At 45.2% G+C, this 267,126-nt stretch overlaps 2 protein-coding genes across 3 annotated transcripts; one reads left to right on the forward strand and one right to left on the reverse strand.

The window, feature by feature from the left end:
* The first annotated feature begins 56,336 nt into the window (after positions 1-56,336).
* LOC137369764 (adrenocorticotropic hormone receptor-like) lies at positions 56,337-187,708 on the forward strand. 2 transcript variants are annotated; one of them, XM_068031184.1, is made up of 3 exons: positions 56,337-56,496; positions 80,841-80,957; positions 184,376-187,708. In XM_068031184.1, the coding sequence occupies exon 3, from the start codon at positions 184,503-184,505 to the stop codon at positions 185,529-185,531; it is 1,029 nt and encodes a 342-aa protein (XP_067887285.1). In that variant the 5' UTR covers positions 56,337-56,496; positions 80,841-80,957; positions 184,376-184,502; the 3' UTR covers positions 185,532-187,708. The 2 variants fall into 2 exon arrangements, with proteins under 2 accessions (XP_067887285.1, XP_067887284.1); XM_068031183.1 differs by lacking the exon at positions 80,841-80,957.
* Positions 187,709-224,080: 36,372 nt separating this feature from the next.
* On the reverse strand, positions 224,081-225,058 carry LOC137369516 (melanocortin receptor 5-like). Its single transcript, XM_068030776.1, has one exon. It carries the CDS (start codon positions 225,056-225,058, stop codon positions 224,081-224,083), a length of 978 nt encoding a protein of 325 aa, XP_067886877.1.
* Between the last annotated feature and the right edge of the window lie 42,068 nt (positions 225,059-267,126).

Raw genomic sequence — 267,126 nt, forward strand, 5'->3', positions numbered from 1 at the left:
ATGCTCCTGGCCTTTGCCTTCCCTGCAGATATGGAAGGAATCTACTTGCACACTAAGTCAGACAGCAAGCTGTACAATCTATCAAGGCTGAAAGCAAAAAAAAAAATCACGTCCTGATCAGAGAACCCCTCTATGCTGATGATGCTGCACTAGTCACTCACATGGAAACTCAGATATCAAAACAACGGAAGCAGCATGCAATAGACAGAGCTAAGCGATCCCACAACCAGCGGATAAGATCAAAGCTCTGCAGCCTGCCACATACAATCGATAATGGTGCTGGACAATTAAACAACTGACAGGAGGAGGAGGCTCCACAAATATCCCCATCCTCAATGATGGGGGAGGCCAACACATCAGTGCAAAAGCCAAGGCTGAAGCATTTGCAACAATCTTCAGCCAGAAGTGTCGAGTGGATGATCCATCTCGGCCTCCGCCTGAGGTCCCCAGCATCACAGATGTCAGTCTTCAGCCAATCCAATTCATTCCACATGATATCAAGAAAAGGTTGAAGGCTCTGGATACTGCAAAGGCTATGGGCCCTGACAATATTCCGAAAAATAGTACTGAAGACCTGTGCTCCAGAACTAGCTGTGTCCCTAGCCAAGCTGTTCCAGCACAGCTACGATACTGGCATCTACCCAGCAATGTGAAAAATTGCCCAGGTATGTCCTCTGCACAAAAAGTAGGACAAATCAAACCCGACCAATTACCGCCCTATCAGTCTACTTTCGATCCTCGGCAAAGTGATGGAAGGGGTCATTAACAGTGCTATCAAGTGGCATTTGCTCAGCAATAACCTGCTCACTGATGCTCAGTTTGGGTTCCATCAGGGCCACTCAGCTCCTGACCTCAAAACAGCCTTCGACGAAACATGGACAAAAGAGCTGAACTCCAGAGGTGAGGTGAGAGTGACTGCCCTTGACATCAAGACAGCATTTGACCGAGTATGGCATCAAGGAGCCCTAGCAAAACTGGAGTCAATGGGAATCAGGGGGAAAACTCTCCACTGGTTGCAGTCATACCTAGCACAAAGGAAGATGGTTGTGGTTGTTGGAGGTCAATCATTTCAGTCCCAGGACATCACTGCAGGAGTTCCTCAGGGCAGTGTCCTAGGCCCAAACATCTTCAGCTGCTTCATCAAAAACCTTCCTTCAATCATAAGGTCAGAAGTGAGGATGTTCACTGATGATTGCACAATGTTCAACACCAATCACGACTCCTCACCATTGACCAGAAACTGAACTGGACCAGCCACATAAATGCTGTGGCTACAACAGCAGGTCAGAGGCTGGAAATTCTGCAACGAGTAACTCACCTCCTGTCTTGTAGATGGTACACACTGCTGCCACTGCGCGTTGGTGATGGAGGGAGTGAATGTCCTCTCAAAGGCAGAGTCCCAAGTGGATTGGCACTAATCAAACAGAAGCAGCTTTCGTGGATCAGACACATCTGCAGGATGGAAGTCAGTCGCATACCCAAGGACCTTCTGTATATGAGGTAGCCGGGGCCAGACGACCAGTGGGGCGTCCAAAGCTCTGCTTCAAGGATGCTTGCAAGCGTGACATGAAGACCCTAAATGTCAACTATTGCACCTGGGAGTCACTAGCTGGTGAAAGAGGAAAATGGCGACACATCCTGTGGACTGGTGTGCTCTACCACGGTGCCCAGTTGCTACAGCAGCTTGGCAACAGGCGCCAACGTCAAAAACAACAACTCACAGAGTCACTTGGCAGCTTCACGTGCAGCACTTGTGGCAGAACCTGCCTCTCAAGGATTGGCCGTCACAGCCATCAGCAAAGGTGCACCAAGAGAAGACACCCCACCGAAATGGATTGTTTGCTGCGTGTCCATCATTTTCATAGATGGAAGGATGCCAGCCATCTAAATATAATCATTTAAATATATGTTTATGCAAATATGTATGTCATCACAGAAAGTGATGAAATATCACATGATTCAGTTCTTGTGCACAGTCAGCATGCGTAAGCTGAAGCAACAACAAGTCTCCACTAAAACTTTGCATTCATAACTTTTATGTCTGCCCTTTAGCTTTGTTTGTGTACGTCGAGAAAGAGATAATACAAGAAAGACTTTTTAAAGCAGTGTCCCCATAAAAGTAATCATTTTGTCCTTTTGTATGGGGTCCTGGCACACCCTCCCCCACCTAAGAATGACCAGCCTCCTTCAACATTTTGGCATGGTGCACCCCCACACTGAAGGTCCGCTCCGACCCCTAGCCCCATGAACCTCAGTGGTGGATTTCCGCAGCAGGCTCAATCCCAGAAATCAGGCCAGATTTTCTAGGCCACCATGTTTTAACAGGCTGGTGAATATATTAAAACCAGGCCAGCACTCCCAGGGTAGAAGGCATCATTCAATCACGTGTGCAGCGTCCTCTGGCATTCAGCAATAGAAAAGGATACCACTCAATATCTCCATAGAGAGCTGGCATGGACTCGATGGGCAGAATGGCCTCCTTCTGTGCCGTAAATGACTCTATGACTCAATGAATATTTAAATCATCTATTCCCACTGTCAAAGAATTATGCATGTAAATGTGTGGTTTCAAGGGAGGTCCACAGAGACCATATACGAAGGGAATCCTGGGGGGCCGTTTTAATCTATCCAGTACGGAATCTGATGGGATCGGGAGCAACGCAGGATTCATGTCCTGCCCATTGAAGTCAATCGAAAGCAGCATTGGGCAGGGTATTAAATTGGCATTCCACTCAATCCGGTGAACTTCCCGCCTGGCCAGTTAAGTTAAAATTAACCCCCAAGGTTTTCCAACAATGTTACAGCATTGATTACAATTATTGCAAGTTGAGCTAGTAGCTCAGTGAGTGATTCATGGCACTGATTAATCCATATCAGCCCACAGCCCAAAAGCACATGTGAAGATCAGGACCAGAGACTTGGCATCTTGAAGGAATGGGACAGGTACTTCAGCCGCACTAGGGTGAGCTCCACAATTCCAAGAGGATTGGCAGTCCGTTGCTGTATCTACAAATCTGGAATACACTTCCCCCAAAAGGCCATGGATATTGCATCAACTGAAATTTTCCAGACTGAGGTCGATCGAGCTTTGCTAGGGAAGAGTATCAGGGGTTATGGATTAAAGGTGGGAAAATGAGGCTTAGGTACAGATCAGCCATGATCTGATTGAATGGTGGACCATGCTCAAGGGGCTAAATGGCCTACTCCTATGTTGCCCTGGCTGCTGCCTGAATAGCTTGTCCGCAGAAAGGGGAACAGTCACGTAATTCACATCAAGAAAATTTCCAGACCTAAAGGTAATTGTACCCCAATGTCTATATATATAAAAAGACTTGCATTTACATAGTGCCTTTTCAGAACCTCAGGATGTCCTGCAGCACTTTAAACCACAAACTATAACTATAAACTACTTTTTGAAGTACAGTCACTAGAAGATATGCCACTGGGAAATGAAGAGTCATTATTTGACAATGCAACAATTAAAGCATTTTCTTCTCCATTAAGGCAAAGTTAACACCATCATGTTTCATTAAAATTCATTTCAAAAGGAAATAAAGCACAGGTTTGGCTGTGACAATCCCATAATGGTGCATTGTCAGGCTAAAATGATGAGAGAGGACTTGAGGCTGTAGGTAGCAATCCTACTGTGTCCCTGTGCTGTGATCCTTTCAGATTTTGACTGCAGAAACAACTTGTTTGTTACTTCAGGAACCACAAGAAAGCTAATTAAAGCTGTCCACTGTGCAGAGAGAAAACCTCCACTGTAATCAGAAGAACCTGCTAACTATTTTTTTCCATTTCCATGCAAGCGTTCCGTTTCACATGATGGTATCTGTGACACATTATGAGTTTGAGCTATTCGCAACTTTTAATCTGCTCAGTCACCGAGTGCTAATTAAAGAGTTATTGGACAGTACCACCAGGACATCAATAATTCAGGCTCCAACTAAATATTTGTAAGGAGCTCTATACATGACACTTTTCCTCCTCAACATTTTCGTCAATCTATGCTTTTTTACCTCTTTTCAAAATCTTGTTTTTGCTCTCTCTTTCAGAATTTAACTGAGACCCCAACCTTTGACCCTTTGCTTACAACGGGCAATTATTTAACCTCTAACTTATTGATCATAAGGACATAAGAATTAGGAGCAGGAGTAGGCCATTCGGCCCCTCGAGCCTGCTCTGCCATTCGACCAGATCATGGCTGATCTTCTACCTCAACGTCATTTTCCCACATTATCCCCATATCCCTTGATATCTTTAATATCTAGAAATCTATCGATCTCTGTCTTGAATATATTCAGTGACTGAGCTTCCACAGCCCTTTGTGGTAAAGAATTCCAAAGATTCACCACCCTCTGAGTGGAGAAATTCCTCCTCATCTCAGTCCTAAATGGCCTACCTCTTATTCTGAGACTGTGTCCCCTGGCTTCAGACCACCCCTCCCCTCTGCCGAGCCAGGGGAAACATCCTTCCTGCATCAAATCTGTTGAGCCCTATAAGAATTTTATATGCTTCATTGAGATCACCTCTCAGACTTTTAAATTCTAGAGAATATACGCCCAGTCTCCTCAATCTCTCCTTATAGGACAATCCCAACATCCCAGGAATCAGTCTGGTAAACCTTCATTGCATTCCCTCTATGACAAGTACATCCTTCCTTAGGTAAGGAGACCAAAACTGTACACAATACTCCAGCTGTGGACTCACCAAGGCTCTATACAATTGCAGCACGAATTCTTTACTCCTGCCCTCAAAACTTCTTGCAATAAAGGCCAACATACCATTTGCCTTCCTAATTGCTTGCTGCACCAGCACCATATATCGAAATATCACCCACTGCTAGGAGGCAACATTTGGCTCCCTCGCACTGCTGGTGTTGGTACTACGGAGTCTGGACACCCAAGAATGGTGGCTGTTCCGCTGCCAGTCACTTCCTCACAGCGCACACATGCACCATGCTTCAAAGGGTAATACCACGGGCGTGCAGTGCGTGCAGCAGAAACATGCAGAATGTGCAGATCGTCAGTCACTCAGTGTATAATACAGATTCTGCACCCAACCTGCCATTTTGGACAATGGAGGCCCTGTTAATGTCCTCTCTTAAATGCTCTCAGCTGGAACATGTGTTCAGCTGCACATGGAACCACCCCCACCCTGGACAAGGGCTATTTAAAGGCATCAGCATGGGATTTTCAGGTGAGGACTTTTCCAAGGAGTTCTGCAGAGTTTGAAGGACTGTCAGCAGAAAGCCTAATTCAGCATTGGTAATTCTGTTGAATGTCAAGGGGAGACGGTTAGATTCTCTCTTTGAGACGGTTATTGCCTGGCACTTGTGTAGGATGAATGTTAATTGCCATTTATCAGCCCAAGCCTGGATATTGTCCAGGTCTCGCTGCATGTGGGCACGGACTGCTTTATTATCTGAGGAGTCGTGAATGGTACTGAACATTGTGCAATCATCAGCGAACATCTGCACTTCTGACCTTATGATAGAGGGAAGGTCATTGATGAAGCAGCTAAATATGTTTGGGTCTAGGTCACTACCCTGAGGAACTCCTGCAGCAATATCCTGGGCTGAGATGATTGTTCTCCAATAATTACAACCATCTTCCTTAGTGCTAGGTCTGACTCCAATCAGTGGAGATGTTACCCCAATTTCCACTAATTTCAGTTTTACCAGGGTCCCTGAATGCTACACTGGGTCAACTGCTTCCTTGACATCAAGGGCAATCACTCTCACCTCACCTCTGGCATTCAGCTCTTTTGCCCATGTTTCAAACATGGCTGTAATGGGTTCTGGCACCTGGCAGAACCCAAACTGAACATCTGAATTCCAGGGAGGGTTTAGGCCTAATTTTATGAGCCTCTCATCATAGGTCAACCCTCTCATCCTAGGTAACAGTCTAGTAAGTCTCCGTTGCACTCCCTCTGGGGCAAGGATGTCCTTCATTAGGAAAAGAGGCCAAAACTGCACACAGTACTTCAGGTGTGGCCTCATCACTGCCCTGTGTAACTGTACAAAGAACAAAGAACAGTACAGCGCAGGAACAGGCCATTCGGCCCTCCAAGCCTGCGCCGATCTTGATGCCTGTCTAAACTAAAACCTTCTGCACTTCCGGGGTCTGTATCCCTCTATTCCCATCCTATTCATGTATTTGTCAAGATGCCTCTTAAACGTCGCTATCGTACCTGCTTCCACCACCTCCCCAGCAGCAAGTTCCAAGCTTCTGACTATCCACTCTGTCCATGCCACTCATAACTATGTAAACCTCTATCATGTCGCCCCTCCACCTCCGTCGTTCCAGTGAAAACAATCCGAGTTTATCCAACCTCTCCTCATAGCTAATGCCCTCCAGACCAGGCAACATCCTGGTAAACCTCTTCTGTACCCTCTCCAAAGCCTCCACATCCTTCTCGTAGTGTGGCAACCAGAATTGCACGCAATATTCTAAGTGTGGCCTAACTAAGGTTCTGTACAGCTGCAGCATGACTTGCCAATTTTTATACTCTATGCCCCGACCAATGAAGGCAAGCATGTCGTATGCCTTCTTGACTACCTTATCCACCTGCGTTGCCACTTTCAGTGACCTGTGGACCTGTACGCCCAGATCTCTCTGCCTGTCAATACTCCTAAGGGTTCTGCCATTTACTGCATACTTCCCACCTGTATTAGATCTTCCAAAATGCATTACCTCACATTTGTCCAGATTAAACTCCATCTGTCATTTCTCCGCCCAAGTCTCCAACCGATCTATATCCTGCTGTATCCTCTGACAATCCTCATCACTATCCGCAACTCCAACAACCTTTGTGTCGTCCGCAAACTTACTAATCAGACCAGCTACATTTTCCTCCAAATCATTTATATATACCACAAACAGCAAAGGTCCCAGCACTGATCCCTGTGGAACACCACTAGTCACATCCCTCCATTCAGAAAAGCGCCCTTCCACTGCTATCCATGTCTTCTATGACCAAGCCAGTTCTGTATCCATCTTGCCAGCTCACCTCTGATCCCATGTGACTTCATCTTTTGTACCAGTCTGCCATGAGGGACCTTGTCAAAGGCTTTACTGAAGTCCATGTAGACAACATCCTCTGCCCTTCCTTCATCAATCATCTTAGTCACTTCCTCAAAAAACCCGATCAAGTTAGTGAGACACGACCTCCCCTTCACAAAACCATGCTGCCTCTCAGTAATACGTTCATTTGTTTCCAAATGGGAGTAAATCCAGTCCCGAAGAATCTTCTCTAATAATTTCCCTACCACTGATGTAAGGCTCACCGGCCTATAATTTCCTGGATTATCCTTGCTACCCTTCTTAAACAAAGGAACAACATTGGCTATTCTCCAGTCCTCTGGGGCCTCACCTGTAGCCAATGAGGATGCAAAGATTTCTGTCAAGGCCCCAGCAATTTCCTCCTTTGCCTCCCGCAGTATTCTGGGGTAGATCCCATCAGGCCCTGGGGACTTATCTACCTTAATGCTTTGCAAGACGCCCAACACCTCCTCCTTTTTGATAACGACATGACCCAGACTATCTACACTCCCTTCCCTAGACGCATCATCTACCAAGTCCTTCTCTTTGGTGAATACTGATGCAAAGTACTCATTTAGTACCTCGCCCATTTCCTCTGGCTCCATGCATAGATTCCCTCCTCTGTCCTTGAGTGGGCCAACCCGTTCCCTAGCTACCCTCTTGCTCTTTATATCTGTATAAAAAGCCTTGGGATTATCCTTAATCTTGTTTGCCAATGACTTTTCATGACCCCTTTTAGCCTTCCTGACTCCTTGCTTAACTTCCTTCCAACTTTCTTTATATTCCTCAAGGGCTTCGTCTGTTCCCAGCCTTCTAGCCCTTATGAATGCTTCCTTTTTCTTTTTGACTAGGCTCACAATATCCGTCGTTATCCAAGGTTCCTGAAACTTTCCAAACTTATCCTTCTTCCTCACAGGTCCTGCATTCTATAGAAGGACTCCTGCATGTCAGATGTTGATTTACCCTCAAACAGCCGCCCCCAATCTAAATTCTTCAGTTCCTGCCTAATATTGTTATAATTAGCCTTCCCCCAATTTAGCACCTTCACCCGAGGACTACTCTTATCCTTATCCACAAGTACCTTAAAACTTATGGAATTATGGTCACTGTTCCCGAAATGCTCCTCTACTGAGACTTCGACCACCTGGCCGGGGTCATTCCTCAATACCAGGTCCAGTACGGCCCCTTCCCTAGTTGGACTATCTACATATTGTTTCAAGAAGCCCTCCTGGATGCTCCTTACAAATTCTGCCCCATCCAAGGCCCTAGCACTAAGTGAGTCCCAGTCAATATAGGGGAAGTTAAAATCATCCACCACTACAACCCTGTTGCTTTTACATCTTTCCAAAATCTGTCTACATATCTGCTCCTCTACCTCCCGCTGGCTGTTGGGAGGCCTGTAGTAAACCCCCAACATCGTGACTGCACCCTTCCTATTTCTGAGCTCTACCCATATTGCCTCACTGCATGACCCCTCCGAGGTGTCCTCCCGCAGTACAGCTGTGATATTCTCCTTAACCAGTAATACAACTCCCCCACCCCTTTTATACCCCCCTCTATCCTGCCTGAAGCTTCTAAATCCCAGAACATTTAGCTGCCAATCCTGTCCTCTCTCAACCAAGTCTCTGTAATTGCAACAACATCATAGCTCCAAGTACTAATCCAAGCTCTCAGTTCATCTGCCTTACCTGTTATACTTCTCGCATTGAAACAAATGCACTTCAGACCACCAATCCCGCTGTGCTCTGTAACATCTCCCTGCCTGCTCTTCCTCTTAGTCTTACTGGCCTTATTTACTAGTTTCCCCTCAGTTATTTCACTTGCTGACCTACTGCTCTGGTTCCCACCCCACTGCCACACTAGTTTAAACCCTCCCAAGTGACGCTAGCAAACCTCGCAGCCAGGATATTTGTGCCCCTCCAGTTTGGATGCAACCTGTCCTTCTTGTACAGGTCCCACCTGTCCCTGAAGAGATCCCAATGGTCCAGATATCTGAAACCCACCCTCCTACACCAGCTGTTCAGCCATGTGTTTAGCTGCACTATATTCCTATTTCTAGCCTCACTGGCACATGGCACAGGGAGTAATCCTGAGATTACAACCCCAGAGGTCCTGTCTTTTAACTTTCTACCTAACTCCCTAAACTCCCCCTGCAGGACCTTGTCACTCTTCCTGCCTATGTCGTTAGTACCAATGTGTACCACAACCTCTGGCTGCTCACCCTCCCCCTTCAGTAAGACTTCTTTACTACAGATGACAGATCAATGGCAGATCAGCTATAATCCAATTGAATAGCTGAACAGGTCTTAGGGGCTGAATGGCCTCCTTCTGTCCCTGTGACATTATAGTAACTGTGGTAGTATAGAATATGATAAGCGTGAGGTGATTCTTTTGTCATTTCAATTGTTACACAGTTACTGACCTTTATTAAATTCATTTGTGAGGGTATAAATTAGATTATCTTTACATCTAATTGTTGGTTCCACACAAACAATCTTCAGTGTGGGAGATACCTCTGATTCTGATTATGCATTGAGAAACTTAATAGTTATTTGGTAAAAGACGTAATTGGTTTCTGTGGCACTGTGAAGTTAAATGGTTGTGAAATCTGCTTAGCAGTGATGTTAATGCAAAGAAACAACTCAGTCTCATTCGATCGGTCTGAAGCATCATCCAATGCATTCTTGCATATATACATCCCCTACTATCTCCAGCGCTGCAGTTCTCCATCCCCGAGGGCCTCACACCTCAGATGCCAATCAGTTTTCCAATCTTTAAATGCACCATCAGCATCTCACATGTCAGCCGTGGCTCTGTTGGTCAGGCCTCAGTTGGAGGTCAATCATCTCTGCCCCAGGACATTGTTGCAGGAGTTCTTCAGGGTAGTGTCCTAGGCTCAATTATCTTCAGTGCCCTCCATCATAAGATCAGAAGTGGGGATGTTCGCTGATGATTGCACCATGTTCAGCACCATTTGCTACTCCTCAGATACTGAAGCTGTCCATGCCCGCATGCAGCGTGACCGAGGCAACATTCAGGCTTCGGCTGGTAAGTGGCAAGTAACATTCACTCCACACAAATGCCAGGCAATGTCCATTTCCAACAAGACAGAATCTAACCATCTCACCTTGACATTCAACAGCATTACCATTGCTACATTCCCCCACTATCAACATCGCGGGAGTTACCATTGATCAGAAACTGAACTGCACCAATCATACAGACACTGTGGCTACAGGAACAGGTCAGAGGCTGGGAATTCTGTGGCGATTAACCCAGCGTCTGACTCCCCAAAACCTGCCCACCATGTACAATACACAAGTCAGGATTATGATGGAATATTTTCCACTTCCTGGATGAGTGTTCCAACACCACTCAAGAAGCTCGACACCATCCAGGACAAAGCAGCCCGCTTGATTGGCATGCCATGCAGCACCTTAAACATTCACTCCCTCCACCACTGGCGCACAGTGGCAGCAGTGTGTACCATCTACAAGATGCACTGCAGCAACTCACCAACAGCACCTTCCAAACGCGTGACATTTACCACCTAGAAGAAGGGCAGCAGACACATGGGAACACCACCACCTGCAACGACCCTTCCAAGCCACACACCATCCTGACTTGGAACTATATCGCCGTTCCTTCACTGTCGCTGGATCAAAATCCTGGAGCTCCCTTCCTAACAGCACTGTGGGTGTACCGACACCACATGGATTGCAGTAGCTCAAGAAGGCATCTCACCACCTCCTTCTCAAGGGCAATTAGGGATGAGCAAAAAATGCTGGCCTCGCTCATTGAAAATAGTTATTCAATTAGTCTCACTCCCCTGCTTCTACCCCATAGCCCTGCAAAATGTTTCTTTTCAAGTATTTATCCAATTCCCTTTTTGGAAGTCACTATTGAATCTGCTTCCACCACCCATTCAAGCAGTGCATTGCAGATCACAACAACTCACTGTGTTAAAGAAATTCTCCTCATCTTCCCTTTGTTTTGTCCAAAATCTTTCCATATCCAAGAAGAGACAGAAACTCCACCCAGTGCACTTCCAGAAATACAAGAGTGTGGCGTGATCTGTCTCTCACCACATTATATTGTTGTACAGTGAGGGGGCTAGATCACACCAGAGTTGGAGTGATTTTAGATTTACTTCTCTCTTGCAGGTAAGAATCTATAACAAAGGCAATACATTCCAGCAACAAAGCTGCCTTTATATTGCAGGTTCTGACCTGACACGCAGAGCTGTGTTTGAGCTCAGTGCTCAGCACTTGAGGAAAGTAGAGTTCTGCCCACATATTTAAAGAGCTCCATTCAGGATGAGAGTGCTTTTTTACCTTTTGAAACTTAACTGAGGGCCATTAGGACAGTGGGTTCTTTGCTAGTTTTAAAATGTTGAGGGGGGCCACCTGGGAATCTCTATAAACACCATTTGTACCATATAAACCAGGGAGGCAGTGGCCTGGTGGTAATGTCACTAGACTAGTAACCCAGTGACCCAGGCTTGTGCTCTGGGGACATGAGTTCAAATCCCACCATGGCAGATGGTGGAATTTAAATTCAATTAATAAATCTGTAATTAAAAACTAGTCCAGTGGTAGCCATGAAATCATTGTCAATTGTTGTAAAAAACCCATCTGGTTCACTAACGTCCTTTAGGGAAGGAAATCTGCTGTCCTTACCTGGTCTGGCCTATATGTGCCACCAGACCCACAACAATGTGGTTGACTCTTAAATGCCCTCTGAAATGGCCTAGCAAGCCATTGTATCAAACCACTACAAGGTCTACAAAAAGGAATGAAACCGGACAGAGCACCCGGCATCGATCGAGGTACTGAAAACAACAACGGCAAACCCAGCCCTGTTGACCCTGCAAAGTCCTCCTTACTATCATCTGGGTGCATCTGCCAAAATTGGGAGAACTGTCCCACAGACTAGTCAAGCAACAGCCTGACATAGTCGTACTCATGGAATCATATCATGCAGACAATGTCCCAGACACCACCATCCCTGAGTATGTCTTGTCCCAGAGGTGGTGGCACAGTGATAGACACAGGGAGGGAGTTGCCCTGGGAGTCCTCAACATTGACTGTGAACCCCAGGAAGTCTCATGGCATCAGGCCAAACATATGCAAAAAAAACCTCCTGTTGATTACCACCTACCATCCTCCCCTTAGCTGATGAATCAGTGCTTCTCCATGTTGAACACCAATTGAAATAAGCACTGATGGTAGCAAGGGCACAGAATGTACTCTGGATGGGGCACTTCAATGTCTATCACTAGGAATGGCTCAGTAGCACCTCTACTGACCGAGCTGGCCAAGTCCTAAAGGGCATAGTTGCTAGACTGGGTCTGCGGCAGGTGGTGAAGGAACCAATAAGAGGAAAAAACCTACTTGACCTCATCCTCACCAATCTAACTGTCGCAGATGCATCTGTCCATGACAGTTTTGGTAGGAGTGACCACCACGCAGTCCTTGTGGAGTCAACGTCCTGTCTTCACACTGAAGGTACCCACCATTGTGTTGTGCAAAATAGGATAGATTTCAAACAGCTCATGAGGCACTGTGTGCCATCAGCAACAGCAGAAATGTATTCAACCATAACCTGTAACCTCATGACCCGGCATATTCCCCACTCTATCATTACCATCAAGCTGGGGGACCAACCCTGGTTCAATGAAGAGTGCAGGAGGTGATGCCAGGAGCAGCACCAGGCATACCTCAAAAAGAGGTGTCAACCTGGTGAAGCCACAACAGAGGCCTAATTGCATGCCAAACAGCAGAAGCAGCATACAATAGACGGCGCATAGAGATCCCACAACCAACAGATCAGATCTAAACTCTGCAGTCCTGCCACATCCAGTCATGAATGGTAGTGGACAATTAAACAACTAACTGGAGGAGGTGGCTCCACAAATATCCCCATCCTCAATGATGGTGGAGCCCAGCACATCAGTGCAAAAGATAAGGCTGAAGTATTTGCATCCATCTTCAGCCAGAAGTGCCGAGTGGATGATCCATCTCTGACTCCTCCTGAAGTCCCCTGGAGGTGCCAGTCTTCAGCCAATTCGATTCACTTCGCGTGATATCAAGAAATGACTGAAGGCACTGGATACTGAAAAAGCTATGGGCCCTGACAACATTCCAGCAATAGTACTGAAGACCTGTGCTCCAGAACTTGCCGCACCTCTAGCCAAGCTGTTCTGGTACAACTACAACCCTGGCATCTACCCGGCAATGTGGAAAATTGCCCAGGCACATCTTATATAGAAAAAGCAGGACAAATCCAACGTGGCCAATTACCGCCCTCTCAGTCTATTCTCAATCATCAATAAATTGATTGAAGATGTCGTCGACAGTGCTATCAAGCGGCACTTGCTTAGCAATAACCTGCTCAGTGAAGGTCAGTTTGGGTTCCGTCAGGGCCACTCAGCTTCTGACCTCATTACAGCCTTGGTTCAAACATGGAAACAAGAGCTAAGCTCAAGAGGTGAGGTGAGAATGATTGCCCTTGATATCAAGGCAGTATTTAACCAAGTATGACATCAAGAGTCCTAGCAAAACTGGAATCAATGGGAATCAGGGGGAAAACCTCCGCTGGTTGTAGTCATACCTATCACAAAGGAAGATGGTTGTGGTTGTCGGAGGTCAGTTATCTGAGCTCCAGGACATTGCTGCAGGATTTCCTCAGGGTAGTGTCCTATCCCAACCATCTTCAACTGTTTCACCAATGACCTTTCCTGCATCATAAGGTCAGAAGTGGGGATGTTCGCTGACGATTGCACAATGTTCAGCACCATTTGTGACTCCTCAGATACCGAAGCAGCCTATGTCCATATGCAGCAAGACCTGGACAATATCCAAGCTTGGGCTGATAAGTGGTAAGTAACATTCGCGCCACACAAATGCCAGGCAATGACCATCTCCAACAAGAGAGAATCTAACCATCTCCCCTTGACATTCAATGGCAGTACCATTGCTGAATCCCCCACGATCAACATCCTTGGGGCCACCATTGACCAGAAACTGAACTGGACCGGACACATAAATGCTGTGTCTACAGGAGCAGATCAGAGGTTGGCAATTCTGCAGCGAGTAATTCATCTCCTGTGTCCCAATGCCTGTCCACCATCTACAAGGCACAAGTCAGGAGTGTGATAGAATATTCTCCACTTGCATAGATGGGTGCAGCTCCAACAACACCACCATCCACCACCTTCAACATTCACTCCCTCCACCACCAACACACAGTGGCAGCAGTGTGTACCGTATACAAGATGCACTGCAGGAACTCACCAAGGCTCCTTCGACAGCAAGGGCAAGGGCAGCAGATGCATAGGAACACCATCACCTGCAAGTTCTCCTCCAAGCCACATACCACCCTGACTTGGAACTATATCGCCATTCCTTTAGTGTCGCAGGGTCAAATTCCTGGAACTCCCTTCCTAACAGCACTGTTGGTGTACCTCCACCTCAGGGACTGCAGTGGTTCAAGAAGGCAGCTCACCATCAGCTTCTCAAGGGCAATTAGGGATGGGCAATAAATGCTGGCCAGCAACACCCACGTCCCCTGAGCAAATAAAAATAAAGAGAAGGCTTCACACTGCCTGCACTGCCGCCAGAATTACATAGAATGTACAGCATAAAAACAGGCCATTCGACCCAACTGCTCTATGCTGGTTTCTATGCTCCAAATGAACCTCCTCCCACCTGACCTCACCCCATCCTACCTGCATATCCTTCTATGCCTTTCTCCCTGGTGTACTTATCTTCACTGGCAGGAGACTTGGTAACCAGAGGTGAGGTGAGCAGTTTTTTTTTATGCAGCAAGTTGTTATGATCTGGATCTCACTACTGAAAGGGCGGTGGAAGCAGACCCAAAAGTAACTTTGAAAAGGGAATTGGATAAATAGTTGGAGGGGAACAATTTGCGGGGCTATGGCAAAAGAGCAGGGGAGTGGGACTAATGTGATATCCCTATCAAAGAGCTGGCACAGGTACGATGGGCCGAATGCCCTCTATCATTCAATGACCTAGCTTCCCCTAGACTGATGCTGAAGCTACTGAGGTACAACCCGATCCAGGTGGTTCCATGACCCTTGTCTAAACGAAAGGCACAGTCCGAACACAGTCCTGCAACACATTCCACAGTGTGATATTAAAAACCTCTGCGTAGCTAGCAGACAACAAAAAGTTACTTATACTTACAGAGCAGTTATTGCTTTTGTTACACCCTTGGGAAGAAAGCTGATTGACATTGAATATATTTACCAGGAACTAAATATATTGATTTATTAACAAACTTTTGTTATGGAAAATTCTATTCACTTTCTTCTGAACACTTGCCCTCACTGCTGGTGTGCCTCTGTATTATGCATCTGTGAAAGTGGGAGAACATAACAGCCAATTAAACTGGAATTTTCATTTTCTACCTTCCTGATTATGTGACAGAATTTTCACATAACAAAGTAGCAGCAAAGCATCATCTCACTGTTAATACGTAGAATTACATCAAATTTACAGCACAGAATCAGGCCATTCGGCCCAACTGGGCCATGCTGGTGTTGATGCTCCAAATGAGCCTCCTCCTGTCCGACAGAAGCACAAAACTGCTGGAAATCTGAAAAAAAACACAGGAAGTGCTGGAAATACTCAGCAGGTCTACCAGCATCTGTGGAAAGAAAAGCAGAGTTAACGTTTCAGGTCGATGACCTTTCATCAGAACTGCTTTTTGTCAGAGGAGATGAAGGATTAAATGAAACTGCGGACCACGACAGCTTTGAGGTAGAGTGAGTTGGTGCTGCTAAAGAGCGAGGTCGAGAGTGTGCATGTGGCGGTGCATGGCGTTTATTGTGGATCTCAGGGCAAGGAAAACAGTTCTAGGAATTCTGGATGTCTTGGAGATAGTTGCCATTGTGGATGGATCCGAAACACAAAGGGTGGAATTTCAGTTGGAATCCACATGGAATATGTCGGAGCCGGAGACTCCCTGTGGTAGCAAGTTCTAACCAGTCTTTGGGTAAAGAAGTTTCTCCTGAATTCACTACTGGGTTTATTAGTGACTATCTTATATTATAGTATTATTTATATTATATATGACAATTTCCAGTTTCCTGGTCACAACCGCCTCCTCTTCACTATGGACATCCAATCGCTCTACACCTCCATCCCCCACCAGGATGGTTTGAGGGCTCTCCGCTTCTTCCTGGAACAGAGGCCCAACCAGTCCCCATCCACCAACACCCTCCTCCGCCTGGCTGAACTTGTTCTCACATTGAACAACTTCTCCTTCAACTCCATGCACTTCCTTCAAGTAAAAGGTGTCGCTATGGGTACCAGCATGGGTCCTAGTTATGCCTGTCTTTTTGTGGGATATGTCGAGCATTCTTTGTTCCAGTCCCACTCAGGCCCCCTCCCCCAACTCTTTTTCCGGTACATTGATGACTGTATCGGTGCCGTTTCCTGCTCCCGCCCCGAACTAGAAAACTTTATCAACTTTGCTTCCAATTTCCACCCTTCTCTCACCTTTACATGGTCCATCTCTGACACTTCCCTTCCCTTCCTCGACTTCTCTGTCTCCATCTCTGGGGATAGGTTGTCTACCAATATCCATTATAAGCCCACTGACTCCCACAGCTACCTCGACTACACTTCTTCACACCCTACCTCCTGTAAGGACTCCATTCCATTCTCCCAGTTTCTCTGTCTCCGACGCATCTGCTCTGATGATGCTACCTTCCATGACGGTGCTTCTGATATGACCTCCTTTTTCCTCAACCGAGGATTTCCCCCCACTGTGGTTGACAGGGCCCTCAACCGTGTCCAAGCCATTCCCCGCACCTCTACCCTCACCCCTTCCCCTCCCTCCCAGAACCGTGACAGGGTTCCCCTTGTCCTCACTTTTCATCCCACCAGCCTCCATATCCAAAGGATCATCCTCCGCCATTTTCGCCACCTCCAGCGTGATGCCACTACCAGTCGCATCTTCCCCTCCCTTCCCCTGTCAGCATTCCGAAGGGATCGTTCCCTCCGCGACACCCTGGTCCACTCCTCCATTACCCCCACCACCTCGTCCCCGTCCCAGGGCACCTTCCCCTGCAATCGCAGGAGGTGTAATACCTGCCCATTTACCTCCTCTCTCCTCACTATCCCAGGCCCCAAACACTCCTTTCAGGTGAAGCAGCGATTTACTTGTACTTCTTTCAATGTAGTATACTGTATTCGCTGCTCACAGTGTGGTCTCCTCTTCATTGGGGAGACCAAGCGCAGACTGGGTGACCGCTTTGCGAAACATCTCCGCTCAGTCCGCAAGCAGGACCCTGAGCTTCCGGTTGCTTGCCATTTCAACACTCCCCCCTGCTCTCATGCTCACATCTCTGTCCTGGGATTGCTGCAGTGTTCCAGTGAACATCAACGCAAGCTCGAGGAACAGCATCTCATCTACCGATTAGGCACACTACAGCCTGCCGGACTGAACATTGAGTTCAATAATTTCAGAGCATGACAGCCCCCCATTTTACTTTCATTTTTAGTTATTTTTTCTTCCTTTTTTTTAACATTCCTTCTTACATTTTTTACAATCTTTTTTTGCATTTATTTCATTTCATCTTAGTTTGTTCAGTTTGCTTACCCACTGTTTTTTTCAGGTTGTTTTTCTTCAGGTTTGCACTTGCTGCTGTTCAATATTCAGTGTATTCACACCTAATCTGTACTAATGCTTTGTCTTTCAACACACCATTAACATATTGTTTGCCTTTGCTCCGTGACCTTTTGGTCAGCTATGTGGCCTGGTCCAATCTGCACCTTCTCCTTTGTTATCTCTTGCCCAACCCCCACCTCACTTGTTTATAATCTGTGACTTTTCTAATATTTGTCAGTTCCGAAGAAGGGTCACTGACCCGAAACGTTAACTCTGCTTCTCTTTCCACAGATGCTGCCAGACCTGCTGAGTGATTCCAGCATTTCTTGTTTTTGTTTCAGATTTCCAGCATCCGCAGTATTTTGCTTTTATCATATTTATAGTCCTTAGTTTTGTTCTCCTCCAAAAGTGGCAATATCTTCTCTACGCCTGCCCTCTCAAACCCAGTCAATTGATCTGCCCTCAGTCCATAAGACGTGTGACTAGCAGTTAATTGAAGCCACACGGGTGTGTGCTGCTCTTCTGCAGTAACTGACAGCAGCGGTGACCAGCAGCTCATTGGAGGTTGGAACTCACAGTTCAGAGTGTGATTTAAATCCTACTGCATAAACTTTAAAAGTTTACAGGACAGAGCACACTGCTCGGATTGATTAGAACCAATTAACTGTGCAAAATCTGTAAAAGGTTTGCAAGACAGGGTGCAAGGTGTCTTGTCTTGTGTTCCTCAGCCGCGCTCTAAGAGGATTGGTATTTTCTTGCCCTTATACCTCGCACCCTGATTCTTGAGGCTTTGTTGGCATTTGTTTGCTTTACATTCAGTTCAATTGTGGAAAATTCAGTGATTCTATGATTCTATGATACTAAAAGCAAAATACTGCAGATGCTGAAAATCTGAAATAAAAACACAAAATGCTGGAAATACTCAGCAGGTCAGGTAGCATCTGTGGAGAAAGAAACAGAGTTAGCACTTCAGGTCCTTTCACCTTTCATCAGAACTGGGAAAAGTTAGAAATGTAACAGGTTTTTAGGAAGTGGAGGCACAGGGAAAGGGGGGAGGAAAGTGTAATATTACTTGTCCCTTTGGTGTGTGATCGATTGTAAAACTCAGAGGACCACAAGTAAGATTCAAAGAAAACGTGGGTTTTACTATACTTTAACTGGAACTTAATATATATATTCAAACCATTACTACACGAGCTACATCCAAACACGTCTTGCTCTGTCAAGCTCCACCCACAAATAACTGGTCATGTGTGATATGACATCACTTCCTCTGGTGATCTTCACTTACAGCTCTGAAGGTCGTCCCTTAACATAAAGAACAAATGTGGAGGTCAATGATAAGGTGCAAGGCAGGATAGATTATACAACAAAAGGGGTGATGGTACAAGGCAGAAGGAGATGGTAATGAGACAATCATAGAATGGTTACAGCACAGGAGGGGACCATTTGGCCTGTCATGTCCATGTGAGTTCTCTGCAAGAGTTTTTCCTCATGTTCCCTTTGGTTCTTTTTCCAATCACCTTAAATTGGTGTCCTTTCATTGTCGACTCTTCCGCCAATGGGAACTCTTTCCAGACCTCTCATGGTTTTAGAACATAGAACATAGAACAGTACAGCACAGTACAGGCCCTTCAGCCCACGATGTTGTGCCGAACCTTTAACCTACTCTAAGATCAAACTAACTACCTACCCTTCATTCTACTATCATCCATGTACCTATCCAAGAGTCGCTTAAATGCCCCTAATGTATCTGCTTCTACTACCACCGCTGGCAGCGCATTCCATGCACCCACCACTCTCTGTGTAAAGAACCTACCTCTGACATCTCCCCGAAACCTTCCTCCAATCACCTTAAAATTATGCCCCTTGGTGATAGACCTTTCCGCCCTGGGAAATAGTCTCTTGCTATCCACTCTATCTATGCCTCTCATCATCTTGTACCCCTCTAGCAAGTCACCTCTCATCCCTCTTCGCTCCAATGAGAAAAGCCCGAGCTCCCTCAATCTTTCTTCGTAGGACATGCCCTCCAGTCCAGGCAGCATCCTGGTAAATCTCCTCTGCACCCTCTCCAAAGCTTCCACATCCTTCCTATAATGAGGCGACCAGAACTGAACACAATATTCCAAGTGTGGTCGAACCAGGGCCTTATAGAGCTGCAGCATAACCTCGCGGCTCTTAAACTCAATCCCCCTGTTAATGAAAGCCAACACACCATATGCCTTCTTAACAACTTTGTGGCAACTTTGAGCAATCTATGGACATGGACCCCAAGATCCCTCTGTTCCTCCACACTACCAAGAATCCTGTCTTTAAGCCTGTATTCCACATTCAAATTCGACCTTCCAAAATGAATCACTTCACACTTTTCCAGGTTGAACTCCATCTGCCACTTCTCAGCCCAGCTCCTGTCAATGTCCCGTTGCAACCTAAACAGCCTTCCACATTATCCACAACTCCAGCAACCTTCGTGTCATCGGCAAACTTGCTAACCCAGCCTTCCACTTCCTCATCCAAGTCATTTATAAAAATCACAAAGAGCAGAGGTCCCAGAACAGATCCTTGTGGAACACCACTGGTCACCGAGCTCCATGCTGAATACTTTCCATCTACTACCACCCTCTGACTTCTATGGGCCAGCCAATTTTGTACCCAGACAGCCAACTTTCCCTGAATCCCATGCCTCCTTACTTTCTGAATGAGCCTACCATGGGGAACTTTATCAAACGCCTTGCTAAAATCCATATACACCATATCCACTGCTCTTCCTTCATCAATGTGTTTTGTCACATCTTCAAAGAATTCAATAAGGCTTGTGAGGCATGACCTGCCCCTTACAAAGCCATGCTGACTGTCTCTAATCAAATCATACTTTTCCAAATAATCATAAATCCTGTCTCTCAGAATCCTCTCCAATAATTTGCCCACTACCAACGTAAGACTGACTGGTCTATAATTCCCAGGATTATCCCTATTCCCTTTTTTGAACAAGGGAACAACATTTGCCACCCTCCAATCATCCGGTACTACTCCAGTGGACAGTGAAGACGCAAAGATCATCGCCAAAGGCGCGGCAATCTCTTCCCTCGCTTCCCGTAATATCCTTGGGTATATCCCATCGGGCCCCGGGGACTTATCTGTCCTCATATCATTCAAAATTTCCAGCACATCCTCTCTCTTAACCTCAACCTGTTCGAGCATATCAGCCTGTTCCACGTTGTCCTCACAAACGACCAGGTCCCTCTCACTTGTGAATACTGAAGCAAAGTATTAATTTAGGACCTCCCCTACCTCCTCCGACTCCAGGCACAAGTTCCCTCCACTATCCCTGATCGGCCCTACCCTCACTCTGGCCATCCTCTTGTTCCTCACATAAGTGTAGAACGCCTTGGGATTTTCCTTAATCCTACCCGGCAAGACTTTTTCATGTCGCCTTCTAGCTCTCCTAAGTCCATTCTTCAGTTCTTTCCTGGCTACCTTGTAACCCTCTAGAGCCCTGTCTGATCCTTGCTTCCTCAACCTTAAGTAAACTTCCTTCTTCCTCTTGACTAGCTGTTCCACATCTCTTGTCATCCAAGGTTCCTTCACCCTACCATCCCTTCCCTGCCTCATCGGGACAAACCTATCCAGCAGTCGCAGCAAGTGCTCCCTAAACAACCTCCACATTTCTGTTGTGCATTTCCCTGAGAACATCTGTTCCCAATTAATGCTCCCCAGTTCCTGCCTAATAGCATTGTAATTCCCCCTCCCCCAATTAAATATTTTCCCATCTCATCTGCTCCTGTCCCTCTCCATGACTATAGTAAAGGTCAGGGAGTTGTGATCACTATCACCGAAATGCTCTCCCACCGAGCGATCTGCCACCTGGCCTGGTTCGTTGCCAAGCACCAAGTCCAACATAGCCTCCCCTCTAGTCGGCCTATCTACATATTGAGTCAGGAAACCTTCCTGGACACACCTGACAAAAACTGCTCCATCCAAACTATTTGCACTAAGGAGGTTCCAATCAATATTAGGGAAGTTGAAATCACCCATGACAACAACCCTGTTACTTCTGCACCTTTCCAAAATCTGCCTCCCAATCTGTTCCTCCGTGTCTCTGTTGCTATTGGGGGGTCTATAGAAAACTCCCAATAAAGTGACTGCTCCTTTCCTGTTTCTGACTTCCACCCATAATGACTCAGTAGACAAACCCTCCTCGACGACTTCCCTTTCTGCAGCTGTGATACTATCCCTGATTAACAATGCCACTCCCCCACCTCTTTTACCTCCCTCCCTATTCCTTTTGAAACATCTAAACCCCGGAACATCCAACATCCATTCCTGCCCCTGTGATATCCACGTCTCCGTAATGGCCACAACATCGTAGCTCCAAGTACTGATCCATGCTCTAAGTTCATCACCCTTATTCCTGACACTTCTTGCGTTAAAATAGACGCACTTCAACCCATCATACTGGCTGCAACTTTGCCCTGTTAACTGTCTAACCTTCCTCACAGACTCTCTGCACTCGGTATCTGCCTGTTTTGAACACCTCAATCAAATCTCCTTGCAACCTTCTCTCCTCCAAGGACAACAGCCCCAGATTCTCCATTCTATCTACGTAACTGAAGTCCCTCATCCCTGGATCCATTCTCGGGATTCTTTTCTGCACCCTCTCCAATGCCTACACATTCTTCGTAAAGTATGGTACCTAGACTTGGATGCAATACTCCAGTTGAGGCTGAACCAGTGTTTTATAAAGATTCATTATAACTTCCTTGCTTTTGTACTCTCTGCCTGTATTTGCAAAGCCCGGGATCCTGTACGCCTTTTATTAACCGCTTTCTCAACCTTCCCTGCCACCTTCATAGGTTTGTGCACATATACCCCCAGGTCCCTATGTTCCTGCACCCCCTCCCCCTTTAAAATTGTACCTCTGATTTTATATTGCTTCTCCTCATTCTTCCTACCAAAATGTATCACTTCACATTTCTCTGCATTAAATTTCATCTGCCACTTGTCTGCCCACTTCACCAGCTTGTCTATGTTCTCTTGAAGTCTTTCAATATTTTCCTCACAGTTCACAATACTTCCAAGTTTTGTGTCATCATCAAATGCTGAAATCGTGCCCAGTACACCCAAGGCCCTCTGGGGACCGGCTGGGAGGCAGAGGGGGAAGGATCCGTAAAATGGCCATGGAAGGCAGGTTTGGGGGGTGAGGGGGATTGTGAAGCGCACCATCAGCAGCTCACCCCACTGCACCACCACCGCGCCCCCCCCCCCCCAAGACCCCACATACCTGGTTGGGACAGTGGTGTCCTTCCTTGGCATCCTCTTCTTCCAGGAAAAGTTCCAACAGTGGCCACTGCTCCCGGTGGTGCTGCTGAGACTGCTGAGCGACTGGCCCTCTGATTGACCAGTAGCTCCTCGGGGCAGGCGCCTGTCCTTTAAAGGGACGGCAACACCGATGGCAATTAATTATTAGCCTGACCCCCATAAAATGCGGACGGGTGGGTCCAGCAAACAGCCGAGCAGGCTTTCCAGCCCATCGTCTGGTCCCCCGCCACAAGCATAAAATTCAGCCCACTACTGTACATCAAGAAAAGCTGTAGTCCTAATACCAATTCCTGGGGAGCCCCACTATATACCTTCCTCCAGACCGAAAAACAACCGTTCACCACTACTCTCTGTTTGGTCATTCAGCCAACTTGTATCATTGCTCCTATTGTCCCTTTTATTCCCTGGGCCTCAATCTTGCTAACAAGTCTATTATGTGGCTCTATAATTAAACTCTTTTTGGAAGTCCAGGTACACCACATCAACCACATTACCCTCATCAAACCTCTCTGCTACCTCATCAAAAAACTCAAGCAAGTTAGGTAAACACAATTTGCCCTTAACAAATCCATGCTGGTTTTCCTTAATTAATCCATCCTTGTCTAAGTGGCTGTTAATTTTGTCCTGAATTATCATTTCTAAAAGCTTTCCCACCATCAAGGTTAGACTGACTGATCGGTAGTTGCTGGGGGTTCTGCCTGGCCATAACATTTGCAATTCTCCAGTCCTCTGGCACCACCCCTCTATCTTAGGAAGATATGGCCAGTGCTTCCGTTATTTTCACCTTTACTTCCCTCAGTATCCTCGAATGCATCTCATCTGGTCCTGATGACTTATCAACTTTAAGTAGAACCAACCTATCCAATACCTCCTCTTTAAAAAATGTTTATCCAATCCAGTGTCTCAACTACCTCCTCTTTCACTACAACGTTGGCAGCATCTTCTTCTGTGGTAAAGACAGATGTAAAGTACTCATTTAGTACCTCAGCTTTTCTCCTGTGTCTCCATGTGTAAACCCCACTTTTGGTCCCTAATCGGCCCTACTCCTCCATTTACCACCCTTTTACTATTTATACACCTATCGAAGACTTTTGGATCCCCTTTTACGTCAGTTGCCAGTCTGTTCTTATACTCTCTCTTTCCTGCATTTATTTCCTTTTTCACTTCCCCTCTTAACTTTCTATATTCATAGAATTATAGAATCATAAAAAGTTTAAGACACTGAAACAGACCACTTGGCCCATCACATCTATGCTGGCCATTCTATTCTATTCTAATCCCACATTCCAGCATTTGGTCCAAAGCCCTGCAGATTACGACACTTGAGGTGCATATCGAGACTTCAGCCTGGTTCTCACTTGATATCTGTCATTCACACCCTTTTTCTGCTTCATCTTACTCTCTGTCTCTTTCGTCATCCAGGGAGCTCTGGATCTGTTTGCCCTACATTTCCCCCTCATGGGAATGTACCTTGACTGTACCCAAACTATCTCCTCTTTAAAGGTAGCCCATGGTTCTCCTACAGTTTTGCCTGCCAATCTTTAGTTCAGATTTACTTGGGCCAGATCAGCTCTCGCTCCACTGAAATTGGCCCTCCCCCACTTAATTATTATTACTCTGGATTGCTCCTTGTCCTTTTTAATAGCTAACCTAAACCTTATGATACTATGATCAGTGTTCCCTAAATGTTCCCATACAGACACCTGATCCACTAGTCCAAACTCATTCCCTAGAACCAGACCCAGCAATGCTTCCTTCCTCACAGGGCCAGAACTATAGATCAAGAAAATTCTCCTGAACACATTTCAGAAACTCTTCCCTCTCTCTGCCAAGTAAAGGAACAAGCCAGGTCTGCAGGACGTGAAAATAACAGAGCAGAATCACACTGACCTGAAATGTTCGCTCTGCTTCTCCTCCCCAGCTGAGCATTTCCAGCATTTTCTGCTTTTATTTGTTTACTGTTTATATTGTTATTTATGTTCATTCCTGGTCCTAGGGCATTTTTGTTATCTTACTTGTAAGACCAAAATTTTAGGGACCCTCAATTTTCTGCCCGTTGCTGTTTTTTCCTACCAAACAGTGCTCTTCCATTATTCTGCTGTTTGATTCAACACTGAGTGGTCGCCAGTGCCTGCAGCATGTCCACAGTCCCTAACACACACATAACTGCTCATCATTGAGCAGGGGTTCCCTCTCGTGGACACCTCTGGAGAAACGTTCAGGAGCTCGCCATTTTACTCAGCAATGCATCTGAGTGCATTAAATGCATCATTTTAATTCTTTTTTTGCAATATTGGTTCAATTGCTCAATTTACTTCAACTATGAACTTATATTATCCGCGTAACTATACTGTCGTGCTATTAGTTATCAACAATTCCTTGACAATATAATGCAGTTCAAAATTAATCAGGCTGTCAATATAAAATCAGTCTTCGTGAAATGAGATATCGTCACTTACAATATGTAGACTTTTTTTTATTTGTTCATGGGATGTGGGTGTCGCTGGCTAGGCTAGCATTTATTGCCCATCTCTAACTGCCCATGAACTGAGTGACTTGCTACACCATCTCAGAGGGCATTTTAATAGTCAACCACATTTCTCTTTGTTGCCAACCTGACAGCCCCCAGATCACAACAGACAAGCCTCTGTTATAATGTGGCATAGAAAGCACTTACTAATATTGTTTTAGAACACGAATAGTTCATTTTATCATCTGCTGAGCTTCTGCTGATGCAGATGCAACATGTAACAGATATTATTTCTGTCAAAGGCAATCTTTGCTATGGCCATCATTACAGTTTCACACTTGAATGGTCTACACGGTACCAGCATATGACACAATCTGGTCAACTGCAGTCAGCCATCAGATTTTACAAGTTTTATTACATGTAGGTCAAGCCTCTTATGCCCCCTCCCATCACAGCCTCCGATACCTCCCACTAGCCTTTGATTCCCCTCCTAGCCTGTGATACACAACCCATACCCCACCCATCCCCCAGACTCCGATCCTCCGCCCACTAGCCTCCTATCTCCTGATCCCCAGCCTCCAATACTCACCCCACTAGCCTCCTATCTCCCGATCGCAGACCACTAAATCTCCTTTGGTCTGTCCTCTATCCCATATCCCAACCTCAGTTGGCCGGAATCACTTACCTGAGAGTGGCCGTGGTGTTAACAACGGCCTCGCTCTCAGTTTCTTCTTCATTGATTGGCTGCTTGCGTTGCACCAACTCCACTGAAATGAGGATTGAGGCCAAATATCGGGGCATCAGGCCTCACCGTTGAGGTGCAGGAAATGAAGCCTGCATGCTAGGGCCCAAATTTCTACCCCGGTTCTGACAAAAGATCATCCAACTGAAATGTTAACTCTGTTTCTCTCTCCACAGATGCTGCCAGTCCAGCTGGGTACTTCCAGCATTTTTTGATTTCCAACAACCACAGTATTTTGCTTTTGTATTACATTCCCATGCCAACTTGAGCGTTGATTGGAAATGACAGTAGGTGACAAGGATTGCGAACAACCCTTTGTTACGAAGACGGAATCCTGGGCCTCTTTGTTGCTGCAAGTTTTTGATATCATCTCAGTGGGTTCAAACCCCACTCCGGAGACTTGAGTATGCAAATCCAGGCTGACATTCTAGTGCAGTACTGAGGGGCTGCTGCACTGTCAGAGGTGCTGTCTTTCAAGTGAGATGTTAAACCAAGGCCCTGTCTGCTCCCCAAAGTAGATGTTAAAGATTCCACGGCATGACCAGCGGTGTGCCAAAGTGCTTTGCAGCCAACAAAGTACTTTTTGAAATGTAGTCACTGTTGTAATGTAGGGAAAATGACATCCAATTTACAGACAGCAAGCTCCCACAAACAGCAATGCGATGATGACCAGAAAATCTGTTTTTGTGATGCTGATTGAGAGATTACTATTGGCCAGGACACTGAGAAGAACTCAAAATAGTGCCACTGGAATTTTTTCCTGAGATAGCAGACGGACCTCTTCCAAACGACGGTGCCTCTGAAAGTGTAGCACTCCTCCAGTACTCTTCCATGGGGTGCATAAAATGCCTACAAGGGCAGCAAATACATAGGAACACCACCACCTGCAAGTTCCCCTCCAAGTCACACACCATCCTGACTTGGAACTATATCGCCATTCCTTCACTGTCACTGGGTCAAAATCCTGGAACTCCCTTCCTAACAGCACTGTGGGTGTACCCACCTCACATGGACTGCAACGGTTCAAGAAGTCAGATCACCACCACCTTCTCAAGGGCAATTAGGGATGGGCAATAAATGCTGGCCTTGCCAGCAGTGCCCACATCCCATGAATGAATTAAAAAAAGGCGACAGTGAGGAGATAATCAGTTCCAGTCAGAGTGAAGAGGTCTACTCCAAGCTTCATCAATGGTCTGTTCGGGGCATCATGAGTCATGAGGGATTCTTTAGCTTGTTCAGCTTGATATTCATTGCAAGCACTGCACTGGCTGATGTTGTCCTTAATCCCATTGCTCATGTTTGGCCAGTAGAGTACTTTCTCAGACTAGACTCGATTCTTTGATGGCTTGAGTGGGTGCACTTCAGCATCTCTTTTCTCATCTCTTTAGGGATAATGACCCTAGTTCCTTTGGACAAGATGCCATCTTGGACAGTTACTTCACCTTTGTTTTTTTTTTATTCATTCCTGGGATGTGGGCACTGCTGGCAAGGCCAGCATTTATTGCCCATCCCTAATTGCTCTTGAGAAGGTGGTGGTGAGCTGCCTTCTTGAAGCACTGCAGTCCATAAGGGGTAGGTACACCAACAATGCTGTTAGGAAGGGACTTTCAGGATTTTGACCCAGCGACAGTGAAGTAACGGCGATATAGTTCATATTGTTGTTGCTGGTGCTTGAGGGGACTTCTGCAGCTGCGCCATTCTGGCCTTCCTCTGGGCACATTGGGATGTTGTGAGTTTGGTGTAGATGGTCCTTGAAACATGCTAAACCAAATTTCAGTGCCAGTCTCCACATGGGCCGGTCGGCTGCAGTGTTTTCCCAAGAGATATGGTCTGCAATGCAGAAGTTTGTAAGGCTCTTTTTTAGGGTGTCCAAGTAATATCTCTACAAACAAAGTTATATCCTTTGCAAATGCTTTGGAACAGATAGAAGCGGTCTGATGCTTTGAAGTGGCTTGTGGTCAGAGTCTACCATCGCTTTCTCTCTTCCAAACAGGTACTGGTTGAAATGCTCGCAAGCAAAGACAAGAGCCAGGCACTCTTTCTCAATTTAGGGGGAGATGGTGCCATAGTGGTAATATAACTGCAATTATAATCCACAGTAATCCACAGGCCCACGCTAATGACTTGAGGGCAGAGGTTCAAGTCCCACCACGGCAGCTGATGGAATTTAGAATTAGAATTAGAATTAGAACATTACAGCGCAGTACAGGCCCTTCGGCCCTCGATGTTGCGCCGACCTGTGAAACCATCTGACCTACACTATTCCATTTTCATCCATATGTCTATCCAATGACCACTTAAATGCCCTTAAAGTTGGCGAGTCTACTACTGTTGCAGGCAGGGCGTTCCACGCCCCTACTACTCTCTGCGTAAAGAAACTACCGCTGACATCTGTCCTATATCTTTCACCCCTCAACTTAAAGCTATGTCCCCTCGTGTTTGCCATCATCATCCGAGGAAAAAGACTCTCACTATCCACCCTATCTAACCCTCTGATTATCTTGTATGTCTCTATTAAGTCACCTCTCCTCCTCCTTCTCTCTAACGAAAACAACCCCAAGTCCCTCAGCCTTTCCTCGTAAGACCTTCCCTCCATACCAGGCAACATCCTAGTAAATCTCCTCTGCACCCTTTCCATAGCTTCCACATCCTTCCTATAATGTGGTGACCAGAACTGCACGCAATACTCAAGGTGCGGCCTCACCAGAGTTTTGTACAGCTGCATCATGACCTCATGGCTCCGAAACTCGATCCCCCTACTAATAAAAGCTAACACACCATATGCCTTCTTAACAGCCCTATTAACCTGGGTAGCAACTTTCAGGGATTTATGTACCTGGACACCAAGATCTCTCTGCTCATCTACACTACCAAGAATCTTCCCATTAGCCCAGTACTCTGCATGCTGTTACTCCTTCCAAAGTGAATCACCTCACACTTCTCCGCATTAAACTCCATTTGCCATCTCTCAGCCCAGCTCTGCAGCCTATCTATGTCCCTCTGTACCCGACAACACCCTTCGACACTATCCACAACTCCACCGACCTTCATGTCATCCGCAAATTTACTAACCCACCCTTCTACACCCTCATCCAGGTCATTTATAAAAATGACAAACAGCAGTGGCCCCAAAACAGAACCTTGCGGTACACCACTAGTAACTAAACTCCAGGATGAACATTTGCCATCAACCACCACCCTCTGTCTTCTTTCAGCTGGCCAATTTCTGATCCAAAGCACTAAATCACCTTCAACCCCATACTTCCGTATTTTCTGCAATAGCCTACCGTGGGGAACCTTATCAAACGCCTTACTGAAATCCATATACACCACATCCACGGCTTTACCCTCATCCACCTGTTTGGTCACCTTCTCGAAAAACTCAATAAGGTTTGTGAGGCACGACCTACCTTTCACAAAACCGTGCTGACTATCGCAAATGAACTTATTCTTTTCAAGATGATTATAAATCCTATCTCTTATAACCTTTTCCAACATTTTACCCACAACCGAAGTAAGGCTCACAGGTCTATAATTACCAGGGCTGTCTCTACTCCCCTTCTTGAACAAGGGGACAACATTTGCTATCCTCCAGTCTTCCGGCACTACTCCTGTCGACAATGACGACATAAAGATCAACAACAACGGCGCTGCAATCTCCTCCCTGGCTTCCCAGAGAATCCTAGGATAAATCCCATCTGGCCCAGGGGACTTATCTATTTTCACACTTTCCAAAATTGCTAACACCTCCTCCTTGTGAATCTCAATCCCATCTAGCCTAGTAGGCTGTATCTCAGTAATCTCCTCGACAACATTTTCTTTCTCTACTGTAAATACTGACGCAAAATATTCATTTAACGCTTCCCCTATCTCCTCTGATTCCACACACAACTTCCCACTACTATCCTTGATTGGCCCTGTTCTAACTCTAGTCATTCTTTTATTCCTGATATACCTATAGAAAGCCTTTGGGTTTTCCCTGATCCTATCCACCAATGACTTCTCGTGTCCTCTCCTTGCTCTTCTTAGCCCTCCCTTTAGATCCTTCCTGGCTAGCTTGTAACTCTCAAGCGCCCTAACTGAGCCTTCACGTCTCATCCTAACATAAGCCGCCTTCTTCCTCTTGACAAGCGCTTCAACTTCTTTAGTAAACCACGGCTCCCTCGCTCGACAACTTCCTCCCTGCCTGACAGGTACATACTTATCAAGGACACGCAGTAGCTGCTCCTTGAATAAGCTCCACATTTCGTTTGTGCCCATCCCCTGCAGTTTCCTTCCCCATCCTACACATCCTAAATCTTGCCTAATCGCGTCATAATTTCCTTTCCCCCAGCTATAATTCTTGCCCTGCGGTATATACCTGTCCCTGCCCATCGCTAAGGTAAAGCTAACCGAATTGTGATCACTATCGCCAAAGTGCTCACCTACATCTAAATCGAACACCTGGCCGGGTTCATTACCCAGTGCCAAATCCAATGTGGCATCGCCCCTGGTTGGCCTGTCCACATACTGTGTCAGAAAACCCTCCTGCACACACTGGACAAAAACAGACCCATCTAAAGTACTCGAACTATAGTATTTCCAGTCAATATTTGGAAAGTTAAAGTCCCCCATAACAACTACTCTGTTACTCTCGCTCCTGTCGAGAATCATCTTCGCTATCCTTTCCTCTGCATCTCTGGAACTATTCGGAGGTCTATAGAAAACTCCCAACAGGGTGACCTCTCCTCTCCTGTTTCTAACCTCGGCCCATACTACCTCAGTAGACGAGTCCTCAAACGTCCTTTCTGCCGCTGTAATACTTTCCTTGATTAACAATGCCACACCCCCCCCCCCCCTCTTTTACCCTCTTCCCTGTTCTTACTGAAACATCTAAATCCCGGAACCTGCAACATCCATTCCTGCCCCTGCTCTACCCATGTCACCGAAATGGCCACAACATCAGGATCCCAGGTACCAACCCATGCTGCAAGCTCACCCACCTTATTCCAGATGCTCCTGGCGTTGAAGTAGACACACTTTAAACCAAGTTCTTGCTTGCCAGTGCCCTCTTGCGTCCCTGTAACCTTATCCCCTACCTCACTACTCTCAACAGCCTGTACACTGGAACTACAATTTAGGTTCCCATTCCCCTGCTGATTTAGTTTAAACCCCCCCGAAGAGCACTAACAAATCTCCCCCCCCAGGATATTGGTACCCCTCTGGTTCAGGTGAAGACCATCCTGTTTGTAGAGGTCCCACCTACCCCAGAAAGAGCCCCAATTATCCAGGAAACCAAAACCCTCCCTCCTACACCATCCCTGCAGCCACGTGTTCAACTCCTCTCTCTCCCTATTCCTCTCTTCGCTAGCACGTGGCACGGGCAACAACCCAGAGATAACAACTCTGGTTGTTCTCGCTCTAAGCTTCCACCCTAGCTCCCTGAATTTCTGCCTTAAATCCCCATCTCTCTTCCTACCTATGTCGTTGGTGCCTATGTGGACCACGACTTGGGGGTGCTCCCCCTCCCCCTTAAGGATCCCAAAAACACGATCAGAGACATCACGTACCCTGGCACCTGGGAGGCAACACACCAATCGTGAGTCTCTCTCGTTCCCACAGAACCTCCTATCTGTTCCCCTAACTATGGAGTCCCCAATGACTAATGCTCTGCTCCTCTTCCCCCTTCCCTTCTGAGCAACAGGGACAGACTCTGTGCCAGATACCTGTACCCCATTGCTTACCCCTGGTAAGTCGTCCCCCGCAACAGTATCCAAAACGGTATACCTGTTGTTGAGGGAAACGGCCACAGGGGATCCCTGCACTGCCTGCTGGTTCCCTCTCCTTCCCCTGACGGTAACCCATTTAAATTCAATTAATTGATGCATTTAATTAATTAATAAAAAACCTGGAATTGCAAGCTAGTCTCAGTAACGGCGCCATGCAACTGTCATTGATTTTCATAAAAACCCATCGGGTTAACTTATGTCCTTTAGGGAAGGAAATATGCCATCCTTACCTGATCTGGCCCACATGTGACTCCAGATCCACAGCAATGCGATTGACTCTTAACTGCCCTCTGAAATGGCCTAACAAACCACTCAGTTGTCAAGGACAGTTAGGGATGGCAACAAATGCTGGCCTTGCCAGTGATGCCCACATCCCATGAAAGAATTTAAAAATCCGTCCATAGCATCGCCCAGTTTGCGTTAACACTCTGGATGCAAACGTAACTGGCTGTCCTTGCTGCATGAGGGTGGCTCCAAGACCTGTTTCACTGGCATCGCACTGTAGGGTGACCTCCTCATTGACATCACAGTGCCTCAACACTGGCATTGAGGTCACTAATTGTTCGATGTGAGTGAAAGCTGCTTCTTGTTCTGTGCCCCAATACCACTGAACATCCTTTACAGTGAGTTTGTGTAGAGGTTCCCACCCTCATAGAATCATAGAGTTATACAGCACAGAAACAGGCCCTTTGGCCCATTGTGGCTGTGCCGGCAATCAAGCACCTATCTATTCTAATCCCATTTTCGAGCACTTGGTCCATAGCCTTGTATGCTATGGCATTTCAAGTGCACATCTAAATACTTCTTAAATGTTGTGCGGGTTCCTCCCTCTACCACCCCTTCGGGTAGTGTGTTCCAGATTCCAACCACCCTCTGGGTGAAAAAATGTTTCCTCAAATCCCTTCTGAATCTCCTGCCCCTCACCCTGATGACAGATTAGACAAGAACTTGGCTCGGGAGTTCACAAGTCCAACAAATCATTGAACTGCCTTTTGGTTGCTGCACCTCTGCTGCGGCTCACACCTTATCAGGATCAGGGCAAAGTTCTTTAGCTGTTAGTACATGTCCTATGTACCTGATTTCAGTCATCTTCAGCTGCAACTTTTTCTTGTTCAGTTTCAGGTTCATCTGTTGAGCTCTCTCCAGCAGTCTCACTAGATTCTGATTATGGTCTGCAATGCTGTCTTCCATTGTATCTCCACATCCATAGACTAGAAGATAATCCACAAGAATTGAGGGAAGGTGGGGATGTGAGAGGGAAAAAATGGGATTAATGTCGGATTAGTATAAACGGGTGGTTGATGGTTGGCGCAGACTCGTTGGGCCGAAGGGTCTGTTTCGGTGCTGTATCTCTCTATGACTCTATGACTGTAAAATCTCCCACTCCTGGTAGGCCATTGACTATCTCATGCTATCTGCAGTGGTACTCTTCCAGGGCAGTAGAAATGCCAAACGGCATATGAAACCATCTGTACCTCCTAAATGGGATCCAGAAAGTAGTCAGAAAGCTGTTGCTTTCATCCAACTTCACTTGCCAGTATCCATCCTTAGCATCTGGGATAGTAAAGACCTTCGCCTTGGCAGGCTGAGGCAGAATCTCTTCAATGGTTGTTATAGGGTAGTGAGATCTCTTCAAAGCTTTGTTGAGGTCCTTTGGATCTAAACAGACTCACAATTTTCCATGTTTTTTCACTGCTACCATGCTGCAAATCCAGTCTGCAGAAGTTGTCACTTTCTTGATTACTCCCATCTTTTCAAGCTCCTCTATCTTGTCTTTCAGGCTGGACTTGAGGGCAGCTGGAACTCTCCACAGCAGCTGTTGCATTGGCCTCACACTCTCATCGACTTCGAGATGATATCCACCAGAAAGGCATGTGAAAACATCTTTGTAATTGGTCAGGATTTGTTCAGCAGTCAATGGCTTGATGTCATGCAAAGTACTGCAAATCTCTTTAGGTACGTGGAGGGTTACCAGTCCAAACGTTTGACTTGTTTCAGCTGAGTTGAGAGGAGTTTGCTTAGTGTTGACTATCTGGAACTGAAGTTCTTCTTTCTTCCCGTTGTGTTGGAGCTTCAACTTTATCTTCGACGGTTTCATACTTGGGTCACAATTTTAGGCAATTTCACACAAGTCTGCGAAGCTCATGATGTATAACCAGTGTCGATCTGACACCTTACATCATCATTCCAACAGTCACAAACCACTTTCTACCTCGAGTCTTAACAAAACCAATATGTTCTAGGGTGTAGTGATTCATCAGAATCATCATCTGACACCTCTCCGTCACCATCTTTACAGGATTGCTTTTCTTCTTTCTAGCAGCACGCTTGTGTGTAAAGTGGTTCAGCTTCTTGCAGTTACAGCACTGCTTTCCCCTCATCGGATATGCCTTCATCTCCTTCTTGTGGTGTCCCCCACAGTATTTATAGTACTCTGGCCTTTATCCTGCAGCTGGCCCTTCTGAAAATTGTCCTTCCTTTTCATCATTGATTTGTGCTTGTTAGTGAGTCAGATGATTGAGAGGCGACCCCAAACTTCACTGATGCCTCTGTTAAGGTCAGGTGAGGAGGGGTCAAAGGGCTTCCCTCTTTTCTCTCTCCTTGTTTGACCACAACAGGTTTAACTCTTTTTTAAAGTGGATGTACTGATCAATTCAGTAGGTACTTAAACCAAACTAATTAAAATAATAAACTACGCGCCAACTTTCACACGCACACATACACTAGAGGTTCACACACATAAAAATAGGCTACAGAATGGGGAAGGGTAGATTGGTCGAGTTAGAATCCATAGAAAGAAAGGTATACGGACTGTAGAGTTTGGTGATTTGGCTTGTTTCTAGCTGAATTCTGTGGTCCTGAGGCTTTTAGTTTGAAGAGATAGATGACTGATTCGGTGGGACAGCAATGAGGATGATTTCCTCCAAAGGGATTTCTGATTGTAGCCGGAGTATGCAGAGGTGGTCAGTCAGCAGGAAGAGTTTGAAGCTTGCAAGCTGGAATGGAGAGAAAGAGAGAGCAGTCTGCACTTGGATCTGCATTTGTCACAGTCCAGATGCTTCTCAACCTGCCACAGAGAAAGACCAACTTAAAACCACAAAAGTGGGGGAAGGGGGGTTCTTGTCACATGACAGTCACCCAGTGATTCAAACATAGTACAAAGAACAAAAGAACAAAGAACAGTACAGCACAGGAACAGGACATTCGGCCCTCCAAGCCTGCGCCAATCTTGATGCCTGCCTAAATTAAAACCTTCTGCACTTCCGGGGACCATATCCCTCTATTCCCATCCTATTCATGTATTTGTCAAGATGTCTCTTAAACGTCTCTATGGTACCTGCTTCCACCACCTCCCCCGGCAACAAGTTCCAGGCACTCACCACCCTCTGTGTAAAGAACTTGCCTCGCACATCCCCTCTAAACTTTTCCCCTCTCACCTCAAACCTATGTCCCCTAGTAACTGACTCTTCCACCCTGGGAAACAGCTTCTGACTATCCACTCTGTCCATGCCGCTTTTAACTTTGTAAACCATTATCATGTCGCCCCTCCACCTCCATCGTTCCAGTGAAAACAATCCGAGTTTATCCAACCTCTCCTCATAGCTAATGCCCTCCAGACCAGGCAACATCCTGGTAAACCTCTTCTGTACCCTCTCCAAAGCCTCCACGTCCTTCTGGTAGTGTGGCGACCAGAATTGCACGCAATATTCTAAGTGTGGCCTAACTAAAGTTCTGTACAGCTGCAACATGACTTGCCAATTTTCATACTCTATGCCCCGACCGATGAAGGCAAGCATGCCGTATGCCTTCTTGACTACCTCATCCACCTGCGTTGCCACTTTCAGTGACCTGTGGACGCCCAGATCTCTCTGACTGTCAATACTCCTAAGGGTTCTGCCATTTACTGTATACTTCCCACCTGTATTAGATCTTCCAAAATGCATTACCTCACATTTGTCCAGATTAAACTCCATCTACCATTTCTCCGCCCAAGTCTCCAACTGATCTATATCCTGCTGTATCCTCTGACAATCCTCATCACTGTCCGCAACTCCACCAACCTTTGTGTCGTCCGCAAACTTACTAATCAGACCAGCGACATTTTCCTCCAAATCATTTATATATACTACAAACAGCAAAGGTCCCAGCACTGATCCCTGCAGAACACCACTAGTCACATCCCTCCATTCAGAAAAGCACCCTTCCACTGCTACTCTCTGTCCTCTATGACTGAGCCAGTTCTGTATCCATCTTGCCAGCTCCCCTCTGATCCCATGTGACTTCACCTTTTGTATCAGTCTGCCATGAGGGACCTTGTCATAGGCTTTACTGAAGTCCCTATAGATAACATCCACTGCCCTTCCTTCATCAATCATCTTCATCACTTCCTCAAAAAACTCAATCAAATTAGTGAGACAGTAGTTAGCAGTGTATTTCTTCTTGCTAAAAAGAACAGGCAGTTCCCTTAAACTTCCTGTGTCTTGATTCTTTCTGGGATGAGCAGACATTCCGTCTCCACCTCACAGGCCTTGCAATGTAGGATACAGTGTTGCAAATTTGGTGGTCATCTTAAGCTGCTAGTGAAGTCATCTTTCAAATGTTCCTTTTCAAATTTCTTCAAAAAATATAAATTCAGGTCTCCAGTCGGTGGATTAAAGAAAATTATCATTCACCAAAGCACTTTGGCATAACACCGCCCCATAGGTGCTTTTGCAGGTTGTAAGGGAGAAGAGGGCAATATTGTTTCCGAAGAACTGGAGAAGGAGACCTGGGAATCAGACAAAGCAGGCCTGGCTCCAGTTCACAGAGGTCAGCAGCCGTGGGGTCACACCTCACAGACGGATACAGTGCTGCAAGTGGCTCAACAACCTCATCCGGGCAATAAAAGTGCCCTTGCAATGCCTTCATCTGTTTGGGTCCTGCATCGGACAAAGCAGGATGGAGCGTTGGGAGGAGAGGATTGAACTTCCCAGACGTGGCCAAAGGGTCAGGGGATGCAAGATGATTGACAGCGGCATGGCGAGGTGGCCCTGTCATGGTGCTAAATCACGTGGGCCCTGGGAAGGGGACACACGCAGGAGGTGTCTGTGTGCCCCGGCCAGTGGCAGCTGGACTGCCAGCGGCCTATGTTTTGGGATTGGTCATGCTTGGGGATTAACATCTGCCTTCCCTCTGTCTGGGGGTGGGCCAAAACTGGCGGTGGGCTGCCACTTCTACATGTGCTGACACCAATGGAGGAGGAGGCCAAGGAACAGGTTAGTTCACAGGACAGCCAGAGTGTGGTGGACGGAGAGACAGAAACACCTTACTAGACAATGAGTCACCATGGGCCACAAGGCTGCATCCACAGTGATGGAGCCATACTGCTCATTAAACATTCAGTGCCCACAGAGCTCTGTATCGTTGGGGTGTGTGCTATGGCAGAAGGTCAGGCCCTTGACCCTAACATGTCTCTGTTCTTTCATTCAGGTCACGTTGAGCCACATCAAACAGCCTCTGAATCCACGGCGGTACCTGCCACCTCCGAGATGGAGGAAGGAGCCTCAGAGGGTCCATCAGCAGCTGATGCTCCTCCACCCTCCACCAGCACAGTTACATACATCTTGCTGGGTTTGCACATGAGCTTAAATCTGAGTACACAATCCAGTGAGCACAGCACACACTCCCCCGAGCAGCTGATGGAGGCAGTGACAGCCGAGGCCTCTGACAGTCGGAGGACTGTGACAAGCCAGGCCCATACTGAGCCCCAGGCTCATGACGTGCCTCTGGTTTCAGCAGCACCAAAGGAAATGCTGGAGCTGCAGCGAGATGTGAGGCAACATCTGACAGAGATGCCAAAGGCTATACATGCCCAAGCGTGAATGCTGGAGGAGTCCATTCAAGCCTTGACCTCAACATTGTCTCTGAGTGCTGCATGAGTGCCTCCTGGACAGCCACATCCAACAGAGCACTCAGCATCTGCAGGACATTTGTGCAGACCTCCATATCCTCATCCTTACCGTGGACAGCAGTGGCAATACGAGAGGGGACAGGGGACCTGGAGTCACCACCAGGTCCTTTGAACTCTGACGTCAGCAAGGAGGCAGAAGTCTGCCTTGTTAGGGGGAGTGAGTGGCTGCCTCCCACAACTGGGGACTCCTCTCGAAGTGCTCCTGGTGCAGGTAGCTGTCCTTTTCCCCTCTGCTAGTGCTGCAAGTTCATCCAACATCCCGGGCGAAAGAGGGTCATACTGGTTCTCTGGAGGAGACCCTCAGCATGCTGGGTCTTCCAGACCCAAGGCATCCAGAGGATGACTGCCAAGGTCATCCCTAGCAACAGGGCAGCAAGATCAGCAGGCAAACACTACCTCAGCTGACAGCATAGGGCTAGCACCGCGTAGGAGTTCATGTTCGGAACATAGGAAAAGTAGGCCATTCAGCCCATCGAGTCTGCTCCACCATGCAATACAATCATGGCTGATTATCCACTTCAATGCCTTTTACCCACACTATCCCCACATCGCTTTATTTCATTGGTATTTAGAAATCTGTCAATCCCTTCTTTAAACATACTCAATGACTGAGCTTCCACAGCCCTCTGGGGTAGAGAATTCCAAAGATTCACAACCTTCTGAATAAAGAAATTTCTCCTCATCTCTGTCATAAGTGGCTTCCCCCTTATTCTGAAATTGTGTCCCCTGGTTCTAGACTCCCCAACCAGAGGAAACATCTTACCTGCATCTACCCTGTCTATCCCTTTAAGTATTTTGTAGGTTTCAATGAGATCACCTCTCATTCTCCGAAACTCTGGAGAATACAGACCCAGTTTCCCCAATCTCTTTTCACAGGACAATCCTGCCATCCAGGAACAAGTCTGGTGAACCTTCATTGTACCCTGTCCATGGCAAGGTAAGGAGACCTTACTCCAGGTGCGGTCTAACCAAGCTTCTATACAATTGAAGCAAGACTTCACTACTCCCGTACTCAAATCCTCTTGCGATAAAGGCTAACATACCAGTAGCCTTCTTAATTGCTTGCTGCACCTGCATGTTGGATTTCAGTGACTTATTGACGAGGACACCCAGGCCCCTTTGTACATCTACACCCAAGTACCTTTGTGCATCTGTCCCTTTGACCCTTTGTAAGAGAATTAAGAAGTGGACGCAGAATGACAGGGTTTTCTTGGGTGACTGTTTGCTACAGATGTAAATAGCCATCTGTTAAGTGAACGTAAATAAATCCTTGATGCTACGCATAGCCTCCCTCCGTTTATTTTTGGTCAAGGACTTCACAAAATCTCAGCTTCCATGAAGAGGCTGGAGGCGATAGAACAGGCTGCAAGGGGGCAACTCTGTAGCATCATCAGATTGTCTCTGCAAGGATTTTTCATAAGCCAATGGAACCCTAAGGAAGGAAGGTGACAACATGGCTGCATTAAGATATGTCTTTATAGTTGTAGTACATGGGGAAGTTAACATCAAAGGAAACGAGAATGTATAAGGGCATTGTGAACCTCCCTTGCACGTCTCTCTCTCATGTCCAATTTCCTGTGGACCTTGGAGTCCTTCATCTGGCCTGTCTTGACCATCTTCCCACTCCTCATCCTCATCATCCGAGGAGGCAGCCCATTCCTCACTTTCCTCATTGAACATGAGCTGAAACCTCTGCAGGTTCAGATTGTGCAGTGCACAGCAGACCATGACAATACATGAGACCCACAGTGGGGTATACTGAAGGACTCCACTGGACTGATCGAGGCATCTGAATCTTATCTTTATTGTTCTATAGTAGTTGTGTTGTCCTGTGGCAGGAGTTGTATCTCTCCTCTGCATCTGGGCATGGGTTCCTCACAGGTGTCAGTAGACACGTCCTCAGTAGATAGCCCTTATCTCCAAGGATCCGTCTCTGGATTACTGGATAGAGGCCAGTAGCGTTCTGACACCTGGAACTGCCTCAACATGTAGGTATTGTGGCATGCACAGACCTGCAGGATCCATTGCCGGTGGTCGACACCAGTTGTACATTGAGTGGGTGGAAGTCTTTCCTATTGATGAAGGCAACAGGCTGATTCTTGGGAAGCTTGGTGACCACATGCGTGCAGTCAGTAATCCCCTATACCTGGGGGAATTCAGTGATGGCCCCGAGCCCGATGGACCTCTCACCTTGAGAGTTGGGATTGGTGCAGAAGTGCACAAAGTCGCCGGCCCTCCTGAAAAAAATATTGGTGACTTTCTTGATGCACCAATATGCTGATGACTGTGAGATCCCACACATGTCCCCAGTGGATCCCAGGAATGATCCAGTGGCATAGACATTCAGCACCACAGTGACCTTCAGGCATTGGATTCTCACCAAGTGCCCTGGGGCACAGCTCGTCCTGCATCATAACACGCAGGTCAGTGATGGCATCCCTGGAGAGGCAGAGTCTTTGTCGGCACTGCCTCTTGGGCATCTGCAGGTAGTTGAGCCTCAGCCTTGACACCCCTTTCTGGAAGATACATCCTTCTGCATGGGGCAGCCCCCCTGTCCTCCTGTGTGCCCTTCTCCAGCGTCTGGAGACCGCTGAAGACTGTCCTGTGGTCTCACAGGCTATTGCCCTCCCTGCCGTCCTGATGCACTTCGTCTTCGACGGGATCCATGAAGTTTGGATGAATGAGGCCCATGTCAGCTGGCCTTTCCCTAAAAGGCAGACCGTCCCTGCCAGTGGCCCTCTCTTGTTGCTCCCACTTGTCACCCTTGCCCTGGTGCTTATAGCCCATTGTCCTGCTTGTAATGGCACCTAGTGTCCCAGGCCCAACCATATTCAGCTGTTTACCAATGGCCTTTCTTCAATCATAAGGTCAGAAGTGGGGATGTTCGCTGATGATTGCACAATGTTCAGCACCATTCACGACTCCTCAGATACAGAAGCAGTCCGTGTAGAAATCCAACAAGACCTGGACAATATCCAGGCTTGGGCTGATAAGTGGCAAGTAACATTCGCGCCATACAAGTGACAGGCAATGACCATCTCCAACAAGAGAACATCTAACCATCTCCCCTGTATGTTCAAAGGCATTACCATCGCTGAATCCTCCACTATCAACATCCTGGGGGTTACCATTGAGCAGAAATTGAACTGGAGTAGCCATATAAATACCATGGCTACAAGAGCAGGTCAGAGGCTAGGAATCCTGCAGCGAGTAACTCACCTCCTGACTCCCCAAAGTCTGTCCACCATCTACAAGTCACAAATCAGGAGTATAATAGAATACTCTCCAATCACCAGGAGGAGTGCAGCTCCAACAACACTCAAGAAGCTCAACAACATCCAGGACAAAGCAGCCCGCTTGATTGGCACCCCATCCACAAACATACACTCCCTCCACCACCGACACACAGTGGCAGCAGTGTGTACCATCTACAAGATGAACTGCAGCAATGCACCAAGGCTCCTTTGTCAGCACCTTCCAAACACATGACCTCTACCACCTAGAAGGACAAGGACAGCAAATACATGGGAACACCACCACCTGCAAGTTCCCCTCTAAGCCACACATCATCCTGATTTGGAACTATATCGCCATTCCTTCACTGTTGCTGAGTCAAAATCCTGAAACTCCCTTCCTAACAGCACTATGGGTGTACCTACATCCCAAGAACTGCAGCAGTTCAAGAAGGCAGCTCACCACCATCTTCTCAAGGGCAATTAGGGATAGGCAATAAATGCTGGCCTAGTCAGCGATGCCCACATTCCATGAATGAATAAAATAAATATCTCCTGCAGCTCAACCCATGTTCCCTCACTGCTAATGCGATGGTCAGAGCCCTCCCTTCATGGCCCTGCCAGGCTCTCGATGGTTTCCCTCCCCTTGCAACAAGCTATCTTCTCCTGCTTCCATGTTGCATTCTTGCAGGAGGAGAGCCTCTGAAGCCTTGTGAGACCCATTTACAAAATTCAATTGCCTGCATAAAATCGCATTCAATTGGCCTCTGAAATATCTTAATAATTTGCCCACCATGTCGCCATTGGACCTCCGCCCTCATTGTTTGCCACCATGGACAACATTGAGGTTATTATAGGGATAATTTGGACTTGGTGCCATAGACAGGTGATAGCAAGTCGGCAGCTCAGTTTACATCTTGCCCAATTATTATTTCATTGAAGTGTTACAGCCATGTGGTGAGGCGTGCATGGTTCCCCCATTCAACTCCTACCTGACCACAGAAAGTGTTTCTTTTTGTAATTAAGGATTAACCCCTTGATGTTTTATTTGTCAAATAAACAGACAGCAGCAGGTTTTCTTGTAAGTTTAAAACAGAAGATTCTTTATTGAGCAATGCACCTTATCCCAAAATTGTTGCAATCACGTCCACTCACACATTCACTCGCAAGAGACAGATCGACAGAAAAAGGGCTAAGTGGTTTTCAAGTGAGGTAAGGTTTCGGAGTTCACAGTAAACCCGTTGAATTCTCTCAGAAGTCAAGTTCTCATTAGTTGCAGGCCTAAGGTGTTTGTAGATTTCTCTCTTGGTTGAAAGTTCAGTTTGAAGACAGAGGATCATTTCCAACTTAGAATTTTCAGCAGGGCACCTCCCTTATGGCATGCTGGATTTTCTCCCAGCCCTTAGCTGGACAAGTTGTTTGGTGATGCTTCTTTCTGGGAGTCTGTCTGTCTCTCTCTCTCTCGAGGGCTGGCTTTTAAGGTAAAAGTTTGTCACATCTTGCATTTGCTAGGAGACAGAGATTCTTCCCTGTAGTGACCGATAATGGACCAGGATGTGGCTACTTCACACCTTCTTTGTTTCAGGAGAACCCATTCAATTCAGGAATGTTTCAGCATGGGTTTAGGACGGGTGCAATTGGCACCTCTTGGCATTGAAGGTATTTTCTTTTGTTCGTACCAGCCAGTAGACAGTTTGAATATACAAAGACAGGACTTTTAGCCTTTGGTGGCCATTTTGAAGCACATTGTTCACTCTTTTTATGAGAAAAGTTCATTTTCAGAACTCTTCAGGGTGGGTTCTTATAGTTTCAATCGTTAAGTTTTATTTGAACATCACAGAAGACACCCACAATAAAAATCAGGAGTGGTGTAAAACAAGCTGCCAATTTTCACAAAATCCAAATTACTCCCACTCCCACCATGCATAAAAATTGATATACAGGGCTAGATTTTGTGGCGACAGTGGGGCTTCTGGCGTAAGGGCCGAAAAGGGAGGGGGAATCCCGCCTCAGCCTTTTCAAGTCCCCCCGATGCTATCTTTCATTGTTCAGGGGAGGCACTGGACTAGTAACCCAGAGACCCAGGGTATTTCTCTGGGGACATGGGTTCGAATCCCACCACAGCAGAAGGTGGAATTTGAATTTAATTAATAAAAATCTGGGATTAAAAGCTAGTCTAATGATGGCCATAAAACCATTGTCGATTGCTGTAAAAACCCATCTGGTTCACTAATGTCCTTTAGGGAAGGAAATCTGCTGTCCTTGCCTCGTCTGGCCAACAAGTGACTCCAGGCCCACAGCAATGTGGTTAACTCTTACATGCCCTCTGAAATGGCCTAGCAAGCCACTCAGTTGTACCAACCCGCTACGAAATCAATAAAAAGGAATGAAACCGGACGGACCACCTGGCATCGACCTAGGCACCGGAAAACAGCACTGTTGGTGTACCTACCTCACAAGGACTGCAGCGGTTCAAGAAGGCAGCTCACCACCACCTTCTCAAGGGCAATTATGAATGAATAAAAAAAAAGTGCCTGACACTGGGATCTCCATCCCTTTAAAGTCGGAGATTCCCACCTCCAAAAGGTCAATCACAAGGTCGCCAGCTCAGCAGTTTTGGCAGCAGCACCAGGAGTTGTGACCACTGCCAGTACTGCAGAGGCCTTGGACCCAGACCCAGCGCTGGAACCCTGGACCTCAGATAAATGAGGCAGGGTCACCAGGTCCAGTCCCAGACGCCCCGGCAAGGCAGGGTGGGAGGTTGAGCATAAAATTCAGGGGGAGGGGTGTCCAGGGAGGTGGGGTTTTTGCCAGTGGGGGACCTCCGTGGGACACAGATTGCCCACAGAGGAGGGACTCCACCCATGCCCACAGGACGGATGCCTCATATTACAAAATTAAAATTAAAATTACATTGAAAGGGAATTGGATAAATGCACAAAGGTGAAAATTTTTCAGGGCTAAGGGAAAAAAGCAGGGGGAGACGGACTAATTGGATAGATCTTTCAAAGAGTCAGCACAGCCATGATGGGCTGAATGGGCTGTAAGATTAAATGGGCTGAAGGTTAATTCCCAAAAACAGGTGGGTTATGGTCAGGTCAGATGTCAGAAAGAGGTGGGATCGTCATTGAAATATTATAATGAGGCTGTGTGCCTTCATTTTTTAACAGTAATTCTATTTTTAATTCATGTCAGTTAATTTTCCCTGGCCTCGGGAAGCCCGTCAGGTGAAAGGAGGCGAGAAGGGCTGAATCCATGAGCTAAAAGTTTGTTACATCTCGCCTCTGCTAGGAGACAGGGACTTTCTTCCCTGTAGTGACCGACAACGGCCCAGGATGTGGCTACTTCACATCTTCTATGTTTCAGAAGAACCCATTCACTTCAGGAACGTTTCAGCATGGGTTTAGGATGGGTCCAATTGACACCTCTTAGCTTTGAAGGTTTTTTTTTGTTCGCACCAGCCAGTAGACAGCTTTTATACAAAGCCAAGTTGCTTAACCTTCGGTGGCCATTTTGGAGCACCTTGTTCACTTTTTTATAACACTTCAGGGTGATTTCTTGTAGTTTCAATCACTGCACTTTATGTCAGCATCATAGAAGTCACCAACACTAAAAATCAGAGTGCTGCTTGTGGGCCAGGAGGAGTAGGATTCTTTCCTCCAGGCCCAACAAACATATCCAGTAACACTCACCCCTCCCACCATCGTAACCCCCCCTCACACCATCGAGCATCACCTCTCAATCGAACACCCACTCCCCCATACCCCCAGTGATGGGACATCCTCCCCTGATCAGCCCCCCCCAACCCTTCATGGTTATACACAACCCCTCTCCCAATCGGACCTCCCCAAATTGTATAACCTCGCGATGGAACCCCACAACCTGCTCCACCCCAACCCACATGATCTTTCCTACCGCACCCTGCTACTAGAACTACCTGCTCTCAGGCCACCTGTGGCCTTCTGCTGTAGGAACTGCCAGCCAACAGGCCTCTCGCCTGTCAATTAAACCGTCTGTGGGCGGGAAGCCCACAGAGAATAATTTAAAGGAGCCTTGCAGTTACAAACTGCAGGACCTGCGGAGAACTCATTCTTCCAGGTCTCCCATACTCAAAGCAGCCCCCCACTCCCTTCCTGCCTCCGAGTTAATATCCAGGCCTCTGATCCGATATCCAGGTTTCCTAAGGCTTCCTAATTAGAACTAATTTTTTCAATAATGACTGTACATAGCCTTGAAGAAAATTGTTCAGTGAGAGAACATTCAAACTGAGAGCCCCAATTAATAGTTTTAAGGCCATTGTGAAATGAGGCTTGTTCCAGTCTCGTGTTTCTTCGGGTCACTTGATTTCCATTTTTCCACTGGGGAGACAACAGTTGAATCTTTCAGATGATTTTGGCCATCAATTTTCCTTGAATTAAGGGCTCCAAAAATATTAAAGATAAACATCTCGCTGCATATGCACAATAGCATCTAAAATTGAAAAGATGAACTGTAAGAATTCCTTATGAAAATGCAATCTTTGGATACATGATTGATATGAAATGTGGTCTTCACTATAAAGGATACAATGGCCATATTAAACAGTTTAACTGTTGCTTCTAAATCAGACTGACATACTTGTCCCAATACCTGAAGTGAGAAATAGCATATGCATTAAAGGAGAGGTTAGGAACAAGCAAAGACTAAATGCATTATCTAATGGCAACAGCTTTGTGAAATTTCATTCTTATAGCCTGAACTGTCACACTCACATTCCATACTGAATTAATCCAAAGTATTACAGTAAATCTCTGAGTATAATACATATTTTCTCCCCCAAAAAATGATAAATGTAGGGCTATGTAGTGTACAAAGATACTAAGGGGAAGCTAGACAAGTACATGAGGGAAAAAGGAATAAAAAGATATGCTGAAATGATTAAGAATATAAGAAATAGGAGCAGGAGGAGACCATACTGCTTCTTGAGCCTACTCTACCATTCAATACGATTGTGACTGATCCTTGGTCTCAAGTCCAATTTCCGGCTCACTCGCCATATTCCTTGATTCCCTTACATTCTAAAAATCTGTCTATCTCTTGAATATATTCAATGATGGAGCAGCCACAAACCTCTGGGGTAGAGAATTCCAAAGATTCACAACCCTCTGAGTGATGGAATCTCTCCTCACCTCAGTCCAAAATGATCAACCCCTTACCCTGAGACTGTGCCCCCATGTTCTAGATTCCCCAGGCAGGGGAACAACCTCTCAGCATCTACCCTGTCAAGCCCCCTCAGAATCTTGTATGTTTCAACAAGATCATCTCTCATTCTTCTAAATTCCAGAGACTACAGGCCCAATCTACTCAGCCTCTCACCATAGGACAACTCTCTCATCCCAGGAATAAAACCAGTGAGTCTTTGCTGTACTGCCTTCAAGATAAATATATCCTTGCTTAGTTAAGGAGAAGAAAACTATGCACAGTCTTCCAAGTGTAGTCTCACTAAAGTCCCATACAAGTGTAGCAAGACTTCCTTATTCTTGTACTCCAAACACCTTGCAATAAAGGCCAACATGCCATTTGCCTTCCTAATTGCTTGCTGTACCTGCATGCTAACTTTTCTGATTCTCGTACGATGACAAACAAATCCCGCTGAACATCAAATGTTATAGTTTCTCGACATTTAAAAAACTTCTGCTTTTCTATTCTTCCTACCAAAGTGAATAGCATAAACATAAGAACATAAACATAGGAACTAGGAGCAGGAGTAGGCAATTCAGCCCCTTGAGCCTGCTCTGCCATTCAGTACGATCATAGCTGATCTCATCTCGGCCTCAACTCCACTTTCCTGCCCGTTTTCCATAACCCTTCCACCCATTACTCATAAAAAATCTGTCTATCTCCTCCTTAAATTTACTCAACGTCCCGGCATCCATAACCTCACATTTCCCCAATCTGCCACCTTACAACAACAACATATATTTATATAACACATTTAACGTAATAAAGCGGCCGAAGGCCCTTCACAGGAACATATTAAAACAAAATTAGACACAGAGCTACACAAGGAGTTATTAGGGCAGATGAGCAAAAGCTTGGTCAAAGAGGTAGGTTTTAAGGAGCATCTTAAAGGAGGAAAGTAAGGCGGAGAGGCGGAGAGGTGAAGGGAGGGAATTCCAGAGCTTGGGGCCTGGGTAGTTAAAAGCATGGTCACCAACGGTGGAGCGATTAAAATCAGGAATGCTCAAGAGGGCAGAATTAGATGGACTCACTCACTTCTCCTCTCTATATCCATTTCTTCACTCCCAGAACCTGGATACAGTGCCACAAGCGCATTAATGACCTTATTCAGTCCACCAAGGTGAGTACTCCATATCTCTTTTCCCTTTGGGCCTTGTATGTGGCAACACAAAAGGGTGTATTTGGTGGAGAGGGGGTGATCACCCAGTCAGTGCCAATAGGGTCAGGAAGCAGCATCTGTCATTTCTGATCCACTCAGGGTCCCTCGAGAGCAGTCACTTGCTGGAGGCATTCATGTGCCCCCATCATCGACTGCTGGATTGCCAGTAGCATAGGTGTTTTGTTTCTCTCTGTGTGCACCACTGGCCACATGAATCTCCACATCAAGGGTAGCTGGAAGGACATGATGCAAAGCCCATAACCCTTCAATGCAGGTCAGGGTCAGGCCAAAGAGCAGGGAGCTGGAGTGACCAGGGGACAGCCGGCCACCTCTGAGGAGGAGGAGGGAGCCTCAGAGGATGCACCATCACAGCACTCCCTATGCCCTCCACGAGTGCCTCACAGCAGCCACAGTTGCCATGGTCATCCCACACCATGGGGCAGCAAGGTCAGCAGCCTGCCTCCACCTCAGCTGAGAGCGCAGGGAGAGCACCACGTAGGAGCACACATAAACTGTTTAAGAACAGCATCTAGCTGTCCTTGGGGATCACAGGTGAATACAGTGTGTAGATGTTAAGCCTTGAATTTGCGGTGCCATGTAATAAAGAATTAATGTATTGTTGCAACATCTCTTTGGGACTTCATTTACACCCTGGCTGCCTCAAGGAGCTGGGAAGCAAGGGACTACACTGTGTGCAGTCAATGCTTCAACCTTGCCACAACAGGGCTGCATAAGGGTATTGTTTTATTGGAATGGTTCCAAAGGGTAGGAAGGGTCATAAAAATGTCTATATATTCGTATGTCTCGAGCCTCCCTTGTCCAAATATCATTGTGCCTTGCCTGTGGGCCCTAAGGTCTGTCACCATGCATCACCTGGTCCACAACCTCCTCCACATCCTTGTTGGAGCAGAGGCATTGCGAACCAGGAGATCCTCATTGTTCAATGCCTCCCCCGCCACCCCCCCCCCCTGCAACGCCAGGTTGTGCACTGCACAGCAGACCACCACGTTGTGCAAGACCCTCACTGGGGCATACTGAAGGGCTCCACCGGATCAATCAGGGCATCTGATTTGCATCTTAAAAAACCTAATGGCCTGCTCGATGTTCACTCGAGTTGCCCCGTGTCAGGTGTTGTATTCCTCCTCTGCATCCGTGCTTGGGTTTCGTAGGCATTAGTAGCCATGTGCTCAGTGGGTAGCCCTTGTCTACGAATATTCATCCCTGAAGGCACATGGGGCACTGGAAAAGCTGTGGCACCTGAGACTGCCAAAGTATGTAGGCAGTGCATCTGCTTCCAGGGAACTGTGCAAATACATGAAGGATCCATCTTCAGTGATGGCAGACTAGTTGTACATTGAACAAGTGGAAGCCCTTCCTGTTGATGAAGACTGCTGGCTGGTCTTTGGGAGCCGTGATGACCACATGTGTGCAGTCTATCACACCCTGCACCAGAGGGAATCCAGGGATGGCCCTGAACACAATGGACCTCTCAGCATGACTGTCCCGATTGGTGCAAAGTCACTCCTTGATGCACTGATGTGCTGCAGACTGCACGATCCCACATGTATCTCCAGTTGATCCCTGGAAAGATCCAGAGGCGTAGACGTTCAGAGCCACGGTGACCTTCAGCGTCACTGGCATCGGGTGCCCATCAAGTCCCAGTGGGGCTCAGCTTGTCCTGCATCATGGCACAGAGATCAGTGACAGCCTCCCTGGAGAGGCAGAGTCTTAAGAGACACTGCCACTCGGACATCTGCAGGTAGTTGTGCCTCAGACGATAGACCCTGTCATGAGGGTAGCCTCTTATGCGCGCAGGAGGCAGCTCGCATGCCCCTCTGCGGCCTTCTCCAGCGTTCCCACCTCGGGGCAGGTTATCTTGTTGGCCCTCAGGTTGCTGACGTCCCGCTGCCAATGCCTGGACTCCCTCCCTCCCTCTCTGCTGCCTCTCCTCCTCAATGGGGTCCCAAAGCTTGGGTGAATGAGGCCCATGGCAGATGGCCTCTCTCCATGTCCAAAGCCTTCCATCCAAACAGTGTCCCCCCAGATTTCCCTCACACATTTCTTTCGATCAAATGCCATTGCCCTCATGGCAGCCTGGCGGCACACCCTCACAGTGCTGGCATCTACCCCTCTTGCCTTCGTTTGCCAGTGCCCGTGCTGCTCCACCCTCCCTGTCATGCCACACTGACATTTTCAATGGCTGCCAGAGAAAGCTAGCATGGAGCTCCTGCTTGCCACCTCCTTTAACCAGGCAAGGTGCTGAAGCCCCTTGGTTCCAGTGCGCCGTTAGTAAAATTCAAAATGTGCCGTACAATTGTAGTCAATTGGCCAGTTTAGTGCCTGAATTACCTTCCCGTTGTGTCGATGTGCCCTCTGTGCCAGCCATCATCAGTAAAATGCAGAAATGACATGATGATATTGGACTTCTGATCCGACGCCTTCCATCCCGACTTTACGGTGTCTGCACCCCCTCGCCCCACCCCCGGCCTCCGAGCCCTTTCAAAACAGACCTGTAAAATTCCAGCCACTGTCTCAGGTTCAGAAAAATAATATTCAGTCTGACCACAAGGTGTCACCAAGTTTCTTATTTAAAATACTACCGTTTGTATAACACATGCTTTTCCCCTGCAGCAATTCGGAAAGAAGAGCTTGGAGCATTTCAGAGGAATTGGGGTCGATTTTCGTAATTAGAAGACAGTAATTAACTTGCATAATGGTCACATAATTAATAAAGAAATTACAACGTAGACATAGAAACACAGGAACAGGAGGAGGTCATTTAACTCCTCGAGCCTGTCCCGCCATTCAATGAGATCATGGTTGATCTGCGACCTCTCTCCACATACCCCACTTTGCCCCATATCCCCCTTAATATCTTTGTATAACAGAAATCCATCGACCTCAGATTTAAAATTTACAATTGATCTAGCATCAAATGATATTTGCGGAAGAGAGTTCCAACTTCTACCACCCTTGGTTTGTAGAAATGCTTCTTAATTTCTCTACTGAAAAGTCTGGCTCTAATTTTTAGACTATGCTCCCCTAGTCCGAGACTCCCCAACTAGCGGAAGTAGTTTCTACTCTACCCGATTCCCTTAATATCTTGAAAACTTTGATCAAATCTTCCCTTTACCTTCTGAATTCCAGGGAATACAACCTTAGTTTGTTTAATTTCTCCTCATAGCTTAACCCTTGGAATCTAGGTATCATTCTGGTCAATATACACTGCACTTTTTCCAAGGCCAATATCTCCTTCCTAAGGTGTGATGCTCAGAACAGCTCACAGTAATCCAGGTGTGGAGTATCTAACCTGGACTTTATATGTCTGAAGTATGACGTCTATGCCCTTGTATTCCAGTCCTCTAGATACAAAGGCCAGCATTTCATTAGCCTTTTTGATTATTTTTTGTACCTGTTCAATACATTGTAATGATCTGTGAACCTGGATCCCCAAGTCTCTTTCTATCTCCACTGTTTCTGTGAGGTTTTACATTCAGGTAAGAAAAATAAGGAGTTTGCATATTAATTGGAAAATAAGAATCTAAATGAGGTACAGGAACAAAGGGACCTGCAAGTACAAAACACAAATCACTAAAAGTAGCAATGCAGGTTAATAAAGCCATAAAGAGCAAAGCAAGAACGAGGGTTCATTTCTAGGAGGATAGAATTGAAAAGTAGAGAAGTTATGCTAAACTTGGAATCATAGAATGGTTACAGCACAGAAGGAAGCCATTCAGCTCATTGTGTCCATGCCGGGTCTCTGTGAGAGCAACTTAGCTCGTCCTACTCCCCTGCCTTTTCTCTGTAGCCCTGCAAATCTTTTCTCTTCAGAAAACTATCCAATTCTCTTTTGAAAGCCACAATTGAATCTGCCTCCACCACACGCTCAGGCAGTACATTCCAGATCCTAACCACATGCTGCAAGAAAAAAGGTTTTCCTCATGTCGCTGTTGGTACTTTTGCCAATCACATTAAATTGGTGTCCTCTGGTTCTCAATCCTTTGATCAATGGGAACAGTTTCTCTATTTCTACTCTGTCCAGACCCTTCATGGTTTTGAACATCTCTATCAAATCTCCTCTAAACCTTCTCTTCTCTAAGGAGAACTTGTATTGAACCTTGGTTAGCGAGTATCCGAGGTGAAGATGCAAAAGTGATATACAAGGATGATACCAGATATGTGGGTGCATACCGAAGGCTGAGGGGAGACCTAATAGGAGTCTTTAAAGTCATGAAAGTTTTTGATAGATTAGACATAAAGGACTGTATTTTATGAGTCAGGGTCAGAGGTGGCGGTGAGGTGGGTGAGAGGGGGTGGGGTGTCCATAAGATTGTGACGGGAGGTGGGAGGTGGGAGGTGGGGGGGAGGGCCTGTTGCCTCCCCATCGCCAAGAAATTTTGCCGGGTGGGATAAGCTGATGACAACCTTCCCACCCAGAAGCCAATTGAGACCCTTAAGTGGAATTTAGAAGAAACATCTTTACCCAGAGAGTGCTGAGAATATGGAACTCACTACCACAAGGAGTAGTTGAAGCAAATTGTATAGATGCATTTAAGGGGAAGCTCGATAAGCACATGAGAGTGAAAGGAATAGTGGGTTACACTGATAGAGTTCAATGAAGCTCGAGTAGATCATAAACACCGCATGGACTGGTTGGGTTGAATGGCGCGTTTCTGTGCTGTATATTCGGTTTCTTTTTTCGTTCAGGTGGGCATCGCTGGCAAGGACAGCATTTATTGCCCATTCGTAATTGCCCTTTAATCCTATGTAATTTTCAGCCAGGAATGGAATGGCATTACCATGAACACCAGGTGCAGAATTTACTTCCCACTCGGAATCGGCCCAACCCCTGAGAGCTGATGAGCCAGGAGGAGGCCGACTGGGCGGGAGAAGTGGGTGCAACCAAATCAGGGGCTTTGAGCTCCAGTGGGCGACCCCAAGTTCATGAATGAACCGAAGATAAAATATCTAGTAAAGAAAATACAAGAATATAAAGAGGGTTCTGAATTTCTGTAAACCTGATTTTAAGATTTAAATTTACAATTTACTCCTGCCTTTTTCTCAGCAAATGAACCAATAAAGTGATCTTATTATCTTATTAGATCACTTTAACGACAAGAGTCGCTGAGGCATCAAGTCGTGACTGACCCATAGTTGCCTGCTGGTAATTCTTCACAAGCTTCAGCACACTCAATGATCTTCCTGCACTGGACACAAACATTGATATGCAGCAAAATAGGCAAAGGGCATTCAGGATTGTGATGGAATACTCTCCATTTGCCTGGATGGGTGCAGCTCCAACAATACTCAGGAAGCTCGACACCATCCAGGACAAAGTAACCCACTTGATTGGCACCCCATTCACCAACTTAAACAGTCACTCCCTTCACCACTGGCGCACAGTGGCAGCACTGTGTACCATCTACAAGATGCACTGCAACTCGCCAAGGATCTGTCGACAGCACCTTCCAAACCCACGACCTCTACCACCTAGAAGAACAAGGGCAGCAGACATATGGGAACACCACCACCTGCACGTTCATCTCCAAGCCATGACTTGGAACTATATCACCGTTCCTTTACTGTTACTCAGTCAGAAACCTGGAACTCCCTCCCTAACAGCACTGTAGGTGTACCTACACCACATGGACTGCAGCAGTTCAAGGCGGCAGCTCACCATCATCTTCTCAAGGGCAATTAGGAATGGGCAATAAATGCTGGCCTAGCCAACGACGTCCACATCCCACGAATAAATAAAAACAAAGATCCCACATGCAGCAATATGATAAATGATCGGATGCTCTAATTTTAGTGGTGTTGGATGAGGGATAAATATTGGCCAGAACACCAAGGAGAACTACCCTGCTCTTCAAGTAGTACTGTGGGAACTTCTCCATCTACCTGAGAGGGCAGATAGGGCTTCGGTTTAGTATTTAATCTAAAATACAGATGTTGATGGCACCTTGCACTTGTGGGAATGATGGCTGCGAACTTCCCAGTCCTTTCCCACTGACTCTTGGGGAATCCATGGGGAATGCAAGGAAATCCTGGCCAAACAGTGTGGCTGGGGACTAATTTAGACAGGAATGCAAAATAGCCTGACTGATATTACAGATGTTGACAGCAGCCCCCAATGCGTAGAATGTCAGGGCTGCAGTGATCTTCACTGACACAAGGCATAAGAAATAGGATTAGGAGTAGGCCATTCAGCCCCTTGAGCCTGCTCCACTATTCAATATAATCACGACTGCACTTTTACACCAACTTCACTTTCCCTCCCAATCTCCATATCCCTTGATTCCTGACCCCTCTGGAGAGCCAATGGCTACTCCTTGAAGCTCCCCCACTTCTCCCTGTTGTTGCTGCTGCTGTTCGTGCACTTCCTGCCGCCAATACAGGGTGGCCAATATCACTCCAATTTATATCACGCCTTGGAACATTTTAGTACGTGAAAGGTGCTGTATAAATACAAATTGTCATTGCTGCAGAGCAAACACCACCCTGCGCTAAGAGAATGGTCGAAAATGGCAAAAAAAAATGCAAAGAGAAAAAATAAACACAATTTCAACCAGAAAACACTCTCAGTAAAAATCTCCCTCAACATTCCCCACTGATACTCATTGATGCGACAATTTAAATACTGTCTGTTTCTGACTTGCACCACCCACTGGCTCAGGGCTGATCAGCACTGAAAGGTTCTATCAGGAAAGACTGAACAGGCTGGGGCTCTTCTCTCTGGGAAAAGAGGTGAACTGGTAGAGATCTTCAAAATTATGAAAGGGTCGAGGTAGAAAATCTGTTTCCATTTGTGGGGACACTAAAACTAGGGATGATAAATATGAGATAGTCACTAATAAATCCAATAGGGATTTATTATAATTGTACTATAATACTAATTGTACTATATATATAACACTATAATTGACTCTATGAATGACCTGTTACTGTGCTGTAAATTATACATGATACAAGTAAAAGTGCATGAACATGGCAACAGCATCTGATTGACATAATTGACATACTTTAAGGACATTCCTGTCCATGTCAAGTTGCTGCTCAGATCCAGGCCCGGATGGAGGAAACAGTGGGTCGTACCAGCAGCAATGAAGAAGGAAGCTCAGTGCACCCATTTTCATAGCGTCAATGCCCCATTGCCACTCAAAAGACAGGGACGGACTTTGACCGCAGTATTTCTGCAAAAGCACCTTGACCTGAGGAATAGGAAACATCCTGGAATGTTGTGTGGCTAGGTAACGCCACAGTAAAAACAAAAAGAGCTGGAAATACTCAGCTTGTCTGGCAGCATCTGTGGAGGGAGAAACAGAGTTAATGGGATGAATTTTATAAGCCCACCGCCCAAATCAGCGGCGGGTGAAAAGAAATGGCCCCGCCCACATGGTCCGCACGCCAAAGAGCCGTCGCGATTCCCAGTGCGGCGGATCATTTCAATAACCGGGGCAGGCCTCCCCCCACCCCCCCCCCCCCCCATTACGTGGAGGGGACTGACTGTCCGTCCCCAGCAATGGCGTCAGCTGCCTGTGTGCAGGCACTGACACCATTTGTAAAGGACTGAAAACCCTACTGAGAAATTTAAATATTTGAAGGTGAAATGAATAAAAACAAATAAATACATCTCTTTTGCCCCTCTCCCACCCCCCCCCCCAAAACAATTAAATTAATTATTTCCCGTTTTCCCCCCAAAAGCACTTACCTTTAAAATCTGATCATCCACCCCCAAACTGCACAAACTTTCAACTTCAACCCTTCCCACCATCACCTACACCCATGATGCTAATTTGACCCTGTTCCCCCCAATCTCCGCACTAATAAACTTGCCTCCTCCTCTCCCTACAAGTGTTCTGCCTCGTTTCTCTGGATGAGGACCCAAGGGTGCAGCAGCGCCGTCTGCGTGGCTGAAGATCGCGGCCTGGCATCAGGAGGAGACGTGAGATTCATTAATTCAATTATTTTAATTTATTTAAATATTTAAATCACAGTCCTATCACCGAGTGATGGTGGGGTGCCCCAGTACTATCGGGCCTGGCCCTGCTGGTATTGAGCTCCACGGAGGGCCTCATCTGGGGCCATCTTCAGGCTGCCCCCCGCCTTAAAATCCAGCCCAATGCTTCAGATGTGTGACATTTCACCAGAACTGGGAAAAGTTAGAAATGAAACAGGTTTTGAGCAAGCAGAAGGAGGGAGAGTTGGAAGAAGAGCAAAAGGAAAGGTCTATGATCGGGTGGAAGATGGGAGAGATTAAATGACAACAGCTTTCGTGGTGCAATGCAAAATGGAGTGGTCAAGTTTTCGTAGATACCTGATCATACACAAGCAGGGAAGTAGAAAGCAATGAAGGTGAACAAGGTGAAAGAGACGAACGGAAATCCTGTCGGAGAGGAGAGCTGAACTTCTTCAAGGTGGGCATTCCTGAAAGAGAGTGGCAGTGAATTAAACACTAAAATCAAAGCAAAATACTGCAGATGCTGGAAATCTGAACAGTATTTTGATTTTGTAATTCCAAAATAAGCTGGTTTTCAGGATAATTAATAATTTATTGTGTAAAATGAAAGGGCAGGAGTATCAGGAAACGGATGCTCAATGCCTTATTTGCTTTTGGTACATTATTCCCTGCTCATGGTTTTATTGGCTCTTGAAATCCAGAGAAGGTCATGAAATCACAAGGTCTACACAGCTCAGATGCAGGAAGGGTTTGAACATACGCCCCCTTATCATTTAAAAATCGCATCATATTACACAAAACGTCATCTGTTTTCTTGGCTTCTGAATGCAGCCAATGTTCCAAAGCTCAGCTCATTTTTAGTTATTGGCCCATATTGGTGGAATACATTTCAAGCTTCGACATTTACTTCATAGTACTTGAAAATAATCTTTCCAAAGAAGGTCACTAATGGAAACAGATAAAGAGCAAAGTGACTTCATCAACACAATGCAAGGTACTAAGTTTTATCCTTTTTTTTAAAAAAACTTGCTGGTAGATTCAGTAATGGAGGACGGTCAGCTGCAGCTGTAAATGAAAGGTTTAGGATGTTTTATGCACATTTCTAGCTTTGAAGACTATTGTTATCATTTGCTGAACCTTTTTAGAAGCAACTTGATCAGTACAAATCACAGCTAGCGGCACGTCGGATGCCTCTTTATTCCCAAGCAACTGTAAGTTGCATTTGTTTCATGTTGTGTTGCAGTTCATCAAAAGATTAATGAGAAAGCTTCAGAATATTTTATTACAATCATATAGGGAACAAGAAACTCCCACTTCTGAACACTTAACTTCGAGTCAATGTGACAATGGATTTATGCATGGTTTTCGCTCAGGCACTATGGATGCTAAGGGTCAGCCTCCTGTCAGTTTCTATTTATGTGAAAGACTTCTATGCTCTCACTTTAATAAATGGTCTCCACCACTGACGCACAGTGGCAGCAGTGTGTGTCATCTACAAGATGCACTGCAGCAATGCACCAAGGCTCCTTTGACAGCACCTTCCAAACCCGCGACCTCTACCACCTCGAAGGACAAGGGCAGCAGATGCATGAGGACATCACCACCTGCAAGTTCCCTGCCAAACTATACACCATCCTGACTTGGAACTATATCGCCGTTACTTCACTGTCGCTGGGTCAAAATCTTGGAACCCCCTTCCTAACAGCACTGTGGGTGTACCTACCCCACATGGACTGCAGGGCAATTAGGGATGGGCAATAAATGCTGGCCTGGCCAGCGACACCCACATCCCATGAATGAATTTTTAAAATCAGCACTCGCTGCAGGGGGATAAGGAGCAGATAACAGTGTGAGATGTTAAATACAGGCTCCATCTCCCACTCAGGTAGACATAAAAGATCCCATGGCACTATTTTTCAGAAGAGCAGAGGAGTTCTCCCCTGTGTCCTGACTAATATTTATCCCTTGACCAACATCACTAAAAACAGGCAATCTGGTCATTAATTTCTTGTTGTTTGTCGGTTCATTCTGTTCACCAATTGGCTGCTGCATTTCCCTACATTACAACGGTGACTACACTTCAAGAAATACTTAATTGGCTGTAAAGTGTTTTGGGACATCCTGTGGTTGTGAAAGGTGCTATATAAATGAAAGTCTTTTTTTCTTTAAATTGAGAAATGCATACACTTTGAATCCTTGAACATTCTGTCTTGTACCCTCTTAATACAGGAAGTGTGTAACTAACATCCCCGACCTAACCAACAGTTCTCACTCACTGCAAAAACGCTGATCCTGTAATTGTATAGTCACTTTCCTTTATGCTGTGTCCCCACTATGTTGCAATCAGAACCCATCCTACAATCTCCTCCTCCAAGTTATTCTTTCCCTGTGAACACAAATACGTGCACGTCCTTATCTTCTTCATTCTGTCCTCCCTCCAACAATCTCCAGGTTTTTAATATTCAAGGTAAGTGTCACCTATTTCCTGATTTATGCCACTTCTCCTCTATTTCTCCCCCACCCCGCCAGCCTTGGTGCCTGCACTGTGACTCCTGACCCTTTCACCTTGGTTTCCCAGTAACGTCGGAAAACCGCTGCTGTTATCTGGGGCTCTGTCGCAAGACGATTGATGTAGGGCAACTGCAAATCTCTGATACAACTCTCCTGGGAGGTTTTGTACATGGTATCATTTGTCATTGCATACATTTGGATGGATAGTTGGATCATCCAAATTCAAACAGATTATCCTCATTGATGCTTCCTTTCTGCAGTTGTGTGCCATTTTCCTGTCCACCAAACCAACCTTCATTGTGGCTTACATAGAATTACACAGAACCTACAACACAGAAACCGCCCATTCAGCCCCACCATTCTGGTGTTTGTGCTCCACATGAAGGGCAGAATTTTCACCCCCAATATGGGGCATGTATGGAGGTGTGCGAGTGTGAAAATATTTACCGCCAGTTAGCGTGTCAGTTTGCTGGGACCATCCCACTCCCAGACCATTTTCCTGGAGGCAGGGTCAGGGCAGGAAGGCCTGCCTGCCCGCAAACAGCGAGCAGACAATTGAGGTAAGTAAATGACATATTGAAGCCAATTAACAGAGGCCAACTGGGCCCCCCACGGCATCGGGAGCTAAGCCAGATGTCTGGAGGCCAACTCCCAGTGATGCAGCAAAGGGTCGGCACTCCAGGCAGGCTTTGTGGCCGTCCCTGCCTTCATAGCCACAGCTGCAGCCACAGGCAGCCCTGTGAAGGGGTTTCCCCTCCACAACGGTGGCCAGGGTGCTGTGGCCATTTTTTGGTTTAAAAGTTTTAAAGGTTGCTGCGAGAGTGCCTCAAGGTGGAGGTGCCACCCCCCCCCCCCCCCCCCCCCTCTCTATCTTACCAAAAACAGCAGGCTACTGCTCCTTCTGAGCTGGAGGGTCTCCTATTGGTCCTTCAGCTTCAAGAGCCTGCCCACCATCCTTAATTGGACAGTGAACCCACCGTCTATCCACTAATTGGCCAAATCAGAGAAAATCACTGCAGGTGACTATTTCCCTCACAGTGTGGGGTCAGGACCCCTTTTTGACCACGACGTTGTCAGGCTCCTGACCCAAAACCCAAAATCCTGCCCCAACTTTTCCTCGACCCCTCTTCATCTAGCCCTATCAGCATAACCTTCTATTCCTTTCTTGCTCATGTATTTATGTATCTTCCCCTACATGCATCTATGCTACTCACCTCAACCACATTCCACCCACTTTCTGCTAAAGAAGTTTCTCCTGAATTTCCTATTAGTGACTGTCTGATATCTATAGGCACTAGCATTGGGCATTTCTCTCAATGAGACTGAGATTCTGGACAAATAAGACTGTGGACCCTTAGCTACCAGAAATTGATGTGAGATAATTGTTGTCACTTTACTTATAGTCCCAAAATGACATATAAATGAGACTATCATCCCATCTCGATCAAACTCAGATCTCAAATGCTTTCACTTAATGCTACATGAAAGAGTCATGGACCAAGGTGCAAAAATTAACTTTTGGGAAGGGCAGTTATAGCCAAAAGCATCAAGAACAAGAAAGACTTGCATTTATATAGCACATTTCATGACAGCCAAAGCACAATACAGTACTGTTTGTATATCTGTTATAATGCAGGAAACGCAGCAGACAATTTGTGCACAGCAAGCTCCGGAGAGCAGCAAAGTGATAATGACCAGATAATCTGTTTTTAGTGATGTTGGTTGAGGGATAAATATTTGCCAGGACAGCAAGGAGAACTTCCCTGCTCTTCTTCAAATAGTGGCAAGTCATCTTTCATCTGAGAGGGCAGACAGAGCCTCAGTTAAATGTCTCATCTGAAAGATGGCACCTCCGACAGTGCAGCACACCCTCAGTGTCAGCCTAGACTTTGTGCTCAAGTCTCTGGGGTGAGACGTGATCTTCTGACTCAGAGACGACAGTGCAATTCGCTGAGGCACGGCCGACACGCTCCTTCAGACAAGATATTCTTACTATTCTTTCCTGGTGGTCATGAGGGCAATCTTAGAAATGGAGCTGCTTGCCTTCCGCCTAGTTCGTGATGTAAACAAGATTTGGTTAGCTATCACTTAATTAAATAAAGCCATGTTTACAGTTCAAGTTACACACAACCACCACAAAACACTTTGGATAAGCATTTTTTAGCCTATCAGGGAACAGTAATACAGGGCTTACTTTATTACACTTGTAATCCACAGGCCTGGTCCAATGATCTGGGGACATGGATCCAGAGGCGGGTGTGCCAGCAATTTCCCACTGCCTGTTGGTGTGCATGTTTTCTGGCATGTTCCTGCCTCTGGGCCATTTTGTAAGAGGCTGCTTCGGGATGGGGTGTGGGGGGTGGGGTGGGGTGGTGGTTTACTGGTGACAGCTGTCTACCCACAAGCAGCAGGTAGGCACTGAAGACAATTAAAGAGACGATTAAGGCCACTCACTCGCCTGACACTGACTGAAATTTTCCAGTAGGCATGTGGGCCCTCCCGCTGAGGCAGTAACCCAGCCTCCCGGCAGCTCCCGCAGTCGCGGTAACCATAGGGCCACAGCTCCTGCTTACATCATCAGTGCCCACCTCTGACGGTGGGGCTGCTGATCTTTCAGTGCTGGCAGGCCTCCTATTGGCCTGCCAGCCTCAGGAGTCCGCCCGCCGTCCTTAATTGGATGGCGAATGCACCATTCAACCACTAACTGGCCAACTTCTTGAAGATTGCATCAGGCACCGGAAATGGCCCCGACGTCAAGGGTTCCCCAAAAACAAAAATTCAGCCCATGATTTCAAATCCTACCCTGGCAGTCAGGGAATTTAAATTCAGTTAATTAAATAAATCTGGAACAAAGAGCCAGTATCAGTAGTGGTGACCATGAAACTAGTGGATTGTCTATCTGGTTCACTTGCATCCTTTAGGGAAAGAAATCTGCTGTCCTTACCTGGCCAGGCCTATATATAACATCAGACCCACAGCAATGTGGTTGATTCATAACTGTCCTATGAAATGGCCTTGTAAGCCCCTTAGAGAAGGGCAATTATGGATGGGCAATAAATGTTGACCTTGCCCACGTCCTGTGACTGAGTTTTATCATATCAACAGAACTCCAAGTTAAAAGTATGAAACAGTTCACAAAACACGCAATATGGAATTAAAAAATGCGAAAGTCTTCCCCAAATCAAAGCCTAACTGTTTTTTGTTTAACATGGAATCATATGCAGGAATGAGAGAACCCAATAATTTATCTGTATTGGACATTGTGTAAGGATTAGTTGTGTTGTAATACAGAAAGCATCTTCAAAGAGATTAACTTTAGCATTTACTATCATGTTCTAACAGCAAGTAAAAAAATTATACAGCACCTTTCACAATCTCAGGACATCGAAAAGCCCTTTACCTCCCGAATAAGTGCAAGAAACTCATCAACTTCTTTGTCTCTAAGATCGCGACCAGCCAATCAGCTGCCTCTGCCACTTTCCTCCTTTGCACCAGCCCGCAGGGCAAAAGTTCCTCTAAAATTCCCCCCTGCCCTCATCCTGAACTGTATCTTTTGGGTCGTCACCATTCGTCTGTGGATCTGAAACAGGAAAACACAGTTGTTATTATGAAGGTCTTTTCGAGTGTTTTAAGTTCACTAAACTGAGGGTCATGAGAGGAAGTGAATAAATATAAACACCACATTATAAGATGAACATACTCCCATTCTTCCTGTCTTCCTGACAAGTATCTTACTGGACAAATTAAATCAATGTTGAAATGCATCTCAAATAAATATTTAAGTTTTAATTTTAAAGTGCCAATTATTTGCAGTGATGGAAATTAGTACATTTACAACCACAAGAACAACATGTATTTCTAGATTAGATGTGCATGTTCGAGTTCAGTAATGCATCCAAGTAACATCTTGGTATTTACCTCCCCCACTGCCGCACCCCCCACAACACCCCATGTACTGGAAGTCTTTTAATATTCCCTTCTTAATTAATATGCACACACCTTTAGTTTGTAGTCTGTGCTGTGAGAAACAAAACACCAAAAAGCCAAGTCAAACTGCGTTGAAGTTGTTCCTCACAAATCAGAAATGGCAGTCTTGAACATGTCATATGATACCTCCACCATACGCCAACCCTTTGTTAGAATTTAGAGAAATTCCAAAGGCGCAGGTCATGAAAGTCGGGCTTCCTGATTCGCTAACATGCAATCAGATTCAGGAAAAGGGACAATATTCAAAGTAAACTAGTCACAGCCGCAGTGAACGGCAATATAGAAAACAGTCGCACTAAGTGTTTTACCACTGACACACACCATTGAAATGATACAACACAAATTGACCCTTCAGAGTACTGAATGTCTTTTGGAACTCACACCTTCCTTCACTGATAAAAATGATTTTTCTCAGTGAGGGACCAGGGGCTGCAAAGAGATTTTCCAGCTGGAGAAGATAAAATTGACATCAAGTCAAAGAAGGAGCCTTTAGGATACTTAACTGAAATGCTGTTCAAAGAGTTGATTTTACACAGCCTCTTATAGGAAGAACTAGAGAGGTGGAGACGTTTAGGGAAAGATTTCCAGAGCTTCGTGCCCAGGCAGCTGAAGGCATGGCTGCCAATGGTGGAAAGAAGGAACTAGGGGTATGCAAGTGTCCAGAATTGGCAGAACACAGCAATCTAGGAAGAGATTTGAACACAAAGGACGAGAAATTTTAAACTGAGGCGTTGCTGGGCCAGGAGCCAAGGTCAGTGAGCAGAGGGGTGATAGATGAACAGGACATGGTGCGAGTTAGGTCATGAGCTGCAGAGTTTCAGATGACTCCAGCACATGGCGGGTGGAAGATGGGAGGCCAGCCAGGAGAGCATTGGAATAGTCAAGTTTGGAGGTAACACAGGCATGGATGAGGGTTTCAGCAGCAAATGAGCCGATGCAGGGGCTGAAACCGCTAATTTTACAGAGGTGGAAGTTTGCAGTCTTGTGATTGAGAGCAAATGTGTGGGGTAATCACAGAGATGTTTAAGAACTATAGAGTGGCGATATTGGGAGACATTAATAACCCAAATATTGATTGGGATAATATTAGAGTAAAGGGCAAGGAGGGGAAGGAATTTCTGAAATGTGTTCAGAAGAACTTCCTTGATCAGTATGTTCTCAGTCCAGCTAGACAGGAGGCATTGCTGGATCTGGTGCTGGGGAATGAGGCGAGCCAAGTGGACCAAGTGTCTGTGAGGGAACACTTGGGTAAGAGTGATCATCATGACATAAGGTTTAGATTAGTAATGGAGAAGAGCAAGCAACAATCTAAATGTTCTTCTTCTTTGGCCTCCTTGTCTCGAGAGACAATGGGTAAGCACCTGGAGGTGGTCAGTGGTTTGTGAAGCAGCGCCTGGAGTGGCTATAAAGGCCAATTCTAGAGTGACAGACTCTTCCACAGGTGCTGCAGATAAAATTGGTTGTTGAGGCTGTTACACAGTTGGCTCTCCCCTTGCACTTCTGTCTTTTTTCCTGCCAACTGCTAAGTCTCTTCGACTCGCCACACTTTAGCCTCGCCTTTATGGCTGCCCGCCAGCTCTGGCAACTGACTCCCACGACTTGTGATCAATGTCACAGGACTTCATGTCGCATTTGCAGACGTCTTTAAAGCGGAGACATGGGCGGCCGGTGGGTCTGATACCAGTGACGAGCTCGCTGTACAATGTATCCTTGGGGATCCTGCCACCTTCCATGCGACTCACATGGCCAAGCCATCTCAAGCGCCGCTGACTCAGTAGGGTGTATAAGCTGGGAATGTTGGCCGCCTCGAGGACTTCCGTGTTGGAGATACAGTCCTGCCACCTGATGCCAAGGATTCTCCGGAGGCAGCAAAGATGGAATGAATTGAGACGTCGCTCTTGGCTGACATATGTTTTTCAGGCCTCGCTGCCGTAGAGCAAGGTACTGAGGACACAGCCTTGATACACTCGGACTTTTGTGTTCCGTGTCAGTGCGCCATTTTCTACACTCTCTTGGCCAGTCTGGACATAGCCGTGGAAGCCTTTCCCATGCGCTTGTTGATTTCTACATCGAGAGACAGGTTACTGGTGATAGTTGAGCAGAGGTAGGTGAACTCATGAACCACTTCCAGAGCGTGGTCGCCGATATTGATGGATGGAACATTTCTGATGTCCTGTCCCATGATGTTCGTTTTCTTGAGGCTGATGGTTAGGCCAAATTCGTTGCAGGCAGCCGCAATCCTGTCGATGACTCTCTGCAGATACTCTTCAGTGTGAGATGTTAAAGCAGCATCGTCAGCAAAGAGGAGTTTCCTGATGAGGACTTTCCGTACTTTGGTCTTCGCTCTTAGACGAGCAAGGTTGAACAACCTGCCCCCTGATCTTGTGTGGAGGAAAATTCCGTCTTCTGAAGACTTGAACGCATGAATCTAAATATAGAGCTTCTAAATCGGAAGAGTGATAACTTCAATTCAAGTATTCAAAATCATGAGGGGTCTGGACAGAGTAGATAGAAAGAGAGACCCATAAATCTTCTACCAGCATGTAAACCATGATTGGGTAATAAGAGGTGGTGTGGGTATATGCTTAGAGGTGCAGGGCAAGGCTCGAATACTTAATGGACTGCCCCACCCCCCGTTGTGACGGGGGACTTGGAAAATTCCACTGGCCTCGACGCCGGGAAGGCCCCGCTCCATATTACCGGCGGCGGCAAGGCCTCGTGGCGGCTCCTCCACCCACCGCCACTCAGCGACAGGGCATCCATTTAAATACATTAAGAGATGTAAATAAATGAATATTTACTCACCTCGTCCCGCCAGCCGTCCCACACCGATATTACGGTCAGTGGCCGGTAATCCGCACCGTCCGATCTCTGACCAGAGATCCGATGTGGGACACTGGTGGGGAGGGGGGAGGAGGAAAGTATCAGTGTGGGGGTGGGGGGGGGGCGGTAGTGGGGTCAAACATACCTGATTGGTCGAGGGGATGATGGGAAGGGGTAAAGATAAAAGTTTCTGAACTTTGGGGGGGGAAAGTCAGGTACTGAAGGTAAGTATTTTTGGGGGGCGAGGGAAGGAATGTAAGGCAAATGGGAGGGTGCAGGAGCGGCTGGAAAGATATTTTTTAATGATTTTTGATGCTTTTAATTCCACTGCTTCTTTAAAAATTTACATTGCCATTTAAGGCTCCAAGCCCTTTACGAATGGTGCCAGCGCCTGCACAGTGGCACCGGACGCCATTGCTGGGGACGGAGCACCCACCACCTCCATGTTATTGGAGGGGGCAGTCCGTCCAGCCATGTAAATGATGAGCTGGAAATATTCAGCCCAATTAGTATTTTGTATCAATGTTTATTAAGGAAGAAGATGCTGTTAAAATATTGGTGGAAGCAGAGATAGTAGAGGTAGTGGAAGGGGTGAAAATTGATAGGAAGGACAAACTGGAAAGGCTGGCTATGCTTAAGAGTGGATAAGTCACCTGGTCGGGATGGCTTGCACCCCAGGTTGTTAAAGGAAGTGGAAGTGAAGATAGCAGAAGGCCTTGCAATAATCTTCCAATCTTTACTCGGGAGGCACAAAAGGATTGGACAGTGCCAAAGGTGACACCCTTATTCAAGAAAGGGTGTAAGGACAGTCCTAGCAACTACAGGCCAGTTAGTTTAACATCAGTGGTGGGTAAGGTTTTAGAAACAATAATCAGGGAAAAAATCAACAGACACTTGCAGAAGTTTGAGTTAATTAGGGAGAGCCAGCATGGATTTGTAAAAGGTAGATCGTGTTTGACTAATCGAATTGAATTTTTTGATGAAGTATTAGAGAGGTTGATGAAGGGAAAGAAATGGATGTTGTCTATATGATTTATGTTCATATTTATGGTCTCTGGGAATTGTCAAAGGCAATTTGATCTGTATAAATTCGAAAAGCTTTCCTAGTTTCAGAGGCTGAAAGGAAGAAAAGAAGACGAGCAGAGTTGTGCGAGCTAAACAGAGAGAGAGGGAGACCAGTGGGCTGTTTCTGGGGAGACAACTGCTCTCAGATCACCAATCTAGCAAAAAACTGCTAAGGTTTGAACCCAGTTCAAAGGCTCGAGGTTTGCAGAGGAGAAAAGACCAATGGGGTCACCAGAGCTTGCCTTGTTAACGGAAGTCCAATCAAATATGCTCGGAGGAAGGGAACAAAGAACACGTTGGCTTTGAGAAGGAAATTGGGAGATCCAACCCATTGCAGCTGGAAGGAGTTTGGGACTTTTAACTGCAAGGATACCTTTTCGATGAGAACACTGCAACGTATAAATGTGCTGAGGGGTTTTCAAGTGTGTTAATAAATTAATGGGAAAAACCTTCCTCTGTAATTTAGTGTATTAGCTACCTACTAAGTACTGTTTAGTTGATGTTGATTTTTAGCTTAGTTGGTTTAGTTAAAGTCTTAAAACGTGAAGTCTTGTGTAATATTTTAATTGGTCTGGGAAGTTCATATCTCGTGTTTTATTGTTAGCAGTCTCTACTGAGGTCATAACAGTAGACAGTGGTGTTCCCCAAGGTTCAGTGTTACGACCATTGCATTTTTGATATACATAAATGATTTGGATATTGGAATGCAAAATAAAATTTCAAAATTTTCTGATGATACCAAACTTGGAGGTGTAGCAGACAGTGAGGATAATAACAATAAACTTCAACAGGACATTGGTAGGCTAGCAGAATGGGCAGGCAAGTGGAATTAGATGGAATTTAATAGAGAGAAATGTGAGGTGATGCATTTTGACAAAAGGGGTAGGGAGAGGCAATATAGACTAGATGGTACAATTCTAAAGAGTGTACAGGGACAGAGGGACCTGGAGGTTCGTGTGCATAAATCTTTGAAGGTGGCAGAACATATTGAAATACCTTTTGGGCCTCCTTATCTCGAGAGACAATGGATACGCGCCTGGAGGTGGTCAGTGGTTTGTGAAGCAGCGCCTGGAGTGGCTATAAAGGCCAATTCTGGAGTGACAGGCTCTTCCACAGGTGCTGCAGAGAAATTTGTTTGTTGGGGCTGTTGCACAGTTGGCTCTCCCCTTTCGCCTCTGTCTTTTTTCCTGCCAACTACTAAGTCTCTTCGACTCGCCACAATTTAGCCCTGTCTTTATGGCTGCCCGCCAGCTCTGGCGAATGCTGGCAACTGACTCCCACGACTTGTGATCAATGTCACACGATTTCATGTCGCGTTTGCAGACGTCTTTATAACGGAGACATGGACGGCCGGTGGGTCTGATACCAGTGGCGAGCTCGCTGTACAATGTGTCTTTGGGGATCCTGCCATCTTCCATGCGGCTCACATGGCCAAGCCATCTCAAGCGCCGCTGACTCAGTAGTGTGTATAAGCTGGGGATGTTGGCCGCTTCAAGGACTTCTGTGTTGGAGATATAGTCCTGCCACCTGATGCCAAGTATTCTCCGAAGGCAGCGAAGATGGAATGAATTGAGACGTCGCTCTTGGCTGGCATACGTTGTCCAGGCCTCGCTGCCGTAGAGCAAGGTACTGAGGACACAGGCCTGATACACTCGGACTTTTGTGTTCCGTGTCAGCGCGCCATTTTCCCACACTCTCTTGGCCAGTCTGAACATAGCAGTGGAAGCCTTACCCATGCGCTTGTTGATTTCTGCATCTAGAGACAGGTTACTGGTGATAGTTGAGCCTAGGTAGGTGAACTCTTGAACCACTTCCAGAGCGTGGTCGCCAATATTGATGGATGGAGCATTTCTGACATCCTGCCCCATGATGTTCGTTTTCTTGAGGCTGATGGTTAGGCCAAATTCATTGCAGGCAGACGCAAACCTGTCGATGAGACTCTGCAGGCACTCTTCAGTGTGAGATGTTAAAGCAGCATCGTCAGCAAAGAGGAGTTCTCTGATGAGGACTTTCCGTACTTTGGACTTCGCTCTTAGACGGGCAAGGTTGAACAACCTGCCCCCTGATCTTGTGTGGAGGAAAATTCCTTCTTCAGAGGATTTGAACGCATGTGAAAGCAGCAGGGAGAAGAAAATCCCAAAAAGTGTGGGTGCGAGAACACAGCCCTGTTTCACACCACTCAGGATAGGAAAGTGGTTGAGCACTACCGAGAACTGTACTCCAGGGAGAATGCTGTCACTGAGACTGCCCTCAATGCAGCCCAGCCTCTACCAGTCATGGATGAGCTGGACATACAGCCAACCAAATCGGAACTCAGTGATGCCATTGATTCCCTAGCCAGCGGAAAAGCCCCTGGGAAGGACAGCATTACCCCTGAAATAATCAAGAGTGCCAAGCCTGCTATACTCTCAGCACTACATGAACTGCTATGCCTGTGCTGGGACGAGGGAGCAGTACCCCAGGACATGCGCGATGCCAACATCATCACCCTCTATAAAAACAAAGGTGACCGCGGTGACTGCAACAACTACCGTGGAATCTCCCTGCTCAGCATAGTGGGGAAAGTCTTTGCTCGAGTCGCTCTGAACAGGCTCCAGAAGCTGGCCGAGCGCGTCTACCCTGAGGCACAGTGTGGCTTTCGTGCAGAGAGATCAACTATTGACATGCTGTTCTCCCTTCGTCAGATACAGGAGAAATGCCGTGAACAACAGATGCCCCTCTACATTGCTTTCATTGATCTCACCAAAGCCTTTGACCTCGTCAGCAGACGTGGTCTCTTCAGACTACTAGAAAAGATCGGATGTCCACCAAAGCTACTAAGTATCATCACCTCATTCCATGACAATATGAAAGGCACAATTCAACATGGTGGCTCCTCATCAGAGCCCTTTCCTATCCATATTGAAATAGTAGTTAGTAAAACATATGAGATCTTGGGCTTCATAAATAGAGGTATTAAGTACAAAAGCAGGCAAGTTACACTGAGCCTTGATAAAGCTGTGGTTTGGCCAATTTACCAGAATAGTTCCAGGGATGAGGGATTTTAGTTAAAAGGTTAGGTTGGAAAAGCTGGGCTTGTTCTCCTTGGAGCAAAAGGGATTGAGGGGAGATTTCATTGAAGTGTACAAGATTATGACAGGTTTGAATAAGGTAGACAAAGAAAAGCTGTTCCCATGAGCTGATGGTACAAGGATTAGGGGACACACATATACAGTTTTGGGCAAGAGGTGCCGGGGGAGGGGAAGGAAAAACTTTTTGACACAGTGAGTGGGAATGTTCTGGAACTCACTGCCTATGAGGCGTAAGCAGAGGCGATGAATGATTTCAAAAGGAAATTGGATGTGCTGACAGGGCTACTGAGATAGAGCGGGGCAATGGGACTGATGGATTGATCTAGAGAGCTAGCATGGATTTAATGGGCCAAATGGCCTCCTTCTGTGCCGTTATAACTCTATAAGGGATGGGAAGCTCATCTCAGGGTGAAACAGGTCGCTGAGGTTGCAAACCGCCTGATTCAGCCCGAGACCGTGAAATCGATGGCTCGGAAACAGAGACACGCCAAAGAGCAGAGGAAGAGGGTAGAGGTTCAGGTAAGTTTGGGACAGATGGCATGAAGTATTTCTTGACACAAAGAATGGAACAGGTACCAAGCAGGTCAGCTAAGAACAGAACATTGTACCTTTTAATAAACTGCTCGATTCTGTAACAGCTAGATAGTAGACCTGGTACTCTGAAAGACGTAGGGTGCTTCTTCATCCTAGGTATCTGATGATTTCTATTCTGTGACTGCTCCTCATGCTTTCTCAACCTCTCCAGCAGATTACTGAAGCTGCTATGCTGTCATAACTAATATCTTGGTGTAATTTGCAGTTCTTTGGAGTTTGGTTTCATCTAATCTTTTTTAACAAGCTGCCGAAATCAGAGCAAAAGTTATTTTTAAAAATCAGTGTTTATACTAAACCACCAATTTTTCCAGACATATTCCCTATACATTTCATCCCCAGACATCTGGATTCAATTGAAGCTTTATTTCCCAGGAACTACAGCACTTCAGTAGCTGTGGGAAAAGAGGTTATCGGTGCATGCATACATTTAAAGTTCAAATGTAATGAATATGAGAATTGGAGACCGTCCTGTGAATCAGGGCTGAATTTAGTGCAGCCGTTTGGAGCGGGAATGGAGGTGTGGGGGGCCGGACAATCGCAATCGGATGCATCCGTCTGGAACTCCGACATCGTGACGTTGGTTCTGGTTTTAGTTAGCAGTGGGAAATCACCAAGGCAGCATTACAATCCGACGCGACGTGAATGCAATTTAAATTGTAAAACAGTTTGTAATAATATATTAGCATCTAATTCATTGCGATTCAATGGTGGGCTTGATCTTAAGTGGAGGGCAGGCGGCCCTCAAGTGCCTTCGGATTCTTGGCCATTGAAGGTGAGGCCTCAGTGCAACAATGGGTACGCAAGTATAGTCAAATCCCACCGTAGCCTCACTGCTCCCTGTCTCTGTAACTTCCTCCAGTCCTACAACCCTCCAAGATATCTGCTCTCCTCCAGTTCTGGCCTTTTGCGCATCCCTGATTTTAATCACACCCCATTGATGGCCATGCCTTCAGCTGCCTAGCCCTTTAACTCTGGAATTCCCTCCCTAAATTCCTCCATCGCTCGATCTCTCTTTCTTTCTTAAGACACTCATTAAAACCTACCTCTTTGACCAAGCTTTTGGTCACCTGCCCTAATATCTCCTTATGTGGCTTAATGTCAAATTTTGTTTGATAAGGCCACTGTGAAGCACCTTGGGATGTTTTCCTACATTAAGGGTGCTATATAAAAACAAGTTGTTGCTGTTTTATCCAAGAGATGGCTGTTCTGACAGTGTAGCATTTGCTCTGTACTGTACTGGAAAGTTAGCCTCGGTTACATGTTTAATTCTCTCCAGTAGGATATAAACTCACAACCTTCTGACCCCTAAGCAAACATGCTACATCCTGAGCCACAGCTGATTGCCAGGTAAGTTGGTAAAATAGGCCATCCCATGCTTCCAGCCTAAGCAAGACCCTGAAGTTTGGCATTTTGCTTGTAGGCAGCTTACAATGCCCATCTCTCCGAGAAACAGTGATACAACACAGGGTCTTGCACACTACAAGAGCAGCTAGAATGACTGAGAAACAATGGGTCAGGTTGGGTCTCTGACTAAGGCATTTAGCTGTACAGTGTCAGTCCCGCAATGTAAATCTGTACTTCAAACAAGTTCCATTGGCAGAGAGAAGATTGGTGATCTGACTGAAGTGTTGAAACTAGTGTGGGTCCATTCAGCTTTCAGAAAACAGGGCACAGGATGTGAAAAATAAACCTAATGTTGCTGTCAGGAAGTTAAATTTTAAGCAGTGGAAAGTTAAATATTCAGCAATGGTTTGTAATTCATGTCACCTATGTCAATACCCTTGTCCTACAATAAAAAGCTTGGCAATGGGATTGCATTCAATAAGCTTGTCAGTGTGAGCTAGACTTAAGCTAATATTATATTTTATGCTTATTGCCAATGTTTATTCTAGGAGTTCACTGTCCACAAATGATTTAAGAATATTCTGTCAAGTTTAATTGACGACCTCTAATCCAAGTCTACCTATCAAGAGTCAGAAAATCAGCATGCGAGTCTTATGACCAGGTGAGGAAGGCGTCTCAGGCTTCCCTCTCGCCCCTTCTCCATGGCAGTGTATATTTTTTAAAACATAGTGATTTTAGCTTACCATGCCTGTGAGCCCTTGCTCATTGTTCCTCGAATATAATTACAAATGAACCAATCAAACAGGTTTTCTTGAGTTTAAACAAGAAAGATGTAAGTTTATTAACCTTATCACTCTAACCCAGTTAAATCTACTAAAATACTTGATACATCCACGCTCACATGCATATGAGAGGCACACACACACAAATAGATACCGAGGGGAAGAAAGATTTGGGAGGTTGAAGTAAAGTTGGTAATAAATGGAATGTAAGTGCTGGGTTGTAATGTCCTTAATTGAAGTCAAAGTCTTGGAGTTCCCGCTGGGGGCCACATGCACAATTTCAGGCTTGCTTCTCTGGCTCTGGAAGGCCAAAGGGAGGTTTCAATTGTCTTCTTGCTGGTCACCTGTAAAATTCTGTAGTCTTTAGGGTCACAAGCTGCCACTATGGTCTCCCTGGGACGTTGCTGGAGAGAGAGACAGAGAGAGAGAGACTTTTCACTTCCAGTTCAGCTGCCATCTCTTTGCTTTCTGAGGCCCAGTTCAAAAACCTCAGTTTTACCCCGGCAGGTAGGCCATGCGACCATCTTTTTTTAGAAACAACAGTCCCTGGAGGGTTGTTGGAATTTCAGAGTCTTTCAGACCTATTCGGTGGGGGGTGGAGTTGGCTCATACAAAGTCAAAGGGGTGTCAATGTCTTTTGATTACCCCTGTTGGCAAAACCAATCTGGCTAATTGAATCATGTTTTTCCAGATAGACAGGGTAATTTCCTTCTGTCTCTCAGCCAGCCCTTGCCTTCCCAGAATGAAAATGTGCAACTATTTTTCAGCTGTTAAGTTCTGCTTTTTCAAAAAGTCATTTGTAGTGTCCAGTAAAAAAAGTTCTCAAGCAGTATCTTATATGATGAAATTAATATATTTCCATTTGGCTGGTGTGATTTCTGTCACACTAGATAATCCTATATGCTAAACCTTTTTCACTTACTGTTAGGCCTCAGCTGGAGTATTTTATTCAATTCTTTAATAAGGATGTCAAGATCTTCGAGGGGGTGCAGAGAAGATTTACCAGAAGTGCAGATGGACTTCAGTTATGTGGAGATTGGAGAACGGGGGTTATTCTCCTTAAAGCAGAAATGGTTAATGGAGATTCAGTACAGATGTTCAATGTCATGAAGGGTTTTGATAGAATAAATAAAATTCCACTGGCAGGAGTGTCATAGTTCACAGATTTAAGAGAATTGATAAAAGAACCAGAGGCAACATGAGGAGCCATTTTTTTTTTTACGCAGTGGGCTGTTATGAAGTGGAATGTATTGTCTGAATGGGTGGTGGAAGCAGATTCAAAACAAAGAATGATTTGTGTTGGTGTGAATTAATGCCCAGGAAACATATAGCACAGAATCAGGCCATTCGGCCCATCAAGCTTGTGCTGATGTCTTTCTCCACGCAAGCTATCTAGTACAATCCCTCTTTCCTGCTCACTTACCCTATACCCTTTCACATTAGTCCATCTCAAGCACCTCTTCCATTCCATTTTGAATGATCTTAGGAGGGGTGAAATTCAACTTTGGTTTTGGAACAAAGTGAGCAGCGGTGAATCTACCAGCCTGCTCGCTTTTCCATTCCTTCCCACATCTCTCTGTATGAATATTATTTTTCTAACCTCCCTTTAATTCCTTAACCAACGTGTAACCATTTTGGAACCTTCCCAAGTGTATAAACCCTGGGGAGTATTTGAACTCCCCTTCCACAATGGGCAGGAGAAAGTCGAGGGTTGATGGGAAGGTTAAATCGGCAAATTTGCAAAAACCAACCCCAACCTTCCACAAATGCTCCTGCTCCTATATTAACTGTGGTAAGTTTGGGGCATTATAGTAACCTGCTCTGGAGAGGCGAATCTGCTGCTAGAAAATGTAAATCGGGCTCTGTTCTTGAACAATTGGCAGCGTTTGAAATGTAATGCTTGCCGGCCAGGGCCCAGGAAACACGGCAGCTAAAGGGAGGAGGGAATTTCGGGATCCTGCAGGTATCTGCTTCTGAACTGCTTGCTGGCCAGGAGGAGCAGGAGTGCTTCGTCGGGCCCCTCAAGCAAATCCTCAGCTACGATCGGCCAACAACCCCATCACCCAACCCACCCCAAAACCTGCAATCTCTCCCGATTGCTGATCCAAGCCCCGCCATCCAACCCGCAATGTTTCCTGGTTTCCCCCTCCCTCCCGATTGGCGGTCTGGCGAATCACCACACCCTGTCCCCTCCACCTCCACGCCAACGTTTCCCGCTTGCCAAGGACCATCCCCAAGGGTTCTGGCTTCGGTCTTCTACCGCAGGCGTTCCGACCCAGTAGTCAATCTGGATGGCTGCCAGGCAGGAAATGAAGTAAGAAAATGATAATGCTATTAAATTCAGTGGGACCCCTACATTCTCTGATTCCATGCCCCCCTTAAATATACTTCCCCGCTGCCTCCCCATAAATAGCAGTGCAATGTCCAAAGAGGACATTGTGCATAAGTCAATTCAGAGTTGTTGCTGGATACTGCCCTGAGGAACTCCTCAGTGATGTCCTGGGGCAGAGATGATTGGCTTCTACAGAATCTGGTAGGGCATTGAAAGAATAATTGTATCTGCTGAAGATAATCAATTCTTGGACATGCACATTCTTTATACAAATGGGTACCAAGAAAATATAGAATCATGTTATACAGTGACTAAATCAAAGTGTTATTAGATTGTCAGAATGAAGCTTTAAAGATAAAAAAAGAAATAACCTACACTTTGTTTTTTTATTGTGTTTTGGAGTTTCTGAGATCAAGGCTTTGTTGCAACGTCAGAAGGAAATGAAAGAAATTGTCAAAATAAGCATGAAAATACCAACTGCTCTGAAGGTTGAAATAAAAGGCGGGATGGTGGGCAACATTTGACAGAGCAATAGCCATTAAAAGTAATGACAGTATCAGTCATAATCACTGTTTACAAAGGCCTCAAACTGACAAGAATAATTTGCACAGTAAGGTTGCTGCAGCAGATCTATTCTGAGATTGCAAATAACCTCAAGCACATTGTGCAGTTTCTGTCAATTCATCTCCATGGCCCTTGCGCAAGCTTGCGAGGTGTCAATTTTTTTTCAATATTTGCTCTACATCGGCCTCGGCCAGACCTTGTACTTGTCAGATTAGTGACGCAGAAACACCAGATGGTATGGGATTAGAAAGTGTAGCAACAATAATGAAGAAAAGAAAACAAAATTATTGCACAGTTGACTGTGATTAAAATGGGCGGCACAGTGGCGCAGTGGTTAGCACCGCAGCCTCACAGCTCCAGCGACCCGGGTTCAATTCTGGGTACTGCCTGTGTGGAGTTTGCAAGTTCTCCCTGTGTCTGCGTGGGTTTCCTCCGGGCGCTCCGGTTTCCTCCCACAGCCAAAAGACTTGCAGGTTGATAGGTAAATTGGCCATTATAAATTGCCCCTAGTAGAGGTAGGTGGTAGGGGAATATAAAGACAGGTGAGGATGTATAGGGACATGTGGGGATGTGGTAGGAATAGAGGATTAGTGTAGGATTAGTATAAATGGGTGGTTAATGGTCGGTACAGACTCGGTGGGCTGAAGGACCTGTTTCAGTGCTGTATCTCTAATCTAAAAAAAAAATCTAAAATCTTTTACTGATAATGTAAAATACGCTGGCAGATATTAGAATGTGGATTTTAACTCCCGAAAGGAAGCTGCCAATCCCCTTGCCCAAGAATCCTATCCAATTTTAATAGCCAGGCCTCGTTAACCTGCTGTCCGACCAAATTGGCAACTCGACTGTGTGGGCAAGCAGGGTATGTTCGTTAGTTTGTACTGATAGAATTCAATGGGCTGGATTTTATGGAGCCGGCGGTGGTCCCGATGCCAGGTCCAAAGGTGAGGGGAACCCCACTTCAGCCGTTTGGAGACACCCCCCACCCCCAGCTCTATTTTATGGCGCTCGGGCAAATAACTGCCCAGCACCAGGGTCGCCATCCCTTTAAAGATGGGGATCCCACCTCCAAGAACTGCCAGCCAATCAGAGGGTCGGTTGCTCAGTAGTATCAGCAGCACCACTGGGAGTGGTGGCCACTGCTGGTACTACAAGAGGCCTGGGACCAGAACCATCGCTGGAGCCCCAGACCCCAGGTAAGTGTGGCTGTCCGGCAGGCCCTGGCGAGGGGGATGGGGCTTGGGCAGGTGCACATTGAGGGCATAGAGTGGCTGTTAATGGAGGGGTGGCCTTTGCAGCTGGGGGCCCTCCAAGGGCCATGGAGGAGGCCCTTCCCCCAACAAAGCCAGGAAGAGGGCCACCTTGTTTTACTGGGTGACCTCCCCATGTTGTGGGGCTCCCACCAGCCACTGGTAAAATAACAGCAGGAAGAGGCCCTTAAGTGGGCATTAATTGTGAAGGGGGTGCTCAAAGACCTTGGGATCGCTGGCCCCCCATCCCCAGTCTGCCCCCTGGAAAGCCACCTCCAGGCATCAGCCATGCTCCCGATGCCGATGGAGGCATGCAGGCTGACTGGAAAATTCCATTCGGCCTCTGATCAATGGCCGTAATTGGCCTTTTAATTATCTTAACAAGCACCTACCACTTGCAGGTGGGGAGCTGTTCCTCGTCTGTTATGGCCACCAGGAAAATGGCTGGGAGTTGGGACTGTGGTGGGGTTTCGGCAGGCCGGCCAACGTCACAAAATTGCACACCTGCCCACTCCGTTCCCACCCCCGTATCTTTTTTATAATACTGCGATATGTCGACATGGCGATTCTGGGATAGCAATGCTGCTTGACAAATAGTAAGCCCTCGTTTCAGTTCATATCAAGGGAATTAAAGGGTATCGGGGGTAGGTGGGAAAATGGAGTTGAGGGCACAATCAGATCAGCCATTATGAAATGGCAGAGCAGGCTAGAAGGGGCCGAATGGCCTACTCCTGCTCCGAAGTTCATATGTTTGTTTGTAGATCTGCATTGCAAACGACACTGTGTTCCACCTGAACTCTCAAACTGATAGCAAAATCTTTGCTGAAAAGTTGAAATCAAGTTTATTAACATGTCAGATTACAAAGCAAATGGTAATTAGGTTGTAACACTTCCTGTATCTCATTTGCAAAACAATAAAAATTAAAAATTTTCCTGTTCCTTGCAGCACTTTAGCCTACTTAAATTGGGGGCTGGTGGTGGTAACTTTAACCTAACCTGTCAAGCAGAAAACCAATGGGACTGGGCGGAATGGTGGTTTCACACTCCAATACAGCTCTGCATTGATTTCAATAAAGAGTAAAACATTGGGCAAGGGATTAAAACCACCCGTTTACTACAGGTGGCTTAGATTAAGATTGTGTCAATGTGAGAAGGACAAGTAACAAATAAGAGAATCCTCATTAACCTCATTTGCAAAGCAAGAAGCAAACTGTAAAACAAGTGGAACCAACCTGAAGTATATCTTTTTTATTATCCTCTTGAATGATAAACTAATAGTAAGGGAATCCAAAAAGTGCACTACGCTGTTAAGCAACTCTGTCAGCATAAGGTTCAAGGGTATCAGCACGATCTCCTAGAAACCAGACAACACACCTTTAGGATAAAGCAGAAGTGTGAGAATGGTAAAAAGAAAATGGGAAAACTAACTGCTGGAAATCAGAAACAAAAATCGCTGAACACACTCAGTGGGTCAGGCAGAGAACAGGCAAGGTGTCATTCAGGTCATTAGAACAGAGCTGGTAAACAGGACCTCCTGTGGAGGCAGCATTTTAGCAAGTTGTCTGTCAAAGCCTTGTAGGAAGCAAATAGTCTATAAATACAGCAAGATCAACTGCCAGATCAATAGGAACAATTCCTATCACCTAGATGAGCAATGAGTCTCCTCTCACTTGTTCGACTAAAGGGCAAGAAAGATTACATTCCACAGATTTCCATGATTGGAATAAGAGAAATCAGGAAAGAAAAATAACACAGTCACACTAATTACATAAATATGAGGCATTGATCTAGCATACTCTTCCCCAAAATATGCGCAGTTCTTGTATACAGACTGCTCCCAGCAACCAATGCTAATTTAATGTGATCAGAATACTGGCACACTTACAACTCACTCAGAAATATACACATGTATAGTAGGAGGATATTAATTGGGGCAAATCTGCCCATAAGTACAGAAAGGAGTAACATTACTGTCAGTAAATAAACACAAATAGTTCACAAAGCCTATACCCTCACCATAAATAAATCAGCTACATACCCTCATCATAAGTACTTACAGCACAGAAACAGGCCATTCAGCCCAACAGGTCGATGCTGGTGCTTGTGCTCTGCACAAGCCTCCACCACACCCTTCTTCATCTAATCCCATCAACACCTCCTTCTATTCCTTTCTCCCTTATGTGTTTATCCAGCTTCCCCTTAAATGTGTCTATGCTATTCACCTTAATTCCATGTGGTATAGAATTCCACATTCTAGCCACTCTCTGGCGAAAGAGGTTTTGCCTGAATTCCCTACTGGATTTATGAATTTTTTGTTATTTATTACCCCTAGTTCTATTCTCACCCATAAATTGAAACATTTTCTCTATATCCACCCTATCAAACTTTTTCATAATCTTAAAGACCTTTATCCGGTCACCCCTCTGTCTTCTCTTTTCTAGACAAAAGTGCCCCGACCTATTCAATCTTTCCTGATAGGTGTAATCTCTCAGTTCTGGTATTCTTATAGTAAATCTTTTTTGCACTTTCTCCAGTGTCTGTAAATCCTGTCGAAAATCTGGAGATCAGAACTGTTCACAGTTCTCTAAGTGTGGTCTAAGTGTCTATATAAGTTTAACGTAACAGGCAGGCCCCCGCCATCAGGCTCAACTGTGAGTCAGAAACCTGCAATGTGCGGACTCATTTGCTCTTTTAATTGTCTTATTAACTTGCATTGTTACTTTGAGTGATCTGTGTATCTATATCCCCAAATCCCTCTGTTCCTCTATCTTTTAGACACCCATTTTCCAAGGACTTTGTGGTCTCCTTATTCTTCCTACAAAATGTGCCAGATCACACATATCAGTTGCATGCCCATTCTGCAAGTTTCTGTGTCCTCTTCTGCATTAACTACACCTCCCAATTAGCTGCAAATTTTGAAATTGTACAATTTCCAAGTCCAAATCACTTATATAAATGGTGAACAACACTGGTTCCAGCATCAACCCTAGTGGAACATTAATTTCCACCTTCCGCCAGACTAAGTAACTACATTTAACCCCTACTGTCTGTTTTTGTTTTGGAGCCAGTTGCTAGCCATTCTACTATTTGTTCCCTGCCTCTATGTGCTGGATTTTCAAAGCCCTTTGGGGGTGAGCATGGGTACAGGCAGGATTTACAGATTGTGTTCCTGGGAGGCGCCTCGAGCTTGCGCCGTCTTCGGAATGTGCTGCAATTTTCAAAGAGAGAGCGGGGATTGAGGAGCCAGAAACCCATTTGCCTCCAATTAACTCCCTGATAAGCTGCCTGAGGAGCTTGTTAATGGGCTGGGGAGGGTCAGAAGGGAATTTTCAAAGAGCAGAGCGGGAGGAATGAATGGTCCAGTGCACATAAGTGATTAGCTGTCGGGAGCAATGTGGTTGGACACTGTTTGATGTCGATAATTATTCAAAGGAATCGAACAAAAGCTTCACCTGCCTTCCTGTTCACCCTTTGGCCATTCGTTAGCACCGTAACACTGCTGGCCCTCTGATCTGCTGCCTGCACCACTCTACAAGGCAACGGCAAGCACTGTCATGGCTGCTATCTGCCTTTCACCGTTGCAGTCCGGAACCACTTCCCACTTCCACGCCGGTCTCGGCACCACTGATTGTGCACCACACTCACCACCACCACCCCCCCCCTCCCACCGCCCGATTAGATCATTTACATTTGAAGAAAGCGTCACGTCAGCCATGCTGTTGCAATGCTGGGTTGGGACCCAGAAGTTATCTAGGCGTCAGTGTTCTGATCCCGGAATGAAAACCCAGCCCCCACATGTTCTGACTATTGACTATCAAAGGCCTTTTGGAAATCCAAATATATTACGTCTACTACATTACCCTTGTCTACACTTTCTGTTACTTCTTCAAAAAATCCAATAAGGTTGGTCAAGCATGGCCTTTCCTTTTGAAATCCATGCTGATTGCTCTTATTTGTATTTTCAGTTTCTGGATTTTTTTCTGTTAAATCTTTGGGTTAAATCCATTATCTTTTCTTGCCGATGTTAAACTAGTTGGTCTGTAGCTCCCTGGATTAGTTCTGTCTCCCTTTGTAAATATAGGGGTATATAATAGAGGGGTATATATAATCAATGTGAATAAATAGAAGGGTACATAAACTGATCATAAATAAACTTCCCCTCTAATGGCAAGCTGCAGCCTTTTAAGAACCGCTGCCTTGCAGGATTTTGTGTCTCCCGCCAAATATGCTGTAAATAAAACTCTCTGGGCAAGATTTTCTTTCACCTATAACTTACTCAAGTTGAAGGCTCGTTTTTGATGGTAATGCATCCTCGTCACTCTAAAGAAATACAGAGAAAAAGAGAGAGTGCGAGAGAGATAGAGACACACACACACTCATGACCTCAGCATGCATAGAGAGTCAAATTTATACTCACTCTAAATAAAATAAGGGACACATCCCCTTCATTCTAAATAAATGGAGGCTATGTATACACTCAGTACAAATAGATGGAAGAGGCTAAGATGAAGAATATAAGCTACAATGAGAGATAGTCAAGCACAACATTGTTTATCATGAATGAGTAAATAGAGATCTTTTGGGAGCTGCGTGGGGAGAATTTTAACCCCTCGGTGATTGGCTGGCAGAACAGAGAGATGCTGAGAGATCCCCAGTCCAATTAAACTGCCATGAATGTAGCTCAAGCAAGCTGCCTGCCTGAAATATGCACCCAGAGGATGCACACCAACTTGAGATTACAACCAGACCAGGCATGATCTTATTGAATAACAGAGCAGGCACGAAGGGCCGAATGGCCTACTCCTGCTCCTAAGTCCTATGTTCCTATGTTCCAGCTGACAAAGATCATGTTGTCCAGAAGTCACCTGGCCGACAATCAGGAGAGTTTTGTAAATGTGGAGGTGTGGGTAAACAGAAAGGACAACAGCCTAAAGGTTCTTTGTGGGATCCAAAGGAACATTCCTGCTCATCCAGGCCCCACTTAGCTGTAAAGGCTTTCGCTTCTTGCCCACCAGGTTTTACTGAGTAAACACTCCAACTAGTAAGCCATTGAATACAAAAACAAGAAATGCTGGAAATACTCAGCAGGTCCGGCAGCATCTGTGGAGACAGAAGCCGAGTTAACGTTTCAGGTCAGTGACCCTTCATCAGAACTGGCAAAGATTAGAAATGTAAAACGTTTTAAGCAAATAAAGCATGGGTGGGGCAAGAGATAACAAAAGGCAAGGTGTTGATAGGATAGAGGGTCACAGAGAATAACTGACCAGAAGGTCATGGAACAAAGGCAAACAGTATGTTAATGGTCTGCTGAAAGACAAAGCATTATCGCAGAGCAGAGAGGGTATTAATGGACAGAAAATGAACAGCCCTGGCCCAAAGCACAAACATGAAAAAAACAGCGGGCAGGCACATGGTAAGAAAAATGAATGATGAAACAAACTAAAATAAAATAGTAGGAAGGAACTTAAGCAAGGAGTCAGGAGGGCTAAAAGGGGTCATGAAAAGTCATTGGCAAACAGGATTAAGGAGAATTCCAAGGCTTTTTATATGCATATAAAGAGCAAGAGGGTAGCCAGGGAAAAGATTGGCCCACTCAAGGACAGAGGAGGGAATCTATGTGTGGAGCCAGACGAAATGGGCGTGGTACTAAATGAGTACTTTGCATCAGTATTCACCAAAGAGAAGGATTTAGTGGATGATAAGTCTAGGGAAGGGAGTGTAGATAGTCTGGGTCATGTCGTTATCAAAAAGGAGGAGGTGTTGGGCGTCTTGCAAAGCATTAAGGTAGGTAAATCCCCAGGGCCTGATGGGATCTACCCCAGAATACTGAGGGAGGCAAGGGAAGACATTGCTGGGGCCTTGACAGAAATCTTTGCATCCTCATTGGCTACAGGTGAGGTCCCAGAGGACTGGAGAATAGCCAATGTTGTTCCTTTGTTTAAGAAGGGTAGCAAAGATAATCCGGGAAATTATAGGCCAAACGTCAGTGGTAGAGAAATTATTGGAGAGGATTCTTCGGAACAGGATTTACTCCCATTTGGAAACAAATGGACTTATTAGCGAGAGGTAGCATGGTTTTGTGAAGGGGAGATCGTGTCTCACTAACTTGATTGAGTTTTTTGAGGAAGTGACGAAGACGATTGATGAAGGAAGGGCAGTGGATGTTGTCTATATGGACTTCAGTAAAGCCTTTGACAAGGTCCCTCATGGCAGACTGGTACAAAAGGTGAAGTCACACGGGATCAGAGGTGAGCTAGCAAGGTGAATACAGAACTGGCTCGGTCATAGAAGACAGAGGGTAACAGTGGAAGGGTGCTTTTCTGGATGGAGGGCTGTGACAAGTGGTGTTCCGCAGGGATCAGTGCTGGAACCTTTGCTGTTTGTATTATATATAAATGACTTGGAGGAAAATGTAGCTGGTCTGATTAGTAAGTTTGTGGACGACACAAAGGTTGGTGGAGTTGCGGATAGTGATGAGGACTGTCAGAGGATACAGCAGGATATAGATCGGTTGGAGACTTGGGCGGAGAAATGGCAGATGGAGTTTAATCCGGACAAATGTGAGGTAATGCATTTTGGAAGATCTAATACAGGTGGAAAGTATACAGTAAATGGCAGAACCCTTAGGAGTATTAGACAGGCAGAGAGATCTGGGCGTACAGGTCCACAGGTCACTGAAAGTGGCAACGCAGGTGGATAAGGTAGTCAAGAAGGCAAACGGCATGCTTGCCTTCATCGGTCGGGGCATAGAGTATAAGAATTGGCAAGTCATGCTGCAGCTGTACAGAAGCTTAGTTAGGCCACAATTAGAATATTGCGTACAATTCTGGTCGCTACACTACGGGAAGGATGTGGAGGCTTTGGAGAGGGTACAGAAGAGGTTTACCAGGATGTTGCCTGGTCTGGAGGGCATTAGCTATGAGGAGAGGTTGGATAAACTCGGATTGTTTTCACTGGAACGACGGAGGTGGAGGGGCGACATGATAGAGGTTTACAAAGTTATGAGTGGCATGGACAGAGTGGATAGTCAGAAGCTTTTTCCCAGGCTGGAAGAATCAGTTACTAGGGGACATAGGTTTAAGGTGCGAGGGGCAAAGTTTAGAGGGGATGTGCGAGGCAAGTTCTTTACAGAGAGGGTGGTGAGTGCCTGGAACTTGCTGCCGGGGGAGGTGGTGGAAGCAGGTACGATAGCGACGTTTAAGAGGCATCTTGACAAATACATGAATAGGATGGGAATAGAGGGATATGATCCCCGGAAGTGCAGAAGGTTTTAGTTTAGACAGGCATCAAGATCGGCGCAGGCTTGGAGGGCCGAATGGCCTGTTCCTGTGCTGTACTGTTCTTTGATCTTTCTTTGTTAAAATAAAAGAAAAACAAAAATTAAAAAAAGAACAAATAACTGAAAATAAAAAGGGTGGCCTGTCATGCTCTGAAATTATTGAACTCAATGTTCATTCCAGCAGACTGTAATGTGCCTAATTGATAAATGAGGTGCTGTTCCTCGAGCTTGCTTAGATGCTCACTGGAACACTGCAGCAATCCCAGGACAGAGATGTGAGCATGAGAGCAGTGGGGGGGTGTTGAAATTGCCAGCAACCGGAAGCTGTGGGTCATGCTTTCGGACTGAAGGAGGTGTTCCACAAAGCGGTCACCCAGTCTGTGTTTGGTCCCCACAATGTAAGCCATTGAATAGCTTTGGGATCCTATGTTTCTTATCAGAGCCCGTTTACATATATTCATGAGGGTCCCACCTCAACCATTCAAGAAAACTGTAATGTTAAGGAGTCCAAGGAGGAAAGAAGGAAAGGAGGAAAAGAGGGAATGAGGGAAAGAGAGAAAAAGAGAGAAGGAAAGAAAGAAAAATCTTGCATTTTACAGTGCCATTCACAATCTCAGGATGTCCCAAATTGTTTTACAGACAATGAAGTGCTTTTAAACTGCCATCACCATTGTCATGTAGGACTCAGGCAGCCAATTGTCCACACAAGATTCCACAAACACCAATGTGTAAATGACCAGATAGTCTGTTTTTAGTGATGTTCGTTGGTGGATATACACTGGCCAGGACACTGTGGAGAACTCCCCTGCTCTTTGTTGAATAATGCATGGAATCTTTTACATCGATCTGAGAGGGCAGACGACACCTCAGTTTAACCTTTCATCCGAAAGATGAGTAGTCGGTGGATTTAATCTCCCATTCCACCCAGGTTCTGCTGGAAGGAGGGAGTTAAAATTCCTCTTTAGGCTTGAATATTTTGTGATTTTTTTTCTGATTGAGATGGGTAACTCGCGCATGATTATTTTGAAATCCAAATTGCTATTTGTCCTCTCTTCATTTGCAATCTTTTCAATAGTTCATTAAGATGTAATCAGTGCAGAAGACTGATGATGCATTTCAAACATTTTAATGTTTAGTGAATATCTTCCAGACTTGTTCCTTTGAAAGAAAACTAATTCAACATACGTAAATTTTGGCTTCAAATGGAAATGCAATCAGTATGGGGTTCTGGGTTGGTGCTTTATTCTGTGCATTCTCTCCTTGACAGGGTTCCTTGTCTCTAAGTGACTCAGCCCTATAATAAATCCACCAGCAATTGGCAAGCCAGCTTTACATATGGCAGTTTAACTTACATGCAAAATGCTTCCATTGAATATTTCATTTACATTTTTGTTAGATCAGTTACATCTTTATAATATGGCCACAAGTTAGTCGAATTGAAACATCTTATGGTGACCAATTCTAACTGACTCCCACCTGGTAGCAGTCTGAAAAATGTCACTCACTGGCCTTTTAACGTTGCAGGTCTGATTGCTGCCATGTTGGAAAGGGTCCTGAGAAGACCACCTGACTGTTTCAAATGAGAGGCTGCTTCTAATGACCCAGATTATAATTTTCTACCCACTGAGCCACAAAGCAAGTCTGTGCGTAGACATTAAACCTATCATCCGCGCCCATGCTTCATGCCAGTTCTGTGGAATCTGAGGGCTTAATTTTATGGACCCCTTAGGGACAGGAAAGGAGGTGGGGGAGCCCATAAAATTGAGTGGGAAGGAGGGGAGCGGAGTCCCCTTCGTCTTCCCAATGCCTTCGCGACGCACTGGAGCTTATCACGGGTGGGGAAGGCTGGGGATGACCTTCCCACCCAGAGGCCAATTGAGGCCATCAATTGCCACTGCTTTTCCTGCCACTGTTGGCATTTTACCAGCGGTGGAAGGTGCCTCCATCACGTGGGGAGGTTGCCCAGTAAAACAAAGGCAGCCTCCCTGCAGGCTTGAGGGGGGCCTCTTCCCCGGTGGCAATGGCCACCCCTCTGCTAACAACACCGCCCCCCCTCCTGACTCTCAATGGCCACCCTCCCACCCCCTCAGCAGAACCTGCCAGACTGGCCCCAGTGACACCGCCACACTTACCTGGGGTCAGGTGCTCCAGCGCTGGTCCAGACCCTGACCTCTTATAGCAACAGCGGCGGGCGCCACTCCTGGTCACGCTGCCAATACTACTGAGCTGTCAGCCCTCTGATTGGCTGGCAACACTTGGAGGCAGGATCCATGCCCTTAAATGAAGAGTTAATTGCCCGAGTGCTGTTAAATAAAGCCAGGCAGTCTCCAAAGGGCTGTGGTGGTGTTCCCCTTGCCTTTTGAGCCCACATTGGGACCTACGCCAGCTCCATAAAATCCAGCCAAGTGCAAATGGGCACCAGTACAATGCGGCATCTACATTGTAAAGAGGCATCCACATTGGTACAATCAGGAGTGGAGGGGTTGAATGGTTCCCCTCTTTCCCTCTCCTTGTTTGACCTCAGCAGGTTCACTCCTGTTTTGAAGTGAATATATTTGCCAATTCAGTGAGTGTTTAACTGTCTACATGCTGTAATCATAAAAGAACCAATCTGATAGGTTTTCTTGAGTTTAACAAAGAAAGAGGTTAGCTTTATTATACTTAAACCAATCTAAGTAAAATAATAAAATACACTCCAACTTTCACACACACACTTGACGTTCACACAGGTACGAATAGGTGAGAATAGGGAAAGATAGATTGATCAAATTAGAGTCCAGAGAAATAAAAGATGTATACAGTCTGTGGATCTTAGTGACTCGGCTGGCTTCAGGCTGAATTCGGTGGTCGTGCGACTTTCCCTCAGTGGTACCCACGCTTCCGATTTGAAGATGTAGGCGGCTGATTTGGCTGTTCTCCTGGAGACAGTAGTGCAGATTGATTTCCTTCAAGGAGTTTCTGTCTGCAGCAGGGGTGTCCCTGGGTGGTCACAGTCAGCAAACAGGGTTTGAAGCTGCAAGGTGGGCTGGAGAGAGAGAGAGAGAGGAAGGAGGGACCCCATTCGGGTCTTCTCTTGTCAGTGTCCAGTTGCTTATCCCTTACTGCAGAGAAAGCAAAAGCTTAAGCGCACCAAGGATGGGCCTGTCACATGACAGGCATCCAGTGATTCAAACATAGTCGCTACTAGTGTATTCCCCCTTGCAACTTAATTAGTCCTTGTCTGGGAATCTACTTCTCACAGCTAGGGTCACATTATTCAAGTGATTGGGTTTAATGATTTGTCTCCACCAGTTGAATATCTCAGGTAATTGCTTTGATGCCTTGCTAATGGGGACAGGATATGTGGTTCATTCAGATTCCCAGGTCATTGTCCTTGATGGGTCTTTGCAGACATGGTGTCTCCATCTCAATGGATTGGAATGTGGAAGGTATAGTGATGCAAATTAGGGTAGCCAGCTTTAGCTGCGAACAACAAGTCGCCTTTAGTCTCTTTTTGAAAAAATTCAATTCAGGTTTCCAGACAGTGGATTAAAAATTAGAATCAAAGGTTGGCAGGAAAATCAGTAGCTGAGCAATGGGCTACCCTTAAAGAAGAGATAGTTCGGCAACAGTCAAGGTACGTTCCCTCAAATGAGAAAGGTAGATCAAACAAATCCAGAGCTCCCTGGAGGACAAAAGAGATAGAGATGAAGATGAAGAAAAAGTGTGCTTATGACAGATGTAAGATAGATAATACAATGCAGAACCAGGCTGAATACAGAAGGTTCAGAGGAGAAGGGAAAAAGCAAATAAGAGAAGCAGAGAAAGTATGAAAAGAGACTGGCAGCTAACAGAAAAGGGAAACCCAAAGTCTTCTATTGGCATATATCAAATTAGAGTCCAGAGAAATAAAAGATGTAACAAAAACAAGAAATGCTGGATTCACTCAGCAGGTCTGGCAGCATCTGTGGAAAGAGAAGCAGAGTTAACGTTTCGGGTCAGTGACCCTTCTTCGGAACTGACAAATATTAGAAAAGTCACAGATTATAAACAAGTGAGGTGGGGGTTGGGCAAGAGATAACAAAGGAGAAGGTGCAGATTGGACCAGGCCACATAGCTGACCAAAAGGTCACGGAGCAAAGGCAAACAATATGTTAATGGTGTGTTGAAAGACAAAGCATTAGTACAGATTAGGTGTGAATATACTGAATATTGAACAGCAGCAAGTGCAAACCTGAAGAAAAACAACCTGAAAAAAACAGTGGGTAAGCAAACTGAACAAACTAAGATGAAATGAAATAAATGCAAAAAAAGTAGGCACACTACAGCCTGCCGGACTGAACATTGAGTTCAATAATTTCAGAGCATGACAGCCCCCCACTTTACTTTCATTTTTAGTCATTTTTAGTTATTTTTTCTTCCTTTTTTTTTTGCATTCCTTTTTACATTTTTTACAATCTTTTTTTGCATTTATTTCATTTCATCTTAGTTTGTTCAGTTTGCTTACCCACTGTTTTTTTCAGGTTGTTTTTCTTCAGGTTTGCACTTGCTGATGTTCAATATTCAGTATATTCACACCTAATCTGTACTAATGCTTTGTCTTTCAACACACCATTAACATATTGTTTGCCTTTGCTCCGTGACCTTTTGGTCAGCTATGTGGCCTGGTCCAATCTGCACCTTCTCCTTTGTTATCTCTTGCCCAACCCCCACCTCACTTGTTTATAATCTGTGACTTTTCTAATATTTGTCAGTTCCGAAGAAGGGTCACTGACCCGAAACGTTAACTCTGCTTCTCTTTCCACAGATGCTGCCAGACCTGCTGAGTGAATCCAGCATTTCTTGTTTTTGTTTCAGATTTCCAGCATCCGCAGTATTTTGCTTTTAAATAAAAGATGTATACAGTCTGTGGATCTTGGTGATACGGCTGGCTTCAGGCTGAATTCGGTCGTCATGCGACTTTCCCTCAGTGGTACCCATGCTTCCGATTTGAAGATGTAGGCATATAAAAGGTGGAGTAGAAGGTGGAGTAGAGCCGATTAGGGACCAAAAGGGGGATTTACACATGGAGGGAGGGAAATAGAAATAAGTGATTCTTGACAACGCAGCCGGCCACTGACATCATCAGACTGCGCCAAGATGCACACATGCGCAAACGGGCTTCTGCTCTCTGCGCATGCACTGCGTTCCGGATTGGCAGGACTGGTTGGCACATGTGCATATGACATCATCGGGTTACGCGGGGAAGCAGGGAGAGAGTGGGTGGGAGAGCGGCCGAAGACCTTGGTGGCAGCGGGTACGGGTGCGCTCTGCTCTTCACCCCCACCCGCTCGCTCTCCACCCCACCTTTGCTCGCTCGCCACCTTCACCCGTTCGCTCTCCACCACCCCCCGCCCGCTCGCTCACTACCCCCCCGCCCGCTTACTCGTTACCCCCTCGCCCGCTCGCTACCCGCCCCACCCCACTCGTTATACCCCCACCCACTCGCGAGCCCCCCCAGACCACTCGCCACCACCCCCTGCCCGCTCGCTCTGCCTAGCCATTGTGTGTCACCATGTGTTTACTTTGGCTTTGTGTGATTATTTGAGCAGCACCAGCTTTAATCCTGGCAACTGCCTGAACATCGCAGACTGACGTTTTAGTGGCACAGGCTGCATTTGCGCATGTGCCAGTGCAGCGCCACCTAGTGGTTGTGTTGTCAGCAAATGCAGCTTATATTAAATGAATACTTTGCATCTATCTATCTTTACCAAGGAAGAAGACGTCACTGCGGCCACAATGAAAGAGGAGGTCATTAATACACTAGAAGGATTTAAAATTGATAAGCAGGAGGTATTAGACAGGCTATTTATACTTAAAGGTGATAAAGCACTGAGATGCATCCAAGGATACTGAGGGAAGTGACAATGGTAATTGCGGAGGCACTGGCCACAATTTTTGAGCCTTCCTTAGACTCGGGGATGGTGCCAGAGGATTGGAGAATTGCAAATGTTACACCCTTGTTCAAAAATGGATGTAAAAATAAGCCCAGCAACTACAGAAATGTCAGTTTAACTTCAATGGTGGATAAACTTATAGGAACAATAATTTGGGACCAAATTAATAGTTACATAGATATATGTGAGTTCATTAAGGAAAGCCAGCATGGATTTCTTAAGGGAAATCATGTTTAACTAACTTGGTGAAGTTTTCTGAGGAGGTAACAGAGAGGATTGATGAGGGAGATGCTGTTGATGTGGTGTACATGGACTCTTTCAAAAGACATTTGATACTGTACCACACAACAGATTTGTGAACAAAGTTATAGCTCATGGAATGAAAAGGACGGTCACAGCATGGATATGAAATTGGCCGAGTGACAGGAAACAGAGTGTAGTAGTTAATGGATGTTGTCCGGACTGAGGAAGGTTTGTAGTGGAATTCCCCGGGAAACTTTTTGGACCCTTGCTCTTCCTGATATATATTAATGACCTAGACCTTGGTGTACAGCACACAATTTGAAAATTTGCAGATCAAACAAAACTTGAAAGCATTTTGAACTGTGAGGAGGGTAGTGTAGAACTTCAAAAGGACAGAGACAGGTTGGTGGAATGAGCGGATAGGTGGCAGATGAAGTTCAATGCAGAGAAATGTGAAGTAATTCATTTTGTTAGGAAGAACATGGAGAGACAATATAGAATAAAGGGTACAATTCTAAAGGGGGTGCAGGAGCAGAGGGACCTGGGTTTATATGTATGTAAGTCATTGAAGGTGGCAGGGCAGGTTGAATCAGTGGTTAATAAAGCCTACAGTATCCTAGGCTTTATTAATAGGGGCATAGAGTACAAGAGCAAGGAAGTTGTGTTGAACTTGTATAAGACACTAGTTCTGCCTCAGCTGGAGTATTGCATCCAGTTCTGGGCGCCAAACTTTGGGAAGGATGTGAAGGCATTGTAGAGAGTGCAGAAAATGGTTTGTCATGCACGCCCCCACCTGCCAAGAATGAGGCACATTAATTTCGCCACATGGACATTAAATTTCAAATTCTTGCTGGGAAGAAGAGAAGGCCTGCGACAACGGGTTGCCAGGCCCTTGGCTGGAAAGACATTTTTGCATATTAATAGACAGTGTTGGAACAAAGGTGCTATGCCCTGCTCCAATACAATCCACAAACAGACCTGGTCAAACCAGTGAGTCACATGACGAACCTGCTTGGCAGTCAGGTTTTTTTCTGAATTGTAGAGTTTTGAATTGAGAGCCTGCAGAAAGCTGTTTGCTCCTGGATTGAAAGACCTCTCCTGGCTGACTCACCACAGCCTCTCCTGCCTGCTCCCATCTCTTTCTCACAGAACTGAATCCACTGAAGACACATGAACCCCAAGAGAGAAAAGTCTTCTACAGCAAACAAGGTTTAAGAAGAATACTGGGCCCCAATGAAAAGCAAGATCTATCTACTATCAAGAACTCTACAGTGAGCTCGAAGACCCGTAACAAAAACTCTTCAGCTATTGCCTCAAACTTTTCCATTTATTTCTTCTGTTCTTCTTTCTTTGTTTACATGTGTGTATCGCATATTCATGCTAGCATGGGCATGTCGTGTATCCATAGGCATCAACTGAATTAGAGTTTAAGTTTAATAAAATGTCACCTTTCTTCTTTAAACCTAAGAAAGCCTGTTTGTTCTCATTTCTTTGCCTTATAATTGGAAAGCGGTGAACAAGAATTCACCAAGGGGGAGCTAAAAACACAGTGTCTTTAAAAATAAAACCCTGTTACGGGTAAGACCAGGTGAAGGCTGAAAGGGAACCCTAGACCTCTTTCTTACCCAGTCATAGCAGGTTCCAGGGATGAGGAATTTCAGTTTTGATTGGGGAAGTTGGGATTTGTATTTACTGGGAGAAGAATAGGCTGAGAGGTGATTTGATAGAGGTATTCAAAATCATGAGGGGTTTGGACAGAGTAGATAGAGAGAAACTGTTCCCACTCGCAAAAGGATCGAGAGGTGAGCGGGCACAGCTGGAATGCTCTGCCTGAAAGTGTGGTGGAGGCAGGTTCAATTGAGCCATTCAAGAAGGAGTTAGCTCTTGGAGCGAAAGGGATCTCAGGATATGGGGGAAAGCGGGAACAGGTTACTGAGTTGGATGATCAGACATGATCATAATGAATGGCGGAGCAGGCTCGAAGGGCCGAAGGGCCTACTCCTGCTCCTATTTTCTATGTTTCTATGTTTCTAAAGGGAATTAGACTTTTATCTGAAAAGAAAGAATTTACAGGGTTAAGGGGGGAAGGCAGGGGAATGGCATTAGGTAAACTGCTCTCTCGGAGAGCCGGTGTGGACACGATGGGTCGATGGGCCTCCTTCTGCGCTAAAACAATTCTGTAATTCTGTGACTCTGTGGGGGTGGTGCACCCTGGTTTGTCCCTGCAAATTCCTCTAAACGCTGTGAGCAGTTTTGTTAGATCTCTTCTCTTTTCTGCATTTAAATAGGAGAGCATGCTCTCTCATTTCCCTTACATTTCAGTGTTAGTTAACCGGATGTTGGGGAGTTCGATTTGGGAATCCTCCAGGCCTCCCTCTAACTCATCTTCACTGTCCCTTTCACCCTCCTCTTTCCTGACTGCCTGACAGACCAGTACTTGTTTGTCCCCTTCTTGGCTCTGATACTGCTTTAACATATTGACGTGACACAGCCTTCGCTTTTTCCTAGTGTTTAACTGTTTATGTGCTATAATCCATAAAAGAACCAATCAGACAGGTTTTCTTGAGTTTAACAAAGAAAGAGGTGAGCTTTATTATACTTAAACCAATCTAAGTAAAATAATAAAATATGCTCCAACTTTCACACACACACACACACACACACACACACACACTTGAAGTTCATACACACACAAATAGATTACAGAGTGAGGGGAAGGATAGATTGGATTTATTAGAGTTCAATGAAATGAAAGGGGTATACAGTCTGTGGAGGTTGGTGACTCAGCTGGCTTCAGGCTGAATTCGATGTTCATGCGGCTTTCCTTTGGTGGTCCCCATGCTTCCGATTTAAAGATGTAGGCAGCTGACTTGGCTGTTCTCTTGGAGACAGTAGTGCAGGTTGATTTCCTTCAAGGAGTTTTTGTCTGCAGCAGGGGTTCCCTGGGTAGTCACAGTCAGCATACAGGGTTTGAAGCTTGCAAGGTGAGGTGGAGAGAGAGAGAGGAAGGAGGGATCCCACTTAGGCCTACTCTCATCAGTGTCTAGCTGCTTGGCCCTTGCTGCAGAGAAAGCAGAAGCTTAAGCACACAAAGGGTGGGCCTGTCACATGAATGTTACCCAGTGATTCAAACATGGTCATTACTAGTGTATTCCCCCTTGTAACTTAATTAGTCCTTGTCTGGGAATCCCATTCTCACAAATAGGGTCCCGTTGTTCCAGTGATTGGGTTTAGTGGTTCGTGGTTAATGAATACCTCAGGTGATTGCTTTGATGCCTTGCTATTGGAGACAGGATATGTGGTTCACTCTGATTCCCCAAGTCATTGTGCTTGATGGGTCTTTGCAGACATTGTGGGTGGAATTTTGTGCTGGCAGCAGGGGTCTCGATGTCGGGAGAAACCGACGTTGAGATCCCTGCGTCTGCTCTTGTGTGGAAGGCACGCCAAATTTAGTGCCAATCGGGCATTTAACTGGACAGCAGTGGGCCTTCTGTACAATCTAGGACCCTGTGGCCAGAAGTCCCAGCCTTGCAGAGCTGCCGATCAATCAGAGACCGGCAACTGCTGCACTACCACGGAGGCAGTGGCCGCAGCTGTAGCTGCAACGACCAGTCACCAAGGAGCGGCGCTGGAATCTAGTTCAAGGTAGGTCAGGGCGGGAGGGTTCCTGTGGGGTGGGGGTCGTGGTGGGGGGAAGAGGATTGCCAGCAAGGGTAGGGGGTGTCCCCTCAGGTGGCCCCCACCTTCCTGATGCTGAGTCCCTCGTTCAGACACTGTGGCTTTGAATGAGGGACACCCCCCCCACCCCCACCCCCACCCCTGCAGCTGGGAAGCAGCCCACATGGTCTTTCTTGCCATGCTGCCCACGCGGCAACAGAGCCGCCTGCCACACAATTGCGGTTGCACGGGAAGAGGCCCCAAATTAGGGGTTAGTTACTCAGTTAAGGGCCTGAATTGGTGGCAGGGCAGGAAGGCCGGTCACAGGTCTTCCCACCCTGGACTAAACTTCGTGGAAGAAGAAAGGTGACGAGGAGCCCCGCCCCCCCCCCCCCACCTCGCCACCATCCCACCGGATTTTATGCTCTCCCTGTCCCCAAACCGACTGTGGGGGAGAGCTTAAAATCCACTCCACCTAAATGGATTGGAATGTGGAAGGTATAATCATGCAAATTGGGGTGGCCATCTTTAGCTGCGAGCATCAAGTCACCTTTAGTCTCAGTTTTTTAAAATTCAATTCGAGTTTCCAGCCTGTGGATTAAAAATCATCATTTGGCATAAAGCACGTTTTTGTGACAGTATCATGCAGCCCATTTGTGGGGAGTTCAAAACTAGGGGTCGTATGTATAAGAAAGTCACCAATAAATCCAATGAGGAATTCAGGAAAAACTTCTTTATTGCTGAAAATAGAGACATGTTGTTGGAGCTTTTTGTCCTGCACTCATCAGGATAATCCGCAAGAATACCAATGTAAGGGGAAACAACAACTTTATACTGTATGAGAAGAGAGTGCTGATTGGTCGGCAAGTGAACTTCTTCGACAACATGTCTCTATTTTCAACAATACTCAAGTTCTGTACTACTAAACAACTATTTAAAAATTTCTTTAATCAGAGAATGTTTAAGAATGTGGAAGTCACTACCACATGGAGTAGCTCAGACAAATAGCATAGATGCATTTAAGAGAAAGCTCGATGAACACATGAGGGAGAATGGAATAGAAGGTTAAGTTGCTATAACCTGCTTATGTAGGGTGAGAGGAGGCTCGTGTGGCGCATAAACACTGGCATGGGCCTGTTGGGCTGAAAGGCCTCGTTCTGTACTGTAAGATCAAGGCAATGCAATGTGGAGCCCTCTTGAATGGCACAAAAGTCCCAAGAAATTATGATGTAGGTAATTTATGCCCTTACTTACACCCTGTCATAATCTACCGGTGGCTTTTGCACCACTCTGCTGTTACCCTCCCTGAAACATTTTCTGGAATTTTACATTGGGCAGGAGACCTCATCCACCGGGGATCCTGCCAGGAATTTACGCTCCCCAGGCCCTTAATTGGTCTTGGGCGGGATTTCCACCCCTCTGAGGCAGAAAGTCCCACCTAATGGAGCTGCCTGCCAATCAGCAGGCCAGCAGCTCACAATCCCAGCAGTGCCACAAGGGACCGGTGGCCACACTGAGACTGCACCCAGCCTCGGCAGCAGGAGAGGTGCCGGCCCAGGAAACACGGTAAGTGTGTGGGGCCTCGCCGGGGTCAAATGGCGAGGCAAGGGGAGGGGTCGGTTGGGAGGGGTTAGTGTTATGTAATGGGGATGGCTGGACCATGGGAACGGGGTGCCCGGTCAGGAGGGCCCCCCCAGCCAGCAAGGAGGCCACCAGGTATTATTTGGCGGCCTCCTGGAGAGCCTGAGCTGCCCGACCTCTGCTGGTAAAATACCAGCGGCAGTGGGAGGAGGCCCTTAAGTGGCCAATTAACTGCCACTTAAGGGCTTTGATTGGCCTGGGTGTGGGGGGTGGGGGGGCGCTGTTTCTCACCACCTCAGCCCCTCGTAAAATTGCAGCCAGGGTGAGAAGATGTTGGGAACGACACCTCCCACTCAATTTTACTACCGTCCCTGTTTCTGCAGGGGGTATAAAATTCCAGCCATTATAACTCCTCCATTAAAATCATGGCCATCACAGAGTTGCTGAATAAAAGCTTTAATTGCCAGTGCCATCTAGCCCATTAGAGAATGGTGTTGGCGGGCTTTATAACTTAAGTGAATATTGCTGCCATTCATTCAAACATGTATAGCCAGATACCACATTGGTCTTTCGACTTTCAAACCATTACCTTGGGGAATCTGAGAATCACTGCTGAGGTGCACAATATCCTGTTAACCAATCTTTTTCCTCTCTGTGTGTAATTCTTCCAATTATTCATGTTTTAAACATTAAAAATGAATGCTCACAACACCATTCAGGCAACATTAGAATCTAGGAGATAGAAATTGGTCTTGGGTGGGAGTGTTAAACAGGTATCGCATCGACAGACTGCTACATTCCATATCCAATATTTGGGTCTATTGAAGTAAAAGGAACTGAATATTGGGCAGAGAGGCAGCAGATACCTGTTTTCCAAAACCGCACAAGAGCAATATCTACCCATAGAACGTTAAAAAGACATGAAAATTCCACTCAGTCTAATGCTCGTTTACATCAAAGACTAATCTCAATGTTATTTTTGAAGCCATAACCGGTTTATAGCAGTGTAGAATTAAAATACTAAATGAAAATATAAGCAACCCCTTAATCTCTCATTTGTCAGAAAAAAATTACAAAATATTCAATCAAATGACCACAAAGGAAGACGGCGAAATGGTAAAACAGTAGGAATTTTCTGCCACCTTCAGAAATCTTTAAACATTCCTGGTAACCATAATTTTTCCTGAAAGCCCAGGTACCCGAACCAATTCTGCAGAAAGAGTTGAGCAATTTGTTTGAAATTGGCTCACAGGGTGATGGGACAATTTTAATTGAGTCTGACAAGATCAGGGGCAGCGTTGATTTTACACCCAAACAAAGTCAATGGAGAGACTTATTGGGCGGGGTGTAAATCAGCATTGGGTACAATCCCATGGGTTTCCCGCTTAATGAATTTGGTCCAAATTTCTCCCTGGAGATGACACCCCTACCTCCGCAGAGAATGATTTCAAAAGAACTTGCACATAAAGTGTTGGCGGTTCAACAGGTGAATAATAAAGCTGTCATTAATCCAAGAGTAAATTGACCTATGAATTCTAACTCAGCACAAAAAAGAAACATTTCAGAAACATATTGGAAGTCTTAATCCACTTAAAGGTGAAAAGAACACAACCACAGTTAAGGGAAGAATGGGAAGATTACCGGGTGAAAGATGAAAGAAAGAAACTAATCTCTGATCAGAGAAAGGCAGAAGTTCAGAGCTTTAAATTGAATACCAAGATAGCATTTAAATGCCACAATACCACACAGGGACAGCCTGACCTCGGTAGGAGAACAAATGAGTTGATAATGTGATTAGGTACCTGCGCTTTGATGAAAAATTATGGTTACTAGGAAAGTTTATCTTGGAAAAAGATAGTTTGAGATACTTAGGTGTGGACTTTCTGGTAACATTCCTCCATGTTTATTACTACTGCTGACTTCTGGAGCTTTCTGTCTTAAGTGCTTACCCTTATCTTTGCTGATATCACATCCAAGAATCTGAGGCCTCTAGTCACAGAAGATGCTGTTAACATTCAACCCTTTCCTTGTGTGGTTCACAATGACACACTCTGAGGGAGCACAAGGCACTTGACAGAGAAGCATACAGAATAGACTTTATTGATATCTAATACAGATGATTGCCCCATACTGCATATAGAGATTGGCTTTCAGTTTCTGGTTCTATCTTTTGAGCCCTTTGACAAACTGTTGAAAACCATGCTCCTTTATACACCTTATTTGTCTACACCAAAGGTACATGATACAGATAAGACCTCATGATATATCTGTTCACAGTCTATTCACCTAATCAATTGTAACCTCAAAGATACTTCTCTCAAATGAAAGTCCCTGACTTAACTGTTCTTGAATCATTTGAGAAGTAGGTTTATGAACCCTTATCTTTCTATATTATAGTAAACAGATTCCTCTGTTTATGCTTATTATACTAGCCACTAAAGTTACATCTTGATCACTCATGCTTGATAGCTTCCCAGTCGATTCATTTCCTGCGCAAGCATTTCTCATAGATCACATCAAAAGCTACAACAAGCCATGCTTCCTTCTCCTGGCACCCGAAGCTATCTTGTTTATCTTGGAAAGCCTGTTGCTCCCCAAGCACAAGGGAAGTTTGATTATTAACCCTTAGCTCTCCAAGATGTCCAACAGATGTTCACGACGCTACCCCTTCTGTCATCTCAAAGTCTTCCCAAATTTGGCACGATTCTGGCCACCTTATGCAGCTGCAGCCCTTAAAATGTTGCAGCACCAATGCATTCCCCCCTCTCCAAGTGATGGTAAGCCACTCCAGAGTGAGAAAAATGGTGCTACAGTACGGTATCAACATGGTTATGTTGCTAATCCTGAAAAATTAAGTTTAAATTCCATCATGGCAGTTTGAGATTTAGGGTTAAGTTTTTTTAAAAATGTAAATACAATTTTTTCAAAGCTGGTATCAGTATAAGGGACCATTAAGTTGTTAGATTATCATAAAAATATAACAAGTTTGCTAATGTCCTTTTGGGCAGGAAATGTTATAGTCCTACCCTGTATGGCCTATATGTGACTCCAGTCCCACACCCATGTGGTTGACATTTAACATCCCTCTGAAGTGGCATAACAACAATAACTTGTATTTATATAGTGCCTTTAATGTAATTAAACATCACAGGGTGCTTCAAAGGAGCATTATAAAACAAAATATGACACTAAGCCGCATAAGGAGATGTTAGGGCAGGTGACCAAAAGCTTGGTCAAAGAGGTAGGTTTTAAGGAGCATCTTAAAGGAGGAAAGTGAGAAGTTTAGGAAGGGAATTCCAGAGCTTAGGGCCCAGGCAGCTGAAGGCACGGCCACCAATGGTGGGAAGAAGCTGTGATGTATCAAGCCTGAGCAACTAGGGTTGGGTAATAAATGCCAGTCTTGACAGCAATGTTCACATCCCGAGAATGAAAGAAAATGAGGCACCCCTCCCCCTGCAAATTGATGTGGGCAGAAGTCCCACCCCTAAATTTCCCAATGGGCAGAGGAAAATTCAGCCCTATGACTCAGTAATACTCCAGGGAGATCTTTTCCCACTGAAGCTTTGAGTTTAAGTTTCCCCTGATTATAATTTTTTTTACATCAAATGGAGTTTAATCGCAATTTTGGCAATTATATGACACTACAACATCAAACACAATTAGTCACTCAGCAATAATAGGAGCTGTTGAGCTGCTATAAATGCCACTTCTCTTCAGATGAGAACCACACAAATTGGGTATTCAAATGAATCCAATTTGTCCTCTGGACCCTTTACATAGAGGTGTCAATGTCGGAGAGAGCTTAAATCACAATTCTTTGGCTAAGCTTTTGGTCACCTCTCCTAATAGCTCTTTATATGACTCAGTGTCAAATTTAGTCTGATAATCTCTCCTGTGATGTGCCTTGGGGTATTTTTACTAGGTTATATAAATGCAAATTGTTGACAGTGCAATACTTTGTTGTTCACTCTTATAGCAAGTGTGCATGATTTTTCCCCTGCAGAAACAGCGGAGGTGAAGATTAAACACATTTGGAAAATGCAATGCAATCCATATTGGAACTGTCAAATCCTTTCAACGTTCAATATTTACTAGCTGTCACACTGAAAACAATAAAGTTGATTCACTGTGCAAAGCTCGATGAGCTATTTTAATGATAATTTTAATCTTTGAATATTTTTAAGGCAGAGGTAGATAGATTCTTGATAAGCAAGGGGGTAGAAGGTTGTTGGGGGTAGGTGGAAATGGGGAGTAATCAGTTCAGCCATGAAGTTATTGAATGGCCAAGCCGGCTCAAAAGGCCAAGTAGCCTACTCTTGCTCCTAATTTGTATGTTCATATGTTCGTAATCACTTATATAAATTGTGAACAGCTGGGGCCCAAGTACTGATCCTTGTGGTACCCCACTAGTCACAGCCTGCCAACGCGAGAATGATCCATTTATTCCTAAACTTTGTTTTCTGCCTGTTAACCAATCCATAATCCAAGCCAGTATATTACCTCCTATCCCATGTGCTTTAATTTTGCTAGCCAACCTCCTATGGGGACTTTATCAAAAGCCTTCAGAAAATCCAAGTATACTACATCCACCAACTCCCCTTTATCAATTCTGTTAGCAACATCCTCAAAAAACTGCAACAGGTTCGTCAAACGTGATTTCCCATTCATAAATCTGAAAAACAGTGGCTTCATGGCTGAAGGAACAGCAATACAGACACTGTAATGCTGGCCCATGTAGGTCAAACAAGCTGAACAAGTCTGTTACCGTCAACAAAAAAGGAATGCAGGCCGGTAGCAGTTAGAGACCCCACCTCATATTCGTTGGGTAGATTGCTGACCTCTCCAGAATTGTCCTGGAATCTCTAGGTATTAACAATTAATTTTTTTATTCTTTCTCAGAATGTGGGCATTGCTAGCCAGGTGAACATTTATTGCCCATTCCTAATTCCCTTGAGAAGGTGGTGGTGAACTCCCTTCTTGAACCACTGCAGTCCATCTGATGCGGGTACAGACAGAGTTCCAGGATTTGATCCAGTGACAGTAAAGGAACGGTGATATAGTTCCTAGTCAGGATGGTGTGTGGCTTGGAAAGGAACTTACAGGTGGTGGTGTACCCATGCAACTGCTGCCCTTGTCCTTCTTGGTGGTAGAGGTGGCAGGTTTGGAAGGTGCTGTTGAAGGATCCTTGATGAGTTGCTGTAGTGCATCTTGTAGATGGTACACACTGCTGCCACTGTGCGTCAGTGTTGGAAGGATTGAATGTTTAAGGTGGTGGATGAGATGCCAATCAAGTGGGCTGCTTTGTCCTGAATGGTGTCGAGCTTCCTGAGTTCGAAGCCCACTCATCCAGGCAACTGGACAGTATTCAATCATGCTCCTGACTTGTGTCTTGTAGATGGTGGACAGGCTTTGAGGAGTCAGGAGGTGGTTTACTCGCCGCAGAACTCCCAGTCTCTGACCCGATTCACAACTCGTTGCGTATCTTGTCCTCGTCATAAGTTGCTGGATGATTTACACATTAATAAGACAGCGGCCATTACATTGCACCTTTGCATTGCCAGAAAAATCTAGGCCATTACCTAATTTCTAAATGTAGTGCTTGAATGGAGCTTAATGAGCCAGGGAGTGGGACTGATTACATAGCTCCATGGAGAGCCAGCGTGGATTCGATGGGCCAAATGGCCTCCTTCTGTGCTGTAAATGACTCTATGACTCTAATGTGGGCTTCAAATTAGCACCGCTCTTTATGAAGCAACACATCCACTCAATTATAATCTTCCAGTTATTTCATTTCTGGTCACTTTTTTATTTGAAAGAATAAGCATGTTGGTTTTTGAAAGGTTAAATAGATAGACTTCTGCCAAGAAAACCCTAGTGTGCACTGTAAAAAACATCTGAATGTTATCTCCAACTAGTTTTCTCAATACCCATTTTCTTGGCACAAAATGTCAGGACTGTGTTGAACATGCTTACTGTTTTGAATACCGATATCGATGATATAAGGCACTGACGTCTAACAGCACAGCTGCGATATAATGATATTAAAGTGCAAGCCAGTCACCAGAACTCAGAATCACAACAGCTGGAGCCAATGTTATTTAACAGTTTGGGAAACAAGCATTGTGAATGTTCTGAAGGGTGTGCTATAGTAAATGCCCCTTAATTAGTGAATGCATGAAACTTGTGGTCTGGTAGCAAACAGATATTCCTCTAGTCCAGCAAAGGAAACTGAGCTGTAACAAGTGGGCAGCGTTCTGGTATGTGAGGATAACATGACTTGTTTGTTGTGCTGTTGTGATAACCCGGAGCAGGCTACCTTTAAGACCCTGCGTGTGGCTTGATGAGTGGCTATTTATATCGGCTTCCTCTAGTGGCAAGAGCTTCACACAAACACACCAGAATAAAGATACCGGAAGACTGGAAGATAGCTAATGTTGTGCCTTTATTTAAGAAGGGCAGCAGGGATAAACCAGGAAACTACAGGCTGGTGAGCCTTACATCAGTGGTGGGAAAGTTATTGGAAGGGATTCTGAGAGACCAGATTTATATGCATTTGGAAAGGCATGGTCTGATTAGCATTAGTCAGCATGGCTTTGTGCGTGGGAAATCATGCCTCACAAATTTGATTGAGTTTTTCGAGGAGGTGACCAAGAGGATTGACGAGGGCAGGGTGATGGACGTTGTCTACATGAACGTTAGCAAGGCATTTGACAAGGTCCCGCATGGTAGGCTGGTCCAGAAGGTTCGAACACATGGGATCCAGGGTGAGCTAGCCAATTGGATACTAAATTGGCTTGGTGATAGGAGGCAGAGGGTGGTAGTGGAGGGCTGTTTTTCAGATTGGAGGCCGGTGACCAGTGGTGTGCCACAGAGATCAGTGCTGGGCCCTCTGTTGTTTGTCATATATATTAATGAATTGGATGTGAATGTAGGGGGCATGATTGCAGATGACACCAAAATTGATGGTATAGTGGACAGTGAAGAAGGTTGTCTAAGGTTACAACATGATATAGATAAACTGGGAAAGTGGGCAAGTAATTGGCAAATGGAATTTAACGCAGACAAGTGCAAAGTGATGCATTTTGGGAAGTTAAACCAGGGCAGGACATATACAGTGAATGGCAGGGCCCTGGGGAGTGTTGTTGAGCAGAGATAACTTGGGGTGCAAGTACATAGTTCCCTGAAAGTGGCAACACAGGTAGACAGGGTGGTGAAGAAGGCGTATGGCATGCTTGCCTTCATCGGCCAAGGCATTGAGTACAAGAGTTGGGACGTCATGTTACAGTTGTATATAACGTTGGTTAGGCCGCATTTGGAGTACTGTGCAGTTCTGGTCACCACACTACAGGAAAGAGGTGCAGAAAAGATTCACAAGGATGTTGCCTGATTTGGAGGACTTGAATTATAAAGAGAGATTGGATAGGCTGGGTTTGTTTTCCCTAGAGCAAAGGAGGCTGAGAGGGGACATGATAGAGGTATATAAAATTATGAGAGGCAAAGATAGGGTAGTTAGCCAGAGTCCATTTCCCATGGTAGGGGTGACTAAAACTAGAGGGCATAGATTTAAGATGAGAGGGAGGAGGTTTAAAGGGGATCAAAGGGGTAAATTTTTCACACAAAGAATAGTGGGTCTCTGGAATGAGCTGCCAGAGGAGCTGGTGGAGGCACGAACAGTAACAACATTTAAGAGGCATCTGGACAGGTACGTAAATGAGCAAGGCATAGAGGGATATGAAATTAATGCAGGCAGGTGGGATTAGTATAGATAGACATTATGGTCGGCGTGGACACGGTGGGCCGAAGGGCCTGTTTCTATGCTGTACGACTCTATGACTCCATGACTCTAAGATGGATGCTGTATGTTCTTGGGACTGGAGTGAGATTTAGCCAGGTTTGGTATAAGATATGTGAGACAGAGACTGCAGGCTGTTGAACATAATGGAGTCTTCTTTCGTCTGTTTTACTTTCACTTTCCTTTTGCAAGCATGTGGGTTCTACAGCAGCCACAAGTGTACAGAATGCACAATGCTATTGCAATTTCAAAACACCACAACACTATAGATGCTTACAGCGTGAAGCACATGTTAGAATGCTGAAACTAGTGCTGTCTTTTGTATCAACGAAACCAAACTAAATATGGTGCCAGAAGTGGTGGATTCTATCACAACTATGAAAGTTTAGGACATTGCTGACATGTTGGCAGCAGAGGTGTAGCAGCCTGACAGACTTGCATCCTGTCTTTACACAAAGTTCGTCAGAGTAGTGAGTACAATCTGAGTGACTTGATCATAGTCTAGTGTCGTCAAAAATGGCATTTGCCAGATTCCAGCACTGCAGCCAATGTGCTGCAAGAGGAATTTAGAGACAAACTAGGAAGTTTTTAAGGGATCCTGGCAAGATTATCTAGTGGGTACAGAACTGGATAAGAAGCCAAAGACAGTCCAGATAGCTACCCTGAGAGCTGTCATCAGTCAAGAGTACAAAGAGAGGTTGAGCACGCTTGGAATGAGTGAGGATGATGCAAAAGAGCGAAGCAAGATAATTGACAAATTTTCTTAACATTTTACACCTCCAATGAATGTTTTGCATGACAGGTACATTTTTCATAGTGCCAGCCACCTGCCAAGTGAGAGTGTTAACCAGTTTGTGGTCTGGTTGACACAGTTAGCTGAAACTGCAAGTTTGGTATGCTACGGGACGAGATGTTGAGGGATAGGCTGGTGCTAGGCTGTCAAGATAAACAGGTTCCAGCCAGATTGTTTAGACAGCAGAATACAGTACAATACAGTGATCTCAAGAAGGCTATCACAGTCCTTGAAGTTCGTGAGGCTGCTCAAAGTTGTTGGAGGGCAAGAAGAAGTGAACTGCAGCCACAACAAATTACCTTCAAGCCCAAGACGAGGTCAGCAGACTCCTCAAAGTAGACTTACGGCATGAAGAAATGTCAGTAAAAGATGTCACACATCCAAAGACCCACACAAAGAAGCCACAGGGTTTCCAACACATGTCTCCACCGTGGAGGAAGTCATGGAAAAGGGCGAGAAAAATGTCCGGCATATGGAAATGTCAGCAGGAAATGTAACAAGGCAAATCATTTCCAGGCTGTCTGCAAAAGGAAAGCTCTGGCACTACATCAAGTACAGAACGATAAGAACATGTCAGACTCAGAGGTTGAGGGATATGCTATGGAGAAAATCAGAACTCTCCACATTCATGATGAAGGAAGGAAATTGACCAGACCATTATTTTGTGGCAATCAAGTGATAGAGTGCCAAGTTGATACAGGCATCTCATTCAGGCAGTTGTCTGAGATTGACAAGACAAGACACCCAATGCGTAGACCTAGCAAGACAAAGATTAGATTTTATGATGGAACTACTATTCCTGTAAGAGGAGAGTGTGATCTTTCCTGCCAACGTGAGGGTTGTATGCACAAGGTCACTTTCAAGGTAGTGGATGTGCAACAGAAGCGTCGGCTGTCAAGAAAAACGTGACTCCAGATGGGATTGATTACGATAAACACTCAACAGACCTCGAACCAAATTAACCATGTGGGAGTAGGGAAGACGACACATGATGTCATCACTGAGTATGTCGATGTTTTTGAATGCTTAGGCTGCCTTCCAGGAGAGTATCATCTCGACAAAGATGTCATAGTACCTCCAGTGAAGCATGCAGCTCATAAAGTAACTATTCACTGGAAACAGGAACTGAACAGAAGCAACATGAAGTTGAAGAACGGCAAATCCTTGTCAAAGTTAGGCAAGCAACAGCAGTGCAGTCATTGTGAAGAAGCCTAACAAACATCGATCCTGCATTGACCCTAGGGTCTTTACAGAATCACAGAACTGTTACACACAGAATGAGGCCATTCGGCCCATCGTGTCTGCACCGGCTCGCCAAATGAGCAATTCACTTAGTTCCATTCCCCCACCTTCTCCCCATAACACATTCTTCCTTTTCATATAACTGTCTAATTTCCTTTTTGAATGCTTCAATTGAACCTGCCTCAACCACGTTCTCAGGCAGCGCATCCCAGACCTTAATCACGTGAAAAAGTTTTTCATTATGTAATTTTTGCTTCTCTTACCAATTACTTTAAACCTGTGCCCTCTCATTCTCGATCCTTTCATAAGTGGGAACATTTTCTCTCCATTTACTCTGTCCAGACCACTCATGATTTTGAATAACTCTATCAAATTTCCTCTAGGCCTTCTTTTCTCCAAGGAAAACACTCCTAACTTCTCCAATCTATCTTTGTAAGTGAAATTCCTCATCCCTGGAACCATTCTCATGAATCTTTTCTGCACTGTCTCCAATGCTTTCACATCTTTCCTAAAGTGCGGTGCCCAGAACTGGACACAATACTCCAGCTGAGGCCGAACTAGTGTCTGATAGAAGTTCAACATAACTTCCTTGCTCTTGTACTCTATGCTCCTATTGAATAAGACTCTGAAGTGCCCGCACTACCCTATTCTCACTGTGGATGACATCTTACTGAGGCTATTTAAAGCTTGTGTCTTCAGTTTTAGCAAGTAAAACTAAATGCGGGGAGCAGTCTTCTCACAATGTTTGCTATACCCGACAGCCATTACAGATGGACACATAGGCTGTTTGGGATATCAACAGCCCCAGATGAGTTTCAAAGACGCCAGCGTGAAATTATTGAAGGCTTAAATGGTTTTGATGTCTTAGCTGATGACTTTCTAGTATTCAGCAGTGGTGACACCCACCAGGAAGTGGTAGCAGACCATGACCAGAAAGAAACATAGAAAAATAGGAGCAGGAGTAGGCCATTCGGCCCTTCAGGCCTGCTCCGCCATTCAAAAAAGATCATGGCTGATCGTCTAATTCAGTACCCTGTTCCCACTTTCTCCCCATATCCCTTGATCCATTTGGTATTAAGAAATATATCTATCTCCTTCTTGAATATATTTAATGATTTGGCCTCCACTGTCTTCTGCGGTAGAGAATTCCGCAGGTTCACCACCCTCTGAGTGAAGACATTTCTCCTCATCTCGGTTCTAAATGGCTTACCCCATATCCTGAGACTGTGACCCCCGGTTCTGGACTCCCCAGCCATCAGGAACATCCTCCCTGCATCTAGCCTGTCTCATCCTGTTAGAATTTTATAGGTTTCTATGAGATCCCCTCTCATTCTTCTAAACTCTATTGAATATAGGCCTAGTCGACCCAATATTGCCTCATACGTCAATCCTGCCATCCCAAGAATCAGCCAAGTAAATCTTCTTTGCACTTCCTCCATGGCAAGAACATCCTTCCTCAGATAAGGAGACCAAAACTGCACACAATACTCCAGATGTGGTCTCAATAAGACATCCTTGCTCCTGCACTCAAATCCTCTTGCTATGAAGGCTTGCTGCACCTGAATGCTTGTTTTCAGCGACTGGTATGCAAGGACACCCAGGTCTCGTTGCACCTCCCCCTTTCCTAATCTATCACCATTCAGATAATAATCTGCCTTTCTGTTTTTACAACCAAAGTGGATAACCTCACATTTATCCACATTATACTGCATCTGCCATGCATTTGCCCACTCACCCAATTTGTCCAAATCACATTGGAGCCTCTTTGCATCCTCCTCACAGCTCAATTTCCTCCCCAGCTTTGTGTAAACTTGGAAAGGTTACATTTAGTTCCCTCACCCAAGTCATGAATATATATTGTTAATAGCTGGGGCCCAAGCACAGATCCCTGTGGTACCTGAAGTGTCACTGCCTGCCACCTGGAAAAAGATGCATTTATTCCTATTCTCTGTTTCCTGTCTGTCAACCAAATCTCAATCCATGCCAGTATATTACCCCCAATCCCATGTGCTTTAATTTTGCACACTAACCTTTTATGTGGGACCTTATCAAAAGCCTTCTGAACATCCAAATACACCACACCCACTGGTTCTCCCTTACCTATTCTACGAGTCTTCAAAAAATTCCAGTACATTTGTTAAGCATGATTGCCCTTTGGACTTTGTCCAATCCCGTTTTGCTTTCCAGGTGTTCTGCTATCACATCCTTTATAATAGACTCTAGCATTTTCCCCACTACTGATGTAAGTCTAACTGTTTTGTAATTCCCTGTTTTTTATCTCCCTCTTTTTTTAAATAGTGGTGTTACATTTGCCACCCTCCAATCTGTAGGAACTGTTCCAGAGTCTATAGAATTTTGGAAGATGACCACCAATGCATCCACTATTTCAAGGGCCACTTCCTTTAGTACGCTGGGATGTAGATTATCAGGCCCTGGGGATTTGTCAGCCTTTAACCCCATTAATTTCCCGAGCACTATTTTTTCACTAATACTAATTTCCTTCCGTTCCTCCCTTTCATTAGACCCTTAGTTCCCTAACATTTCTGGGAGGTTATTTGTGTCCTCGTTTGTGAAGACAGAAACAAAATATGTGTTTAATTGTTCTGCCATTTCTTTGTTCCCCATTATAATTTCCCCCATTCTGACTGTAAGGGATCTACTTTTGTCTTCACTAATCTTTTTCTCTTCACATATTTATAGAAGCTTTTACGGTCAGTTTTTATGTTCCCCATAAGTTCACTCTCACACTCTATTTCCCCCTGCTTAATCATCCTCTTTGTCCTCCTTTGCTGAATTCTAAACTGCTCCCAATCCTCAGACTTGCTGCTTTTTCTGGAAATTTTATACGCCTCCCCTTTGGATCTAAAACTATCCCTAATTTCTTTTGGAAGCCATGGTTGAGCCACCTTTCCGGTTTTATTTTTGCGCCAGACAGGAATGAATAAATGTTGTAATTCATGCACACGTTCTTTAAATATTATCCATTGCCTATCCACTGTCAACCCTTTTAGTAAAGTTCCCCAATCTACCAAGGCCAACTTGCGCCTCATACGTTTGTAGTTTCCTTTATTTAGATTCAACTTAGCTAAGTTCCTGCAGAGAGCAAGAGAAGTCAATCCTGAAGTTGATCAGGAAGAAGCTTCAACTTTGTCTCTCATCAGTGCCTTATATGGAGCACTTACTCCATAGAGGCACAGTAGTGCAGTGGTTAGCACTGCAGCCTCACAGCTCCAGTGACTTGGGTTCAATTCTGGGTACTGCCTGTGTGGAGTTTGCAAGTTCTCCCTGTGTCTGCGTGGGTTTTCGCCGGGTGCTCCGGTTTCCTCCCACAGCCAAAGACTTGCAGGTTGATAGGTAAATTGGCCATTAGCAATTGCCCCTAGTATAGGTAGGGGAATATAGGGACAGGTGGGGATTTAGTAGGAATATGGGATTAGTGTAGGATTAGTATAAATGGGTGGTTGATGGTTGGCACAGACTCGGTGGGCCGAAGGGCCTGTTTCAGCGCTGTATCTCTAAATAAAAAATGTTTAAATAAATAAAAGTACTGACAGAGGATGGCCTATGCTCAGATCTGGACAAAATAAAGGCCATCATGGAGATGCCAGCCCCTAAAGACAGGAAGGCAGTGCAACATGTTCTTGGGTGTTTTACATATCTGGCAAAGTTCCTACCCAGACTGAAGGTTGACAGACAAAGATGTCACTTCGACTGGCTAGAACACCACACTCAAACACCACATGAGCTCAAACAACTTCTCATACAAGCTCCAGTGTTGAAGTACTAGAAAGAATAGTCATTTATTAGTACAGAACTTGAGTATTGCTGCAAATAGAGACATGTTGTCAAAGCTTTTTGTCTTGCACTCATCAGGACAATCACAAGAATAACCAATGTAAGGGAAAACAACTTATACTTCACGAGAAAAGTGTGCTAATTGTTTGGCAAGTGAACTCTGAATGGTAGAGGCATTGCCATGGCAAATGCACCAGTTTATGGTGACTGACAGTTAATTGCCAAGCTTTGTTTAAAATTTAAACCAGACAACTTGACTCTGATTGGTAAAGGCATTGCACTGAGTAATGAACCAACAAATGGCTGTCACTTATTTTGTTCAGCTGAAACGGGCGCAATGTTTGTACATATTCTTTCTGTCTGCAAAGAACAGTATGCACAAACGCCTGCCACACTCTGAGCCCTACTGACAATCTTAAATTGGTTGTCAGCATAATTCTTAGCGCACTGTGGCTTATTTAGCAAATATTCTCCAATCACGGAATTATATCTAATGTTGGACACTGTATTTTGAGTTTTGCAAGCTGGTTGGGTACAGCCCTCTGCGAACAGCAGAAGGGACATGTTATTTGATACAACAGAAAGAATCTGTACAAACATTGCACCTGTTTCAGCTGAACAAAATAAGTGACAGCCATTCGCTGGCTCATTCCTCAGGGCAATGCCTTGCCCAATCAGAGTCAAGCTGTCTGGTTTAAATTTTAAACAAAGTTTGGCAGTTAACTGTCAATCACCATAAACTGGTGCATTCGCCATGGCAACGCCTCTACCAATCTGAGTTCACTTTCCAACCAATCAGCACTCTCTTCTCATGCAGTATGAATTGTTGTTTTCCCTTACATTAGTTATTCTTGCAATTGTCCTGATGAGTGCAAGATGAAAAGATTCGACAACATGGCTCTTTTTTCGGCAATACTCGAAAGGACTTGGAGCCACCCTTCTTCAGAACGGCCAGCCAGTTACACTTGCCTCACGAGCCTTGAGAAAAGCAGAATGCAACAATGCTCAAATAGAGAAGAAATGTTCGGCCATAGTCTTCAGCTGCAAGAGGTTTGATCAGTACATACATGGGAGAAAGGTCACGGTACACATTGATCACAAGCCACTAGTTCCAGTCTTTAGCGAAGCCATTCATCGTGTACCAAAGCAGCTTCAAAGAATGATGCTGAGATTACAGCTAGATATCAAGAACTGTCCTGGGAAGGAGATCTATGTAGCTGACTGGTTGAGTAGAGATGACCTACGTGAACCCCGTAGCAGAAAGGCTGATCCAATTTATGATGAAGTCGAACAGATTAATCAAGCAGACTACCTGAGAGTGAGTGATGCAACATCCATCCAGCTCCAGAAAGAGACTTTGAGGGATCAGACACTCCAAACACTGACGGCCATGGTGATGAATGGATGGCCAGATGACAGAGCAGAAATACCAGTCTCAGCTCGAGAGCACTTCAACTTCAGAGAGGAGATAACAATGTAGAATGGAATTCTTTGGGAGGGCACGAAAGTCATTGTGCCTAAAGCAATGCAGCCACTGATGTTGAACAGAATCCACAACAGTCATCTTGGAGTTGACGCTTGTGTCAGATGAGCCAGAGATGTTCTTTTCAGGCCAGGAATGGTTGCACACTAAAAGACAATGTAGCACATGCAATGTATTTCAGGCAAAGCAGCAGAAAGAGCCAATGATGCCATTTGACGTACTATTATGTCCCTGAAGTGTTGTTTCACAAGATTTATTTAGCTACTGCAGTGAGGGCTACCTGATTACAGTAGATCACTACAGCGATTACTGGAAGGTAGATAGGCTAATAGGTGACACCACAGCTACAAATACACAAAGGTCCAGTTTGCAAGATATGACAGGCCAGATAGGGTGATAACTGAGGACAGTCCCCAATTTGTGGCATGGGAGTTCGAGCATATCACAACATCGCCACTACACAGCCAGAGCAATAGGAAGGCTGAATCAGCAGTGAAGATAGAACACAAGTACACACGAAATAGGAGCAGGAGTAGGCCATTCAGCCCTTCGAACCTGCTCCACCATTCAATGAGATCATGGCGGATTTTCTACTTCAACACCATTTTCCTGCATTCGCCCCATAATCCCTTGATGTTTTTGAACATGTATAAATCTATCGATCTCAGTCTTGAACATACTCAACGACTGAGCCTCCACAGTCCTCTGGGGCAGAGAATTCCAAAGATTCACCACCCTCTGAGTGAATAAATTCTCAGTCCTAAACCTCTTATTCTGAGTTTTTTTTTCACCAGGGGACACAGTCTCATAAAAATAGCAAAGAATATTCTGAAGAATACTTCAAGAGAAGGGCAGGATGCCTACCTAGCAATCCTAAATTGATGCAGCACACCCAATGGGAGTGGAAGCAACCTGGAACAGAGATTGATGTCTCATCGCACCAGAATGCTGCTACCTACACCCGAGGGACTGCTGAAACTACATGTAGTGGAAGGGGTAGCTGAGAACATTCAACATCGAAAACAACAAGCAAAGGAGCAGTATGACAGAAGTGCAGTTCCCCCTTCCAGAGTTGGTGATAGGACAGAATCCAGTCAGACAGTCAAGGCCTAGAATAGAGGCCAGGCTAGTGGAAAGACACAGTAGGACCCAGATCTTACCTAGTTCAGACAGACACAGGGCAAGTCTACAGGAGAAATCGTAAGTTCCTGAGACTGACGGATGAACTGATACAACTTCCAGCTCAACCTGAGCCAGTAAGTCAGCCCACACGACAGAATTAGCGAGAAGCCGAGCGGATGGCGGTTCAGAGCTGAGAGAGTAAGGAAAGCCCTTCTTATCCAGCAGCAACTGCAAGCAGACCAGTCAAGGCTGAGACTGGCACAAGCCAGCTTCAGAAACATGCAGGAGCAATTGCATCCACGAGACCCAGAGCAGAGAAATCAATGTTCACAACATCCTTGAGAGTAGCACAGCAGAGCAGGCCGACGAGGTCTACTAGATCGAGGCAGAACATAAAGATGCCAGCCAAGTATGAGCAGTTTGTCAGCAAGTGAGATGAACGTGCCTACTAGAGCACAGGGAATTCTTTCATTAACCTCAAATTCTTTTTTGAAATGGTCTATTCAGGTTTGAGAACACATTGGTCGATTGCTAAAGAGAACACTGGAGACACATGTATTGATTAGTTTTATTGACTCATTGAACTGAAAAGAACACTATGGACACTAAAGGACTCAGTTGAAAAAATGCTTATCATGCACTTCTACATTTGTTTTTTGTTATTGTGCTGTGATTGGGATCACTGTACGATTTTACTTTTATTCTTTTCGACAAGTAATTTTAAAATAAAGATGTTGTGGTATGTGAGGTGAACATGGCTTGTTTCCTGTGCTGTTGTGATAACCAGAGCAGGCTACCTTCAAGATCCTGGGCTGGATTTTATGGTCACCCTTGAGGTGGTGTCAGAGGCAGGGATCCCATAGCATCGCGACAGGTGATGAGAGGGTGGAGGGCCCATTGTCTTGCCGCCACCAAGCGATTTTGCGGGGAACGGGATAGGCTAATAACAGTCTTCCTGCCCTATTAATGGCCACTTAAGGGCCTCTTCCTGTCGCCCCTGGGATTTTACCAGCGGCAGGCGGTGCCTCTGCCTGGGTCTGGGTCTCCGGCGCTGGGCCTGGGTCTAAGGCTCTGCAGTACCAGCAGTAGCCAATGCTTCCAGTGGTACTGCCAATGCTGCTGAGCTGCCGACCCTGTGATTGGCTGGTAGCTTTTGGAGGCAGGATCCCCATTTTTAAAGGGACGGAGATCCCGCCGCCGGAAAATTTGCCTCCGGAACAACAGAGGATCGCAGCGGGATGGGGGGGTGGGTGGGGTGCAAAAAGGATGAAGCAGGGTTCCCCCACCTTTTCAGCCCAGAACCGGGAGCCCCGCATCCTCCACAAGATCCTGGTCTCTGTACCTTGATGTGAGTCTATTTATAGTGGCTCCCTATAATGGCTAGGGCCGTATACACACACACAGGAGAATAAAGGTGGATACTTACAGAGTGAAGCACATGTTAGAATGCTGAACTTGGGTTGTCACTTGTGTCAACCAAACCAAACCAAGCAGACAGTTCCAGAACTTTAAAAAATACTTCATAAAGAAATGCCTACATTCATGACTTCAATACAGTGGAAAACAAGACATGTAGTGGATATCTGTGAATTGACTTTTGGTAATTTTATTGTCTCCCTAGCTCCGTAACCTCCTGAAGCTCTACAAAGCTCCAAGATCCCTGCGTTCATCCAATTCCGTCCTCTTGCATATGGCCAACTTTCTTCACCCCACCATTGGCGATCCTGCCTAAGCTCTGAAATCCTCTCCATAAATTTTTCCTCCTTTGAGACGCTCCCTAAAACCTACCTCTTTTCGTCACCTGTCCGAATATGTGGCTCAGTGCCCAATCTTGTTTGATAATGCTCCTGTGAAGCACCTTGGGATGTTTTGCTATATTAAAGGCACTATATAAATGGCAGTTGTTGTTGTTGTATTATGAAATTCATCTTCAATGATTGAAGCTCATTGCATTAAATTTGCTGCATTACTTTAATGAATACATTATTCATGATTAAGTTGTTTACTAACTTTCCTGGTTCCTCATTCCAATAAGTAAACAGGTGGCAGAGAGGCTTTAAGATAGCATTATTCATAATCAATAACTGATATCTTCAAAATTACTACTTGGTGTATCATTTCCCATAGTTAACTTAAAATTAGATCTGCTAACGATATCTTCTGAGGTTCAGTGACATCACTCACCCCATAAGCCAATCATATTGTCCAGTACTCACTTATAGAACAGCGGGGGCTGTAACTTGCTATTGCCATTGAAATACAAACATGGTATTATGAGGGTAGACTTAGACTTGGATGGGAACAGAAAACAGGCAGTAATGCATCAGCAGAATAATTCTCTGCCTGATATTCAGGTCTGTTCACTTCCCTGATACTGGAATTAATTCTCTGCACAATTTATGAGAAGACGATGCTAGATGCAGATGTAGGGCACTACTCACTGATGGGTCTTTTATTGCTGGGAACCTTTTCGATGTAATTAAGTGGCAAAGCAGGTTTAAAGCACAAACTGGTGACTCACAGCCTTGCAGTAATCTTTAACACTCTAACACAGCAACATATTCCCTGCGGTAAAAAGATTATTTCATGCTGCACAAAGCTCAACTTGTGTGGAATAGGTCACCATCTATTTCCTAATGGCATTTCAAACCTACAGATTGCTGTACGTGACACTGCAAGCAATGAGGATGTCAATTAGAAGATGCCATCAGTCCACAGTTTATTAAATAACTTGCAATGAGAAAAGCAAGTTCCTTAACTTCTAGTGCCATTGGCTAGTTTCTATTTAAGGAGTTTATTAATTTACACATGATTTCCAAAGGGCTGACAGGGGAATGTATTAATTTTCTAAGGCTTCTGCATTGCCTTAATCAAGGACTATTCATTACAAAATAAAACATATCATTTTGTCTTGGTATAATAACTTGGTTCAGCCTGCCATTTCCACATCGCCCTGAAAATTTTTCACCTTCGAGTATTTATCCAATTCCATTTTAAAAGTTACTATTGAATCCGATTTCACTAAACTTTCAGGCAGTGCATTCCAGTTTATAACAACTCACTGCTTAAAAAAATTCTCCTCATGTCGCCTCTGGTTCTTTTCCCAATTACCTTAAATCTGTGTGCTCTGATTACTGATCCTCCTGCCACTGGAAACAGTTTCTCTTTACTTTACTGGAGAGGTGGTGGTGTAATGGTAATGTCACTGAAGTTAGAAATCCAGAGGTCCAGCCTAAAGCCTTGGAGGGGGGACATGGGTTCAAATCCCACCACAGCAGTTGGTCGAATTTAATTTAATTAATAAATTAAATTAACAAAAAAAATCTGGAATTGAAAGCCAGTCTCAGTAATGGTACCATGAAACTATCATTGATTGTTGTAAAAGCCCATTTGGTTCACAAATGTCCTTTAGGGAAGGGAATCTGCCATCCTTTCCCACTCTGGCCTACATGTGACTCCAGACCCACAGCAATGTGGTTGACTCTTAACTGCCCTCTGAAATGGCCGAGCAAGCCGTTCAGTTGTCAAGGGCCATTAGGGATGGGCAACAAAGCCCACATCCCATGAAAGAGTTTAAAAAGAACTCATCAAAATAGCTTGTGGCTTTGAACATCTCTGTCAAATCTCCTCTTAACCGTCTGTGCTCCAAGAACAGCCCCAGTCAGCCTTTGTTTCAAAAGCAAAATATCTGGCAGCATCTGTGGAGAGAGAAAAACAGAGTCAATATTTCAGGTCGATGACCCTTCATCAGAACGTCTAGCAGTGCTAGGAAGTTGGATAAAGGACAAGGAAAAAGAGAATATTGGTTAATAAGCTGTTTTCAAACTGAAAGGATGGAAGCATTTGGATGGACTTCACACCATCGTGACTTGGAACTATATCACCGTTCCTTCACTGTAACTGGGTCAAAAACCTGTAACTCTCTTCCTCACAGCACTATGGATGTACCGAAACCACATAAGTGCAGCGATTCAAGAAGGCAGCTCACCACCACCTTCTTAAGGGCAATTAGGGAATGGGCAACAAATGCTGGCCTAGCCAGCAATGCTCACATCCCATGAAAGAATAAAACAATTTAATCCCTCAACAACAGCAACTTGCATTTATATAACACCTTAATGTAGTAAAAACATCCCAAGAAGCTTCGCATGAGCATTATTAGACACAATTTGACACCAAACCACATAAGATATTAAGACAGATGTCCAAAAGCTTTGTCAAAAAGGGAAGTTTTAAGGAGCATCATAAAGGAGGATAGAGCATTGGGAAGCAGAGAAGTTTAGGAAGGGAATTCCAGAGCTTAGGGCCTGGACAACTGAAGGCACGGCTGCCAATGGTGGAGTGATGGAAACTGGAAATGCACAAGAGGCCAGAATAGGAAAAGTGCAGTGATCTTGGAGGATTGCAAGGCCAGAGGAAGTTACAGAGAAGAGTAAGGGTGAGGTGATGAAAGGATTTGAACATAAGGATGAGGATTTCCAGAATCAGTGTTGGCACCATTTCTCTTCTCACTTCCTATATTTAAATGATCAGAGGTACAGAATCAGATTTTTCTTATCATGCAAAAATGGGAGCAAAACTAATTGTGAAGGTGATCCAATAAGAGACTTCAGCTTGGTAGATTAAACAGAAGAAATTTAATGTAGAGAAGTCTGGTGATAGATTTTTGGAAGAATAAAGAAGTATATACAGAAAATATGAAAATTTTAAAAGGGGTAGAAGATCAGAGACATTTCAGGTAAAAAAAATCTTTAAAAATAGCTAACAAGTTAATAAAGCTAAAAAAAAAGTACAGATGAGATCCCTGTTTTTATAAACAAGCATTTTGAAGGAACGAGAGAGACTCACGGTTGGTGTGTTGCCTCCCAGGTGCCAGGGTTCGTGATGTCTCGGATCGTGTTTTTGGGATCCTTAAGGGGGAGGGGGAGCAGCCCCAAGTCGTGGTCCACATAGGCACCAACGACATAGGTAGGAAGAGAGATGGGGATTTAAGGCAGAAATTCAGGGAGCTAGGGTGGAAGCTTAGAGCGAGAACAAACAGAGTTGTTATCTCTGGGTTGTTGCCCGTGCCACGTGATAGCGAAGCGAGGAATAGGGAGAGAGAGGAGTTGAACACGTGGCTGCAGGGATGGTGTAGCAGGGAGAGTTTTGGTTTCCTGGATAATTGGGGCTCTTTCTGGGGTAGGTGGGACCTCTACAAACAGGATGGTCTTCACCTGAACCAGAGGGGTACCAATATCCTGGGGGGGAGATTTGCTGGTGCTCTTCGGGGGGGGTTAAACTAATTCAGCAGGGGGATGGGAACCTAAATTGTAGTTCCAGTGTATAGGATGTTGAGAGTAGTGAGGTCAGGGATAAGGTTACAAGGACGCAAGAGGGCACTGGCAAGCAAGAACTTGGTTTAAAGTGTGTCTACTTCAACGACAGGAGCATCCGGAATAAGGTGGGTGAGCTTGCAGCATGGGTTGGTACCTGGGATCTCGATGTTGTGGCCATTTCGGAGACATGGGTAGAGCAGGGACAGGAATGGATATTGCAGGTTCCGGGATTTAGATGTTTCAGTAAGAACAGAGAAGATGGTAAAAGAGGGTGGGGTGTGGCATTGTTAATCAAGGAGAGTATTATGGCAGCAGAAAGGACGTTTGAGGACTCGTCTACTGAGGTAGTATGGGCCGAGGTTAGAAACAGGAGAGGAGAGGTCACCCTGTTGGGAGTTTTCTATAGACCTCCAAATAGTTCCAGAGATGTAGAGGAAAGGATAGCGAAGATGATTCTCGACAGGAGCAAGAGTAACAGAGTAGTTGTTATGGGGGACTTTAACTTTCCAAATATTGACTGGAAATACTATAGTTCGAGTACTTTAGATGGGTCAGTTTTTGTCCAGTGTGTGCAGGAGGGTTTTCTGACACAGTATGTAGACAGGCCAACCAGGGGCGATGCCACATTGGATTTGGTACTGGGTAATGAACTCGGCCAGGTGTTAGATTTAGATGCAGGTGAGCACTTTGGTGATAGTGATCACAATTCGGTTAGGTTTACCTTAGCGATGGGCAGGGACAGGTATATACCGCAGGGCAAGAATTAGAGCTGGGGGAAAGGAAATTATGATGCGATTAGGCAAGATTTAGGATGCGTAGGATGGGGAAGGAAACTGCAGGGGATGGGCACAATCGAAATGTGGAGCTTATTCAAGGAGCAGCTACTGCGTATCCTTGATAAGTATGTACCTGTCAGGCAGGGAGGAAGTTGTCGAGCGAGGGAGCCGTGGTTTACTAAAGAAGTTGAAGCGCTTGTCAAGAGGAAAAAGAAGGCTTATATTAGAATGAGACGTGAAAGCTCAGTTAGGGCGCTTGAGAGTTACAAGCTAGCCAGGAAGGATCTAAAGGGAGAGCTAAGAAGAGCAAGGAGAGGACACGAGAAGTCATTGGCGGATAGGATCAAGGAAAACCCTAAGGCTTTCTATAGGTATATCAGGAATAAAAGAATGACTAGAGTTAGAATAGGGCCAATCAAGGATAGTAGTGGGATGTTGTGTGTGGAATCAGAGGAGATAGGGGAAGCGTTAAATGAATATTTTTCGTCAGTATTTACAGTAGAGAAAGAAAATGTTGTCGAAGAGAATACTGAGATACAGACGACTAGGCTAGATGGGATTGAGGTACAGAAGGAGGAGGTGTTAGCAATTTTGGAAAGTGTGAAAATAGATAAGTCCCCTGGGCCAGATGGGATTTATCCTAGGATTCTCTGGGAAGCTAGGGAGGAGATTGCAGAGCCTTTGTCCTTGATCTTTATGTCATCATTGTCGACAGGAATAGTGCCGGAAGACTGGAGGATAGCAAGTGTTGTCCCCTTGTTCAAGAAGGGGAGTAGAGACAGCCCTGGTAATTATAGACCTGTCAGCCTTACTTCAGTTGTGGGTAAAATGTTGGAAAAGGTTATAAGAGATAGGATTTATAGTCATCTTGAAAAGAATAAGTTCATTAGCGATAGTCAGCACGGTTTTGTGAAGGGTAGGTCGTGCCTCACAAACCTTATTGAGTTTTTTGAGAAGGTGACCAAACAGGTGGATGAGGGTAAAGCCGTGGATGTGGTCTATATGGATTTCAGTAAGGCATTTGATAAGGTTCCCCACGGTAGGCTATTGCAGAAAATACGGAAGTATGGGATTGAAGGTGATTTAGTGCTTTGGATCAGAAATTGGCTAGCTGAAAGAAGACAGAGGGTGGTGGTTGATGGCAAATGTTCATCCTGGAGTTTAGTTACTAGTGGTGTACCACAAGGATCTGTTTTGGGGCCACTGCTGTTTGTCATTTTTATAAATGACCTGGATGAGGGTGTAGAAGGGTGGGTTAGTAAATTTGTGGATGACACTAAGGTCGGTGGAGTTGTGGATAGTGCCGAAGGATGTTGTAGGGTACAGAGGGACATAGATAGGCTGCAGAGCTGGGCTGAGAGATGGCAAATGGAGTTTAATGCGGAAAAGTGTGAGGTGATTCACTTTGGAAGGAGTAACAGGAGTGCAGAGTACTGGGCTAATGGGAAGATTCTTGGTAGTGTAGATGAACAGAGAGATCTTGGTGTCCAGGTACATAAATCCCTGAAAGTTGCCACCCAGGTTAATAGGGCTGTTAAGAAGGCGTATGGTGTGTTAGCTTTTATTAGTAGGGGGATCGAGTTTCGGAGCCACGAGGTCATGTTGCAGCTGTACAAAATTCTGGTGCGGCCGCACCTGGAGTATTGCGTGCAGTTCTGGACACCGCATTATAGGAAGGATGTGGAAGCTATGGAAAGGGTGCAGAGGAGATTTACTAGGATGTTGCCTGGTTTGGAGGGAAGGTCTTACGAGGAAAGGCTGAGGGACTTGAGGTTGTTTGCGTTAGAGAGAAGGAGGAGGAGAGGTGACTTAATAGAGACATATAAGATAATCAGAGGGTTAGATAGGGTGGATAGTGAGAGTGTTTTTCCTCGGATGGGGATGGCAAACACGAGGGGACATAGCTTTAAGTTGAGGGGTGATAGATATCGGACAGATGTCAGAGGTAGTTTCTTTACTCAGAGAGTAGTAGGGGCGTGGAACGCCCTGCCTGCAACAGTAGTAGACTCGCCAACTTTAAGAGCATTTAAGTGGTCATTGGATAGACATATGGATGAAAATGGAATAGTGTAGGTCAGATGGTTTCACAGGTCAGTACAACATCGAGGACCGAAGGGCCTGTACTGCGCTGTAATGTTCTATGTTCTCTGTCAGAAGACAATGACTAGAATGAGAGGCTTTAGCTATGTGTAGAGAAACTGCAACATTTTTCATTGGAACAGAATATAAAGTTTGGTTAGTTAGCATCCTTTTATCTATGAAAAATGGTGGACATGCAGCAAACAATCCATTCAGGTGGATTAATCTCTTGGTGCACCTTTGCTGATGTCTGTGAAGGCCAATCCTTGAGAGGCAGGTTCTGCCACAAGTGCTGCACATGAAGCTGCCAAGTGACGCTGTGAGTTGTTGTTTTTGACATTCGGGCCTGTTGCCAAGCTGCTGTAGCAACTGGTTGTTGCGGTGGTGCACACCAGTCCACAGGATGTGTCGCCATTTCCACCTTTCACCAGCTAGTGACTCCCAGGTGTAATAGTCGACATTCAGGACTTTCATGTCATGCTTGCAAGTATCCTTGAAGTGGAGCTTTGGGCGCCGCACTGGTTATCTGGCCTAGCTACCGAAAGTCCTCGGACATTCTGTGGACATGTCCGATCCACCGAAGCCACCTCTGTTTGATTAGCGCCAACACATTTTGGAACTGTGCCTTTGAAAGGTCTGTCACATTTGTGATTTTGTCCTGCCAGGATATACCCATAATGCCCCGCAAACATATAAACATACGAATTAGGAGCAGAAGTAGGCCATTCCACCATTCAATAAGATCATGGCTGATCTGTTTGTGTTTTGAATTCCACACTCCCATCTACCTCTGATAACCCTTGATTCCCTTGCCTAACAAGTATCTATTTACTTCACCACCTTCTGAGGCAGAGAATTCCAAAGTCGCACAACCCTCTGAGAGAACAGTTTCTCATCATCTCTGACCCCTAATTTTAAAACAGTGCCCACTAGTTCTGGGCTCCCCCACAAAAGGGAACATCCTTTCCACATCCACTTTGTCAAGACCGTTCATGATCTTATAAACTTCAATCAAGTCTCCCCTCACTCTTCTAAACTCCAGTGAAAACAAGCCCAGTCTGTCCAACCTTTCCTCATAAGACGACCCACTCATTCCAGGTATCAATCTAGTAAACCTCCTCTGAACCACCTCCAACACATTTACTTTATTTTATTTTTTATTTATTTTATTTAGAGATACAGCACTGAAACAGGCCCTTCGACCCACCGAGTCTGTGCCAACCATCAACCACCCATTTATGCTAATCCTACACTAATTCCATATTCTTACTACGTCCCCACCTGTCCCTATATTCCCCTACCACCTACCTATACTAGGGGCAATTTATAATGGCCAATTTACCTATCAACCTGCAAGTCTTTGGCTCTGTGGGAGTAAACCCACACAGACACAGGGAGAACTTGCAAACTCCACACAGGCAGTACCCAGAATTGAACCCGGGTCGCTGGAGCTGTGAGGCTGCAGTGCTAACCACTGCGCCACTGTGCCGCCCTAAGGAGTTACATCCTTCCTTAAATAAGGAAACCAAAACTGCTCACAGTATTCAAGATGTGGTCTCACCAATTTCCTGTATAACTGAAGCATAACATCCTTACTTTTATTTTCAATTCCTCTCATAATAAAGAATAGCATTCCATTAGCCATCTTTATTACCTGCTGTACCTGCATCCCTCTGCACCTCAGAATTCTGCAGAGGACGAAGATGAAACTTGTTCAACTTCTTTTCCTGGTAGATGTAAGTCACCCATGTTTCACAACCATACAGCAAGGCTCTGAGAACACAGACCTTATAAACTATAGGCCCCTATGGGTTAGCTTGGTGTTATCCCATGGGCATTTCGCGAGTTGGCCAAAGGTAGTAGCTTCTTTCCCAATGTGAGTATCGAGCTCTGCATCAAAGGACAGATTGTCTATCACCATGGACCCAAGGTAGCAGAATTTGCTAACCACTTTCAGTGGGGTGTTATTTAGTGTGATCGGGGTGGAAATGCTCCACCTTGTCCTGTGATCATGGTTTTCTTGACGCTCATAGTCAAGGAGAACAATTTACAAGCAGGGGAGAGACAGTCTGAGTCTTTGTAGTTGAGTGTCCATGTGAGCAACTAGTGCAGCATCATCAGTGAAGAGGAATTCTCTGATCAGGATGTGATGTATCTCTGTCTTCGCTTTCAGCTTTTATAGATTGTAGAGCTCGCTGTCTGACCTGGTGTGAAAGTAGACTCCGTCCATATCTGCAAGGAAGGTGATGGTCAGGAACATGGTTAACAGATTTTCAATATTTAAATGGAATTAAAGAAGGCAAATTGGGAAAAACTGTTTTCCTAGTCAGTAAGTAGAAGGCATTAAGATCATGATCTAAAAGAAATATTGAGTGGTTTGCTGGGACATCTTTGGAATTCTCCACCCCAGTGAGCTGTGAGCCCTCAGTCATTGAGCATATTCAAGGCTGAGAGCGATAGATTTTTGGATTCGAGGGAAATCAATGGATATGGGGATAGGAGGGAAAGTGGAGTTGAGATCAAGGAACAGCTATGATGTTGAATGACGGAGCAGGCTGAATGGCCTATTCCTGCTCCTATTATTTATATTCGTTCATGGGATATGGGCATTGCTGGCTAGGCCAGCATTTATTGCCCATCCCCAACTGCCCTTGAGAAGGTGGTGGTGAGCTGCCTTCTTGAACCGTTGCAGTCCATGTGGGGTAGGTACACCCACAGTGCTGTTAGGAAGGGAGTTCCAGGATTTTGACCCAACTTCCTTTGAGAGGAAGTGGTGCGATCGTGCTTTCAGACCAACTCTTTGAACTGGATGCTTGCTTTATGTTGTTTCCTTTAGACAATAAATGGAATAACAAATCTGTGAACTCAATCCATCATAAAAAATGAATGCATATTTCAATAGGCATTTCAAAGCTGTAAAGCTATTGAATATTGCGTACATTTCTGGTCGCCACACTACCAGAAGGACGTGGAGGCTTTGGAGAGGGTACAGAAGAGGTTTACCAGGATGTTGCCTGGTCTGGAGGGCATTAGCTGCGAGGAGAGGTTGGATAAACTCAGATTGTTTTCACTGGAACGACGGAGGTGGAGGGGCGACATGATAGAGGTTTACAAAGTTATGACTGGCATGGACAGAGTGGATAGTCAGAAGCTTTTTCCCAGGGTGGAAGAGTCAGTTACTAGGGGACATAGGTTTAAGGTGCGAGGGACAAAGTTTAGAGGGGATGTGCGAGGCAAGTTTTTTTACAAAGAGGGTGGTGAGTGCCTGAAACTTGCTGCCGGGGGAGGTGGTGGAAGCAGGTACGATAGCGACGTTTAAGAGGCATCTTGACAAATACATGAATAGGATGGGAATAGAGGGATACGGACCCCAGAAGTGCAGAAGGTTTTAGTTTAGACAGGCATCAAGATCGGCGCAGGCTTAGAGGGCCGAATGGCCTGTTCCTGTGCTGTACTGTTCTTTGTTTGCTCTTTTGTTTGTTCTAAAGAACAGCAATTATGATTGTTAATTTTACTATGTGACATTTTAATCAACAAATACCAAAACAATACAGTATCATGACGTGTAGACAAATATTACCTGAATCCTGTTGTCTGGTAATAAGAGTTTTTGTTTAGCTGATCCTGTGTACAATATTTTGTTTCCCAGCAGAAGTAGGTAATCTGTTTTCCACTCACATCCCTACGTAATTAGCAGCTGGTGACTTGTGTTTTGTTAATGTCAATAACACTTAAGAATGAGTGAAGAAAGCTTTGCAGTCATTTCTATTCAGCCTCAATAGAAAATGTAGTGCTTGTGTCAGACTTCTGTTTGGATCTGGATTACTGTCTGGCGTGAGTGAATAGTCAGGGGAATTTATGCATAAATTACTGTGGCCCAATTTTAACCTAAACCCCACCAGATTATTTTTATTCATGTTTGGGATGTGGACATCATTGGCAAGGCCAGCATTTATTGTCCATTTCTAATTGCCCCTGAGAAGGTGGTGATGAGTCATTTTCCTGAACCTATTGGGAAGGGAGTTCCAGGATTTAGATCCAGCGACAGTGAAGTAACGGCAATGTATTTCCAAGTGAGGATGGTAGGTAGCTTGGAGGGGAACTTGCAGGTGGTGGTGTTCCCATGCGTCTGCTATCCTTGTTCTTCTAGGTGGTAGAGTTGGCAGGTTTGGAAGGTGCTGTCGAAGGAGCCTTGATGCATTGCTGCAGTGCATCTTGTGAACGGTACACACTGCTGCCACAGTGCGTTGGTGATGGAGGGAATGAATGTTGAAGGTGGTGGATGGGGTACCGATCAAGCAGGCTGCTTTGTCCTGGATGGTGTCGAGCTTCTTGAGTGTTGTTGGAGCCGCACTCATCCAGGCAAGTGGACAGTATTCCATCACACTCCTGACTTGTGCCTTGTGAATAGTGGACAGGCATTGGGGAATCAGGAGGTGGGTTACTCACTGCAAAATTCTCAGCCTCTGACTTGCTCTTGTAGCTACAGTATTTATATGGCTGGTCCAGTTCAGTTTCTGATCAACGATGACCCCCAGGATGTTAATAGTGGGGAATTCAGCAAAGGTAATGCAGTTGAACGTCAAGGGGAGATGGTTTGATTCTTTCTTATTGGAGGTGGTCATTGCCTGGCTGTTGTTTGGCACGAAGGTTACTTGCTACTTATCAGCCCAAGCCTGAATGTTCTCTAGGTCTTGCTGCATGTAAACACAGACTGTTTCAATATCTGAGGAGTTGTGAATGGTGCTGAACATTGTACAATCATCAGCGAACATCCCCACTTCTGACCTTATGTTGGAGGGAAGGTAATAAAGATAGTAAAGATTATTTTAAAGAGCCCATGACACCAATTGAGTTAACATAATGTATAATTATCAGCGTAACAACTGTGAGGATGATATGAACCACCTGGAACAGGACATAGACAGGCTAGGAGAATGGACAGAGAGGTGGCAGATGGAATTTATACTGACAAGTGTGACATGATGCATTTTGGCAGAAGGAATAGGGAGAGGCAATATATAGTTAATGGCACATTTCTAAAGAGTGTGCAGAAACAGAGACCTGGGGGTGCATGTGCATTGATCTTTGAAGGTTGCAGGACATATTGAGAGAGTGGTTAGTAAAGCATATTGGATACCGGGCTTCATAAATAGAGGCATTGAGTACAAAAGCAGGGAGGCTATTCTGAATCTTTATAAAGCTCTGGTTAGACCACAACTTGAGTACTGTGTTCAGTTCTGGTCACCACACTTTAGGAAGGATGTGAGGGCCATTGAGAGGGTACAGAGGAGATTTACCAGAATGGTTCCATGGATACAGGATTCTATTTACAAGGTTAGGTTGGAAAAGAACAAAGGAGATTGAGGGGAGATTAAATAGAATTGTACAAGATTATGACATGCTTAGATAAGTTAAACAAGGAAAAACTGCTCCCATCAACAAATGGAACAAGGATTAGGGGACACAGATTGAAAATTTTGGGAAAAAAATTCAGGGGGAATATGAGGAATCAGTTTTTTTATGCAGCAGGTGGTAATAACCTGGAACTCGCTGCCCACAAGGGTGGTGGAAGTGGAGACAATCACTGACTTCAAGAGGAGGTTGGATGGCCACCTAAGAGAAATAGACTTGCAGAGCTACAGGGATCGAACCGGGGAGTGGGACTGACTGCATAGCTCAGTGAAGAGCTGGCATGGACTCGATGGGCTGACTGGCCTTCTTCTGTGTCATAAATGACTCTATGCCTTGAAACTGAATGATTTATATCCTATGCTCACAAATTATGGAATCACCAATCTGCCTTTACCTGCCTGTCATCTGTGATAGATTACGATTGTCTTATAACCATTTGAAAACTGTACTTTGAAAAGTGATATATTTACATATCGACCTAAATTAAGTGTGGCCATTTGGAGTGGGAATGGAGGCGTGCGGGGAGCCAGAGAAGCACATTGGACTCGTCCGCCTGGAAATCCGATGTTGTGACATCGGTTACGAATTTAGTTAGCGGTGGGAAAGCGCAGTGCCGCCTCAACGCGACGGGAATGCAATTTAAATTGTAGCGCAATTATTTTTAATACTTTAACATCGAATACATCGAGATTCAATTGAGGACAACAGACGGTCCTCAGGTGACTTTGCACCCCCGGCTGTTGAAACCTGGCGGCACCGGTGAGGTCTCAGTGCCACGACGGGTAGGCAGCCATGACCAGCACTGCACAGGGGAAGAGGAGGGAGCAGAGGCCATTGTGAGCTTATAGTGCTGTGTGCCATGCATGGGTGGGCTGGGTCTTGGGTGGGAGTACGGGCTGAACAGGTCTCGGGTGGGAGTACCAAGTGAGTTGGCTCTTGGGTGGGTGTAGACCCATGGAACCATAGACAAAAGTATGGCATAGAAGGAAGCCATTCAGCCCATCGTGCCCATGCTAGCTGAACAAACTCATCACCCAATCTAATCACACCTTCCAGCACCTGGTCCATAACCTTGCAGGTTACAGCACTTCAGTTGCATGTCCAGGTACCTTTTGAAAGAATTCAGGGTATCTGCGTCCACCACCGTTCCTGGCATCCACCATCCTCTGGGTGAAAAATGTTTTTCCTCATGTCCCCCCTAATCCTTCTAGCAATCACCTTAAATCTGTGCCCCCTGGTAATTTGCCTCTCCACTAGGGGAAACAGGTCCTCCCTGTGTACTCTATCTGGGCCCCTCATAGTTTTGTACACCTCAATTAAGTCACCCCTCAGCCTCCTCTGTTCTAGGGAAAACAACCCTAGCCGATCCAATCTTTCCTCATAGCTGCAACTTTCAAGCCCTGGTAACATTCTTGTAAATCTCCTCTGTACTCACTCCAGAGCACTCTTTCTGTAATGTGGTGACTAGAACTGTACGCAATACTCCAGCTGCGGCCAAACCAGCGTTTTATTCAGTTCCAGCATTACATCCCTGCTTTTGTATTCTATACCTCGGCCAATAAAGGAAAGCATTCCATATGCCTTTTTCACCACGCTATCCACCTGTCTTGCCACCTTCAGGGACCTGTGGACATGCACTCCAAGGTCTCTTACTTCTTCTACCCCTCTCAATATCCTCCCGTTTATTGTATATTCCCTTGCTTTATTTGCCCTCCACAAATGCATTACCTCACACTTCTCAGGATTGAATTCTGCCACTTTTCCATCTATTTGACCGAACCACTGATATCATTCTGGAATCTACAGCTATCCTCTTCACTAACAACTACACGGCCAACTACACGGCCAATTTTTGTGTCATCAGCAAATTTCCCAATCATGCCTCCCACATTTAAGTCCAAATCATTAATATATACCACAAACAGCATGGGACCCAATACTGAGCCCTGTGAAATTCCACTGGAAACAGCTTTCCATTTGCAAAAACATTCGTTGACTACTACCCTTTGCTTCCTGTCACTGAGCCAATTCTGGATCAACAGTTCTGAAGATGCGTCACTGACCTGAAACGTTAACTCTGCTTCTCTCTCCACAGATGCTGCCAGACCTGCTGAGTATTTCCAGCATTTCCTGTTTTTATTTCTGGATCCAACCTGCCACCTTCCCCTGTATCCCATGGGCTTTCATTTTACTGACCAATCTGCCATACGGGACCTTGTCAAATGCCTTACTAAAATCCATGTAGACCACATCCACTGCACTACCCTCATCAATCCTCCTTGTTACTTCCTCAAATAACTAGTTAGTTAAATAACTAAATAGCTAGTAAGACATGACCTTCCCTTAACAACTCCATGCTGACTAACCCTGATTAGTCCGTGCCTTTCAAAGTGTTAATTTATCCTGTCCCTCAGAATAGATTCTAACAATTTCCCCATCACCGAGGTCAGACTGACCGGCCCATAATTATTTGATCTATCCCTCGCACCCTTTCCAAATAATGGTATAACGTTCACAGACCTCCAATCGTCTCGTACCTCTTCTGTATCTAGTGAGGATTTAAAGATGACCCGCAGCGCATCCGCTATTTCCGCCCTGGCTTCCTTTAACAACCTGGGATACAGTCCATCTGGTACTGGCAATTTATCCACCTTCAAGGATGTCAGACCCTCTAGTACTTCCTCTCTCATTATGCTTATCATATCTAATATTTCACACTCCTCCTCTTTAATTACATTGTCTACATCAACGCTCTCCTTTGTGAAGACAGAGACAAAAAACACATTAAGAACCTTGCCCACATCTTCTGTGTCCAAGCATAAGTTCCCTTGTACACCTCTGATAGGCCCTACCTTTTCCTTAGTTATCCTCTTGCTCTTAATGTACTGATAAAACATCTTTGGGTTTTCCTTGATTTTTCATGTCCTCTCTTTGCTTTTCTAATTTTCTTTTTTACTTCACTTTCTATACTCCTCTAGGCTTTCTAAAGTGTTAAGATTTTTGTGATCGTCATAAGCTTTCTTTATCTACTTTAACTTACCCTGTAAGCTTCTAGATAACTAGGGGGCTGTAGATTTGGCAGTATCACCCTTTATCTTTGTGGGAACATGCCTACATTCTGCCTGTAGTATCCTGCTTTTTAATGCCTCCCACTGGTTTGCCACTGATTTTCCTTCAAGTAGCTGTATCCAGTCCAGTTTCGCCAGGTCACCTCTCAGTTTCGTAAAATTTGCCTTCCCCCAATTTAGAATCTTTACTCCTGTTTTATCTTTGTCCTTTTCCATGATTATGCTAAAACTAACTATTATGGTCATTATCTCCAAAATGGTCACCCACTGTTACTTCATCCACTTGCCCAGCTTCATTACTGAAGACTAAATCTAGAATTGCGCCCCCTCTCGCTGGGTTTGTTACGTGCTGGCTAAAAAAGCTCTCTTGAACACAGTTCAAGAATTTTGTGCCCTCTGTGCCCTTCACACTGTTTGTATCCCAGTTGATACTGGGGTAGTTGAAATCCCCAACTATAATTGACCGATAGTTTTTGCAGCCAGAAATTTGCCTACATATTTGTTCTTCTACCTCCCTCTCACTATTTGGGGGTCTATAGTACACTCCAGGTAGTGTGGTTGCCTCTTTTTTATTTCTGAGCTCTACCCATATGACCTTGTTTGATGATTCATTTAGCATATCATCCCTCCTCAAAGCTGTTATCGATTCCTTAACTAATAACGCTACACCCCCTCCTTTTTTATTTACTTCTCTATCCTGCCTGAAAACTCTATATCCAGGGTTGTTGAGCTGCCATTCTTGCCCCTCTTTAAGCCAAGTTTCTTTTATAGCAACGATATCGTGTTGCCATGTGTCTATCTGTGCCCTCAGCTCATCAGCTTTATTTACTATACTCCTTGCTTTTAAATAAATAACCATTAACACAGCCACATAAAGGCCTGCTACCTGACCCGAACCCAACGGGACCCGACGACATGTGTCGGGTTCGGGTCGGGTCGGGTCGCACTTCCGGGTCCAGCATTCGGGCTCGGGTTGGGTCGGGCCGGATCAGACATGCTCTATCACCAACTCAGGTAAGTGACTCTAAGGATAATTTACTTTTTGGACTTTAAAGGTGGTTTTGTTACAGTTAGTTTAAGCTTGTGCAGGTAAGGAACAAAGTGAAAAATGGAAGGTAAATTAACTGATGGTCGGGTCGGGTCGGGTAGGGCGCGGGAAAAAATGGAAGGACTCAGGCCGGGTCGGGCTCGGTTTCGGATGGGGTTCTGTCAGGCTCGGGTCAGGTCTCGTGTGCAGACCTTTACTGCCACATTCCTAAGCTGCACACTTTTTACCCTTTGCTTCTTCTGTCTTTCAGAGTCGCTCGCTAATTTTCTGCCTCCTCTTCCCTGCCCTGAAATTGTCCTATCTAAGACTGCACTCAGATTCCTATTCCCCCTGCCAAATTAGTTTAAACCATCCCCCAACAGCATGAGCAAACCTTCCTGCAAGGATATTGGTATATATGTTATATATTGTATATACTATCTGTAAAGTGTTAGGAACTAATTAGCTAGGAACTAATTGTTAGGTGTAAGTGTTCCAGTAGGGGGCCTCATTCATAGCTGCACTGGGGAGTCATGTTATATGTAACACAAGAATCAGTGGAATCAGGTTCTACAGCACAGAGCATAGTGCTGAAATGAACAAGACTGACTCCAGCCTTTTCCAAGTTTAAAGTCTGATTCTTTCCAACATTTGGGAACCAGAAACAACATAAAGACAAAACAGGTATTTTTCTCTGTCCCATTCAGGTGTAGACCATCTGGCTTGTACAGGTCCCACCTTTCCCAGAACTGGTCCCAATGCCCCAGAAATCTGAAGCTCTCCCTCCTGCACCATCTCTCCAGCCACGTATTCATCTGGTGTATTTTCCTATTTCTATACTAACTAACACGTGGCCTTGGGAGTAATCTGGATATTACTACCTTTGAGGTCCCGCTTGCTAATCATAGAATCACAGAAAGTTTAAGGCACAGAAAGAGGCCACTTGGCCCATCTTGTCTGTGCCGGTCAAAAAATGATCCACCTACTCTAATCCCACCTTCCAGCATTTGGTCCGTAGCCCTGCAGATTATGGCACTTGAGGTGCATATCCAGACCCCTTTTGAATGAGTTGAGAGTCTCTGCCTCAATTACACTTTCAGGCAGTGAGTTCCTGACCATCACCATCCTCTGGGTGAAAAAGCTTTTCCTCATCTCCCCTCTAATTTTTCTATCAATCACTTTAAATCTATGCCCCCTCGTCACTGACCTCTCTGCTAAGGTGAATAGACCCTTCACCTCCACTCTATCCAGGCCCCTCAACATTTTGTACATTTCAATCAGATCTCCCCTCAGCCTTCTCTGTTCCAAGGAGAACAACCCCAGTCTATCCAGTCCTTCCTCATAGCTGTATTTCTCCAGTCCTGGCAATATCCCACATGCCACAGGAGGCACATTCTGCTTGGCCGTGCTGCCCTGCCATTACTTAGCTTCACAAACTAATTATTGCTCGTGGACATGCACTCCAAGGTCTCTCACTTCTTCTACCCCTCTCAATATCCTCCCGTTTATTGTGTATTCCTTCACTTTGTTTGCCCTTCCCACTCCTTTCTGGCGCCATTATTCTCTCTTCTCCACAGACTCAACTGATTCTAGAATATTTGAGGTTGGACTCCCCCAACCCCCCTAACTAGTCGTCGATTACGTTTTCAGACGTCTGCCTTCCTACTCAACAGAATGGCTTTTTGCAGAGTCAAATCCTCTTTCAACTGAAACTGGTCTAACAGCGCTCCATCTATGACCCTGACTACTAAACTGTCCCAAATCAGTTCTTCTCACAAGCTTCGGTAGTCGCAATCCTCAGCTATTTTATATAGATCATTAATGAATGAATCAATACTTTCACTGTCTTTTTGGGTGTTTGTTGAGGGTCTCTGCCTCAATTACCCTTTCAGGCAGTGAGTTCCAGACCACCAGTCTGGGATGTCTCCCAGCAGTTATGAGCCAGCTTCTCCTCCAAGTGGAAATAGGGAGATACTCATACTTCCCAGAGAGATCAACATGACAGTTCTGCTAGTGACAGTGGGATCTCCTACATAACTCATGCTCCCATCCACTCCCAAGGGGAGTTAATGGGGTGAGTTGTGAAAGAAGGTGGCCTGTGGTCGAGATGCAGCCATATATCTGTCAGGATGGGGTGATGCCTAACCCCCTCTGCCAGCAGCTGCAGTGCCTCCCTCCCCATGTCCCACTTCCTCCTGTGTAGCCACTTGCAATCACTAAAAGGAAAGAGGTATGGAGCAGTCACCTTGGCAGAATGAAGGAAGTCAGTGCCCTCTTGCAGGACTGTGCCCAATTCAGGGGGGCGGTTGGTGGGGGGGATTACCCCATGGCTGCTGACCTCCTAGAATCATAGAAAGTTTAAGGCACAGAAAGAGGCCACTTAGCCCATTGTGTCTGTGCCGGCATCAACTATCTCCATCCAGGCTTGCTTGGTGGGTAGACCTCTTCTTGCCATCACTGGGGAAGAGAACCTCCTGCCTTTCCCGTGCAGCCTGGAGGAGAATCTCGAGGGAGGTATCGCTAAACCGTGGGACCACCCTGTGTCTTGCCTCTGCCATCCTGTGGCATCTGTCTCTGGGTGGTGGGGGGTCCAGGTGTCACAACTGCAACAGCTTCACCAGACAGCACTGCAAATAAGTCCAAGGCAACAATGAAAGCAGGGATGGCAGGGCATTAAATATGACACCAGCACCTGCTCCGGAGTCATCCGACACCATATGAGGTGTCTCGCATCCTGCCTCACCGTGATCGGCTGGGTCCCCATTATTACAATTGGCCGCCTGCCGTGTGATTGCAGTGGGCCGGCCCCACGTGACTAGTGGGAACAGCACACATTTCCGGCTCCACCGCTGGGACCTACAATGGGATCAGTAAATTCAGCCCATTATGTGCAGTATCACAAGCTAGAACAGAAATAATAGTGAAGGAGGAAGGAAAACTGCAAGTGTATAGGAACAAACCAGCAGTACAAATGCATCACAAAGCAACAGAAATGCCCTCATTCTTGTAAATTATATATTTAGAATTTTTTTCATGCATTTTGGAAGGAAGAATGAAGTGAGGCAATATAAACAAAATGGTGCAATTTTAAAAGGGGTGTAGGAACAGAGACGTCTGTGGGCCAGTGCACACAGACTTTTATCACTGGACAAGTTGAGAAAACTCTTAGAAAAGGCATCCTGGATCCTTGGCTTTAATAATGGAAGAGTAGAGTACAAAAGAACATAAGAACATAAGAACTAGGAACAGGAGTAGGCAATTCAGCCCCTTGAGCCTGTTCCCCCATTCAATATGATCATGGCTGATCTCATCTCGGCCTCAACTCCACTTTCCTGCCCGTTCTCCATAACCCTTCATCCTATTTCTAATTAAAAGTCTGTCGATCTCCTCCTTAAATTTACTCAATGTCCCAGCATCCACCGCACTCTGGGGTAGTGAATTCCACAGACTCACGACCCTTTGAGTAATTTCTCCTCATCTCTGTTTTAAATCTGCTACCCCCTATCCAAAAACTATGACCTCTCGTTATAGATTGCCCCACCAGAGGAAACATCCTCTCTACGTCTACTTTGTCAATCCCCTTAATCATCTTATATACCTCAATTAGATCTCCTCTCATTCTTCTAAACTCTAGAGAGTAAAGGCCTAAACTGCTCAATCTCTCTTCATATGAGAAACCCCTCACCTCTGGAATCAATCTAGTGAATCTCCTCTGAACTGCCTCCAATGTAACTGCATCCCTCCTCAAGTAAGGGGACCAGAATTGTGTGCAATACTTCAGGTGCAGTCTCACTAATGACTTGTACAGTTGCAGCAACACTTCCCTACTTTTATACTCTATTCCTTTAGCAATAAATGCCAAAATTCCATTTGCCTTCCTTATTACCGGCTGTACCTGCATGCTAGTTTTCTGTGATTCATGCACGAGGACACCCAGATCCTTCTGCACCGAAGCACTCTGAAGTTTTTCTCCATTTAGATAATAATTTGCCTTTCTTTTCTTCCGACCAAAATGGATACCCTCACACTTATCCACGTTAAACTCCATCTGCCAAATTTTGGCCCATTCACCGAACACAGTGGCGCAGTGGTTAGCACCGCAGCCTCACAGCTCCAGCGACCCGGGTTCAATTCTGGGTACTGCCTGTGCGGAGTTTGCAAGTTCTCCCTGTGTCTGCGTGGGTTTCCTCCGGGTGCTCCGGTTTCCTCCCACATGCCAAAGACTTGCAGGTTGATAGGTTAATTGGCCATTATAAATTGCCCCTAGTATAGGTAGGTGGTAGGGAAATATATAGGTGGGGATGTGGTAGGAATATGGGATTAGTGTAGGATTAGTATAAATGGGTGGTTGATGGTCGGCACAGACTCGGTGGGCCGAAGGGCCTGTTTCAGTGCTGTATCTCTAAACTAAACTAAACTAAACTATCCATATCCATTTGTAAGTTTCTTATTTCTTTATTGTAACTTACTATCCCACCTATTTTAACGTCATCTGCAAATTTGGCTATAGTACCTTCTATCCCTGCATCCAAGTCATTAATATAGGTCATTATAATATCAGTCATTAATATAATATAAAAGCAAGGAAGCCATGCTAAACCTTTATAAAACACTGGTTCACCCTCAGCTGGAGTACTGTGTTCAATTTTGGACACCAAAGTTTAGAAAGTTAAGACCTTAGATGAGGGTGCAGAGGAGATTTACCAGAATTATGACAGGGCTGAGGGACTTCAGACCGTGAAGAGACTGCAGAAGCCGGTGTTGTTCTTAGAGAAGAGAATGGTAAGCGGAGATTTAATAGAGGTGTTCAAAATCAGGAAGGAGTAGATTGGTAGAGACTGTTTCCAGTGGCAGGAAGGGCAATAACCAGAGGACATCTTCTTTGGCCTCCTTATCTCGAGAGACAATGGGTAAGCGCCTGGAGGTGGTCAGTGGTTTGTGGAGCAGCGCCTGGAGTGGCTATAAAGGCCAATTCTAGAGTGACAGACTCTTCCACAGGTGCTGCAGAGACATTTGTTTGTCGGGGCTGTTACACAGCTGGTTCTCCCCTTGCGCATCTGTCTTTTTTCCTGCCAACTATGAAGTCTCTTCGACTCGCCACACTTTAGCCCTGCCTTTATGGCTGCCCGCCAGCTCTGGCAGACGCTGGCAACTGACTCCCACGACTTGTGATCAATGTCACAGGATTTCATGTCGCGTTTGCAGACGTCTTTAAAGCGGAGACACGGACGGCCGGTGGGTCTGATACCAGTGGCGAGCTCGCTGTACAATGTGAGTTTGGGGATCCTGCCATCTTCCATGCGGCTCACATGGCCAAGCCATCTCAAGCGCCGCTGACTCAGTAGGGTGTATATGCTGGGGATGTTGGCCGCCTCGAGGACTTCTGTGTTGGAGATACGGTCCTGCCACCTGATGCCAAGTATTCTCCACAGGCAGCGAAGATGGAATGAATTGAGACGTCGCTCTTGGCTGACATACGTTGTCCAGGCCTCGCTGCCATAGAGCAAGGTACTGAGGACACAGGCTTGATACATTCGGACTTTTGTGTTCCGTGTCAGTGCGCCATTTTCCCACACTCTCTTGGCCAGTCTGGACATAGCAGTGGAAGCCTTTCCCATGCGCTTGTTGATTTCTGCATCGAGAGACAGGTTACTGGTGATAGTTGAGCCTAGGTAGGTGAACTCTTGAACCACTTCCAGAGCGTGGTCGCCAATATTGATGGATGGAGCGTTTCTGACGTCCTACCCCATGATGTTCGTATTCTTGAGGCTGATGGTTAGGCCAAATTCATTGCAGGCAGCCGCAAACCTGTCGATGAGACTCTGCAGACACTCTTCAGTGTGAGATGTTAAAGCAGCATCGTCAGCAAAGAGGAGTTCCCTGATGAGGACTTTCCGTACTTTGGTCTTCGCTCTTAGACGGGCAAGGTTGAACAACCTGCCCCCTGACCTTGTGTGGAGGAAAATTCCTTCTTCAGAGGACTTGAACGCATGTGAAAGCAGCAGGGAGAAGAAAATCCCAAAAAGTGTGGGTGCGAGAACACAGCCCTGTTTCACGCCACTCAGGATAGGAAAGGGCTCTGATGAGGAGCCACCATGTTGAATTGTGCCTTTCATATTGTCATGGAATGAGGTGATGATACTTAGTAGCTTTGGTGGGCATCCAATCTTTTCTAGTAGTCTGAAGAGACCACATCTGCTGACGAGGTCAAAGGCTTTGGTGAGATCAATGAAAGCAATGTAGAGGGGCATCTGTTGTTCACGGCATTTCTCCTGTATCTGACGAAGGGAGAACAGCATGTCAATGGTCGATCTCTCTGCACGAAAGCCACACTGTGCCTCAGGGTAGACGCGCTCGGCCAGCTTCTGGAGCCTGTTTAGAGCGACTCGAGCAAAGACTTTCCCCACTATGCTGAGCAGGGAGATTCCACGGTAGTTGTTGCAGTCACCGCGGTCACCTTTGTTTTTATAGAGGGTGATGATATTGGCATCGCACATGTCCTGTGGTACTGCTCCCTCGTCCCAGCACAGGCAAAGCAGTTCATGGAGTGCTGAGAGTATAGCAGGCTTGGCACTCTTGATTATTTCAGGGGTAATGCTGTCCTTCCCAGGGGCTTTTCCGCTGGCTAGAGAATCAATGGCATCACTGAGTTTCGATTTGGTTGGCTGTATGTCCAGCTCATCCATGACTGGTAGAGGCTGGGCTGCATTGAGGGCAGTCTCAGTGATAACATTCTCCCTGAAGTACAGTTCCAGGTAGTGCTCAACCCAGCGGTCCATTTGTTTGCGTTGGTCAGTGATTATGTCCCCTGATTTAGATTTGAGGGGGGCGATCTTCTTGAGCTCAAGAGCTCTCTTAATGCCATCATACATTCCTCTGATGTTTCCGGTGTCTGAGGCCAGCTGAATATGACTGCATAGGTGTTGCCAGTAGTCGTTTGCGCAGCGCCTGGCTGTTCTTTGTGCAGTGCTTCTGGCTGCTTTAAGTGCTACGGATGTTAAATCGCTGGGGGCTTTCTTGTAGTTCAACAGTGCAATGCGCTTAGCGGCTATGACAGGTTCCAGCTCTTCATTATGAGATTGAAACCAGTCTGCATTTCTCTTCGCACTTTTGCCATTGGTGGTCAAAGCTGACTCATAGATGGCATCTCTGATGTGGGCCCACTTGGTCTCAGCATCCCCTGTGGGAGTGTTTTGAAGGGCTGTTACAAGTGAATTTAGAAATTTTTGTAACAGCTGTGTGTGAGAAATTCTGTTCGTGTTGATGCGCGGGTGGCCCTTCTGCTTGGAATGATGTAACTTCTTTGGTCTGAGTCTAACCTTGCTGCACACCAGGGAGTGGTCGGTGTCGCAGTCCGCACTGTGGAAGCTGCGTGTGATTTGAACACTGTTTAAGGCGGCTCGCCTTGTGACAATGAGGTCTAGCTGGTGCCAACGACGCGATCTTGTGTGCCTCCATGAAACCTGATGACAGGGTTTAGTGTGAAAGAACAAGTTGGTGATGCAGATGTTATGATAGGTACACAACTCAAGCAGTCTCTGCCCGTTCTCATTCATCCTTCCAACGCCATAGCGCCCAAGGCAGGAGGGCCATGAGTCATGGTCGGCCCCAACCCTGGCATTAAAGTCCCCCAGCAGGAATAGGTGTTCGGTGTTGGGGATGCTGCTAATGATGCTATGGAGTTCCTCGTAGAACTGATCTTTAGCTTCAGGTGGGGAGCAGAGTGTTGGAGCATAGATGCTGAGTAGGTGTACTGGACCAGAGGCGGTGAGCAGTCGGATGGACAGTATGCGTTCTGAGCCATTTGAGGGAGGCTCTATCATGCTGAGCAAGGAGTTTCTGATGGCGAAGCCCACTCCATGCTGTCTTGGTTCTTCAGTATCCCTGCCCTGCCAGAAGAAGGTGTGGTCTTGCTCTGTTAGAGATCCACTTGCAGGGAGGCGTGTCTCCTGAAGTGCTGCAATGTCTACATTGAGTCTACTGAGCTCGTTGTTAATGATGGCGGTCTTCCGAGAATCGTTGATTTGTGTAAGGTCTTCCGACAGGCCAGGACACATAGTTCTGACGTTCCAGCTTGCAAAGCGAAGGGCTGGTACCTTCTTTCCTTTTTTCGTGTTGTTTGGTGCGGTGTATCAGTCCACCTTTCAGGCAATGACCCTGAACTCCAAGCACCCATTGAAGCAGGTGGACTGTGGCGGGACAGAACCTTATTGACCGGGGGCTGCCCGGTTTGAGGCGGGCGGTAGCTGTCCAGTGAGGTGCGATGATCTCTCCCACCGACAAAGGCAACCCGTGGCGCCCAGTTTCTACGCCAATTTATCTGGACTTATAACCCGTAACTGCTGCCTTCCATGTTGTTTTAGTCGCTGTGAGGCAACTATGGAGTGACCTCTCCATGGCGCATGCCTGGGCGAATTTATGGAGGTTGAGAGTTGCCCAGTCGTCAAAACCCCCCTCTCGGCCTTTCTGGTGGGGTCCAAAGGAGTGCAGAGCACGACGTTTGGCACCGGTATGGCTGCAGGAACTGCCGGAAACATGCCAAAGGTGACACATGACCGCCTATGGGGTTCCGCTCCGGATTATCTGTTAGGGTTTACTCCATTAGCCTTGTTCTCTCCCGAGACGCCCACAAGGCAGAGGACGTAGTCTTAAGATAATTGGCAAAAGATGGCACAGTGGCGCAGTGGTTAGCACCGCAGCCTCATAGCCTCACAGCTCCAGGGACCCGGGTTCGATTCTGGGTATTGCCTGTGCGGAGTTTGCAAGTTCTCCCTGTGACCGTGTGGGTTTTCGCCGGGTGCTCCGGTTTCCTCCCACAGCCAAAGACTTGCAGGTTGATAGGTAAATTGGCCATTATAAATTGCTCCTAGTGTAGGTAGGGAATATGGGATTACTATAGGGTTAGTATAAATGGGTGGTTGTTGGTCGGCACAGACACGGTGGGCCGAAGGGCCTGTTTCAGTGCTGTATCTCTAAATAAATAAATAAACTCCAGGGGAGATGAGGAGAATTGTTTCAATACAGTGATTTGTTATAATCTGGAATGTGCTGCCTGAAAGGGCGGTAGAAGCAGATTCAATAGTAACTTTCCATAGGGAATTGAATGCTGATTCTCGGAAAGAGCTGTCCAATTAATCTTACTCACGGGCTCTATTACCATAGCCCTGCAAATTTTTCCTTTCCAAGTTTCAGAACAAAAGAAACAGAAGCAGGACTCGGCCAATCGGCCCCTCAAGCCTGCTCCAGCATTTAATAGGGTCATAGCTGAATTTCTACCTCAGCTTAGACAACTCCACACCATCAACCTCAACTCCAACCACCACCCGCCCTCCCCAACCTGCCCCAGTCCTCTATTCGGCAGGAGATAAAACAGATATAACCAGCCATCTGGTGAAAAATGGGAAAGGTTAAATGGAAAAGTCTAATTAAGATATCAGCCAGTAAATGGATAACTGTGCTGCTATAATTAGATCAAAGCTGTAACCTCCTCCTCCGCAGTATTCCCATTCCAGCACACAGTCTCATCTGTCATAACTCTGGGTTTCAAACTGTAATTAACACTGATGAGAGGTCATTGACCTGAAACATTGGGCAGAATTTTCAATTCCAGTCCGGAGCAGGACCAGAGGCGGGAAGTCCCGAAGATTGGCGCCGGAGAGCGGTGTGACGGATTGCCAGCACGTTCCCCCCTCCGGATCATTTCCGTTCTGGGAGGGGTGGGGAAAGTATGGTTACCTGCTCACAAGCAGTAGGTAGCCTAGGAGACCAATTAAACGGCCTAATAAGGCCGATCAACAGAAGCTGAAATTTCCAGTCGGCTTGCCGACCCCACCACTGAAGACAAAACACTGTCAAGGGATGGAGGCAGCCTCCTGGTAGCAGACGGGGTGGGGGTGCCAGCGCTCCAACCCACTAGGGATCCCCCGGCACCTGCCATGGCTGACAGGCCACAGCTGAGGGGTTGCCCCTCCACCATGACAGCCTGGCAGTGGTGGCCTTTTCAATGTGAAATGTTTTTACTTTGCCTTCAGAGTACGCCTCCATCATGTCATTGCCGGAGGGCATCCTATTATCCCTCCAGCCTCAGGAGCCTGTCCGCCATCCCTAATTGAACAGTGAGCACGCTCACCAGCCATTACTTGGCCATCCCTACAGAAATCACGTCAGCTGTCTGACATGACGCAGGAAATTCACCCGACATCGGGGCCCCAAACCCAAAACAACAAAACAGTCTATTTGCTCTGCGCCTGTCCCCACGGATGCAGCCTGACCTGCTGAAACTGGTTTTATTTCTGATTTCCAGCATCCACACTATTTTTTCTTGCTTAGATTAATACTGGTCTTGGTGTAGCATAAACACAAATATGGGCAGACAATATGGAAGAAGCATAGCTTAGCACACTGTCATGCAGTCAGTGGGCCTCTGCTGCTGGATTCCAATGTCTATGGCATTAAACACAGGAGACCTCGCCCTTTAGATCAGTGTGGTTCAGAAAACTACACACCGACCATTAGCATATGGTAGCATAGAGGTAATGTTACTAGACTAGTAATCCAAAGACACCAACTAATGCTCTGGGGACATGATTTCAAATCCCACCAGCGCAGCTGGGGGAATTTAAATTCAATTAATTAATAAATCTGGAATTAAAACTAGTCTCAGTAATGCTGACCATGAAACTACCGATTGTTGTAAAAACCAATCTGGTTCACTAATGCCCTTCTGGAAAGGAAATCTGCTGTCCTTACCTGGTCTGTCTGACATGTGCCTCCCATCCCACAGCAATGTGGTTGACTCTTAACTGCCCTCTGAAATGGCCTAGCAAGCCACTCAGTTGTACCAAACTGCTACAAAATGTTGAATAAGACCGCCCACCCGGCATTAATCTACACACCAGAAACGAAAACCATCAACCCTGCAAAATTCTCCTCAGGAACATCTGGGAACTGGTGCCAAAATTGGGAGAGCTGACGCACAGACTAGTCAAGCCTGACATAGTCATACTCCTAGTCATACTGGGAGACCTCAACAATGACTCCCGGATCCCATGACGTCTCAGGTCAAACATCGACAAGGTAACCTCCTGCTGATTACCCTCCCTCAGCTAATGAATCAGTACTCTTCATGTTGAACACCAATTGGAAGAAGCACTGAGGGTAGCAAGAGCACAAAATGTACTCTGGGTGGGGGACTTCAAGGTCGCACCTCTACTGACTGAGCTGGCCGAGTCCTGAAGGACATAGCTGCCAGACTGGGCCTGGTGGTGAGGGAGCCAACAAGAGGTAAAAAATCTGCTTGACCTCACCCTGCCCAATATACTTTTCACAGATGCATCTGTCAATGACACAAGTGCCAGGCAATGACCATCTCAAACTACAGAGAATCTAGCCATAAATAAAAACAGAAAGTGCTGGAAATACTCAGCAGGTCTGGCAGCAACTGTGAAGAGAGAAGCAGAGTTAATGTTTCAGGTCTGTGACATTTCATCAGTACTGGCAAAGGTTAGAAATGTAATAGGTTTTAAGCAAGTAAAGTGGGCGTGGAGAAGAGAACAAAAGGGAAGGTGTTGATAGGACAGAGGGCCGGAGACATTAACTGACAAGGAGGTCATCTAAAACTCTGCTGTCTATACTATTCACCCATTAACCCTGTGTTTGCTGACTGACTTTGGCTCCTGGTCCAGCAATGCCTTAATTTCAAAATTCTCATCATTATTTTCAAACTCCTCCATGGCCTCGCCCTCTCCTGATCTCTGTAACATCCTCCAGCCCTACAACCCTCCAAGATTTCTGCAGTCCTCCAATTCTGGCCTCTTGCGATTCCTGATTTTAATCAAAGAACAAAGAACAGTACAGCACAGGAACAGGCCATTCGGCCCTCCAAGCCTGCGCCGATCTTGATGCCTGCCTAAACTAACACCTTCTGCACTTCCGGGGCCCATATCCCTCTATTCCCTTCCTATTCATATATTTGTCAAGATGTCTCTTAAACGTCGCTATCGTATCTGCTTCCACCACCTCCCCTGGCAGCAAGTTCCAGGCACTCACCACCCTCTGTGTAAAAAACTTGCCTCGCACATCCCCTCTAAACTTTGCCCCTCGCACCTTAAACCTATGTCCCCATGTAACTGACTCTTCCACCCTGGGAAAAAGCTTATGACTATCCACTCTGTCCATGCCGCTCATAACTTTGTAAACCTCTATCATGTCGCCCCTCCACCTCCGATGTTCCAGTGAAAACAATCCGAGTTTTGCCAATCTCTCCTCATAGCTAATGCCCTCCAGACCAGGCAACATCCTGTTAAACCTCCTCTGTACCCTCTCCAAAGCCTCCACGTCCTTCTGGTAGTGTGGCGACCAGAACTGCACGCAATATTCTAAGTGTGGCCTAACTAAGGTTCTGTACAGCTGCAACATGACTTGCCAATTTTTATACTCTATGCCCCGACCGATAAAGGCAAGCATGCCGTATGCCTTCTTGACTACCTTATCCACCTGCGTTGCCACTTTCAGTGACCTGTGGACCTGTACGCCCAGATCTCTCTGCCTGTCAATACTCCTAAGGGATCTGCCATTTACTGTATACTTCCCACCTGCATTAGACCTTCCAAAATGCATTACCTCACATTTGTCCGGATTAAACTCCATCTACCATTTCTCCGCCCAAGTCTCCAACCGATCTATATCCTTCTGTATCCTCTGACAATCCTCATCATTATCCGCAACTCCACCAACCTTTGTGTCATCCGCAAACTTACTAATCAGACCAGCTACAATTTCCTCCAAATCATTTATATATACTGCAAACAGCAAAGGTCCCAGCACTGATCCCTGCGGAACACCACTAGTCACATCCCTCCATTCAGTAAAACACCCATCCACTGTTACCCTCTGTCTTCTGTGACTGAGCCAGTTCTGTATCCATCTTGCCAGCTCCCCTCTGATCCCGTGTGACTTCACCTTTTGCACCAGTCTGCCATGCGGGACCTTGTCAAAGGCTTTACTAAAGTCCATATAGACAACATCCACCACCCTTCCCTCATCAATCATCTTCGTCACTTCCTCAAAAAACTCAATCAAATTAGTAAGACACGACCTCCCCTTCACAAAAGCATGCTGTCTCTCACTAATAAGTTCGTTTGTTTCCAAATGGGAGTAAATCCTGTCCCGAAGAATCCTCTCTAATAATTTCCCTACCACTGACGTAAGGCTCACCGGCCTATAATTTCCTGGATTATCCTTGCTACCCTTCTTAAACAAAGGAACAACATTGGCTATTCTCCAGTCCTCTGGGACCTCACCTGTAGCCAATGAGGATGCAAAGATTTCTGTCAAGGCCCCAGCAATTTCTTCCCTTGCCTCCCTCAGTATTCTAGAGTAGATCCCATCAGGCCCTGGGGACATATCTACCTTAATGCTTTGCAAGACACCCAACACCTCCTCCTTTTTGATAATGAGATGACTGAGACTATCTGCACTCCCTTCCCTTCCCTCTCAACCATCAGTGGCTGTGCCTTCAACTGTTTAGACCTTAAGCTCTGGAATTCCCTCCTTAAACCTCGCTGCCCCTCTTACCCTCTCCTCCTTTAAGACACTCCTTGAAACCTATCTCTTTGACAAAGCTTTTGGTCATCTGTCCTAGTATCTCCTTTTGTGGCTCAGTGTCAAATCTTGTCTGATAACACTTTTGTGAAGCTTACTACATTAAGGGAACGATATAAATTCAAGTTGTTGGTTTATTTATGTATTGTGGAAGGTAGGGAATAAGACCTTAAGAGTAAATTATGAGAACAATTCAGTCATTCTCTGTAATTTGTCTCCTATCTCTCTTCTCTCCTGAGTAAAGTTACAAGCATTGGTCACCCAAAGGCATCTTCCCCAGTTGACCAATAATCCATCAGTCTTGACAGTGAAGGCAGGATAGCCGCAGAATGGGACTTACGCCCATGCTGTGAGTGCACCATGACCTGACTCATTTTCCTGGAATTCACATGGAATATAGGACAGGCTCCTAGCAAAATCCCCATTACCGAAAGCCAGCTGGCCAATGCCAAAGAGGAACATCTGGCAGTGCAGAAGCAGGACAAGCATCCAAAGATGGCCAGATCATTAAAAAGGATAGAAAAGCACCAAAGCTGCAGGAGTGCTTTGAATATTTTAAGGGCTCTGACTGGATCATGGACTGAACATATAAGGGTCTGAGGTCTAATTGGAGGGAGAGGTTTCCACATCTGGGCCCCTTCCCTACTCAAGAGGTATCAGCGCACATTTATGAATTTTACTACAAATTTCAGATCAGAATATTTTGATCTCACATGTGACTTTGCTGCCCAAAGAAGGTTGAGTATTTTCTGTATTGTGTAGTTTTTTTAATATAATCATTCTCGGGATGTGGTAAAGCCTATCCCTAGTTGCCATTGAGAGGGTGATGATAGGCCGCCTTCTTGCACCATTGCAGGTACACCCATAATATTTAGCAGTTTGATATGACCACATGGCTACTTTAAAGGGGAGTTAAGAGTCAACCACGTGGATGTGGGACTAGTGTCACATATCACCCAGACTGGGTAAGGACGGCATGCTTCCTTCCTGAAAGAACATTAGTAAACAAGTTTGGCTTTTATGACAATCTCACAAATGCATCGTCACTTTTACTGCAACTATCATTACTTTAATTTCCAGATTTTTATTCCAATTGCATTGAAATTCTCAAACTGGCCACGATGGGATTTTAACTTATTTTCTCATTGCAAGTTTTGGATTACCAAACAAGTAACATTACTACACTGTCATACTCACTATCTGTCTTCCAATTATAAATGGTGATGTGAATAACTCACATTTTGATACTCTTTAGAGGACATAAATTGCACAATGTTTTCAATTGTCTGCAGTTTTTTGATATGCTGCATGCACAATACCATTTTGCCTAATTCTGCCTAATGTTATTGGATTGAAATGGCAAGAGTAGTGTTGGAGTTTGCAGAGATGAAGATATAAGAATTTGTAAATAATAACAGTGAGCAATGAAGCATGCAGAAATCAGGAGGTAAAATCAATAATCAATTACTAATGTAATTGGTTATTGATTATGAACATTTAGAGATGTTCATTTAAGTATCAAAGCTTCAGTCAAACTGCCAGTTTTATCCAGGCAAGAGTAGTCAGTCCGCAAGGTGGAGTCTTTAAGTGAAGGTTGAGCCCCTGAATTATGATGGGGCAACCATAATTTCAGTGCATTTACATCAATATCGGGCAGGTAAAGGAAAGATCTGGTTTGTAGCTAAAACAAGGTCTACTTTTGAGAGTGGCTTGAGCTCATTCATATGTCAAAACTCAAAAACATAACAGTCTGTTACATCAGAGGAAGAAAAATTCATAATTAAAAGAGGGGTGGGCGGTGGGGGGCGGGGTGTAGATTGGAAGGGCCAGAAGAATTGGGATCAATGAGGGTAGATCAGAAGGGTAGGGGGTTGGGGGTGACCAAACATGGGTTGGGGGTTGTTGGTGGTTGGTGAAGCAGGTAGGCTGCATTCAGCAGGTGAGTGGAAAGGCTCTTGCTTCCTGCATCCAGCAGCCCTCACCTTTTATCTGCCAGACTTCCCGCGGCCCAGAAAACTCATTCCGCCAGGGTTAAATTCAAAATGGTGGCTAATTCTGAGGCACACAGCCTCATTTTAACATTTAAATAAGAAGCAACCAGCCTTTGTGAGCAGATTGGTTGCTTACCTACTGTACTGCCTTGGTTAAAAACGGAAGGGTGGGAGTTGGAGGTGGGTTGGGGTTGGAATTCAGATTATCAACATTTTTACATCCCACCAGACTCAAATCCACCGGTTTTTGAGGGTTGAAGTTTCCCCAAAATTAATTGACTTTAAATATGGGGTAAATCCCTCCAACCAAACAGCATGAGAGAAGAGTTTCACCTCAAAGTGTTAAACTTTCAAACACTGGGTTTCCACAGCATCATTTTAGGGCCATTGAGTGGTGGAAAGCATTCAGGGATCCACATCTTAAATATTTTTTATTCGTTCATGGGATGTGGCCAGCATTTACTGCCCATTCCTCATTGCCCTTGAGAAGGTGGTGGTGAGCTGCCTTCTTGAACCATTGCAGTCCTTGGGGTGTAGGTACGCTCAGTGCTGTTGGGAAGGGAGTTCCAGAATTTTGACCCAGCGACAGTGAAGGAACAGTGATATAGTTCCAAGTCAGGATGGTGTGTGACTTGGAGGGGATCTTGTAGGTGGTGTTCCCATACATCTGCTGCCCTTCTAGTTGGCAGAGGTCGGGGTTTGGAAGGTGCTGTCAAAGGAGCCTTGGTGAGTTGCTGAACTGCATTTTGTAGATGGTACACACTGCTGCCACTGTGCATCAATGATGAAGGGATTGAGTGTTGAAGTGGTAGATGAATGCCAATCAAGTGGGCTGCTTTGTCCTGGATGGTGTTGAGCTTCTTGAGTGTCGTTGGAGCTGCACCCATCCGGGCAAGTGGAGAATATTCCATCACACTCCTGACTTGTGCCTTGTAGATGGTGGACAGGCTTTGAGGAGTCAGGAGGTGAGTTTTAGAGAAAGGAGAAGGGAAATTGATATGTTCCAACTGGCAATGAGGGGATGATATGACTTTATTTGGGAAGGGCGAGGAGTTTTTTTTTACGTTGACCCTGACTTTAGAGTGGAATCAGCCACAGGTATAACCTAGTTAGGAACAAAACGGGATAGATGCTGGATAAAAGTTTTGCTGCTGAATGTGCATCACTCCTGATGTCAGAGGCTCCCCCTCCCCCACCCACTCTCCACTTCACTGTGACATTTTGATTTCCATTACCAACTCTTGTCTCTGTCTAAGGCTGTCTGGTGGTGACGCACTATAGAAAGCTTTGTGTTGCAGGCTAGCAGTCAAGAAGTGTACAGAAACTCTGCTGATTCACTTCACTCATTTCCAACCAGCAGAATTTTTACCATCAAAGCTAGACACAAACCAGAGGCAGTAGAGCTCAATATTCTAATCCCCAATGCCACAATGGCTCAATTGGTAGCCCTCTTGTCCCAGAGTTGGCCACTCCATGCAGAGACAAAATCTAGGCCGATACTTCAATGTAGTTTTTCATATGAGATAGTAAATCAAAGCTTCGTCTGCCATATCAGGTGAACACAAAAGACCCCATGGGACTATTTGAAAGAAGAATGGTGAGGGGTGGGGGAGTAATTTGTTGCGAGCTCAAAGGACAACAGCCTTGCTTCAACTGTGTCTTTTAATGAACTGACTGTGATGGCTGCCTCCAGCCAGAGTGTCTCATGGTAGAGGTCACATGACTATGGCAAGCCAAGAGGCACATTGGTACAGTATTGCATTTCTATCTCAAGCATTCCCCTTTTCAAAAACAAAAAATTTCATGCATCATTGAAACCGTGATTTGCCCGAGTTACCCACGATAGGACTTTGGTTCGGCCACATTTGGAATACTGCGTACAGTTCTGGTCGCCACATTATCAAAAGGATGTGGATGCTTTGGAAAGGGTGCAGAGGAGGTTCACCAGGATGTTGCCTGGTATGGAGGGCGCTAGCTATGAAGAGAGGTTGAGTAGATTAGGATTATTTTCATTAGAAAGACGGAGGTTGAGAGGGGGACCTGATTGAGGTGTACAAAATCATGAGAGGTATAGACAGGGTGGATAGCAAGAAGCTTTTTCCCAGAGTGGGGGTTTCAATTACTAGAGGACACGAGTTCAAAGTGAAAGGGGAAAAGTTTAGGGGGGATATGCGTGGAAAGTTCTTTACGCAGAGGGTGGTGGGCACCTGGAACGCATTGCCAGCGGAGGTGGTAGATGCGGGCACGATGGAGTCTTTTAAGATGTATCTAGACAGATACATGAATGGGCAGGAAGAAAAGAGATACAGAAGCTTAGAAAATAGGCGACATGTTTAGAGAGAGGATCTGGATCGGCGCAGGCTTGGAGGGCCGAAGGGCCTGTTCCTGTGCTGTAATTATCTTTGTTCTTTGTTCTTTGCACACAACTGTTCTCATGTATTAGTAGTTTATCATTCTTGTCAGTCTCTGCACATGCATTGCACATATAGTCTTTACATCATGCCGGTCTCTTAATGGTGCGCATGCATGTTGTCGATGGCTGTTCATCTGGTTGATTTTCCTTCTCCAGCGAGCGTCGTTTCCTTGTCACTTGTTGCCATGGTAACTGTTGTTGTTCCATTTCCATTAGTTAGTTAGTTAGTTAGAGATACAGCACTGAAACAGGCCCTTCAGCCCACCGAGTCTGTGCTGACCATCAACCACCCATTTATACTAATCCTACACTAATTCCATATTCCTACCACATCCCCACCTGTCCCTATATTTCCCTACCACTTACCTATACTAGGGGCAATTTATAATGGCCAACCTACCTATCAACCTGCAAGTCTTTTGGCTTGTGGGAGGAAACCGGGGCACCCGGAGGAAACCCACGCAGACACAGGGATAACTTGCAAACTCCACACAGGCAGTACCCAGAATTGAACCCGGGTCGCTGGAGCTGTGTGGCTGCGGTGCTAACCACTGTGCCACTGTGCCGCCCCTTTGAACCTGTGTCACCAGAGTATTAGCCTAGGACTCTGGATTGCCAGTACAGTGACATTACCACTATGCCACTGCCTCCCCTATTGTTGGGGTGATGTGGATCTCTGGGGCTGATGGTTGTTCTGTGGTCTGTGCAATTTGTGACTTCTCATCTTCCTGATCGGCCTGCTGCCGTGAAGGAACAGCTTCTCCAGACGTGCGTGTGTGCCTGCGGTTGTGATGGTATCTCTGGTCCTTCACCTCCCCCGCATATGATCGAGGTGACAACTGCTCTGTGCAGGTCCCAAATTGCCACTTGGGCTGACTCTTGTTGAACACGTTGAAGGTTTGAACTTTGACTGGCTCTCTGATGCTCAATTCTGGCAATATTTTGGCAATTATGTCAAAATGAAATTTGGCTTTCTGCCATTTCACCTTGATTTTGTCTGCCCGCTCTGCATTCCTTCCCCACAGCCTCCACCTCGGGTGCCTGAGCAGACGTTTGCCAGATCTTCCTCTTCCTCACCGCCTGTATGACTCACGTCACCTCGCGACTGGCAAAGGCATTCTCGTTCCGGTGCCTAGACCTGAAGGCCATCTCATGGGTTTTCTCTTCCTTAATCGGAGGGCTTGGCTATTGAAGGGCCTTCTCTTCTGCAACATCTTCCGCCTTAATTATCTGCTCTGTTTTTATTTTCTTCTTTTTCATGGCTTTCTTCCTCAGACTTGACACAATTTCTTGGTGGTTTGCATGGAAGCTCTTTTGCATCTCTTTTTTTGCACATTGAGGGTTACCAATCCAAGCTTTAGACTTGCTTCATCTGAGATCAGTGGCTTTTGCTTGCCATCTATGATTTGAAACTCCAGATCTTCATTCTTGTCATTGCAATGGGCTCTCAGAGTAACTTGTCCTCTTGGCACTAGTATGGTACCATCATATAGCCTCAATCTTACTTTTGAGGGCTTCATATTTGGATCACCACAGGTCTGTGAAGGCCATGATGTTGCATGAAGCGCCAGTGTCTATCTGGTACTTTATGTTCTTCAGAGAGATTGAGGGTGGAATGCAGTTTGTAACAGTCTCTCCCCAACAGTGATAGAAGTGTAGCTATGTGTAGCTGCTCTGGTTTGTTAATTAAATCTGTCGCAATTTCATAATTTTGCTATTGCGAGTGGAAAAACTGCCAGTTGTGCTTCACATCCCCTTTCATTTCTACCAGTGCAGGCAGAGGAAAACTTGCAGCCACTGTCTTACCCTGTGCTTTCAGCTGTTTCTTTGTTCCTTTTCTGTGGCTACCTGTGGCTGTTAGCAGTTGTGACCATTCCTGTGGCCTTTTTTCCGTAGCTGTGCTTCTTCACCACTAAATCTCAGCTCCACTCTGACACAATGTTATGAGCTCACAGGGCAACAGCCTTGCTTCAACTGTGTCTTTTAATGAACTGACTGTGATAGCTGCCTCCAGTCAGACTGCCTCATGGTACAGGTCACATGACTAAGGCAAGCCAGCAGGCACATTGGTACAGTATTGCATTTCTATCCCAAACACAGTTGTCCCTGGTGTCCTGGTAAATATTTGCCAAGGGGACACGTATGGGAGAGGTTCTGGGCTACCCTGGGTATTCCACCCAGTATACCCTTGGCACATCTCCAGTGAGAGCTTGCATGACTTCTATTGAGGCACCAGAAAAGGCAACAAAATTTTAAAAAGAAATCCTACTGGCTCTAGAAGCAGATGAAAAGTTAACCTTTTATCATTGGCCTTTCCCCAGGTCTCTGTTCCACGGCTGGAGCAGAATAGCACCATTTCAATCTTCCAGGCACTGTCTTTATAGTCAATGACTGGTCCATTGAGTGTGCAACTTACTCTTGAACCATGGGTCCATTGGCGTTTTGGGGCGTTTATCTCCAGGAGCGGCTCTACATAAATACTAATGAGCTCGTCCTACAATCCCAATTTTATCTTACTTTGTAAAGATGGAAACAACTTAATTGCTAAGCATCTAGAGTCATAAAAGCTTACAGCATAGAAGGAGGCCAATTGGCCCGTCATGCCTGTGCTGGCTCTATGAAAGAGCAGCCATGCTTAGTCCCACATATCCTTGCCTTTTGTCTGTAACCCTATAAATTCCTTACCCTCGTCTACCTACTTTGAAGTTCAAGATTATTTCCTTCACCTCTAAACCCCTTCAAGGACTATTTTATTGCCTGTATAAAGAGTTCTTGGTCTTGCTGTTTCTGTATTTTCTCCTGCTCTCTTTCAATGTTCCTAAACTCCTTCTTGCTTCCTTTCTTGTATCACCCAGAATTTTCTTCCGTATTTCCCTTCCCCCAATTTGTCATTTGCCTTTATTTTTAAACCTCTAGGGTCAATTCCAACTGTTCCCATGGGCGGGAAACAGGCTTAAATAAAAACCAAAATCAGGCGAGGTGTAAAACAGGAGGCCAACATTGTCTTCTAGCCAATTACTCTGGGCTAGGTTCAATTTCATTGATTTTTCAGTCTTTATATCCTCGAATTCCTTATCAATTTTCAATGGGATTATAAGTTGGTTATACTCGCTGATTTCCATGTTTGATCACCTAGAACCATATACTGATATGGTAAAATGAGGAGGCATGGGAGGAGGCTTTTATGGAACATAAACGTCAGCATAGGCCAGTTGGGCCGAATGGCCTGTTTCTTTGCTGTACACTTAATGGGCTGAATTTTAGAAGAAGGCTGCAAGTCCCAGAGGCAACACCAGAAATGGGTGACACTTCCGCTCGGGTGTCCAATGGCCAGCCAAACGCGATCACGCAGCACCCAGTCAATTAAGTTAGGGAAGGTGTGGAGCATGTCCAGTTAAGGAGCAGAGGGGAGGAAACAAGGCATTGATGGAAGCATCAGCTGACTCAACGGCAGGTGCTGGTGCCATAGTTAAAGGGCTGTCGAACCTCCATTCGCTGCTGCCTGGTTTAAAGAAATACCTTCCTGAGTGGTGTGAATACCCCTGCTGCTGCCTGACTACAGCAAGGAGCTCAACGTAAGCCTGCAGCGACCAGCCGAAGGAAGACACAGGTGGACCCTCACTTTAGCGATGACTCCGTGGATGTTTTCCTCCAGGCTGCAAGGGCAAGGCAGGAGGTCCTCTTCCCTCAGTGTCCTGGTAAAATTCCGCCTGATGCAATTCTGAGTAATTCTACTTAGAACCATTGTTCCTTTCTTCTTGGACAGGCAACATAACAGTAGTAACTGCACTGGAAAAGGAATTCAGTGTGGGGAGGTCATGAAAGGTGTCACCTGTGGCTCAGTTAGTAGCACTGAGTCAGGAAGGTGTAGGTTCAAGCCCCACTCCAGAGACTTGAGCCCATAATCTAGGCTGAGACTCCCAGTGCAGTACTGAGGGAGTGCTGCATTGTCAGAAGTTGAGATGTTAAACCATGGTGGATGTAAAAGACCCCATGCCCTTATTTGAAGAGGAGCAGAAGAGTACTCTCCAATGCCCTGGCCAATATTTATCCCTTAAGCAGCATTGCTAAAACAGTCATCATATTGCCGTTTGTGGGAGCTTGCTGTGCGTGAATTGGCTGCCGCGTTTCCTGCATTACAACAATGATGACACTTCAGTGGTACTTCATTGGCTGTAAATTGCTTTGGAACGTCGTAAGGACATGATAAGACGTTATATTAAATTCAAGCTTGATCATTGTCCATATAAAAACATCTTTTATAACTGGTGAAGAAACACATTTTTTCCAGCCAATCCTATTTTTCTCCTGGGTTGCCTGCAGCTAGGTCCTGAAGATTAATGTTTAATTTCTGGAGACTCCAGGGCAATCCTGGAGGGGGTGTAATCCTATATGAGGGTCTCACCAGGATAATTAGATTACTTGATTTCATATCTGCCATCCACAAAACAATCAAAATGGTGTTTACATGCAGCAATCATTCAGAATTGAGTTCAAAGGTGTAAGGGAGTCCTGCTTCCAGATAAACAAGGTGACTACTATCAATCTTCCAGAGCCATAAGCATGCAGAAATCAATCAGAAAATGTGTCTAGCGAGCTTAATCATGACTACTTCAACCATTTAAATGCATTAACATTTTAGGGCTAAATACACTTCTTATGTCTACTTCCAAACTGTGGAAAAGAATTTTGAATCTCATATCTAGGATGTGAATTGTTCACAATTTATCAAATTATTTTATTCGTTCATTTGTGGATGTGGGCATCACCAGCGTGCTAGGCCAGCATTTATTGTCCAACCCTCATTGCCCTTGAGAAGATGGTGGTGAGTTGCCTTCTTGCACCATTGCAGTCCATGGGTATAGGTTTACCCAATGTGCTGTTAGGAAGGGAGTTCCAGGATTTTGACCCAGTGACAGTGAAGGAACAGCGATCTAGTCCCAAGACAGGATGGTGTGTGGCTTGAGGGGAAGTTGCAGGTGTTGCTGCCCTGGTCCTTCCAGGCAATATAGGTCGCGGGTTTGGAAGGTGCTGTCGAAGGAATCTTGGTGAGTTTCTGCAGTGCACCTTGTAGATTGTACACAATGCTGCCACTGTGCGTCGGTGGTAAAGGGAGTGAATGTTGAAGATGGTGGATGGGGTGCCGATCAAGCGGGCTGCTTTGTCCTGGATGGTGGCAAGCTTCTTGTGTGTTGTTGGAGTTTTACCCATCCAGGCAAGTGGAAAGTATTCCATCACACTCCTGACTGGTGCCTTGTAGATGGTGGACAGGCATTGAGGAGACAGGACATGAATTACTCACTGCAGAATTCCCAGACTCTGACCTCTTGTAGCCACAGCATTTATGTGGCTGGTCCAGTTCAGTTTCTGGTCAATGTTAACCCCCAGGATGTTGATAGTGGGGGATTCAGCGATGGTAATGTCACTGAAAGTCAAGGGGAGATGGTTATATTCTCTCTTGTTGGAGATGGTCATTCCCTGGCACTTGTGTGGCCTAAATGTTACTTGCCACTTATCAGCCCAAGCCTGGATATTGTCCAGGTCTTGCTGCATCTGGACATGGGCTATTTCAGTATCTGAGGAGTTGCGAATGGTGCTGAACATTGTGCAATCATCAGCAAACATCCCCGCTTCTGACATTATGATGGAGGGAAGGTCATTGATGAAGCAGCTGAAGATGGGCAGGCCCAGGGCACTACCCTGAGGAACTCCTGCAGTGATGTCCTGGGACTGAGATGATTGACCTCCAACAACCACAACCATCTTTCTTTGTGCTCGGTATGACTCCAACCAGTGGAGAGTTTTCCCCTTCATTCCCATTGACTCCAGTTTTGCTAGGGCTCCTTGATGCCATACTCGGTCAAATGCTGCCTTGATGTCAAGGGCAGTCACTCTCACCTCACCTCAACTTTTGAGTTCAGCTCTTTTGTCCATGTTTGAACCAAGGCTGTAATGAGGTCAAGAGCTGAGTGGCCCTGGCGGAACCCAAACTGAGCGTCATTGAGCAGGTTATTGCTAAGCAAGTGCCGCTTGATAGCACTGTCGACAACCCCTTCCAACACTTTGCTGGTGATCAAGAGTAGACTGCTGGGGCGGTAATTGGCTGGGTTAGATTTGTCCTGATTTTTGTGCACAGGACATACCTGGGCAATCTTTCACATTGCCAGGTAGATGCCAGTGTTGTAGCTGTACTGGAACAGCTTGACTAGGAGCATTGCTAGTTCTGGAGCACAAGTCTTCAGTGCTATTGCCAGAATGTTGTCAGGGCCCATTGCCCTGTATCCAATATCTAGTGCCTTCAGCCATTTCTTGATATCACGTGGAGTGAATCGGACTGGCTGAAGACTGGCATCTGTGATGCTGGGGAGTTCAGGAGGAGGCCAAGATGGATCATCCACTCAGCACTTCTGGCTGAAGATGGATGCAAATGCTTCAGCCTTGTCTTTCGCACTGATGTGCTGGGCTCCCCCATCATTGAGGATGGGGATATTTGTGGAGCCACCTCCTCCAGTTAGTTGTTTAATTGTCCTCCAATAATCACGACTGGATGCATCATGTACCAGCTTAAATCTGATCCGTTGGTTGTGGGACCGCTTAGTTCTGTCTATTGCATGCTGCTTATGCTGTTTGGCACGCAAGTAGCTCTGTGTTGTAACTTTACTAGGCTGACACCTCATTTTGAGGTATGCCTGGTGCTTCTCCTGAGATGCCCTCCTGCACTCTTCATTGAACAAGGTTAGTCCCCCGGCGTGATGGTAATGGTAGAGTAGGGGATATGCCGGACCATGAGGTTACAGATTGTAGTTGAATACAATTCATGATGGCCCACAGTGCCTCATGGATGCCCAGTTTTGCATTGCTGGATCTGTTCGAAATCTATCCCATTTAGCACAGTGATAGTGCCACACAACACAAAAGAGGGTATCCTCAATGTGTAGGCGGGACTTCGTCTCCACAAGGACTGTGCGGTGGTCACTCCTACCAATACTATGCCTGCAGTATGACAGATTTAAAGTGACCAGCCTCTGCTTGTAAATCGATGTTTTAAAAATTGACTTTATGATCCAAAATTAGATAAAACTCTGATCTGTCACAGTATTTTCAATGCTTTGTCCATTCCTTCCTCTCAACAGTGAGGTCAATATAGATGTAGAAATAGAAAGCCTAGAAAACTGAATTTGAAATGCTTGCACAAAAATAATTGATAAACCATGAAATGAAATTATACCCTGCTTAAACAATACTAATTTTAAAACTGAAAAGCATAATTCTAAAGTAAAAATATCCCAATCAAGCCATACTGTTGTAGTCATATGTTTACGCCTTAACCCAGTTTTGACCTTTTCACACTTTCTCTATCATGAGTTTTTATCGTTTTCCACATGGCAAGCGTTACCTAGAGTGATAAAAATAGAAAGAGTTGAGCCTCTGTCGGAGGAAAAAAACAGCTGCCGCAGAAGAATAAAATTGGCATAGGATCTACCTGTTGAATTTATTCAACTTCAATAATCCTGTTGCACTTGAGACAAAGTCCATTAATTGAGTGTAGGAGCAACAGATGTTTTGTATGTAATTGTCTGGCAGACAGCTACAGAACAACAACAACAGAAGGAGATTTATATATGAAAGTGAGCGATTATAATAAGGATCTTCTCCATATTTATGCGGGAGATTTTACAAGATTTTCTTGGCATGCTGGTTAAGACTAATTTTATCTGTAATACTTTCCCGTTTACTATCACTGCAGCAGGAGATTCATTTGAGCGCAGGATGCAGTCTCTCGGACCAGTCCTAAAATAGAAAACCTCTCAGTTGATCCGATACTTCAGACATCCATCTAATTCACCATATTCGTTCCATTTTCTATCATCTATCCAGGAGAAAATTATAGTGGTCTCTTGTACCTAGAGCCCCTGGAATTCTGAGGCCAACTTCCGTGGCAATTCCAACCAACCTCTGCAACACAATCTCTCCAAGGCCTCGTCCTCTCCATCCCTGTAACCTCCCCCAGCACGTACAACCCTCCGAGATATCTGTGCTCCTCTAATTCTGACCTCTTGTCCATCCCCAATTTTCAGCACTCCAACATTAGCGGTCATACCTAGGCCCTAAGCTTTGGAATAACTTCCTAAATCTCTTCACCTCTTTACCTTTCTCTCTCCTCTACGATCCTCCTTAAAGCCTGCCTCTTTGAACAAGCTTTTGGTCATCTGTCCTAATATCGCCTTATGGGATTCAGTGCCAAATTTTGCTTTATAACACTCCTGTGAAGCACCTTGGGCCGTTTAAGACATTAAAGGCACTATGTAAATACAAGTTATTGTTCTCTCAGAGGAGAGAGCTGCTTTTAGTCTGTTCAAAAGGTGCACTTTTCCAAACAAGACCTACCAGTTTAGCATTAGTTTTACATAATGCTATAAAAATATTGCCTCAATTATTCCTCGTGGTAGCAAGTTCCACATTCTAACCGCTCTCTGGATGAAAAATATTCTCCTGAATTCCTTATTGGATTTATTATTGACTATCATATGCGAGATAACATGTGAGAAGTCAAAACTAAATTAGAAATGAAAGTAAATAAAGCATTTCCCATGAAAACAAATTTCTTTTTTTGCAAATGCAAACAGGTCTCTCCTTTGAAATTATTCAATAACTCAGTTCATACAATGTGCCAACTTTGATACAGTCAGTTGCCACAGAAATTTACCTTGTCAGAATTCCAGTGCCTCCAGATACAAGATATCACGATAATTTTCTCTGGGATAAATGATAGAAAATGGAACGAATATGGTGAATTAGATGGATGTCTGAAGTATCGGATCAACTGAGAGGTTTTCTATTTTAGGTCTGCTCAGAGAGACTTTATTTTATTTTTATTTTTTTTATTTATTTAGAGATACAGCACTGAAACAGGCCCTTCGGCCCACCGAGTCTGTGCCGACCATCAACCACCCATTTATACTAATTCTACACTAATTCCATATTCCTACCACATCCCCACCTGTCCCTATATTTCCCTACCACCTACCTATACTAGGGGCAATTTATAATGGCCAATTTACCTATCAACCTGCAAGTCTTTGGCATGTGGGAGGAAACCAGGGCACCCGGAGGAAACCCACGCAGACACAGGGAGAACTTGCAAACTCCACACAGGCAGTACCCAGAATTGAACCCGGGTCGCTGGAGCTGTGAGGCTGCGGTGCTAACCACTGCGCCACTGTGCCACCCTGCAGAAGCTTTTCCCATCGTGCACTCACCCACATGATGCAGCAATGAATCTCCCACTGTAAAGAAAGTAAACGGGAAAGTATTACAGATAAAATTAATCTTAACCAGCATGCCAAGAAAATCTTGCAAAATCTCCCTTATAAATATGGAGAAAATCCTTAGTATGATGAATAACTTTCATATATAAATCTCCTGTTATTGTTGCCAGAATAGAATTATTTAAGGGAAAACTAGATAAGCACAGGAGGGAGAAAGGAATATAAGGATATGTTGATAGGGTGAGATGAAGAGGGGTGGAGAAGACTAGTGTGCAGAATGAACACAGACATAGACCAGTTGGGTTGAATGGCCTGTTTCTGTATGCTAAATGTAGATGAGAAAGGAGCTAGAAACAGCCTGGCGACTGAGCCTGCCAGCCGTGCGTGTTGGAAAATGGCAGACAATAAGCCTACGATTTCCCATTACATAGTGGCAGCAGGCAAGGACTATTAAAATCTACCCTTATGCATCCACCAAAGTCAGAGCTCATCAAACTCACATCATCGTAGGTTTTAAATAAACAATCGCCGGGAATTTCCTCAGAGCTGCTTCTGTTCTGCCAGTGTGACTTTGGCGGAATTGCATCATTGCCATGTCTACGCACAGGAAACAGGTTTCCTGCCATGGTTACGACAGTGGAAGAGGGCGAGAAGGCCAACGGAAATACCCAGAAAAATGAACACCTGCAACCTCAATGCAAATGCTTTCTGTACACAAATTCTAATTATTTTTTGTGAATTCTGTTTAATTGATTCTCAGGATGTGAGCGATGCTGGCAAGACCAGCATTTATTGCCCATTCCTGGTTACCTCTTGAAAAAGTGTTGGGAGGAGGAGTTGGGGAGGCGCCTCCTTCTCAAAGTGCTGGGTAGCGGATTTGATAAAACTGTGTGTCTTGCTCAGCCCCTTCAGAGGGCATTTAAGAGGCAACCATGTTGGTGTAGGGCTGGAATCACATTTACTGCCTCAGGCTAATTAGTTTTCAAATTGAAATCATTTCATTCCTTTAACAAACATGTCAAATTAAATTCCACTAGGAGTCTGGAAGTTTACTTAGGTGTGCAGGTGCCGCAGCTGTTATGGGACATTGTGTGCAATGTTCCCTCTAAGCTGCGGGAAAGTGTGGCAGTGCAGCTGTCAGGAACGTGCCATGCAGAGAACAAACAGGTCGCACACAAGCAACACCCCTTTAAGATGCACGCCTGCACGGCCAGGCAGCAATCTTAAAGGAACCGCGCTGTGCAATAAGCCAGTCCCGCACAACAAACAGAAATTAGAGGGAATATTGAGTGTGTGCATGGGTGGCGCAGGTGCAGAGGGGCTGTGCTTGTGTGCTGGTTTTGTCTCAGCCCAGCTCGTCCGAGGGATCTGCACTGGGAGCAAAGTGGCTTGCAGTGTTCCATGAGGCAAGCCTCATTAATTGTGGCATTCTAGGAGCATGTCTTACCTGCTCTGGGAATTGTAATTCTTCACATCACTGGAGAAAGTTCATGCCGACAATTTAAAAGGGTGCTGCAGCAGAGATCAGGCTTGTTAGCGCTCAACCACAGCACCTGTCCACCATCTATCAGGCACAAGTCAGCAGTGTGATGGAATACTCTCCAGTTGCCTGGATGGGTGCAGCTCCAACAACAATCAAGAAGCTCAACATCACCCAAAACAAAGCAGCCCACTTGATTTTTTTCTTTATTCATTCATGGGATGTGGGTGCCAGTGGCTATGCCAGCATTTATTGCCCATCCCGAATTGCCCTTGAGAAGGTGGTGGTGAGCTGCCTTCTTGAACCGCTGCAGTCCATGTGAGGTAGGTACACCCACAGTGCTGTTAGGAAGGGAGTTCCAGGATTATGACCCAGAGACAGTGAAGGAACGGCGATATAGTTCCAAGTCAGGATGGTGTGTGACTTGGAGGAAAACTTGCAGGTGGTGATGTTCCCATGCATCTGCTCCTCTTGTCCTTCGAGGTGGTAGAGATCGCGGGTTTGGAAGGTGCTGTCGAAGGAGCCTTGGTGCATTGCTGCAGTGCATCTTGTAGATGGTACACAATGCTGCCACTGTGCGTCGGTGGTGGAGGGAGTGAATGTTTGTGCATGGTGTGCCAATCAAGTGGGCTGCTTTGTTCTGGATGGTGTCGAGCTTCTTGAGTGCTGTTGGAGCTGCACCCATCCAGACAAGTGGAGAGTATTCCATCACACTCCTGACTTGTGCCTTGTAGATGGTGGACAGGTTTGGGGAGTCAGGAGGTGAGTTACTTCCCGCAGGATTCCTAGCCTCTGACCTGCTCTTGTAGCCACGGTATTTATATGACTACCCCAGTTCAGTTTCTTGGTCAATGGTAGCCCCTAGGATGTTGATAGTGGAGGATTCAGCGATGGTAATGCCATTGAATGTCAAGGGGAGATGATTAGATTCTCTCTTGTTGGAGATGGTCATTGCCTGGCACTTGTGTGGCGTGAATGTTACTTGCCACTTATCAGCCCAAGCCTGGATATTGTCCAGGTCTTGCTGCATTTCTACACAGACTGCTTCAGTATTTGAGGAGCCATGAATGGTGCTGAACATTGTGCAAACATCAGCAAACATCCCCACTTCTGACCTTATGATTGAAGGAAGGTCATTAATGAAGCAGCTGAAGATGGTTGGGCCTAGGACACTACCCTGAGGAACTGCTGCAGTGATGTCCTGGAGCTCAGATGATTGACCTCCAACAGCCACAGCTATCTTCCTTTGCGCTGGGTATGACTCCAACCAGCAGAGAGTTTTCCCCGATTCCCATTGACTCCAGTTTTGCTCGGGCTCCTTGATGTCATACTCGGTCAAATGCTGCCTTGATGTCAAGTTCAGTCACTCTCACCTCACTTGATTGGTACCCCATCCACCACCTTCAACATTCACTCCCTCCACCACCGCACACAGTGGCAGCAGTGTGTACCATTTACAAGGTGCGCTGCAGCAACTCATCAAGGCTCCTTCAAAAGCACCTTTCAAACCCACAATCTCTACCATCCAGAAGAACAAGGGCAGCAGATGCATGGGAACACCATCACCTGCAAGTTCCCCCTCCAAGTCACACAGCATCCTGACTTGGAACTATATCGCCGTTCCTTCACTGTCGCTGGGTCAAAATCCTGGAACTCCCTTCCTAACAGCACTCTGGACTGCACCACATGGATTGCAGTGATTTGAAAAGGCGGCTCACCACCACTTTCACAAGGATAATTCGGGATGGGCAATAAATGCCAGCGACACTCACATCCCAAGTACAAATAAAAGTGCCTCCCTGTTCCTCTAAAAGCTGCATTGCCCTTGGATTGGTAAGCATAGTTTTCTTCAATGTCTTACTTTGTGGCTAACTCAGGTTAGAATGACTTTAAAACATTTTTGTTGGTTGCCTTAGCTCCTGTTATTTGATGACACCTAGCTCTCCCTTACCACCACCACCTCTCTCAGCTCTTTTGCCATCTCTATATTGTCAGCCTCCAATTTCCTCCAATTAAACATTAGCTGACCAAAGTCATTGTCTTCACCACTCATTAAAACTCTGTTCCCGAGCCATTGAGTCCTTCCCCCACCCCAACCAATTTCTCAATTGATGGAACGACAAGGGCTGTATGCCCATGATTTTCCAAATGTCAGAATCACCCCAGTTTGCATCATGGAACCAAGTAGTTATTCTCACCCAGGTAACACAATCCAGTACATCCACTTAAATGGAGCCTTTATTTAAAGTGGCCATTTACTCAGACATCATCCAATGCTCCAATATTCTGCAATATTTGCTTAACAGAGATAATTGGATGAAGAGAGCCTTTCGATTGGTGAGCAGTGTTATACCAGAAATGGGACCAAAAAGAAAAACGTGATTTTGAAATGTTTTTGTCTTCCGGTTTCATGCTGTGATGTGAACACTTTCATCCTGGTGGTTGACATCAAAATACACCTGTAAATTCTTTTAACATAGAATTTACAGCATAGAAACAGGCCATTCAGCCCAACCAGTCTATGCCAGCATTTATGCTTCACATGAACATCCCCCCACCCTACTTTATCTAACCCTAACGACATAGCCTTCTATTCCTTTCTCACTCATTTTTATCTAGCTTCCCATTAAATGCATCTACAGGAAGCAAGTGCCACATTTTTAAAAAGTTTGAAAATAGACATTTTCGGATCACAAAGCATTATATCCTCTTTCAGGCCAAATGCTTCACTTCTACTCAAATAATTCTTTGTAAAGCCTAAATCCATCCAAGACTTGAAAATTCCTAGAGAGGATTTGATGGGTTCAGTGGCATTTTCGCACTCCATAATTTCTTATGCTCTTATGAATTGTTTTGGACATTTAAATCCACTCAGAATTTCTACATTCAATCTATGAAGGAGTACACATTACAGAGTACACAGCACTCCCAAATATAATTCAGAAGGTTGAGAGTTCAGGTCCCACTCCATACACTTAAGCATATAATCTAGGTTGACACCTCAGTGCAACACTGAGGGAATGCTGCACTGTCAGAGGTTCCGCCTTTCAGATGAGATGTTATACCAAAGTTCCGCCTGCCTTCTCAGGTGAACGTAAGAGATCCCATGGCATTATTCGAAGAAGTGCTGGAGCGTTCCCCTTGGTGTCCTGGCCAATATTTATCCCTCAATCAATAGCACTAAAACAGATTATCTGATCATTATCACGTTGCTGTTTGTGGGAGCTTGGTGTGAGTAACTTGGCTGCAGCGTTTCCTACATTACAACAGTGACTACACTTCAGAAGTACTTCATTGGCTGTAACGCACTTTGGGACATCCTGAGGTCATGCAAAGTGCTATATAACTGCAAGTCTTTTTGTTATAAAGCCCTACTGACACTAAGCAGGTAGGAAGTACAGAGCTACAAAATCCCAGCCAGAAGATCTGTTGTGCTTTTACAAGCATTAAATCTGTTATGTTTATGCCGGGTTGCTGGATATTTATATATCTATCCGATTTATCTGAAAGCAATGCAGATATCACACTTGTATTGAATCACCAACTAGTTTATTTCAGCACTGAAAAATATCTCAGCTCTTACAAGATCCCAGAACAGTCTCTCTTTAGTAGAACATTTTAGGTCTGTCTCTTTTTAGTTTCAGTTTCATGAGCTCCATTCATAGTTTTAAGCAATCAAGCACAGTGAACACAGATCAGTGGACAGACTAATACAATCAAACCCAGAGCAATCAAACACTACAAAATCTACTTGCAGGATTTAGCAAGCTTCCCATCTAGAGTGTCCAGTTAGGATTTTCATATTAGAGCTATGTACATGGATTGAAGATAGAAATCTTGACAGAGAATTACAATAATGCCCCCTGAACAATTTATTCAGAATCTAAATCCCTGTCAGAATTATTTCAATGCTCAAATAAAGCCAAACACAGATTTGTCTGAGGAAAGTAAAATGGAACTGAAAGTGAATGATAATCACAAGACCCATCGTGACACTTGCCAAAAATGTACAGCTTCACCCCTTGGAGATGTACCTTACTGGCAAGAATCATGAGTCCCATTCCAGATACCATTCATTCAAACAGCCCCAAACTCTGTACTGTCTGGGAGTATTAGGATTGACTTTGTCAGTTGTAAGATAATTGGAACGCAAGCTGGTAATCTATGTACCTGAAGCCAGAGTAATGAATGGGAAACACGCCAGAAACCTGCCAAGTACCAAATAAGCTGAGTTAAAATTAGCTATCCACAGAGACATCAGAATACAACATCTGCTGCCACAGCCTTGTGTTAACTTTTGCGGCCTGGATGAGCTCATGTTTCATATGTATGATAAATGCAAGATGCAGGGGAGTATGTGAGGAAGAACATTCTTATGAATGAGTGGTAATGACCTGGAACCCACTGCCTGCGAGGGTGGTGGAAGCAGAGACAATTAATGATTTCAAAAGGAAATTGGATGGTGTTTGAGGGTAATAAACTTTCAGGGCTACAAGGTTACAGCTGGGAAGTGGACTGTCAGGATTGCTCTACAGGGAGCCGGCATGGGATCGATGGGATGATTGGCTTCCTTCTGTGCAGTTATGACTCTATGAAGAGATGGCTCTTCAACTTCTGGCTGGGTCTGCTCCTAGGCCTGGCCTAGGTGTCCATCTATAGATCCAAGGTCCATGGTGGAAGTGATGGAGGTTGCCTGCCTCTCTTCTGCCCCTCCGGTGTCCATCTGCGACCAGTCAGCACCCAAGGGACTGGAGTGTTTAGTGGCCACCATAGAATAAAGTTATAACTTAGTTTTAGAAGTTTCCTTTAGTTCTGCTCAAGAGAAAGGAGAAAAACAGAAAGATTCTTGAATATAGCATTCATCCATCATCCCTACTTACTGACTTCCATTGACTCCTAATCAAGTAGGTCCTCGATTTTAAAATTCTCAACTGTATTTTCAGCCATGGCTCAGTTGGTCGCACTCTCACCAGTCACAAAGTTCCAGGTTGATGTCCCACTCCAGGGCCTGAGCACAGAAATCAAGGCTGACACTCTAGTGCAGTATCTAGGGAGTGCTGCACTGTCAGAGAGGTGCTGCCTTTCGGATGAGACATTTAACCGATACCCCATCTGCCTGTTCAGGTGGATATGAAAGATCCCATGGCACTATTTTGAAGAAGAGCAAGAGAGTTATCATCGGTGTCATGGCCAATATTTATTCCTAAATCAACATCACAAAAACAGATTATCTGGTCATTATCACTTGCTGTTTATGGGAGTTTATGCAAATTGGCTGCCGCATTGCCTACATTACAGCAGTGACTACATTTCAAAAGTACTTGATTGGCTGTAAAGCACTTTGAGATATCCGGTGGTTGTGAAAAATGCTATACAAATGCAAGTCTTTCTTTTCTTTTTTCAAATCCTCCATGGCCTTACCCCTCCTCATCTTTGTAATCTGCTCCAGCTCCACAATCCTCTGAGATATTTGAGGCAGGAACCCTCACAACATTTAAGAAGTATTTAGATGAGCACTTGAAACGCCATAGCATAACAGTGGTTAGCACCGCAGCCTCACAGCTCCAGCAACCCGGGTTCAATTCTGGGTACTGCCTGTGTGGAGTTTGCAAGTTCTCCCTGTGTCTGCGTGGGTTTTCTCCGGGTGCTCCGGTTTCCTCCCACAAGCCAAAAGACTTGTTGGTAGGTAAATTGGCCATTATAAATTGCCCCTAGTTTAGGTAGGTGGTAGGGAAATATAGGGACAGGTGGGGATGTCGTAGGAATATGGGATTAGTGTAGGATTAGTATAAATGGGTGGTTGATGGTCGGCACAGACTCGGTGGGCCGAAGGGCCTGTTTCAGTGCTGTATCTCTAAAAAAAAATACAAGGCTACGGGCCAAGTGCTAGGAAATGGGATTAGAATAGATAGGTGCTTGATGGCCAGCACAGACACGAAGGGCCAAAGGGCCTGTTTCTGTGCTGTATAACTCTATGATTCTATAGCATATCTCATTATGTTCTAACATCCTTAGGCTAGAAATAAACTGGCAGGACTGAAGATAATAGAAGGAAGAGAATTTCAGATGTGTGTGTTTTTGATGCATGCCTGTCATCTCACTAGAATGAGAAATACAAGCAGTGTGAATGGCCCACAGCACTTTTCCTCAACTATAAAAAGAAAAATGTTCCATCTGAAGGGAAGATCAGATAAATACCTCCTCTCACTTTCCGTACTGAAAAGGTTTCAGACTTGTACATGATGAACCAAAGCCTGTTCGACCCAGGAAAACAAGAATGAGTAATAAAATAGAACATATTCCTTGTGTTAGGAAAGAGGGTTTAACACAAGGCTAAAAATAAAGTTCACAATATCAATGAACAGGTGCTTCACACCTCCCAGTAGCATTCCTTGGCTGGTATTTAAGTAGAGCCATTAAGAGTTTATTGCCTCTTTCCAAATAGTGAACTGAGGAATGTCATCAAAATGTGTTGTTGGAGCAGCACCCATTCAGGCAAGTGGATATTATACCACACTCCTGACTTGTGCCTTGTAGATGGTGGACAAGTTTTGGGGAGTCAGGAGGTGAGATACTCGCCATTGGATTCCTAGCCTCTGACGTGCTCTTGTAGCCATGGTATTTATATGGCTACTCTAGTTCAGTTTCTGGTCAATGGTAACTCCCAGGATGTTAATAGTGGGGAATCCACTATTAATGACAATTTTCAATAAATACAAAAGTGTGGGAACTCCCCTTTCAAATTTCACAAATGATATTCAAAATTTAGTCAATCACTGATTTTAGTTCTGCAGCCACTTTGTTATGAGCAGATAGGTATTAAACTCATTCGGAAGCAAATACTCAAAATACTTTCAACTGTTTTCTTATTCCATGTGTCATCCTTGTTTTTGTCATATTGAATTAAAAAATAATTAGGATAAATAATAGTCCCCAGTCATATCAATTATATTTTTTCACATAATCCTGGTCAAATTTCTTCTTTAAAGCAACATACATTTGTGACAAGCTATTTACAATACAGGAAATGTTGTCACTATTTAATAATTGCCCAGTTCGAACATGTGCCAAATCAGTTCCTGATATGACTGTTAACTTATTCAGTGTTACCATTATCTGACAGCACAGCTTGAATACATTCTGAAAGAGCTTGCACCTCATACAATCACAACCATCTTTATAGACACCCCATGAATTTTAAAACCGAATTCCATGTTTTTTTTTCGTTCATCTAATATAGGCGTTGCTGGCCAGGCCAACATTTATTGCTCATCTCTAATTGCCCTTGAGAAGGTGGTGGTGAGCTGCCATCTTGAACCACTGCAGTCCATGTGGGGTAGGTACACCCACAGTGCTGTTAGGAAGGGAGTTCCAGGATTTTGACCCAGCGACAGTGAAGGAATGGCAATATAGTTCCAAGTCAGGATGGTGTGTGGCTTGGAGGGGAACTTGCAGGTGGTGATGTTCCCATGCATTTGCTACCCTTGTCCTTCTAGAGCATAGAAACATAGAAGCATAGAAAATAGAAAAATAGGAGCAGGAGTAGGTCATTCAGCCCTTCGAGCCTGCACTGCCATTCAATGCAATCATGGCTGATCATCCAAACTCAGTACCCTGTTCCCGCTTTCTCCCCATATCCCTTGATCACTTTAGCCCTAAGAACTATATCTAACTCTTTCTTTAATATATTTAATGATTTGGCCTCAACTGCTTTCTGTGGTAGAGATTTCCACAGGTTCACCACTCTCTGGGTGAAGAAATCCCTCCTCTTCTCAGTCCTAAATGGCTTACCCCTTATCCTTAGACTGTGACCCCTGGTCCTGGACTGCCCTGTTATCGGGTACATTCTTCCTGCATCTAGTCTGTCCAGTCCTGTTAGAATTTTGTAGGCTTCTATGAGATCCCCTCTCATTCTTCTAAATTCTAGCGAATACACGCCTAATTGACCCAATCTCTCTTTGTACATCAGTCCTGCCATTGTAGGGATCAGTCTGGTGAACCTTCGCTGCACTCCCTCCATAGCAAGAACATCCTTTCTCAGATAAGGAGACCAAAACTGCACACAATACTCCAGATGTTGTCTCACCAAGGCCTTGTATAATTGCAGCAATTCTAGGTGGTAGAGGTCATGGGTTTGGAAGGTGCTGTCTAAAGAGCCTTGGTGCATTACTGCAGTGCATCTTGTAGATGGTACACACTGCTGTCACTGTGCATCAGTGATGAAGGGAGTGAATGTTTGTGGGTGGGTACCAATCAAACGGGCTGCTTTGTCCTGGATGGTGTCAAGCTTCTTGAGTGTTGTTGGAGCTGCACCCATTCAGGCAAGTGGAGAGTATGCCATCACTCTCCTCACCTATGCCTTGCAGATGGTGGACAAGTTCTGGGGCGTCAGGAGGTGAGTTACTCGTCATAGGATTCCTAGCCTCTGACCTGCTGTTGTAGCCATGGTATTTATATGGCTACTCCAGTTCAGTTTCTGGTCAGTGGTAACCCACAGGATGTTGATAGTGGGGGATTCAGCAACCGTAATGCCATTGACTATCAAGGGGAGATGGTTAGATTCTCTCTTGTCGGAGATGGTCATTGCCTGGAACTTGTGTGGCACAAATGTTACTTAACACTTATCAGCCCAAGCCTGGATGTTGTCCAGGTCTTGCTGCATTTCTACACGGACAGCTTCAGTATCTGAGGAGTCGTGAATGGTGCTGAACATTGTGCAATCATCTGCGAATATCCCCACTTCTAACCTTATGATTGAAGGAAGGTCATTGATGAAGCAGCTGAAGATGGTTGGCCTAGGACACTACCCTGAGGAACTCCTGTGGTGATGCCCTGGAGCTGAGATGATTGACCTCCAACAACCACAACCATCTTCCCTTGCGCTAGGTATGACTCCAACCAGCGGAGAGATTTCCCCCTGATTCCTATTGACTCCAGTTTTGCTAGGGCTCCTAGAAGCCACACTCGGTCAAATGCTGCCTTGATGTCAAGGTCAGTCACTCTCACCTCAACTTTTGAGTTCAGCTCTTTTGCTTATGTTTGAACCAAGGTTGTAATGAGGTCAGGAGCTGAGCGGCCCTGGTGGAACCCAAACTGAGCGTCACAGAGCAGGCTATTGCTAAGCAAGTGCCGCTTGATAGCACTGTTGATGACACCTTCCATCACTTTACTGATGATTGAGAGTAGGCTGATGGGGCGGTAATTGGCTGTGTTGGATCACAGAATTGTTACAGTGCAGAAGGAGGCCATTTGGCCATCGTGTCCACACTGGCTCTCCAAAAGAGCAATTCCCTCAGTTCCATTCCCCTGCCTTCTCCCCATAACCCTGCACATTCTTCCTTTTCATATTTTCCTGCTTTTTGTGTACAGGAAGTACCTGTGCAATTTTCCACATTGCCAGTGTTGCAGCTGTACTGGAACAGCTTGGCTAGGCATGCGTCAAGTTCTGGAACACAGGTCTTCAGTAATATTGCCGGAATATTGTCAGGACCCATAGCCTTTGCAGTATCCAGTGCCTTCAGTTGTTCCTTGATATCACGCGGAGTGAATCGAATTGGCTGAAGTCTGGCATCTGTAATGCTGGGGAGTTCAGGGGGAGACCGAGATGGATCATCCACTCGGCACTTCTGGCTGAAGATTGTTGCAAATGCCTTATCTTTCGCACTGATGTGCTGGGCTCCCCCATCATTGAGGATGGTGATATTTGTGGAGCCACCTCCTCCAGTTAGTTGGTTAATTGTCCACCACCATTCACAACTGGATGTGGCAGGACTGCAAAGCTTAGATCTGATCCATTGGTTGTGGGATCGCTTAGCTCTGTCTATCGCATGCTGCTTATGCAGTTTGGCGTGCAAGTAGTACTGGGTTGTAGCTTCACTAGGTTAACACCTCATTTTGAGGTATGCCTGGTGCTGCTCCTGGCATGCCCTCCTGCACTCTTCATTGAACCAGGGTTGGTCTCCTGGCTTGATGGTAATAGTAGAGTGGGGGATATGCCGGGCCATGAGGTTACAGATTGTGGTTGAGTACAATTCTGTTGCTCCTGATGGCCCACAGCGTCTCATGGATGCCTAGTTTTGCGTTGCTAGATCTATTCAAAATCTATCCCATTTAGCACGGTGGTAGTGCCACACAACACGATGGAAGGTATCCTCAATATGAAGACAGGACTTTGTCTTCACAAAGACTGTGCGGTGGTCACTCCTACCAATACTGTCATGGACAGATGCACCTGTGGAAGGCAGATTGTTGAGGACGCAGTCAAGTATGTTGTTGCCCTCACCACCTGCCGCCTACCCAGTTAGCAGCTATATCCGTTGTGGTGCTACCAAGCCACGCTTGGTGATAGACATTGAAGTCCCCTACCCAGATTACATTCTGTGCTCTTGCTACCCTCAGTGTTTCCTCCAAGTGGTGGTCAACATAGAGGAGTACTGATTCATCAGCTGAGGTGGGGAGCATTAGGTAATCAGCAGGAGGTTTCCTTGCCCATCATTTGGCCTGAGGCTATGACACAATGTTGAGGACTCCCAGAGCAATTCCCTCCCCACTATATACCACTGCGTTGCCACCTCTGCTGGGACAGGACGTATCTGGGCATGGTGATGGTGGTGTCTGGGCCATTGTCTGCAAGGTATGATTCCCTGAGTATGACTACGTCAGGCTGTTGCTTGACTAGTCTGTGAGACAGCCCTCCCAATTTTGGCACAAGCCCCCAGATGTTAGTAAGGAGGACTTTGCAGGGTCAACAGGGCTGGTGTTTGCTGTTGTCATTTCCAGTGCCTAGGTTGATGCCAGGTGGTCTGTCCAGTTTCCTTCCTTATTGACTTTGTCGCAGTTTGATACTGCATGGCTTGTTAGGCCAATTCAGAGGGCATTTAAGAGTCAATGGCATTGCTGTGTGGGCCAGACCAGGTAAGGATGGCAGACTTCCTTCCCTAAAGGACACTAGTGAACCAGATGGGTTTTTCTGACAATGGACAATGGTTTCATGGTGATCTGCCACAGAGGCATTAGACTAGCTTTTAATTCCAGATTTATTAATTGAATTCAAATTCCAGATTGTGATTGAGTACAGTTCTGCTGCTCCTGATGACACACAGCATCTCATGGATGACTAGTTTGGCATTGCTGTCATGGGATTCAAACCCATGTTCCTGGAGCAATTCCCTGTATCACTAGTCTTATGACAATACCACTACACCACTGCCTCCCCTGTTTGGGCTACTTGAAGCTGAACAGTTTCATCTAATGCTACCCAAGGAAGTAAAATCTTCCTAAGAAGAGACTGAACTTGCACTTCTTTCAAAATCTAGCCCTTACCAGCTGGAGGTTTTGTTGAGACAGGATTCATTTGCCATCTTCCACAGGAGCATTTAGTCATTTGTTCCCTGAATGTACTAGATAGGACAAGTCCAGGGAAGTATAGACCATTTAGCAATGTCAGTGGTAGGAAAGATAATGGTATCCTTCCTCAAAGAAAAATGAAGAATGGAGATAACTATCATAGATGAATTTAAGCGGAAGCTAGATAAACATAAAAGGGAAAAAGATATGTTAATGGGATTAGATGCAGAAGAGCAGGAGGAGGCTCGTGTGGAGCATACACACCAACATAGACCTACTGGGCCGAATGGCCTGTATCTGTGCTGTGTCTGTGTAATTCAATGTTACAGAATGGCTTCTTCAGTCAGAGGCAAGAATTCATTCTTGAGTCAAACATTGATAGTGCAAAATCTAAAAGCAAAATACTGCAGAGGCTGCAAACCTGAAATAAAAACAGAAAATGCTGGAACACTCAGCAGGTCAGGCAGCATCTGTGGCGAGAGAAACAGAGTCAATGCTGCCCTTTCATCAGTTCAGCATTTTTTGTTTTATAATAGTACAAAGAATGCTGTCAATATGAGTTTGATGCATCATAAAGAGAAGAAACAAAGACTTGGACATTTTTCAGTAAAGCTGCCTTTGATGGCAAACCCCTCTTGCTTAGGTTAGCAAAGACTGGATCATAAATATCTGCACTTTTTAACTGTAACTATCTTTCCATGTCCCACTGTGGCTCAATGCACTATCACAGTCAGATAGTATGGAATCCATGCATGGCCTGCGTCAGATATGCAAGGTGGCCTGCTATAATACGGACTGGTTAAGGTGATTGTCTATGACGTAGCCTGAAGGATGGTGACCGTGAGCTCATACTGGCTGCTCACCAGAGCAATTATACTCACTCTGATGGCCAACTGGTGGTTATTCTCCTTTATCAGGAAGCCAATAATGTCCCTTCATGAGTTGAGTTGGCTCCAAGGTGGCAGGTGCCATAATGCGAGATTGGAAGGGAATCAATCCTACATGGCCAATTTGGTAATCTGATACAGTCCCTGCCACTCATAGCGGGCACAACCATGCGAGTGTGATTTGCCCATTACATGTCATGGTTGGTATAATGTGGCCCTGTATCCTAACTGCTGGGAGAGGTTTCACTGAAGATATTTTCCTTTATCAAGCTTTCTGTCCTTGATAAGTTGGATAAGTTTGTTGGCGACATCCAGTTTTCCATGGTAACAAGCCCTGAAGAACAAAATAGCAATAACTCTGCTAATTTCTACTGAAGGTGAACCTACACAACAATCAACAGAATGAAACAACCCACTCACTGGTGTGGAGCTGGATCACTGCCTGGAGCTGACCATCAAAGTTGCATTGTGACAACTGAAACAACTGAATGAAAGGACTTCATAATGACTAAAACGGCACTGAAAATAGAGAGTGGCAAGGTCCTCATTGCCCTGAGCATTAACGTCACAGTAAAATGTTATGACTCTTCAAATACGATTTATCAAATGTCTTTTGTTGACCTCTCTCAAATACTGCCAGAAACTTTAAAATCAAACACAGAAAATAGGTTATACTTTACCCTTACAAGTCTAGCAAGTACTTATTTGTCACTTTTGTCCAAGAGAATTCAGTCTATGAATAAAGATGGAAAACTGGAAAAAAGATAAAAATGGACATCTCACTGAAATGCTCAGAAAAAACTATTTATCGGCCACACTTTTGGTTGTGCAGCTCATTCAACATTAGTCTAGAAATTTCTGCTGTTAAAAATCTTTTCATGGAAAGAACTATGCAAAATGGAGCCAAATAACTGGGAGTTCAGGAACTGGCTGAATTCCTGTCCGCTGCCTGCATAAACCCCTGACCTGGTTGCCTGACAGTGATGTGTTCTGTCATGCAGAATGAACTAAAGCTTCATTATAAAGCTTTGTTCTGTGGAAATGGGTAGCAAGTAAAATTATATTTTTCTCACAGCAATGCTTTTCCCCATTTAGAATTGGTATTAAAGAAAAATAACAAAAAGATTGGCTTTTATATAGTGCTTTTCATGATCACTGGACGTCACAAAGCAGTTTACAGCCAGTGAAGTACTTTTTTAGAAATGCTGTCACTGTTTTAATGCAGGAAACAGACAGAAAGGTTCTTGCCTTTCGGGAAGGGATCACTTACAGCTACACAACCCAATTATTTTTGCTGCCTTTAAGTTGCAAGCTGTGGGGATCACATTCAGTAATCCCTTCACACGGGATTTCGTGGAGAAGCAATCAAAGACAAAGAATGCCATGGATATCAGAGGGCACCAGAGGTGAAAGGCCAAACCCAATATGATGCACCAACCTTATCAACAATAGAATGGTGAGGTCATGCCCTTTGGACTAAAAAAGAATAGATCAGATAACAGTAAAAGGGTTATCAGTGGAGTAAGGAGGCCAATTAAGGACCAAATGGATATCTATTGACGAAGGCAGAAGGCATATCTGAGGTACAACATGAATACTTTACATCGATGTTTACCAAGGAAGAGAACATTGTCAAAGCAATGGTAAATGACGAGGTTGTTGGGACACTGGATGAGATAAAAATAGATAAAGAGCCTGGTGGTACCTAAAGTAGATAAGCCACCCGGACCGGATGGGATGCACCCTAGGTTGTTGAGGGAAGCAAGGGTAGAAATTGTGCAGGTGCTGGCCACAATCTTCCAATCCTTCTGTGATATAGGGATGAAGCCAAAGGGCTGGAGAATTGCAAACATTGCACTGTTCTTCAAAACAAGGATAAACCCAGCAATTACAGACCAGTCAGTTTAACGTCGGTGATGGAGAAGCTTTTAGAAACAATAATCCAGGAGAAAATTAACAGACACTCGGACAAGCATGGACTAATAAAGGAGAACCAGCATGGACTTGTTACGAACAAATTGTGTTTGACTAACTTGATTGAGTATTTTGATGAGGTAAGAGAGAGGGTGGATGTGGGCAGTGCAGTTGATGATGTATATATGGAATTTCGAAAGGCATTTGATAAAGTACCACATATTTGACTTGTTCGCAAGATTAGGGCCCATTGGATAAAAAGGGCACTGGCAGCATGGATACCAAATTGGTGAAGGGCTAGAACACAGAAGGTTGTGATGAAAGGATGTTTTATGGACTGGAGGGAGGTATACTTTGGTGTTCCCCAAGTTTCAGCATGACAGCCACTTGGACTTGGGGGCACAGAGCACAATTTCAGAATTGCAGATGGCACTAATCTTGGACTTGTAGTAAATGGGGAAGAAGATAGTAATAGACTTCTCGTGGAGAGCTGACATGGACTCAATGGGCCAAATGGCCTCCTTCTGTGCAGTAGGCAAGCTGGTGGAATGACACATGGCCGATGAAATTCAACATGGAGGTGATACGTTTTGGTAAGAAGAATGTGGAGAGACATCAGGAATGGTGGCATAGTGATTATGTTATTGCACTAGCAAGCCAGAGATCTGGACTACAGATAGGAGCTCAGATCCCACCACAGCAGCTGGGGAATTTAAATCCAATGAATTAAACCAATCCAGAATACAAAGCTAGTATCAATAATGGTGACCATATAAATTCTCAATTGTTGTAAAAACCCATCTCGTTTATCTGCACTTTAGAGAAGGAAATCTTCCATCATTAGCTGGTCTGGCAACATGTGACTCCAGACCCACAGCAATACAGTTGACATTTAACTGTCTGCTGAAATGGTCTAGCAAGTCATTCAGTTGTATCAAACTGCTACGAACATATCTAAGAAGGATAAGTCTGTACAGGCCACTCAGCATCGATCAAGACACCCGACATGACAAAGGCATACCCAGCCCAGTTAACTATACAAATTTCTCCAATCCTCCTCACTAACCATAGAAACCATAGAAAAATTACGGCACAGAAGGAGGCCATTCAGCCCATCATGTCTGCGCGAGCCAAAACAACTAGCCGCCCAATCCAGTCCCACCTTCCAGCACCTGATCAGTAGCCTTGCAGGTTACAGCGGTTCAGGTGCATGTTGAGGTACCTTTTAAATGAGTCAAGGGTTTCTGCCTCCACCACCGGTCCTGGCAGTGAATTCCAGACACCCACCACCCTCTGGGTTAAAATGTTTTTCCTCATGTCTAACAATCGCCTTAAATCTGTGCCCCCTGGTAATTGACCTCTCCGCGAGGGGAAACAGATGCTTCCTGTCTACTATATCTAGGCCCCTCATAATTTTGTACACCTCAATTAAGTCACCCCTCAGCATCCTCTGTTCTAAGAAAAATAACCCGAGCTGATCCAATCTTTCCTCATAGCTGCAACTTTCAAGCCCTGGCAGCATTCTCATAAAGGGCGGCACAGTGGTGCAGTGGTTAGCACTGCAGCCTCACAGCTCCAGCAACCTGGGTTCAGTTCTGGGTACTGCCTGTGCAGAGTTTGCAAGTTCTCCCTGTGACCGCATGGGTTTCTGCCAGGTGCTCTGGTTTCCTCCCACAGCCAAAGACTTGCAGGTTGGTAGATAAATTTGTCATTGCAAATTGCCCCTAGTGTAGGTAGGTGGTAGGAGAATGGTGGGGATGTGGTAGGGAATATGGGATTATTGTACAATTAGTATAAATGAGTGGTTGTTGGTCAGCACAGACTCAGTGGGCCAAAGGGCCTGTTTCAGTGCTGTATCTCTAAAACAAAAATCTCCTCTGTACTCTCTCCAGATCATATGTTCTTCCTGTAATGTGGTGACCAGAACTGTATGCAATACTCCAGCTGTGGCCTAACTAGCATTTTATACAGTTCCAGCATTACATCCCTGCTTTTGTATTCTATACCTCGGTAAATAAGGAAAGCATTCCATATGTCTTCTTCACCACTCTACCTACCTGTCCTGCCACCTTCAGGAACCTGTGGCTATGCACTAAAGGTCTCTCACTTCTTCTACCCCTCTCAATATCCTCCCGTTTATTGTGTATTTCCTTGCTTTATTTGCCCTCCCCAAATGCATTATCTCACACTTCTCTGGATTGAATTCCATTTGCCACTTTTCCGCCCACTCAACCAAACCATTGATATCATTCTGGAGTTTGCAGCTATCCTCTTCACTATCAACATGGCCAATTTTTGTGTCATCAGCAAATTTCCCAATCATGCCTCCCACATTTAAGTCCAAATCATTAATATATACCACAAACAGCAAGGGACCCAAAACTGAGCCTTGTAAAACGACACTGAAACCAGCTTTCCATTCACAAAAATATCCGTCAACTACTACCCTTTGTTTCCTGTCACTGAGCCAATTTTGGATCCAACCTGCCACATTCCCCTGTATCCCATGGGCTTTCATTTTTCTGACTGTGACTGCCATGGGGGACCTTGTCAAACGCCTTATTAAAATCCATGTAAACCACATCCACTGCACTACCCTCATCAATCCTCCTTGTTACTTCTTCAAAAAACTCAATCAGGTTAGTAAGACATGACCTTCCCTTAACAAATCCATGCTGATCATCCCTGATTAATCCGTGCCTTTCTAAGTGGCAGTTTATCCTGTCTCTCAGAATTGATTCTAATAACTTACCCACCACCAAGGTCAGACTGACCGGCCTGTAATTATTTGGCCTGTCCCTCGCACCCTTTTTGAACAATGGTATAACGTTCGCCAGACCTCCAATTCTCTAGCACCTAGCCAGTGAAGATGATCCTCAACATATCTGCTATTTCCACCCTGGCTTCCTTTAACAACCAGGGATACAATCCATCCAGCCCTGGCCATTTATCCACCTTCAAGGATGTCAGACCCTCTCGTACTTACTCTCTCACTATGCTTATAGTATCTAATATTTCACACTCCTCTTTTACCACAATGTCTGCATCAACCCTCTACTTTGTGAAGACAGAGGCAAAAAACTCATTAAGAACCCTGCCCACATCTTCTGCATCCATGCATAAGTTCCCTTGTATATCTCTGATGGGCCCCAACCTTTCTTTAGTTATCCTCTTGCTCTTAATGTACTAGGGGTGGAAGGTTATCGGGGGCAGATGGAAATGTGGTGTAATCAGTTCAGCCATGAACTTATTGAATGGCAGAACAGGCTCAAAGGGCCGAGTGGCCTACTCCTGCTCCTAATTTGCATGTTCATATGTATCTTTGGGTTTTCCTTGATTTTACCTGCCAATAACCTTTCATGTTTTTTTCATTCATTCATGGGATGTGGTCATCGCTGGCCAGGCCAGCATTTATTGCCCGTCCCTATTTGCCCTTGAGAAGGTGGTAGTGAGCTGCCTTCTTGAACCGCTGCAGTCCATGTGGGGTAGGGACACCCACAGTGCTGTTAGGAAGGGAGTTCCAGGATTTTGACCCAGCGACAGTGAAGGAACGGTGATATAGCTCCAAGTCAGGATGGTGCGTGACTTGGAGGGGAACTTGCAGGTGGTGGTGCTCCCATGCATTTGCTGCCCTTGTCCTTCTAGTTGGTAGAGGTCATGGGTTTGGAAGGTGCTGTCAAAGGAGCCTTGGTGCATTGCTGCAGTGCATCTTGTAGATGGTACACACTACTGGCCTGTGCATCGGTGGTGGAGGGAGTGAATGTTTGTGAATGGTGTGCCAATCAAGTCGGCTGCTTTGTCCTGGAAGGTGTCGAGCTTCTTGAGTGTTGTTGGAGCTGCACCCATCCAGGCAAGTGAAAAGTATTCCATCACACTCCTGACTTGTGCCTTGCAGATGGTGGACAGGCTGTGGGAAGTCAGGAGGTGAGTTACTCGTCACAGGATCCCTAGCCTCTGACCTGCTGTTGTAGCCACGGTATTTATATGGCTACTCCAGTTCAGTTTCTGGTCAATGGTAGCCCCTAGGATGTTGATAGTGGGGGATTCAGCAATGGTAATATCACTGAATGTCAAGGGGAGATGGTTAGACTCTCTCTTGTTGGAGATGGTCACTGCCTGGCACTTGTGTGGCGTGAGTGTTACTTGACACTTATCAGCCCAAGCCTGGATATTGTCTAAGTCTTGCTGCATTTCAACACAGACTGCTTCAGTATCTGAGGAGTTGCGAATGGTGCTGAACATTGTGCAATCATCAGCAAACTTCCCCACTTCTGACCTTATGATTGAAGGAAGGTCATTGATGAAGCAGCTGAAGATGGTTGGGCCTAGGACACTACCCTGAGGAACTCCTGCAGTGATGTCCTGGAGCTGAGATGATTGGCCTGCAACAACCACAACCATCTTCCTTTGCACTAGGTATGACACCAACAAGCAGAGAGTTTTCCCCCTGATTGCCATTGACTCCAGTTTTGCTAGGACTCCTTGATGCCATACTCAGTCAAATGCTGCCTTGATGTCAAGGGCAGTCACCCTCACCTCACCTCTTGAGTTCAGCTCTTTTGTCCATGTTTGAACCAAGGCTGTAATGAGGTCAGGAGCTGAGTGGCCCTGGCGGAACCCAAACTGAGCATCACTGAGCAGGTTATTGGTAAGCAAGTGCCGCTTGATGGCACTGTTGATGACACCTTCCATCACTTTGCTGATGACTGAGTGTAGGCTGATGGGGCGGTAATTGGCTGGGTTGAACTTGTCCTGCTTTTTGTGTACAGGACATACCTGGGCAATTTTCCACATTGCCGGGTAGATGCCAGTGTTGTAGCTGTACTGGAACAGCTTGGCTAGGGGCATGGCAAGTTCTGGAGCATAGGTCTTCAATACTATTCCCGGAATATTGTCAGGGCCCATAGCCTTTGCCGTATACAGTGCCTTCAGTCGTTTCTTGATAACACGCGGAGTCAATGGAATTGGCTGAAGTCTGGCATCTGTGATGCTGGGGACTTCAGGAGGGGGCCGAGATGGATCATCAACTCGGAACCTCTGGCTGAAGATGGTTGCAAATGCTTCTTTGTTTTTCTAATTTCCTTTTTTACTTCACCCTTGCATTTCTATACTCCTCTAGGCTTTCTAAAGTATTAATTTTTTTGTGACTGTCATAAGCTTTCTTTTTCTGCTTTAATTTACCTTGTATGCTTCTAGATAACCAGGGGGCACTAGATCTGGCCGTACCGTCCTTTATGTTTCTGGGAACATACCTACATTCTGCCTGTAGTATCCCGCTTTTGAATGCCTCCCACTGGTTTGCCATTGATTTTCCTTCAAGTAGCTGTATCTAGTCCCCTTTCGCCAGGTCACCTCTCAGTTTCGTAAAATTTGCCTTCCCCCAATTTAGAACTTTTACTCCTGTTTTATCTTTGCCCTTTTCCATGACTATGCTGAAACTAACTGTATTATGGTCACCATCTCCACAGTGGTCACCCACTGCTACTTCATTACTTCATCCACTTGCCCAGCTTCATTACCAAAGACTAAATCTAGAATTGCGCCCCCTCTCGTTGGGCTTGTTACGTGCTGGCTAAAAAAGTTCTCTAAAATGCAGTTCAAGAATTTTGTGCCCTCGGGGCCCTTCACACTGTTTGTATCCCAGTTGACATTAGGGTAGCTGAAATCCCTAACTATTATTGCCCTATAGTTTTTGCACTCAGAAATTTGCCTACATATTTGTCCCTCTATCTTGCTTTCACTATTTGGGGGTCTATAGTACACACCAAGTAGTGTGGCTGTCCCTTTTTTTATTTCTGATCTCCACCCATATGGCCTCATTTGATGATTCATTTAGCATATCATCCCTCCTCACAGCTGTTATCAATTCCTTAACCAATAAGGCTACACCCCCTCCATTTTTCCCCCCTCACTATCCCATCTAAAATCTCTATATCCAGAGATGTTGAGCTGTCATTCTTGCAAGTTTCAAGCCAAGTTTCCATTATAGCAATGATGTTGTGTTGCCATGTGTCTATCTGTGCCCTCAGCTCATCGCCTTAATTTACCATACTCCTTGCATTTAAATAAATACCTTTTAACATGCCAAATTCCTTTTTAACCTTTGCTTCTTCTGTCTTTCAGAATCACTCGCTAATTTTCTGCCTCCCACTCCCTGCCCTGAAATTGCCTTCTGAAACTGCCCTCAGATTCCCACCCTGCTGCCAATCTAGTTTAAACCATCCCCAACAGCATTAGCAAACCTTCCTGCAAGGATATTTGTCCCAGTCCTGTTCAGGTGTAGACCGTCTGGCTTGTACAGATCCCACCTTCCCCAGAACCTGTCCCAATGCCCCAGAAATCAGAAGCCCTCGCTCCTGCACCATCTCTCCAGCCACACATTCATCTGGTGTATTCTCCTATTTCTGTACTCACTAGCACGTGGCCTTGGGAGTAATCCGGAGATTACTATCTTTGAGGTCCTGCTTGCTAATCTCTTTCCTAACTCCCTAAACTCAGCCTGCAGGACCTCATCCCTTTTTCTACCTATATCATTGGTACCAATGTTGACCACGACCTCTGGCTGTGCACCCTCGCCCTCCAGAATGCCCTGTAGCCGCTCGGTAATATCAATGACCATTGCGCCAGAGAGGCAAGTTACCATCCTGGAATCACATCTGCGACCACAGAAATGCTTATCTGTTCCCCTAACTATAGAATCCCCTACCACTATTGCTCTCTTGTCTTTTCTCCTCCCTCCCTGCACAGCTGAGCCACCCATGGTGCTTTTTTTTTTATTCATTCATGGGATGTGGGCGTCACTGGCTAGGCCAGCATTTATTGCCCATCTCTAATTGCCCTTGAGAAGGTGGTGGTGAGCTGCCTTCATGAACCGCTGCAGTCCATGTGGGGTAGGTACACCCACAGTGCTGTTAGGAAGGGAGTTCCAGGATTTTGACCCAGCGACAGTGGAGGAACGGCGATATAGTTCCAAGTCAGGATGGCGTGTGACTTGGAGGGGAACTTGCAGGTGGTGGTGTTCCCATGTATTTGCTGCCCTTGTCCTTCTAGTAGGTAGAGGTCGCGGGTTTGGAAGGTGCTGTTTGAGGAGCCTTGGTGCATTGCTGCAGTGCATCTTGTGGATGGTACACACTGCTGCCACTGTGCGTCGGTGGTGGAGGGAGTGAATGTTTGTAGATGGGGTGCCAATCAAGTGGGCTGCTTTGCCCTGGAAGGTGTCGAGCTTCTTGAGTGTTGTTGGAGCTGCACCCATCCAGGCAAGTGTAGAGTATTCCATCACACTCCTGACTTGTGCCTTATAGATGTTAGACAGGCATTGGGAAGTCAGGAGGTGGGTTAGTCGCTGCAAAATTCCCAGCCTCTGACCTGCTCTTGAAGCCACAGCATTTATGTGGCTGGTCCAGTTCAGCTAAAGCACTGGCATCTAGTGGGAAATTACTCAGATATGTGCTGTTCAGAATTACCGCCCCATCAGTCTGCTCTCGATCATCAGCAAAGAGAAGGAATGCGTCATCAACAGTGCTATCAATTGTTATGAAGATAGGTCAGTGCTATCAAGTGGCACTTACTCAGCAACATCCTGCTCACCGATGCTCAGTTTGGATTCCGCCAGGGCCCTCAGCTCCTGACCTCATTACAGGCTTGATCCAAATGTGGACAAAAGGGCTGACTTCAAGAGGTGAGGTGAGAGTGACTGACCTTGACATCAAGGCAGCATTTAAGCAAGTGTGGCATCAAGCAGCCCTAGCAAAATTGAAGTCAATGGGAATCAGGGGGGAAACTCTCCACTGGTTGGAGTCATACGTAGTGCAAAGGAAGCTGGTTGTGGCTGTTGGAGCCAAATCATCTCAGCCCCAGCACATTGCTGCAGGAGTTCCTCAGGGTAATGTCCGAGGCCCAACAATCTTCAGCTGCTTCATCAATGACCTTCCCTCCATCATGAGGTCAGAAGTGGGCATGTTTGCTGAATATTGCACAATGTTCAGTTCCATTTGCATCTCCTGAGATAATGATGCAGCCCATGCCTGCATGCAGCAAGGCCTGGAAACAGTCAGGCTGGGCTGATAAGTGGCAAGAAACATTTGTGCAGAAAATCACCATTGATCAGAAACTTCACTGGGCCAGCTACTTAAAAACTGCAGCAACAAGAGCAGGTCAAAGGCTGTGAATTCTGCAGCAAGAGACTCACGTCCTGACTCCCCAAAGCCCTGTCCACCATCTACAAAACACAAGTCAGGAGTATGATGGAATACTCTTCACTTGCCTGGATGGGTGCAGCTCCAACAACACTCAAGGAGCTCGCATCATCCAGGACAAAGCAGCCCGCTTGATTGGCACCCCATCCAACACCTTCAACATTCACAGCCTGCTCCACCAGCGCACAGTGGCAGCAGTGTGTACCATATACAAGATGCACTGCAGCAACTCGCCAAGACTCCTTTGACAGCACCTTCCTAACCCGCAACCTCAACCACCTAGTAGAATAGCAGCAGGTGCAGGGGAACACCACATCTGCACGTTCCCCTGAAAGTCACACACCATCCTGACTTGTGACTATATCGCCATTCTGGATATAGTTGCTGGAATAAAATCCTGAACTCCCTTCCTAACAGCACTGTGGGTGTACCTATCCCACATGAACTGCAGCAGTTCAAGAAGGTGGCTCACCACTGCATTTGCAAGGGCAGTTAGGGATGGGCAATAAATGCGGGTCCTTGTCATGAACAAAAAGAAAAAGGATTGCGTGGTAAGCTGCAGGAGAGGAGCAGAGAGCAGGTAGGAAGGGAGAGATCACAGAGGTTGTGAAGGTCGTGAAGAGATTGTGGAGATGGTGGAGGTCACAGGGGAGATGATGGAGGTCATGGGGAGATGGTGGAGGCCATGGGGAGATGATGGAGGTTATGGGGAGATGGTGGGGGCCATGGGGAGATGGTGGAGGTCATAGGGAGATGGTGGAGGCCATGGGGAGATGGTGGAGGTCATGGGGAGATGGTGGAGGCCACGGGGAGATGGTGGAGGCCATGGGGAAATAGTGGAGGCCAGGGGAGATGATGGAGGTCATGGGGAGATGATGGAGGTCATGGGGAGATGGTGGAGGCCATGGGGAGATGGTGGATGTCATGGGGAGATGGTGGAGGTCATGGAGAGATGGTGGAGGTCATTGAGAGATGATGGAGGTCATGGGGAGATGGTGGAGGCCATGGGGAGATGGTGGAGGTCATGGAGAGATGGTGGAGGTCATGGAGAGATGATGGAGGTCATGGGGAGATGGTGGAGGTCATGGGGAGATGGTGGAGGTCATGGAGAGGTGGTGGAGGTCATGGAGAGATAGTGGAGGCCAGGGGAGATGGTGGAGGTCATGGGGAGATGCTGGAGGCCATGGAGAGATGGTGGAGGTCATGGGGAGATGGTGGAGGTCATGGAAAGATGTTAGAGGTCATGGAGAGATGGTGGAGGCCATGGGGAGATGACGGAGGCCATGGGGAGCTGGTGGAGGTCATGGAGAGATGGTGGAGGTCATGGGGAGATGGTGGAGGCTGTGGGTGATGTTGGAGACCATGGGGAGATGGTGGAAGTCATGGGGAGATGGTCGAGGTCATGGAGAGATGGTGGAGGCCATGGGGGAGATGGTGGAGATCATGGGGGAGATGGTGGAGATCATGGGGGAGATGGTGGAGGTCATGGGGGAGATGATGGAGGTCATGGGGAGATGGTGGAGATCATGGGGGAGATGGTGGAGATCATGGGAGAGATGGTGGAGATCATGGGGGAGATGGTGGAGGTCATGGGGGAGATGATGGAGATCATGGGGGAGATGGTGGAGGTCATGGGGGAGATGATGGAGGTCATGGGGAGATGGTGGAGATCATGGGGGAGATGGTGGAGATCATGGGAGAGATGGTGGAGATCATGGGGGAGAATGTGTTTTCTTTCATTTTCCAGTCTTTCATGGCTCTTAGTGGAGTTGGTAGACCTGCTGTTGCATATTTACACTCCATTTCTTAAATCAATCATGCCATTTCTAATCTTGAAGTCACTTTATCTTTTAAAAATCAGTGTCAGCTGGTTGGGCTCAATATCAAAGCTTTGGCAGTTGTCACATAGCAGCCTTAATAAGGTAATGTCTGACAAAGCTGTATCCTAATGGGTGCTGGTGCTTGCTGTTACAGCATAAACGGAACAGAGAAACAGGGTCAAACATCATTATATTCCCATAAAAAAGAAACGAACTGCCCTTTATAAATCCCTGCCACACTCCCATTGTTTACAAAGATTTTATTTGAAAGAGTAATTGTAATTTACAGCCTGGAGCTTCTGTTTAATCAGTTATACATGTTTCACAGACATCATAGTAGGTTTATCAGGGTGTTTGTGTCTGCCAAGAGGAAATGCTGATTGCTTTGGTGATTTCTTTAATAATACTGTACGGGTGGACATTTGCTGTTGATTACCCGAGAGCAGAGCAGATCAAAGTTAGTGTTGATTTTGCAAAATGAATACCAGATTAATTCCTGGGATGAGAGGATGATTCTATTCTCTGCAGTTTAGAAGAATGAAACATAAAATTCTGGACTTGACAGGATAGATGCTGAGAGGCTGTTTCCCAAGCTGGGGAATCTACAACACAAGGGCGCAGCCTCAGAATAAAGGGTTGGCCATTTAGGACTGAGATAAGGAGAAATTCCTACATTCAAAGGGTTGGAATTTTCTACCCCAGGGAGGGTGGGCACTCTTTTATGAAGTATAGTCAAGACGTGGGTGTCGGTTGCCAGTGATCGCCAGAGCTGGCAGACAGCCATAAAGGCGGGGCTAAAGTGTGGTGAGTCAAAGAGACTTAGCTGTTAGCAGCAAAAAAGACAGAGGTGCAAGGAGAGAGCCAACTGTGTAACAGCCCCGACAACCAATTTTACCTGCAGCACCTGTGGAAGAGTCTGTCACTCTAGAATTGGCCTTTATAGCCACTCCAGGTGCTGCTTCACAAACCACTGACCACCTCTAGGTGCTTACCCATTGTCTCTCAAGACAAGGAGGTCAAAGAATAAGAAGAAAGAAGAATTCAAGACAATGATCAATAGAGTTCTGGACACTAAGGGAATCAAGGGATAGGGTGTTAAAGTTGAGTTGAGGTAGTGGGTCAGCCATGATCTTTTTGAATGGTGGAACAGGCTCCAGGTACATGGCCTACTCCTGCTCTTATTTCTTATGTCCTACATTGGTTTGCAAAAAGTTGGCCAACATTTGAATTCCTTCACTGAATCAGTTAGTAAATTTACTGTTCATTGTGGAGAATTGAGGCAACCAGCAGAGATGCTTTTTAGGGGAAGCCGATACACACGTGAACAGAAAGGAATAGAAGAACCTGTTACAAACTATTACAAAGTATTTACAGCACAGAAATAGGGCATTCTGCCCAATAGGTCCATGCTGGTGTTTTTGCTCCACATTAACCTCCTCCCAGCCCTACTCCATCTCACCCTACCAATAAATACCACATTCATGGATCTGTTGGGCCAAGTGGCCTATTTCTGTGCTGTAAATGCTATATAAAACTATATATGAAATATATAGGATATGCTTTTGAAATGGTCATGAGTCTCAGCAGCCTTCCAGCACCACTTTCACGTTAGCCTGTACAAGGTGCTAGCAGACAATCTGACAGACCGCAGGTACTAGCCTCACTTTCCAAGCCACAGGATGCCTGATTGGGTCATTACATGGTCCAATTGCACCACAGTACAGGCTGACACCCTTGGCAGGTCTTTCCACTGGCAAGCGGGTGGTTACAGAACCGCAGCCAAATGCCTCGTTGCGGCCCTCCAGGCCTTTTGCCTCATCTTGGAGAATAGCAGGCAAAAGTCCTCCAGGTCTGAAGATCTAATGGAGAACTGCAAAAGAAAGATGGCAGTTAGCCTTGGCATACTACCTGGAGGATCGAGGGTATCCTATATGCAAGGCCCATCACCAGCCTCTTGAGATACCAGCAGAAATGAGCTTTCTTTGAATAAAACCACAGTAAATTGAGACAGGAGGGTGGATGTGCCCCTTCTCATATTTCATTACCATGGTTACCTGGACCCTGTCAAGGAATTACAGGATATTTTAAAGAGGGCAGCAACATGACAGAACAAGGTCTCTGCTCTCTGTTCCTCTAGTCTACTTAGTTATTGATAGACGAACATTCCCCAGGCACTCATGAGTACAACATTAGGACATTATCTGTTCAGTAAGTATTGATAATGTCCTTCATATAAGACTAAAGGGAATTTTCAGATCAGGTTGTTCTAATAATTGAGTCTTAATGAAGCTTCTGGAAGCAACAATAATTACTGTTTAACTGTAATAAGGAATGGGAACCCTTTATGTATTCATATTTTTTTACTTTTCCATTTTATTATTAAGTATTTAAGATTTCATAGAATTACAAAGAATTTTGTCGCACAAAAACAGATCTTTTGACTCATTAGGTCTCATTAGGTGTTTATACTCCACATGAGCCTCCTTCCATCTTATTTCATCTCATCCTATCAACATATCTTTCTATTCCTTCTCCCTTATGTGCTCATCTAGCTTCCTCTTAAATGCATCTGTTCTAATCACGTCAACCACTCCATGTGGTAGCGAGTTCCTCATTGTAACCACTCTCCGAGTAAAGACTTTTCTTCCTAATTTCCTATTGGATTTATTAGTGACCATCATATGTTTATGATCACTACTTTTGGACTCCCCAACAGGTGGGGGCATCTTCTCTATGTCTACCTTATCGAATCCCTTTATAATTTTAAAGACATCAATCTGGCCACCTCTCAGCATTCCCTTTTCTAAAAAATGAGCCCTAGCCAGTGTAGCCTTCCCTGATAGTTATAACCTCTTAGTTCTGATGTCATCCTGGTAAATCTTTTTTTTTGCACTTGCTTGCAGTGCTTCTATATCTTTTTTGTAATATGGAGACCAGACTGTTCACAGTACGCTAAGTGTATGCTAACAAAAGTCCTATGTAAGTTTAATTTAAATGATTAACTTAAAGTTTAACTTAAATTCACTTTATCATAATGTCCTTTTTCAGATATAGCTTCCACTTCCTGAGGCAGTGGTACAAGAACAGGACAATTCCACATCAAGCACTTGTTTTTAAATCTGCTTGCTGAAGATTAATTCTCCTTCAATTTTGCTTCAGACACCAACTGCAACAAATGGCAGAACTTAACATCTCACTGGGCACAGATGCCACCATCTCCCCACATACAGATGCCACTATCTCTCCTTGGCTGCTGAACAGAACAGTGCCTGAAATAAATGACAACAGCCATGTGAATGGGAGTACTGTTAAGGAATGTACCCAAATCCCAATTCCCACTGAGGTGTATCTCATCCTTGCAGGAGTCAGTTTGCTCGAAAACATGCTGGTAATCATTGCAGTAATCAAAAATAGGAATCTGCATTCGCCTATGTACTTCTTCATCTGCAGTTTAGCGGTTTCAGACATTATACTAAGCTTGGCCAAAGCCTGTGAAGCAATTACAATATCTATAACGTCTCACAATGAACATCTGATCAGTCGTGCCTTGTTAGATAAATTGGATTTTGTGTATGATTCATTATTGTGCATTTCTTTCACAGCCTCCATTTTCAACTTGGCAGCAATCACGACCGACAGATACATCACTATTTTCCATGCTTTGCGTTACCACAACATCATGACAGGAAAGCGAACTGTGATTATCATTTCAGGAATATGGGTGTTTTGTACTTTTACTGGCATCATCATGATCTCTTTCGCCAAGTATAATGCCATTGTTAGCTTCTTTTTTATATTGTTCTTCATAACATTGATTCTCATTGTGTCCCTTTACATATACATGTTCCTGCTGGCTCAAATGCATGCAAAGCGGATTAGAACCCTTCCAGGTCATACAGTTCATCGAAGAACCAATTTTAAAGGAGCCCTAACAATAACTATCCTCCTCGGGATCTTTGTTGCTTGTTGGGCCCCATTTTCCTTACACCTCACTCTCTACTTATTCTGCCCTTCAAACCCATACTGTGCATGTTTTATATCCCTCTTTCAGATTGATCTAATCTTTATCATGTGCCACTCAATCATTGATCCCCTTATTTATGCATTCCGGAGTCCTGAATTATGCAATACTTTTAAGAAAATGTTTTGTTGCTTGAAAAGACGGAGCTACTTGCATGCCTCAGCCAGTTGCTCTAATGACTAGATGAGCAGCACAGACCAAAAATGTCTGGGTTAGTTTCCCCAGTCTGTGGTGAGTTCTGTGATCTCAGGTCAAGTGGCTGATAAGGGTGCTATAGGTGGTGGCACTCTGGCCTCTGAGTCAGAAGATTGTGGGTTCAAGCTCTACAAAATCTAGGCTGGCACTCCAGTGCGATACTGAGGGACTGCTGCACTGTCGATAGTGCAGCCTTTCAGATGAGATGTTAAACCAAGGCCCTGTCTTCCCTCTCAGAGGACAATGGCACTGTCCAAAGAAGAACAGGGGAGTTCCCTTGGTGTCCTGGCCAATATTTATCCTGCAACCAACATCACTAAAAGAGATTATCTGGTCATTATCACATTGCTGCTTGTGGGACCTTGCTGTGTGCAATTTTGGCTGCCGTGTTTCCTACATTCCAACAGTGATTACACTTCAAAAAATACTTCATTGACTGTAAAGCACTTGGGACAGCCTATGATTATGAAAGGTGCTATATAAATGCAAGTTCTTTCGATTACAGCATGCCTGGGCTAGGGAAGGAGAAAATCCATTGGGGTTTCTGCTCCTGGTAAATATCTAGTAACAATGCTGGAATGACATAATAGGTGTGCAATAGGTGAGGATTGGGCTCAGCTGATTTGTGCTGTGCAGCCTCCCATACTCACTGTCAAGTTCCACATCACCAGGGTACCACAAGATGATCAGCCCTAATGAAACTGCGCTGTCAGGAGAGAACATACAAATATATGACATTGACAGGCTGATCCATGAAGCCTGCCTCACACTATGCTGGTTGGAACATCATGACTAAACACTTCCTTAACAACAGCCCACCCAATAGAACATCAATAATGCTGCATTTAATAACATTAATAATATTAATAATGCTGTTCAATTCACAGTGTCCCTATCTGCAACACAGACATCATCTACAGGACTTTTGACTGATACAAAATCATCATTCAGCAGCTCTGACATAAGCTTAGAGTCAGATTGAATCTGCCTTACAGTACCCATTAGTGGTCCTATATGGTCTTTTATGGTTTCTGATATAGCTGAAAATTCTGTGGCTATTACTGCCACAATTATGCACCACCTTTTCCAGAGATCTCTTGTTTAATGCTATTTTCATCTTCCTTAATTGCATCCGATACTTTTCGCTGTTCTCCTGCAAGATAAGTTCCTTAAGTGTAGAGTGCCTTCTGATTCAATCTGATTTGCCTCTGCACCTTCCTTCATAAATCATAATCATTTTATTTTGTCTTCATGGTTTCATTCTTTTTGATGACTGTTTTGAACAGAACCCATTTGTCCTCGGTACTTGATTGCCAGGATTTGATTGAGAGAAAGTGAGGTGAATGGGCCAAAAATACATTTGCATTGATATTTAGGTAGGTAATGATTAATATCATTCATTTATGCATCTTCTTCTTCTTCTTCATCTTCTTTGGCCTCCTTGTCTCGGGAGACAATGGGTAAGCGCCTGGAGGTGGTCGGTGGTCGGTGGTTTGTGGAGCAGCGCCTGGAGTGGCTATAAAGGCCAATACTAGAGTGACAGACTCTTCCACAGGTGCTGCAGGTAAAATTGGTTGTCAGGGCTGTTACACAGTTGGCTCTCCCCTTGTGAGTTAGGCATATTATTGCAGTAATAGTAAGGGTGCCTTACACACAGTGATAATATTAGAAGTTAATATTTACTGCTCTAAATAACTGGGCTGCAAGTGTCAGGTCATCCACTTTGGACCAAGAAAAGATACAACAAAGTACTTTCTAAATGGTGAAAAGCTGGAAACAGTGGAGGTCCAAGGAGACTTGGGGATTCCAGCTACCTGCATCATTGAGATATGATGAACATGTGCAGAAAATAGTCAAAAAGGCTAAAGGAATTCTGGCCTTTATATGTAGAATACAAGGAGGTAGAAGTCATGCTATAGCTATATAAAGCCCCGGTTAGACCACACCTGGAAAACTGTAAGCAGTTCTGGGCATCACACCTTGGAGGGATTGCAGCTTGGATTTACCAGAATGATACCTGGACTCCAAGGAGTAAAATCTGTGGAGAGATTGCACAAGCTAGTGCTGTATTCTCTGGAATTTAGAAGGTTAAGGGATGAATTGATCAAAGCTTTCAAGACACTGAGGGGAACTGTTAGGGTAGATGGAGAAAACTATTTCTGCTAGCTGGGGGGGGGGGGGTTTCTAGGACTAAGGGACACAACCTAAAAATTAAATCCATGCATTTCAGGGTGAAATTAGGAAATTCTTCTACATGCAAAGGGTGTTAGAAGTTTGGAACTCTCTTCCACAAATAGCAGTTGATGCTACATCTATTGTTAATTTTAAATCTGAGCTTGATAGATTTTATATTAAAGGTATTCAGGAATATGGGGCAAAGGCTAGTATACAAGTCACAGATCAGTCATGATCTCATTGAATGGCTCAAGGGGTTAAATGGCTTACTCCTCTTTCTATCCAGTACACACCAACTCAATTAGATTTGAGAGGTTATTTTCAAAGGCAAGCTCACTGGGAGCTGGCCAGCAATGTCTATAATTTTCTAACCTTGGATACACGCTGCCCATTATTTCTGACAGGTGAAGCTCACTGTTGGAATCGCCCAAAAATTCCCATCATTGGCCAAATGCTAATTGTTTCACTGGAATAAATCGATATTGTCCCAGTCTCCATACCTGCTGTCCAGGAAGTCAGTAATATGGTTGTAATTTTTTTAGTGCTCACTGCCAACAAGGAGCCTCAAATACTGGCAGAAAAACATAGGCAAGATGTGTTAGAAAACAAACAACATCAGCTACTGGCAGAAGCAATTGCAGGGCCAACCCAACCACAACAAGGAGGAACTTGAGTGGCTCCCAATGAAATGTTGCAGCCAGATAACACACTTGCCCCATCCAATAGAGAAATGCAGGTTAGGCATTAGATTTTACATATAATGCAAGTCAGAGTCTAGGAATCCTGCGGTGAGTAACTCACTTCCTGACACCCCAATACCTGTCCACAATCTACAAGGCACAAGTCAGGAGTGTGATGGAATACTCTCCACTTGCCTGGATGGGTGCAGCTCCAACAACACTCAAGAAGCTCGGCCCCATCCAGGACAAAGCAGCCCACTTGATTAGCACCCCATCTACAAATATTCACTCACTCCACCACCGACGCACAGTGGCAGCAGTGTGTACCATCTATAAGATGCACTGCAGCAATGCACCAAGGCTCTTTAGACAACACCTTCCAAGCCTGCGACCTCTACCACCTAGAATGACAAGGGCAGCAAATGCATGGGAACACCACCACCTGCAAGTTCCCCTCCAAGCCACACACCATCCTGACTTGGAACTACATCACCTTCCTTCACTGTCACTGGGTCAAAATCCTGGAACTGCCTTCCTAACATTACTGTGGGTACATACCCCACATGGACTGCAGCGGTTCAAGAAGGCATCTTCATCAACAGCTTCTCATGGGCAATTAGGGATGGACAATAAATGTTGGCCTGGCCAGCAATGCCCACATCTCCATAAATGAATTTTTAAAAAATACTAAGCAAAGTGACTAACACCACTGGTATGCTATCCCTTGCTGGGTTATGGGTCTACAAATACCAATCACACACCTTGCTCACATTGCCGGTGAGTCTCAGCCAAACTCAATCTTGTCTTCACCCAACACCTACTTCCATGAGGTATACTTACATCGTGACCCACACTGGCAATTCTGTTTAATTGTGCCTTCCAAAATCTACACTGCTGTCACTGAAATCATGTAACTCAGCACAGACCCAGTCTGGTATGTATGGCTCAGAGACACCAAGCCATGATGAAACCATCATTTGTTTTAAATACTGACATTTATGATTGGCAAAATTATGTTGGTTTGCGACCAATATTGTAATTACATACTTGACGGGGAAATATTTTCAGGAATAAGGGGAAAGGGCGGGAGAGTAGGACTAATTGGATAGTTCTTTCAAAGAGCCAGCACAGGCACGATAGGCCGATTGGCTCTTTCTGTGCTGTATCATTCTGTGATTCTAAGCTCCCTGTTCAGACAAGATGAGTTGGGTTGGAGGTTTGTATTATCGAATTTAGCATGTTTGACTATAAAATACTTCAGGGAAAGTTATCTCTGAATTTGATGTGACGCATACTATCTATTGATGTTGTTAAACCATATATTTGTTGCAATTTGGATTATTTAGAATTTATGTAGAATGAGCAACATGTAGTTAAAAGTGCCACAGATTGGCTGTTTTATTTTACATAATGGCATGATTAAACTCCATCAATTGTAGTTGAAAGTAATTCATTCATATTCTGCTCATATATTTCACACTGATTTTTAATTCAACCAATAGACAGATGCAACAGCCCCAGTGCATGAAGAGAGCTTCTCATTTTTGCCTTGTGCGCGTCTACTAAGCTGATCAATGAATGTTCCATAATATTTATATTTAATTTAAATTTGCATGATGGTATATTTAGTCACAGTTTCAAGAATATGATTTAATAAAGATGTTTTAATGTCATTTTTCTTATCATTATTTCTAAAACAAAAAGGGCTTGGAGGCATCTGAAATCTTGCAATGAAGCCCATCACAGGTTTCAGACGCAGTGGACTGGATTTTACCTTAGGCAGACGGGAATTTGCCACCGACGTAAAAGTTGGTGGCGAACCCACTTCCGCCTAGTCCGGGGATCCATCCCACATTTTGCAGGTCCCCGGGTTTTAATTGGCTGGAGGGAGGAGGTCCTGCCTTATTGAGCAGCTGGCCAATCATCGGCAGCTCTTAGTCCCAGCAGCGCCACTGGGAGCAGTGGCCACTGCTGGGACTGCATCCCAGCCGGCCAAATGGATCCATGAGTCAAGGTAAGTTGGGCATGCCTCACCAGGGAGATCAGTCTTTTCCTGGTGAGGCTGGAGTGGCCGTTTGGGGGGTGGGGGAGGGGGAGTGTCGGGTCCTGGGGATGGGTTGGGAGGCGGGGGCGGTCCTCAATTGGGCCCCTGTGCCCGACTGCCATGACCTATCCCCCCCACAACCACCCGCTGGGGCACAGAAAGGCCGGCAGCTATCGCTGAGTGGCCTTTCATGTTCCCAGCACGCCTGCTTGCCATGGGTAAAATGCTCGTGGAGGCAAGCGAGGGCCCTTAAGTGACCACTTAAGGGCTTTAATTGGCCTCGGGCGGGCGGTCCATTCTCCCCCCCCACCCCCACCCTCACCCAACTGCCCTAAGGTTGACCGAAGGTGGGAGCAGGGCAGGTAGGCCTCCCGCTCAATTTTACGCTGCCCCCACGCCACCATCTGACCCACTGGGGCGGCGTAAAATTCAGCCCAGTATCTGATTTAATACATTCAAAAAGAGAAGACAGATAAACCAGGTAACTACTGGACCATCAGCCTAACATCAGCGGTGAGGAAACATCTCAGGACAATAATCTGGGACAAGATTAATTGTCACTTGGAAGATCGTGGATTAATAAATGACAGTTTGCCATGGATTTGTTCAAGGCAAATTGTGTGTGATAAACCTGATTGAGTTCTTCAGTGAAGTAATGGAGAGGGTTGATGAAGGTAGTGCAGTTGATGTTGTACATATGGATTTTCAGTAGACGTTTGATAAAGTGTCACTTAATAGATTGGTTGGCAAAATCGAAGCCCATGGGATTAAAAGAGCAGTGGCAGTTTTACTTACTTACTGATACAGCACTGAAACAGGCCCTTCGGCCCACTGAGTCTGTGCCAACCAACAACCGCCCATTTATACTAATCCTAGATTAACCCCATATTCTCTACCACATCCCCACCATTCTCCTACCACCACTAGGGGCAATTTACAATGGCCAATTTACCTATCAACCTGCAAGTCTGTGGCTGTGGGACGAAACCGGAGCACCTGGCAGAAACCCACGCAGACACAGGAAGAACTTGCAAACTCCACACAGGCAGTACCCAGAACTGAACCTGGGTCGTTGGAGCTGTGAGGTTGCAGTGCTAACCACTGCACCACTGTGCTGCCCAAAATTGGCTATGAGAAAGAGAGCAGAGAGTAGTGGTTCTGAAGAAGGGTCACTGACCCGAAATGTTAATTCTGCTTCTCTCTCCACAGATGCTGCCAGACCTGCTGAGTATTTCCAGAATTTCTTGTTTTTATTTCAGATTTCCAGCATCCGCAGTATTTTGCTTTTAACAGAGAGTAGTGGTAATTGGACAGGACTGAAGTACACGGCAGTGTCCTGTAGGAATTGGTATTAAGACTGCTCTTTTTTATATATATTAATCACCTGGATTTGGATACATAGGGCATAATTTCAAAGTTTGTGGATAAAATAAAGCTTGGAAATGTATTAAACAGTGAGCAGGGTAGTAACAGACTTCGGGAGGACATGAAGAGGCTGGTGAAATGGGCAGATACATGGCAGATAAAATTTAATGCAGCGAAGTGTCAAGTGATGGAAGGAATAATGAGGAGAGGCAATATAAACTAAACGGTACAATTTTAAAAAGGGTGCAAGTGCAGAGAGACATGGGGCTTTGCAATCACAAATTTTTGAAAGTTACAGGTCTTTTTTTTTCATTTGTTCATGGGATATGAGCATTAAAGCCTGGCTACCCCACCCGAACCCGACCAAACCCGACTACATGTGTCAGGTTCAGGCCAGGTCGGGTCCATATTCTGTGTCCAGCATTCGGGCACGGGTCGGGTCAGGCTGGACTGTACTGTTTAGCTTTGGCAGTCTTGGCACCACTTGTCATGTCTGTTTATGTGAAAACCCCAATATAAATACATATTATGTAGCAAAGCTTAAGTGTGACATTTTTAAACCAAACCTTTCACTGCTATGCTTTTTAAAAAATTTTAAATGTGGAACACATGTTTTATTTTTCCAGACTGGTTTTAAGTCTGGAAATTTTTGTGAATTGAATTTCTTAGGCAATTGTTTTAAAAATGACTTTACAGTATAAAATTCAATAACACAAATTAGAGGCTGCCTTCTCTGCCCAAAGGAAACCCAGGAGCAGATTGTAAGGTCCATTCATATTTCAGTTATAGTGGCTGCCAAAATGGTATGAAATTTACTGGATAATTTGAGTAACAGTCATGTGAGTTAAAATTAGCCTCTAAAGGAATACTAATGTCTCATTTTATACATAACACATGCTTAAAATATAATTTATGAACTTGTTTGTTTTAACATTGCAAGTACAGACTTGGAAAAATAGCTGTAGTGCCCTGCCCAGACCACCCTGGTTGTAAGCATGTTGGTGATTCGCCTTAACTTAAATAAAAAAATTTCAAGAATTAGATCTACTCGGTTATTGAAAGAGGACAAAAAAAATGAGTCTACCATGGAATTCCATGATGGGATTGTTTCTGTAGAAAGTCATGTTGTAGCTGTTGTGTGATATACATCTGGAAAGCTGCCACATTATGATTGAAAGCCAGTGCCATTGACCACATCAATGGATCTTGTAGACAAAATCCACTAGGAATTATGAAATAATCACCACTGGCCATCCAAGTATAAATTCTAAATCTTCCACAGTAATGAATTAAAACACCCTGGCATATTAATCTGCCGTTACAGTCTATATCAGTCAACCTAATAGCTTGTGTTCCTTGAATTAAGTATTCCTCTGATCTCAGAGAGCTGGTGTTCTGTTCCGTGGGAGTGAATAGGGAGTTGGCTATCTCGAGAAACTTCGGTTCATGTCAAAACCATTTTGAAGACGTTAAACAGTGTAGCATTATTAATGCAATATTTTCCCATCAAATGTAGATAATTTCAAACAAGCTATAATGGCTGTAGATTGATGTTGATTGATTTTCAAAAGCAAGCTTTGCCCCATTACTTGCCAACTAATTGTTTCACAATAGCAAACAAGTAACATTGCAGAGAGAAAACCATCTATGAGCTTAACTAAAAAGAAGGATATCAAACCACGTACGCGTAGGAATAGACGGGATGTTAGCTGGCTCTTTTCCCAGAGAATGTAGAGTCTCTGGAATACATTGTCAGCTGGCGTGATGGGTGCTGACTTTCTCAGCGGCTTTAAGACGGAGCTCGATCAGTTCCTGACTATGAGAAAGACTGCGTCATATGGGTCAGTTTCTTTATAGGTAACACGTGAGCCATGTGATCTCCTGGGCAGGTTTTCGACTACTAGGACAGCAGGGCTTTGGAGAGGAAATTTACTGAGTGTTTTCCCCCACATTAGCCCAGGGTTTTTATGCTTTTTGCCATGCCTAGTAGATTTAGACGCGAGTTAGGGAGAGGGAAGAAGTGTTTAGCCATGATGCTCCAGCTACCTTGGTATGGGGCAGTCTTGATGGGCCAGCTAGTCTTCCTGCATCATTTCCATAAGTTTGTAAGCTAGAAATTTCCCTCTATGTCTACTCAAATTGTACAGGGATCTGAATGTAACAAATGCTACAAGTACCTCCTTCCTCAGTATTGTAAACGAAGAAGTAAGTGGCATAGGATCTAAAACAGACAAAGGTTGGTTGTGCTCTCTGACAGCACCATGTCTCATTTCCTGAACTGTCTGCTACTGCAAAAGTAATGTGGGTGGCTTATCCTCACACATGTTGACTTGTCTACCTTAGGCACCCTAGAAGAGTTTGGGAACTCTCTGACACAGTACTACTGACGTAGATTTCCCGATTGCACGACTAGTTGTCGTTCTCATTAGCTGCTGGTATTGTTTTCTTTTTAATCTACAATTTTTAACTGTTTCAATAATATGTTTGATAGTTTCGGGTCAGGTCGGGTCGGGTCGGGCATGAAAAGAAATGAAAGGACTCGGGCCCGGGTCGGGTTTGGGTTGCCTGTTGTCGGGTCGGGTTTTAATTTTATACCCAAGCCAGGCTTTCATGAGCATTGCTGGCAATGCCAGTGTTTATTGCCCTTGAGAATGTGGTGGTGAGCCACCTTCTTGAATCACTGCAGTACATGTGGTGTAGGTACACCCACAGGGATTTACGTAGTGGTGTGAAAAAACTGAGTGGCTCGATAGGCCATTTCAGAGGGCAGTTAAGAGTCAACGACATTGCCGTGGGTCTGGAGTCACATGTCAACCAGACTGGGTAAGGACGGCAGGTTTCCTCCCCTGAAGGACATGAGTGAACCAGATGGGTTTTTAGGACAATCCGGTAGTTTCATAATGAGACTAGCATTTTATTCCAGATTTATGAATTAATTGAATTTAAATTCCCCAGCTGCTGTGGTGGGATTTGAACTCATGTCTCCGGATCATTAGTCCGTCATACTTGCTGCACCATGCGAGACACTGGCCTGGATTTTGCGGCTCCAATGGTGGCACACGCCGAGATGTTCACGACCATTGAGGGTCGGAATGGCATCAGAACTTCCGGCATGCATACGCACACTTGCGCTAAAAAACAGAAGTTGCAGTCTATGTCAATGCGCTTTGGAGAAGTCTGCACTGATGGCCCTGCTGAACAGCCCTGTAAAGTGACAGATGGATGTGATACATTGTGAATGTGGCCTGCTTGCCCACAAGAAATGCTTTTTTTTGATGCTGTTTAAATTAGAGTTGATATTAGCAGGCGTAAAGCCTGATCAAGAGCAGATCGACCATTCCAGGAAGGCACCAGCAGCAGGAAGCAACTTTCAGAAGTAAGTGCAGACATTTTACATTTAGTTTTATTTGTTAAATGTAGTTTTTTAAGCATAGATTCTCTGACTTCTTAAATAGATTTTATTTATCCAACTTTTTTAAACAAGATTGAAGTGACATTTGAAAGATCTTTAAATATATGAATTTTTATCAATATTTCATTGATTTCTTTGTTGTTTCAATGTGAAAGACACCTTAGCAGGATTAAAATGACTTTTAAAAGATCTTTAAATGTATATGACTTTCTATCAATATTTTTCTGACTTCTTTGATGTTTAAAAGTGACCTTTAAAAATGTTTATGATCATTTAAAATCCTGCTTCTACGCATTTGACATTGTAAGATGGTGTCAAAGTAACTGAGACTATCGTTCTATCACAGAGGACAATTGGGCTGTTGAAATCACAGGCTGAGTATTCGACACAGAGGCAGGAACCAGGAGATGGGTCTATTTGTGGATCAGAAACCCACCTTTAGGGAGAAAGTTATTAAAGTTAAGATTTTCATGTGGGTGGAGCCCTTAACTGATATGGAAAAAGTCCAATTAGAACCGGGGCAGCAGGAACAGAGGCGGGTCAGATGAAGTGTGGGACTGATTTAAACTCTCCTCAGCAGCCTTCACTGAGGCTGCTGGTCACCGTAAGGGAGAAATCCGTGGTTTGGTGTCAAAGCCTTCCATAGCACCAGAGGGAAGCGAGATGTCACAGGAGAGTCAGAGGACTGGCACCCAGGGCCGGGCTGCCCCTCACTTCACTGATACCAAGCTGGATCTTAATGTTGGAGGCCGTGAGGGAGAGGGGGTAGGTCCCCTTCCTGGAGGGTGGCAGGAGGAGGCCACCTCATCATGCAGCAGGGGCACCTCTTTGTTCAGTGTCATCTCCCTCTGCCTCCAATTCCTCCTCTTCTCTCACCTCCAGGTGACATTGGTTGTATTGCCTCTGTGAAGAGCTGTGGCAGCCTTGACTGACAGAGGATAGAAAGGGGCCATTCAGCCCATCGTGTCTGCGCAAACGGAAAAATTATTTGCCCGATCTAATCCCACCTTCCAGCACCTGGCTCATAGTCTTGCAGGTTACAACACTTCAGGTGCAGGTCCAGGTAAATTCTAAATGAGTTGAGGGTTTCTGCCTCCACCACTGATTTGAGCAGTGAATTCCAGACAACCACCTCCCTCTGGGTGCAAAAAGTATTTCCTCATTTCTCCTCTAATCCTTCTACGGAAAGCATTCCATATCCCTTCCTCACCACTTTATCTACCTGTTCTGCCACCTTCAGGGACCTGTGGACATGCACTCCAAGGTCTCTCACTACCTTAAATCTGTGCCCCCTGATAATTGGTATCTCCGCTAGGGGAACCAGGACCTTCCTAGGCCCCTCATAATTTTGTACACCTCAATTAAGTCACCCCTCAGCCTCCTTTGTTCCAAGGAAAACAACCCTAGCCTATCCAGTCTACCTCATAGCTGAAATTTTCAAGCCCTGGAAACATTCTTGTAAATCTCCTCTGTGCTCTCTCCAGAAGTGGCACAGTGGTTAGCACCGCAGCCTCACAGCTCCAGGGACCTGGGTTCAATTCTGGGTATTGCCTATGAGGAGTTTGCAAGTTCTCCCTGTGGCCGTGTGGGTTTTTGCTGGGTGCTCCGGTTTCCTCCCACTGCCAAAGACTTGCAGGTGATAGGCAAATTGGCCATTGTAAATTGCCCCTAGTATAGGTAGGGAATATGGGATTACTGTAGGGTTAGTATAAATGGGTGGTTCTTGGTCAGCACAGACTCGGTGGGCCGAAGGGCCAGTTTCAGTGCTGTATCTCTAAATAAAAAATAATTATGTACTTCCTGTAATGTGGTGACCAGAACAATACACAATACTCCAGCTGTGGCCTAACCAACATATTATACAGCATCACATCCATGCTTTTGTATTCTATACCTCTGCCAAGAAAGGAAAGCATTCCATATCCCTTCCTCACCACTCTATCTACCTGTCCTGCCACCTTCAGGGACCTGTGGACATGCACTCCAAGGTCTCTCACTTCCTCTACCCCTCTCAATATCCTCCCATGTATTATGTATTCCCTTGCTTTGTTTGCCCTCCCCAAATGCAAATACCTCACACTTCTCCAGATCGAATTCCATTTGCCACTTTTCTGCCCACTCAACCAAACAGGCCAGCTGCCAGGAAAGCGAGTGCAAGATGGAGGAAGCTCCTGTTGTGGTCACAGACCAGTTGGATGATGAGGAAGTGGAAACCCTTCCTGTTGATGAATCTCAATGGCTAGCCACTCGGTGCCTTGATGGCCACATGTGTGCAATCAATGATGCCCTGTACCTGGGGGAATCCATCAATGGCTATGAAACCCAATGTCCTCTGACTCTGCGAGGCCACATCTGTCATGATATGTAAGTACTGTCCAGCCCTAGCAAAGAGGGCATAAGTGACCTGTGAGATGCAGTGGCATGCAGCTGCCTGCGAGATGTCCCGAAGGTCTGCAGCTGATCCTTGGAAGGAGCCAGAAGCGAAAAAGTTCCAGGCCACAGTGACTTTGACGGCTGTTGGCAGGGAATGGCAACTAGTCCTGCGAGGTGCAATGTCTTTGGCGCCCATCTGCCTGGGAGTCGCAGTCTCCTGCAGCACTTGGTCCTGGTGATCTCCAGGGAGGACCATCCTCGGCAGTAGATCCTGTGATGGATATGGCCTCTATTGCCTTCCTGTCCCTCTTTCCTCTTCCGGGCCCTTCTGCTGCTCAGGGTTCTACCCTTCCTGTGGAAGGTGTTGCCCCTCATCGCCACTGGGCCCAAAATCCGACAGTGGTGACCCCCGTTACCAGCCGCAGCCTTCCTTTTGAGCAGGTGACTGCCCAATTGTCCTTGGCAGCCTTGCCCCCTATTGTTCTGCCCCCTTGAGCCATAGGGGTGATAACTCCCTTCAGTGCCTGAGCTGAGAGTGACCACCCTCCCTGCCACCTCTGCAGCACCAAGGGCACCTCCTTTCCAAAGGCCATATCCTCTTTTGTCCCGCTGACCCTCATATGGGGCCGGGGTGATTCCCTGGGGCTGTCATGACTGGCTCCCCAATCGGTAACTGTCTCCCTTCAGCTGATCTGCAACCTCCTGAAACCCATGCACCTCTTTAAAATTCCACCTCCCCCTCCAACAAACTTTCAACAAGATTTTTAAATGCTTTAATTGGCCTCAATGGGGTGGAGAGCAGGATCCCTGTCCTGCCCTGCCCCCCTGCCCTGCTGAACATTGCTGGCGCTGGGAACAACATCTTGAAACTGACATGCCAGCCAGGCCGCCCACCCCTCCTCCGTTCCCAAATTTGGGGGAGCCTGAAAATTCAACCCCATGTCGCTAGTGACTGGACCCATGCGGGAGCACTTTGCAGTACTCTTCTGTTAGAGTGTTGAGGAATGTGGTGACTTGTTGAGCATTGCACAACGTTGCCCTGCAGGAAGAACTGACCCTCCATCCCAGATACAAGATTGCAGCAGAAATCAATGACATGGAGGAACCCAACATGGCCTCATGGACCAGCTTCAGAAGCTCCATCTGCAGCTGTCAGAGCGGTAAGAGAACAGCTGGTGGCTGATGTATTTGGACATTGAAAATGACAAAATTTCTCTTCCTCACCCAGCTAAACAGGCAAACCAACAGTTGTTATGATCCTGTAGTTGTTTTTTCTGGGAAGAGTGCGGTGTGCCTTTAAGGCTGGAAAAAGAGCCGTACTGCTTTAAGGCAGCAAGCTCTAAAGACTGTCAAAGAATGCATTCTCATAGCCTTGGATACAGCCATTTGGAGACTGTGATTTAAAAGGTACATTCCCGTTGCCTTGGATACAGCCACTCAGACTGAGTATAGAGAGATACATTTGTTACAATTTCATTTTGAACTGGCTGATAGTGCAAACAGCCTGTTCTATCAGAGGACACAGACAGACAGCTCTGTGTTAGCACCTGAAAGAAGGTCTCTCAGCCCATTTAAGCTGAAGGAAGAAAATTTAGTCTGTTTATTTATTATTCACTCTCAAAATTCTAAAAAGTCAAGCCAAAACAGAGATCTCTGATAATTCAAACTGTAGGAAGGGAAGTTAGACTGTGACAATCTTTTATTCCTCAAAAATTCTAAAGCTAGCTTGATTCTATTGAAATAGTTGCGAGTTGTTGATCTACTGCAGTCATCACTGAAGATGGAAAGCATCATTTACTGCTGGAATTAGACTACGGACTGTTCCACTGTTGAAGAACCTTTTTTCTCCCCATCGGACAGCTGTGAGGACTTCAAGCAACCTTGGACTTTTTCACCTCCGGCAGAAGCATAAATTTGCAAGGAATCTAATTTTTCTAATTTAAATATTGTTTATATCTTTGTCGTGTTTAAGAATTTAGTTTTTCTAATTAAACAGTTAATTTGTTGATTTAAAGACACCTGGTTTGGTTAGCCTCATTAGGGGGGTAATAGTTGGTACAATTTGGCTGGGTCTTTCTTCAATTTGGAAAGTTTAAGATGATATGTTAGGCAATCTGTGGAGGGACGAGATTAAATTAACAGTGCATCTCTCCCACCACAATCAGAATCGTATATTTTGATTGGGGGCTTTGACTGGAGCGGTCGGTCGTAACACAGTGTAGATGGAAAAGGAAACAAGGGACGTTTCATTTTAGCAGCAGAGACTCGTTGCAAGACTTTTGAGGTAGTTATTGCTGAACAATGTAAACTGCAGATGCTTAGTGCAAGACATTTAATACCATTTGTGTTAATTATCAATTTTTTCTACTTTTTAAACTGTTGAACTGTTAAAATGTTTCATGTTAATAAAATTATTTTGAACTGTTTAAAAATGACTACAGGCTAATGCATAAAAGTAACAGGCTCAAATAAGACACAGTAAATGATAAATATGCCTCTCAATAAATATGACAACCCTATCAATTCCTCAAAACAAAACACCAACTAATTTGCCCTGTCATCTGTGCTTGAGTGTCACTGTTATAAAGGTGGGGATGAAAAAGAAGTCCAATCTGCAGGAGCTGGCACCCTATAACTCCTGCCTCTCCACCCCACCCCCACCCGCCTTCTCCGCAGGCAAGGCTGTCAGTGGAAGGGATGACAGGCAGAGACAGCTGTTTACTCTGGACTTATTAAAGGACATTGAAACTAAAGTAAACAAAAGCACTTTTGTTTTTCCACTGCCTTCTTTGTCCATGATGGAAGATCTCGATCAATTTGCTAAAATAAAAACAGATGTATCCCCCATGGAAGCATGATTCCAACATATCCAGTGTTCGGAAATACAACTCAGAATAGGTTACTCCGAAATAGAGGTGGATGATAACAAGATCCTTGGTTTACAGTACACAAAAACATTTATATAACGGATTGTCAGCTAGTTTAATTTTGTTAGGGATCTGTGATTTCGTCAGAGTTTCTCATGAAGTTCATTCACAGCTGATGCAAGGCTGAGACCCTGTATGTAATTTTAATTAAAAACTGCAGGATCTAGCTCTTTGAGAAATGAATGCAGATTAGAATTAGAATTAGAATTAGAATTAGAATATTACAGCGCAGTACAGGCCCTTCGGCCCTCGATGTTGCGCCGAGCTGTGAAACCATCTGACCTACACTATTCCATTTTCATCCATATGTCTATCCAATGACCACTTAAATGCCCTTAAAGTTGGCGAGTCTACTACTGTTGCAGGAAGGGCGTTCCACGCCCCTACTACTCTCTGAGTAAAGAAACTACCTCTGACATCTGTCCTATATCTATCACCCCTCAACTTAAAGCTATGTCCCCTCGTGTTTGCCATCACCATTCGAGGAAAAAGACTCTCACTATCCACCCTATCTAACCCTCTGATTATCTTATATGTCTCTATTAAGTCACCTCTCCTCCTCCTTCTCTCCAACGAAAACAACCTCAAGTCCCTCAGCCTTTCCTCGTAAGACCTTCCCTCCATACCAGGCAACATCCTAGTAAATCTCCTCTGCACCCTTTCCATAGCTTCCACATCCTTCCTATAATGCGGTGACCAGAACTGCACGCAATACTCCAGGTGCGGTCTCACCAGAGTTTTGTACAGCTGCAGCATGACCTCGTGGCTCCGAAACTCGATCCCCCTACTAATAAAAGCTAACACACCATATGCCTTCTTAACAGCCCTATTAACCTGGGTAGCAACCTTCAGGGATTTATGCACCTGGACACCAAGATCTCTCTGTTCATCTACACTACCAAGAATCTTCCCATTAGCCCAGTACTCTGCATTCCTGTTACTCCTTCCAAAGTGAATCACCTCGCACTTTTCCGCATTAAACTCCATTTGCCATCTCTCAGCCCAGCTCTGCAGCCTATCGAAGTCCCTCTGTACCCTACAACATCCTTCGGCACTATCCACAACTCCACCGACCTTAGTGTCATCCGCAAATTTACTAACCCACCCTTCTACACCCTCTTCCAGGTCATTTATAAAAATGACAAACAGCAGTGGCCCCAAAACAGATCCTTGCGGTACACCACTAGTAACTAAACTCCAGGATGAACATTTGCCATCAACCACCACCCTCTGTCTTCTTTCAGCTAGCCAATTTCTGATCCAAAGCTCTAAATCACCTTCAACCCCATACTTCCGTATTTTCTGCAATAGCCTACCATGGGGAACCTTATCAAACGCCTTACTGAAATCCATATACACCACATCCACTGCTTTACCCTCATCCACCTGTTTGGTCACCTTCTTGAAAAACTCAATAAGGTTTGTGAGGCACGACCTACCCGTCACAAAACCGTGCTGACTATCGCTAATGAACTTATTCTTTTCAAGATGATTATAAATCCTGTCTCTTATAACCTTTTCCAACATTTTACCCACAACCGAAGTAAGGCTCACAGGTCTATAATTACCAGGGCTGTCTCTACTCCCCTTCTTGAACAAGGGGACAACATTTGCTATCCTCCAGTCTTCCGGCACTATTCCTGTCGACAATGACGACATAAAGATCAAGGACAAAGGCTCTGCAATCTCCTCCCTAGCTTCCCAGAGAATCCTAGGATAAATCCCATCTGGCCCAGGGGACTTATCTATTTTCACACTTTCCAAAATTGATAACACCTCCCCCTTGTGAACCTCAATCCCATCTAGCCTAGTAGCCTGAATCTCAGTATTCTCCTCGACAACATTTTCTTTCTCTACTGTAAATACTGACGCAAAATATTCATTTAACACTTCCCCTATCTCCTCTGATTCCACACACAACTTCCCACTACTATCCTTGATTGGCCCTAATCTAACTCTAGTCATTCTTTTATTCCTGATATACCTATAGAAAGCCTTAGGGTTTTCCCTGATTGTAGCATAGCAGCAACCTACAGTCACTCTAAAGGTGATATTTTGCATTATTAAACGAACAAAGCTTTGATGAACTGTCATTGTAGCAATTATATTTACTCAGAAAGTGGGTGGGGAAATATGTAATCTCATAATGATGGCTCATAACAAAAGATTGTAAGGGTGAAATCTATTTGCATGAAATATGAACTTTAAAAGCACAGGCAATAAAGCATTCAGTTTCAGCATATTTTTTTTTATTCATTCATGGGATGTGGACGTCACTGGCCAGGCCAACTTTATTGCCCATCCCTAATTGCCCTTGAGAAGGTGGTGGTGAGCTGCCTTCTTGAACCGTTGCAGTCCTTGGGGTGTAGGTATGCTCAGTGCTGTTAGGAAGGGAGTTCCAGGATTTTGACCCAGCGACAGTGAAGGAACAGCGATATAGTTCCAAATCAGGATGGTGTGTAACTTGGAGGGGAACTTGCAGGTGGTGGTGTTCCCATGTATTTGCTGCCCTTGTCCTTCTTGTTGGTGGAGGTCGTGGGTTTGGAAGGTGCTGTCTAAGGAGCCTTGGTGCATTGCTGCAGTGCATCTTGTAGATGGTACACACTGCTGCCACTGTGCGTCGGTGGTGGAGGGAGTGAATGTTTGTAGATGGGGTGCCAATCAAGCGGGCTGCTTTGTCCTGGATGGTGTCGAGCTTCTTGAGTGTTGTTAGAGCTGCACCCATCCAGGCAAGTGGAGAGTATTCCATCACACTCCTGACTTGTGCCTTGTAGATGGTGGACAGGCTTTGGGGAGTCAGGAGGTGAGTTACTCGCCTCAGGATTCCTAGCCTCTGACCTGCTCTTGTAGCCACGGTATTTATATGGCTACTCCAGTTCAGTTTCTTGTCAATGGTAGCCCCAAGGATGTTGATAATGGGTGATTCGGTGATGGTAATGCCATTGAATGTCAAGGGGAGATGCTTAGATTGTTGGAGATGGTCATTGCCTGGCACTTGTGTGGCACAAATGTTACTTGCCACTTATCAGCCCAAGCCTGGATATTGTCCAGGTCTTGTTGCATTTTTACATGAACTGCTTCAGTATCTGAGGAGTCATGAATAAGTATTAGTCATACCTAGTAGAGATCAGATAAAAATATTTAAACCTCAAAGGTTTTGTATTCATGTGTTAAAGTAATCATAATAATATGGAAATTATATTCATCCTATAGCAGGAGAGTTGATTTCTCAGAAACCATTTTACATTTTCAGTCAGGATAAGGGGATTATTGGCTCGTGTTGCACTGGAGATACAAAATTATGAGGGGCATAGATAGGGTAGATAGGAAGAAACTTCTTCCCTTAATGGAGGTGTCAATAACCAGGGAGCATAGATTTAAAGTAAGGGGCAGCATGTTTGGAGGGGATTTGAGGAAGAAGAATTTCACCCAGAGGGTGGTTGGAATTTGGAACACACTGCCTGAAGGGGTGATAGAGGCAGGAACCCTCACACATTTAAGAAGTATTTAGATGAGCACTTGAAATGCCATAGCATACAAGGCTACGGGCCAAGTGCTGGAAAATGGGATTAGAATAGGTAGGTGCTTAATGGGCTAAAAGGACACACGATGGGCTGAAGGGCCTGTTTCTGTGCTGTATAACTCTATAACTCAATGATAAATACAGAAACTACTTGTTCAGTTCAGCAAATAACTATGAAGAATACAAAGAGCTATGTATAATGTTGCATTATGTCAGTCTGAATGGTCACTTGATTCACTTTTATTTGAGAACAAGGCAGATTGTTCAATGTAATAACAAAAGCAAAATACTGCAGATGCTGGAAATCTGAAATAAAAACAAGAAATGCTGGAAATATTCAGTGGGTCTGGCAGAATCTGTGGAGAGAGGTTGTTCAACTTGTTCCCTAGGGGCAGTCACTGAGCGGTCAAAATTTGTTAAAGTATTTAATAGTTTATAAAAAAATTTAGAAGTACCTAAAAGTTTATAACAGTTTTTAAAAGTTCATAAAAGTATTCAAAAGTATTTAAAAGTTTATTAAAGTTTTTAAAAGTGTTTAAAAGTATTTAAAATCATTATAAAACACTTACCTGCCTTTTAGCTGAAGATTGACATTAATGGGCTTTTTCTCAGCTCATGACATGACCGGGAGGGGGAGTGGCTTCGCCAGGAACGCACCTCTCTGCAAGGCCTCACTATTCCTTTCATTGGTGCACCATGCTGCAGCCAGTGATTGGAATTTTCGCTGCAGCCAGTAAGCTAAGATCACATTTCTCAGTGTGGTCTGTGGTGAATGCCACTTCTTTGCCACAAACCACAAAATCTGGGCCACCAGCTTTCAGCTCAGAAGTTAAACTGAAGCCGGGTCTAGGTGGGTGTAACAGACTGCATGATGCTATTCAAAGAACAACAGATTTTTTTTATTCATTTGTAGGATGTGGGCGTCGCTGGCTAGGCCAGCATTTATTATCCATCCTTAATTGCCCTTGAGAAGGTGGTGGTGAGCTGCCTTCTTGAACCGCTGCAGTCCTTGGGGTGTAGGCACACCCACAGTGCTGTTAGGAAGGGAGTTCCAGGATTTTGACCCAGCGACAGTGAAGGAACAGCGATATAGTTCCAAGTCAGGATGGTGTGTGGCTTGAAGGGGACCTTGCAGGTGGTGGTGTTCCCATGCATCTGCTGCCCTTGTCCTTCTAGGTGGTAGAGGTCATGGGTTTGGAATGTGCTGTCTAAGGAGCCTTGGTGTGTTGCTGCAGTGCATCTTGTAGATGGTACACACTGCTGCCACTGTGCATCAGTGGTGAAGTGAGTGAATGTTAAGGTGGTGGATGGGGTGCCAATCAAGCAGACTGCTTTGTCCTGGATGGTGTCCGATGAGTTCTCATGGTACCTTTAGTAAGTTTTACCCCTCAACAAACACCATCAAGAGAAATTAACTCATTTGCTATTTATGGGATGTTTCTGTGAGCGAGTTACCTGCTGCAGTTACCGACATAATAGCAGTAATTACACTTGCAAAGGGATTTTTTTTTAGTTCATTGAGTCACAGGATGTGCGCATCTTTGGCAAAGCCAGCATTTATTGCCCTTGAGAGGCTGATGATCTTCTTGATTTGCTAGGTCATTTCAGAGAGTAGTTAAGAGTCAACCACATGGCTTTGCGTCAGGAGTCAGACAGACCAGGTAAGGACGGCCGATTTGCCTCCCTAAAGGGCATTAGTGAACCAGATGGGTTTTTACAACAATCGGGTACTTTCATGCTTACCATTATTGATACTAGCTTTAAAAAAAAAACTTCTGGTTTATTTAATTAATATCCCCAGCTGCCATGGGGGATTTGAACTTGTGTCTCCACATTATTAACCAAGGCATCTGAGTACTGGCCCCTAACATAACCATGGTGCTACCACTCCCATAAAGAGCAGCTTGAAAAGTGCTATAGAAATACATGTTTTTCTTTCAGGAATATTCAATTTTTTCCTCTTGATAGCGATTCAGTTTAGGATGGCAATCTCCTCTTAATCCAGTATCTGAGAGGTTCAGATAATGAGTACAACTTGAAATGTGAAAAGGGAAAAGTGTACTGCCAATTATCTGGCTGGAGACTATTATTGGCTGTTCACGTGTTCTCTTCACCAGGGAAGAGTGATGGCTTAGATCAAAAGGAGGGTGAGAAAAGCTAAATAAAAGTAAGGCAGAGAACCAAAGGTAAATTGATTCTATTAAATCAAATACAAAGTATATTGGATCTAATGCTAGATTTGAAACTGGAACATCGTTAATGTCGTGATGTTCAATTTTGAAGAATTCATCAAGCACAGTTTATGAGTTTATCTTCTCTCGGATTTGAAGTTCCAGCTTCAGAAGACAAGGCTAACTTGGATCCTACATTTTAAGACCTGTGGTTGTTAACCAACTGCATATTGTAGCTTTTTCGCTTTATTAACCAGCTAAGAAGTTGCTTCCTCCAAATCATGTGTCACTGAGATAAATGGCAGCGGCATGCGTTTCCGCGTCGGCGGGAGTCGGGACCTGGAAGTTATCGCGACGTCGGGGATCCAAAATTTAAAATCCTGTGCCCTCTGTCTGTCTCCCTCACCAGATCCTCCACACTGAGTCACATCACATCCTTCTTTGTTTCCTGGATGCACAGCAAGCTAGGTACTTGCTCCCAAAGATCAGCCAGTTGAGCTGCCAATTAAATTGGTTTTCACTTTCCTGAGTGGAGACTCCCAACAATAATAAATTTGGATGATTATGAACTTTCATTGTCTCAAGCAACCTGGATAGACAGCTCATCTGAATCAAATCCACATTCCCCAGATGCTGTGTGTTGCGGAATTAATCCCTTGACAGCTGAATTGGCTTAAATTGTCATTTCAATATAGAATTGCACTGGATCCCTCTATTGCAAAATAGTCAAGAACGTTAAAATTTGACACCCTACGACAGAATCTACCCGCCACTATAAAGTGCAGGGTTTATCTTAAGATCAGCCACCAGGTCCCTGTTATTTAAACCGTCAATAATCTGAATCAAGTCCAATTGCTGACAACAATACCCGGTGTTGCGAAGGATGGGCCTGGTCACATTGCCGCGGAACGCGCCATGCAGTTGGACCGTGCCGTACCACCTATCCTTTGTGGAGCAGTTTCTGCGGGAAAACACCTTTGACCACCGATCCATCAGGCAGTGGTCTGCACGGAATGTCCTCAAGGCCCTACGGGAAAAGGAGACGGTGGATCCTGTCGGATGGTTCCCCGAGCAGACTGCCAAAGTCATTGGGCGGAATGCCTCATCACCAGAACTTTCAAACAAGCACCAAGATGTAGCTTGGCTGGTGGTGAGAAGGGCCCTCCCTGTCAGATCCTTCCTGCACGCCCGAAGTCTCACACCCTCTGCACAATGCCCCCGCGGTGGCTGTGGTGGGGAAGAGACGGTTGCCCACCTCCTCCTGGAATGTGTCTTCGCAAAGCAGATGTGGAAAGAGATGCAGTAGTTTTTGTCGAGGTTCATCCCAAGCAGCTCTGTAACACAGGAGTCTGTGCTCTACGGGCTGTTCCCAGGGACGCACACCGAGACAAACATCAACTGCTGCTGGAGGACTATCAATTCGGTGAAAGACGCCCATTGGTCTGCCCGAAACTTGCTGGTCTTCCAGTGCAAAGAGTTGTCCACGACCGAATGTTGCAGACTGGCACATTCCAAGGTCCAGGACTACGTGCTGAGGGACGCACTAAAGCTTGGGGCAGCCGCAGCAAAGGCTCAATGGGGAAGACCCCCCACCAAGCTAAACTGAGGGGCTGGATCCATGGGAAACCCCTCGAACTGTATCGGGAAAATTTTCATTTGCTGTAAAATGTAAAAATGTAATTGGCATGACTAATGTGAAATGGAAGGGTTGTGAGGCAACTCATGATTGTAATGAAGCAAACGGACCTCCTTTGCACTGTTTGTATTTTCTGACTTGGTGCTGTTTGAAACTGGTAATGTAATTTTTCCAGATTTTTATGAATAAAGTATATTTTGGAAATTTAAAAAAAACAATACCCTTCAATTTCTTTCGAATCATGATCATTTATTTTGCTGTAATTTTGTACTGGGAGCTTCAGTCACGTTCTCCCAGCTTGTCACAATTCCATACCTATATACATCGGAAGTTTTCTTCCTACAAAAGGCTGAAGCAAGACTAGTGGGACTAATTGGATAGCACTTTTGGAGAGCTGGTACAGACAGAATGGGCCAAATGGCCTCCTTATGTGCTGTACAATTCTATGAAGAGCATACATAATGATTTAAAGGCTTTTTCGCAGAAGGATGGTACAAGAATGAGGTGCAATCGCATGAAACTCTGGATACTCAGTCCTCAGCATCACTGAAGATATTGCAATGTTACCACACACCGGCTCCCAAAGTAACTTACCTTTAAACTAAAATCACTGAGGCATCTGAACTAGTAACAGCTTCCATCACGTAGAATAGGAACTAGAATATAGGTAAATTGGCCATTATAAATTGCCCCTAGTATAGGTAGGTGGTAGGGGAATATAGGGACAGGTGGGGATGTGGTAAGAATATGGAATTAGTGTAGGATTAGTATAAATGGGTGGTTGATGGTCGGCACAGACTCGGTGGGCCGAAGGGCCTGTTTCAGTGCTGTATCTCTAAACATAATCAGCTAAATGGTCACACAACTTCTGCTCATAGTGGAGCATGTGAATTGTTCCATTTGATTTTCGAACTGTCACAAACAGTCAGAGAAATAAGGAGTTGTCCATGAAAACCAAACCATGAGCAGGTTCATATTTACCGACAAGTGATTTTATTGAGTTATATTTCTCTTTAGGCATTCAATCACTGATGAAATTCTGTTCTATCTCATGGGACAATCAATCAGATTGATCAGAGCTTATCACAAAGTTCTAGGTAAGGTTCTGTAGATCTCCATTATATGTAACTGATACTGAAAAATGGAACAGAGGTTTATCAGAGGGTTAAGGCTAATGGCATAAGGAGGGAGGAAGTGTTGGGTATTCTAAAGGGCATTAAGGTGGACAAGTCCCCAGGTCCGGATGGGATCTATCCCAGGTTACTGAGGGAAGCGAGAGAGGAAATAGCTGGGGCCTTAACAGATATCTTTGCAGCATCCTTAAACACGGGTGAGGTCCCGGAGGACTGGAGAATTGCTAATGTTGTCCCCTTGTTTAAGAAGGGTAGCAGGGATAATCCAGGTAATTATAGACCGGTGAGCCTGACATCAGTGGTAGGGAAGCTGCTGGAGAAGATACTGAGGGATAGGATCTATTCCCATTTGGAAAAAAATGGGCTCATCAGTGATAGGCAACATGGTTTTGTGCAGGGAAGGTCATGTCTTACCAACTTAATAGAATTCTTTGAGGAAGTGACAAAGTTGATTGATGAGGGAAGGGCTGTCGATGTCATATACATGGACTTCAGTAAGGCGTTTGATAAGGTTCCCCATGGCAGGCTGATGGAGAAAGTGAAGGCGCTTGGGGTCCAAGGTGTACTAGCTAGATGGATAAAGAACTGGCTGGGCAACAGGAGACAGAGAGTAGCAGTAGAAGGGAGTTTCTCAAAATGGAGACGTGTGACCAGTGGTGTTCCACAGGGATCCGTGCTGGGACCACTGTTGTTTGTGATATACATTAATGATTTGGAGGAAAGTATAGGTGGACTGATTAGCAAATTTGCAGACGACACTAAGATTGGTGGAGTAGCAGATAGTGAAGGGGACTGTCAGAGAATACAGCAGAATATAGATAGATTGGAGAGTTGGGCAGAGAAATGGCAGATGGAGTTCAATCAGGGCAAATGCGAGGTGATGCATTTTGGAAGATCCAATTCAAGAGTGAACTATACAGTAAATGGAAAAGTCCTGGGGAAAATTGATGTCCAGAGAGATTTGGGTGTTCAGGTCCACTGTTCCCTGAAGGTGGCAACGCAGGTAAATAGAGTGGTCAAGAAGGCATACGGCATGCTTTCCTTCATCGGACGGGGCATTGAGTACAAGAGTTGGCAGGTCATGTTACAGTTGTATAGGACTTTGGTTCGGCCACATTTGGAATACTGCGTACAGTTCTGGTCGCCACATTATCAAAAGGATGTGGATGCTTTGGAGAGGGTGCAGAGGAGGTTCACCAGGAGGTTGCCTGGTATGGAGGGCGCTAGCTATGAAGAGAGGTTGAGCAGATTAGGATTATTTTCATTAGAAAGACGGAGGTTGAGGGGGGACCTGATTGAGGTGTACAAAATCATGAGAGGTATAGACAGGGTGGATAGCAAGAGGCTTTTTCCCAGAGTGGGGGTTTCAATTACTAGAGGACACGAGTTCAAAGTGAAAGGGGAAAAGTTTAGGGGGGATATGCGTGGAAAGTTCTTTACGCAGAGGGTGGTGGGCACCTGGAACGCATTGCCAGCGGAGGTGGTAGATGCGGGCACGATGGAGTCTTTTAAGATGTATCTAGACAGATACATGAATGGGCAGGAAGAAAAGAGATACAGAACCTTAGAAAATAGGCGACATGTTTAGAGAGAGGATCTGGATCGGCGCAGGCTTGGAGGGCCGAAGGGCCTGTTCCTGTGCTGTAATTATCTTTGTTCTTTGGTACCAAGTAGAGATTTTCCTGCGTCTCTTACCCAAGCTTGTAGTGTGATTCCGAGATGCCTAGGAAAACAGCCACTGGCATGTCTGCCAGCTGTGGCTTAGTGGGTTGCACTCTTTCCACAGAGCTAAAAGATTGTGGGTTCAAGTCCTACTCCAAAGACTTGAGGACATAATCTAGGCTGGTGGTACAGCTATTATAGTGGTACCGAGCTCTGGTTAGACCCCATCTGGAATACTTCATTGAGTTCTGGGCACTGCACCTCAGGTGGATATCTGAGCTTTGGAGGGGGTGCAGTTCAGATTCACCAGAATGATATTGAGGTCATGAGGTCAAGTTATGAGGACAGGCTTGTATTCCCATGAATAAAGAAGATTAAGGGGTGATCTAATTGAGGTGTTTTAAGATGATCAATGGAATTAATAGGGAAGGTACAGAGAAACCAATTCGTCTGGTGGAGGAGTCCAGAACAAGAGGGCATAACCTCAAATTTAGAGCTGGGCCATTCAGGGTAATGTCACTTTGTCACACAAAGTGTAGTGAAAATCTGGAACTCTCTCCCCCAAAAACCATTTTATCTGGTGCAAATGTCAAAACTGAGCTTAATAAATTTCTGTAATGCAAGGATATTAAGGGTTATGGAACAAAAGTGGTAGATGGAGTTTGTATAAACATCAACCATGATCTAATTGAATGGTGGAACTGGTTTGAGGAGCTGAATGGCCTGCTCCTGAAAACAATTCTGCTGCTGCTGATGGCCTACAGCGCCTCATGGATGACCAGTTTGAGTTACTAGATCTTTTCTGAGTCTATCCCATTTACCACAACGGCAGTGTCACACAACACGATAGAGGATGTCCTCAGTGTGAAGGCTGGATTTCATCTCCACAAGGACTGTGCGTTGGTCACTCCGACCAATACTGTCATAGACAGATGCAGCTGCGACAAGTGGATTAGTGAAGACAAGGTCAAGTCAGTTTTTCCCTGGTTTTGGTTCTCTCACTACATGCTGCAAGTCTAGTCTGGCAGTTATGTCCTTCAGGACTCAGCCAGCCTGGTCAGTAGTGGTGCTACTGAGTCACTCTTGGTGATGGCCATTGAAGTTCCCCACCCAGAGTACATTCTGTGCCCTCACTACCCTTAGTTATTCTTTCAAGTGGTGTTTAATATGGAGGACCATTGATTCACCCGCTGAGGGAGGGCTGTAGGTGGTAATCAGCAGGTTTCCTTGCCCATGTTTTTTTCTCGTAGGAACTAGGCTCACCGCGCACATGACTGTGTCCTGTTACTGGTTTGTTGGCATACTAAGACCTTAAAGAGACATCAGTCTTAAAGGTAATCACACAACACTTTCCACTTGCCTGGATGGGTGAGACTCCAACAACACTCAAGAAGCTTGACACCATCCAGGACAAAGCATTGATTGACACCCCATCCACCACCTTCAACATTCACTCCCTCCACCACTGATACACAGTGGCAGCAGTGTGTACTATCTACAATATGAACTGCAGCAACTTACCAAGGCTCCTTCAACAGCACCTTCCAAACCCGCGATCTCGACCACCTAGAAGGACAAGGACAGCAGATGCATGGGAACACCACCACCTGCAAGTTCCCCTCCAAGCCACACCACCACCCTGACTTGGAATTATATCACCATTCCTTCACTGTTGCTGGGTCAAAATCCTGGAACTCCCGTCCTAAAAGCACTGTTGGTGTACCTACACCCCAAGGACTGCAGTGGTTCAAGAAGGCAGCTCACCACCACCTTCTCAAGGGAAATTAGGGATGGACAATAAATGCTGGCAGAGCCAGTGATGCCCAAACCCCATGAATGAATAAAAAGAGACTATTTGAGTAATGAGGACCACGGGTTTAAAATGGAATGTTTCTAAAGGGGTAAAAATAAAGGTTTTTTGATTGTTGCGCTAATTTAAAAACAGAAATAATAGTTTCAAAAGTTTTTCTATTTGCTCGAGTTCTTACCTGTACAGCAGAGATTGCAAGCAGGCTAAATTGGAGAACTGAAGATAGGATTTTTTTGTTCAAAAATGGAATCTGTTTGATGGAATTGATTGCTGCAAGATTAACAGCATGCAATCAAGTGAAGAGCCTGGTTCAGTTCCAGTTTCAATCTTACAGAACATGCTGTATGACAAATGTAGTTAAGTGCCACACAAGTTAAGGCATATTAATTTATGAATTGGATAACAGTGTGACTACATCAATTTTCAAGAAGAAAATAGATTTTATTCAATAAAATAAGACATGATTCATTAGCCATTTATTATTGACATAGGTTGAACACTGAAAAATTCTTAAAAGGCACACAATAGCAAATTACACTGGCAGATGTGAACATAAATTGGAATGACAAACTGACTAATCATTCCACCATTGGCGGCCGTGCCTTCAGCTGCCTCAGCCACAAGCTCTGGAATTTCCATCCCTAAGTCTCCACCTCTCCCTCCTCTTTAAAGACGCTCCTTAAACCCTGTCCTAATTAGTCCTTGTGTGGCTCGGTGTCAGATTTTGTTTGCTAATGTGCCTTTGGGACATTTTACTATTAGTTGTTTGGTAGTACAGAACTTGAGAATTGCTGAAAATAGAGACATATTGTCGAAGCTTTTCATCTTGGATCAGGACAATACGCAAGAATAAACAATGTAAGGAAAAACAACAACTTATACTGCATGAGAAGCGAGTGCTGATTGATTGCAAGTGAACTCTGATTGGTAGAGGCGTTGCCATCTGGGACCAGTGTCCTAGTGGAAAGGATAAATAGGGTGTTCACAAGGACTTTAAACCAGTAAATGGGGGGGAGGGGGAGGCCTCAGGGGAAGTCAATACAGTTTCAAAAACAAGTAACAGGGCAAAGAGTAAAGAAACAGTCAGGAACCCTACTTCAGGAACTGCAGGTAATGGCAAAACTGCAAGAAGTATACTGGTTAAACCAGAAGAGAGAAATAATAAACAGGCGAATAAAGCATCAGTGTTGAGGGACAGGTTAGGGGGTAGAGCCCAAATAAGAGTTCTATATACAAATGCACGGAGTGTAAGGAATAAACTAGATGAACTGCAGGTGCAAATTCAAATGGAAGATTATGATGTGGTGGCCATTGCGGAGACGTGGCTGCAGGATGGTCGGGACGGGGAACTAAATATACCTGGTTATAAAGTTTACAGGAGGGACAGGGAAAATGGCAGAGGGGGTGGAGTAGCCTTACTGATTAGAAATAATATCACCTCATTGGTGAAGGAGGATATAATGAGGGGAAGCATCCATTGGAGACCTTATGGGTGGAATTGAGGAACAGAAAAGGATCTAAAACTGTAATGGGTGTTGTGTATAGACCCCCTGGTAGCAGTTCTGAGGTGTTAGATTGTATAAATGCACAAATTAGGCAAGTGTGTAACAAAGGCAGAGTAGTATTAATGGGGGATTTTAATTTATACATAGATTGGGAGAGGCAGACTAGCACCTGTCAGAAAGGTAGTGAATTTCTGGAGTGTGTCCGGGATAGTTTCCTACAGCAATATGTCCTAGATGTAACAAGGGGACAGGCAATATTAGATTTAGTTATGAGTAATGAGCCAAATTTAATTAGTAGCCTAACTGTGCTTGACCATTTATCAAATAGTGGTCACAACATGATCGAATTCAAGGTAACGTTTGAAAGTGAAAAGCACGAATCAGATACGAGAATTTAGACTTGGGTAAGGCTGACTTTACCGGGATGAGACAGAGACTGTCCATGGTAAACTGGGTAGATCTGTTAAGAACATTTAAAGAAACATTTAACGAAATACAGAGCGAGTATATACCCCTGAGAGGAGAAAGCTCCACCACACAGAATGGAAGGCTTGCCTTTATATCTAGAGGATTGGAGTATAAAGACACAGAGGTTATGCTGCAGCTGTACAAAACCCTGGTTAGACCCCACTTGGAGTACTGTGAGCAGTTCTGGGCACCACACCTTAGGAAGGATATATTGGCCTTGGAGGGAGTGTAATGTAGGTTTACAAGAATGATACCTGGACTACAGGGGTTAAGTTACAAGGAGAGATTACACAAATTAGGCCTGTTTTCGCTAGAATTTAGAAGGTTAAGGGGTGATCTGATTGAAGTCTACAAGGTATTAACAGGAAAAGACAGGCTAGATCAAGATAAACTATTTCCACTGGTCGGAGATTCTAAAACTAGGGGGCATTGTCTAAAAATTAGGACCAGACCGTTCAGGAGAGATGTTAGGAAGCACTTCTTCATGCAAAGGGTGGTAGAGGTTTGGAACTCACTCCCACAAACAGCAGTTGAAGCTAGAACAGTTGTTAATTTTAAATCTGAGAGAGATAGATTTTTGTTAAGCAAAGATATTAAGGGATATGGGCCAAAGGTAGGCATATGGAGTTAGGCCACAGTTCAGTCATAATCTCATTGAATGGCGGGACAGGCTCGAGGGGCTGAATGGCCTACTCCTGTTCCTATCTCCCTATGTTCCTATACTCCATGGAGAATGCACCTGTGTACGGTGACTGACAGTTAACTGCCAAGCTTTGTTTGAAATTTAAACCAGGCAGCTTGACTCTGATTGGTCAAGACATTCCCTGAGGAATGAACCAGCGAATGGCTGTCACTTATTTTGTTCAGCTGAAACAGTCGCAATGTGTGTACATGTTCTTTTTATTTGCAAAGAACAGGGCTCTGTGTATTAATATGTGCCACACTGTGAGCCCTACTGACAATCTTAAATTGGTTGTCAGCGTAATTTTTAGCGCACTGTGGATTTAGCAAATGTTGTCCAATCGCGGAATCACATCTAACGTTGGACACTGTGTTTTGAGTTTTGCAAGCACAGGCTGGTTGGGTACGGCCTGTACCTTGCCCATTGCAAACAACTGAAGGGACATGTTGTTTGATATGATCCAGCAATCTTTGGGACATACGGTCTATATACCTAGCATCATACTGGCATTGAAATTCATATATCAGATTACTTATTTGTGTGATAGGCAGAATGTCTTTTTGACTTGACGGCAGTATCCTGTTAGTGGCGAACACCACACGTGTTGCTACTGCATAGTAGCAGCATGAAACAGCTAGCTTTACCTGTTGCTCAAATTTTTGGGATACATTATCCTTCCAGGGTAATTTGAGGTAGACTGGGCACTTTTCAGGGCCGAAAATGTTTGCCACTAATAGGATGCTGCCGTCAAGCCAAAAAGACGTCCTGCCTATCATGAGTAATCTGATATATGAATTTCAATGCCAATGTGATGCTAGGTATATAGGCCGTACGTCTCAAAGACTGCTGGATTGTATCAAACAACATGTCCCTTCCACAGTTCGTAACAAGCAAGGTACAGGCCATACCCAACCAGCCCATGCTTGCAAAACTCAAAACACAGTGTCCAACATTAGATGTGATTCTGCAATTAGACAACATTTGCTAAATAATCCACAGTGTGCTAAGAATTAAGCTGACAACCAATTTAAAATTGTCAGTAGGGCTCGTAGTGTGTCGCATTTGCATGTTTTGGAAACTACATATATTAATACACAGGGCCCTGTTCTTTGCAGACAGAAAGAGCTTGTATACACATTGCGCCTGTTTCAGCTGAACAAAATAAGTGACAGCCATTCGCTAGTTCATTCCTCAAGGCAATGCCTTGACCAATCAGAGTCAAGCTGTCTGGTTTAAATTTCAAACATAGCTTGGTAACTGTCAGTCACTGTAAATTGGTGCATTCTCCATGGCAACGCCTCTACCAATCAGAATTCACTTGCCAACCAATCAGCACTCTCTTCTCATGCAGTATAAGTTGTTGTTTTCCCTTACATTAGATATCCTTGCGTATTGACAACATGTCTCTATTTTCAGCAATTCTCACATTTTACTATGTTAAAGGTGCTATATAAATGCAAGTTGTTGTTCTCAGTGTTCCACTGTGCATGATGAAGCCCTTTATAAAGCTGTGCAACTATTTAATATTTATTTTCAGAGTTCAGGTAGAATCACATCCCATGAAAGAATAATTTTTTTTAAAGCCCTGCAGCATTGTACATCCAAGTGATTTGGCTGCAGTTCTGATGACCCTCCTGATCCTGTTGTTCAGGTTTCAGAGGGTCATTAGAGCATTTTTTTATTTGTTCATGGGATGTAGGCATTGCTGGCAAGGCCAGAATTTTTGCCTATCCCTAATTGCCCTTCAGAAGGTGGTGGTGAGCCGCTGCAGTCCATCTTGCGCTGGTACACCCACAGTAGGTCAGGAGTTCCAGGATTTTGACCCAGCGACAATAAAGGAACAGCAATATGTTTCCAAGTCAGCATGATGTGTGACTTGAAGGGGAACTTGCAGGTGGTCATGTTCCCATGCGTCTGCTGCCCTTGTTCTTCTAGGCAGCAGAGATCGCGGGTTTGGAAGGTGCTGTCGCAGAACCCTTGATGATTTGCTGTAGCACATCTTGTAGATGGTAAATACTGCAGCCTATGGTGGAAGGAGTGAATGTTTTAGGTGGTGACTGGGCTACCAATCAAGCGGGCTGCTTTGTCCTGGATTGTGTTGAGCTTCTTGAGTGTTGTTGGAGTTGCACTCATCCAGGCAATTCTATCACACTCCTGACTTGAGCCTTGTAGATGGTGGAAATGCTTTAGGGAGTCAGACTATGGTCAGTCACTGTAGCTACTGACCTGCTCTTGTAGTCACAGTATTTATGTGGTTGGTCCAGTTTGGTGTCTGGTCAATGGCAACCCCCGGGATGTTGATGGTTGGAGATTCAGCGATGGGTAATGCCATTGAATATCAAAGGGAGGTGACTAGACTCTTTCTTGTTGGAGATGGTCATTGCCTGGTGCTGGGACTACTTTCTTGTTCGACTGCATTTTGTTACTTTAAACACCAAAGTACACAGGCATCACTTGTAATAACCATAGAATCAGGTCTTTAATAAGACATCACACCATATGATTCCAATATGGGTCTTGATTGAGCTCATGATTCAACATGTGAATCATATGTGATCAAGTACATCACACTCCATAATCCCTCATGAATACTCAGGTACAGTGATTCATTCACAATTCATATTAATTGTACCTTTGATCTCTACATGCCAGACATACTACTACTAAATCACAGTCCATCAAAGATACATAGAGGTGACAGCAGAATAACAACTTGGAGACAACAAGATGCACTCAGCTCCTCTCAATCGCTCCCAATCATTCTGTTACCATGATTATAATGGCCTAATTCATTTTATTACAATAGACACAGTGGCCAAGCTAACATCTCCCAGACCATCAAGACATTGATCAATAACTTACACATATTCCATCAGTTCTGCATTCTCACCTTAGGCCATCTCATATGCATCTCATATTCAGCAGAAAGCTGTTTTAACTCATTGCATTTTGATCCCAGGACAATTCCCACACCTGACACTTGTGTGGCATGAATATTACTTGTTACCAGTCTGCCCAATCCTGAATGTTGGCCAGGTCTTTCTGCATGTGGGCATGGACTGTCTCATTATCTGAGGAGTTTTATTTATTTATTTTATTTAGAGATACAGCACTGAAACAGGCCCTTCGGCCCACCGGGTCTGTGCCGACCATCAACCACCCATTTATACTAATCCTACACTAATCCCATATTCCTACCACATCCCCACCTGTCCCTATATTCCCCTACCACCTATCTATACTAGGGGCAATTTACAATGGCCAATTTACCTATCAACCTGCAAGTCTTTGGCTGTGGGAGGAAACCGGAGCACCCGGCGAAAACACACGCAGACACAGGGAGAACTTGAAAACTCCGCACAGGCAGTACCCAGAATTGAACCCAGGTCGCTGGAGCTGTGAGGCTGCAGTGCTAACCACTGTAAATGGATCAAAACCTCCCAAATAACAATTGAAAATTCAGGAAACACTCAGCATGGAATTCTGTAACACAAGCAGCTATTAAGGCAGAGACATCATTTTGAAAGGAAATTGGACAATTATTTGACGAACATTAGAGAAAGGGCTCGGAAAAATGATTAGATTAGGTAGCTCCAGCTGAAACCCTCGTGTCGGTACAGGTGCAGTGGGTCAAATGACTTCTGTCCTGTAATTTCTATGACCCACTACAATCATTATGGGTTCATTGAGACAATAAAATATGATTGGATTCTATGTTTATGTGCTGTTTTGCTTAAATAAGAATTCTCATTGCACTTCAAGAGTAATTCATTTTATGCAAAAAAAACAACCTTTTCTTTATATACCACTCAGTATACAGGTGGAGAACTTACATCATTGATAAGTTCAGTACAACATACAATATAACATTAATATTTACAAACAATAAACCATAAAGACATTGTCTGAGTTCATAAGGTCTTCATTACTGTTACATAGGGAGAATGTGAAGGGAGCACATTACATTTGTCAATTTGTCTTTGATATCCACAAAACAAATATCTAAAAATCAAGCATCTGAAGATCTCCTCATGATAAACTGCCACATAACAGGCTTGCCAGCCAACTTAAAGCCCATGGAATAAAAGAGATAGTGGCAGAATTACAGGAAACAGAGAGTGGTGGTGAACAGTTGTTTCTCATACTGGATGAAGGCATGGGGTGCAGTTCCCCAGGGGTCCGTATTAGGGCCCCCGCTTTTCTTGATCTATATTAATGACCTAGAATTGGGTGCACAGGGCACAATTTCACAATTTGCGGATGATACCAAAGTTAAAAGTATTGTGAACTGTGAGGAGGATAGTGATAAACTTCAGGAGGACGTAGACAGTCTGGTGAAATGAGCAGACACATGGCACATGAAATTTAAGAAGTGTAAAGTGATACATTTTGGTAGGAAGAACAAAGAGAGAAAATATAAAATAAAGGATACAATTCTAAAGGGAGTGCAGGAACAGAGGGTCCTGGGGGTACATGTACACATATCGTTGAAAGTGGCAGGGCAGGTTGAGAAAATGCTTAATAAGACAAACGGGATCCTGGGCTTTACAAATAAAAGCGTAGAAGCATACAAAAGCAAGGAAGTTATAGTGAAACTTTGTAAAACACTGGTTTGGCCTCAACTGAAGTATTGTGTCCAATTCTAGGCCCCAGGTTTTATGAAGAATATGAAGACATTAGCGAGGGTGCAGAAAAGAGTTGCAAGAGTGGTCCCATCAATGAGGGAACTCAGTTAGCGCGGCTCGATTGGAGAAGCTGGGGCTGTTCTCCTTAGGGAAGAGAAGTTGAGACAAGATTTGATAGAGACGTTCAAAATCATGAAGGGTCTGGACAGAGCAGTTAGAAAAAAAACTGTTCACATTGGCAGATGGGTCAAGAACCAAAGGACACTGATTTAAGGTGATTGGCAAAAGAAGCAACAGTGATGCGAGGAAAACGTTTTTTAAACAGTGAGTGGTTAAGATCTTGGGGAGTCGAGGATTATGCGGAGCAAGCCCAAAAGAGGAGTTAAGGCCTGGGACAGATCAGCCATGATCTTATTGAATGGCGGGGCAGGCTTGAGGGGTTGAATGGCCTACTCCTGCTCCTATTTCTTATGTTCTTATCTGGAATGCACTGTCTGAGAGCGTGGTGGAGGCAGATTCAATCGAGGCCTTCAAAAGACAATTGGATAATTATCTGAAGAAAAGAAAATTGTAGGGCTAGGGAGAAAAGGCAGGGGAGTGGGACTAGCTGAGTTGCTTTTGCAGAGAGCCAGCACAGATACGACAGGCCGAATGGCCTTCTTCTGTGTTGTAACCATTCTATGATTCTGTGATAATATGTCAGAAAGCATGATCCAGGATGAAAGTTTATTTCAGTGTATGATGTTTAGCTGGACAAAGAATAATAGATTCTGTCTCAGTGGTTTTCTGATTAATCTCAAAAACCTCCCAGCACAATTTAAAATCTGAATTACAAAACCAGATGACAGTTTCTAGATCAATCTTAATTGGATGAAGAACTATACAAAATTTGTGATTACTGTATTTATAAGCTAAACATTTAAGACTATTTGACATGGAAATACATATTAAACAGCATTTAGCTGAAACAAATCTTGCTTGGAGAAATGCCCAACTGTGCACGTTTGTTTTAACAAAGTGGATGCAAAGTCTGATGTACTAATCTTTCAGATTTAATGTATGTTTTCATCATCTCTCCTTACACATGAAAGGCTGCCTATTGCCAGCTCCCCTCAAGAGGTATAATTAAACTGAAAATCATAATCATTTTTCCTCTTCTCCTAATGTTTTTCGACTGATTTTTTTTTTCCCTTTTATTCCTTCCGCTTCTGAAATGAGCAGCCTCTGCTGCTCTTGTGTTCTATCTGCTGCAGTTATCCTAGATAATGAATGTCAGTAGATTATTCAAACCAATAGAGGCAAGCCCAGTGCTGTCCTCATCCCATGCATATTTGTACAGACTTTCAGCACATCTGGTTGCCTAGTGATGTAGAGCAAAGATCTCTGAACCATGCATTCCAGGCCAGAGTTGAACAGAGCAATTGCAGTTCTCTCAGCATGAAGCCTGTTAAAGCTGGTTACATTATCAGACACTGGAGTTAAAACCTGAGACCTCATTGGCCTTAATGTCCAGCATTACACCGAGCAATGTATCTACATACCAGGGGATTAAAAGCAGTAGTTTGTTACAATTATATAAAACTGCTTCTTTTATCTCAGACTTTCATTAATTCTTTTCATATTGTCACAGCTTTTCCAAAACATATGTAAGTTTAAGTCAAGCACTATACTTAGGTGACAGACATGACTCTGTTGGTAGCACTCTAGCCTCTGAGTTGTAAGGTTCAGGATTCAAGTTCCACTCCAGAGACATGAGCACAAATATCTAGACTGATGCCTCAGTGCAATACTGAGGGGTGCTGCACTGTTGGTGATGCTGTCTTTTAGGTAAGATGTTAAAACAAGGCCTCATCTGCCCTCTCAGAGGGAGGTAAAAGATCCCATGGCACGACATCAAAGAAGAGCAACGGACTTCTTCCTGGTGTCCTGGGCTAATATTTGTCCCTCAAACAATATCACAAAAATAGATTATCTGCTCATTATCACATCGCTGTTTGTGGGAGCTTGCTGTGTGCAAATTCGCTGCTGCATTTCCTACCTTACAACAGTGACCATATTTCAAAAGTACTTTATTGGCTGCAAAACACCTTGGGATAACTGGTGGTCATGAAAGGTGCTATATAAATGCAAGTCGTTCTTTTTTTTTAGGTATGTTTTCTATTCGCCAAATGCTGCCTTTCAAACACGCAACATGCGTTCAGCCCACTGCAAGTTTAAGTAAATGAAACAAAAAGATTAAATTAAATCAGCCATTGATGTTCAAACTTATCTGAAAGCACGTGGCTTTGCTCTAGCAGGGTTAGTCCAAAATGTTGTGCTACTTGTTTAGCAGCCGATTTAACTAATGTCCTCTCCTGCTTTTGTAGTTGATAAGCCATCTTCTTATCATGACTAACCTACTAGACATTCCCTCAGCCTCCACTGAAATATGTAATTCATTGAATCCTTTGTTCTCACTAACTTTATACAATAATAGAATCATATAGCACAGAAGGAGGCCATTCAGCTCCTATGCCCCAGGCCCTACAAATTTTTCCTTTCAAATATTTATCCAATTAGGGGAGATGGTGGCATAGTGATAATGTCACTGGGCTAGTAATCCTGAGGCCCAGGCAACCACACTGGGTACACAGGTTCAAAGCTGACCATGGCAGCATTAATAAATTCAATGAATTAATTTTTTAAAATCTGCAATTGTAAGTTAGTCTCAGTAATGGTGCCACAAAACTATCATTAATTGTTGTAAAAGCCATCTGGTTCCCTAATGTACTTTAGGGAAGGGAATCTGCCATCCTTACCTGGTCTGACCTATATGTAACTCCAAACCCACAACAGTGTCTTTGACTTTTAATTACCCTCTGAAATGGCCTAGCAAGCCACTCAGTTGTCAAGGGCAATCAGCGATGGGCAACAAATGCTGACCTTGCCAGCAATGCCCACATCCCATGAAAAAAACAAAGAAACGATTTATCTGATTGTCTTTTGAAAGTTACTATTTTATTTGTTACCTCTACCCTTTCAAACAGTACATTGCTGATCATAGCAACCTGCTACGCTTAAACCATTTTAAAAATTCTTTCACTGAATGTGAGCTTCGCTGGCAAGACCAGCATTTATTGCCCATCCCTAATTGCCCTTCAGAGGTGGTGGTGAATCACCTTCTTGAACCGCTGCAGTCCATGTGGGGTAGGTGCATCCACAGTGCTGCTGGGAGGGAGTTCCAGGATTTTGACACAGTGACAGTGAAGGAATGGTGATATAGTTCCAAGTCAGGATGGTGTGTGTCTGGGAGGGGAACTTGCAAGTGGTGATGTTCCCGTGCGTTGGCTTCCCTTGTCCTTCTAGGTGGTAGAGGTTGTGGATTTGGAGGGTGCTGTCTAAGGCGGCTTGGCTAATTGCTGCATCTTGTAGATGGTACACACTGCTGCCACTATGCATCAGAGTGAATATTTAAGGTGGTGGATGGGGTACCAATCAAGCAGGCTGCTTTGTTCTGGATGATGTCGAGCTTCTTGAGTGTTATTGGAGCTGCACCCATCCAGGCAATTGGAGAGTATTCTATCACACTCCTGACTTGTGCCTTGTAGATGGTGGACAGGCTTTGGGGAGTCAGGAGGTGAGTTACTCACCTCAGGATTCCTAGCCTCTGATCAGCTCTTGTAGCCACGGTATTTATATGGCTACTCCAGTTCAGTTTCTGGTCAATGGTAACCTGCAGGATGTTGATAGTGGGGGATTCAGCGATGGTAATGCCATTGAATGTCAAGGAGAGATGATTAGATTCTCTCTTTTTGGCGATGGTCCTTGCCTGACACTTGTGTGGCACAAATGTTACTTGCCACTTATCAGCCCAAGCCTGAATATCGTCCAGGGCTTGCTGCATGTGGCACAGACTTTCCGGTAAGCTTTCTCCTCATCCCCCATTTAGTGCTTCTGCCAATTAACTGAAATCTGTTTCCTCTGGTTACTGATCCTTCTGCCTATTTCTCCCCATTAACGCTATCAAGCCCCCTCATAATTTTAAGCAACTTTATTAAATCTCTTTTTAACCTTCTCTGTTCCGAGGTGAACAATCTCAGATTCTTTCTCCTCTTCCCTTAATCCATGAGGTACACCAATGTTCAACAAAAAAAAATTCCTTAAATGAGGTGAAGGGAAGCTCAGTGCCACTTCCAAATTCTCAGCTCCTATCAACCGAAGTGCATACAGGTGTTGGAAAGAATTTTGCTTGATTGTGAATGTTACTCCTAAATTTAAATTAATGCCTGTTTGACTGTCAGATCTTAATCATTCACTTTAGCTATGTTGGGAGGTTTGAAAGGCAGCTGTCTTCACTCATTGCAGTTTTATTTCTCAGAAAGTCCGCAACAAGCTGCCCTTAAACTGCAGCAGCAAATTATCTCCATGAACGTCTTCCGCATTTCTTGACTACGGAAGGCATAGATGAGTGGGTCAATGATTGAATTACACATGATGAGGATCAAGTACAAATTGAAGTGTGACATGAAGCACACACAGTACAGATTTCCAGGACAGGAGATCATGAGGATGAGGTGCAGGAAAAATGGAGCCCAGCATATGATGAAAATGCCAAGCAGAATTGTTAATGTGATGGCCCCTTTCATACTTGCTCTTTGATGAATTGAGTTGTAGCCGGACAAAGCAGCAATTTGCTTAGCGTGGGAACGAGCGAGCAAAAACATGTGGCTGTAGAGGGAGGCCATTAGGATCAACATAATGAAGAACATGGTGACGAGACAGATGACAACAGTTGGACTTTCAGAGTAGATGATGAAAATGATACCGCAGCCAGTACAGAACATCCAGATACCTGCAATAATAAAAGCGGCTCGTTTTACAGTCATGATGTGGTGGTAGCGTAAAGCATAAAATATGGTGACATACCTATCAACAGCTATAGCCAGGAGGCTACACATAGATGCCACAACAGAAATGCATATCAGTGAATCAAACACATTGTCCACCTGTTTGGCAAAACTGTCTTCAACAATTAAATGCCTGTTGTTGAGTAAGGTTATCATAATGGTCTCCCATGCATTAGACACACTTACCAGCATATCTGCAACAGCTAAGCTGCAGATAAACAAATACATAGGAGAATGTAGGTTCTTGTTTTTAATAACAGCAGTAATGACCAGAATATTTTCCAGCAGACTCAGAATGCCCAGAGTTAGAAACACCTCAATTGCTACACTGACTTGTTCACAGAAAACAGAAGCTCTCTTCATTTTGTTGGTTGTGTCATCGGCAGGAGTTAAGTTCTGCTGCCATGGTGCGCATGAGTGCAGCTCTGTTAAATTCATGTTTAACATATACATATCAAGGGAGGAATAGTCCTTTGGTGTTTTCAACGTGAAATGCTCATTGAGGAAGCTGCATCTTCCATGTCTAACCATCCCTAAGTGAGAAAGGGAACATTTTAAATTGAGCACGGTGAAGTTCTGATTGAAATTTCACACTAGAGCTTAATCTAGTTTTAAACCCGAGAGGCAGTAACTGATAACGCTCTAACTGTTTGGAGCAGGTATCAGCAGGCAAAGAAAGAACGGTCTTGCCTTTACATAAGCACCTTTCACAACCTCAGAATATCCCTTTTCTCATTCTCTCTCTGTTCCCCCTTCTCTCCCTCTTTCCTCCTTCCCCTCTCTCTCTTTCCCCCTTTCCTTCTTTCTCTCTCTGTCCCCCTTTCCTTCTCTCTCTCTCTGTCCCCTCTCTCTCTCTCTGCCCCCTCTCTCTCTGCCCCTCTCTCTCTCTGTCCTTCTCTCAGACTCCCCGCTCTCTGCCCCCTCTCTCTCTACCTCTTTTCTCTCTCTCTGCCCTTTCTCTCTCTCTGCCCCCTCTCTCTCTGTCCCTCCCCTCTCTCTGCCCCCTCTCTCTCTGCCCCTCTCTCTCTCTGTCCTTCTCTCAGACTCCCCTCTCTCTGCCCCCTCTCTCTCTACCTCTTTTCTCTCTCTCTGCCCTTTCTCTCTCTCTGCCCCCTCTCTCTCTGCCCCTCTCTCTCTCTGTCCTTCTCTCAGACTCCCCTCTCTCTGCCCCCTCTCTCGCTACCTCTTTTCTCTCTCTCTGCCCTTTCTCTCTCTCTGTCCCCCACTCTCTCTCTGTCCCATCTCTCTCTCTGCCCCTCCCTCTCTGCCCCTTCTCTCTGCCCCCTCTCTCTCTGCCCCCCTTCTCTCTCTCACCCCTCTCTCTCTCACCCCTCTCTCTCTGCCCTCTCTGCCTCCACTCTCTCTCTCCGCCCCTTCTCTCTTTCTCTGTCCCCCCTTCTCTCTCTCTCTGCCCTCTCTCTCTGTGCCCCCTCTCTCTGCCTGCCCTCTCTCTCTCTCTCTCTGCACTCCTTCTTTCTCTCTGCCTCCCTCTCTCTCTCTGCCCTTTTTCTCTCTGCCCATTCCCTCTCTCTCCGCCACCTCTCTCTCTCTGCCCCTTCTCTCTCTCTGCCCCTTCTCTCTCTCTTCCCCTTCTCTCTCTCTCTGCCTCCCCTCTCTCTGCCCCCTCTCTCTCTTCCCCTTCTCTCTCTCTCTGCCTCCCCTCTCTCTCTCCCCCCCTTCTCTCCCTCTCTCTCTCTCCCCCCTTCTCTCCCTCTCTCTCTCTCTCCCCTTCTCTCTCTCTCTCTCCCTTTCTGACAGTTCCAGAGAGTGGAAATGCTCAGCAGATAGTTGGTCAGTTTTTTTTCTACTCAAGTCAGTTTCACAACTGACAGATCCTGACAATGGGAACAGCAGTTTCTGAACTTCGGTCAGATTCAGGGTTTTCTGGCGGGCTTTTAAAAAACTCCTCAACTGTCTGAAGTTCAGAAACTGCTGTTCCTGCTGTCAGGATCTGTCAGCTGTGAAACTGATTTGCGATCATTTTTAAAAACCAGTCTATCAAGGGGAAATTTCCCATCGCCAGTCCCAAAGCCCTGATGAGGATGAGGAACGGCCCCGGGTACAGTTTACATCCACGGGCTCGATGGAAAGCTTTGACAGGCCGGATCCTGGCTCGTGGGCCGTATATGTTGGATGAATGTTATACCTGCCCAACTGGGAGGGCAGATGGAGCCTCGATTTAACTGCTCATCCGAAAGACACATGTAGATATATGGGGAGAGAAATTCAACATCATTGGCCTGGTTTTTAGGGATAAAATGAACATGAGAGGGGGACAGCTTTCAGGTCACCCTGACATTGTGCACAGGCTCACCGGCAGGCAATACAATGCACTCATGACCAGATGTTGGTCATGTACAGCCAACAATCTTCTTCTATAAGCTAGGCATCTGTGTCCTCTGTAGCAGAGGCAGGATGTGAGCTTGTCCCTCCATTAAGCTGGTTCCTGGGCTGTCCTATCTCTCTGCCCTTGGTTCTTGCGAGCCTGTACTGGATAGCTACTAGACCTCTAACTGAGCCTCTGAAATAGGCGGGTGCCAATTTCTGAGCTGGTACCTGCCAAATTAAGGTGGAGCGATGGTGAGGGCTCAGGAAGGTTGTCCTCCTCCTCTTGTTCTGCTGCAGCTGGACCTCTGACTTGTGATGGACCTAGAAAAGGACAGAGAGGGACATGGTTTAGTACTCTGTGGCCAGGGGAAGAAGATACAGAGGAGCAGCAGCACAAAGCATCACTGCCTCATTATGTAGAGTGTGTTTAGGAAGATATTTAAATGAGCAGAGAGATAGAGAGTAAGATGGCCGAACACCCTACAGAAACTATCTTCCAGCCTCACCAGTCACATCTTACATTACCATGGTTGCCAACCCTCTGGAAGGGTCTTAGGGTATCCAGGAAATGAAGGCTACTCCAGGACAACCCAGGAATAGAATCATAGGAACATTATAAATCATTTTCTTTCAACACTTTTGTTTCTTAGTTATAAAAATGCTGTTTCACTAATAGTCAGGAACTATCCAATTGGGTAACAAAGAGTCTGTTCACTTTCCAATTGGTGAGGGAGGCCTGGCTATGTAATAACGGACATGTTGGATGACCAATGGGAGGGGATGGACTAGGGGAAGGGGAAATTTGAGGGAGGAGGTCATGCGATGGAACCTCCAGGAATACATCTGACAAAGTTGGCAACCATATTCTTGGTGCATCTCACAATCATACTCCACATTATTGCCTCCGCAAATGGGGAGAGGATATGGATGAATGATGACCCTCCTCGTGTCTGTGACTGCTTTCTCCAATTGTGTGAGGGCTGGTCCCACAGGAAATGTTTTTGTTTCTGCCATCTGAAGGGACGAGCACCTTCGCCACCAACACATCCAAATGCACATTGGAAAAGCTGTGAGAGGTGAAGTGGAGGAATTTCCTGCAACACCCCTGCCTTTTCAGCTGCTCAACTTTAATTCTGATGGCAGCAGCCAAAGTGCACCTCCCCTTTAAGAGTTGGAGGCTGCCTTTAAATAGCGTTGCTGATGCCCCAACTCCCACTATCCCAATTGGCAAGCTGCCAGCAAACAGATCAAGTGGCACTGGTAGCTCACCAACTTTAACCAAATGAGGCACAGCAATAATTTCACCGCTGCTTCTCCCTCATGCCATCAGTCACGTGTTTGGATCCGGAAACCGGTCTGTGTTGAATTTCTCCCCATTCAGAGTGTAATTTCACAAACCTTTGCTCCCAGCACAGAGTTTGGCTACTGGGAATGCCAATTGGGAATTCAGACCAGCACCTAAAAATTCCCAAATGCATTTCCCTGGCAGGCAAAGCTTCAACACCATGGATGTAAATTTGTAAAAATCACACCAATCTTCCCAGTATAAAAGTGAATCAGTAAGTTACAAATTCTTCAGCTAATATAATTATCCATCTGAATAGTATTCAGCAAATATAATCTCTCTCCAGCATTTTTGAATATCTAGTTATAGAATGTTGAGCCGATTTGCTATCTTTGAATGTTATTAGCTTAAGTCAATTCTGCTGTGCTATCCCCTCCTGTTTGTTTTTGTTTGTGCTACACGAAAGCTTCTCCAGTTCTGATGGTGGGTTCCACTCAAGATATTAACCTATTCTTTGCTGTCTGGACTGCTGCAAATTTCCATCAGTTCTGTGTTTTAATTACTATAAATGCTTGCTTAAAAATATTCAAAATTCAAATATCTAAAGCAGAACAACCACCAAACAAAAGACTTTAGCCCGTGCAGTGTATTTTCAGTCATAATAGCAACATTGATGTCCTTTTAAAAGATAGCTGATGAGCAACCAACCAATTCTAAAAGTTACTTACTGGTTGATGATCTGCTTGCTCTCAATCACCGTTACCCAACCATATTCTTTGCATCGAGCTGCAAGTTCCCCTTCGCTGCTTCGCTAGCTATTGTGCTGATCAGAATTGCAAAGCAAATGTCTCTGGTGCCGTTAGGCGCAAGCTGTGTTGGGGTTGCAACCTGCCTTTCGCAGGCCTTCGGATGCCAATACCTTAACTGAAGACAGAAGCTCCCGTCACTCTGAGCACAAGCCAGCATCTAAACAGCAGGACACTTATTCAGCCTCAGATACTTACCCGGTGACACTACAGTGCCCATATCTTTAGGTAACTGCAGGGCCATCTTCTGGCATTAGAAATACCTAAAGCTGCAAATATGAGCCCACATAAGACTCATTTCACCAACCAAATGGTCATGTTAAAATATAGAATATAAATCAATTATTTGTCAGCACATTTCTTTCAGGCAATGCCACTCATAAAGAATATCAGAAGAGGCAGCTAATGAGATCTTACCTGATATAGAATGATATCAAATCTTTGAACTGAAATATCTCCAGAGTTTACTGATTTCGAACACTTGCTGTCACTGTCTATAATAGACCCTTAAATGCTCCCTGCATTCAAATCTGATAATGAAACACAAAGAAACAGGAGATGACTGCTAACAAATCCGCATTCTCGGAATTTTCACATTTCGATGCTATGCATTTCCAAGATTTTGTCATTAATTACAAATTTTTTGATCAGAAAGGAATTTCATTCCAAAAATTCCAATTTTAACTTAGATATGTGAACACATGCGAAGTCAGTACCCTCTGGCAAAATAACAATATCACACTGTGGAATCATAGAATCGAACAGCACAGAAGGGGGCCATTCGACCCATTATGCCTGTGCTGGCTCTTTGGTCCCATTAGTCCCACATTATGTCCAGTTTTAATTAGGGACTGCCCCTTTAAATCCAGTCGATGCACATCAGCAGTTTAAAAAAACTTCAGAGCCCCAGACCAAGTTTATTTTGATACAAAGTCAGTTCAAAACAACTTTTCAAACTATAAGCCTGAAAGGAAGAGCCTAGTTAACTCTAAACAAACACAGTCTTTCCAATATGTTCAATTAAGACATGGCTGCCAATTAGTCTGAATCTCACTGTCAGCTTCAAAGGTTTCCAAACTAGATCTATTTACTAAGTTCACAAAATAATAATGGATGAGGACTGCCATTCAGCCCATTCAATTCATAAATAAAGACTTGCATTTATATAACGCCTTTCACAACCTCAGGACCTCCAAAGCATTTTACAGACAATGAAGTACTTTTGAAGTCTAGACACTGTTGCAATGTCGGAAACACAGCAGCCAATTTGTGCACAGCAAGCTCCCGCAAACAGCAATATGATGATGGCCAGATAATCTGTATTTTTAGACGTTGACCGAGAGATAAATGTCGGCCAGGACACCAGGGAGAACTCCCTTGCTCTTCTTCAAAATGATACCATGGGATCTTTTATGTTTTCCTGAGAGTGCAGACAAAGCCTCAGTTTAACATCTCACCTGAAAGAGAGCCCCTCTGACAGTGTAGTACTCAAAGGTCAGCCTAGATTTCTGTGATAAAATCTCTGAAATGGAATTTAAGCCCACAACTTCCTGTCTCAGAGGAGAGAGTGCTACCTATTGAGCTAGCACTACCCTGAGAGCCCCTAAATCCCATTCCTACAACCCTCCCCATCCCATCTAGCACTTTATTCTGCATGTGGATGAATCACTATGAAGGACAACAACTTATAGTTCCAGTGCCTTTAACGTAATAAAACTTCCCAAGGGGTTTCACAGAAGCATTATAAAACAAAGCTGGATACCGAAACACATAAGGCGATATTGGGGCAGATAGCCAAAAGCATTGTCAAAGGGGTAGGTTTTAAAACTTTCTTCCGATGTTTAGCAATTCCTATTTATCTGTATTAATTTCATCAATCAATCTTCTATTGTTCTGGTGTAATACCTGCCCATTTACCTCCTCTCTCCTCACTATCCCAGGCCCCAAACACTCCTTTCAGGTGAAGCAGCGATTTACTTGTACTTCTTTCAATGTAGTATGCTGTATTCGCTGCTCACAGTGTGGTCTCCTCTACATTGGGGAGACCAAGCGCAGACTGGGTGACCGCTTTGTGGAACATCTCCGCTCAGTCCGCAAGCAGGACCCTGAGCTTCCGGTTGCTTGCCATTTCAACACTCCCCCCTGCTCTCATGCTCACATCTCTCTCCTGGGATTGCTGCAGTGTTCCAGTGAACATCAACGCAAGCTCGAGGAACAGCATCTCATCTACCGATTAGGCACACTACAGCCTGCCGGACTGAACATTGAGTTCAATAATTTCAGAGCATGACAGCCCCCCCATTTTACTTTCATTTTTAGTTATTTTTTCTTCCTTTTTTTACATTCCTTCTTACATTTTTTACAATCTTTTTTTGCATTTATTTCATTTCATCTTAGTTTGTTCAGTTTGCTTACCCACTGTTTTTTTCAGGTTGTTTTTCTTCAGGTTTGCACTTGCTGCTGTTCAATATTCAGTGTATTCACACCTAATCTGTACTAATGCTTTGTCTTTCAACACACCATTAACATATTGTTTGCCTTTGCTCCGTGACCTTTTGGTCAGCTATGTGGCCTGGTCCAATCTGCACCTTCTCCTTTGTTATCTCTTGCCCCACCCCCACCTCACTTGTTTATAATCTGTGACTTTTCTAATATTTGTCAGTTCCGAAGAAGGGTCACTGACCCGAAACGTTAACTCTGCTTCTCTTTCCACAGATGCTGCCAGACCTGCTGAGTGATTCCAGCATTTCTTGTTTTTGTTTCTATTGTTCTGTCCAGTTACATGACATGATCAAGTATCCAAGTATCTGTGCTACATCTTCTGATTCAACTGCCTCTCCTAGTTTGGTATCATCTTTAAATTTGACCATTTTGCATTGGGTTTCTGATCCAGGTAATTTATTAGAAACAGTAATGGTCTTGGCCAACAGCCCTGAGCCACCCTACTCAGTGCTGTTCCCCCCCCCCCCCCCCCCCCCACCATTCTGATATATCTCGTTGGACAAGTGCTTGTTGTTTCCTCCCGTTCAACTGGTTTCTTATCCATTCCAAGGTTTACCCTGCATCTCCAAAGTTTTGAGTTTAATGATTAAGTCTTTCATGTGGAACTTCATCAAAAACCTTATGGAGGTAGATCATACCCCATATAATAGGGACAATTTGTGGCCCACAGAGGACCCCCACTAGGAACAACTTTACCCCTGAGACCTCCCCCTCCCCCTGGACTGCACAACCACCCCCCAGATCCCCCTCGCCGGGGTCTTCTGGACCGGCTCTGATGACCTGGCCTCACATACCTCTGGCCCGGCTTACCACAGTCCACTGGGTTTTCACTTCTTCAGAAATGTGGATTAATTTGGTCATGCAGGATCTTCCCCTTCTGGTTGCTGTTAATTAGGTTATTGCTGTTCAGAGGATCCTCAAGTTTACACCTGATAACTGAATCCATTATTTTATATTCAATTGAATAATAAGACTCATGGGTCTATAGTTGCCTCTGAGAGTTGTGTCACACTTTTTCAATATGGACAGCATATTGGTCAGTTTCCAGTTTTCTGGAACTTCCCCAGTGACTCCCTGGCTGGAGAGTCTAGAACTAGGGGTCACAATCTCAGGATAAGGGGTCGGCCATTTTGGACTGAGATAAGGAGAACTTTCTTCACTCAGAAGGTTGTGAATCTTTGGAATTCTGTACCCCAGATGGCTGTGGATGCTCAGTCAGTAAGTATATTCAAGACTGAGATATATAGAATGGTGTAACTCGTACTTTTCATCTCTCAACCGACCACAGATAGTTTTCTTTTAAAAATACTGTTTTAGTTCCTGGGGGATGGACTTTGAGCTGGAGGCGGGGCCCCCGGCACGGGACCGAAGAGGCGGGAGAACTCCGTCTCTGCTTTTTCATGCCCACCCACACCCTGGAGTGATCCTCTAGTCTTTTTAAATTAAAATTTCAGGAGCCGGGATCCCTGTCCCTTCAAAGACATGAAACCTGCTTCCAAGAGCTGCCAGCCAATCAGAAAGCCAGCAGCTCAGCTGTAATGGCAGCACCACTCAAAGCCCTGGAGAGATATCACCAGTGGTGCCTCCGCAAGATCCTGCAAATTCAGTGGCAGGACAGACACTCCAATATCAGTGTCCTCTCTCAGGCCAACATCCCCAGTATCGAGACATAAAAACAAGAAATGCTGGAACCACTCAGCAGGTCTGGCAGCATCTGTGGAAAGAGAAGCAGAGTTAACGTTTCGGGTCAGTGACCCTTCTTGCTTCTCTTTCCACAGATGCTGCCAGACCTGCTGAGTGGTTCCAGCATTTCTTGTTTTTATTTCAGACTTCCAGCATCCGCAGTATTTTGCTTTTATCCCAGTATCGAGACATTGGTCATGGCTAGTCAGTTAAGTTGGTTGGGCCACATCGTCCGCATGCCTGACACAAAACTCCCAACACAAGCTTTCTACTCCAAGCTCCATCACGGCAGGAGGCTACCAGGAGGGCAGAGGAAATGCTACGAGAATGTCCTTAAAGCCTCCCTGAAAAAATGTGACATCTCCACCAATTCGTGGGAATCTCTTGCCCGAGATCGCCCAAAATGGAGAAGCGTCCGCGACGGTGCCAGCCAGTCCGAACTACATCGACATGCCCAGGCAGCGACCAAGTGCAAACAGTGGAAGGAGCATTCGGCATTTCGAGTATCCCATTCACTCACTCGCCTCACTAAACACCCACCAACCCCACCTGTAGCAGAGTGTGCGGATCCAGAATTGGACTATTCAGTCACCTAAGGACCCACAACCCTGGATGGAAGAAAATCATCCTTGTTCCCAAGGGACTGCCTAAGGAGAAGAAGAAAAAGAATGGCATCTGAATATGGTCTATTTTGATAAATAGGTACTATTTCACACCTATTATCTCGGCCTTGGCTTCGGAGTCAGTCTGTCTACAAAAGCATTTGCTAGCCCAATTTTTGATGATTGGAGTCATTAGCATGGAATGGGCTGTTTCACATGTCAATGTGCCTCCTCAAGGTGATTCCAGACATTAATAATAGTCCCGTCTTCAACAGACAAACATGTTGTTTGGCAGTGCGGGTGGGGAATCACCTGACATCTCCCGCCATGTTGCCGGGTAGCAAAGTGTCCTTATTCCTGTAGCTCTGTTGAATAGTTTACTTTCATTTCATTATTCCTCCAGTTCATTCCATATTTCATCACTGTTCCCTCTGTGAGCGTGACAATAGATTTTTAGACACTAAGGGAATCAAGGAATATGGAGATAAGGTGGGAAAGTGGAGTTTATGTAAAATATCTTATTGAGTAGCAAAGGAGACCCAAGGGGCTATATGGACCTCTCCTGCTCCTATTTCTTATGCTTTTGAGTTCTAATGATATCAGTGGTTCACAAATATCTTCCATAATCTCTTCCAGAATTCCAAGACAGCACCATCTATTTCTGGGGATTTATTCACTTTGATCTCCGGTAGCCTGTTTAGGACAAAAAGGTAGCTGAACTGATTAAAAACTTCAAGGAAATGATAAGGTATTCTAGCTAACTCCCGCATGTGGGAGAAAGGAATAGGAGGAATATGCTGATATGGTTAGATAAAGTAGGGTAGGAGGTGGCTCATGTGGACGTCAGCATGGACCAGTTGAGCCGAATGGCCTGATTCTCTGCTGTAAATTCTGTGTAATTTTACGTAAAAGTGTTTACACCGTCATTCACCCACTTTTCAGTAAAAGAGGAATTCCACCTTTCTAACTGAGAAGCATTAAAGCATGTTTTAACTTGGACTGAAGGACTGTTCCAGGGCACATTGTGTTGGTACATACAACACTGGTCTACACATAATAAACGGGCTACGCACACCGGGGGCTGGATTTTATGCTGGAGGCGGGGCCCCTGGCACGGCCGTAAAGGCGGGGGGAACCCCGCCTCTGCATTTTCTCACATTTTCGGTCATCGACCTGAAACTTTCACTTTGTAAGAAGTAGGCCATTTAGGACTGAGGGTGGTGAATCTTTGGAATTCTCTACCCCAGAGGGGTGTGGAGGCTCAGTCATTGAGTATATTCAAGACAGAGATCGATAGATTTCTAGCTATTAAAGATTTCAAGGGGATAGTGCGGATAAGCAACTCCTCAAATTTTAAATTTTAAAACCCACTCCCTATCTCCGTAATCTCCTGCACCCCTACAACAATCCGAGCTCCTCCAATTCTGGCATTTTGCACATCCCCAATTTTCATTTCTCCATCCCTGGCAGCGGTTCCTTCAGCTGCCTTGTCCCTAAGCTCTGAAAATTCCCTCCCTAAATCTCTCCACCTCTCCTTCTCTTTCTCCTCCTTTAGGGCCCCTCCTGAAAACATACTCTTTCATCAAGCTTTTGGTCGCCTGTGCTACTATCGCGTTAATGGCTCAGATGCGCATTTGGTTTGATAATCGCTGCTGTGAAATGCCTTGGGGCGTTTTACTATGTTAAGGACGCGAGAAAAATGCAGGTTGTTGTTGGAGTGCGATTCAAATCTTTTGAAAAGTCGCAGAGTTGTTCCATTTTTGTTTTCTTTCATCACAGGCACTCCTAAATAGTACGGTGCTGTCAAACCGCATATGGCTTTCATCGCTGATAATGGATTACTAATAACCATGTTAAAATATCCTGCTATCACTGTTGTTTTCTATGGCCGTTCATCAAATAGATTAATGGATGTGTCGCTTGATTTGTAGGAACGATAAGCTAAAGTGTATTTGAGAAGACCACTCTCGATGAGAGTGTTTACAACAGCAGTTAGTACATTGCGTGACTTGACAACCAGGGTAAGATTGTCTTCTGGTTGCTATGCCGAGAAATCGATGTTGCCATGGAGCTTTGGTAAACGTGCAGTGGTGGCCATTAATGACAAACGAGGCATGGGATTTTCACCTCCCGTTTCAGAATTGCTGAATCAAGCAGGATTGGGCACATCTTAGAGCAAATTTGCATTGTTTCGTGAATTTGCAAAAAAAATGCGAATTCAGTTAATCTTGACAGCTCCATCTGAACACAGTTAGAATTCAGGGCTTCAGGACCAAAGGGAGGCGGGGTTTGTGCTGGTGGGAAGAGAGTCGTTTTATTTTTATTCATTCACGGGATGTGAGCGTCGCTGGCAAGGCCAGCGTTTATTGCCCATCTCTAATTGCCCCTGAGAAGAGCCCTTGAGCTGCCTCTTGAATCACTGGTGCAGGTACATGCACAGTGCGGCTGGGGAGGGAGTTCCAGAATGTTGACCCAGTGACAATGAAGGGAAGGCAATATATATATCCAAGTCAGCAGGATGGTGTGTGACTTGGAGATGGTGGTGTTCCCATGTGCCGGCTGCTCTCGTCCTTCTCTGTGATAGAGGTCATGGGTTTGGGAGGTGGATTTAGAATTAGCAGAAGTGTGAGTAGGAAGGTGAATTTAGATTTAGACTTGAGATGGAACCTTTCTGCCTGTGTGTTGAAGCGAGAACTCCATTTTGAACTTCTATCCGTTCTACATCTCCTATTAACTTTTCTCATTGAACATGAGCTAATTAGAATCTGCTACTACTATAAAGGCCAGCCTTAGTTAAAACATTTCGTGCTTACTCTCTTAGGATCACTGTACACTTGTAGCAGTTATATTACAATTTAGGAATCGTACTTTCCTATTACACAAACAAAGCAAACATTACTACAATATAAAGAATAATCAATATTGGTATTGCATTAGCTCACCTCAACTCAGTCTGATTAACCCTTGCTTTACAATGCCCCATCATAACTGACACACCATCCAAATGAAATGGTAGCAGGAATTTTATTCGACCCCCTCCCAACCCCCTCAGGAGTGGTCTGGAAGGCAGAGGGATGGTCGCCTGCCCAGCTCCGGGCCAATTGAGGCCCTAAGGTGGCTAATTAATGGCCACTTAAGGGCCTGTTCCTGCCGCCATTGGTATTTTACCAGTGGCAGGGGATGTCCACGCCACATGGCGAGGCTGCCAGATATTGGTGGCCTGACTGCAGGCTCGAGGGGGGCCCTCCTCATCATGCACCCTGTGCCTCACAGAGGGCCTTCCAGCTGAAAGGGCCGCCCCAGCTTGATTCCCCCATCCCCAACCTCCCAATCATTACCCACTCTCCTCACCGGGGCCTGCCTGACTGGCCCTAGTGAGCCTGCCCCACTTACCTGAACTCCGGGCCTCCATTACTGGCTGAGTCTGGGGACGGGTGCAGTCCATTGCTGGTGACACTGCTGTGACTGAAGAGCTGCCAGCCCTCTGATTGGCCGGTAGCTCTTGGAGGCGGGACATCCTGCTTCAGGAGGTGGAGGACACAACCTCAGGCAACTGATTACCTGAGCCACGCAAAATAGTATCGTAGCTTCCTGGGTGGGCGGAGGTGGGCTCACCCCCAACTTTCCAACCATTAAATCCCGTCCAGTCTTTCCCTATTTACTCTATCGTGACCTTTTCCATGATTTGAAAAACCTTGATTAAATTTCCTCTGCTCCAGTGGAAATGCTTCCAGTATCTTAGGCATTAGGAAGTAAAATTGGGAGGGGTATCAGGCGGCAGAGGTGCAAGGAGAGAGTCAACTGTGTAACAGCCCCGACAACCAATTTTATCTGCAGCGCCTGTGGAAGAGGCTGTCACTCTAGAATTGGCCTTTATAGCCACTCTAGGTGCTTATCCATTGTCTCTCGAGACAAGGAGGCCACAGATGTGTTTTAGATAACTCTGTCATGTCACATATAGACAAACAGAAAAAATTTATGCAAACATGGTACTGCACCCCATTTAACAAGTTATATTCTTGTAGCATTTAACAAATCATCACAACAAATTAATTGTTATTTTAACTTGCTTGACAGTTCTTCACTCATTAATGTATATTAGTAATTAACAAGCACTAATAGGAATAGTCAAAGGAAAAGTTAGTGTGACATTCAGCAAAGGGCCTGAATGTAAACTAGGAGCATTGGTACTTCTGTTAATTCTTGTTATGAGCTCATTATTCCAAGGGGAGGATGCAGCAAAGTGTCTAATATTTCTGCAGCTGGTGATTAATCTCAGAATTTTAATCAGTTAAATGGCCTAACTGAATACCAATTGCGGAAACAGGTCTGCACCACAAAAAGAAACAGAACAGAATCAGGATGAATAATAATTTATTAATGTCCTTTTAGCCATTATTCAATATTTAAAATAAACTGAGTTTTATTTCATATTTTTATAGAAATTGCATGATTTTTTTTTTTAACTTTTTCTAGAACTTTTTTTAAGCTCTGGAAGTTCCTGACTATGAAACATTTATGATTTCATCTTAATTTGCACTTCATCAGGAAAAATATGGTAATTTTGTTTTTTTTAAATTCATTAACAAAATTAATGTCTCTTACTTAAGGCCAATGACTCATTGCAGGTTGCCAAGTAACAGGATGATGTTATGTGTCTTCCTGTCAATACACGTCTGCCTTTTATTTGAGATCCACGCTGTGTGCCTTTATTAATTCCTTAAAAAACATAATGCTTATCTCCCTAAGGTCCCTATAATAAAATTCTGATAAGTCCAGTGTACACAGAAAAAGCTGAAATAAAAAGCAATCTGAATTACTCAAGTAAGGAATGGCAAACATTTAAAGAGCACATGGATGAACTGCAACAATTGTTTATTCCTGGCTGGCGCAAAAGTAAAACGGGAAAGGTAGCCAAACCATGGCTTACAAGGGAAATTAGAGATAGCATTAGATCCAAGGAAGAGGCATACAAATTTGCCAGAAAAAACAACAGACCTGAGGATTGGGAGCAGTTTAGAATTGAGCAAAGGAGGACCAAGGGATTGATTAAGATGGGGGAAAATAGAGTACGAGAGCAAGCTTGCAGGGAACATAAAAACTGACTGTAAAAGTTTCTATAGGTATGTGAAGAGAAAAAGATTGGTGAAGACAAATGTAGGTCCCTTACAATCAGAAACAGGGGTATTTATTATGGGGAACAAAGAAATGGCTGACCAACTAAATGCATACTTTGGTTCTGTCTTCACAAAGGAGGACACAAATATCATACCAGAAATGTTGGGGAACACAGGGTTTAGTGAGAGGGAGGAACTGAAGGAAATCAGTATTAGTAGAGAAAAGGTGTTGGGGAAATTGATGGGATTGAAGACTGACAAATCCCCAGGGCCTGATGGTATGCATCCCAGAGTACTTAAGGATGTGGCCCTAGGCCCTGGGGCGTCACAGCAGCGCAGTGGTTAGCACCGCAGCCTCACAGCTCCAGGGACCCGGGTTTGATTCTGGGTACTGCCTGTGCGCAGTTTGCAAGTTCTCTCTGTGACTATGTGGGTTTTCGTCGGGTGCTCCGGTTTCCTCCCACAGACAAAGACTTGCAGGTGTTAGGTAAATTAGCCATTGTAAATTGCCCCTAGTGTAGGTAGGTGGTAGGGAATATGGGATTACTGTAGGGTTAGTATAAATGGGTGGTTGTTGGTCAGCACAGACTCGGTGAACCGAAGGGCCTGTTTCAGTGCTGTATCTCTATCTCTAAATAAAAATTTAAAAAAAGAAATCGTGGATGCATTGGTGGTCATCTTCCAAGATTCTGTAGACTCTGGAACAGTTCCTACAGATTGGAGGGTAGCTAATGTAACCCCATTATTTAAAAAGGGAGGTAGAGAGTAAACAGGGAATTATAGACCAGTCAGCCTGACGTTGGTAGTGGGGAAAATTCTAGAGTCCATTATCACAGATTTTATAGGAGAACAGTGCTAGAATCAGGCAGAGTCAACATGGATTTATGAAAAGGAAATCATGCTTGACAAATCTACTAGAATTCTTTGAGGATGTAACTAGAAGAGTTGATGGGGGACAGCCAGTGGATGTGGTTTATTTGGACTTTGAGAAGGCTTTCGACAAAGTCCCACATAAGAGATTAGCATGTAAAATTAAAGCGCATGGGATTGGGGGCAATGTATTGCGATGGATTGGAAATTGGTTGGCGGACAGGAAACAAAGAGGAGGGATAAATGGGTCTTTTCCTGAATGGCAGGCAGTGACTAGTGGGGTACCACAGGGATCGGTGCTAGGACCCCAGCTATTCACAATATATATTAATGATTTAGATGAGGGAACTAAATGTAATATCTCCAAATTTGCAGATGACACAAGGGTGAGTTGTGAGGAGGATGCAGCGAGGCTTCAGGGTGATTTGGACAAGTTGACTGAGTGTGCTCATGCATGGCAGATGCATTATAATGTGGATAAATGTGAGGTTATCGTGTCTAACTAACTTGATTGAATTTTTCGAGGAGGTGACTAGATGTGAAGATGAGGGTAAAGCAGTTGGTGTAGTCTAAATGGACTTCAGTAAGGCTTTTGATAAGGTCCTGCATGGGAGATTGGTTAAGAAGGTAAGAGCCAATGGAATCCAGGGTAATTTGGCAAATTGGATCCAAAATTGGCTTAGTGGCAGGAGGCAGAGGGTGATGGTCGAGGGTTGTTTTTGCAAGTGGAAGCCTGTGACCAGTGGTGTACTGCAGGGTTCGGTGCTGGGATCCTTGCTTTTTGTAGAGTACATTAATGATTTAGATGTGAATATAGGAGGTAGGATAAGTAAGTTCACAGATGACACAAAAATTTGTGGTATCGTAAATAGTGAGGAGAAAAGCTTTAGATTACAGGACGATATAGATGGGCTGGTAAGATGGGTGGAGCAGTGGCAAATGGAATTTAATCCTGAGAAGTGTGAGGTGATGCATTTTGGGAAGACTAACAAGGCAAAGGAATATACAATGGATGTTTAGGACCCTAGGGACCTTGCTGTACTTGTCCATAGATCATTGAAGGCAGCAGCGCAGATAGATAAGGTGGTTAGGATGGCATATGGGATATTTGCCTTTATTAGCCGAGGCATAGAATATAAGAGCAAGGAGGTTATGGTGGAGCTGTATAAAATGTTAGTTAGGCCACAGCTGGAGTACTGTGTACAGTTCTGGTCACCTCACTTTAGGAAGGATGTGATTGCACTGGAGAGGGTGCAGAGGAGATTTACCAGGATGTTGCCTGGGCTGGAGCATTTCAGCTATGAAGAGAGACTGAAAAGGCTGGGGTTGTTTTCCTTAGAGCGGAGAAGGCTGAGGGGGGATATGATTGAGGTGTACAAAATTATGAGGGGCATTGATAGGTTAGATAGGAAGAAACTTGTTCCCTTAGCTGAGGGGTCAGTAACCAGGGGGCATAGATTTAAAGTAAGGGGCAGGAGGTTTAGAGGGGATTTGAGGAAATTTTTTTCACCCAGAGGGTGGTTGGAATCTGGAACACAATGCCTGAAGAGGTGGTAGAGGCAGGAACCCTCACAACATTTAAGAAGTATTTAGATGAGCACTTGAAATGCCATAGCATACAAGGCTGCAGGCCAAGTGCTGGAAAATAGGATTAGAATAGTTAGGTGCTTGTTGGCCTGCACAGACATGATGGGTCAAAGGGCCTGTTTCTGTGCTGTATAACTCTATAACTCTATGAGTCTATGAAAGAAGCAAGCAGCTGGCTTTTGACCAGTAGCTGAGGGCTTTAAAAATACAGCCTAGCTATGAGACTCTCAGAGAAGTAATCCTGTTAGAGGAATTTAAAAACTCTCTCCCATTCTCATTAAAAACTCATGTAGAGGAGAAGCAGGTTCAGGGAGCCCGGCAAGCAGCCGTTCTGATCGATGAGGTTGCTTTAATTAATAAGTCAGTTTCCCAGGGGAGAACCTTTCCTAATCACCCCCACAAATCTGAAAAGGACAAAGGGTGGGAAGGTGATAGAAGCCCAAGCAGTCCTGGAAGAGAAAGGAAAGCAGGAGACACAGGGGGTCCTCCTCCAGCCAAAAAGGAAGGTTCTGTGAGCAAGAGTGAGACCTGCAGACCTGTTTGCTTCCATTGTAATAAGGCAGGGCATTTAAAAACTGACTTCTGGAAACTAAAGGGGAAACTGGTAGGGTTAATCAGGGCACACCTGCTCAGTGAAGATGAGGCCCTGATGGAAAACACAGAACAAGTTGTGGCTTTATCTGCAGTAAGAATGCAACCCAGGAAGCTTACTACGGCCAGTGCAGGAAAATGTAATAGGATTCCTGAAGGTTATCAGGGTTTTGTATTTGAAGGGAAAGTAACCCCATACCCCTCAACTGGGGCAAGCAAGCCCAATAGTGATTCTCAGGGACACAGGGGCCACCAGATCCCTTTTACTGGTAAAAGGCCTGACCTTTAGTGCAGTGAACACCAGAATGGTGGTTAATGGTATTGGAGGGCAGTGTATGCCTGTACCTGTACACAGGGTGCACCTGGAGTGCCACCTCGTTTCGGGACCAGTGACTGTAGGGATTGTCCCTAGTTTGCCTGTGAACGGGGTTGAACTGCTCCTAAGTAATGATCTGGCAGGGGTGAAGGTGGTAGCCCCCCCAGTAGTGAAAGAACAACTGCAGGAGGTCAGAGAGAGAGGGCAATAGCAGGAAACTGTCCCCTGCAGAGTCCCTGAATGTGTAGTGGGTCAGGCCATGATCAAACCAGCTCCCCAGAGGAGACTGCATTGGCACTGCAGGCAAATGACTATGAGGTCTGCCTGTCCGAGTCATTCTTTGGCAAGCTAGGAGACCCAAGGAATGAATTAAATGGATTTTCCTTCGCTGAGGCTCAGCGAGCTGACCCAGTATTGTGAGAGTTAGCACAGGCTGCCCAGTCTGAAAGTGAAGCAGAGGGAGTCCCTGATTGCTACTATTTAAAGAATGAGGTACTGATGAGGAAATAGAGTTCTCCTCATAGACCTGAGGGAAAGGAGTTGACAGTAGTTCACCAGTTAGTGATGCCCCAGAGGTACCAGGGAGAAATATTAAGAAGGGTCCACGAGACTACAGTGGCTGTACATGCCGGTATACAAAAGGCCAAAGCCTGCATAAGACAGCAGTTTGACTAGTCAAAACTCCACAAAGATGTGGTGGAGTACTGCTGGAGATGCCACATGTGCCAGTTTGAGGGAAAACCCCAACCTACAGTGAAACCTGCACCCCTAAGTCCTGTACTGGTGTTAGGAGGACCCTCCATCAGAGGCCTGGTGAACTGTAAGGGATCCCCACCGAGAGTAAAAGGGGACAAGCAGGCACATGGCTGGCAAAAGTTTAGAAACAGAAGGGGAAAAAGTGACCAAAAGGGCTGGTTAAAGGAAGTCTGGGAAGAACCCTGGATAAAAACCAGGACGAAAACTGTCTGGTCAACCAACCCTGAAAAATACGAAAAGCTAGACCCCACATCCTCCTATGTGAATGCAGACCCTAGAAGCACCCCACCAGAGTTGCTAACAGCATTTACAGGTACCTGCAGAGATAAAGAGAGACCTCTAAGGGGACACAGAAACCGTGAGGGTGAAGCCTAGTCAAAGTGCCATAAATCTGCACAAATACCTGCACGTAGGAGTGTCCCAGAGACCAAAGGGAGAGTAACAAAGACTCCTCCCCCACAGTCAGAACTTTGACTTCCCCTGAAGTCAAAAGTCTTTGTAAAGCAGTCTTGGCCCCCAGAACAGACCATTTTTAATAAGCTTTAAGATTGGTGAATGAATGGAAATGAATGAGAGAAATGCATGGTTTTTCTTTTTGTATCTTATATTTTTCTCAAACTCTGTAATGAAATGCACCATTTTTCTTCAAATCACATTTCATTCCCCCGGGTGCACAGGTGTCAGGCAAACCCCCCCCCCCCCCCCCCACCCCCACCTACCAAGACTGAGGCATACATTATATCGCCACATGAACAGTAAAACTTAAAATTGCAAGCTATTGACTGGAAAGACATTTGCACAGTAACAGACAGTGTTGGAACAATGAAGAACCAGTCCCTCTCCCAATACACAGAAGAGAACTGTTCAAACTAGTCAGTCACGTGGCCACCTGCTGGCCAACTAGGGAAATTTTAAATTGGATAAACAGAATTTGAACTCAGGAAAGCTGTGTGTTCCCGGTTGTAACAGAACCTCCTCTCCAGCCCTAACTGCCTCCATCTCTTTCCCACAGAATTGAATCTTGTGAAAACACATGAACTTCAAAGAGAGAAAAGTCTCCTATGTGAACATGGTTTAAGAAGAACACTGGGCCCCGACAAACAGCAAGCTTACCTACAACGAAGTGAGCTCGAAGCACAGTAAACAAGAAACTCTTCTGATATTGCCTCAAACACCTCTCGACTATATTTTCCTCCCCTCTTTACTGTCCCTATTTGCATGTGTGTATCGCCTGTGCATGCTAGCATGGGCATGTCGTGTATCCGTAGGCGTTAACTGTATTGGAGTTTAAGTTTAGGTTTTAATAACATTTCATCTTCCTTCTTTAAACCTCAGAAAACCTGTGTGAACTGGGTTTCTTTGTCTTATAATTGGAAAGTTGTGAACAAGGATTCACAAAGAGGGAGCTCAAAACACAGTGTGTTTAAAATGAAACCCTGTTACAATAAGACCAGGTAAAGACAGCAAAAGACCCCTAGACATATTTCGCACCTGCTGTGACAATGTCAATAGCAAAGACAAAATTAAAGATGGCGGCATCCAGGACAGTGGTAGCGTAGGGCAGGGAAAGGAATTCACCGCAGAGAGAGGGTGAACGTCTGGCAATCCGGGAAAGGACTGCTGACGAAGACCCTGCCAGTTGTGGTCAAGCTTGGAAGGCCACTTGGCTATGTTCGGGGAGCCCATCCACAGCGACGATCAGGAGGAAGAGCGGCCACATGGTCCCGGCAGCAGCTCCCGCTCACTCGGCGACTCCGCGCTGCTCTTCATATTACTACCAGCATTACTACCTGAACAGCTGTGCATAATCGAGGTGACTAAATCTGAGGAGCTGGCGAAGATTCATCCAAGTATCCACAAGAAAATAAAGGGGCAAATTGCAGGAATTCTGGAACACATCTTCCAGAAATCACTGAATACTGGATTTGTGCCTGCTTCCACACAAACTTTCCCCACAACACCGGCTCGGCTCCCGGATCCTGATCCCGATCCCAGTAGGAGTACACCATCGTAAAAGGGACAATGGTGGGAGCTGATGCAACGTTTTATTACCTGCACCCCCTCCACCCCCACCCCGCTCATCCCCCTCACACCCCCTTCCCAGCTCCCCCCTTGCACCATCTTCCCCTCGCACCCCCTTCCCAGCTCTCCCCTTGCACCATCTTCCCCTCGCACCCCCTTCCCAGCTCCCCCCTTGCACCATCTTCCCCTCGCACCCCCTCCCCCTGCAACCCTCTCCCCTACCCCCTGCAGCCCTCCTCTCAGCTCCCCCCGCACCCCCTTCCCTCCACCCCTTCCCACCGCACTCCTCCTCCTCGCAACCCCCCCCCCCCCGCACCCCCTTCCCCCCTTCCCTCCACCTCCTCCCATCAGCATCCACCTACCCCTGTGTAGGGGCCCCAACAACCCCACTGCCTTGTGGGCGTCTCGGGAGAGATCAAGGCTAAGGGAGTAAACCCTAACAGCAAATCCGGAGCGGAACCCCGAAGGCGGTCATGTGTCACCTTTGGCATGTTTCCGGCAGTTCCTGCAGCCATACCGGTGCCAAACATCGTGCTCTGCACTCCTTTGGACCCCACTAGGAAGGCCGAGGGGGGGTTTTGACGCTTGGGCAACTCACAACCTCCATACATCCGCCCAGGCATGTGCCATGGAGAGGTCACTCCATAGTCGCCTCACAGCGACCAAATCAACACGGAAGGCAGCAGTTACGGGTTATAAGTCCAGCTCAATTGGCGTAGAGATTGGGCGCCACGGGTTGCCTTTGTCGGTGGGAGAGGTCATCGCATCTCACTGGACAGCTACTGCCCGCCTCAAACTGGGCAGCCCCCGGTCAGTAAGGTTCTGTCCCGCCACAGTCCACCTGCTTCAATGGGTGCTTGGAGCTGAGGGTCATTGCCTGACAAGTGGACTGTAACACCGCACCAAACAGCACGACCAAAAAAGGAAAGAAGGTACCAGCCCTTCGTTTTGCAAGCTGGAACGTCAGAAATATGTGTCCTGGCCTGTCGGAAGACCTTACACAAATCAACGATTCTCGGAAGACCGCCATCATCAACAACGAGCTCAGTAGACTCAATGTGGACATTGCAGCACTTCAGGAGACTCGCCTCTCCGCGAGTGGATCTCTAGCAGAACAAGACTACACCTTCTTCTGGCAGGGTAGGGATCCTGAAGAACCAAGACAGCATGGAGTGGGCTTCGCCATCAGAATCTCTTTGCTCAGCATGATAGAGCCACCCTCAAATGGCTCGGAACACATACTGTCCATCTGACTGTTCACCGCCTCTGGTCTAGTACACCTACTCAGCATCTATGCTCCAACACTCTGCTCCCCACCTGAAGCTAAAGACCAGTTCTATGAGGAACTCCATAATATCATTAGTAGCATCCCCAATACCGAACACCTGTTCCTGCTGGGGGACTTTAATGCCAGGGTTGGGGCTGACCATGACTCATGGCCCTCCTGCCTTGGGCACTATGGCATTGGTAGGATGAATGTGAATGGACAGAGACTGCTTGAGTTGTGTACCTATCATAACCTCTGCATCACCAACTCATTCTTTCACACTAAACCCTGTCACCAGGTTTCTTGGAGGCACCCAAGATCACGTCGTTGGCACCAGCTGGACCTCATCGTTACAAGGCGAGCCTCTTTAAACAGTGTTCAAATCACACATAGCTTCCACAGTGCGGACTGCGACACTGACCACTCCCTGGTGTGCAGCAAGGTTAGCCTCAAACCAAAGAAGCTGCATCACTCCAAGCAGAAGGGCCGCCCGCGCATCAACACTAGCGGAATTTCTCATCCACAGCTGTTATGCTAGTTTCTAAATTCACTTGAAAAAGCCCTCCAAAACACTCCCACAGGGGATGCAGGGACCAAGTGGGCCCACATCAGAGACGTCATCTATGACTCGGCAATGACCACCTATGGCAATTGTGTGAAGGGGAATGCAGACTGGTTTCAATCTCACATTGAAGAGCTGGAACCCGTCATAGCCGCTAAGCGCATTGCACTGCTGAACTACAAGAAAGCCCCCAGCGAGTTAACATCCGTAGCACTTAAAGCTGCCAGAAGAACTGCACAAAGAACAGCCAGGCGCTGCGCAAATGACTACTGGCAACACCTATGCAGTCATATTCAGCTGGCCTCTGACACAGGAAATATCAGAGTGATGTATGATGGCATTAAGAGAGCTTTTGGGCCAACCATCAAGAAGATCGCCCCCCTCAAATCTAAATCAGGGTACACAATCACTGACCAACGCAAACAAATGGACCGCTGGGTGGACCACTACCTAGAACTGTGCCCCAGGGAAAATGTTGTCACTGAGACCGCCCTCAATGCAGCCCTGTCTCTGCCAGTCATGGATGAGCTGGACGTACAGCCAACAAAATCGGAACTCAGTGATGCCATTGATTCTCTAGCCAGCGGAAAAGCCCCTGGGAAGGACGGCATTACCCCTTAAATCATCAAGAGTGCCAAACCTGCTATACCTTCAGCTCTGCACGAACTGCTTTGCCTGTGCTGGGATGAGGGAGCAGTACCACAGGACATGCGCGATGCCAATATCATCACCCTCTATAAGAACAAGGGTGACCACGGTGACTGCAACAGCTACCATGGAATCTCCCTGCTCAGCATCGTGGGGAAGGACTTCGCTTGAGTCATTTTAAACAGACTCCAGAAGCTGGCTGAGCATGTCTATCCTGAGGCACAGTGTGGCTTTGGAGCAGAGAGATCCACCATTGACATGCTGTTCTCCCTTCGTCAGCTACAGGAGAAATGCTGCGAACAACAGATGCCCCTCTATGTTGCTTTCATTGATCTCACCAAAGCCTTTGACCTCATCAGCAGAAGTGGTCTCTTCAGACTACTAGAAAAGATTGGATGTCCACCAAAGCTACTAAGTATCATCACCTCATTCCATGACAATATGAAGGCACAATTTCCTATCCTGAGGGGTGTGAATCAGGGCTATGTTGTCTCACCTACACTGGTTGGGATCATCTTCTCCCTGCTGCTCTCACGTGCGTTCAAGTCTTCAGAAGAAGGAATTTTCCTCCACTCAAGATCAGGTGGCAGGTTATTCAACCTTGCCCATCTTAGAGCAAAGACCAAAGTACGGAAAGTCCTCATCAGGGAACTCCTCTGCTGACGATGCTGCATTAACATCTCACACTGAAGAGTGCCTGCAGAGTCTCATCGACAGGATTGCGGCTGCCTGAAATGAATTTGGCCTAACCATCAGCCTCAAGAAAACGAACATCATGGATCAGGACATCAGAAAGCCCCATCTATCAATATCGGCGATCACACTCTGTAGGTGGTTCAAGAGTTCACCTACCTAGGCTCAACTATCACCAGTAACCTGTCTCTCGATGCAGAATTAAACAAGCGCATGGGAAAGGCTTCCACTGCTATGTCCAGACTGGCCAAGAGAGTGTGGGAAAATGGCGCACTGACACGGAACACAAAAGTCCAAGTGTATCAAGCCTGTGTCCTCAGTACCTTGCTCCATGGCAGAGAGTCCTGGACAACGTATGTCAGCCAAGAGCGACGTCTCAATTCATTCCATCTTCGCTGCCTCCGGAGAATCCTTGGCATCAGGTGGCAGGACCGTATCTCCAACACAGACGTCCTCGAGGCGACCAACATCCCCAGCATATACACCCTACTAAGCCAGCGGCGCTTGAGATGGCTTGGCCATGTGAGCCGCATGGAAGATGGCAGGATCCCCAAGGACACATTGTACAGCGAGCTTGTCACTGGTATCAGACTCACCGGCTGTCCATGGCTCCGCTTTAAAGACGTCTGCAAACACGACATGAAGTCCTGTGACATTGATCACACGTCGTGGGAGTCAGTTGCCAGCGATCGCCAGAGCTGGTGGGCAACCATAAAGGCGGGGCTAAAGCGTGGCGAGTCGAAGAGACTTAGCAGTTGGCAGGAAAAATGTCAGAAGCGCAAAGAGAGAGCCAACTGTGTAACAGCCCCGACAACCAATTTTATCTGCAGCACCTGTGGAAGAGTCTGTCACTCTAGAATTGGCCTTTATAGCCACTCCAGGCGCTGCTCCACAGACCACTGACCACCTCTAGGTGCTCTCAAGACAAGCAGGCCAAAGAAGCAAAGACAAAATATTTTTTCTCGATAGCTATAGTTTTGAGATGTACTGAGCACTTCAAATTACATAGAATTGCACAGATTATATGGTACAGGAACAGGCCATTCGGTCCTTCTAGTCTATACTGATGTTTACTCTCCACACGTGTCTTTTCACATTCCAGTTACCTCATCTCAGCCTTTCAGTATGTCTTTCTATTTCCTTTTCTCTCAAGTACTCATCTAGTTTCATTTCAAACCATCTAAACTATTTGCCTCTACCACTTCCTGTGGCACCAATTCCACATTCTAACCATTCTCTGAATAAAGAAACCTCTCCTTATTTCCCTATTGGAATTATTAGCAATTATCTTGCATTTATGACCCTTACTTTAGATTCTCTCACAAGTGGAAATGTTCTCATACCTACTTGCCCTGTGCAGAAAGAATAGACATATCCCTGTCCCTCTAAAGCTCTGACATGTGCATTCTTTCTCCTTCATCACAAAGCTTTTATGAACCCGAAGTTAGAACTTTCCATATCTTTTCCATTTGTACATTTTAATTCCACTGCAGCACTTAACCACAGCAATTATGAATAATGACATTTCTTGAAAAAGGAGTTGCCTGCCAAGGTCCACATACTCTACAGAACATTAACAAGATGTGTGAATATAGATGAAAAACCAACAAATAAATGTGGGAATGGGTTGTAACGATTTTAAAATGGGTACATTACAGGAATATGTAACAGAACAGGCAAGGTATACCTTCCCTGAATGAAGATATAGAAGAGGTTACCAAATCACTAATGTTTTGTGCATGGGTTCCATCAGAGAAACAACACTCGTGGGTTAATTAAGTACATCCATCTCAATTAATTGTAACTATTAAAGCTGAATGATTTTGTTTAATAATAATTTCATTGCTTTCATAATTCCCTTGTTACACAGTCATTGTTTTGAGCAGTAACAAAACGTGTAGCAAAACTATCAAGAAAATAGAAGGAGAAACACATAAGCCTGCATTTTCTGACCAGTTATGTGACTGACCAGATAGAAAGACTTACATTTACAAAGCAGTTTTCACAACCTCAGGAGATCCCAAAGTGCTTTATAGCCAATGAAGTACTTTGTGAAGTGTAATACAGGGAAATGCAGCAGCCAAGTAGCACACAACAAGCTCCCATGAACAGCCATATGATAATGACCAGATATGCGTCGGTACCAACGACATCAAGAGAGCAGGTATTGACGTTTTAGGGTCAAATTTTCAGGAGCTAGGGAGGAAGTCAAAAGTAGGACTTTGGGCAACACAGTGGCGCAGTGGTTAGCACCGCAGCCTCACAGCTCCAGCGACCCGGTTTCAATTCTGGGTACTGCCTGTGTGGAGTTTGCAAGTTCTCCCTGTGTCTGCGTGGGTTTTCTCCGGATGCTCTGGTTTCCTCCCACAAGTCAAAAGACTTGCAGGTTGATAGGTAAATTGGCCATTATAAATTGCCCCTAGTATAGGTAGGTGGTAGGGAAATATAGGGACAAGTGGGGATGTGGTAGGAATATGGGATTAGTGTAGGATTAGTATAAATGGGTTGTTGATGGTCGGCACAGACTCGGTGGGCTGAAGGGCCTGTTTCAGTGCTGTATCTCTAAAAAAAAAAGGTAGTAATCTCTGAAATACTCCCAGTGCCACGCAGTTGTGAGAATAAAGAGAGAAAGATAGAGAGGATCAATGTGTGGCTTGAGACATGGTGCGGGGGGAGGGCTTCAGATTCTTAGGGTATTGGGACCAGTTCTGGGGCAGGAGACACTTAATATAGGACATAGGACCTATTCATAAGGGTCAAGTTGCAGCTCAACAGAACTGAGACCAATGTCTTTGCAGCTTGGTTCAATAGTGTGGTTGGGGAGGGTTTAAATTAAATTGGCAGGGGGATGGGCACAAACATATAGAATTAGAAAATAGGAATAAAGTGCATAATGTGAGAGTGTTGAATAATAATGGGAAAGGAAGGAGTACCATATTAGATAGGAGCAGAGTAAGAAGGACTATGAGGAATGCAAAGATAGGTTTAGAACAGGACTACAGGAGTAGTGAAGTCTTGCTTCAATTGCATAGAACCTTGGTTAGATCACACCTGGAGTACTGTGTGCAGTTTTGGTCCCCTTACCTTAGGAAAGATATTATTGCCATAGAGGGAAAGCAACGAAGGTTCACCAGACTTGTTCCCAGGATGGCGGGACTGTCATATGAAGAGAGATTGGGGAAACTAGAGTTTCGAAGAATGAGAGGTGATCTCACTGAAACCTACAAAATACATAAAGGGATAGACAGGGTAGATGCAGCTGAGATGTTTCCCCTGGTTGAGGAGTCTAGAACCAGGGGTTACAATTTCAAAATAAAGGGGAAGCCACTTAGGACAGAGATGAGGAGAAATTTCTTTACTCAGAGGGTTGTGAATCTTTGGAATTCTCTACCCCAGAGGGCTGTGGAAGCTCAGTCATTGAGTATGTTTAAAGTAGAGATTGATAGATTTCTAAATATCAATGACATAAGGGGATATGTGGACAGTGTGGGCAAAAGGCATTGAAGTGGAAGATCAGCCATGATCGTATTGAATGGCAGAGCAGGCTCGATGGGCTGAATGGCCTACTCCTGCTCCTATGTTCCTATGAATGCATGTATGGAAATGTACAAAGTGTGGTGAGCAAGGTTGGTGAGCTACAAACACAACTAGCCCTGTGGGAATATGATATAGTGGCAATAACTGAAATGGGGCTTAAAAATGGTGAGGACTGGGTGCTTAATATTCAAGGATACATAGTGTTCAGAAATGATCCGCTGAATACAGAGCCTGGTGGGGTTGAAGGTGAGGACAAGGGAACCCCAACCATGGATCTGGAAGGGAGGGGAAAGGGTGGGAGCAGAAGTGCGAGAAATGGGACGATTATTGACCTGAAATGTTAACTATGTTGCTCTCTCCACAGATGCTGCCTGACCTGCAGAATATTTCCAGCATTTTCTGTTTTTATTTCAGATTTCCAGCATCTGCAGTATTTTGCTTTTGTTCTACTTTAGACAGTTCCATGCTCTTCTCCATTTGTAATCTAAACCATATGTTACAGTGATACAGTGATCACTCCAGCCGAATGGTCTCCCATGGACACTTGGTCCATCTCATTCGCCAGATCCAGCAATGCCTCCTTCCCAGTTGGACCGAGAACATACTGGTCAAAGAAAGTTTGAAATTTCAGAAATTCCTCCCCTTCTTTTCCCTTTACTCTAACATTATCCCAATCGACGCTAGGCTAATTAAACTCCCCCAAAAGCACCACTCTACAGCTCCTGACATCTCTGTGATTTCCCTGCAGATTTGCTTCTCTCTCTCTCTCTCACTATTTGGAGGACTATGGAATATGCCCAGTGGTGTGATCTTTGCTTTCTTGCTTCTCAACTCTAACCAAATTGATTCTGTCCTTTCCCACTCAAGCCCATCCTCTCTTTCCAAGACTACAATGTCTTCCCTAATCAATACAGCCACCCCACCTCCAAACCATCCTATTTCCCTAACTTCTGTTCTCACCCCTTCCCCTCCCTCCCACAGCCACAATAGGGTTCCCCTTGTCCGCACCTTCGACCCTACCAGGCTCTGTATTCAACGGATCATCCTCTGCCATTTCCACCACCTCCAGCATGATGCCACCACCAAACACATCCTCTTTCAGCATTCCAAAGGGATCATTCCTTCTGCGACATCCTGCTCCACTCCGCAATCACCCCAAACAGCCTGTCCCTTCCCGAGGGATTATTGTCCTTGTGAACCCCGCTCATCGGGAAACCATTGTAGCATCCCATCCCATCCCATCCTACCCATCCCAAATTGCTCTTGAGAAGGTGGCGAAAAATATACTTTATTCGTAAAATTGTAAAAGTATATTACATAACAGTTTAAATGTAACATTACATAAAGTACAATACAGTTCAATTTCTTTCAATATTATGAGGTGACTCACTACAGTTACAATTGCAGGTTATAATTACAATATACGTTTTCTGTCGAATATTCTCTGGTACATACAGCCTGAGGGGATTTACACGGATTCCTGCCCCTCGGTGTACTATGGCAGGCAGGCCTTAGACTGTGGTCTTCCCCATTGAACCTTTACGGTGGCTGCCCCAAGCTTTAGTGCGTCCTTGGAATGTGCTAGTTTGCAACACTCGGTCATGGACAGCTCTTTGTGCTGAAGACCAGTAAGTTTCAGGCAGACCAAAGTATGTCTTTTAATGAGTTGATGTCCTTCAGCAGCAGCTGATGTTTGTCTCAAGGCTGGATTTTATGGAGCCGGCAGGGGTCTGCCGCCTTGACCTTCTAGAGACCAAGCCCCAGCTCTATTTAACGGCGCTCAGGCCATTAACTGCCCAGCGCCCAGGTCCCCTTTAAGGACAGGCATCCTGCCTCCAAGAGCTGCCAGCCAATCAGAGGGTTGGGAGCTCAGTAGTATCAGCAGTACCACTAGGAACGGTGGCCACTGCTGGTACTACAAGAGGCCAGGGACCAGGACCATCACTGGAGCCCCAGACCCCAGATAAGTAAGGTGGCGTTACTGGGCCAGTCTGGCAGGTCCCGTCAATGGGGAGTGCAGGGTGGGCATTGAGGGTGGGAGGAGTTGTTGGCAGAAGGGTGACCTTTGCTGTCAGGGGCCCTCCGTGGGCCATTGATTGTCCACAGAGGAGGCCCCCCGACATTAAGTGGCCATTAACTGGCCACTCAAGGGCCTCAATTGGCCTCTGAGCGGGAAGATCATCTTCAGCCTTCCCTGCCCCAAACTAAATTCCAGGGCAGTAGGAAGGTAACGGGCATTCTACCCTACCTTCCAACCCAAATTTATGGACCTCCTCCGCCTTCGTTCATATCCCTAGGGAGCCCATAAAATTCAGCCCTCAGTGTGCTGGAAATAGCCCACAGAGCACGAAGTCCTGTGTTACAGAGCTGCTCGGGATGAACCTTGACAAAACCACTGCATCTCTTTCCAGACCTTCTTTGCAAAGGCACTTTCCAGAAGGAGGTAGGTGACAGTCTCTTCCCCACCGCAGCCACCTCGAGGACAGCATACAGTGGTGCCGAGACTCCGGGTGTGCATGAAGAATCTCACCACCAGCCAAGCTACATCTTCGTGCTTGTTTGAAAGTTCTGGCGATGAGCCATTCTGCCAAATGAGTTTTTTTTTTAATTCATTCATGGGATGTGGGCGTCACTGGCCAGACCAGCATTTATTGCCCATCCCTAATTGCCCTTGAGAAGGTGGTAGTGAGCTGCCTTCTTGAACCGCTGCAGTCCATTTGGGGTAGGTACACCCACAGTGCAGTTTGACAGTCTGCTCAGGGAATTATCCGACAGGATACAGCATCTCCTTTTTCAACAGGACCTCGACGACGTTGCATGTGCACAACTGCTGATGGATTTATGGTCAAAGGTGTTTTTCGGCACAAACTTTTCCACTAGGGACAGGTGGTACAGCACCGTCCAACTGAATGGAGCGTTCTGCGGCAACGTGGCCAGACCCATCCCAGGCAACACGGGGGACAGATAGAACCTCAACACATAGCGATACTTGGTGTTCACATACTGAGGGTCTATGGACAGCTTGATGCAGCTCCACACAAAGGTGGCCATAAGGATGAGGGCGACATTGGATTTTCTCCCCACCTTTATCTAGAGGCTTGTACATGGTGTCCCTGTGGATACGGTCCACTTTCAATCTCCAGATAAAGTGGAAAATGGTTTGGGTGACCACAGAGGCACAGGAGCAGGGTATGGGCCAGATCTGCGCCACGTGCAACAACACCAAGAGTGCTTCAGACTTGATGGCCAGGTTCTTACCCGCCATGGAGAGGCAGCATCACTCGCATATTCCCAGTTTCTGTTTCACCATGGCTACACGCTCCTCCCAGTTTTTGGCACATGTCCTGGCCCCTCCAAACCATATCCCCAGCACCTTCAGGTAGTCTGATCTGATGGTGAAGGGGAGAAAGGATCTGTCAGCCCAGTTCCTTAAGAATATGACCTTGCTCGCGCCGCAATTTACTTTGGCTCCTGAGGCCAGTTCAAAGTGGTCGTAGATGCTCATCATTGGAACAGAGGAAATAAGAGTAGGCCATTTGGCCCATTGAGCCTGCTCTGCCATTCAATACGATCATGGCTGATCTTCTACCTCAACATTATTTTCCCGCACTATCCCCATCTCCCTTGATATCTTCAGTATTTAGAAATTTATTTATTTAGAGATACAGTACTGAAACAGGCCCTTCGGCCCACCGAGACTGTGCCGACCATCAACCACCCATTTATACTAATCCTACATTAATCCCATATTCCTACCACATACCCACCTTCCCTCAATTCCCCTACCTATACTAGGGGCAATTTATAATGGCCAATTTACCTATCAACCTGCAAGTCTTTGGCTGTGGGAGGAAACCAGGGCACCCGGCAAAAACCCACACAGTCACAGGGTGAACTTGCAAACTCTGCATAGGCAGTACCCAGAATTGAACCCAGGTCGCTGGAGCTGTGAGGCTGCGGTGCTAACCACTGCGCTGCCCCTATGGATTGAAATCTATTGACCTCTATCTTGAACTCAATGACTGAGCCTCCACAGCCCTCTGGAGTAGAGAATTCCAAAGATTCGCCACCCTCTGAGTGAAGAAATTCCTCCTCATCTCAGCCCTAAATAGCCTGTCCCTAATTCTGAGACTGTGTCTCTGGTTCTAGTCACCCCAGCCAGGGGAAACATCCTTCCTGCATCAACCTTATCAATCCCTTTAAGAATTATGTATGCTTCAATGAGATCACCTCTCATTCTTCTAAACTTGAGAGAATACAGGCTCAGTCTCCTCAAAGGACAATTTCGCCATTCCAGGAATCAGTCTGGTGAACCTTTGTTGCACTCCCTCTCTCCCTCTATGGCAAGTATATCCTTCCTGAGGTGAGGAGATCAAAACTGCACACAATACTCCAGGTGTGGTCTCACCAATGCTCTATACAATTGCAGCAAGACTTCTTTACTCCCGTACTCAAATCCTCTTGCAATAAAGGCCAACATACCATTGGCCTTTTTCATTGCTTGCTGCAACTGCATGTTAGCTTTCAGTGACTTATGAACAAGGCACCCAGGTGCACATCAACATTTCTCACTATTTAAGAAATACTCTGCATTTTTGTTTTTCCTACCAAAGTGGATAACTTCACAATTTTCCACATTATATTCCAACTGCCATATCCTTGCCCATTCACTTAGCCTGTCTAAATCCCCTTCAAGCGTCTTTGCATCCTACTCACAATTCACATTCCCACCTAGTTTTGTGTCATCGGCAAACTTGCAAATATTACATTTGGTCCCCACATCCAAATCATTGATATAGATTGTGAATAGCTGGGGCCCAAGCACTAATCCTTACCGCATGCCATCAGTCACAGTCTGCTAACCTGAGAATGACCCATTTATTCCTACTCTCTGTTTTCTGTCCGTTAACCAATTCTCAGTCCATGCCAGTATATTACCCACAATCCCATGTGTTCTACTTTTGTGGGACCTTATTGAAAGCCTTCTGAAATTTCAAATACACCACAACCACTGGTTCCCCCTTATCTATTCTGCTGGATACATCCTCAAAAAACTCCAACAGGTTTGTCAAACATGATTTCCCTTTCATAAATCCATATCGACTCAGCCCAATCCTACCATTATTTTCTAAGTGTCATTTTATAACATCCTTTATAATAGATTCTAGCATTTTCCCTACTACTGATGTCAGGCTAACAGATCCATTTTCTCTCTCCTTCCTTTCTTAAATAGCGGGATACATTTGCTACCTTGCAATCTTCAGGAACCATTCCAGAATCTATAGAATTTTGGAAGCTGATCACCAACATATCCACTATCGCTATAGCCACCTCTTTCTGCACTCTGGGATGTAAATCATCAGGTCCAGGGGATTTATCAACTTTCAGTCCCATTAATTTCTCCAATACTACTTTTATTGAATATAAATTTTTTTCAGTTCCTCATTCTCGCTAGTCCCTTGGTTCTTTAGTATTTCTGGGAGGTTTCTTAATATCTTCCTCTGTAAAGACATACACAAAGTATTTGTTTAGTTTGTTTCTGCCATTTCCTTATTCCCCATTATAAATTCCCCTGTTTCTGCCTGTAATGGGCCCACATTTATCTTTGCCAATCTTTTCCTTTTTACATACCTATAGAAGCTTTTACAGTCCTTTTTTTTATAAAACATAGAACATAGAACAGTACAGCACAGTACAGGCCCTTCGGCCCACGATGTTGTGCCGAACCTTTAACCTACTCAAAGATCAAACTACCTACCTACCCTTCATTCTACTATCATCCATGTACCTATCCAAGAGTCGCTTAAATGCCCCTAATGTATCTGCTTCTACTACCACCGCTGGCAGCGCATTCCACGCACCCACCACTCTCTGTGTAAAGAACCTACCTCTGACATCTCCCCGAAACCTTCTGCCAATCACCTTAAAATTATGCCCCCTGGTGATAGACCTTTCCGCCCTGGGAAAAAGTCTCTGGCTATCCACTCTATCTATGCCTCTCATCATCTTGTACCCCTCTATCAAGTCACCTCTCATCCTTCTTTGCTCCAATGAGAAAAGCCCTAGCTCCCTCAATCTTTCTTCGTAAGACATGCGCTCCAGTCCAGGCAGCATCCTGGTAAATCTCCTCTGCACCCTCTCTAAAGCTTCCACATCCTTCCTATAATGAGGCGACCAGAGCTGAACACAATATTCCAAGTGTGGTCGAACCAGGGCCTTATAGAGCTGCAGCATAACCTCGCAGCTCTTAAACTCAATCCCCCTGTTAATGAAAGCCAACACACCATACGCCTTCTTAACAACCCTATCAACTTGGGTGGCAACTTTGAGCAATCTATGGACATGGACCCCAAGATCCCTCTCTTCCTCCACACTACCAAGAATCCTGTCTTTAAGCCTGTATTCCGCATTCAAATTCGACCTTCCAAAATTAATCACTTCACACTTTTCCAGGTTGAACTCCATCTGCCACTTCTCAGCCCAGCTCTGCATCCTGTCAATGTCCCGTTGCAACCTACAACAGCCTTCCACACTATCCACAACTCCAGCAATCTTCGTGTCATCGGCAAACTTGCTAACCCAGCCTTCCACTTCCTCATCCAAGTCATTTATAAAAATCACAAAGAGCAGAGGTCCCAGAACAGATCCCTGCAGAACACCACTGGTCACTGAGCTCCATGCTGAATATTTTCCATCTACTACCACCCTCTGTCTTCTATGGGCCAGCCAATTTTGTATCCAGACAGCCAACTTTCCTTGTATCTCATGCCTCCTTACTTTCTGAATGAGCCTACCATGGGGAGCCTTATCAAACGCCTTGCTAAAATCCATATACACCTCATCCACTGCTCTTCCTTCATCAATGTGTTTTGTCACATCTTCAAAGAATTCAATAAGGCTTGTGAGGCATGACCTGCCCCTCACAAAGCCATGCTGACCGTCTCTAATCAAACAATGCTTTTCCAAATAATCATAAATCCTGTCTCTCAGAATCCTCTCCAATAATTTGCCCATTACCGACGTAAGACTGACTGGTCTATAATTCCCAGGGTTATCCCTATTCCCTTTCTTGAACAAGGGAATAACATTTGCCACCCTCCAATCATCCGGTACTACTCCAGTGGACAGTGAGGATGCAAAGATCATCGCCAAAGGCGCAGCAATCTCTTCCCTCGCTTCCCGTAATATCCTTGGGTATATCCCGTCTGGCCCCGGGGACTTATCTGTCCTCATATCATTCAAAATTTCCAGCACATCCTCCCTCTTAACCTCAACCTGTTCGAGCTTATCAACCTGTTCCACGCTGTCCTCACAAACGACCAGGTCCCTCTCACTAGTGAATATTGAAGCAAAGTATTCATTTAGGACCTCCCCTACCTCCTCCGACTCCAGGCACAAGTTCCCTCCACTATCCCTGATCGGCCCTACCCTCACTCTGGCCATCCTCTTGTTCCTCACATAAGTGTAGAACGCCTTGGGATTTTCCTTAATCCTATCCGCCAAGACCTTTTCATGTCCCCTTCTAGCTCTCCTAAGTCCATTCTTCAGTTCCTTCCTGGCTACCTTGTAACCCTCTAGAGCCCTGTCTGATCCTTGCTTCCTCAACCTTAAGTAAGCTTCCTTCTTCCTCTTGACTAGCTGTTCCACCTCTCTTGTCAGCCAAGGTTCCTTCACCCTACCATCCCTTCCTTGCCTCATCGGGACAAACCTATCCAGCAGTCGCAGCAAGTGCTCCCTAAACAACCTCCACATTTCTGTCGTGCATTTCCCTGAGAACATCTGTTCCCAATTAATGCTCCCCAGTTCCTGCCTAATAGCATTGTAATTCCCCCTCCCCCAATTAAATATTTTCCCTTCCCGTCTGCTCCTGTCCCTCTCCATGACTATAGTAAAGGTCAGGGAGTTGTGATCACTATCACCGAAATACTCTCCCACCGAGAGATCTGCCACCTGGCCTGGTTCGTTGCCAAGCACCAAGTCCAACATAGCCTCCCCTCTAGTCAGCCTATCTACATATTGAGTCAGGAAACCTTCCTGGACACACCTGACAAAAACTGCTCCAAACTATTTGCACTAAGGAGGTTCCAATCAATATTAGGGAAGTTGAAGTCACCCATGATAACAACCCTGTTACGTCTGCACCTTTCCAAAATCTGCCTCCCAATCTGTTCCTCCGTGTCTCTGTTGCTATTGCTATTATGTTTCTTGCTAGTTTACTTTGATATTCTATTTTCACTTTCTTCATCAGTTTCTTGATCTTCCTTTGCTGAATTCTAAAATGCTCCCAATCCTCAGGTTTACTACTTTTTTGGTAACTTTATAAGCCTCTTCCTTTGCGCTAATTTGTTTAGATTTAAGACCCTAGTTTCAGGTTGAACTACACCACTTTCAAACTTAAAGTTCTATCTTATTTTCTATCTTAAATTCTATCATATTATGATCACTCTTCCCTGGAAGCTCCTTTACAATGAGATTATTAATTATCCCTTTCTCATTGCACAATACCAGATCTAAAATAGCTCATTCTCTAGTTGGTTCCTCAACATACTTTTCTAGAAAACCATCTCGTATACATTCCAGGAATTCGTCCTCCATTGCATTAGTGCTAATTATGTTTACCCAGTATATATGTAGATTGAAGTCCCCCATGATTACTGTATTACCCTTATTACACACACCTCTAATTTCCTGAGTTATAAAATGCCCTACATTACCATGACTATTTGGGGGCCTATAAACAACTCCTACCAATGTTTGTTGCCCCTTGCTTTTTCTTAGCTCTACCCAAACTGATTCTACATTTTGATCCCTCAATCTAAGATCCTCTCTCATTAATGTACGGATCTCATCCTTTATTAACAGCACTACCCCATCTCCTTTTCCTTTTTGCCTATCCTTCCTAAATGTCAAATTCCCTTGAACATTCAGTTCCCAGACTTGGTCACCCTGCAGCCACATCTCCGTAATGACAATTATTTCATAACTGTTTACTTATTTTTGTGCTGTCAATTCATCTACTTTGTTATGATCGCTGTGTGCATTCAGATAGAGAGCCTTTAATTCTGTCTTTTTGTTATTTTCACAACCTCTAGTCTTATCTGCTGGCATACTCTTAAATTTATACGCTCTGTCCCTTCCTCCCACACTCAGATTATCAATTCCCTAATTGCTACTTTGCACTTTTGCCTTCTCCTCTCTCTTTAAATTGGCGCATCTTCCCTCACTTGATGCCTCGTCCCCACTATTTAGTTTAAAGCCCTCTCTACTGCCCTCATTACACAACTCGCCAGTACACTGGTCCCAGTACGATTTAGGTGAAGACCGTGCCAACGGTATAGCTCCCACTTGCCCCAGTACTGGTACCAATGCCCCATGAATTGAAATTCATTTCTCCCACACCAATCTTTGAGCCACGCATTTAATTCTCTAATCTTATTTACCCTACTCCAATTTGCTCGTGGCTCTGGTAATTATCCAGAGATTATTACCTTTGAGGTTCTGCTTTTTAATTTAGCCCCTATGCAGAACCTCTTTCCTAGTCCTATCTGTGTCGTTGGTACCCACATTGACCACGGTAACTAGATCCTCCCCCTCCCACTGCAAGTTCCTCTCCTGCCCCAAGCTGATGTCCTGAACCCTGGCTCTGTGCAGGCAACAGTCTGTGAACTGACAGCCGATCCATGTGCAGGGAGACTTTGACTTGAGTGCCTCGGTTGACTGGGATAGTCACCCCTCTTATGCCCACATCCTTCCTGATGGACTCAGCATAAGATTCGATACAGCATACAAACAAGACAGAGGAGAGAGTACAGCCCTGCCTGACTCCAGATTTGATCCACTCATTGATTGAAACTGCACTACTGATGTTTGTGTAGACCAGTTGGATCCAATTATGGAATCCTTCCACAAACTACATTCTGGAGATCACATCCGTCATGTAGGTGTGTGATACTCTTGTCAAAGGCCGTCTCCTGGTCCAAGCTGATGACGCCAGGTGTCCACCCTCCTGTCTTATACATAGGCAATCATATCCCTGAGTAGCACGAGGCGATCAGAGATCTTCCTGCCAGGTACAGTACAGGTCTGATCGGGGTGAATCACCAACTCCAGAGCAGACTTGACCCAACTGGCGATGACCTTGCACAGAATCTTGTAGCCCACATTAAGCAGTGAAATGGGCCATAAATTTCTGATTTCCTCCTTCTCCCACTTCTGCTTGTAGATGAAGCTGATGATGTCTTTCCCCATGGATTCTGACATGCTGCCGGCCAGAAGCATACTCTTGTACACTTCCAGCAGGTCTGGGCTGATCCAATCCCACAAAGTCGAATACAACTCGGCCGGTAAACCATTACTTCCCGGAGTTTTACTCATCTTGAAGGATCTGACAGCCTTTGTCAGCTCACCCAGAATTAACAGTTTGTCCAGTCACGTACTGTCATCAAAGACTTCTGTGATAGAGGATAGGAAGGACTAGGAGGCCGTGCTGTCTGTGGACCTCATGTCGTACAGCCCAGCATAAAATGATTTGCTGATCCTTAGTATGTCAGACTACAATGATGTTACAGAGCCATCCTCTTCCTTCAGGCTGCTGATCACAGAGCTGTCTGTGTGTACATTTTGGCATACACATTGTACAAACACATTCCGCTCCGGTTAATCAATGAGTCTGCTATGGGAAGGCGGCTGCCCACCACCTCCTTAACTTCAGAGATGGTGAAGTTGCCTCCTCGCAGCAGAATACCCAGGCCAGAGAAACAGGAATCACTTCCTCTTGACCAGATTGATGACCCCTGGCATCACCATCGCAACCATTGTCTGTAGGTGCTGAGGTGCGGCATTCCACACTCCTACAGGAATAGCAGGTCAGCTTTGACCTTGGCAAGGTACCCAAGGTTGAAACACATCGCACAGTGGTCTTAACACTACGCACATTAATGGAGACAATTTTTAAACCCATTTAAACTGTGCGATTTACCAGTCCAATCGGCTTTGCTAGTCCCAGCCCTTGGGTATGTTTCTGCATACCCGTAGTGCTCACAAACCGTTGCACTGTTGCAGAGCTAAGATAAGAGTCCTGGTCTCCCATGGGAACATTGTTTAGCCTGGGTGATGTCGGCAGGGTCACCAGACGGTGCTGCCATTCCCCTCTGCTCCTCATCAAGGACTTTGTTGCTCCCAGTCTCCAAGAGCTGGTGTGCGCTGGTTGCGTCACTGCTCGCGGCCTCCCAGAGTGGTGTACGTTGAGCACTTTGCAGCTCCTGGCATTCTGGAACTGGGGTGCATTGGGTTACTCACAGCTCCTGGTGTTTAGGGCCTAAGATGTGCTGGGCCTTTCACTACTTTCAGTGTTTCGGAGCCGAGGGCACTTTGTCTCCTATACCTCTGTCACGTTATGCCACTTTTTCTGTAGATGGCTGCTTTCTTGCCCTTCCTTGTCCGATGAGGAGCATTTGCTGGTGAAGTCTCACCAGTGCCCTGTACAGTTTAGTTCTAGCAAGACTTCCCTACTTTTATACTCCACCCCCCTTGCAATAAAGGCCAACATTCCATTTGCCTTCCTAATTACTTGCTGTACCTACATGCTAACTTTTAGTGATTCATGTACAAGGACATCTGCATCCCTCTGTACTGCTGCATTCAGCAGTACCTCTCCATGTAAATAATATTCTGCTTTTCTATTCTTTATGCCAGAGTGGACAACCTCACATTTTTCCACACTATATCCCATCTGCCAAATTTTTACCCACTTACTTAACCTATATCTCTTTGCAGACATCTCATGTCCTCCTCACAACTTGCTTTCCTACCTATCTTTGTATCGTCTGCAGATTTGGCTACAATACACTTGGTCCCTTCATCCAAGTCCTTAAAATAGATTGAAAATAGTTGAGGCCCCAGCACTGATCCCTGTGGCATTCCACTATGTATAGTTTGTTAACCTCAAAATGCCCCATTTATCTCTATTCTGTTTCCTGTTAGTTAGCCAATCCTCTATCCATGCGAATATATTACCCCCAACACCATGAGCTCTTAGCTGGTGCAGTAACCTTTTATGTAGCACCTTATCAAATGCCTTTTGGAAATCAGAATACACTACATATACTGTCTCCCCTTTATCCATCCTGCTTGTTACAATTCAAAGAACTCTTAGTCATTTGGTAGTACAGAACTTGAGCATTGCTCAAAATAGAGACATGTTGTCAAAGCTTTTCGCCTTGCAGTCATCAGGACAATATGCAAGAATGCCAATGGACGAGAATATATCAACTTTATACTGTATGAGAAGAGAGTGCTGATTGGTTGGCAAGTGAACTCTGGTAGAGGTGTTGCCATGGAGAATGCACCAGTTTACAGTGACTGACAGTTAACTGCCAAGCTTTGTTTGAATTTTAAACCAGGCAGCTTGACTGATTGGTCAAGGCATTGCCCTGTGAAATGAACCAACGAATGGCTGTCACTTATTTTGTTGAGCTGGAACAGGTGCAATGTTTGTACATGTTCTTTATGTCTGCAAAGAACAGGACCCTGTCTATTAATGTATGTAGCTTCCAGTTCACGCAAACGCACCACATTGCGAGCCCTACTGACAATCTTGTGTTGGTTGTCAGCATAATTCTTAGCACACTGCAGATTATTTAGCAAATGTTGTCCAAACACAGAAGCACATCTAATGTTGGACAATGTATTTTGAGCTTTGCAAGCACAGGCTGGTCGCGTACAGCCTGTACCTTACCCGTTGCAAAACAGTGGAAGGGTCATTTGTTTGATATGATCCACCAGTCTTTGGGACATATAGCCAATATACCTAGCATCACACTGGTATTGAAATTCATGTGTCATATTACTCCACAAATGATGTTCAAGTGATCTGGATGATTTCCTCCAATGGGGTTTCTGATTGTAGCCAGAGTAGGCAAAGGTGGTCAGTCAACAGGCAGAGTTCAAAGCTTATAAGTTGAAATGCAGGGAGAGAGAGAGAGAGAGAGAGAGAGAAAGACCCCACTGAGAGTCTGCATGTGTCAGAGTCCAGAATTTTCTCTTTTCTCTGCTGCAGAAAGACACAAGCTTAAAACCACAGATGGGGAGGGACATGTCACATGACAGTCACTGATTCAAACGTAGCAGTTAGCAGTATTCTCTTTTTCCAAAATGAGCAGGTAGTTCCCTTAAACTTCCTGGGTCTTGTTTCTTGTTGGGGAATGAGCAGACATTTTGTCTCCCTCCTCACAAGGCTTGCAATGTACGATGCAGTGTTGCAAATTAGGTGGCCATCCTAAGCTGCTAGCAAAGTCATCTTTTTTTTATGTTCCTTTTAAATTAAAGATCTCCAGTCAGTGGATTAAAGAAAATTACCATTCAACAAAGCAAGTTGGCGTGACACTATCCTTCCAAAATGTCAAATACCCTTGAATATTTGATTCCCAGCCTTGGTTACTTGCAACCACATCTCTGCAATGGGTATCATATCAGACCCATTTATTTCTATTTGTGCTATCAATTCATTCATCTTGCTGTGCACCCAGATAAAGAGCCTTTAATTCTGTCTTTTTACCATCTTCCCCTTCTCTGACCCTTTTTGTCCATGGTTTGGAAGCCACAGTAGTCGATAGGATCCTCTTCACAAAGAAAATGCAGTCCACCAGCACAGGTTCCTCTGTCTTCTTGACTGTCACCCTGTTACGCATTCCCTGGCTTAGAGCTCGGGTGTTGATTGCAGCCGTAGCTGAAACGTTGAGTTTCCATTGTATTGGCGTTAGGTATGAAAATCCACCAATCATAGGAGAGCTTGAGAATCATTGGGAGGTAAGGCCGAAGCCAGCATCGACACAAAAACAAAAATAACTAGAAGACTCAGAACTTAGACTTGATCTTAGCCAAAAGGCCTAGAGGTGATGGGTGAGCCACATTCTTGGATACAAATGAGTGGCTTGTTAGGTAATTTCAGAGTTGCTTAAGAGTCAACCACATTGCTGTGGGTCTGGAATCACATTGAAGTCAGACTTGGTAAGGACAATTGATTTCCTTCACTAAAGGACATAAGGGTACGAGATGACTTCTTTATGTCAATCTGGTTGTTTCATGGTCACCATTACTGAACTAGCTTTTCAGTTCCAGATTTGTTTCATTAATTGAATTTAAATTCCCCAGCTGCCTTGGTAGGATTTAGAACACAGTGCTTCCAACCCCATCATCCCCATAGTATTCAACACAACCCATTCCAGTCCTGAGCAGCATGTGTATTGAACATAGAAATTACAACACAGAACTAACAGCTTTCATTTATATAGCACCTTTAATGTAGTAAGCTAGTAGACTAGATCATTATCAAACCAAATTTAACAGGACATTTGACTAAACCAATCTATTTTAGTGTTTATCCTCAATGCCAGAAATAGTCCTTAGACCCAGTTCCCATAACCCTTTATTCCATTTTCTGCCAATCACTGTCAAACCTAATCCTAAGTGGTCTCCAATTCAATATTAAATTCCAACGTATATTCTACAGCTTCACAACCCTTGTATTAAAATAAACTCCTGCTCGCTTTCCTAAATCTCCTCCAGTTAATCCTTTATCTATGTTCCCTCAACCACAGGAAACAGCCAGAGTCAAAGAGTCATACAGCATAGAAACAGGCCCTTCGACCCACTGCGTCCATGCTGGCCATAATGCCTATCTATACTAATCCCACCTGCCTGCATTAATTCCATACCCCTCTATGCCTTGCTCATTCAAGTACCTGTCCAGATGCCTCTTAAATGTCGCTACTGTTCCTGCCTCCACCACCTCCTCAGGCAGCTCATTCCAGATACCCACTATTCTTTGTGTGAAAAATTTACCCCTTTGATCCCCTTTAAACCTCCTCCCTCTCACCTTAAATCTATGCCCTCTAGTTTTAGTCATCCCTACCATGTGAAACAGACTCTGGCTATCTACCCTATCAATGCCTCTCATAATTTTATATAACTGTCATGTCCCCTCTCAGCCACCTTCACTCCAGGGAAAACAGATCCAGCCTATCCAATTTCTCTTTATAACTCAAGCCCTCCAAACCAGGCAACATCTTTATGAATCTTTTCTGCCCCCTGTCTAGCTTAATCACATCTTTCCTGTGGTGCAGCGACCAGAACTGCACACAGTATACCAAATGCGGCCTAACCAACGTTATGTACAAGACCGCATTTGTTGACAACGCGAACGGTAGGTGGCGCTGTTGTGGCACATGCGCAAATACAGCATGTGCCACAAAAACGTCACAGATTGCGACTGTTGCAGCTGCCAGGACTAAAGATGGCGCTGCTCAAAGAATCACACAGAGGCAACCTAACGAAC

The sequence above is a fragment of the Heterodontus francisci genome, chromosome 5 (assembly GCF_036365525.1).
Source record: "Heterodontus francisci isolate sHetFra1 chromosome 5, sHetFra1.hap1, whole genome shotgun sequence".
NCBI lineage: Eukaryota > Metazoa > Chordata > Chondrichthyes > Heterodontiformes > Heterodontidae > Heterodontus > Heterodontus francisci.

Excerpts from the sequence above, each read along its gene's own strand:
- LOC137369516 (XM_068030776.1), bottom strand. The coding sequence starts at position 225,058 with ATGAATTTAACAGAGCTGCACTCATGCGCACCATGGCAGCAGAACTTA.
- LOC137369764 (XM_068031184.1), top strand. The coding sequence starts at position 184,503 with ATGGCAGAACTTAACATCTCACTGGGCACAGATGCCACCATCTCCCCA.